Source organism: Rhinolophus ferrumequinum, chromosome 13 (assembly GCF_004115265.2).
Source record: "Rhinolophus ferrumequinum isolate MPI-CBG mRhiFer1 chromosome 13, mRhiFer1_v1.p, whole genome shotgun sequence".
In the NCBI taxonomy this organism is placed as follows: domain Eukaryota; kingdom Metazoa; phylum Chordata; class Mammalia; order Chiroptera; family Rhinolophidae; genus Rhinolophus; species Rhinolophus ferrumequinum.
Window position 1 is genome coordinate 28,769,381 of NC_046296.1, and position 288,358 is coordinate 29,057,738.

A 288,358-nucleotide genomic window follows, 5' to 3' on the forward strand; every position below is an offset into this window, starting at 1 on the left:
AGCCGGAAGGGGAACTAGTCTCACTCCCTGTGATTCGAGCAACATGTGTCTGGGATTACACAGGGTAAAAGCATAGAGATGCTGGTACAAATCCATCTTCATCCTGGGACAAGACCACCAGCTTATCTCCTGGGGAGTCAGTTTGAGGAAAGAGCTGAATGATAATTAAGTGACCATCGTATACAGCACACCGAACTTGATTTAGGGAGAAATGGAGGCACCAAAGTGTACAAAGATAAGAAGCGAAGGCCAGAATGTTTGTCAACAGAGTTGCAGCTTTTTTGGGGAAACACAGAAGGATGGGAGTTTTTTATCACAAAGTCACTAAGAGGCCATGGGGATTTGAGGCTCAGCAGTCACCGTGGCTTCTACCAACTTTCTGGGAAAATAATTGCTAATCAGTGAGCTGCCAGCCAATTGTTTAATTTCCCCTTAGGCTAATTGGACTCTGCTCATAAACACCCCAAACCAATGCTCTCTGACAAGGAGGCCTGTGAGCTCAGAGCTGGGATGAGCCACACCTTGCAATGACAGTGTCTAGAAGGTGTGGATGAGGAAGGTCAAAAGGAGGTGACACCTTATCATTGATTTGAAGCAGCCGTTACCTTCCATTGCTGCCTCTACTGTTTCTCAGCGGTTGGTGGGGCTGTCAGGGGCCTCAAAGAGAGTTGCTGTCACCTTCAGCTCCTGGAAATACCAGTGAGTCCTGTTCATGGTTGCGTTTTGTGGGCTCTTGGAAATAACTTCTTGACAAAATGGGCTTGCCAGTTTTTAGCAAGCACTCCAAACATCCAGTACCGAACTAAGTATCAGTCCAATCCAACAATTAGAAAGATCTGATCACGGGCTTAATATACGGCTAGAACTGGGTGGATTACTTCAAGTAATAGAACAATTGAGCAAGTTACTTAACCTCTCTGAGCCTCAGTTTTCTCTTCTGAAGAACAGGAATAATTATATTACCTGCCTGTCAGGGATGTTGAGAGTGTAAATAAGACAATTCATGTAAAGTATGTAGTGCTGTCAACTTTGGGAAGTCTCTCTGAACACAAGGCTCCTTTTAGTTTTCTAATGAGAAGCGCCCCAAGCCCAGAAGCTGTAATCCTGTGGGCAAGTCTTGGTTCTCTCTCTGAGCCTGTTTGTATGAGCAGGGACATGGTTCACATAAAGGCGTCACATGGTGTTATCAGGAAAACTCATTCTTTTTCAAGAAGTTTTTAATATTTTTAGTTAAGTATGAGGCTCATAGATGTGTGTCCTTGGCGTCTTTTTCTTGATTCAGAGTCCAAATATCTACCTGTATCCTCTTATAGGTCAACTCAGCCCCCAGCTTATTTGTTCACTTCCATAAGTGGGCAGGTACCACCAGGGTCTGTAACTGCAGTGCTGCTAGATTCCTCCACCATCCGCACCTCTCCAAGACCCCAGACACTCCAGCTCCTGGGAGTCCTGGACATTCATCCTGGTTTGTGAAAACCAAGATGGCAGGTCATCTTGGTTTTCACAAGCCAGGATGAATGCCCAGGGTAAGATTCCTCTGCCTTTCTCTTGGATTCATTATAAGCTCTGGTGAGAAAACAGGCAGTTAATATGTGGAGTTCCTCCTGTGCTTAAAACACTGAGAGAGAGAGAGAGAGTATTTTTTCTGTACACTTTAAAAATACATATAAATGTAACACTCTTCTTTGCTCATAATGAACACAATGGCCAAAGTCATGCTTAAAATACATTTTGAACAAACAGAAGCTGCATCTGGAAACACGGTTAGTGGGAATGACAACTGTTTGGAAGGGTTTAATTTTTTTCCCCCTTTTCCTAAGCAAATGCTCTGAAAAGTTCATTTTATATCAGAACAGCTTTTCTCAAACCTGTTTTAAAGTTAATTATCAGAAGCTTGCATCTTCTATCTCTTGCCTATGGATCCCCGCTGGGTTTGTTGTTTAGCTTTCCTTGGGAAAGAGTCGCTCTATAGAAGATCATCCACATGATGTCACAGTCCAGGGACTCTAACCGTCCTAGCTAATCAGCTTAGAACATCAGTACCTCCTTAATGTGGGATTTGGGACCTTCTGGATGCAGGGCGAGGAGCTGAACTAGTCTGCAAGCACATCACTTTATTTCTTTTGCTTTAAGCAAGAATAATTTGCCTTTTTTCTCTCATCTTTCTCCCTTGTTGTTTTGCCCCTGAAAACTGTGCAGCAAAAGCAACCTCCAGGGTGGACACTAAATCTTCTGATGCAGGCAGAGCAGTGATAACATCTGAACTGAGGGTGCTTTTCCAGGGCATGCTTGACAGATGTAGCAGGGCCTTTTAGGATTTAGTGCTGGAGCATATCTGTTACCGGCGCTGCAGCACAGCTTGGCAGGAACTGTGTGGTAATCTCCCATGAATTCTGTCTGACTTATCAGAGCGGCTGAGCAGGTTGCTGTAGGACGCAGAGGCTCTGCAGCCAGTTGGGGAAAGGCAGACCTTCGGCGGGAAGCTCTTTGAACTCTCTTCCTGGGCATGTTTCCCAGGTGGGCTTCTCCCTGCCCTGGAACGTATCTTTCCCTGGCCCCTTTTGCTTTTGGAGATATCATGTCAAATTTGCTTGCACCCCACTGCTTCTGAGTGTACGGTTTCAAGAGACCACATTTCTAATATGGCTAATAGGGCCAAAGCGATCGTTTTAATGGAGTGGCAGCTTGCCTGGTCTTTGACAGGGGAAGTAAATATGATACATGCTGAGATTTCTTCCTTCTCTTTCTTCCCTCCTTCTCTCCCTCCTTGTCTTCCTGCCATCCTGCCTGACTTCTCTTTTTCTCCCTCTCTTTACCCTTCTCTCTGCATCTCTGGCTCTGACAGAGGCCTACCTTCTCTGTAGGTATAGTCAAATGGGCTATTCACCCAGATCTGGTCCCATGAGTCTCATTTGCTTTTCCCAGAATGTGCTATTGGAGAACTCTGTCCTCCTCTGCTCTAACAATTACCTTGGCATTTTATAAAAATCCCGAGATTGATCACAAACACCAAATTGTTTAGATCACAGATTAAAGTTTAATTTTGGAGTTTTGCTGTAGGGTTAGAATTAGCTTCAGAGTGTGTGTCGCATAGGAGGTGCAGTAATTTGTTTTAAGCATAAGGCCTTCGGGCAGCTGTGCATAAAATGAGCATGATTCCTTATTCCCACGGTTGATTTTTGAATGGGAGTGCAATTAGAATTTTTTCACCCAGAAGCACATACAGTCAGAGCAAAGATAATACCTTGAATGCATATCAGCCTAGGAGACCTCTCCTGGAAATTTATTTATTGTTCAAGTCCTAATGCAAAGACATCCATGCTTTCCTTAATAACAATAAACTCATCCTTTATTTTGAAGTCTGCTGTGTTCATAGAGACGCTTATTATCAAGTGAGACTTCAATGGTGAATTTGAATGTCACTTACAGATATGTGCAACCAGTTCTTTTTCTTTGCAGAGTGGAACCTATTAGAAGCAATGGTCTCTCTGTATCCTCCATGGCTGCAGAGATTTTCCTGTCATGCCAGGGAACCCCACTCCCAAGTGGCACCGAGCAGCTACCTCCCTCGTACAGTGGTATGCAGATGGTATTTTTCTGAGTAATGACGCTGATCCCATTTGTCTCCACAAATGGAGAGATGTTGGGATTAATGTCCGCAGGCCACTTATTTAACGTAGGGAGCAGAGGTCGTCTTCTGTTGGTCATTTGGATGCTATGGTCACTGATGACAGGAATCTGGCTTCACTGACTGGTCAGTGTGTGTGTGTCTGTGTGTGTATGGTGGCGACAGCTTCGTTGGACTCTGCATTAAAACTGGGGGCTTACACATATCCTGCTGCAGAAAAGTCTAGCAGACGCACTTATATACTTATCTGTCATTCTTTCTCTCTCTCTCTTTAACATCCTTCTTTTAAAGAGTGGAGTCTCAAAAGTCTATGCTCTTTGAGGGGTTTTTTTTCTGGAAATCAAAATGTTAGAAGATCTATGTTGATTTAGGGTTTTTAAAATTGTAAGGCTATGTACATTTTTTTTTGGGGGGTAGGAAACTCATTTCACTGAGGTATATGGTTTGAGTAATATGTAATATCCCTGCCCCGTGCTTTTGTTGTCTTAAAATATACCTTACAGACCATTTGGTGCCACTTTCTAAAGGAAGTTTGAGACCATCAATCGAACAATCACCTTTCCTCCCTCCCATGAATTCCCACTGGGGGAATTCCCCTCACTCCCACCTCAGCAAATTTATTAAGCTGAGTTTCGTTTTCTATCAGACAATATATTGAACACAAGTTTTAGTTATGAAACTACAGTACATTTGGGTTATGATATTTATATGGATAAGGACAAAAGGCATTTTATTTATAACCAGTTCTAGAGAATACAAATCCACACCAAGCTTCCTTTATCAAACACACAGACACTCAAAGTAAACGGCCACTGAAGGCATTTTTGGCTTTCTTACACATAATGAGGTGATGTGGATAATTCAGTGAAACAGGCAGCCCATGTATTAAAAGACTCAGGTTGTTGTTGACCAGCTGACTTAGTCCAAATATTCCAGTTGGCAGAGCAGTAGAACAGACAGAAAGAGATGGTGCAGCATTTCAGGCAGAGAGCATGTAGCTACATAGATGACTCTCACACAGGCTGTTCAAGCGGTGGACATTCTTTTTATAGGGCGAGATCCCTGCTCTTCCAGAGATGCTGAAATTGTTGAGAAGGTGGGATTCAGTCAGTTGAAGACCCTCATGCTATTGCTACCTTTTCCTGGGAAATGAAACGTTCATGGCACTTTGCTTATTCTTGAAAAACTACTCCTTCAAGGTCCCACTCCTTCACGCAGGCATTGCTAATAACCCTAACTCTCATTTTATTTAAACTCTTTCCAATTTGTCCCAGAATTCAGAAAATAATAAGCTTTGTGCATCTAATTATTTAAATTAATTTTTTTGTATTAATATACACCACTTGCGCATTTCTTTTTTGCAAACATTTCTTTGTAAACTGGTGTGTGTGTGTGTGTGTGTGAGTGTGTGTGTGTGTGTTTACTTAAGAACATACTTTGGATATCTTTGCATGTCACTGAATATCCTTCTACGGTCTCATTCTTATTGGCCACAGAGTGCTCTCATGTTTGGCTACAACAAACATCATTTAACCAATCTCCCCTATGTTGGATATTTAGTAAATTTAATTTTTGTTTTTGATCCATAGTTACTATGCCATATATCACTATGTCGAAATCTTTGTGTACTTTCTTGATTATTTCTGTAGAATAAATTTCTAGAAGTAGAATAGCTGAATCAAGGCATATTCAAAAATGTTAATACTTTTGAACAATTTTGTCAAATTGTCCAACAGAATGATTCTACCAATATATACTCCCACCAGTTGTCGTGTATGAGAATGCATTCATCTTGACACCTTTCACAGTGTCATTTAAAAAAGTAACAATTTGATAGGTGGAAATTGGTTGTATTGTTTGGTTTGCATCTTTTTGAATTATTTTAATTTTTTCTTAGAATTTGTATTTGGTGTCGTTCTCTAGTTGTTCTGATTTTCATGAGGATGTTCTTTCTTTAACTCTTGGGGACCAGGACTATATTTTCCACATCTTAAAACAGGGAGCATGGTACTGAGATGTGGTAGTGAGATGGTACTGAATTCTTATTCAATTGAATTCATTTAAAATGGAAGAAAAGATTGACGACCCATATTGCTTATATACCATGTTTCCCTGAAAATAACATCTAGCCTGACAATCAGCTCTAATGTGTCTTTTGGAGCAAAAGTTAATATAAGACCTGGTCTTATTTTACTATAATATAAGACTGGGTCTTATATAATATAATATAATATAATATAATATAATATAATATAATATAATACCAGGTCTTATATAATATAAGACCAGGTCTTATGTAATATAACATAACATAACATAATATAATATAATACCGGGTCTTATATTAATATTTGCTGCAAAAGACGCATTAGAACTGATTGTCCGGCTAGGTCTTATTTTGGGGGAAACACGGTAGTAATGTTAGTTCAGAAATTGGGGGGGATTGAAATTGAATGAATTTCAATTAAAAATTAGAAAAATTTAAGAAATCAAACAAAATCAAGTTTGAGACGATGTGGTTTAATAAAATCTCTTATAGTATATTGCTAGTGGTACAACCACTTTGGAAAATAATTTGGCACTATCCCATAAGGTGAACATTTGCCTACCCGTGGACTCAGCAAGCCCACTCTAGAAAAACTCTTGCACATATTCATGAATTTTCATAGTTGCCCTTCTTAGCCAAGCAAAAATATGAAAATTACTTGAATGACCATTAATAAGAAAATGGATAAATGCACTCTGTTATACAATAGACTACAATATATGTTACAACATAGATGAATCTCGTAAAATAATGCTGAATAAAGTAGTAAGTTTCAGAAAACCACACACAGTATGATACCGATGTTCAGTTCTCAAAAGCAAGCACAACAAGCTTAAGCTTACACGTATTTGTGGTAAAACCATACTTTAGTAGAGCAGTAAAAATTAGGACTGTGATGACGTCTGGAGGAGGAGGGGAAGGTGGGAAAAGGAGAGATATAGGCAAGTGGGTGAAGATTAATCATAATGTTCCATTTTTTTTATTGGATGGGAATTCACAAATATTATATTGTGCTTTATAAATTACATACGATATTTGTAAATTTGATTGTTTTAGATAATAATATATTTAAAATATAATAAAGGAAAAGATAATGAAAATAAAAGGGAGTGCTGGTAGCAAGAGGACAGTTTCTTAAGTCTTCTAAAAGAAAAACTCTGGTTTTTCGCTTTGCTATAGTTTCTGAGTTGTTAGAGTTGCTTGTTTTCTAAATCCCCACTCCTAAAACTCTCTTTTTGAGTCACTGGTGAAAGTACTTCCAAACGGACAAATGTCCATTTGTGCTCCTCCCTCCCTCCCATCCCCTAATGATTTCTCCTCTGAAGAGCATCGCCTGGTGGATTGGGGTAATGGGCTGGAATAACTTGGTTGATCACTGATGCCTTTCTGGTCTTGCTAGCACTGTTCTCAGCCGCCCTGCGGTCTGAATCGGTGACTTTTGGAAGTCACAGTGACAACTTTTTTTCTGATTGAAAAAGACTTTTATATTTGATTATATGTGGTACTTTTTGCTTGCCCTTATTCCTTTCTGAATTCAGGGTATAACTGGGTAGTTCAAATATTTTTGCTGCAAGGAAGGCAGCTTGAGTATAGTGCAGAGGGACTTTTCAAAAAGCAAAACTCCTCAATGTTTTTAGGAGATTTTCTATTCCTGTATCTAAAGTAGTTCTCGTTGACTTTTTGGAACAATTTCTGTTTTTCTCTTTGTGTGTTGGGCTAGGACAACTAGAGGTGCATTTGTCTTCCAGGGGACATCTGGCAGTGTCTAGAGACAGTTTTGGTTGGGGGGAGATCTACTGACATCTAGTGGGTGGAGGCCAGGGATGCGGCTAAACATACGGCCCACACAGGATGTCCTCCACAACTGAGTTACTTGGTTCAAAATATCAATAGTGCCGAAGTTGAGAAACCCTGGCTAGAAGTACATTTTCTTTTCCACTTGGGGACAGGGGTTCCTTGGGCACCTGAAAAATGAAAGTGCCCTCTTCCAAAGTTGATCTATTCAATGGAGTGTAGAGGCATCTGACAGGTAGAATGGTCCCGCTGGTTTCTAATACCACACCAGGCATTGATTTGTGGTCCACTTTCTATAGCTTTTTGTCATCTACGTGCAGTGTTGACTCAGCTAAATTACCTCCCTCCCATTGAGGGTAAGCAACTCGAGGGCAGGACCCATGGCTCATGCTGTTTTATCTTCCATAGAACCTCTAATAAAGTCGTGCCCCATGACATTCTGCTGAATGAATAATGAACCGGTTGCTCATAAAGTGAAGAACTTTGTCCACAGAGGGATAGTTGGAAGGAGCTTTGAGGCTTGGCAAAGGCTTAGTAGGGGTGTGCATGTGTGTGTGTGTGTGTTTGTGTGTGTGTGTGTGTGTGTCTGTGTATGTAATGGCCTCTTCCAAGCCCTCAATTACTGTGGTTTTATAGTGTTGTTGTACAAGGGATCTTCTCTGTGAATTCCTTCATTTGTTGGGGAGGAGAGTAAGACTCAGAGGGGTTGAGTATTTTATACAAGTTTGCACAGCAGGTTATTGATATACAGGTAAACGAAGGCCTTCATCCTGGTGCTTCCTGTTTACTTAGCTCTCAGTTTACTTAGTTCTCATTGCTAAGAACCTGCATGAGGCCCTGGAATCTGGGGCTCATGATTTTCAGGGATGACGTGTGTGCTTCTAAGTGTGTGTGTGTATGTGTATGTGTGTGTGCGCATGCACGTGTGTGCCTGTGAGTGTGTACTGAATGTCAACAATAAGCACTGGGTATTTGAGCATAGATGTTCCCTGACCTGTTCCTGACCCCCAACCGGGGAGGTTAGGTCTCTCTCTCTCTGGGTACTGCCAGTGAAACCTGTACCGCCCTGACCACAGCACTTACTGTATTTTATTGGGATTGTGAATTTCATATCTGTCTTCCGTGCTAGCTTTGTGAGGGCAGAACTATATTTGTCTTGTTCAGTGTTGAACACATAAAAGATGTTCCATAAATGGTTTTCCATGAATGAATGAACGGATGAATAAATAAACAAATAAATAAATAAATGAATATTAAATCAGGGAAGGCTATTTTAAGGCTCAGTTCTGTGAAGGATGTTGTTTGGGTGGGTTCCTTGCTAGAGGTGTAGAGATTACCAAAGAGGGTGCAGTTGTTAACAAATTTTGCTAGGTGGAAAATGTGGGAGCTCAACAACTCCAGGGTAGGCAGGACTGGGAGGGTATGGCTGGTGGGACAAACACCGCTCTACCTGTCCCTTTGTGAAACTCGCGAGCCCTGATGGTACAGAGCCGGGCTCAAGAAGTAGTCCCATCTTCAGTGTGATTTTTTTAAAAAAATATTATAGGGCCATTGATATCTGTGGCTCTATTTTTAGACTATAATGTCTGAGCAATCCACCCACAGCTTGTTATATGGAAGATGAGATAGCTCATTATCCTGAAAATTCTTCAATAGCTGCTCATAATAGGGTCAGTTAAGTACAGAGTGTCTGCTATCATTTAGAATCTTCTTATTCTCATTGAAGTTAAATCCAACATTATTTCCACACACTATTTTTCTTCATCTCCCAATCTTGGGAGGGTGGAGAATACACAGGGCATTAAAATGGATGTCAATTCACGTCCTGCCCCGGTCGCCCTGATGCTTCTGTAACTTCTGATGGACTCAGTTCATTAGAAGACCATTTAGATGGATTCTTTTGGGCTCCGTGTTTATGTAGAATGACTCTCTGCTCTACAGAGGGCACCAAAAGAGAAGCAGAACAGAGAGTGGGGAAGGCAAGTGGCATTACTTTCTCTTTTCTGTGGAAGCAGGTTAAAGAGGAGAGAGCTCTGAGAAAGTTCCCGTCCTTGGACTAATAACTTTGCTCTCCCCAGTCCTGGGACCTTTCAGGGCCCATCCTTTCTTGGGTGACTGGTTTCCTCACCGTATCATGAATATGCCCCATGCATCCCCACTTCCTAGTTCTTGCTCATGCTGTTACCCATATGACAAATGCTCCTTACACCCTTCCATGAATCTAAGTCTGAGAATCTCTGGTCACCCTTCAACACTTGCTCAAGACCCCAATCATCCATAAAGCCTCCATCAGAGTCAGAACAGGGGTGGGAGGGCAAGTGGCATTGCTTCTGATTTTGCATGGGAGCATCTCAGAGTGGGAAGATAGCAGTGGTTACAGCAGGCACCAGAAACCTTTCACTTTATTTTCGTAACATCTGACAACTATTGAGCACTTACTATATGTACCAAGCAAGGTTTTAAGCACTTTTTCGAGCTTTATTTATTTCTCACATCATCTTTTGAGATAGGAGCTACATTATCTCTCTTTTAGAGGGGAGAAATCTGAGGCACAGTGAGAGTAGGTAATTTGTTCAAGGTCAGTTAGCTAGTAAGGGGGGAAGCTGGGTTTGAACTTAAGCAGTCTGACCTCAGGGGCTATGATGTAATGATGCTCTGTCAGACTCTGTGGTTCAGTCGGGAGAGCTGGACCAGACATCAGGAGACAGAGCATTGTTTTTGGTTTTGCCTCCTTTAACTTTTGGGCTTTGGGCAAGTTACTTTGTTTGTTTTTGAGCTTCAGTGTCCTCATTTATAAAATAAGGAGAATAAACTAGCAGATATAATGTTACATTTGCTGCAGAGAGAATATTAATGAAAGCTGTCTCAACTCTCATCCTTACATAAAGTTAACATTCCACATTACTTAATGGGACATTATTGGCTACTGTCACCTGTTCATGGGAGTGTCTTGCGAAGAGCCTTTTATGGTCACGTGGGGCAGAAGCTATGTCTTATGTTTCCGCAATATCCCCCTGTACTGACCTGGCCAGTGCTTACATTTTAATAGGTGGCTTTTAATAGGTGCCACCTATTTCCTTGGTTATACCCCAGTCCTTATCAGTACCTATAACTGTTCCTCCTCTAAAATCTTGATTTCATGTCTCGCTTCCAGAAACAGCGTATCTTACATTTTTCGCACCCCCTCTTCAATACTCTTGAATTCCAAAGGAATCTTCAATCCATGAACTCTACTGCTTGTTCATCGTCCATTGGCCCTCTCAGCTTTGTGTCACGGTTATTGACACAAACACCTCTCCTTGTGTGTGTTGAGCCCTCTTCACCTACTCCCTTCTCCACCGAATTCTCCGGTCAGAACCCCAACTCTCTGCCTGCCATGGACCCACCCAAGTAGCCAAATGTGGCTGTGGACATTCCACACTCTGCCGATTTTACATTTAGGACGACAGATCTCAGTACTGTACTCTTACCACATTCCCTTTGAATTGACCTGCCTTCTCTTCAAGGTATTATTTCAAACCTCTTCTCCCTTCAAAACACCAACACTCTTCCCCTCTTTGTGTTGAGAATCTCACTTCTTATTTTTCAGAGACGATGAGAAGAGGTCCAGTTGGATAAGGTCCCTTTATATGTGCACCATGAGAGGAGTCAGCCTCCTCGAATGGGAACCCTGTGCTCTGCCTTCCTCCTGTGTGGACTTGGCCACCTCTGACGTCACCTCTGAGCTCAGCCCCCTGCCCACCATGCTGTGGCTAGACTGGCCCTGTGCCATTTCTCTGTCATGCCAGGGCCTGTCTGCCTCAGGGCCCTCACACCTGCTGTTCCCTCATCGCTAATGCTCTTCCTCTAGATCTTTGCATGGCTCATTCTTTCTAATCACGTGTCACATTCTAAATAAGTTTCTAGAGACCTCTATCTAAAATAGTGCCCCCTGTCATGCCATCACTGTCTCCTTAGCCTGTTTCAGTTTCTTCATAGCACAAATCATTGTCTGAAATGTACTCTATTTATTTGTTTACTGTCTCTCTTACTCAGGAGACCAGGGGCACCATCACAATGGGGGGACTTGTCTGTCTTGTTCTGTGTTGTAATCCCTGAAAAATCCCATAAAATATAGCATGTGCTCAGTTAATGTCTACTGAATAAATGAATGAACAAAATGAGGGCCATCTAAATGATCTTCTATTAATGTCAATTTTTTTTCACCTATGAAGTGGGAGAATTGGCTCCCTATTGACTAATGCCTATTCCGGGTTCTATTCTTCATCAATGAAGGTCATTTGGGTCACCACAATCCTTGTCTACGATCCAGCCACAGTTTTAGTGTTTGTTTAATGTCCCTGAATTCCGTGTGAATCCGGAAAGCATCTGCTTGACTGGATTTCTGCATTGTTTGGCTAGAGTGCTCTAGTCATGGAACTTGAACAGCAGAAGATAAATTGAGAATGCTGTGGACATTTGAGGACATGAGTGTCAAGAGATAACAAGGGAATTTCGTACAGGCTTCTGTTCAGGTTAGGATGGCTTCCCCAACTGGGCAGGATGGAGTCTCAGCCAGACAGCAGGCTCTGTGGAGAGTGTGTGCTGGGCTGGGCTGAACATCTTCCGGGTTATTCCTGTGGGGCCATGTGACCTGAGACCCCTCTGTTCACCTGCACCTCGGCCTGACCAGGTGTTGGTCCTGAGGAACTTTTAGTTTAAGTCTAGTCAGGAGGGAGACATTTGTATTCCCAATCTAGTAAGGAGAGCCTATAAAGTGGGAAGTGAATCCCAAAGTTAATAATAATAATAATAATAATAACAATAATAATAAATACCTTTGCTTACACATGTGCCTTTGGGCCACAAGGTCATTGTCTCGTTTAATTCATCCTATGGAGAAGATAAGTGTAGCAGACACTCCTGGTGCCCATTCATCTCCTTGACCCCAACTCCTAGGTCACCTATAGGTGCAGTAGACATTCCTCATGCCCACTGACTGCCCCACCTCACGCCCCCATGTTTTTCAGCTTCTTTGCCTGAAGGATTTTTGTCCTGTGTGGTAGCTTGTTCTGTCCAATGCAAGGCAGCTCAGAAGTACAGGGGTCTTAATACTCCCGGGGGTAACCTTCAGCTAATAAGGGACAAGAATTAGTGGATACATACCCCAATTCTCCATCCCTTGGTGGCACAATCCTGAGGTACATGATACATGGGTCCTAAGAAGGTGCCCCAGGAGACAGAGCCCTATTACTCACCATAATAACCAGCTCATTTTCTGGTTAGTCTCCCTTTTTTTGTCTCATTTTCTTCCCTCTCTCACTTATGTTTCCCGTAATCACCTCCCAAATAAAGTACCTGAGCCCAAATCATTCTGTCAGGGTCTGCTTTTGGGAGAACCCAAACTAAAGCAATAATTGATCCCCGTTTTGCAGATGAAGATGATGTAGAGAGAAGGAACAGAGGAATCTGCATGCTTCCAGTTCATGTTTCGCTTTAACCAGATTGGCGCTACCTAGCCTGGCTCCCTTCTTCCCAGGTGAACCATAACCATTTTTGGTGACCAGGTCCTTGGGCCGAGGCCCAGCTGTTTCCGAGAAATGAAGGCTTTTGACTATGTTTGCTCTCTGGCAAGGAGCAGGCATCCCTGTGGGGTGGGGCTTATGTAGAGACACGCAGCCAAGACAACTAGGCCTACCTAGTTAAAAACACCATACATTCTGGAAACACCAGCCTCAGAGCCTGGGTAGATATGACTGGACAGGTTGTGTTTGTCCTGCTCTGTTTCATGTTGCAGTGACTCAGGTACAGGTGTGTTTTTTTTTCCTTTCCTAGGGTCTCCTTCACCCCAGAGATCTGAGCTGTGTGTGGGTTGCAGCATGTCTTTTGAGGGGGAACCTTTTAGCTTAAAATGTTGGAGAGAGGGAGATAGGCTTGCCAGCGAGGGTGGTAGAACCCAAGCCAGGTATTTGGAACTGGGAAAGGTGAGATGATTTTTGAGGAGGAGGTGTTGAGGGAAGGAAAAGGATTATACTCTCTGGATCCCCATAAATTCTCTGGGCCTGCCACCTTTATTGATGACATTCTGGTGTCTAGAGCTCTTCTGAAGCAGCACTCTCTATCGGAGAAGGAAACCTTGCTTGGTCTGCAGGAATAGGTGGCAAGAGTGGTAGATTCCTCCATAAAACAGGAGTAATGATCCCCAGTCCATGGGACGGTTAAGAGGATGAATCAGGATTACATCAGATAAGAGGACTGGGTCCTGTGTGGTACTTGACTCACAGTGCACCACGGACACTTGCCTGCCAATCTTCTTTTGTGCCTTTCCACGGAATGGCGAATGATCGAAAGGGAAGGTTTCTCCTCCTTTCTATCTGTGAAATGGAGTATGTCACATAGTATGCAGGAGAAAGCCCTTGTGAGAAATGTTCATTGTAGGGACTGTCTTGGTTATTTTATGAAAGACTTCTCTTTCCTCCCTGTAAACTGAGGAAAGCCAGTGGTGAACCGCTGCTGGAAGGGACACCAGGTGCTCAGCCTTCTAAGCTGGAAGAGTAGTGATTCCCGAATGTTGGCCTGGGTGCAAATTATCTGGGGGGACTTGTTCAAATGCAGATTCTCTGGCCGTGCCGGCAGAGATTCAGATTTAGTAGGTGCCTACATTGTAATACGCAGTCTGGTTCTCCTAAGAGACCCCTTCGAGTATCAGTGATGCTGGCAACACTGGCACCCTGAAATTCATGGTATCCCGTGTTCTCAGAGCCCCCATCTGGTGTTTAAGGTGTCAGGAAGTTTCCTTCTGCATCAGGCCATCAGTGACGGATAGATTTTCCAGGCAAGCCCTCAGGAAATGGTTCCTGGCCAGGGTCTCCCGCCTCATGAGCTCCATCCCCTCCTCCAGTGGACACAGTCCCAGGATCTTGGCATCTTTTCAGAGAGAATCCACCCCTTTTAAATCACTTCTTCCTTCACAGGGCAGAAAACACTTCTCCAACCTTGAGATCATGCCTACTTCTTAACAACCCAATTCAAGTGTCCTGCCCGCAGGTCTCAAATTGCATATTTGTCCCTGAGCTGCCAAGAACGTGGAGCAGCACAACTGTAATTCAATTTACTTTCACGGGTAGGGACGGGAAAGGTCTCCCTGACTTAGGGAAAAGGCTTGGTCGCTGCTTCCCATCTTGGGCAAAGAAGATCATCTGTAGTTTCTCAAACCCACAAGCATAAACGTCCCACAGTGTCTTGAGTCCCAGGGCTGCTGGCCTCCAGACCAGCAGGACCTCAGAGAGGTAGCGGCTGACCTGCAGCCCTTCAGTCTGCTTGCTGATTTGTGAGGAGGGACTTTGCAGTTCTCTTTCAGTCCTTGTGTGTCTGCTCTTTCTGGCACCCAGGTTTCCTCTTTCCTCTCTCTCTTCCTTCCTTTTTGGTTCTCTCTGTTCTCTTTCTGCATTTTTCAGCCCTGTACAATTGAAACATCTGTCTTAAATCTGCAAGCCTAGTCCAAATGTTTACTAGGCTTCTTTAATAGGAAGAATAATGATAAGTGCTTCTGTTTGTTTTACTAAGTGATCCCCAGGCAGGAAAAAAAAGAAAATCCTTCGCCTGGAGGGAAGCCACAGTCACCCTAAATTTGTATTCATAAAGAGGAGGAAAAGACTAATATTGTGATTATAATCATCATTCATCAGTATTGGTCACATCCCTTTCTGCCATCGCATCAGCAACAACCTTGCTACAGAGCAAAGGCTGAGGAAGGAGAGCAGCTTTGTGGGGTGGGTGGGGTCAGGAATGAAGGAATTGCCACATTCTAAATCCAAATGACTCAGACCATTTTTAAAAACAACTATATTGAAGTATGATTGACATACAATAAAGTAGAGAGTTTGATAAATTTTGATAAGTGCACATACTTGTGAAACATCAAAACCATGACAATGATGAACATATCCACCCTTCAAAAGTTTTGTGTCCCTTGGTAATCCTTTGTGCCTGTTCTTCTGGTCCCTTCTGCCATCCTCAAGCAACCACTGCTCTTCTTCTGTCATTATAGATTAGTTTGCATTTTCTAGAGTTTTACATAAGTAGGATCATCCAGCCTGGGCTCTTTTTGTCTGACTACTTATACTCAACATGATTGTTTTGAGATTCATCCACGTTGTTGTGTGTTCAATAGTTCTTGCTTTTTATTACTGAGAAATATTACCTTGTATGCATATGCAACAGTTGTTTTTATCCAGTCACCTCCTGATGGATAATTGGGGCATTTCCAGTTTTGGCCATGTAACAAAGCTGCTGTAACATTTGTGCACAAGTCTTTGTATGGGTAACATACAGTTTCTTTTCTTTTGGATAAATACATAGGAGTGGAATGCAGCCATATGTTTTTTAAGAAGCTGCAGGGGTGACTGGAAAGAATCCTGGTCTAGCAGTCAGGAAATCTGGGTTTAATCTTCATTTTTCTGGTTACTAGCTGTGTGATCTCAGGCAAGGCACTTGACAACTCTGGGTCTCAAGTTGCTTGTCTGTCAAATGAGATGAAAACTCATCTCTGTCTTTCACACACACAGATGAGAGAAGGACCAAGGGACATAACCCAGGACGTTGCCAAGTGTAAAGGCCCCAAAGAGGACTATGAAACCGTTATCAAGAATAAGCTCCCAGAAGAGATAATTCTATGCTTTAGCTCTAGCTTTGCCAAGAGAGGGAACTGTCCAAAGGCTTTGGAGGTGAAGAATTGCATTTGTTGTTTTCTTGTTGCTCCCAGCTGTAATTTCTCTCTTTTTCTGCCTTCCATGTCCTCTCCATCTCCTGTTATGGTCCCCCCACAAAGACAGGCCCATTGAGCAAGGGTGAACTATTGGAGGCATCCAATGAAACAAGTCATGGTTGGGATTAACTTTCCTCCCCTGCCTTTGGCTCATAAATCCAGATGGTAAAAGCAAAACAGAAGGGTAATATCGTAGAGCTTAGACCTCAAGAACAGCTCTGCAGTCCTTAAGAATTTTACTAAGAAAAATTTGTCAAAGGGTGCTCGAATATATGGGTCTGCTTTCTTAGGGCCCTTTCTCTTCTAAGAAGTATTATGCACAGTGGTTAGTGTCTCTGGGGTGTGGCGGGCTTGTGTTCACATTCAGGTTTCACTATAAACTGACTAATCTGTATTGGGGATGCTACTTCATCTATAAGCCTCCATTTCTTCATCTGTCAAATAGCAATGTTAACAATGATGCATTCCCACCCTGAGTGTTCTGAGGATTAACAAATAAGGTGAACACTTCTGCTTTGGAAGTATAAAGTTCTGCCAGACCTGTGCATCTGTCTTTCCCTCCAGACTGCATGTCTAGGAAGGGATGACCCTTCAATGATCCTGTACATTATGTGGGTGGGGCTGGTCAAAGTCATCCCTCATTGTCAAGATATCATCGTCCATGTCTGAAATCCTAGGATTGGTTACTAATTTGAGTTGAGTCAGTGTGCCACCAGAAGGTAACTTCAAAAAAGGCAAGTATGTTTACTTCATAGTAATCATCCATGCATTAGTGTATAAATTAGACCATTTTCCTAGCAAAGGTCTTCAGAATATGGATATAGAGTAAGGATAGGGTAGAGTGGTTGGGAATGCAGATCCCTGGAACACACAGGAGAAAAGTAAGGGCATCTAAATGAGTAAAAAAAAAAAAAAAGAAAAAAAAAAGGCAAATTTCACTTTCTCATTTATTTCTAGGGCCATTCATGACGAGGGGAGGTAGTTTACTCCATCATTTCAGTGGTCCCATCGAGGACTTGTTCTTCATCCCTTTCACACACTACACTATTCTTTCTTCCCAAACCCACCTATGTGTTTTTCTCTACTGTTAGTGGCTATCTCTTACTAGATCAAACAATATTCTATCAGATAAGGAAGAGTTTCTTTTGTATATACTACTTCATTTATTCTCAAGCCTTTTTCTTTGAATCAGTAAAGAAGACAGATGGTACTCTCTGCATTATCAAGATGGAAAAATGGAGGAATAAAGAAGCCATGGGTCTTTTTCAAGATCTCAAATTTAGTGGCAAAACCAAACGGTCGGATGTTTAGAATGCCAACTGCTGCTTAGGTGAGATTACAGGACTCAAAGGCTTTGCTATGATAGAGGCTGATATTAGAGGAGATTGAATCCTACCAGAAGCAAACTGGAGAGAGGTTTCCCTATCTTTTCCTCTGAGGTATCAGGAGTATAGAGTTCTATCAGATGCTGTGTCATGTTTATCCTAGATGTGTCAGGAACATCCAAATCACTTGGATAAACAGAAGAGAAAGTTATTTTCTCAAGAACACGACTTCCCCACAAAAGATACCAAGTATCCAAAGCAGTCTTGAGAAAGAAGAACAAAGCTTCATGATTTCAAACTATATTACAAAGCTAGAATAATAAAAACAGTATGGTATCGGCATAAAAACAGACAGATCAAAGGAACAGAATAGAGAACCCAGAAATAAACCCACACATATATAGTCAGTTAATTTATGACAAAGGAACCAAGAATATACAACGGGAACGGGGCAGTCTTTTTAATAAATGGTATTGGGAAAACTGCATAATGACATGTAAAAGAATGAAAATGGGCCATTATCTTCTGCCATACACAAAAAATTAGCTCAAAATGGATTAAAGATGTGAACATAAGACCTGAAACCATAAAACTCCTGGAAGAAAACAGAGGCATTAAACTCCTTGACATTGGTCTTGGTGGTGATTTTTTTTGGATTTGACACCAAAAGCCAAGGCAACAAAAGCAAAAATTAAAAAAAATGGGACAACAAAGGAAGCCATCAACAAAATGAAAAGGCAGCCTACAGGATGGGAGAAACTATATGCAAAGCAAATATCTGATAAGAAGTTAATATCCAATATATATAAAGCACTCATACAACTCAATAGCAAAACACAAACAAACCCTCAAACAATTAAAAATGGCAGAGGATCTAAATAGACATTTTTCAAAGATGGCCAACAGGGACATGAAAAAGGTGTTCAACATTGCTAATCTTCATGGAATTGCAAATTAAAACCACAATGAGATATTATCTCACACCTGTTAGCATGGCTATTATTAAAAAGACAAGCAATAGAAAGTATTGGTGAGGATGTAGAAGGGAATCCTAGTGCCCTGTTAATGGGAATGTAAGTTGGTGCAGCCACTATGGATAACAGTATGGAGGTTTCTCAAAAAATTTAAATTATAACTATCATATGATCCAGCAATTCTACTTTTGGTATTTATCTGAAGAAAGACATGGCAATTACCTAAATATCCATCAATGGGTGAATGGATAAAGAAAGTATGATATCTATCTATCTATTATCTATCTATCTATCTATCTATCTATCTATCTATCTATCTATCTATCTATCATCCATCCATCCATCCATCCATCCATCCATCCATCCATCCATCCATCCTTCCATCCATCCATCCATCCATCCATCCATCCATCCATCCATCCATCCATCTATCTATCTATCTATCTATCTATCTATCTATCTAATCTATCTATCTATCTAATCTATCTATCATCCATCCATCCATCCATCCATCCATCCATCCATCCATCCATCTATCTATCTATCTATCTATCTATCTATCTATCTATCTATCTATCTGCCTATCTATAGATATCTCCATACAATGGAATATTATTCAGCCATAAAAGAGAAGGAAATCCTGCTATTTGCCAACAGCAAGGATGGATCTTGAGGGCATTATGTTAAGTGAAATAAGTCAGAAAAAGACAAATACTATATGATCTCATTTATATGTGGAATCTAAACAAACAAAACTGAACTCATTGTGATGATCATTTCACAGTCTATACAAATATCAAATCATTATGTTGTACACCTGAAACTAATATAATGTTATATGCCATTTTCATTTCAATTAAAAAAAAGTTCTACTGGGCTGAATTCATAGCCCTGAAGTAGGAATTCTTGTGGAATTTCTCTCTCTCTCTCTCTCTCTCTCTCTCTCTCTCTCTCTCTCTCTCTCACACACACACACACAAACACTAAAATAGTGCTGCTGCTTATAACAAGGTTATACTGTGTTTCATTATCCCAATGGCCAACAAATCCTGAACAGGCAGGCTGAATGGGGCATTGGCCTGACACTGTTTCTTTTTGTGCTTGCCCTCATCACTGTGGAAATTGGACATAGAGATTCTGCTTTCTCCAGTTCCCTTCTGCAGCATGTTAAAGCTAAAAGGGATTTTGGCAACCTTGTTTTCAACTTTTTATATGAGAAAATTGAGCCACAGAGAAATACGGTGACTCACTCAAGGTTATGCATCTAATTGATGAAAACTGAGATCTTATTCCCACTTCAGTGTCCTTTCAGTGGCACTACACATCTCCTTCCCAAACTCTGAGAATTGGGCCTAATAGGATTTTTTGAGTTTGTACTATCTGGAATAAAAAGCACCATACCTACCACTTACTGTTGTTTCTCTCTGAGGGGGAGGTGTCCTTGATAGCAGTGTGCCTGCTTTTCCTCCAAGATGGGGCCAGAGAAGCACTAGAATCTGGTGAGAAGAAGATGAGTCACTCTCATGAGGATCCAAGTCTTTACACCTTCGCCCAACCATGGGCTTCTGGCTCACCCTTTTACCCCTCGATGATCCATCAACCTCCTGAAAATGAAACCATCTCCAGGGAATCTAGGCTACTAGATAGCCAGATAGGGTGATTCAGAACAAGGACATGGGCCAACCTGAGGAGTAATTATGAAGTTGGAGCATTTGCCTTGAGGTCTTCTGGCCCCTCATAACCCTCCCACCCCTGACCCCACCCCTTTCTGTGCTTCTTTCCCAAGCACCAAGATACTGGCCATTGCCACTCCTCACCTTCTTGGACCTGTCCCAAGTAGAATGCTTAGCGGTTCATGCATCCCACCAAAAATTACTAATTCCTTGTCCTGACCCATTGTCAGGGAACCAGTGAGCTCTATTCCAATGGACAAATATATGTGAGGACGCAGTGGCTGAGAGTGCCCTGTTGTACTGTCTTCCATGGGGCATTTGCATTTTGAGGGAAGCCCTACAGAAACTTTTGGGAATAGCAGCCACTGTAGCAGGCTGACGAGGAAGGCTTACGTTGCTAACTGTTGTGTCCCAGCACTCAGAGGCAGCCTGAGGAGTCAAGAAGGTGCCGCCCTCCACAGTGAATACCTAGCAGCCTCCCTTTCACCCATATGTGTGACGTTTCAATCACCAGCTGATTGGCTGAATTTCCCCTATATTTTCATGACTTCCATGTTTAATATGTTTTTTCTTGAACTTAAAAAAAACAAAACAAAGCCATTTGTGTGGCTCTCTGTACATAGTCACACCTTGCCCTTGAATCTTACTTACCTGGCAACCTGATTATTGGGAAGATGGTCATAGCCCTAATATTTATGGGTTCTAAGGCAAGAGTGCAAATGGAGACCCAGATGTCTAAATATTTCACACTTGTAAGTCAAGCTAATGGACTATTACATAAAATACGTCTATTCTCCTATTGTGACAATTATACCTTCCTAATGGCAAAATTGACAAATGTATTTAAAGCTATTCTTATTAAATGACTAAAGGTTGGCATAAAATCAAAGATGACAGAATTTAATTGTTATTGTGCATATCTGAGTCATTTTTATGGTGATGATGTTTGGGTGAGTAATAAAATAAAGGGGAGATATATATATATATATATATATATATATATATATATATATTTATGTAATATATATATTTACATATATGTTTTTATTTTCTTTAACTTTAGCAAAAATCACCACTTATGGGATGATAATCAGGGTATTCACACATTTGGTTTTTCTATTGAAAATAGTAGTCTAAGAAATAAAAACTATAATTGAAATGCAAATGAAAATGTGTTTCTAAAAATGTAATGCACATTAAACATAAAACAAAACAAATTGAAATTATATTTATGTATGCTTTTAAAAGTTACTTTTCTTTTAAAATATTTAAAGTATGTATTACAATAAAACACAAAATATAAACTGATTAATGGCATCAGATTTTAAAATTGGGGTTATGTAAATCAAACTAGCATTTTAAATTAAATTTTGAACTGTAGTTCAATCTTATTTTGAAGAAAATTAAACTTTTCTTAAGTTTAGCATTTATTGTCCATCTCCTTGCTGAGCTAAAGATTCAGTATCATGCTTCACGAATGTTGCACCTAGATTTATGTAAATACATAAATTTTAAGAGTAATATGAATTATTGAATGTTGTAAAATGTTCTCTAGTCACCCCCTGCAACTGTTGTGAATACCATGCTTATTCATGAGTACTTCTGAAGTCATGAATTGGGACACAAAGAAAAGCATGAAAAGAATGCTCAGCACTGCTGGGAAACCAAAGTTATGCAAGAATCTGTTGAATTCAAGCTATCCATGAGGAAAGAGTTGACAAGATAACTCATATGTATATTCTTTCAGCCAAGCAATTCTAACGTTCAATTTTTCCACATTCTCAAGTAGTGTCAATACCAGTGGCTGCAGCAGCACAGCCCACAAATGTTTATGGCATTCAAACACAGCTGCTTTTTGTTTTGAGTCTATAGGGAGAAAGATGTGGAGAAGACTTTTTTGGGGCCCGAACAGTGATGATCATGAGAGTGGATGTTTATGGCTACTGGTTGTGTTGTGGCAAGAGTGAATGCTGGGTGATGAATGACAGAGGTACCCACGCGTTCTTTAATAAATGTACTTTTATTCTGTTTCCTTGTTTGTGATATGTAGGCCCACTCACATTAGGGAGGGCGGTCTGCTTTATTCAGCCTACCCCTGTAAACGTTAATCTCATCAGAAACACCCTCATAGACATACCCAGAATTCTGTTCGACCAAATGTCTGGGCATCCTGTGGCCCAATCAAGTTGACACATAAAATTAACCAGTATAATGACCAAGAGCCAGAAAATATGCAAAAATAGCTGTCCAAGTAGTCGATGTTTTCTAAATGCATGGGCTAAAGCTCATGGTTGTTGGTTGGAAGATGTGACATTTGCGAAAAAACTCCATTTTCAGCATTTATGAGGGCATAGCTCATAACGCCCTCATACAGGCTAAATTCCATACCACTGAATCCTTATTTCTGAGCAACCAGACAGATCATGATACATCTAGTAAACATGGTATAAAAAGTGGTAAGGAAATGTATGAAAAAGGTAGAACTGTCATCATCCAAAATTGTCTCAGTATTCTGAGCAATATTCATAATGCAGTGGGGTTCAGTTATGAGGAGTATTTACAAGCGTGGACAGCTCATTCCCCAGTGACTCCATATCACATGAAATGCATTGTAAATATGCCCGATACAGTAATTGAGTACTCACTCACTAAGAACAAGGTGCTGCAGGTGTTCAAAGGAAATTGTGAAAGAGGTAAGGAATAAAATCCTTGACTTTGAGGAGGCTGAAATTTTATAGAGAATTCAAGACAGATTTAAGCATGTACCCATAAATACAGGCAATAGAAATGTTATATATATATATATATATATATATATATATATATATATTATGTTATGTTATATATATATATATATATATATATATAACATAATTATACACACTTCATTCTTTGACTTTCCACTCACTTATAATTGGTGATATCTAGTCCTGGGGCATGCCAAACTGATGGGGATTTTTTTTTGGCCAAAATAGGATTCTCAAAGGAAACAAGGAAAGAAACTTTTTCTGGATGCCCAACATGTACCAGGCACAAAGATGGTTGTTTTACGTGCATTTAATTCTTATAATAGCTCTGTGGTGTGAAGTTTTTATAAATGAAGAAACTGAGTCTCACGGCAGTTAAATATATTACCAGATCCAAATATCACCCTGATTTCAGAGCTACACATCGTTCAGCAAACTAGCAAGAAAATGTTTAGCTAGCTTCAGAAAGCCAACTATTCTTGAGAATATTAGAAGGTCACATGGATACTGAAAAATCCATTACACATCATCCTTATCGTTTCATTAGAGAGATTGCTGAAGGACCAAGGCATTGTGGGTTGATAGCCCATTTAAATTTATTGAATGCACTCTGAATAATATTACCCTATGTAATAGTCAAATAATTTGACTTTTGGCTAATTTCCAGCCTGCACTGTCTCTCATTTTAATCTGAATAAATTAAATTTGACTTTTGAGTGTGAATTATGGAGAGTCAAAGGATCCTAGCATGAACATTTTGTGTGAGTTGGTGATGCTCAGAGACCCCCCCCCCCCTTAGGGTGGGTGTTGGGAAGGGCACTTCATTCTCCCTTTCAGATCATTACAAGCAAGTAAACGAAGGTGTGCTATTAATCTGTTAGTCTGTCTTGTTGTTCTTTGTAAAGCATAGAGATGACCCAGTCCAACTAGGTCCTTCCCTCTGCCCTTGATTCCAGCAAGAAGGCTCAGAGCTATAAATAAGGAATTATATTTATATTTTATTGTATTTATAAAAGGTTATCCTAGTTAATAAAATAGTAATCATTTTGTTGCATTACATAGTGCTTCACAGGGACAAGGCTGAGAGACGTATGGACTCAGCACTGCAGGTTTCCAGTAAGTGTTGTTGATGATTGGGATGGACTGGGTGTGCTGAGTTAGAGACACTTCATTTTGAACTTGGGTCAGAATTAGAAAAAAATGAGAAAAGCAATGCAGGAATAAGCGTTCTGCTTGAGATGAGATTTCTTTTGGTAGTGCCTTGCTACCTAAGTAAAACAGAGGCTCTGTGCTCACCAAATCTTAGCAGGTAATTAGTGTCAATGATTTATCTCAGAGAAGTCACATTGTTGCTGTATTCAGAGACACGAGTGGTTATTTCAGAATTGGCTGGTGTGGTTTGGATTTTAATCTGGAGCTTTGGTTTTCTTGTGATTCATATTGATCGCTCCAATTTGTATGCTGCTTTGCTCTGTAGATACTTGATCCACTTGTTTCTCTCCGTTTTGGTCATGGTTATAGGTTTATGTTTCTAATTTTCAATTTTCTATTCTTTTTGGATTTTCAGGGTTTGTACTCAAGGTAGCTTTTTTTTTCTTTTTCTTTTCCATTAGTTCTTTTTGTTAATTTGCCCTGCTGTCAGGTCTATTGGGCCTTGTCTGTAATGAAAATGAAAGTGCTTAGTAAGTTGTAAAGCACAATTACAATAGTAATTACAATAGTAAGAGATGATTACTGTTTTATTTTTGTTTTGTTTTGTTTTTAAATAATAACATTGTTTATAGTGCTGAGTCTTCTTGCTGTAATCAGGGACAAAGGGAAACACCTGATTGGACTGGGGGGTCATTTTTATGTGCTAGATCCTAGTTCACAACAGCACTAGAAACCAATGTCACAACGTAGATTCTCTGCAAACATGGATTACAGGCCATGTCTAATCTTGAGAATAGAGGCATGAGCCTAAAAAGGAGACAGAGGGCTCACAGCCGGCTGACTTGTCCTACTCAATGCCTGACTCCTTACTTGTGCTCACACCTTGATTTTGGAGTCCTAAAATACTCTTTCAGGCCAGGACTAACATTAAATGTCACCGTTATCTCCTGTGCCCTGTCAGGGATCTTGTTGTAGGCTGTGTGGCAACATTGGGGAGTGTCTTTGGTGACTCTCTGGGTTCACATGCACACTGACATCACCATTTAAAAGTCAATCCTAAACTGGTTTGAGAACAGAACTTTCATCCTGCTTAAGTAGTTCTGCCTCCTCATGAAGAAGTCCTGCTGAATTTAGGCCTAAGCTAAAAGAACCAGGCCCTACCTGCAATTATTCTCTTCCAGTTGGCATAAGATACCCAGCGTATGGCTATAGATTCCTTTAACTTGCTTTTATCTAGAGCTAATTTCTAACTTTTGAAAAGTTGCTATTTGTTTCAACTAAGCCATTGGTGGAATTCATCCCAACTATAGAGATAGAGGTCCTTATTGGCTCTTCATTAGACTGGAAATGTAGAAATTCTCTTCTCTAGGAGAGAAGGGTTTAAGAGTCCTGAACCCCCTCGCCCCCCACCCCCCCAAAAAAAAGGTGTGTGGTGTGCCAAGGGTGGGTTTGGGAGGTGGGACAGCACTTTATACCAGGAGATACCTCTATGACTGGACATTCTTAGGATTAGCATAGACGCACACCTTCATGAGCTGGGCTGTATTTGAATCCATCTTTGTCTTCACATCTCTATCTTGTTTTTCATTCATTCATTCAACAAACACTTATTGAACACTCATTTGTTGATAAGCAGATACATTGTAGATGCTAGGGACATCATTTCTGACAATCGTCCTGAAGCTTGAGGTCATTCTGTGCTCTAATCTGTACATGGGCTTTAGGTCAGACAGACCTGGGTTCTAGTGCCTTCTCCCGTTTGCTATTTGTGTTACTCTGTAAATTTATTCAATAGTTTGTCATCTGGATCTTACTTTTGCATCTTGTAAAATTGTATAACAATGACCACATAAGAGCTGTGGTGAGGATTCCATAAATTATGTACAGTGTAGCCTTGAACAACATGGGTTGGAACTGTGCGGGTCCATTTACACACAGATTTTGTTTTCAATAAATACTATAAATGTAGTTTCTCTTCCTTATGATTTTCTTAGAAACATATTTTTTCTCTCACTTTATTGTAAGAATGCAGTGCGTAATACATATAACACAGAATATGTATTATTGACTGTGTTACTGGTAAGGCTTCTGGTCAACAATAGGCTATTAGAAGTTAAGTTTTTGGGGAGTCAAAGTCATATGTGGATTTTTTGACTGTGTGGGGGGTCGTCACCCCTAAACCCCACGTTGTTCAAGGGTCAACTGTGTATAACAGTATTGGACATATAGTAGGTCTCTTACTTATTAATTAATGTTTTCATACTCTGCTCTCATCTCTCGGTCACCATCTCAAACTCACTGACTGCTCTTTGCCTGAGGTAGCTTGGCATTTAAGTAGAATTTAATAGTGGTTACGTCTTTATGTGAATAGACATATGGATGAGATATTTTCAGGATAGATCCCAATTCAAGATTCCGGAAATGTATAGACACATTTCCAGTTCAGCATTATTAGCAAGATTGATAAAGTCAGGGATTGAATCTGGGCCAAAGATCTAACCTGATCTTGTCATCTTTTCAGGGAGAACAGCAGCCTGTAAACTTTGTCCAGACTTATTAAAATCAACATATTGCCCTCAGGGACTTGGCACTGAAATAATGCCAGAGTTAGGCCCATCAAAGATTTTCTGCCATTTTTTATGGATATCTGGACTGTTGAAATCAGTAAAACAATAGAGATCCTTCCACAATACCTTTTTTACTATAAGACTGGGTATAATATAATATAACATAATATAATATAATATAATATAATATAATATAATATAATATAATATAATATAATATAATATAATATAATATAATACCGGGTCTTATATTAATGTTTGCTCCAAAAGATGCATTAGAGCTGATTGTCCGGCTAGGTCTTATTTTCGGGGAAACACGGTAGGCGTATACAGCAGATTGACTTCCTCCAAAATACTGTTCCTCTTCTGAACATGAAGCTATGCCCAGATTATAGTACATTTCATGCTTTATCACAATCTACCTTCAGGTAATACTGTACCGCTTCACGTATAGTACAAGGACTACAATGATGTGCTTCCATTTCTCCCTCCCTGGTCCTTGTACTATTCTTATCATAAACTTTAATTCTATGTATGTTATAAACCACAGTGAATTTTTATTACTTTTGTGATAGTCATCTTTTAAAGTGATTTTAAATAATAAATTAAAAATTTACCCATTTAGTTACTATTTCCAGTACTCTTCATTTCTTTGTGTAGTTTCAGACTTTGATCTGCTATCATTTTCCTTCTGCTTGAAGTACTTCCTTTACCATTTCTTGTAATGCAGATCAACTGATTATGAGTTGTTTAGCTTTGGAATGTCTGGGGAAAAAAAATCTGTATTTTGCCTTTGTTTTTCACAAGGTAAAGAATTTCATGTTGACAGTTTTTCCCCATTCAGTAATGTCGAGATATCACTCCATTGTGTTTTGGTTTACATCGTTCCCAAAGAAAAATCGGCCTCCTTTCTTATCTTTGTTCCTCTGGATGTAATGTATCTTTTTTTTTTTTTTCTCTTGCTGCTTTTAAGATTTCCTGTTTATCATTGGGTTTTAAGAAATTGGATTGTGATGTGTCTTAATGTAGGTTTATTCATGTTTCTTGCACTTGGGGTTTGTTGAGATTCTTAGATCTGTGGGTTTATAATTTTCATCAAATTTGGAAATTTTTCAGCCATCATTTCTTCAAATATTATTTTATATCCTTCTCCCTTTTAGAGACTAAAATACCATGAATATTAGGCCTTGCATAGTTGTCCCACAGCTCATAGATTCTCTGTTCTTTACTTTCCCCCTGTTTTGGGAAGTTTCTATTGCTATATCTTCAATGTTACTAATGTTCTCTTTTGCAATGTCTAATTTATTTTTAATCTAGTATTTGTTTTATCTCAGACATTGTGGATTTTATCTTTAGATTTGGGCCTTTTTTATATCTCTCATGTCTCAATTAATATGCTAAAGTATTCCTTTACCTTCTTGAGTATATGGAATACAGTTTAATTATTGTTTTAATGTCTTTGTCTACTAATTCTATAATCTGTATCAATCCTGAGTCAATTTATTTTTCATTAATTATGGTCATATTTTTCTGCTTCTTTGCATCCCTGGTCATTTTTAATTGGTTACAAGATATTGAGAATTTTACCTTGTTAGGTATTCTATATTTTAGTATTCGTATAAATATTTTAAAGCTTTTTTTTTCCCCTGGGACATTATTAAATTACTTGGACATAGTTTGAGCCTTTCAGGTTTTGCTTCTATGCTTTGTTAGGAAAGATTAGAACAATATAGTCTACGGTTAATTTTGCACACAACTGAGGGAAAATCTTCCTTTGTATAATTTTTTTGTATGAGATTTTTGTACTCTGGCTAGTGGAAGAGGTGCTGTTTCTTTTTGTCTCTAATCCTTTCAAATGATTTTTCCCCCTGGTCTTGTGTATGCACTTGATCAGTACTCAACTTAGCTCTAGAGGGGGATGTCCTTCAAATCTCCAGAGTTTACACTCCCCCTTCCTCCTGCCCTCATCTCTCCTCTCCACTATACTGCCCTGAAAACTTGAACTGTCTTCAGGACTCCCAACTCCATGTCTTCAACTCAGGGAGACCTCTGGGCTCACGTGGGTCCTCCTCTGTGCACCGTGACCTGTAAACTCTCTCCAGGCAGTAAGTTAGGGCAGTTCTGGGGATCAACTCATTTGTTTCCCATCTCTCAGGGATCCTTGACATTCATTATCTGAAGTCCAATGTTTTGAAAACCAGTTTTTCTTCTATGTCATCTGCTTTTTTGTTGTTTCAGGCAGGAGGTTAAGTCCAGTCTCCTTTACTCAATCTTGGCTGGAAACAAAGTCTGTAGTATACTTTATAATTAAAAAACAATCTTACGCCTTTTACTTTTACTTCACATTTTAAAAAGTGAGGGTGGGGGAGCTTATGGAGGAAAACCAGAAAAACTTCCTTTGGATAAAATGCTAAAGAGATGATTTTTCTCAGTCTTTTTCACTATCATGATTCTTTGCTTTGCCCCTGGAGTGATCTTTCTAAATCTAATCATCTCTCATTTATGCCTAACTCCATTGTGGCTCCTGAATGACTACTGAATAACATCCAAACTCCTTAGTAAGCATGGAAGGCTCCTATATACCTGTTAATCCTCATTTCTAACACCACTCACGTCTCCCATCATACCCTGCCTGCACCGTAACTAAGCTTCTGCCGTCTGCCACAGTCGTAGTATATGGGTTCTGGAGTCAGAGGAACTGTTCAAGTCCTATTTAATGGCTGCCTGATTTTGGGAAATTAACTTCCTTAATATCTTATCTGAAAAAAGAGTAATACAACTACATACCTGCCATGGTTGTTGTGAACATCAAATGACATAGGATCTGTGAAGTACTCATCACAGGGTCTGGCATAGAGGAAGTGCTCTATTAACATAATTTATGATGATGATGATTCCTGTGATGCATCATGTTCTGCTTCTCTGCCCTCTGGGTCTTTAGACATGATTCGCCTCTTGCCTGGAAGTTCTCCTTTTCCTGCTCTATCTACTCTGCTATATCCTACTTCTCTTTTCAGATGCTTCTTACCTCATGTGAGAGGCTTTACCTTCTGATCCTGGTAGGCTTCTCTCCATGTCCCATGGTGCCCCATTAATGTTGTTTTAAAATTGTTTCCCTCTTACATCTCCACACAGGGCTGGGGCACTGTAGCTCATGGTAAGTGATCAATCCGCATTCGTTGAGAGAATGAATGAGTGAAAGTCGGCTCTTAATAACTGTTGAATATCATAATGAAAAGAACATTTGCAAGACTTTGATATGAAATGTTATTTGAATGAGCACCAGCAGAGGCCCCAACTTTCTAGATGAAAGGACACTGGGAGAACACGCATAGCATGCTCAGGGATACGTCATGGCTGGTCACCACTACTCTTGGTGCCTGTCTGTAAAACTCCCACAAGAGGCTGCAATTCAATGACTAGCTATGCTACTTGGCAAGAAAAGGGCAAAGCCTAGTGATGAGAAGGAAACAATTGCAAGAACATGAAAATCAGGAGCTAAACAATGTGAGAACAGCCTCCTACCCCTGTCCTCACCTCATGGCCCAGGCACCCAGCATTGATGGCATTATCTCCACACAGCCAGAATTTTAGAAAATGCCTGCCAATATTGACATTACCCCATGTAATGAAATCAAGGTGGATTGATGAACAATCACTTTAAAAGTTAATTGTTCAAAACTGCAGGTTAGAGCTCTTAAGCTAATGCCTGTTGGCTTGATGGCAATTTTGGTGCTTGCTCTTTTTCAAATTGTTTTTATTTTTGGTCTTGTTCTTTTGATTTTGATGTCAGAAAGTAGAGCTCTTTTTAATTTTGTTTTGTGAAGAAGGTGAAAGGACGTCCTGCTTGAGTTTTCTGAGTGGTTGTTTTCTTTCCTCCCCTCCACTCCCTTTTATACTTCCTTTCTCTCTTCAGTGTTTGCTGGCCCTTTAGCAAGGCCTGCCTCTTTTCCTAGTCTTGCAGACACTTAGGAATCTTGGCAAACCCAATTCCTACAAGCTTCAGCCTTCCTGAAGTCCCCGCAGGCTGTGTTGAAGGAGTCTGCTCACGATGGAATCATTGGTGACATACTCAAAGCTTGCCAGCATCCCCTCATCAGGGAACCAGTTCCCCCGATGGTCCTGGAAAGAATCAGATATTGGGGGACCCCTGCGTTTAATGGAAGACCTTTCCATCCCACAGATTGGAAGTTGTCACAGCGATGACCGATCTCAAGGAGAGCCTCACACCAAAACTGATGTCTCCCATCTTCTTCAGATCTCAGGCTGAGGTAAGGGAAAACCGGATTTTAGGAATCCTTATTTGCGATGGATACTGACAAGGTATTCATCCTTTCTTGACCAAAGCCTGACATGAGTTTGGGTCTATCAGTCTATTTCCATTTATTGATGAGCAGATCACAGACTAGCCCCTGGGCATGTTTTCAAACTTAATGAAGAAAAGACAGTGTCTGCCACAAGAGCTCTCCATCTAACTGATAGCATCCATCAAGAGCTGCTCTGAACTCCTGGCTGCTCTCAGTAATGAAACATCCCTCCTGAAACTGGAGAGCCTGGGGAGACAGGACAGTGGGCCATGACAGGGAGGGGCAGAGGAAGACTCTAGTTCATCTCAACTGTTTCTCCTTTGCGTCACGTGGGTCTTGGTGAAGGCATGGGGCAGACTAGAAGCGTGAGGTTTGGTGGTACCTGGAAGGTCATGGAAAGCAGAGACAGTGGGGAGTCTTTCCCTGAGGGGAATGATGCTGTGGCAGCTGCTTTAAACTTGGAGGTGATCTTTTTCACCCACTGTGGTAAAGAGGCAGCATCTAGGAGAGTCTCCTTCCAGAAGTTTACTCTCTTTCCCATTTAGGACACAGAAAATAGAATTTCTATTCTATTCGAGATCTGAGGCCTATCTTGGAGATTGTGTATTTCAGTGGTGTTCAACCCCCACCCCTCTTTATTTTTTTGGTTGGGATACAATTTTTTTTCCTCAAAGAAAAGCTCCTGCCTCTGCAAGAGCCCAACAGGTAAACACACCAAAAAGAGAAATAAGGACGTGCTAGATTGGGATGGAATGAAGTGCAGGGAGTTGTACGTTGGGATATTGGGATGCAAACCCTAAGCGGCAGTGTAGATGCTGCAGAAAACTAGGTTTCTAAGAAGCACTGAAAACCATGAATCTAGTTCACGGCCCTCAAGTTAAGGAGCAGAGACTTCGTGAGACTTGTTGAAGGGCAAACTTCTCCTTCTTGGTGGAGCTGGTCTTCTGATTTCTCTCCCCTCCCCCTTGTACCAAGCATGCTGGTGTGCATCAGTGATACAGAGGGAGAGGAAGAAGGAGGCCAGAGGCTGCGCATGGATCTATGCATTGTCTGGCCGTCCTTGAGAAGCTGTGGCCTGAGAGGTCTCTAGGACATCCCTCTATTCCTTTCTCTTTCACCTCTAGAAACAGCGGTGCTTTCTACCTAAAAGAATTCATGTATCCGTGACAGACGAGTTTCATACTTCTGCTCTCTAGGAGAAATGATTTACTCACATTGGCCAGAAAATTACAAATTCTCCTTGTGAACTCCACCTCCCTCATCACCCTTAATCAACCCATCACCTAGATATATTGAATTACCCTCCCAAATAACCTGAGTCAGTCTGCGTGGCTCTGCCTTCCTCTGAATACCCTGGTCCAAGCCACCATAATCTCGCTGGAGCTGGCAACAGCCTCTTTACTGGCTCCTCTCTTTCACGTGGACTCATCTGAATTCATTCTTCACACGCAAACCAGCATGATGTTTCTGAGCCATAGCTCTGGTTATGTCACTTCTTGTACCAGCTGAAAATGCCTCAGTGGCTTCCTATTGGTTTTAGGTTGAAGACCTCGACATTGAACGTACTCCATATGCTGCATGGTCACAGCCTGCTTGTGTCTCCAGCCTTCTCTTACATCTCCGCCTCCTCTCTCTGCCCTCAGCTAGAAAGACAGCCTTGCCATGTCCTCTCCTACACAGGGACTTTGCGTATGCTCTTTCCTCTACCTGGAATCCTTCCCCTGTCCCCATTCACCTAGATAACTCCTCCTCAACCTCAGCGTCACGTGTTCACTTACCAGGACATCCTCTCCCTCCCCCAGACTCAGTTATATTTCCTTATTGTATGCTCTCATTACATCATGTAATTCTCCTTTGTAACACTCCCACAGTCGTAGTTTCACATTTTCTTGTGTGGTTATGTGCTCCGTGTCTAACTTCGCTGTGGGCCTGTCAGCTCTGTGCAGTGGGGACCGCATGTGTTATAGTCCTAGCACGGGGCCCTTTGTAGAGCAGGGGCTCAATGAATATTTTGTGAATGAAGAATGAATGAATGAATGAATGAATGAATGAGCAAATGAATGAACTGAATTTTGGAATAGGAGGTCTTTGCTGAAGCGTCCCTTTTGAGTTGTAAGGGAAGTTTTTGCCTCCAGGACAAGGTGCTTTAAAACCCTGTTTTGACATCACCCTCTTTTCACGCAAATTATGAAACAAGCCCCTGGGATCCTTGACACCCCCACCTCCTTCAGGAAGGAACAGGAAGGGGTACTTTTCCTTGTGCCACTGAGAACATGTCCTTTCCTCTGAATTTCTCTGATGACAGCCCTTTTGCGAGTAGTTTCTTCATTGTTGGTCCTCTATCCTCCTTCTGCCAAATGAGGAGTTGGGCCAGATAGAACTCTCAGATTCACCACACAGTCAAGAGTGAGAGCACAAAACCATCACTTCGAGGGATATGGGAACATGGGAATGAGATCAGTAAGCCACAGGCTGTGTTTTCAACTAATTTGGCACAACTTTGCTCATTAATCCATCTTTTCAAAATGTCTTTCAGTTTCTTGACTTTCCTCAATTTGACGTTTGCTTTTGGCCACTCTGCAAACAGCATTCTTAACAGTCCAAACGTTGTTTGAGTCCAGGATTCAAGGGGACAGAACATCCTTTTCCCCTTCCAGTCTCTGAGTCCCATCCATTCGACTTGAGAAAGGCTAACTGTGCCTGACAAGTGGTGTGTGGTGTACCAAAGATCTATGGTTTTGGAGATTGGTAGCTCTGGGCTCTGACACTTAACTAAGTTACTTAGGCTCTCTGAGCCTCAATTTACTCATCTGTAAAATGGAATTGAAATGCCACAATGTATGTAAGTTTAACTGAGGTAATATGTAAAAGCTTTTTGGCACAATGACTAGTCAAGAGGCTTAATGAATAGGAATTCTCTGTCTGGAGTCTGTCCCTCAGTGGCTCCTCCTAGGGTTGCAGATCCATCAGCTGTCTTGACTGAGGTGAACACTGGGCTCCTGTTTCTTTAGCACTGATATACAGTTGTCCCAGCTGTGCAGTTGGCACATGAGGAACTCTGCTGGGCCAACCCCAAAGTTACCCACCACAAGCATTCCCAAGGTCTCCACCAGGCCTGAGGCAGGGCTAGTCCCTTCTACTCATACTGAAATTATGCCTGAAGTCCATGCCTGTAGCTGCCACCATTCTAGTCTCTGGAGGCACTACTGGAGTGCCTCTCAAAGCCTTGTCACCAATTTTTGAAGAGGAAGTTGCTGAAGCAGGAACCTGTGACATCACCCCCACTGTCCCGGAGTTCTGGTGCTCGGCAAACATGGATGCCACTGGCCATTTCCTCATCGGCCCTTGCAGCCAGACTCCTCACTGAAGGTGGTATTCCAGCCTGTAAGCAGAAGGAAGCTGTGGCTCCTAGCACTTCTTTTCTGGGACTTCCTTGGGCTTTCCAGCTCTGTGGTCCCCACTAGATGTCCCTGTGGTAGAACTTGGTCACTTTTCCCACATCTGGGACCCAGGCCAGAGTTCTGGTAAAGCAGGCTGGGTGGTTCTGTCTTGTGAGCTGCTCTCCCCTCCCCAAGGTCTGTCGTGGGACATAGGCCTCCATCCTCCCCACCCCACACTTCATCCTGTGCTATTTTGGTCAGCAGTTAATTCATAACTTCTTATCCTTCTTGTCCTTTTCTCAAAGGAGGGGAGAAGAGAAGAGACTGGATGATTTTTACATTCTCAAAACACTCCCAAACACATATCAAAATTTTGAGCATTTCCCCAAGAATTTTTTGGGGGAGGTACAGCCTTGTAATAATTTATGATTGCCACAGTGCTGCCTGGTATATCTGTAGCCCTTTTCTCCTACGGCCAGCAACACAGATCAGATGGTCTTCAGATTTGGCCATTCCCAGACACTAGCTCTATTTTCTTGCTTTCTTCTCACTTAATTTTAAATTCATTGAGTGAGAAAGTAATTTAGAATTTGTTTACATATGGTAAAGATGTTGTTTAATCCTGCACTTTATTACTACTAGTAAATTACTGTGCTCTCCCCACAGATGATTAAGACATACTGGCAGGGGGTGACCTTAAGGGAGGAGCCCACTGAAGGGTGGGTCTTTGCAGGGTCATCCTCACTGGCTATCTGGATACTCACAGTCTCTCGAGACACTGGGGGCCTGTACCTTGAGAGTGACCACGGGTCTTACTTAAGGTGGGCAGGGCATTCTTACTGAGTCTTTTTGAGCCACGCTCCAGTGAAAGGGATCCACTGAGCAACTTAGTGAAATTGAACCCCGATTCCCCCAACGTTGGCAATGGAAGGGCAAGATGGCACGATGGGTGGGACTCCCTGAGGAGCCAAAATTCCCATCGCACATTTCGCTCATCACTGCTGCTGCTACATGGAGGATATTAATCGACCCGTTCTGGTTGAGCTTCCTTCAACTTAATCTGACTCTTTTATACTTCCGCCTTCGACAAGCATTTCATATTACCCAACAGGGCCCTCTTGCGTCAGGCTTTGAGGCCTGATCCCGTGTGAGCTACTGTCATGGTGCTGATGGTGGTGGGTACTTTTTCTCTAGCTTTCATCCCGACTTGGAATAAGAACAGCAAATACTACCTCCCCTGTGGCTTCTTATAGTTTCTCTTCCAAGGCTTGGGCATGTCTCAGAGCATAGCCGGACTGAACCTGTGGGTATGCTGAGAAAAAGTAGCAGCGTTGGCTTTTGGGGGTCGGGGGGTGGTGACAGGACAATGGCAGGGTGGTCGAATAGGAGACTCTCTGTGATTCTGACAGCTAAGTGTCTTCTCTGGCTTTACACCCACTGACTCCTCCACCCCACCATCCTACCCCCTGAACTCTGACCAAGGAAATCGTCAGGGGCCCAGGCTCTTAGAATTTATGGAGACAATGACTCTGTGTCCTCAGAGTCTTCCACAAAGCTTGGAGCTTTGATGTTTTTTAGCTTTGGTTGTGGTTGGGGGGATGGCAGGGAGAAGTGCCACTTTAACCTTTTTAGTCCATTATTCCTGCCCTGCTGATCTCCAGAGCAGCAAAGAAAAATTCCAGCTTTGAAGATGGACCCTGGTCAGTTACGAATCCCACAAACAGGTGCTTCTGGTCATCAAAGTCTTGAAGCAGTTAAACTTGCTTTCACCTTTGTTGCAGTTCCCTTAAAAGAAAATAGAGAGATCTTCGAAAGGTGGAAGGGGTAGCAGGCCAGAAACGTAAAGTGTGTGCAATCACTCAGATACAAGTGGCACCAGTAAAAATTGCCTTCATATATCAGCTTATGGTTTACACACTCTGGCAGAAAGGACACTAAAAGGTCAGCGGGAAAAAAATTTATATGTCAGGCCTGGAGCTGTGACTCCAACGGTGGTGAGAAGACATGATCTGGGAAGGGTTCTAGAGGGACCGGCTGAGGGCTTGATATGGCAGGCTTCTTTTTTTTCACTCTTTATTTTGCTTTATTTTTAAGAAAGTTGCTTGCAAACGTCAGCAGAGAAGCTAAGGTATAGACTCGGAGTAACCTCTCGCTGTGACCCTGGGTGACAAGACGGATAGTTCCATTCATCTATGGGTGAGCAGCGGAGGCTCCCTGCATTTTTTTTCCTTTTTGCTTGGATTCAGGATATATTTGTTTGCAGAGAGGGATGTCACGCTTGTGAATGCACTGCTCAGTCATGTGCTGGGGGTGAAATCAAAGGAAGGGAGAAGAGAAGAGACCGGAGGGAAGGAAGGGGGTGAAGGGGTGGGGGTGGGGAAAGGGCAAGCTATACTCTGGGGGCTTTGAGTGATGCTAGCTCGGATCCAGAAACAAATCTTCAACCAAATGCTAATGGAGAATGTGCCTTCCAACCAGAAGGATCAGCAAAGATGCTGTAAATTAATAATGCACCATTTTAGTAGCAATTGCCATGTGAAAAAGTCTGGGGGAGTATTATTTATCCACTCCCCCTTCCATTCCACCTCCCATAAGTGAAGGAACTAGAACATTGTAGGTCTCTTGCAGTTCTGTTTAAGACTGACCCTCCCCCCTTACTTTATTAACCGTGTAACATTTTAAGGTTGTTTTTTCCTCTCTGTCTCCTCCAGCAAGTCTCTATTGATCACTGTTTACAATTATAATCCCTTTCAAATTTATCATCCATGACTAACACCACATGTATTGATTAGTGTTGACGGATGTCCCTCTATAGCATAGAACCACCATGATCCCAGCCAGAGAAATACAGGAGAGATGGAGAGGGATAGAAATATACATTTTCCCCTTCTCCTAGATTTTCTTTTGGTGATTTTCTGCTCCTCCTCTTGTTCACAGCTTACATGAGTTCTTCCCTGCCTATTCGGAGGAATTGATTTGTGTATTTTAAAGATAATTTCTTTACTCCTACTGAAGCCATTTGGGAGGAAAAGAAAGTAGTCTTATTCCTCCTGGGTGGCAACTGGGGGGGGGGTCGCCGACAGTTCCTGAAGGAGATTCGATTAATGAGGGATATCCATGTGTCTTAACCTGAGGCTCCAAGTACTAAAGACGTAAAGGCTAGTTTTGGGGGGACAAATTAGGTGTCACTTGTGACTAAGGACAAGGTGTCCGAAAGCCGGACTGACTATAAGTGGAGTCATTTGTCAATAGTGCAATTGTTTTGGTCTCATTTTGCTTTCTGTAGCGTCCTCTTTGCCTACTGTGGGTCAAAGGCAAGCGATGGCCCAGTTGTGAAGCTGTATACTCATCTGGTCCCTGAGCCATGTGTCCAGGGCTTCCGGTCTTGGAATGTCCTGCACATGCATAGAAGGTACCCACTCCAGACCTGCCCACCACACTGGCACGGAGTTGTGGAGAGGCCTCGCCTTTACCTGAGACTGGTCCACTCATGGGCAAACAAGCATGTAAGTCCTGAGCTCACCTGCCTCCTCTGTGTGATGGAAATAATAACTTTCCTTGCCCACTAAACAAGGAGGCTGCGTGGGGGGTTAACAGCTGTGAGTGCTTCAAAAAAATCAGAATTAAACCACATTAAACCAAGGTGGTAAAATTATTTCTCTGGAAGCTTTCTCCTCGCTCTGTCTCCGGATCTTGGCGTCTATCTTTCTCATACTCCTAGAAGGTTTTATGACTCTGCAAGGTTTTTCTTCTATTCCTGGGAACTTTACCAGAGGATCCAAAGACTAGGCTTGAAAATAGAACAAAGGAGTATAGAACGCAAAGGGAATTTAGAGGTCTCTTAGCTTAACCTTTTAATTTGATTTGTGAGGAAACTGATGAAGCCTAACCTTGCGGAATAACTTGTTCGATGTCCCACAGTGTGTGTGAGAAACAAGTCCAGAAAGAGAATTCGGTTTCTGACTCTTAGGAAGTATCTTTTCTTTCTTTCCCTTTCCTTCTTACTTCTTCTCCATTCCTCTCTCTTCCTCCTCCTCCCTCTCCTCCTGGTTCATTCTCATATTCTCGGTCTCTCTCTCTCTCTCTCTCTCCCCCCACCTGATTCTTCCCCTCTATTTCTCTCTCTTCCTCAGCAGTATTCTAGGTCTACGGGTCCAGACACAAGACCCTTTTGCTCTTGAAGCTCACTTTCACTTTGGAAGATAGAACCATTTCTAAGAAACCCAAGGATTTCTTTACTATAGAAAATTCACATTAAAAAAAAATAATTATTTTTTCAAAGGGGAAAAAAAACGGAACACTCAGATGCTAGGGAAGGATGTATCTACCTACGGAGAGCGCCATTCTGTCATGCTGTAGCGCCTTTGAACAGCTTATTCAGTTGACTCATATGTAAATGATATTTTGTCCTCCCACATTGCTTCGGTCCTCACGATTGACAATGATTTGATGGGATGTTTTTTGCCTCTTAACTTATCTATTTTCCAAGTTTTCATGGTCTGTTTGTAATAGTGTTTTTGGTTCTTTGCACTACTTTAAATTAAGTTTCTCATATGGGTCTTGTTATACCTGAATACTGCTCAGTTATTTGATGACATAGTTGTAAATCCTCAATAAAAAGATCTTTAATAATCAGTTGGCATTTATTTAATATACCACCCATCTTATTAAATCTAACTCCTTAGATTTAATAGGACAGTTTATTGTATTTTCACATCAGAATAGTGGTGCTATAGTTACGCTTGAGAAGGCACTTTCATTATAAACTCCTGTTATTAGGCACTTATAATTTTCTCAAGTAGCACATTTATTTCAATGTGCAGTCATCTTCTGTTCTCTTCTCCCTCCCTTTTCCATTTGTACCATTTTTCTCATTTTTTTAAAAGTTTAATAAGGAAATATATCTCAAACTTTTAAAGCAGAGAAGCTGTGTCGCTGGCTCAGAAAAGCTGAGCAAAACTGCCAGGCCCTTGAAATCCAGATTCTGGTTTGGTGTTTCAGTCTGCTTGATGCAAGTGTTGGTGAAGGAGGCTGCTGACCCCAGGATTATGCTCCTGTAACATGGAGAATGTTCTCCTAAGTGCTTTCAAGGCATTTCTTCTTTTTCTTTTGGGGCTTTAAACATTCTTCAGCTTTTGCTAGTGGTTGGGTACTGAGGAAATCAGCAGGCAGGAAACAAGCCAGAATGGACTAGAATAGAGACAGACTTCCCAACTCCTCACGTGATGCTTTCCATTTGCAGCCCATTCATGGTAGAAGGTGGGCTCTGCTCCATGGTGTGGGTGCTTTACACAGGTTGTTTCCCCTTGCTTACTCTTGGCCTGGTTAACATGGACTCATCCTTCAGATCTCAGCACATTATCACTTCCTCAGAGATGCCTGTTGTAACCGTGTGCAATGAGTGTGGCTTGTTTGTTGTGTAATTGTCAAGTGGGGCTCCTTCGCTTCAGAACACATATCTCATTTCAGTTTATTGTGGACAGTGAGGCACTGGAGTGGGTTCATACTCTTATGAGAGCTGGGTACACCTCCTCTCTATGTCACGTGCAGTGACAGCACCTTGATAGCCTGAAATCAGTCACGGTGGGAGTTGGCACATTACAAACACGGGCAAATGCTATAAATCAGTGCTTACTCCACCTAATCCATGAGAGCTGGTTTTAAACATTTAAACACCAGCACACCACTTACATAATGATTTGTGAAAGGTGTTCTCTCCACTAAATTATAAACTCCATGAGAACAGGGATGTTGTCTATTTTGGTCTGTGTTGTATTCCTTTCACAGTATCTGGCATGCAGTAAGAACTGGGTTTATAAAGAGGTTTGGGAAGAGATAGTCTTATTTAAGCGAAGAGGACCATTCAAACGATCTTAATCTCACAAGATCAAAGTTCTCCATGATTTACCTCTAAGAGTAACTCATCCTGCCCCAGGATCTAGTTTCCTAAGAAAAGGAAGATTCTTAGATATTCAATTGGTCCCACTGGTAAAACGACTCATCAGGAAATCCTTGAAACTGTTTAGACAGGGGCAACAAGGATTAATTCTGTTTAGGCAAGGGAAGAGGCTGGATGATACTCTCGGCCTCTTTTGAATTTATTTTATTAAAAAAGTTCTCTTGTGTTCCTTAGATAGCTCATTCCATGGGTTTCATGTTCCTGATTCTGAGGCGAGACATTTGCTTCTGGCCCCTCACTATGCTTCTATCACCGTCCCTTCAAGAGCTTCTGTCATTTAGTGAAATGGGGTTTGAACATGAAGTCAGAGAGACTGGGTTCAAATTTGGGGTGGACCTTCGAAATTAATTCCATTCTTAGAGCCTTAGTATCATCATGCCGAAAGTATGATATAAGATAAAATTATTACATTACATGGGATTAAACAATATGTGAAGTTGCTGACAGAGTAAAGGTTATTATTAATTTTTAAACCTTTTCATCTTTTCTCCTAGACTAATTTTGACTTTGTTGTTGTGATTGAAGAATAGATGACAGAGGGATTAGAAACACATAAGGATGGCACAAATTGCTTGGGTGGGTTGAGGGAAACTTAATTAATATTACTCATTAACTAAAAACGTTCCTTTTTTTTTTTCTGAAAACATTTCTTGTCAAAAGTTTTGCTTTTTGTAAAGGAGGACTGAGTAATTTGGACAACCATCCCACTGAGAACAACTAGAAAAGCTGGAAAAAATGTGAAAAACATCTATTGAAAGGCCTTGTAAGGTTAATAAGAGACTGCAAACTAATAGGGCCAAGATCTGGGAGCGTAATGAAACCTAGACAGGTAAGCCCTGTGTTTAGAGCAACGTTTCCCCGTGACAACTATTGGACTCCTGGAGGAGGTTACCTGGAGACTGAGAAGCTGAGCACAACTCTTGACATTCTTACAAAGCTAGGGCAAGTATTGGAGTTCAGGGGCTGCAAGGGAATGAGAACCCTGGAAAAACACTAGACTTTCAGTCAGAGTAAGATTAAATTGATTTTATACTTATTTGCAGAGACTTAATCCCAGCTTCAAATTATCTCTGTCTCTTATTAGAATAAGGTGACCTGGGATGCTAGTGCTTTTAGCCATTTTTCAAAAGCAAATATAAATCCTCTCTCTAGGACAACTTTATGCTACTAATCCTGAATTTACTACAATAATTTTTTATATGCAATATTCTACACTTAAGCAAAAATAACCAAGCATATAAAAATATAATATAATGTGATAAAAAATGAAGAGAAACAGTATATAATTTAACAAACTAGAGGGGATTCAGATAATAGGTTATCAGACATGAATTTTCAAATAACCATGATATGTTCAAGGAAAGTTTGAGAATTTGGGGTATTAAACCAAACACTCAATGAATGAATGAATGAATATTCTAGAACTTAAAATGGAAATTAAAAAGTTGGATTAACATTGACAGATGAATAGTCACTGTTTTCATGATGCATAGACATAGCTAAAGAGAGAATAAATAAACTGTAGTATAAGTCAAACAAAAATATTGAAAATGAAACTTTGGGTATAAAAAGAAGGAAATGGGGAAAAGAGAAAAAAAAAAGGGATAGAGAGAAAAGGTCTAAGGTGTATATTGGAAGCCCGGCTGGATAGGAAAGAGAACTTCGAGTAAAAGCCGTATTCTGAGAGTTTCCTAAGACTGATAAAAGCTATCATATATTTGAGAAGTACTCTGACTCCAAAGTAGAATAAAAACAGTAAAATTGCATGCGCTATTGAACTGCTAAAAACAAAAGACCAATGAGAAAATCCTGGGGTGGCCGGATGGCTCAGTTGGTTAGAGCACGAGCTCTCAACAACCAGGTTGCCGGTTCAATTTCTGCATGGGATGGTGGGATGCACCCCCTGCAACTAAGATTGAAAATGGTGACTGGACTTGGAGCTGAGCTGCGCCGTCCACAACTGGGTTGAAGGACAATAACTTGGAGCTGATGGGCCCTGGAGAAACACACTGCTCCCCGATATTCCCCAATACAATTAAAAAAAAATCCTTAAAAAAAAAGAAAAGACAATGAGAACATTTTTAGAATAGCCAGAGAGAAAAGAACAACACCATTAACAATGGACTTTTCAATAATGATGCTGGAAACTGGCAATTAATGAATGATATAAACACTGAAAAAAAAAGTGGCAACTTAGAATTCTATACACAGTGAGACTAGACTGTTCCTTAAAAAATGAAGGCAGAATGGAAATATTTTCAGATAAGCAAAAACTTGAGTGGATGTGTCACTGACATATCTATACTAGAGGAAAGTATAAAGGGTGTTTTCCAGTGATTTCCGACTGAAGGTTGAGAAGGTAGGAGAAGTGGTAAGAGTAAATGTGTGGACACATATAAATAAATATTGATTATAAAATAATAATATCGTGTGGGAAGAATAAATATATAGAATTAAATACACCATAACAATGGCATATAAGTTGGGGGAGAATTAATGGAATTAAAGTTTTGGGGACCCTTGAATTGCCAAGAAATAAGTGAATATATGAATTTACATTAGAATTTGATAGGTCAAAAAAGTATATTTGTATCTCTAGGTAGCTTCTAAATAAAATACATACACTTACACTAAAAGAATATATACCAACATAATAGAAGGAGTATGAATTAAATGAATATAGTAAATCCAAAGGAAGGCAAGAAATTATTTTAAAAAAATAACATATAAAAACAGAACAGTTTAAGGAAGGGGTAAGTAGGAGGATGACAGATCTAAATATATCAGTAAGTGCACTAAATGTACGTAGACAAAATGTATCAATTTAAGAAAATTAAGTTGTCAGGCTAAATAAAAAACAAACCCAAGAATATGCTGGTTGTAGAGACACAGCATATACATATGGATACAGAAAGTTTGAAAATAAAAGGATAAGAAAACCTACTGAATGAAAGCTGCTATACCTATATTAATATTAAAGAAGACTTTTAAAACAGAAACTATTACTAGAGATAAACATGAACATATCATAATTACAAAAGGACCGATTCACTGGAAGATGTAACAGGTCCAAATTTATAGGCACCTAGTGATAGCTCCAAAATGCATACAACAATCCCCAGATGTATAAAACAGTCCAAAGAAGATCCAAAGGAGTAATAGAGAAATTCATAATCACACTAGGAAAAATTAACATACCTCTCTCAGTAATTGATAGAACATACACACAAAAAGTAAAGAAATAGAAAATTAAGCAATATACTTCTTAAAAATATTGTGTTCAAGAAATAATCACAGTGAAAATTAAAAAAAAAATTGAACTGAATGATAAGCAAAATATATCAAAACTTTTATGATACAGCTAAAGTTCTGATTAGAGAGAAATATTCAATAACAAATGCATGTAGGAAAAGAAAAAAAGGTTGAAAATCAGTACTTTGAATATTCTTATCAGGAAGTTAGAGAAAATCAGCAAATTAAACCCAAACAAGAAGAAAGGAAACAATAAAAATAAGACCAAAACAATTAATAAAATACAATGCAAGTATACAATAGAGAAATTTAATAAAACTAAAAGTTAGTTCTTTGAAAGACTGCAAACTGATAAACCATAAGTCAGACTGATTAAGAAGAAGAACAGGGAAGGCACAAATTACCAATACCAGGAGTGAACAAGGAATTGAAAACAGATAATGTAGGTATTAAAAGAATTATCATGAGGAAGTTAGAGAAAACTTTATGCCCTAAATTCTGAAATTTCGATGAGGTGGACAAATTCTAAGGAAAATGTAATTTATTAGAATTACAAGAAATATATCAATGAAGGAAATTTAATTTGTAATTAAAATTTTTCTACAAAGAAGTTTTCAGGCCCATAGGACCTCACAAACTACATGAATCTTTTTAGAGTTGTTGAAATTTGCTTCATATCCCAGAATATGGTGTGTCTGGGTAACTGTCCTCTTGGTATTCTTTCTTGAACTGCACCCATGTATCAGTACGAATAGAGAGCTTCTGAATCTGGGAACACAAATAGCTCCTCTCGCTCCCAATACTGTATGAAAAGCGGAATGACTGACGTCTGCTCCCTTTTTGGCCTGTAAGCAAATTCCTTGACTGTCTGTATACTTCCTTTCCTTGTTCTTACTTTCCCATTCTTATATCTATTTTTCTCCTCTCCTTTCTCCAACTTCCCTTCCTCCCTTCCTCTTTCTCTCCCTACTTTCCTCTCTTCCTCCTTGCCTCACACTCTGTTCGTTTCCCTTACACCCCAGACATTTGTTGAGTTCTCACGATGGTGTAGACGAGGGACCAGCACACTTTTTTCTGTAAAAGGCCGAGTAGTAAATATTTTAGGCTTTGGGAGCCATATGGTCTCTGTCACAACTACTCAACTCTGAGCTGTATTGTGAAAGCAGCCATAGACAATACATAAACAAATGGGCGTGTCTGGGTTCCAATAAAATTTATGGACACTGAAATTTGAGTTTCATGTCATTTTCACAGGTCACAAAACATTATCTTCTTTTGATTCTTTTCAACCATTTAAAACTGTAAACAACATTCTTAGGTCATGGGCCTTACAAACAGGCAGTGGGCCCCATGGTCCATAATTGACTGACCCCGGGTGTGGAATCCTAGAGAAAATACAGAGCATCTAAATGCCAGCCCTGCCTTTCTGCATCTCTGCTGCTATGGCCCAAATCTGTGACAATCTTAAGTACATGACTGATACACATGAAGTCAGTGGCAGGAGTAATGCCGAGAAAGGGGAGATTGCCCCTTAGGAGGTGGCATTTTTACTGCCCCGTGAAGGGTGGGTGAGTTTCAGATGTCTGTAAGTTGTCTGCCCTGATGAGTGACTCCCAATTTCCATTTCATTTCTTAACTGAAGACCCCAGCTATAGCACCTCTCTCCTGATTTTGAAAGACACTGGTCTCTGAGCAGGCATGGTTTCAGCTGTAATCCAGATTCTTCCCCCTTAAGTGCTCCTCCTTACCTGGGATTTGGAACTGTTGAGGGATGTGTGCCAGTGATCTGTGCTGTTGGGGCTCTGAGATCAGGAAGGAGAAATCTAGCTGAGTTCTGCTCTCACAAAACCTTGCTTAGGCAGGCAGTTCTCAGTGCCAGGGTTCCATGAGGAGGAAGAGTTAAGTCCCTGCTTCAAGCTTCTTGTCTAGACCCAGGCTAAGAAATCCATTTACATGACTCCATCTGGACCTGCCACGTGGTCCTTTACATTGGAACAGGACCCAGGGAGAGTACCCAACAGTGGGCTCTGCTTTTCCAGTGCCTCCTTCCTTCCCTTTTTTCCCCCCTTCTTTTCTTCCTTCAAGCCTTAGCAAAAGTACCTTAGCAAGATACTGAAATATGAATTGATTGTGCAAAACAAACTAAAATTTGCCTGGGGCAATATACAGATTTTTTTCATTTATTTCCCTTAACATCTTTCAGTCCTTGAGTTTGTGCAGAAAGGGTAGGAGCCCTAATTTATCACAGTGACCATAAAGAGATGCTGTGGCTTTTGTCTTTGAAATTCTAATGATTAGATGGCATTGTTATTTAGGGCTGGGGCCTGAGGGCTGGGGGAGCACTGCAAAGGACCACCCTGACTCATGCTGGCATTTTCTATGATGAGAGAACAGGTTTTCACTTCATCTCCCAACATTGTCATGTAGTAAAAAGAACACTGGACTGGAAACTTAAGAGCTGGATTAAGATTCCAGCTTGACTGCTTGCTAAGTTTATCACTTTGGGAAAATTACTTAACCTCCTAGAAAGTCACAGTTACCGTTACCTATTCTTTATAATGGAGATAATTAATAGTTTTTAATTCATGGAGTTGCTGGAAAGGCGCTGTGAGATAACAGATATAGAAGTTCTTTGCAAAGTATGAAATTGGAGAACTTTTCTAGAGTGGTCTCTAGATCACCCAAGACTCTTCTGAGCTCCCAAGAACCTTACTTAACAATCTCCCACCTTCTTGTTTCTCTCGGTGGATCTTTCCTTAGTCCATAAATGTCTCCTTTCCCCAGATTCCACACAACTGTTAGGACATGCTTCACCACATGCTACCCCAAAATATGGTGCCTTGGCATGTTGAATATTTTAAGCGGAAAGAATTTGAGACAGCGCAGGTTCAGGGAGGATTCTCTGACCTCCACCTTCTCCCCTGAAGCAGCTCAAAAGACCGTTACATTAGAGGTGTCCTCCCTATAGCCAGAAGAATGGAGCGTCCTAATCTCCTGTGGCAGGAGGACAGAGGGATGCTGGAAGGAATCTGAACAGGTCCTGCTAAGTTTCCCTTATTTTACCACCCTTAGCTCATACCCTTTTTCCTGTCATACTTTCCTACAACTTGCCACTCTTCATCAGACCTAATATAAAAATACTCAGGCTTAACTGCTTCTTTTGGTCTTTGTTTAGTTATGAAGGCTCTTGTGTCATGTAAAACTTCTACTAAATTGATATACTTTTCTCCTTTAATCTGTCTTTGTCAGTTTAATTTTGGGGCCCGACCGGGGACCCTAAGAGGGTTTGGAAAAAAATTTTTCCTCCTTTATACGTACAAATTTCTGTATTCCTGTCTTTATAGGTTTTATCGGTTCATTCTGACACCCCCTCGCTGCTTCCCTGTGGCTATGGAACTTTGGCTCTGCTTTTAGGGCCATCTTCCTCTAAGGTACTGTGTCTTACAGTTTCAACCTCTGGACAGAAAAGGATTGCTACTCTGAGCTGCACCTTTTGGAATGTAATCATACAGTCTCTTTGGTTGTTATGTAAGGATTTCTTACGTAAGGGTGACTGTGTGTGTATGTAAGTGCTTTGAAATGTATGCCTCTCGGTGCCTAGGCAGGTCTGGGCCCACAGTTAATGATTGATAAATAGTAGTTTAATCAAAAGTAAGTTAGGCCATATAGGTTGCCTGAATTTGAGGTTTTCCCCAGGCTTCTGGAGGCCTCATAGATTCCGTGGAAGCTCTGAATTTGTTCTAGGTGATGCTTGTCTGTAGGAGATGTTAGCAGAGCCTTAGCAAGTTTAAGTTGCTGTTCAGCTCTTTCCACAATCACCTGGACAACATGCTCAGTGCCCAAGGGAAATCAGGCCTGTGTTAAGGATTCCAGAGTGGTCCCCCGTCCCCATCCTGGCACTGATCAGAGATGACCATCTTCAGATCATTTCATAGGCACTGAGGTCCTTCAGGGTCCCTCAGACTAGAGGCTGTTGATGAATAATTTGGGGTGTGAATGAAATGAGTCCCTTTTATAGGCCAGTTTGAGGCTGTTTCACTTATCCTGGCTGCTGAAATTAAATTAAAACGTGCTTAGCTACCAGGGGAGGAGAAGTGGATACCCAAATACTTGATTATCTTCTCTGAGAAATTTCTGATTTTTGGCTGTTCTCCCTGGATAAGATTGTTTTAAGGACAAGGTCAACTCCCTTTGAGACAGGTCCCTCCCTTTGAGCCAGCATATCAGGGAGCAGTGGAGAACATAGATCTCTCTTCCTGGAGAAGCTAAGCATGTCCAGTAACTCAACGGCTCTTAGAAAGTGACTCATGTCCTGTGTCCCATTCATGATTGCCGTTGTTATTATGACTAAGAAGTCTGTTTTACCTACCAGTGGTTCGCGACCCTTGCTCTGCATCAGGATTATTTGGGGGAGCTTTCGCAGAAGCAGAGATGCCAGGGTCTGCACCCGAGAGATTCTGACTTAATTAGCCTGGGATGGCTTAGGCACCGATTGCGCTTTTGTAAAAGCTTCTCCAGGTGACTGTAAATTGCAGTTAGGCCTGGGCACTGCTGCTCTAGACTAGGGGTCAGCAAACGTTTTTCTGTAAAGGATGAGATAGTAAATAGTTTAGGTATTGCAAGTCATTCGATTCTGCCACAGTTACTCAATTCTGCTATGATGCCAAAGCAGCTATTGCAGGGTGTGGCTGTATTCCAATAAAACTTTATTTACCAAAATAAATGATGGTTAGATTTGGCCTCTGGGCTTAGTTTGCTACCTCCTGCTCTAGATTATCGCCTGTATGAAGACAAGGCACTGGGCTTATGAAGTTCAACCCTGGTCCCTGGCATAGTGAACTGGGATGTAATAGACACTCCACAAATACTTGCTAAATTAAATTGAATTCATTGAGTTGTTATACTCATGGATTAATACCTGAGAAGAAGACAGAGTGGCTGGCCTTAGGAAAAGTTATAACATTTGGGTAGAAAATGTTTATGGCATAATGATTTGGGACAATTTATTTAAAATCCTGTTTAACTTTGTTAAGCTTTGTTGAACTCTCTAATGAAATGTTTCAAAATAGATTAATATTAAGTCGGATGTGTGTGTGTGTGTGTGTGTGTGTGTGTGTGAGAGAGAGAGAGAGAGAGAGAGAGAGATGAGAGTTTCTATGGTTTTTATTTGCCTGTGCCTACAAAAAAATTTGGCAACCAGTAGAACTCCCGTAATTGGTCAATCATCCCATTTTGAAAAAAAATGGTAAGTCAGTTGACTGAATTGTCATTTAGTCAAACCAATGCCATGGCAATCCCATGCAAACAAAATCTGTATTTAAATGGTTCAGAATACACTAGTTAGAGGAAGTATGTTTTGGCTCTTTCAGGTGAGCCTTGGGGGGCATGGGAAGCCTAGGGTAGTGAGTGAACGCCTCAGGGCACTTGGCGAGCCCCTGGGCAAGAAGTGGAGCTTCCTAGTCATGCACGGCCTCAGATCTGACCAACTGACCACAGGGCTCAGAACTCAGAGATGATCATCAGAGCATAGTTAAAAAACAAAACAAAACGAAATACATCGGAAATCCCCATAAAGGAATCACTTTTGCATATAGATGCACAGAAAACTAGGCCGGGCACCCGTTTTCTGTTCTCCTTATTGGTCAAACGCCTTAGTCTTATTTTAACTCAAATCTGCGCACCAGTTGCCATACAGAGACGTCTTTTCTGTGAACTGGTTCTTCTCTCATGACAGTTCAGGATTCCTAAATTCTGGTGTCCTGAATGTGGAGATGGCACTGTGTGTGAATCATTGTGTGACACTAGCGTCCTCGGCCTCAGGCAGCCTTTGGAAGGAGTAGATACTACCCACGGACACTTCATTAACCAGCACTGCCTTTCTAAAGTCTGCAGGCACAATGCAGAGCATTTCCTCTAAAAGTCTTCCTTGATTTTGGTCGGAGACTTCGCACACGTGATGATCTGTGGGCCCAAATGGCCTCTGGATCGTCTCCTGCTATGGGACCCTGGTGTGGTCACAGCATAGAGAGGAGGAGGGCATTGCAGGGAAGTGATGTTTATTAGCAGTGGGTCACGGTGCAGAATGTGATCGCACTGATCTGTTATTAGCAAAAAGCTTATTGGAACAAAAAGGGAGCCTATCTATGGCATAGCAGCAGGGAGAGGATTTTAAAGTTTTGATGGAAAACTAAAACTGCTCAGGAAAATCTCAACTGTTTTCCTTTCTCCACGTGTGACTTTTAAATTGAATTTCTTTCAGGCGATAAGCTAGTGTTTTACGCAGGATGGAACATGTAGGGGTCCGAGTTTGTAAGCTCCCAACATTTCTTCTGTATGATGGTTAATGCGAGTCCCGTGGGAAGCATGCTCTTCGATGCCTGTGTCCTGTTTTGTCTTTTCCTTTCCCTCTTCCTCCCACCCCTTCTCCTCACTGCAGAGGTAGCAATCCTCCTGCTATTAGCAAGATGTCTATTATAGTGTCATTAAAAAAGCCATAGTCAGTGCGAGGAATGACTCATGTCACGGAGGACTTAATAATTCACTGTAATAAAAGTATAAAGTTTTATGATAAACCACTCTCAGGGGAGTTAAATACAATCCTTAGCAGGTCACACACTGACTACAAAGCTTACATTTGTAATGGTAATTTGAATTTACTACATTGCCTTTAGTTTTTAAGCGTTTGTGTGTCATTAGACCTTATAAATTGATTTATATGTTTCAACTCCAGTATAATTCTGCATAAAGGTACAATAAATTTTATGGATTGTAGATATGGCATCTAAAACATTTTAATAAAATTATTGTTCTAAATTCACTTAACTGGCATTGATGAAAAGCCGCAGCAAAGATGCCAACAGTTCACAATTTCCATGAGTTGGACGAGGTGGGAGTGGCCGCTGCAGGTGGGGTGTTGTTGGGTGTAGTTCCCCCCTTCCTGCTCCTTGCTTTGTCAGCAAATAGGGACCGCTGGGGTCGTTCTTGAAAGGGGGCCCTCTGCCAGGTGGCCTGCCTGCCATGTGGGGACATCAAAGCTCTGGGTAGTGCCCTGATGATGAGTTTGCAGGAGAGAAGAGCCAATTGCATCCTTCAGAAGGACCTTTCTGTTATTTGTGGAACTAAATGGAATTCTGTCTTTCCCAGGAAACGAAGCTTGTCCAAGCCGGCAGCTTTCCCACTAGGCATTGAGAGCTGAGTACCCATTCCTTAATTTATGTTCTCTGATTTCTGAAGGGAAGACATTAAAAATAAAACCAAAGAAAGAAGAGAAAAGCTTGCTTGGAGAATGAAATGTGAGGGGGCTGCCTGGCTGTCCTTGGGGTTTCTGTTCTGCTGCCCTGGCCCCTGGCCGGCTATAGTTTTAAGGAATGTGTCTCAGCCACATTCTCTCTTTCCCTTTATTATCAGAAAAATACAGGTCAAATAAACTGGATTATGAAAAATGAAAACCAAAACCCACAAAAACAAAACCCTTGTTTATTTCATGGGCTTGGATCCAAATGGCACCAACACAAGCTCTTGAAAGTAAAGGAGGGAACCGCCCCTTGTCCCCCTCTCTCGCACCGCCCCCCCCAAATCCTCCTATTAACTTTTCACTTTTTCTCACTGGTATTATTTCAACTAGCCAGCTAGGAATGAGTTGTAATTAATTATATTTTCCTTCTGACTTTGCAGATTCGAGGGCGACTGCTCACTGGCTCCTGTCCTGTGAGAAGTTTGTTTACATTTGGCAGTGTGCTTTTAAGTCACTGAAAAGCAGCGCTGAATTTGGCTAAAAATACTTGATAAACTCTACCGTCTGTTGTAGGGCTTTAAATAATCACCCGGCTATTTTTTTTCTTCTTCAATGCAGCTTTCCCCAAAGCTGGTATAATTTCTCTCTGGATCTTCAAAACCCCTTTTGTCTAACCCGGTGTATAGGCTTTCCCATAACGAAACGTAAAGAAGCCCCGGTTCTCATCATATTCATCGAAGCACTTGGATATTAGAAAAGCTTTATCCCCTCATCAGGGGCAGGTTTTTTGTGTGTTAGAAAAGCAAGATGGTAAGCCTCCACGGGCCCTCAAGGACTCAGTGGGTGTGTCACTGTTAAATGACCCAGCCAGCTGGACAGGTTGAGGTACAATTTACTGGAAATATATTAAAAGTGTCTTGGGAAATGATTCTTAAAAACGTTCCCACTGCTGATGTGATGCAAATTAGAACCCCCGTGTACAACTGAGAAAAATTAAATTGTAACAAGAAACCCCTGATGGTACAATGATGGCTTGTGGGAAAGAGGGTTGAATTCTGGAACTAAAGGGAGAAAATTCAGCCGCTGGTGTCTTTCTGCCTAGAGCCAAGCCAGGTCTGCTCAGGGAAGGGGAATGACAGGTTGGGGCAACTGACATCTGTGTGCATTTTCCAGATAGTCGAAGTGTCAAATCTGTGTTCTTTTCTCTCTTCACATCCCAAGGGAACCAGAGCTAGAACCTTATGCATAGACATATTTGGCAGCCACTTGTATGATGCGATTTATGCAGGGGAAAAAAGTTTCTGGGTGCATTCAACTTATTCTTTCCCTTAAAGCAAGGACTCTTTAGGAATCCCTATTAAGAATGCAAATGAGCCAGAGCGAGGAACTAGACATTTATCAGTCATTAACACCATGGTGAGAATTAGTGTCATCAGAATTTAGCATGCTGAACAATCAGGACCTAAGAGAGTGGGACACAGGACAGAGGAATTTTGATGACTAGAATTTCTTTGGAGTTGGTTAAAGCTGGCAAGCCAGACTGGGGCATTGCAAAGGGGACCTGGGTTCATCATGAAGGGTTGAGAAGACTTGGGGTTAGGGGAGCACAAAGAATGGAAAGAGACAGACTATCGAATCAAGATGTGGGAGGGCATCAAAATGAATTTGATCAACCTTGGACTTGGCCTCAGAATTGTCCTTCAGGTGACATAAGCAGTTCGACAAATTTTGTCACATAGAGTTTTGTCCTCAAATCTCATCTAATATCTCCGAAATTTTCTTGTTCCATTGGCAGAAACCCATTAAACTTTAAATTAAAAAAAAATGTTATTAAACAAGTATGTGAAATATAAAAATATACAAAGCACTTTCACATGTGCCCCTTTGATTATTTTCACGATGTGTCTGGCACACAGTGGATGATTAATAAATGTTTTTTCAGATGAATTGAATACATGGAACAGGTACTCGGTATTGTTTCCATTTTATGGATGAGGAAATTGAGCCTTGGAAGTGTTACAGTGAGTTGCCCCAAATCAGGCAACTCATCAGTGTAGAAGCCTCTTTCCACTCGTAGTGCCACCCTATCATAAGGCCCAGGGTCCCCTCTTGCAATACCCCACCTTGTCATGCCCTCCTCAGGTCGTTGCAAAGCAGTGCTTTCTGCTTTCTAGTTCTGACTCCCAAGGTCACTGTCTCTGACATTTGCCTCCATATGAGGATGGTAGTAGGCAAGGCTCTGTGTCTTCCATCCTATTAAAGCAGGTCCATGTAGAGAAATTGCGTGTGGTCTATAGGGAAGCCCTGGACTTTTTAATTACAACCTGCTGAATCTGCTGGATGTCAAGGTCCCTAGCTGCCCAACTAGGCAACTTGAGGCCTTGAACAATGTTTCAGTTGGAAATAACTCAAAAGTCTAAAATTGGGATCGGTGGCCCATTTTCTTTTATCATGTGTGATAAGGCGTGTTTAGTGGGAGCACTGTTTGACTCAAGAGTTGGGTCCCCAAAGACCTAGGTCAAACATTTATATGACCCATTCAAAAGTGGGTCTATTCAAAGTGGGAAGAACTGATGGAAAAAATGCCATCGATATTCTCAAGGGGCAACTTAAAGTCCTATGCAGAGTGCTGGGTGGTAAAGGCAAGGTCAGAGCTGTATGATGGAGGAGCAGCTGGGGTGCTTATCTCAAGACACTGGTGAGGACTTGAATAAAAGGCCGACTGTCCATGGTGTTTGGAGCATCAGGTTGGCTTAAAGGTAGAAAGTAGAGATAGCTATGCAATGTACAGATTACCCAACCTTAACCACCAAAATTTGTTTTTGTCATTTTGTTCCACTCACTGCCCATCCCAACCCCATGAAATCTGGACCATCCTTGTTCTCTATGAGATAAGGGAGTCACTCTTGCCAGACCTCAGAGTAATCCAGTGGCTGTATGAATGGGATTCTCTATATCATTCTGTCCTTTTTATTATGGACTGTCTGATCCCCAAACATTCACAGATAGTTCTGTAGCACTCCAGCTCAGACACAGGGGTGCTCTGTCTTTGGGTTACTCTTTTTTCAATGCACTGAAGCTTAGTTATTCAATGCTATTTTTCTTTAACTATTACAAGTTATCCCTTCCTTCCTTCCTTCCTTCCTTCCTTCCTTCCTTCTTTCCTTCCTTCCTTCCTTCCTTCCTTCCTTCCTTCCTTCCTTCCTTCCTTCCTTCCTTCCTTCCTTCTTTCCTCTCTCTCTCTCTCTCTCTCTCTCTTTCTCTGTCTCTCTGTCTCTCTGTCTCTCTCTCTCTCTCTGTCTCTCTCTCTCTCTCTCTCTTTCTTTCTCTCCTCCTTCTTCTTTTTTGCTCTTTTGGGGATACATGTGTGTGTAGGTGTGTCTGTAATATGTAACAACTAAATGTGTGAAGAGGAAGAAAAGTGTGTGACCCTCTGGGCCTGCACCCTCACCCAGTTAAAGCTATTAGCTACTTACATGCACAATTAACCAGCTGATTCTTAGATTGAGGGCTGAAGAAGCTAATTGCAGGTACAAAAATTGCACCCAGATAAAAAGAGGCTGATCTGGAAATTTAATCTTTAAACCTTCTTCAGGGTGACTTGCTAGTATGTATGTATGTACGTTTTTTAGGTTGACCCACGTCCCTGGTTTACTTTTGTTATAATTATAATGGCATCCAGTGGAGTCTCCTATTTATGCCATAAATAGCTTCTACCAAATCACATTTCATTCAAGTTCTGGCACAAAGTTCTATTGCAGGCTCTTTCTTTCTATATAGTGCATTTTCTCTTATATCTAGAATCCTGCAATAATTTATTGGAAAATATGAATGCTGTGTGTGTGTGTGTGTGTGTTTGTGTGTGTGTGTTGAATATCTCATTAAGAAGTATCTCTGGGAAGGGAATTCATTTTTATTCATAGCCTACCTTGTACCAGCCACTTCCATCCATTATCTTATTTATTTTCTCAATAACCAGTGAGGTTGGTAGATTACATCTATTTAATACATGAGGTTACTGAGGTTCTGCAAAGTGAAGTAAACTGCCCAGGGTCACACGCCTTGTCTTAGGGGTATTTGATGCCACATGCTGGCTCTTTGTGTTACTCAACACAACCTTTTGGCTTGATGAAATTCCATGAGTTGGATGAATTCCTGTGTTACATCTCCATACATATCTTACATGTGTAGATATGACGTGCGATAGTTCAAAGCAATTCTCTTTACACTGTCTCTGGAAGTTAGAGCTAGTGGTAGTAAGACTGAACAGATGGGCTCAGACTGCACATGTTAAACAGTCCATCTAGACTTTACCTTCAGGCTTTTTCACAGTGGCACACAGTGATGCTGAGGAAGCATCTTTGGTACATTCTCCTCTGTGCTTCTCTTCCATTTTTCATGACCATTTCTCTGGCAGCCCTACCTCATCCTACCCTTGGGTGCCATGGGATTCTTCCTTTCTCCTAGGACATCCCCATCCAGCTCTGCCCTCCCTAGATGGTGTTCCATGATCTGCCTCTACTCTTCCCATTCTCAGCCTGCCATTTCCAACAAAAGCATTTAACTCTAATGTTCCTGCCCCTCAGGCTAGGCTCTGCATTTTCTAGCTAGTTAATAAAATAATTCCACACGAATATGGAGATTATTAGATGCTAATGGATTAATAAATTATGGTGTAGCCACTATCTTCTATCAGTTTCTTCCTTGGAAAAATGAAGGGGCGGGACTGAAGAAGCCCTGAGATCCCATCTTTTTCAATCTATGATCCATGAACCTCCACACGTTATTCTTACATTTTGACAAGGGCCTTCTATGTATAATGGGTCTTAATTAAATGAGCTCTCTTCCCTCTTCTGCCCCTTAAATGGAATGCCCAGGTTTAACATTAGGCCATCTCCCTTCTCGTAGGGGATGTCTGTGACCCCACATTTGTGTTAATAACTCCTAAATCTATATTTCTGGTCTGCCTCTGACCTTGAATACCAGATGTCTACATGTAACTCTCTGCTGTCTATTTCCATTTGGGTTTCCCATAGTCCCCCGAAATTTACTAACTATAGAACAAAATCATCATTTTTATGCTCTCCCAAGCTGCTTTTCCTTCCTTATTCACTGTTAATGAATAGAGCCTGTCTCCTTGTCACCACTGGAGAAATTTGCTAAGAGTCTTACGTTCTCCTACTTCCTCACCTCCTACAACTATTCCAATCCGTACAACCTGTTTATTCTTCACCTTAAACTTCTCTTTCATCCATCTAATGTCCTTAACTCCCCAGAATAGCCCATATCGATTTTCTTAGAAATTATTGCAGCGACCTTGTACAGGTTTCCCATCATCTAGTGCCCAATCTTCCTGTCATGCTCATGCCACAGGGTCAGTAGGAGAAGCAAATAAGATAAGGAACATGGATGTTTTTTTATAAAATTTAAAGTGTTCTACTAGTGTACTCTATTAATTTGTGGCGTTCTGGAAGCCAGAAAGCTGATTCTGGCTTCAGAGTCTTTGTGCTGCTTCCTATGTCTAGAATGGTCTTCCTTCTCCCCTCTTCTTTTAAAAATAATATCCATTCCTCAAGACCGAGTGCAAGCCCAGGTCTTCCACAAGCATGATCTGAACATTGTCACCCTTGTAAACATGTCTTCTTTCTAAACACCTATGCTTCTACCCTTTCTCTTTGTTGGTTACATTTTTAAACTATTTGATTTCTGGGTTCATGGTTTGTTCTCCCCAATCAGCATGTGAGTTCACTTGAAGGCAAGGACCTATCTTTGTTCTCTCAAGCACATTACACGGTGCTTAAAAACACTGGATGAATGGATAGATGGATAGATGGGTGGATGGATGGATGGATGGACATTTCAGTGGGCTGCTATTTGGTTTGGCTTGGGATTATAAATCTGGCATGTGCAATCTGTATGAGAAGGATTCCTCTGTCCCTTTGTTACAGAGGTCTAGTTATCTGAGTAAAGGAAAAGTATCTGGATCCTGAATCTCTGATTCCACTCAGGCAGGGTGGATGAAACTAGTAGACATAGGTCAGACATTTAAGTTTACGAACTCATCCTAGAAATAGTGCTACATATCTCATTGCTGAATATCACTGCGGTCACCTTCGAAGTACTCCCCTTGGGAAGTTACGCACTGATGCCAGTGCCTAGTCCACCCTTCAAAGCAATTTTGGAACTCTTTTTCTGGAATGGCCATCAGAGCTGTTGTCCTATTCCCCTTGATGTCCTGAATGTCATCAAAATGTCTTCCTTTCAATATTTTCTTTATCTTTGGGCAAAGAAAGAAGTCATTGGGGGCCAGATCAAGTTGAATGGAGAGGGTGTTCCAATACAGTTACTTGTTTACTGGCTAAAAACTCCCTCACAGACAGTGCCGTGTGAGCTGGTGCATTGTCGTGATGCAAGAGCCGTGAATTGTTGGGGAAAAGTTCAGGTCATCTAACTTTTTCCGCGCGGCCTTTTCATTGCGTCCAAATAATAAACTTGGCTAACTGTTTGTCCAGTTGGTACAAATCCATAATGAACAATCCCTCTGATATCAAAAAAGGTTAGCAACACTGTTGCAACCTTTTCACGGCCCTAATTGTTAGACCTAAATTTGTCTTTCACTCACATCTAATGTACCCTGTTTCCCCGAAAATAAGACCTAGCCAGACCATCTGCTCTAATGCGTCTTTTGGAGCAAAAATTAATATAAGACCCGGTCTTGTAATGTGTCTTTTGGAGCAAAAATTAGTATAAGACCCGGTCTTATTTCACTATAAGAGCTGATTGTCCGGCTAGGTCTTATTTTCGGGGAAACATGGTGGTCTTTCTTTCATGTGTACCAGGAAGAGCTTGCACAGCCAGGGACACTAGGTGGGGCAGCATGCAAGACTGCTTTGCTGAGCCCTCACTGCACTGTGCCCGTGCCTCTCTCTAGCAAGCACATCCCAGTTTGTTGTCCATTGTTTCCTCTGCCCAAATGGGCATGTTCTGCACTTTCCCAGCAAATGTGGTCAGGGTCCCCTCTTGCTTATCCAAATGCACAATTGGACAAGAAAGGAAACCATGGAAAATCTGCCGTGCCCGAGGTCTCCATTCATTGCTGTTTTTAAATGAATCTTGATGAATATGAAAAGAGCCATTAGCAGGAAAGAGTTTAAACTACATTAGAAGGCGGGAGAAAATTGTGCCACATTTGGTCAGTCTGGTAAGGAAAAAGGGAAGGTGGGGTGGGGGCAAGCTATTAGAGAAGAACCAACTTCCTCGCACAATAGCCCTGAAGAGCAGGCATGGGGTGGAATAAAGTGCCAGCGTGGGTCTGGAAACAATGCATAAATACCTGCAAAGTTTCCCGGCGGGAGAACCATTCTTTCTTTACAGTTAAAAACATTACAAATGCCTTCACGCTTCCCTCACTCTTCTCTTGACTATGCCTCCTCCTTCCTTTGATTCTCTGTCTATGGAACTTAAACTATATTTGAGGTGCTTAAAGGAAGCTTTCAACTACTGTTTAACAAGTCAATGCTAATTATTGTTTAGCACTGGATTATGGGCCGGATCATGGAATTAAAACAGAGCTCTGAGGACACCTTCATACCTGGCCAAAAGTAATGAGTACATGCTGGGTGCTTGTAGGAACTGCCAGGCTGGTTTACTAGTTTATTTTAGTAGCACAGGAACAGAATGTAATAAATCGTTTTACTTTTATTTCAATGCTTCCTTCCTACATGAAGAACACAAGGAAGCTTCGTTGTAACGTTTTGCATAAATTGGGGAATTATTTTTTATATTGTTCAAGTGGTTATCTGCAGAGTGGTGTGGATATGTATATTGAAGGAAGAAAAACAAATTACAAACAAATCTGGTATCAGCAAAAGGTACTGGATTAATGGCATAAGCAAGAATGAGATTTACCTCCTGAGACCATGGATGGTGACTGGATTCCCTCACGAGGGTGTGTGTGTGTGTGTGTGTGTGTGTGTGTGTGTGTGTGTGTGTATGGTGTGGCAGCCTACATTTCCTGGAAATAGGAGGGCAGGGTTTCTGACTCCAGGTCAAGTCATTTGGGTTTTCTTGGTCAGGGCGCCATAGCTAGGACAATATGGGGATAGGGAGGGAAGCATGGAGGAACAGGGGTGAGTTATGAACAATCTGCTTGTTCTGATTAGATGTCCAGCTGGGATGACGACCAGACTTCCTATAGCAACTCAATTCACCAGATTGCTGAGCAACTAAATGGTCAGGGATTTGGGGTCCCACTGATTGGAGTGAGATTTGAACCACTGACCTGTAAGCGAGAAATGCTATTGCTATTACTAGGTCATGTGCTGTTTAGCTTGACCCTCTCACTACCCCCCACGGGCTCCTCAAAATTAACGTTTGGACATGTTCAACACTAAAATGTGGGGTGCAGATGACTGTTCCAGTAAGCCTGGTGATCAGAGCTAACGTTGATTTTAACAGCTTTGGAAATGGTTGGTAAAATATATTATTTGTATAAATTCTCCAAATTTTAATTTTCTTATGTGAAAACAAAGCAGGGGAAATGCTCTGTACAGAAGTGAAAGTACGTAAAGTATGATGTATGGCTTAACGACAGATTTTATTTTTCTTCCCATTAAGTCTTACTGCTTACTTCAGTAATTTACAATATTGGAGTTGTTTTGAGGGAACTAGGAGTCTATTAAGATGTGTACCTTATGCCGCTGGTATTATGTGTAATATTAAAAAAAAAACCTCTAATCTTTAACCTCTGTATTGCATAAAGGTGTAGGGGATCAATTATAGATAAAAAGAGGGGAGATCTCGGGAGACTTGCAAACCTATTGGCAGTTTCTCAAGATACAGTACTAGGTCTGTATGTATTGGTATTTAGTTTTCCATGGCTCAGACAAGGAGAAACGTTGTAATTGATTTTATTTGAAAGCAAGAGATGGGGCCAAAGGGGAACTTTTGGTCTTCACTTTTTGCTTTCAGCCCATATAAAGTAAGCATTCCTGCCAGTGGTGTTTAATGGTGTACTCAGACTTTTTTTTTTTTTTTTAATACAAGTGTGAATGGATGCCTCAGGCTAAACAAGCTCCACCTCTCAGAACCTCAGAAGCTGTGGGAATGATCCCTGCCCTCCTGACCCATCCTTAATTGGCCTATAGTCCAAGATGCAATTAAAACTAAGGGTCTGATTCATAAAATGTGAACATGCCATTTAAATGTGTGCAGGGGGATTCCTGTTCATAACGCTGAGATGGAAGCAGCAAGGACTTTATTTTTATCCTCTAAGTCTACCTATCATAAATTTACTATTTTTTTTTTTGCAGGGGTGGGGGATGCTAAATGCCCTGCATCCCTTTTCTGACAAATCTAAAGTCAGCTTCAGGACCAAGGTTGGGCTCAATTCCTTGGGTGCAAGTGGGGATGGTCTGTTTACCTAGCACCCACCCTGTCCCCTTAGGCTGGATGTTTTAATCATGATTTTTCCATATGTATTCCTATTATTTAATCATTTTATATTTTGCCCAACAGTATATGGGAAGTAAACTTGAGAAACTGAGTTGAGCTTTGCTGTCTGCAGAGATAGAAGTTAAGGGAAACCTGCCAGACCTTGCTAGAGATAAGCTTCAGAAATGAGCTGGGGGAAGAGAAAGCACCCTTGAATTCCAAGATGTTTAATGACAATACCAGGGAAACCCTCATTTGCACAATCACTATTTACATTTTCCCATAATTTATAAACCCTTTAATCTCAGCTCTCCACCTCATACAATTAAGCTCCTAATGCTGCTAATATACTGAGTTTCTGAAATCTGTGTGGAAATTCTGTTAAGTTGAACATGATTCTTGGGAAGCGTTTCATAAATTTCTCTATTTGTCTTAGAACTAACTCTGAGACACAGAGGGAGTCTCTTGTAGGAGATACTAATTAGGGCATAGAAATCATACATTTTTTTAGTTCAACCACAAATCCAAGCACAGGAGTCCATTTGAAATGTCTTTTAGACTAATGTCCAACCCTAGGAAAGGATTGTAATAATATGCCCTGGAGAATATTGTGCTAGCTGTCTGGAACAAACTAAGTTGACAAATAATCACTTGATTCACTTCTTGTGTTTGCTTTGTCTAATAAACAATAGTCTTAGCCTTTATTATTTCCTGCAGTTTGTATTATGCTGCTATTCACAAAGTTTCAATTTATTTCCTAGAATGGTTCGAGAAGCCTCGTTATCCTGGACTCTTTTTTTAGCCTTTCAAATAGGGCAGGGGGTTATCCGGAACTTTAGCCTAGTAAAAGGCTGCATCTACACCACACCAAACAACCAGGCAGAAAGTGAAAAAATTCAGTCCGTCTCCCAGATGGCCCCAGATGCATGGCATTGTGTAGACGGAAACAGCCAGATGGCTGAATGGATTTTTCCCTTTCCATCTGGGTGCGTGACATGGTGGAGATGCAGCCAAAGTCTTGAGCCAAAAGAAAATGCCAGCCAAGGAGATGAGGTATTGCTACTATCCAGGCACCTAATATGTGCTGGGTGGTATTGTGACCTTGGCTTCACTTATTCTTTTAGAAGCAGGTCACTCTAATGGGAACAGTGATTGTCGACCTGTAGAAATACAGAGGGAGGCAGACAGATCCAAAGAGACTTGGAGAGAACGTCTCATTTTCTTTCTTTCGAGGACAAGTGTTCCACTGACTGGTGGAAACGATGACACCCGAGGAAGGCCCTCTCCTTCCAGATCTCTAAAGGTGAGAAAGCTGGAGGCACTAAAAACACCACGTGAAAATGAAAACATCAAGGGTCTTGCTGTCCATCACGGGTATCACTAAATCTCTTTGAACAACCCTGGGCAGTGAATTATGGCAGCATGGAATTGACTTACAGTTTATTTCTAGTAACAGGCAGTTACTATGTCAAATCTGAAACCATTCAGAAAGGCCTATAAAAATATATGACAAAGTAACGGGCTACCTCTAGCTCCTTTTAGCATGTTTATGAGTTTAAACTGCATTGAGCTTGTGTTTATAGAAATGAATACAGGGATTTCTTACGTCCTTTTCTTTCTCTCTCTCCCTGTCCTGCAGTCAGCTCTTTTATGACTGTGGGGTGGTATCCAAGGTCTTTGTAATGTTTGAACTCCCAACCGGAGTTGCCATTCTGTTTAGAGGCAATCTTACTGATGAGCATACAACTTGTATTTTTCTGGAATAGTTATAGTTCTTTTGTTGAAGAACAGGATAGTTAAATGACAGTTGCCAAAGAAAAATCACTTCTAAGTTACCTTTCACCCACTCTTCCCCCCTCCCCAATGCTGTTTGACACTTACTGAGAAACTAATTGCAGCCTGAGTGGGGCCACGGGACAAATGCTGCAATCCAGGCATAATGCGACACCAAATATAATAAGATAACATATTGTTAAAAGTCAATACCCCAAGTCTAACAATACGGTGTCACAGACTCATAAACGCGTAACCATATAATACATAATTGTCATCTGCAGAGAAAAGATCTAATTTTGATAATGCATATTGAGATTGGTTGTCTGAAAAATGCTTATGGCTCCAGAAGGTTTGACAGTCCTGAATATCACATAATAGCATGTAGCCAAGGAACATGGGATGAAGGGAAGAAAAAAAGACTCTATTCCAGAACACAAGCACTCCTACTCACAGTTTTATTTTTAAAAGAACACGATTCTGCTCAGACAATAAGCAAGTTTACTGTGAAGAGTGATTTGTTCCTGGGTTTCCATATCTGGAATCTGTGTGTGTGTGCCTGCGTGTGCCTGCGTGTGCCTGCGTTTGTGTGTGTGTGTGTGTGTGTGTGTGTGTGTGGGTGGGTGTGTGTTTAAGTCCCAATGCATCCCGTGGGGTCCGAGCTACAGGATCCTGCTTTGACAGACACAAATATCCTGAGGTTTCTGACTTATAAGGACGTGGAGTAGCTTTAAATCTCAAAGAAATAAAGCAAATCAATGGACTTCTGAGACATACTGTCTACTACCTAACATATTTCCTCAATTCTAGGAAATAGCTTTTTAGCATTTTAAAATAGCGATGGTCAGCATCCTTCTTATAGTCTATGTGTAGTCTTAATATAGTGTTTCTTTCTTTTTCTCTCTAAAACAGTATTTTTAAATCAAAGACAAACCTTCCAACCCAGGGCACCTTAAAGTTGAGGAAATACTATCATAATAAATGTGCTAGCTACTATTTATTGGATGTATGAGGTGTCCCTAAGATAGCAGAAGGCCTTTGACAGGTGTTCCATTTCAGTCTCATAGCAGCCCTATCGAGGAGCTAGCTAATTTTATTTCCATTTTATAGATGAGGATTCCAAGGCCCAGAGCCAGTGAGTTACATTAAAGGCTCTTTTCTCCCTGTATTTCAGGATCTGCTCATCTATGAATGTGCCACGTCATAGCAAGGTAGAGTGCACCTTGAACTATAGCACCCTGGGGTGCTCTGTTCCCATATCCATAACTTTGATGGGGTCCACTGACCTGGACTCACTGATCCTCGAATCCTATTAGCTCCTGCAAACTCAGCTTTCGATGATCTGGATGTAGTTCTCATAACTAGAAGGTTTGCACCACTTTCAAACTTCTGGAACATTTGTTTGTATCTCTTGCCTCATATTGTTCATCGGAGGCTGCCCTATCAACATACGTTTATGACCATGCCTCAACTCCCTTTACTAGGTGAAGGCTTCTCGAGGGCGTGGACATTTCTGTGGCCCTCCATTAATCATACCATGTGAACATTAGATGTGTGTGGAACAAGTATGTACCATAGAGAAAACAATAAACATCAGACGAATGTTGTTTAAAGAGGGTGAAAGGAACTTTGAGGTCATTAACTTTGCCTCTTGACAGCATCTGACTCCCCATAGCACTTCCCTCTTGAGACTCATTCATTCATTCATTTCTTCATCAAGTTTTTATTCTACATGGTTCTAAGTTCAAAGTATTGGGTATGTGTCCTGGGCAATACAGACAGAAATAAGAAATAAAATCTCTGTCTCTGAAGAGATCGTAAGCTTGTTGATGAGATCAGAGACACAAAGTGTGATCAAAAAATACGGTGAATGTTTAAGTGTAAAAAAAAAAAAATTATTACAGTAAAAGAAGCATTGCCATTAATTCCCTTCAGAATACTCCCCCTTGCTCGGAACACACTTATCCCATCGTTCTTGCCACTTTCTGAAGCAGTTCTGGAAGTCCTCTTTCGTGAATGTCTTTAGTTGCACTGTTGTGGCTGCCTCAATGTCCTGAATCGATTCAAAATGCTTTCCTTTCATGGTCATTTTGACTTTGGGGAAGAGCCAGAAGTTGCACAGTACTAGATCTGTTGAATAAGGTGGATAAAGACACACCATAATGCTTGCATTTGACAGAAATTGCTGTACCAGAAGTGATGTGTGACATGGAGCATTGTCATGATGGAGGATGAAGACACTCACTAAACAGGACTTCCAGAACTGCTTCAGAAAGTGGCAAGAACGATGGGATAAGTGTGGTTGAAGTGAGGGGGTATATTCTGAGGGGGATTAATGGCAATGTGTCTTTTACCGTAATAATTTTTTTAAATTTCAACATTCACCATATTTTTCAATAACACCTTACTCGTATAAATATTGGAGGAAACTGTGGATGTGTGAAGCTTATAAAGGACATTGATATGGTTATTTTTATTATAATTATTTAAATACCATTCAGTGTAGAGCACATTAATTTCTGTGAGAGTTCAGAAAAATGAACAGTATCAATATGGATGATTGGGGAATGCATTTTTAAGGGGGTGGTTGGACATATGGAAGTAAGGAACAGCATAAGGAAATAAGGAAACTGCAAAAGAAAGTGAGGGTCATGTGTCGCAATAGTTTCTATTTTAGCTGAAGTTGGTATGCTGTGCAGGAATGACCACAGCTGAAATACAGAGGGTGCCAAAAAAATGTATACACATTTTAAGAAAGGAAAAAGCTGTATTAAAATTATGCTGATGGTAACCACTTTGAGCACCTCTTGTAATTGCAGAAGTCAAACGTGACTTGTATTCATCTTTTGTTATCGGTATATATTGAGTATTACAATTTCAATACAGTTTTTTCCTATCTTAAAATGTGTATACCTTTTTTGGCACCCTCTGTGTATGCTTGGACAGATCATAGAGGACGTTGACTGGCTTGCCACGGTGCTTGGGGAGATACTGAGAGTGTTTGAGGAAGGGAGGGGCCTGATCGAGTCTGTGGTCTTGGGAGATTAACTTGGCTTGGAGCACAGATGGTCTAACTACAGGATGACTCAAGCCTAGGAATAGGAAGTATCAGGAGAGAAAGAAGAACGTCATTCAGAAGAGTGCTAGTTTGTTCAAATATGTTTAACATACTTATATTTTAATAGATGGGAAAAGTTTCTCTGTAAAAACTGGAATTGTTAAAGCAGATTTTAAGTGCTGACAACTGAATGGCTGATGTAGCTGGGACTCTCCATTCTATGGCAAAGACATTGGTCATTGGGAACGCACGAGAGTGAGTCTGGAGTGGAGTGGACAACTGGGGCAGCTGCAAGCAAAACCTAATGGGAAGGTGGAGCCAAGCGGGCAAGTCTGCCTCTAGGACATCAGGTCTGTGGAAACATGTTTCCTAAGGATTCTCTGAGAAAAGTGGGGAGGAACATGGCAGGAAACCGAGAGTTATTAAGTTACTCTAGTATCCACAGGATGATGCTATACTTTTTCCTTTTTCTTTGACTCCTTAAATCCCTACAACATCCCAGTGCGGAAGGTGGTGTTCCCATTTCACTTGTGAGGAAAATAAGGCTCAGAGACTTTAAACGACTTGCTCAAAGTTACAAAACCAGATTTTGTCTTGGGTTTTATCCCAAGAATTGTTCAACCCATGCTTTCCTCACTGCACCTGACAGCATTCTATCGATATGCCAGATCTCTGTTGTTCAGATTAGAATCTCAGAGATGGTACACACCTACCATCTATGTTGCTCATACGCCTCCTGCCTGGGCTGTCTAGATCACAGCTCTCTCACTGTAATGGGAAGAAGGACCCCTCCCTTGCCAAAGCACGGAGCAGAGATGGTCCAAGCCATCTGTGCTGCATTCTCCCAGCGTTCATTCTAGGATCAGGAGGGGTGGGATATACCAGCCAGACACAAGCTAGTTAGAACCTTAAACAAGGGACACAGTGAGGAAGGCAAAGGAGAAACCCTGCAATCAGGGTTTGTCCCATCTAGTTGTATTTACTTTTCCTCTCCTCCTCCCATTTGTAAAGGCTCCTCTATTAATATGGAGACCAAAATTGTGTGTCCCTAAGGACTCAATTTATCACTGATCCATTTAAGAGCTCCTGTTCTTATTCAAGGGTGGGTTTTGGGGATCAAGATGGCAAAGCTGTGAGCTTCCCCTAGAGGGGAGAACATTGCTTCCCAACATTTTTTACATCGTGGCACAAATATAAAATCCTAGCGTTTGCAGGGCCCTCTGGAGGAGACAGATGAGCTCTTTATGGATAGAGCCCTGGTCCAGGGCTGCGGCCCCCTCCAGTTTTCCTGTGGCTTCACCTGTGTGTCTACTGGCCAGATGCTCTGGGCTGGAGAGGGCTACCACTCACCACCCTCAGCAGCGGAACCATAGATTTATCATCAGAGCTGCTCATCTGTCGTTTCTTAGTGTCTCAGTATTTTAAAAAAGAAGAAAGACCCCAAATAGTGTTATAAAATTGTGATGCAATGGAAATGTGCTCTTCACATGATAATCACAGAATTTATAAAACAATATTTACTCAGAGTCTGAATAACTCTGAAACACAAGTTGAAAGCTTTGTAGTGAGCATATTTTTTCAAGCCTGTCAGGGTGAGGCCAGGTGTAATTTCATCTGGAGAGCATACTAACGGTCTACGTTTGATGCCCTTGTGAATTTGACGTCCAAGCCAAATGCACCCTCCCGCCCACTCCCACAATAAAACCTGATGGGTAAAAATGAATGTAAATGATAGAAATATATTAGGTGATTGCTGTAGGCCAAGAATTGTACTTTTACATGGACTATTTACTTTAACTCTCACAGCAACTCTAACTATCCCTCTTTTACAGATGAATAGACTGAGGCTTAGAGGGAGAAGTTAAGTAACTTGCTCAAAGCTACATGGCTATTGAGTAACACAATCTGATGCTGGTATCATTGGCACCACTAGATATGCTGCCAGAATTCTTAGAGAATTCTCCTCAGATGCAGGAGGAAAAAGAGAAACAAATTGCAAAGTGTTATTTGCTAACAACTAGCCTTAAATCTGATCCCTTAGAGCTACTGACAGCTGGTTAAGGGAGGTAAATATTGTGTAGTGCAGTCAGTGAAGTCCTTTGTACTCATAAGTAGCCAATGGACCATTATTTAGGGTTACTAGATTTAGCAAATAAAAACACACGATACCCAGATATGTTTGAATTTCAGATAAACAAGGAATGATTTTTTAGTATAAGTATGCCCCATGAAATATTTGGGACATATTTTTACTAGAAAAAAAGAATCATTCCTTGTTTATCTGAAATTCAAATTTAACTGGGAGTCCTGTATTTTTCTGGCAACGCTAACATTGTTGATACTGTCTTTTGGCAGGTAGGGATTTCCTTTAACATTTATGACTCCTTGATAGCGCTAGACAAAGCAAGTATTATTTAAAATGGCAAAATAAATAATTATGACCATAGAATCACAGGGAATAGAGAACAGTAGAGAATTGTTACAGCTTTGCTACTCTACCAGTCAGTAGCTGTTCATACCAAGAATGGACTGGGTTTTTGTGTCCTGTCCACAAGACAAATCAGAGGAAGCCACTGAGGCCATAAGCCCAGATTTGGGAAGTCTCAGGAGTATGAAGATTTGGGAAATAAAACGAAGAGGAATGCCATTAATGGGCTTGCATTGACTTGAGTGTTTAGGAGGAAGAAAAAAGGGCGACATTAGGTAGTTGAGAAGGAGGCAGATATTTCTAAGTAGAAGGAAACAGACAATGGGTACAAAATGATAAGAGGACAAAATGATAAGCTCCTTGGAGCTATTGTGGACGGAAGGGGCTCAGTTGGCCTGGAAATTGGTCAGAATGTATCATGAAAGAAAAAAAAAATAACATTTCTTGAGTACCAAGCACCAAATTGTTCTGGGTTGAATAGTGTTCTTCCAAAATTCATGTCTACCGGAACCTGTGAATGTGACTTTAATTGGAAATGGGGTCAGTGTAGATGTAATCGAGTTAAGATGAGGTCAGAAAGAATTAGAGTGAGCCATAAGTCCAATATGACTGGTGTCCTTGTAAGAAGAGCAAAATTTGGACAGAGAGATGCAGACACACAGGGAGAATATCATGTGGAGATGGAGGGAGAGATTAGAATGATACACCTACAAGTCAAGGGACACCGAGGATTTCCGGTGACCACCAGAAGCTAGAAAGAAGCAAGGAAGGATCCTCGCCTAGAGTCTTCGGAGAGAACGTAGCCTGGCCACTACCTTGATGGCATAGTTTTAGTCTTCAGACTGTAAAAATAAGCTCCTGTTGTTAATAGCCACCCAGATTGTGATAATTTGTTATGGCAGCCCTAGGAAACTAATAAAAGTATATGCCAAATTCTATGTCACTACCTTATATACAGAAGGTCAAATGTCATTAGGAAAATGGGAGAAAAGACAATTCACCACGTTCCCTTTAATTAGCCTCCAAAACAGACTCAATTACAAAGGATTGGAGTCAGCCAACTTCCTGTAAAGGGTCTGATAGTAAATATTTTAGGTTTTGCTGCCCATGGGGCCTCTGTGGCAGCTACTCAGTGCTGCCATTGTAGAGTGAAAGCAGGGTAGACAACACCTAAACAAACGGGCATGGCTGTGCTCCAATCAAACTTTATTTGAAAAACAGTCAGTGGGCTGGTGAGCTGGATTTGGCCCTGGAGCTATACCTTACCCAACTCTGACAAAAGGCATGGCTTTTGCAGACCTCCCTTGCCTTATAAATATGTGGATGTTTACAGCTCGCTACACTGTTTGAGATTCCACTTGTGTGTCCTTCACTTCTCACATACCTGATGGCACTGAAAATCATGGAACTAATATTTTCTCAGGCTAAGTGACATCTCAGTCTTTCGCTTGCCCAAGCTGTCATTGCTCAAGGTGGAGAACTTGCTTTTTACCACCACTCTCAGAAGCAGGGTTTGAGCCAGCCAAGGAAAGTAGACTCATCGCTTCACAGCCTTACCTTGTTTTAAATCCTACATGATACCCCCCGCTTGATTACTTACCTCTTTTGCTAGGTTTGGGTCTGAGCAACTTTTTCCAAAAGTCAACTTTACCCTCAAAAAATAAAAATTATTACTTTGGAGGGATTTCCAAAGGATTTGCAAGAAGGTCTGACAGGTAGTCCCCATGAGGAGTTCCAAATCCTTCTTGTTCTGGCAGCATCAGTGGAGTTAAGTGCCCGGCTTCCCAGGACAGCTCTTGGGAAAGGATGGAGCCTCAGCCGCAGGTGTAAATAAATGGTGCTAGGCTTATTAAAAGGTCATTACTACCATCTTCTAGGCTCACTTCATTCAACTGGCCCAAATGTAGCATGCGGATATGCACATACTCTTGCAATATGGGCATGTGGACATTCCCGAGACTTTGGGACCTGGGCCAGATTTACCGAGGCCAACACCACCTTTACTTTCCAGCCAGGTATTCAGCACCTCTGAGAAGTCATTCCTGCTGGGGGAGTTTTTCCAAAAAGCATCAGCAACTTCCAGGCCTTGATCTTGTCTGGGCAGAGGAGCAGCTGTACACGTCAGAGTTTAGCAGTATTTCTGAGAGGCGTTGGTTCCTCTGCTCACTGCTGTAGACGTGGGTCTCAGAGGGGCCCTTCTGGCTGATATTACAGGACATTTTCTTACCCTTTTCACTTTAGAGTGTTAGTTTCCTACTCACCACTGCGTTCTTTCTTGTCTGAGGGATGCTGAATGTGTGAGAGCATGTAACACCTGAGACTCACTTGAGCCTGTCAGATGTGATTTCACCTCATCTTTTGAGGTGCTAGAGGGAGGAATGCTGGGCTTCATTTGAAATTTGAGTCATATTTGGAAGGCAGGAAGTGGTCCTCAGACCATCCGTCCACTTCCTCTAATTTTTAAAATTTAAATAAAATGTAATACGTTATTAATTGTATTATAATATATAATATATTATATATGATTATATATAATTATAATTATGTTATTATACATATCTGGTGATGATATGACTTTCAAGACTCCCAAGGGATAATCTCCTTTTTATGTGGAGGAGAAAGGCATCTCAGGTTTGCATAAATAAAATATTCCCCAGTAGCAATACAACCAGAATGATATCTGTAAACAGCTTAGCTTTACCCGGGTTCTGAGCCAACCCCAGAGTGTCTACAGAAAGATACCACATTAATTAAATTATTTGTCAGTGTTTAGAATCATACTTATCTGCCAGGGAAGTAATAGCATTGGTGAAGCTTTTCCTATAATGCACCTTGGACTGTTTTTCTGCAAGTTGAATGCTAGTATTGTACATGTTAAACTCTTTGGAGTATGTGGTTTGATAAAATACACTTCCCTTCCTCGAAGAATCAGCCTGACCAGATAGAGAACAAGTATCAGTAATGTTTTCTTATTAGAACAATTAGATTTATGGACTGTCATTGCTAAATACATATAATTATTCCATGAATGAAAACAGAGATAATTCCGGTAGTGCTGAAGCAGGGAAATGTGTACACCTTTGGTTAGGCGGCAGTTCCTGGAGGAATGGGAAAAAAGCAGAGTGTTGCCAGGGAGTGAGGTGGAAGGTCTGCTGGCTAGCATTTGAATGACAGAGCTGGAAGTCAACTTTGAGAGTCTCCTCACTGACTCATGTATTTAAATGGACTGAAAAGATCCTCTGACCAAGTGTCCTAGGTAGTGTATGTGGCCTCTTTGCCCCAGGGTGGGCTGACGCTGGGAAATCAGGACTGACCTTTTCTGTGGTACAGGCTTCCTCAGCAGAGCTTCCAGCCAGTTCTACAACCATCCATTCCTAAGGTGACTCAGGTTTACTCAGCAAGGCATTTAGATAGCCACCTGATTGAATTACCAGTCTCACCCCCACAGATAGAAGAAGGCTGGTTCACTTGGTAATGCCCACCTCCTAATGGTCTATGGCAGGGGTCAGCAAACTTTTTCTGCAAATGTCCAGATGGTAAATATTTTAGGCCTTGTGGTCTCTGTCGTAACTACTTTAGCTCTGCCATGGTAGTGTGAACGCAAACATGGACGATACATAAATGAACAGACATGGATGTGTTCCAATAAAACTTTATTTATTAAAATAGGTAAGAAGCAGGAATTGCCTGAAGCTTGTAGTTTGCTGACTCCTGATCTGTGGGGCAAAGGGATGCTATTTTTAGGCACGTGCAAATCTTGTATTTATAGACTTAACCTGGAACAATGCAAAGACAATTAATTGGGAAGGAGGAGACGTGAGCTGTAATCTCAGTTCTGCCATGGCTTGTGGTGACTTGTTTAATCTCTCATGGCTTAATTTCCTATCATAAAACAAGGGGTTTAGATTGAGTGATCTCTAAGGTTTCTTGCAGTTGGAAAATTCTGATCTTCTCTAAGTACTGACAGTTCTAAATCACAGGCTCTAAGAATATCCTTCCCTACTCTTCATCGTCCTGTAGAGTTCTTAATGGCAAAGGTGACATTGTGGAGAGGGGCCTGGGAGCTTCATCTAGTGCCCGTTTGCTGTTCCAATGTTCTGCTTTCTAAACCTGGCTCTAGATCCCCTCGATCTGAAGCCATTTATTCTCTAAGCAAATCCCATATTTGAAACATTCCCTACTGGCACCATTTTTCTTCACCAGTGACAGTGGGATAAGAACTGCTCTGTTTCCTGCGCTTGTTCTGGGGCCCCCAAGAATGAGCTCTTACCTTGTGCAGCTGCTGCAATTTTCATTGGAGTGACTCCTCTCACTAGTGAACGGGGATGAAGCCGACACTTCATGTCAGTGAGGCTTTCCCCAAAGGCTTTAGTGTGATGAGGAGCCCACAGCAAGTGCTCACTACAGCCCTGTTGATTTGAGTTTAGGGGGGAAGGTGATGGACCCCATCCCTCCATCCATCCACATTCAACTGAAAGATTGCTGGAGAGAGAGCCTGTGGGACAAGCTTAAGGTAGGTGACAGAATCGACGCTAATAATCATGACTCTGACGTGTTGAACATCTAGTGGATGATGTTACTTAGCACTAATGCCCTTGGATGCTTTTTCTTTTATATATATATACCATTTTTGTGTACTCCTAGCCACTTTGCTTTCAACAGTCAGCAAGCGCATCTCTTCTGCTGGAAGACTCTCTTCAGGCTACCAAAGCCTGCTTTTTTTGTGGTTTGGAGAACTGAAAAATATCTGGGAATTTAGATCTCCTCGGGGAGGCTTTGACCAATGACTGACAGGCCCAGGAATATGAATGCCCAGTTTCTTGCCTTCTGATGACTGTGAGGCATAACTTACACCCTAGAGTTCCCCTGGGGATCAGGCTGAAGCTACCTTCCATGAGACTTTACCTGAAATCAAGTCCATTTCTGGCTGTCTCCCCTTTCTTTTCTGTTTCTCCTCTTCCCTTCCAGATTTGCCCTGGGAAGACTTTCTCAGCAAACCACAAACGCACATTAATCTTCACATGAGGGTCTGATTCTACGGAAGTCCCTAAAATACTAACTTGCTATGTTGCAGCCACTATATTAGACACTTGGCACAATTTATCACCAATCCTCGACCCAATCCTGCAAGGTAGGTGTTACTGTCCTCATTTTACAGATGAGGAAACTGAGGTCCACAGAGGGACATGACTTTCTGAGATTTACTCAGCCAGGAAGCGATAGAGCCAGAATTCAAAGTCCAGAATTCTGGCTCTGTCTCTAGAGTGTGCTCTGTCTACTCTGAGGTTTGCTTCAGGTAAAGTGAATCATTCTTTGAGGGAGGTTATTACAGAGGTGCCAGAGGATCTTTGCAGTTTTGCCTTGGAGGGGCCCCTGCTTTAGGAAGAGCTCTTTCTTACATGCCAGGACATGAGGGGTTTCACCTCCTCCTGGGAGAGCTGGAAACTTGGGCAACTGGAAAGGGTGGGTTTTTTGTTTTTTTAATACAAAATACCAGACTGTGTAAAATGGCAGCTGCCAGAAATATTGTCCCTGTCTCTCTCCAATGCCAGTAAAAAATTAAGTTATGATTCTATCCTCTGCTGAAATGGGCTTTCCTGGGATTGGAGTAGTTATGGTCCTAATCCACGAACTATCCATCACAGTGGCATTGGCAAATGTTTGCATTCAGTAACTTCCCCCCAGTGAATCTCTTGCATTTCCACAGCTAATGGTTACACAGGACTTGGGCCGATATTTGCATCTCTCCCAGCCTCCGGCAATCTGATTATTAGTGCAATAAATATACAACATTTAATAACTCTTCACTTTTCCACTTTGAAACCATTAGTTGTCTCCAGGTTGACTACGAAGAACTTCAAATTCAATTCATTAATGTTTCCTTAAACAGTCCTCTTCACAATGCAGGTCTGGCTTTCCCATTATGTACTGTCACTAATAATGGTTTTTACTTCTAACCTATTATTAATTAAAAAATTAAAAAGAGCCCTTCACTCTCTCCGTTTCTGAAAAAGGTTTCTATCCTCTCTGCGTGAACTGTAAAGAGGCCTTTAGAGTATGGCTTGTAGTGTTTGATAATTGCTATCAAGGTAAATAATTTAGCTGGTCAGACCGAGTGTACTTCTCCCTGCCTCGAGTGGACGGCTCAAGTTGCGGCCAGTCAGGGAAACCGAACCCAAGGCAGAGAGAATCAGAGCGGCATGAAACTTGCATTCGGAGCCAACAGGAAAGGGCAGCCTTTCCTGGGGATGCTGCAGTGGCCTCTGAAGCTTGCCATGACCTGGAACACTTCTCTCCTTCCCACATCTGCAGCCAGACGGGGACGTCCAGACCCCGCGAGCCCCTGCAGACAGAGACATCTTTCCCCAAAGGCTTTCAAGATTTTGCCATGAAGGACAAATGAACAGGCACAGATCCTCTGGGCGCCCTAATCTTTTCTTTCCCTACTTCAAAGCCTTCTGCATTGCCTCTGAGCCTGTAATTACCCTGGAGGTATTTTAGACTTGAAGCGACACCAGCAGAAGTGTACTTCCTGATCATGGGAGTCCACAGTTGTGTTTAATCAATTAGGAAGCTGGTCACGAGATGGAGTTTTTCAGCCATAACCATTAAAGGGGAATCATGGTCTAGCCCAGCTCCTAGTGCTCAGGGGAAGGGACCCACAATCTGAAATTAAAGGAACACTAGCCACTTGATGTGGTTTAATTTAGTCTCTGCCTCCTTAATTAAAAGCATACCATTACCCACCCACATAACAAACTGACACTTTTATGCCAGACTGTAACTCAAAAAAAACAACAACAACAACAACAACAAAAACCAACCTGCAAAAGTTAGGTGGAGCTAAAACACTGATTTTAAGATGCCAACAGAGGCTCCCAAACACCGCAATAGAATCTAGATTTATTTAAACTGGAAGCTTTAAGCAAGATTCTAGGCTATTTGAGAGGTAAGGTAGTTCTGTCTGTATGTTTATCCCTTATCTGACACCCCATCCCATATCTGTCTGGCATGCTCTCTCTCTGTCTCTACCTCTCCATCTGTCTCTCTCCATCTACCTTTCTCTGTATTTCTCTGTACCTGTGTTTCTGTCTGTCTGTCTCAGTCTGTATCTCTCTGTTTCTTTCTTCTGCATAGGCCCATGCACACATACACCACAATCAGACATACACTTTTGCTTATTTGCCATCAGCTGTCCAGATAGGGAAGAAAAAGTTTCTTTCTTGAATGTTCTTTTTGGAGACCTGTATGTCTGTGCAGTCAGGCCTGGGGAGTTCCAAGGGAAGGAAATTCAGACCAACTCTCAAAGCCTCGCATCCTCCCATAATCCCGGTCTTGCAGCCACAAACCCGGAGAGACCTGGTTTGGAGCAGCCCATTTTCTCCCTGGTGGTGCGGGACGGCACAAGCTACCCAGCACGTCTGCAATGAACCTCCACTTGCCAGTTCTGCTCAGAGATGTCCATGGGCCTTCAGAGACTTAAGCTATCAGCAAGGGAGCTAATTCCATACTCATGCTGGGCTGGGCCGCTCTCTGCTCAGATCTCTTGCCATATGCTTCCCTGGGGTACATGAGCCCCAAAGCTTGGGGCAGATGGACCACCTGTCTTGGCCAGCATCCTTGGCTCTTTCTTTTCGGCCCCTGGCCCAGCCCAACTGACCTCATTCCTCGGTGGCAATTTGTTTTTCTACTTTGAGAGGTCACATTGTGGTTCGGAACATGAACAGTCACACTGTTGTGTTCAAATTGTTGCTTCACAACTTCCTAGCTAAATGGTTGCATCTCAGTTTCCATATCTGTAAAATGGAGATGGTAGGAGTAATGACTTTAGATGTTTTGCTGAAGATCCAAGGAGTTAATGGAAGCTAAGTACTTAGAGTGACATATAACAAACCTGATTAACTTCTAAATTTTGATGCTATTGCCCATGTCCATATCTTTGAATGAATCACGAGAGGCCGGAACATAAAATTTCAGCAGTTCAGAGCTGAAACATCTTAATAATCACACATGTCCCTTCATTTTTTAAATGAAGAAACTGAGGCCTGGTGAGATAAAGTAACCAACATATTAAACAGATTGAGCGGTGGAGTGGATTCTGCTTAATCCGGTGCTCTTTCAAACATGCTGTTTGCGACTATTTCTCCTCGCTCCCGATGAGAGCTCTCGGGCACTTGGGATTGCCAGAAAAAGCAGCAGCTCTGAGTGAAGGGTTTAATCCTAAAGCTTTGCCAACTGATTGAGGTTCATGTAGGTGGTGGTGGGCTCCTTGGAAGGGCAAGAAGGATGCTCCAAAGGCCCCAAATCGCTCCCCTATGGCTTCCGGACTTGTCACCCTTCTCCAGCCTTGATTTTTGGATAATAATTACACCAGGAGAAAATGAGGCCTCCTTTTAAAAAAAATTGTGCGTAGTACTCTGAATATGCAGAAAACACGCAGCCTTTTAGTGTGAATGAGATGACTTCTCCACTCAGAAGTGCTTGGGCGTCTTCGGCCCCAGGAGAACATTATTTCTGAAAATGGGGTAGTGTGTGCAAAGAGCAGGGGTCTCTGAACACAAGCTATTTGAACTCCACAGTTTTGCCTAGGGCTAGCTTGATCTTGTGCTTCCAAATGCATCTCTTCTTCTCCTTGGCCGACTCTGCCTACATGAATAATGGATTGGAAACGGATGTTTGGAAGCAAGCCCTGGCCTGATTGGGTGACCTGTGGATGGTAACAAGTTACCCAGACAGGTGCTGGCTGCGCATCCCTGGTGAGGGTCGTGCTGCAGGCCTCTCAGCTTCCCAGACTTGAACTGGAAAGACAGGAGCGAGTGGCCCTTCTCTCCAACCCCGCCTCAGCCAACCGCACAGGATGCGAGGCCTGGGCAGAAGGGACTCCAGGACCTGAAGTGGAGTCCTCCACCCTATCAGCTCTCGGTTGCCAGCTTGCAATGTTCCTGCTACGGGCTGCCTCTGAGAACCTCAGATTGAACTGAAAATCAAACCGGGGGTGGTTTTTTAACTCAGGAGGTTCAGATTTCTTTATTTTGAGCTAGAAGCCTGGCATGCTACTGTATGACTAGTGTTTCTGAGGTCTGCATTCCCTAGTCTTAGTGCATAGCTCAGGTGTAAGATGGAAAGCAGGAAAGATAGCACGTGTCTCCTGATGTGATGCCCTGAGTAATTCCAGTCTCAAATGTATAACCTGAATCTAACAGTGAGGAAACATCAGGGAGCCAAAATCAAGGGACATTCCACAAATACCTGTCCTGCACGCTTCAAAAATGACAGCCTGAAAGACCAACCTAACTATAAGAGTAGCTCCAGGTCTCCCCTAAGACCCTTGAGGGCTGCTACCCTGGAAATACAACCTTCCTGAGTGTAAGATTCCAGAATTCATTGTTCCTACCAAAGCCCTAGATGGTGAAGGAAAACCAGAACAACCATGCTAACTCTACTTCCTTCACCTTCAAATGCAAGGACTCGCTGCTCTGCGTTGTGGGCAGGGGACTGGCTGGCCAGCTCATACATAACATGTTTCCTAAAAGCAGTCATTGGAGAGAAAATGTTGAAACTCTGAAAAACAAACAAACCATGTTGATAGAAATTGCTACCCTCAGCACAGCTTGCTTAAGTGTAGCCCCATGGCAGCAGCCTTCTGGCAGTGGAGGGAAGGGCGTAAAGCCATGCCTTCCCTGAGAAAATGCCAGATTGTCCTCTAGGAAGGTTGGGCCAGTTTCTCCATAGCTTCAGACACTTGACAGCTCTTTCCCAGAGCTTAATTCAGAAAATGGTGCCCTCTGGGGCAGGACTAGCTCTGTGACCTAAGGTCTTAATTTCCTCTTCTGCACAATGAGAAGGAAATTTCTGTGGTCTCTTCTAACTCTAAAATTGCATGACTCTATTAATGTGATACAACAGACTATAAGGGTATGTGTGCATTGAATGATATGCTATTGGTCTGTGATGTCTCCTATAAGGTCTGTAATCTGATATGTTTGTCAAGTCATGGGGATGACTTCTGCATAAATCTGGGCGTTTCGTTTATTAATTTCACTTAGAAATAAGACTGCATTAAAGAGCCCTTATTTATGGCATTTGTTTCAATCTAGTTGTATGCCCTGAGCAGAAGACTGTATATCATATATTTTTTTTTTACTCTGAAAAGGAAAGTCTATAAAATGGGTATTTCTGAACCCAAACCCCAAATTCTGATGGGGTTCCACTATCATGTCCTTCACATATCTGGAAAACATAATCTCATATTCCCTGTAATGAAGACCATCACTTTTGTCAACACAAAAGCAGGCCAGTAGTTTTAAACCAATTTTAAGTAATAGACCTATTTGAAAATTGAATAAAAGCAATAACTCTTCCCATGCATGCAAAATATGACACAATATTAGGGGCTCTTTGGACCTTACAAAGTCCTTAAATGCCAGATCAAGACCCTCTGTTGTACAGTTACAAATATGTTGACGAGGATGGGACACAATCAGGTATTTGAAAATAAAGGTACCTAAAACCTCCCTGGAGAGAAAGTGTTGAAACTCTGGTTGGAAGGTAGCTAAGTCTCTTGGACCCCAAAATTAGGTCTTTCTAAGTCACTGCTGCCACCAGTTACTGCCTATTGAGTCTCTACTGCTCTTCTGGACTTTCTAGGAAGTCCTGTCTTCTCCAGTCTCCTCTTGACTTGGGGTACTGTCCCATTTCTTGGGGATAGGTAGAGGATCAATGGAGACCTAGGTGGTTATTGGGAGGTCATGCAAACCTAGCACCCAGTCATTTTTCTTGGGATGGAGAATCTTTGTGCAGATAGAGATCACCATTTGTCACATAGCTTGCTTAACAGGCATGGGGAATGCCTACAGATTTCCTTCCTGAAACATTGCTCTGTACTCCATCCTCCATCACTTTAGAACCTCCACAGAAGTGCCAGAAAAGAGAGAGAGTAAGAGAAACACATTGCTCTGTTGCTGTGAAGTTTTCTCTCTGTACTTTGCTTTTGAATTTTTGGTTGTTGCCCATTGGCTAGGACCATATGGCTCTCTGTTGTTTTCATCTACGTCTCCTCTCCAGCTCCCCACACAATGTTGGGACTGTTTGCAAGGCTCCTTTCCATCAGTCCGCCCAGCAGCATATGACATCTTGGGGATTTGCATTTTTTAAAAATTTTAATCATTAGCTTAATGTTTGGGGGCCATTAGTCATAGGAAGTTAATCTCGGTCATCCAGATGCGTTTTTGAAAGTTACAGCTCTTCTCTCCACTGTAATGCCCCCCTTGAGCACGCCTTCTCCCATTTCCTTTAAAAAATACTCTGTTCTTCTGGAACACTCAAATGAAGATATCAAAGCTGGAAGGAATTATTAATTCAGAAACTACATTTGAGTCTTCCAGAGGAGCTGAACCTGGCTGCAGTTGTGGAGGAACTGTGCTCGTGTTTGGTCAGGAAATGACTTAAACCTGATCGTCAAGGGCCTGAAATTCCTCCCCTGAAAAAAGAGGAGGCGTTTCTCTTGCCTGCAACCCGTTTGGGAGAACTGAGTCCAGTGTTTGCTTCTCTTTCAATGGAAATGAATAAAGGAGCTTGTTCCCCAGGCTCTTGGCCAACATGACTGGGAACCCATCTTGGAAGTCAGAATGCTTTTTGAGTTCTTGGTCTTCATACGTTGCTAGACAGATGGCTTTGGAGGGGAAGGTGGGGCTTGACGTGCACGTTGCAAATGTTGACTTTAGATAGAAGGGAGGAAGATTTTTCCAAGTGAACAAATGACATGAACAAATGTGTGGAAGCAGGTATAATAATGAGTTTTAGGGCCCCATGCGTACATGCATCTGAATGTAAGCAGGAAATCAAAGTTGTTGAGCCTGGGTAGGGCAGACTGGGGCACAGGTAGAAGGCTTTCTTGCCATGTTTTTTAGAGTTTAGTTTTATTCTTTGGGTAACCAAGAGTCATTGAAAACATGTAAGTTCAAGATTTTTATGATCAAAGAAGAGTCTTAGAATTGTGAATTAGATAGTGATAATTCCATAGCTAGTCCCATGGGAATCCTTTGGGGGCTTTCTTTCTCAAAGGCCAATGATAATGATATTTTTCTTGATAATGAAATTGTCATGCTCTTAGAGTTGCCATTCTTTATATATCTAAAGACCCCCTTTCAATTTTAAATATGATTTTAAAAAATCTTTCTGTAACCCTCCGCTCTCCCAAGTTGACCTGTTGGGTTGCTCTTTTTCCAAGCACAAAGCCTATATACTCTCTCTGTACAGAGTATATACTGTGTTTCCCCGAAAATAAGACCTAACCAGAAAATAAGCCCTAGCATGATTTTTCAGGATGACATCCCCTAATGAATCTTTTGGAGCAAAAAATAATATAAGACCCAGTCTTATTTTCAGGGAAACACTGTAGAGAGTTTTCTTATGATTTTGATAATATTATAGGATGCCATTATATAGATGTTCTGTAATTTATTTAACCAATATGCTATTGATGGATAGTTAGGTTATTTCCAGTATTTTCTTATTACAAATTATGCTACAGTGAATATATTTATACCTACATCATTTTGCATATGTGTTGGTATATTTGTAAGATAGATTCCTAGAAATATTATGGATGGGTCAAAATGTGTCATTTTCAGTTTTTTTTTAAATTTATTGGGGTGACAATTGTTAGTAAAATTACATAGATTTCAGGTGTACAATTCTGTATCACATCATCTATAAATTACATTGTGTGTTCACCACCCAGAGTCAGTTCTCCTTCCATCACCATATATTTGATCCCCCTTACCCTCATCTCCCACCCCCCACCCCCCTTACCCTCTGGTAACCACTAAACTGTTGTCTGTGATTACTTATTTTCAGTTTTGATAGATACTGTTGGATTGCTTCCATAGAGACTGCTCCACTTCACGCTCCCTCCAGTGGTGTATAAGACTGCCAGTATCTTCTGGCTTACCAACACAGCATGCGACTCATCTCTTATTTCTGCCAATCTGATAAATGGGAAAGATTTCTCATTGTAGTTGTAATTTGCATTTCCACAGAGAAAATTGAAGGCATTGGAGAAAACTCTAACTTTATCTCCACCATAACCATAAAACACATCTGATTTCACTCTTGTCCCTTCCAATTCCTACTTGTGTCATTGAAAAATGTGTACTTCCCTCAGTCAAAGACTGGACCTTCCATATATGTGCTATAGATCTCATTCCTTTTTTATTTTTACACAATTATTTTCCTTGGTGAACCCTTCTTTCTGCTGTATCTTCAACCTTTCTTCCTTACTAAATTCTTTTCATTGACTTTCAAAGAAGCATTCATAGCTCCCACTCTTAAAATATCTTCTCTTGATCCCAATACCTCCCTCTTGTCACTACCCTTATTCTACTTCACAACCGAGTCCCACAAAGGAAGTTGGTACAAATGTTTGCTCCTCCACTTACTCACTTCACAGCTATTCTTCAGTGCATACACAGGTGTATTTTTTCCTCCACAACTCCTGACTCTTCTTGCTGAGGTCACCAGTGACCTCTGTGTGGCTCCACCTAATGTTGACTATTCAGCTCTCATTTTTCTTTCTTTCTTTTTTTTAATTAAAGTTTACTGGAGTGACAATTGTTAGCAAAATTACATAGATTTCAGGTGTACAATTCGGTAATACGTCATCTATATATCACACTGTGTGCTCACCACCCAGAGTCAGTTCTCCTTCCATCACCATATATTTGATCCCCATTACCCTCGTCTACCACCCCCTTCCCCCTTATCCTCTGGTAACCACTAAACTATTGTCTGCGTCTATGAGTTTTTGTTTCTCATTTTTCTTGTTCTTTAGTTGTTTTCATTTTTCTTGATCTCTTCTTAGTAGCATTTGTCAATGTTGACTTCTCTCTTCTTCTGAAACATTCTCTTCTCTTCGTGTTCATGACACCATCTCCCTGATTTCCCTTCTCCACTGCTGGTCACTCTTCGTGGACTCCTCTGCTGCCCCCCTTCCCTTACCAGGTCCTCATTGTTGCCTTCCCCACGATGACAGTATCCATTTTTTCTTACATTTTATTCTCTTCCAAAGAGATTTTTTTTTACTCCAGTGATTTCAACACAAATTATATGCAATAGCTCCTAAATATTTATCTCTAGCTACAACTTCTCTTCTTAGTTCTAGGCCTGCATATCCAACTATCTACTTTAAATCTTTAATTGTATAACTTACTTGAATGTTAAGTTTAAGACGTCCAAAACTGAAATCTCTTCCCCCTTCACTCACACTCAAATATTCCTTTTCTCTAGTATTTCTCATTTCTGTAAATGGCACATCCAGCCATATGGTGGTACCTGCCACCAATTTAAGCATTATCCTGGAAAACTCCCATAGCTCTAGTCCCATATCACATATATAAACATTTCTGTTCTTTTTATTTATGATATACATCTCAATTCCACCAGGTTTTCCCATTTCTAATGATTCTGCCTTTATCAAAGCCACAGTGTCTCTTTCCCGACTGCCATGATAGCTCCTAGCTGATGTCCCTATTTCTACTCTTACCCATTCTATAGTCTATTATCATGAAGCAGCCAAAGTGTCTAAGCATGCCACCCAGATAGATAACGTGACTTCCCTTTTTAAAACCTTGTATAGGCCTTGCATCATACTGACAATAAAATCCAAACTCTCCATCATGGTATGGTGGAGATTGCCAGTAGCTTTCCTGATATCCACTCTCTCCCTGCTTCCTGAGTAACGGAATCTGCCTGGTTACAAGATTACATTTTCCTCCCTCCCTTGCAAGGCTACTATGTAAGAGTCTGGCCAACCATATATAACTGCAAATGTTGCCTGGGAGTTCAGGGAAGGATCCTTTAAGGAAGCTGACTTAGGGCACCCCTTTGGTCTCCCTGCCATACCTCCTTCCTATTGCTTGGTGCAAATGTGATAGCTGGATCTCTACAAGCCTTCTTGGACCATGACAGGACCTGTCAAACGGAAACCACATGGGGGATGGCAGTGTAGAACAATAGAAGGAATCCTAGCCTAAGGGCCATGGAGCTGGGATCCTAACCCTGGACTGCTAATTTCTGGATGTCTTCTATGTATTTTTCTTCATGCCACTGTTATTTTGTGTTTCAGTTATATGCAGGTGAACTTAATGTTAACGGATACATGCTCTGGCTCCAGCTTTCCTCTTTGATTTCCTCTCGTGTGCTTGTCCCCTGGGATCCCTATCTACTCCCCATACTGGTCTACTGGCAGTTTCTTGAATTCCTTCCCACTCCGGGGCCTTCCCACCTGTCCTGCCCCTGCCGGGAATGTTCTTCTACTCTTTTGCCTGGCTACTAACTCCTGTCATCTTTCAGGTCTGAGTTTAAATGTCATTTACTTGGAGAGGACTTCTCTGATTCTCTGATGTAAATTATGTTTTCTGTATTTTTTTACACCATTCTGATTTTTTCTTTCACCATACTGATTACAATTTGAAATGACATTTATGTGTGAGGTTTTTTTTTTGTTTGTTTGTTTATCTGTTTGTTTGTTTTTATGTTTGTCTTCCTACCATGGCAAAAAATCATGTCTATTTGCTCAGTTCTTATACTCAGAACCTAATTCTAGGCCAGGCATAAACTCAGATAGTAATCAAATGAATGGAAAAAAATGTCAAGTATAGTTTAGAGAGTGGGGTCAGGAATATAAGAATCTGGGTTTTAATCCCAACTCTTACCAGCTGTGTGACTTAACCAAGTTACTTAACCTTTTTAAGCCTCATTTTACTGATCTTTAAATGAGGCTAATAGTTGAGCATTCCTGAGGGGATTGTGGTGAAGATTAAGTGACCAAATAAAACTAGAGAACCCAACATAATGCTCTTCACAGAGAAAATGCTCAGTATACACTAGCTATTATTAATGAAGAAATGAGGAAATCAATGAAAAAACCCAAGGTCATTTTAGCAGTATGTTATCTGACCCAAGAAAGACACCAGTGCTTCAACAGTGGCCTTCATTTGCTGAGGTTACAATGCCTTCAGCCAAAGGATAGTGGGAGTATTGTGTGTGTGGCCATTTTGAACATCTACCTGGACTCTTTTGTAGGGGAAACTCAAATGCCCCTGCTCCAACAAGGCCCACCCTTGGCCTTTGAGACTTATTTCTCTGGTTCTACAGCACTTTGACTCACTTTCCTGACACCTACCCCCAGGAGCCAGAACTGGTGCTCTTCAAGCCCGTGTCTTATCTATCCTTAGGGGTACCAGGCTCTTCCATGCTGGGCCAGACTCCTCCCCTGATTACAATTTGAATGAGCAAAAATCCTTCTAAAAGTGAGATTTCAGTCTTTATTATCAAACAAGGGCAAGAATCAAAACACCAAGAAGTGAAAACTGTGGGAAGGGAGGGGGCGGTTGGCTTCCTGTGTGTAAACCACTGCTTACCCAATTACTTCAAACCCGTGAAAGATTTGGAGAAACCACCTCAGAGTTTGTTTTGGTTCTATTAGGGAAACTCCAAAGCCGCAGTTTTGGAAAGGCTTCAAACATTCCCCAGATGAGCTGTCTTTCCATTTATAAGGTACTCCAAAGTCCTGTATTTAGTTAGAGTGGAGCAGGATACACACACACACACACACACACACACACACACACACACTGGATTCGCTGTAATCCTGGCTTGAACATTCAAGAGAATACTTGAATAATACTTACCTACCTCACTGGGGTGTTGTTAACGATTAATTAGTTAATGTTTGTAAAGCACTTTGCAGATGTAAAGTGCTTGTATAAGTGCTAAGTATTATTATTATTATGTGGAAGTTCTATGGTTTGGCTGAAAATATTTTTTTTTCTTTGCAATCACATTTAACTGTAAATAACTCAAGTTTATTTACAAGAGGCTTTTCCTTTTAGGCTCACCTCCTGGTTATTACCACTTAACTAATCTCTTTTCTTTTCATTTGGGTTATGAGTAGAACTGCCTCATCCTGAAAAGTTCTATCTTTCAGATAATTTCAAGAATATCCCAGGAAAACGAATTCCCGAGGACACTGTCCGCTTCCTCAGGAAGGAGGCTGAGTATATTTCTCCAGCAAGGACTGTATACCTACACATTATCCAAAGCTTCCTCTATAGAGTTCCGGTATCATTTAGTTCTAAACTGAAAAAAAAAAAAATGCATAGAGAATAGTGTCCTGTCAGGTAGGTTAGTAGAATGAATTTGCTAGATTTGATGATGGTAATAAGAGTAATAATAACAAAAACAGGGATTGGAAGTATTTCGGTTGCATTTCTTCAGTTCCCTGTCTTCAGTGTGTCTTTGTTCTTTGGAAGAATGTGACAAAGCTGCGGGTAGGAGCCTGAGGAAGAAGCGAGCGGCTTCTATGGCACAGCAATATGCAAACTGCCTGGTGGAAGCGAAGCCTTAATGAAGTAGTAAACTGTCTAAGTCCATAGCAACCTGTAAGGAAAGTTCTTTCTGCCAGTGCCTTAGGCAATTCCATGGGAGTCACGCTGGATCTTTAATGAACTTCGTAGACTATAAATCAACAAGGGATATGACACTGGGGAAACGGATGCAACAGAAAAAAATCAGACAATGAAGGCTACTGCTGCTCCCTTACTAAAAAGCGCACTGTGTTTTGGATGGACCATATTCTTTGGTGTGTTTGCGCGCCTGGGTTGCGTGTGTGTTTGTTTTCAAGACATGGTTGGACAGTGGCTATATTTAGCAGGGGCTTAAATTGTCCAGATATTGGATCAGTACCATGGAAAGGTTACATCCTTAATGTGTAATTCTAGGGTAGGTGGGAACAATCAGGTTGAATTACTGACATTGTAAGGAAATGAAAAGTCAAACTGCTGACCATGCGTATTTTATATTATTTAATTAAAAGTAGATAACGGTGTATGAATGAACCACAAATCAGATAAAAATGGCAGCATTTTCTCATATTTAACACATATTTGACTTGTGGTTGTGTGACAATTTGCCAGGTCTATGATGTCTCCAAATAGAAAATCAGGAGTGTAATTAAAAAATACTGCAGGGGAGAAGCAATATTAACTCCAACCCAAGCAGAGCTAATCACAGCCACAGTTCCCATCACCATTATTCCTATTTAATGACTCTCCTCTATTTCTTTCTTTACCTTCAAATGAAAGAGGGACATCATCACAGTTTTTATTTTAAATATACCCTGTGCCTTTTATTGAAATAAAGCAAATGTATGGATTACAACTTCTAGATGTCAAGATTCCCTATTTATTTATTCATGTTGATGGAGTCTCATTAAATATCCAACAGTCATTCAAAGTTGTCCCTCAGGATAGAACTGCTAATTTACTGGACTGTCTTTAGTTTTTCGGTTTCATCAGAGGAGCACTTGTGGGGAATGTCCATCTAGTCTTCATCAGAAACCCTGGGGTGACTGCTCCTAAGTCGCACAGAGAATATTCTCAGTGAGTCCAGTTTCTTCAGCACTCAGTCAGACATACTTGGTGTAATCAGAGCTCAGCATTCTCAGACACAGGTTGGCATTTAACCTGATCACTTATGCTCACTCCGTGCCACAGCCAAACGTCCCAAGTCTGCTGCTCTCCCTGCCGGGCTCTACTTGGTTAAGCCTTTGACACGTTCTCTGCTTTTTTGATCTTCACCTATTTGATAATTCAGTCAATTCACTCACCTTTGTGTAGAAATGTTCACAAAAATCTCTCACTGTATCTTGGTTTTTCTGTCAGAGCGTGAGTGCAAAGTATATACATATATTCAATGACATATTATTGATAACTATTTGATATTTCAGTACCTTTTTTTCTGCTTTGGACTGTGCAAGACTCTGAGGTGTTTCTGCATTAGAGTCTCATCTCATACTGCCACTATTCACATTTCCCTTATCCTTAGTCAGAGTTAGTCCCCTCCTTTTAAGATTAACATCTTGCATTTCTTACCCTTTGTTGCCCAAAATTAAGAGGTGATTTTAATGATTTCTACTTAAGGGTTCTTCTTGGCTCCAGGACAAGAAATTTAGTATTTTATCAATAGAGAAGTGTTTCAATTTCTAGGAGGAGAGGTATAGAGGTTGGTGATTCCATTAAGAAGAACCCTGCTCATGTTCTTGTGTCCTGAGGAAGCCTGATGAGAGAGCTACCCATGAAGGGTGGCAACCAAGTCAGGAGGGCTGTGGACCCAATCAGTTGGGCAGAGTGATTATCTGAGGCAGGACATCAGGCATAGCTGGGGGTTGAGGAGATTTGAGGAACTGGTGCTGTCAAGTCCAAAGTTCAATGTGAGGATGATAACAGAAGGCACCGGGAGAGAGTCAAGGCACGATGGAATTGGGTAGGAGACATAGTTCAAGAGAAGAATTCAGAACTAAGACAGTTTCGTGAGTGTGGAAGAGAGAATTCCCCCATTCCCCTGAAATAGTGCCCCGTGGCCATTGTGAGAATGGTCATGGTGGCTTACAGAACTTTCAGAAGGTGTGGCAGGAAGTGGGAGCATGAAACCCACTTAGTCAGGTGAAGCTGTGGAGTGCACTGAGATTGCCAGTAGGATGTGAATACATAAACTTAATCTGAAGATTAAATTTGTTGATAATTTGAAGATTAAATTTGATAACCTTAGTAATTATAACTATTAGTGTACTGTTCATTATAAATCTATTTTAAAATCATGAGAGAGATTTTATAACCATATAAATATGGCTCACTAATATCATAGTCAACATAATAAGACCAAAACTTTCCATGAATGTTTAAGACAAAGAACAGGGTCAGAATTATTCTGTTGTGTAGATTTTAAGAGGTTCATGTTCTGACATTTCAGCATATCTAGCATTGGTTTGCACCTCACAATTGGTGACATATGGTTTAGCATGCATGCCTTTCATGAAGGCACAAGAAGGAGATGCATCTCTGGCAACAAACAGCCCTCAATGCATGTGAGGGGCAGAGGTATCCTTTCTGTGGCTTTTTAAGTGGGAGAACTGTGAACGGGGCCCTTTTGCCTATTATGGTGATTTTTCAAACGAAGCTTTTGGAATGGCTCACTCAGATGCTGGATCTCAGTTTCCTCTTTTCTGATGTTACCACACATTTCTTCTTTTTTTTCATTTTGACTTATATGTATTTCGAGAAAAGTGGGAATGGTAAGTGATCAGGTTAAATGCCAGCCTGTGAGAGAGGCCTTCCCAGACCACCCAAGAAATTACCATCCCATCACCCTATTTTATTTTCATCATGGCATTTACACCTTTCTGATAGTTTCCTATTAATTCATTAATAATTTTATCTTCTCCGTTAGACTGTAAGCTCAAAAAGGGCTTTGTTCACCAAAGTGTCTTCTATGCTTAGAATAGTGCCTGGCACGTAGCTGACTGTTAGTAAATGTGTGTGGAATAAGTAAGTAAATACGTGACCTTGAAAAGACTTGAACTCTTCCCTGGAGAGTTAGGGCTCTCTGGAGTAAATATATATAATGAGCGTTATATTCAACTAATGTGTTTTAGTGTATTTTGTGGGTTCCTCTACCTTTCCCATATATCATTTAATGAAATAAAAAAAAACCCTTTAAGAATCATATGATTCTGGGTCTTTAAGACAGCAACCCTTAAAATATAGCTTGAAATTTTCCAGAATCTTAAATTAAAGCCTCCTCATCTCCGTGTCTGGGCTTATGCATGCTGATCCAGCTTCAAATCAGCCGACAGCTATTATTCACCCTAAAATTAAAAAGCAAGAAAACAACCTCTCTTCTTGCAAACAGAGATTCATGGAAAGTTTTGGCCTTGTTATGTTGCCTATATTAGTGATCCATATTTATATGGTTATAAAATATCTCTCATATGTTTAAAATAGATTTATAATGAATATTACACTAGTAGTTATAATTACTAAGGTTATCACTTCAACAAATTTAATCCCACTGAAAATACTATCAAAGGAAATTAACCTACAGGCAACATATAGGCAGCTCTCAAAATAGCTCACTTATTGCCTAGAGATGGAGATCGTGGTAGGAGAAATTATGAAATGGACATGAGTCATAGAACTAACTTTTAGCTCAACTTACATTAATCTCTTCAATAAACATCACTCTCAGAATAAAATTAACCTCCTTGATTTTAGTAGATCAACTCCCATTATATCTTCATTCCAAGTTCAAAGCAAAAATATAAACAAAACCTGTTAACGTTTTGAGTGTGTGTGATACAGAGTCATCCAGGAATTATCCAGGAATGTCTCTTGTGAAATTTAAGAGCAATTAGAAAGGCAGGTATGTGTAAGGAGAATAATCCTCACTTGATCATATCAGGGCCACCTTGATGCTGGCAGGGGTCCTTGTCATGCTGGACAAGAATAGTCTAGACAGGGTCAACATCATCTTAGTTTGATGCTTTAAGGATGAGACTTGCTACTCATGGATAAAGAGTAAGGGTTTATTATTCCTTCATTCTGAAACCCTTGTCCTTCTTTGTTCTACTTAATAAGTGAACTTGTCTTACCTGCAATGACCCATGTTTATTTACTCACCAACCATTTATTGAGCATCTACTATCTTGCATATGCTAGGCTGGGTTCTGGGGATACTAAGAGGGAGAGCCTGATATTTCCCTTCAAACTGCTCAGGCATGTGTTTGGCTTTCCTGGCAATATTATGGCAGTGTGTAAATGACACTGGGGCATCTGAATTACAAGTGGAAAAAGAGTCATTGTATACCTGGAACATGTCTTATTTTCAGGCTATTGAAAAGTGATGTATAGACCCAACTACCAAATGATTGACAGAATCTTCCCTTTTGATCTAAACATTTCTGTCTTCACTAGACATGACCTTTGGGGTTGGATCATTCCTTGGGTACCTTTTCGATTTGCTAGATCTACTGCCCCATGGGGTACGTGTCACTGCCTCTATTTTCCCTATGAGGAACCCGAGTTTTGGAGAGGTTGTATGAGATTCCTGTTGCAGCTGTAACACATTACCGCAAACTGGGTGGCTTAAAACAACAGAAACTTATTCCCTACAGTTTTAGAGGTCAAAAGCCTGGAATCAAGGCAGAGCCGTACTCCCTCTGGAGGTTCTAGCAGAGAATCTGTTCTTTACCTTTTCCAGCTTCTGGTGACTATACGCATTCCTTGACTTGTGGCTGCATCGTCCCCATTTCTGTCTCTGTGGTTACGTTGCCGCCCCCTCTTCTGTTCATGTGTCTTCTCCTTTATGTGGGTCTATCCTATAAAGATACATGTGATTGCATTGAGGGCCTTTGTGAATAACGCAGGATTTTCTCCTCATCTCAAGATCATTAGCTTAATCACATCTGCAAAGACCTTTTTTGCTAATAAGGTCACATTCGCAGGTTCCCAGGATTTGGCATGGATATCTTCTGCGCAGCCATTTTCCAGCCTACCACAGAAATTAAGCCTTTGTCCAGGGTTATGCAGCTGGCAGAGAGGGGATTTAAACATAGCCAGGTCTGACTTAGAGTTCACTCTCTTAAATATTCACACTGACTCTCTGGAATCCATGTGGGCATTTGGATGATGATGAAGTTTTCTAGCATGAAGAAATCTAGCACGAAGAACTAGGATGTATGTTTTATTGATAGAAGTGTTTTATTACTGTTCTCCTCCTGGTTTGTTCAACAAGGATCAGCTATTATTTACAGAGTACCCAGGCTCTTCCAGGCTTTGTGCTGGCATGGAGACTCAACATTGAGCAAAAACAGCCATCACTCCTCTCTTTCCAAGCTCACTGTCTAGTGGGGGCGTCAGACATAGATATTTAGCAACACACGGATGAATGTGTGATCACAAACTAAGAAGGAAAGGGCGGTAGAACAAGGAAAGTTGCCCTAAGGAGTTTTCCCAGAGGAAGTGATGTTTGAGTCAAGACTTGAAAGCTGAGTAGGCAGCAGAGGAAAACATTCCAGAAAGATGGAATGACATATGTAAAGGTCCTGTGGCAGGAGAGTTCATCAGCTGTTTAGGAATTGAAATCAGGCTGGGGCACAGAGTGAGGCAGCTTTGTCAATATAAGCATTCGTTTCTAGGTGTAGTGACTCAGCATGGAGTAAGAGTCAATGAATTGTCTTTGTTGGCAAGCTCTTGGAGGGCAGGGAATGTTTTTTCTCATTTCTGAATGCTCTGGCCCCACGTAGTATCTAGTACCCAGTATATGCTCAATGCTATGCTTGCTGGCTGACTTAATGAATGGATGAATGAATGAATCAGCTTTTACTTTACATATACAGGGTGTTTAACAAAGCAGGTGAACTAGCCATAGTCCTGCTTGTTGGGCGTTCCCCTTCCAAACCAGAGGGTCATAGTGTAGCCAAGTATATTCTGGCCATTTGTTACAACCACTTGATTGTCCCTTGTAAGCAAGGGGCTGGAGAGAGAATCGGGAGTCAAAGCCTTTTTGCACACAGCTGTGAAACCATCTGGGAAGGCTACTGGCCTGAGGAGAGAAAGCTGAGATAATGAAATCCCAAAGAGCTTCCTCACCCCTCTACATGCTTTAGGCGTGGCAGACATTGCTGATTGAATCGTGAGGCTAAAGCAACAGCACCCTACTGATTCCTGCATCTCCTGGGGTGGGGGGGAAGAGAATGGGGGGTTTTTCTGCCAGCAGACCTTTATCTGTTGCTCCATGTTTAGGGCACAACACCAGAAAAGAGCTAGCATTGAGTATTAAGAAAAAAAGGACCGGCCATGAGGAAGGCTTTCCCCTCCTCCACTCTGCAAGTTTCCCCTCTCTTGTTCACCACACTTTGACTGGGCTGCCTCCTGTGGGAGGAGATGTTTGTGAGATGCGTAATTTTTTATAAACACTCATTTATCTGAGAGGGAACAAATTTCATTTCTATACAAAACCCACTCAAAAGGACAAGGTCTCAGAGATTGCTTTCAAACTCATGTATTGAGATATTGAGAGTTCTCCTTGGGACGAAACCCGGCTGGTTGTTTTCGCCACACAAATGCCACGGATGTGAAGATCTAGCCATGGAAACCTCACAGGGGAGGAGATGAAGGCCCTCGGAGGCCTGCATTCGTAACTGCCACCATTCCAGACAGAAAGCTTTCAGGGCTGACAAATTGTGTCCTGGACAATGCCAACAACACATGGTGGTTTCAACTCAGAGATGAATATGATTTTTAAAATTTACACCAAAAATGGAAATTCTAGGCCAACACCCTAGCCTTGTACTTGTAATACTATCTTTCTTCCATTCCTTTCTTATTGTTTTTCCTTTTTCTTCCTTCTCTCTTCTCTGTCTTCTCTTGTAATTTCTTTATTTCTGAGATGATATGTGGTGCTAAAAATGGACAGTGAATCAGGAGAGTTCCAGACCAGGACTGGGCACAAGGTAGCTGTATGGCCTGGGGCACATCACAGAAACTCTTTAGGCCTTGGTTTTCTCATAGATGAAATGGAACACTGCTCTCTGAGTACCCTGCGCAGTGGCCACTGTGCTCTTCATATCCTTCATATCCTATCTCTCCCCACCCTCCCTGCCTCAGACATTCCAGTTTTCTGTCCTCTGCTCACAAGACCCCATCTTCTCTTTCCAATCGTATTCTTAACTTACATCCCTCTTTTCTTCTTTCCTCTTTCTTCCTTGTTCTTTTGGGGAGTAGAGGATCACAAGTCCAATTTGGTGTTTATCCTCTTTGGACAACAATGGAGACATTTCTAAGCCCCCATTTGATAAGCTATCAGGCATAATTACATGAACAAGGGTTTTCACTATTTTGATTAGGACAATCAGCACCTAGAAGCCATGGATTGCCAAAATGGGCTGGCTCACGATATAAAAAGGAATTCGGAGGAGAGGGATAAAATAATGGCATCTCTTTTCCTTTCATATCTGTACCCTTATTTATTTTCCTTATTTCAGGGGCACAGTCCCCACAGACCTTTCTCAGAGGGAGGCCAAGAGATTCCTCATCTATTTCTCTTCATGGGGCTCCAACTTCTCCCCCAACAGTGGACAATGTTGGGTAAACTTGCAGGAGATTCTCTTCCTCCTTTCATCTGCTCTCCCAGATTATACCTTCTTACTACTTTGTTTTTCAAAGGCAAGACCACCTTAGAACATGGCTTCTTCCAAAAGAGCGTTTGGCAGCTTTCTTCCAAGCCTGAGGGGAGATTGAGAAGTGGTTTCTTCTTTTTCCTAATACAGGTATTAAGCTGACTTAATATTCACTTACTCTGAAAAATCCCACTTCACAGAAACATTTTTTAACATGAGCCAAAGCGTTTCTCCCTAATTCAGCACAATTGCGCCTGGTTTATATCCATTGATGTTAAATGATTTCCCGTTTAATATCAATTGGAAATGGCTGATTTCCTACCCCAAACAGTACTTAATGTCAATTATGGCAGGCAGGGCAGAGCTGTTTTTCAATTAACTACACCACTCCATTTTGTTTGCCGGCGAGTGGTGCAAAATACACGCACACAGAACCACTTCGTGAAACAGTGACAGAGAAAGACTCAGTATTGATTTTGCTCCCTGTTCCTGACTGTTGGTTTGGGAGGTGTTTGTGGTGTGGGGATCAGTGTGGGTGGGTAGGGGAGCTTATCTTTTCCCTTTTCTCCAGGGATGAGTCATGGTTTAATTAGAACCTGCCCTTGCGTCAGAGAAACCTCTGGCATGGTGATTACCAAAACTTATTGGGGGAAAGTACAATACTTCGCTAAAAACAGTCTTGCTAGAACAGAGTTCATAGAGATGTGGAAAGGGGTATAAATTCATAGAGAGAATGTGTCTGTGATGGGGATTCCTAGCTATTCTCAGAGAGTCTGGGTTTGGTTGCAGCGTAAGGCTAAGAATGGCAGCTAACATTTATTGAACACTTACGCTTGGGTCAGTAATGCTGTTATTTTGACTCCTCTCAATAACCTTGTAAGAGATAGTATATGCCTGTGTAATAGATGTCTATATCCGAGGCTGATAGGATTGTCTAATGCCATTGAGCTATTCAGCAGTTGAAACTAGAGTTCAAATTCAGGGTTGTTTGATTCTGTCTCACGGACCAGTCTTCCGTCCTCGTGAAATAAATAGTTGAAGATATCCCTGGTGACATCCCCTACATAATCCCTAGGGGATGCTCTTGAGCACATTGGAGGGTAGTACCAGAGGGGGACAGGATCCAGTCGTTTCTCTTTAACTTTGTCTAGGATCCAAAGCTTACCTAGTCTCTCTGTGTTTTTTCACCTCTCTTTGTGTGGAAGTCTTTCCTTACACTTCTGCCTATGCTAATGCCACATTTTTCAGGGACTAACTTGAGTTGTCTATGACATGTTCCTTGACTACTCTGTTCACCTTGGGCACTCTTCTCTCTTTCAGCACTTTTGTGCTAAGGTCCTTTGCTAACATTTTGCACATATGGCTGCAAAAAACTTTCTTAAGAGCAGAAACCATGCAGGAAAGAACTTTGCGTGAGGGGACTAATAGATCTGAGCTGAAATCCAGTTTTGTTGTTCCCTAACTAATTCTTTCTGCATTCAACAAGGATTTACTCATTGCCTACTATGTGCCAGACATTATGCTGGGAGCTACTGTGTTTCCCCGAAAATAAGACCCAGTCAGACAGTCAGCTCTAATGAGTCATTTGGAGGAAAAATTAATATAAGAGCCAGTCTTATTTTACTATAATATAAGACTGGGTATAATATAATATGATATGATATGATATGATATGCTAATAATACAATATAATATAATATGAAATAAAATACCAGGTCTTATATTAATTTTTGCTCCAAAAGACACATTAGAGTGATTGTCTAGCTAGGTCTTACTTTCAGGGAAACACGGTATTTATACCAAAGAGCCTAGGTACTAGTAGAGGGAGCTCCCATTGAAGGGACAGCTTCAGTGGAGTATAAGAAGTACAATGGAATTGCCCAAGACACAGGCACTTATCAGTGGTGGCGGTGGCGAGTAGAGGACTCAGAGAAGTTTCTTTGCAGTGGGCATTGTGTTTCGAAGATGTGGTTAAGCAATGGTAGGACGGGTCTGAGAGGGATGGAAGCCTGAGGGAATGTTTTACCACAGGAGTCAGCAGCTACTTGGGTATAGGTAACACTGGACCTGGCAAGTTTTTGAAACCCTTGAGGCTCTCCTTCATCTTCACCTTCATCATAGGGACGATGTAAGGATCAATAATAGCATACAGTTGCTGGGTGCTTACTCTGAGCCTTGCATTGTTCTAAGAGCTTTACTTGTATTAACTCATTGAATTGTCATAATGATTTTATCAGATAGGCATTACTGTTACACTCATTTTACAGATGTGGAAACTGAGTCACAAAGAGTTTAATGAACTCGTCCAAAGTAACCAAGCTAGTAAGAGGTAGGGCTGGAATCCACACCTGGTGGTGTAGTTCCTGAGGCTAACCTCTTAGCCATTATTCTGTGCTGTTTCTTGAATGAACTTCTGCATATGACATGCATAGTGTAGTGCATGAAAAAAGCAATCACCCCATTAGTAGTTATTGCCTTGTTTTCTTTTTTAAAAAAATTAAATTTATTGGGGTGACAATGGTTAGTAAAATTACATAGGTTTCAAGTGTACAATTCTATAATACACCATCTATATTGTACTTTAAAAAAAAAAACACAAAAAAAACCCAACATAAAAACACCCTCCTCTTTGAAAAGGTAAGTTCTTTTCCTCTTCAGAACACTACTCTCTTGGGCATAGGACTGTGCTGGCTACACGGCAATCCTTTCTCCCCTCTACATTAGGATGTATTTCAATGCTGTGCAAATAGAGAACATATGAAACAGAACAAAACACTAGGATAAGTGCTTGTGGAGATAAAGGTTGCCAATCAGATTAGGAAAAAGTGAAGCTTCTTATTTATAAGATTTATTAGTCATCACAATGCTGAGGGTTTCTTGTCTGGGTATTGCCAAGTGGGTGGACAACTCTTTTCTTGACTATTCTTTCTAAGATGGTTTGGGAATGAGCATTTTGGGGGTCAGGTCCTCTTGAGCTCTGATTCCAGGGTAACTAGTATTTTTTGAGGTGGTTGAAGTGTCATACTTGCTAATATAAGTTAAGTTTTTCATCCTGATCAATTTATTTGGAGGAGATATCAGATACCAGTGTGGGGGCCTAACTCATTAGTTGAAAAATACAGTATATTATCCAAGTAAGTGATCTGACCAGCACTTGAAGATGTTCGTTTTTCTTTTCTTCCCTTCCCATGTCTTTCGTTGACCTACGTGAGACATTTTATGTATCACACGTGTCTGAGATACTCAGGTTTGTGTAAAAGTCTGGGATTATTTAGTAGGACTGTTTGATGAGAATTTGAATTTTCTTTGAAATTCTTATAGTCATAGGTTACTTTAAATTCTTTAAAACTTAAGGTAATTAAAGTCATCCATAAATGCTAATCACTGTTATTCTACTATATGTTTTTGAGTTTAAGATCAACTTTAAACATTAAAAGGGAAGGAGAGTAAGAGAATGGATATAAAGAGGGGGCGGGACTCAAGACCCCTTAATAAGTTATGGAGCCAGTATATTATTGCTTTAAAAAATGGTACCAATATAACTCTTATGTAGTAATTTCTAACCTAGATGAAGAGTTTTGATACTTGACATTAGACAGTATTTATGGACATTATTCCATCCATCCTTATGTATCTCAGAATGTCATGAGGATAAATATCTTCTTCAATTCAGAATGGCTCAAGGTCAGTGCGTGGAAGCCAAACCTTTGGACTCCTTTTAACTGCACGTCTGACTCTGAGAATTTGTCCTGTACCTTGATTGAAAGCATCCTTCTCTAGGGCGAGGCATTCAGAATTGTGAAGAATTGACAAGGAAGAGGTTTATGAAGAAATGAGAAGTTTATAAAGAATGCCTACTACGTGCCTGGTACTGTGCTAGGCAGATTTTAAACACATTCTTTTTTTTCCCTTCCAATTTATTTCTTTAAGATAGTAATTTTACTAACCATTTCACCCCAATAAATTTAATTAGAAAATTATTTTATTAAAATATAGCTAACATACAATATTACATTAGTTTCAGGTATACACCATTGTTATTCCACAATTATATACCTAAAGAAGTGTTCACCATAAGTCCAGCAACCACCTAACACTGTACTTATGTTATCACGATATTATTGGCTATATTTTCGGTGCTTTACTTTACATCCCCATGACTGTTTTGTAACTATCAGTTTGTACTTCTTAATCCATTTACCTTTTTCACTCTGCCCCCAAACTCCTTCTCATCTATCACCCCAACAAATCTAGTACCCATCTGACACCATACATAGTTATTACAATATTATTGACTGTATTCCTTATGCTATACCTCACATCCCCATGATTACTGTGTAACAACCAATTTGCACTTCTTAATCCCTTCCCTTTTTTCACTCACCCCCAACAATCCCCCAAATCTGACAATCATCAAAATGTTCTCTATTTGTGAGTTTGTTTCTATTTTGTTTGTTTATTTTCTTCTTTAGCTTCTACATATAAGCAAAATCACATTACATCTGTCTTTCTCTGACTGACACTCTACTCAGCACAATACCCCCTCAGGTCCATCCATGCCACTGCAGATGGCAAATACCCATTCCCTTCCCTGGCCAAGCAATATTCCACTGTATATAGGTACTACGTCCTCTTTATCCATTCTTCCATTAATAGAAACCCAGGATGCCTCCACATCTTGGCCATTGTAAATAATGCTGCAATGAATATTTGGATGCATATGTCTCCTCAAAGTAGCATTTTGGATTTCTTTGGATAAATACCCAGAAGTGGGATTATTGGGTCCTTCTTTGTCTCTTGTTATAGGCTTTGTTTTAAAGTCTATATTTTCTGGTATAAGTATTGCTACTGCGGAATTTGTTGTTCTTTTTTTCATTTCCATTTTCATGAAATATCTTTTTCCATCCCTTTACTTTCTGTCTGTGTGTGTCTTTCAATCTGAACAGAGTCTCTTGTAGGAAGCATATGTAAGGGTTTTGTTTTCTTATCCATTCAGACCTCCTATGTCTTTTGAGTGAAGCATTTAATCCATTTACATTGAAAGTAACTGTTGATAGATATGTAGCTATTGTTGTTTTATTCATAATTTTGATCTTTTTTTTTCCTCTGAAAGAAGTCCCTCTAACATTCCTTGTAATACTGGTTTGATGATGGTGAACTCCTTTAGCTTTTTCTTGTCTGGAAAGTTTTTATCTGTCCTTCGATTCTAAATGACAACTTCGCTGGGTGGAGTAATCTTAGTTGTAGGTCCTTGCTTTTCATTACTTTGAGTATTTCCTGCCAATCCCTTTTGGCCTGCAAAGTTTCTGTTGAAAAAATCATCTGACGATCTTATGGGAGCTCCCCTATAAGTTACTAGTCGCCTATTTCTTGCTGCTTTTAGGATTATTTCTTTGTGTTTAACATTTGCCATTCTAATTATAATGTGTCTTGGTGTGGGCCTCTTTGGGTTCACTTTGTTTGGGACTCTCTGTGCTTACTGAACTTGTATTTCTATTTCCTTTTCCAGGTTAGGAAAGTTTTCAGTCATTATGTCTTCAAATTGGTTCTCAATCCCTTACGTTTTGTCTTTTCCTTCTGGTACCCCATATGATGTGAATGTTGTTATGCTTGATGCTGTCCCAGAGGTCTCTTAAACTATTCTAATTTTTTGAGATTCTTTTTCCTTTTTGCTGTGCCATTTGGGTGTTTTCTGCTACCTTGTCTTCCAAATCACTGATTCGATCCTCTGCTATATCTAGTGTGCTGGTGATTCCGTCTAGTGCATTTTTGCATTTCAGTTACTATATTATTCAATTCTGACTTGTTCTTTTTTATGGTTTCTAAGTCATTTTTTTTAATGCTAGTTATCTCTTTGTTGAAGTTCTCATTAAATTCCTTGAGCATCCTTATAACTATTGTTTTGAACTCTATCTGGTACGTTGCTTGCCTCCCTTTTGTTTAGTTCTTTTTCTGGAGTTTTCTCCTGTTCTTTTATTAGGGATGTATTTTTTTGTTTGTTTGTTTGTTTCCTCTTTTTGGCTGCTGCCTTGCTGTCTGTTTTTATATATTAGGTAGATCTTCTATGTCCCCTAGTCTTGGCCAGGTGGCTGTATATAGTAGGTGCCCTGTGGGTCCCAGTGGCACAGTCTCCCTGGACACCTGCATTGGGTGCTCCAGGAGTGTCCCTTGTTTTGGTTTTGTGTGTCCTTCTTTTATAGTTGAGCCTCAGTTGCTATTGCCACATCATTGGGTGGGATTGACCCTCAGGCTGATTGGCTGTGGGGTTTGGCCACATCTACAACTTACAGGCTGCTGTGTGGAGGACTTACCCCATTGAGGGGGATTTGGCCCAGCAGGCTATGGTTTCTGTTGAGACTGCCCTTTGGATGTGCTGCTTGTGGGGCTAATTGGGTAGTGCTCTGCTGTTGTCTGAAGCCAAACTCCAAGTATGTTGGTTGTGAGACCTCTTGGAAGGGGTACTGGTGCAGGCCCAGGTCACCCACTGCTTGTGATTGTCTAGGGACTACATAGTAAGAGCTACAAAGCAATCTGGTTGTTTGCTGCCTATGCTAGCCCTGGAGGAGTGTAGGAGAGGCCACGCTGTGAACCAAGGATGTCTGTCACCAGTACTGGGCCTGGGGTTGCTCCACAAAATGCCAGGACACCCAGAGGCCTGTTGCCAACTGCCAGCCACTGATAAAGCCTCATGTGGTACACAGTTGGGTGAGGCAGGGTCTCAGGGAGTCACTAGAGTGGGAAGAATTATGAATACCAGGTTAACGTAAAGTTTGGTTTGATGCCAGTGCTGAGCCTGAAGCTACTCAGCAAAAGTGTCAGAGCACACTGAGGCCAGTAGGCACTTGCCTGGGTTTGTCAAATTCCGATAGTTTTCCAAGAAAGAGTGCAATGCAGGGGGATCTGGGTGTTCTTGGAGAAAGTGTCTTCTGCATTGGGGGAGTTGGATGGGGTAGGGTCCCAGTGAGTCAGCACCGTGGAGCTGCAGAGCTCACCAGAACAATCAGATTCAGATTTGGCCATATGGAGGCGGGCTCAACACAGGAAAGATGCAGGCTGCATGGGAGGAGGACCTTCTCAAAGAGAAATGGTGATTGTCCTCCAGCCCTCAAACTGAAGCAACACAACTCAGCCCCTCCACCCTCGTGTGTCTCTGACAGCCCCACACCCCCGAGTTGCTGTACCTCTGCTGAAGCCCAAGGTGAGTGCCTGCAAATGAGTGAGTCTGTGTGAGGGCCTTTTAAGAGGATGTCTGGGTTTCCCACCGCCTTCTGTCCCACCCAACTGGTCGGAATCCCCACTATTTTTCACAGCCAGATGTTGTGGGGGCTCCTCTTCCCAACACCAGTACCTGGGCTAGGAAGGCTGGTGTGGGGCTGGAGTCCTTTGTTCCTCCGGGGGGAACCTTGGCGGCTGAGATATCCCTCCTAGTTCTCAACAGCCACACGGAGTTTGGGGCTAGCTTGTTTCCCATCTCTGCCCCTCCTACCAGTCTTGACGTGGCTTCTTTATATTCTTACTGACAAAACTTTTGTTCAGCCAGCCTTTAGATGGCTCTCCAGGTAGCTTGTTCTAAATTTAGTTGTAATTTTAATTTGTTCACGGAAGGAAGCAGACAGAATATTTATCTACTCTGCCATCTTGGATCTCCTCTAAACACATTCTTAATTCCTCAGAGGAAGCCCAGTTCTCTCCACTGGATGTACATGCCCCTTTGGTGTAGTCTTCACAATAATAAGTGGTGATTATGCTGGAGAATCCCAGGCCTTGTCAAACAGAAACAGGTGTTTGGCATGATATGGGGCATCAGGTTCACACTATTATATCCATCTCACAGATACGTTGGAAAGATGGTCTCAAGGCTCCTGGGCAGAAATTCTTTGACATTTGGTTCAGGTCTCTCCTTGGTGACTTTTAATTCCTCACCTCCAAGGGTATCTAATCCAACTGCTAATTAACAGAAAAATAGAAACAGCAGATGAGAAGTGTGACTTTTTTTTCCCTTCCTTTCAAAGCGATTTAAACCTTTGGAAGGTACACAAATGTAGTCCTATTATTCAAGTTAATTTATAGTCTTTCCCCTGTCCACCACAGGAATTTATGAACCTGGAAGAGCTGTAAGTCCCTTAGCAAAGTAAACAAACTGTAACTCAGGGTTGCGTACTTCCAAGGAGCCTCTATCAGCAGGTTTTATTCTCACACCAGAGGTGAAAAGATAATTTGGTGAGCCATACTTTGTTTCATTGGGAACAGCTAAGAGCCTGCCTGCACGCTGCAGAAAGAGAGAGGCTGATTAGGCGACCGTCTGTGGGTTAACACACAGCAGCTGTCATTGACCCGATGACAATAAGAGCTGGCATTTACTGAACCATCATCGCCATGTGTCAGGTACCATCCTATGCATTGCAGCCTGACCACAACCCTTTGAAATAGACACCATTATTATCTCCATTTTACAGATGAGGTAACTGAGGCTTTTAGATGTTTGGATATTTTTCCTCTAGACACAAAGTCAGAGTGTGGCTTCACACAGTTTACCTACAGATGGGCATTATCTGAGTGCAGAGAATGGACTCTGTGTGTGGACTGGAATTAGCTAGTGTTTTGTTTTTAGAAAAGGGGAGAGTTCATCTCCTTCTCTCTTTGCATCCCCCTATCTTTCCCCGACAGTGAACACTGGACTGGAAGTCAGGAGGACTGTGTTCCAGTCCTAGCCCTAGAAGGTGCTGGTCACAGGATCTTGGACAAATCCCTCTCCCTCTTCTAGCCTCAGTTTCCTATTCATAAAACGAGGAGGACAACATAGGTAGCTGATGTCTAGGGCTCTTGGCTCTCAGTTTCAATGGCTCCAGGATTCTACGAAACAGGTCGATCAATCTGCCTTTCAACCCCTCCCTCTTCCACCCTTGTGTGTGGGACAGTGATGCTTCTCTCAGATGCACAAGGCACTGAAAAGAAAGTGGGTTTTTTTGTTTTGTTTTGTTTTTAATGTGCTGTATACCAGATGACCTTGATGTGATGGACTACGGATCTGGTGACACTGCACACTCAGTACTATTCAACACTTTGCCTGAAAGGGAGGAAGGAATGGATTTATTGACTTGTGACTTTGACTCAGGCCTGTGTATCAGGCCTGTTATTATGTGGAATGATTAGGCTGTAGTGGCAGGGACAAGTTAAACTAGAACAACAAAAGACCTCCTTAACCTTTACCTGGACACAAGGCCATTCATAATGACTTGCATGGTTTGGAAAACCAAGTATCTCCTGGAGCACTCAATACTTTTGCAGCCCTAGCAAATGAGCAGGAAAGGGGAAGATGGATGGGTGAGGGAGATGAAATGTCATCTAATTCTGCATAGTCCTGTTTAGAATGCTGAGTTCAGGTCCGTGTCAAAAAACAGCGATGGCTTAGAGATCATCATCATTTTCTTTGGCTTGAAAAAGGAATTTGAAACCAGATACAATGGTTGCTCGCTGAGAAAACTTCCAACTATTTGTTATCCACTAGAGCAAATTATGCTGTTTCTGAAAGATATTTTCCCTCTTGAAGGAACCATGGGCCTTCTATTAATGTGAAAGGGACTGGATACCTAGAGCTTTCACACACACACACACACACACACACACACACACACACACACAATCAAACACAAGGTCTCCTTGAAAAGATAAAACAGCTGTAACCATCTCAGGCTTCTCTCACTTCTGAAAGAAACTCTTCCTCTGGCTCAGCTCCCTGGCTTAGCCTGCTGAGCCATATTTTTGGTGGAATGGCTGTAGCATCAACCCTTTAAAATATTGGGTAGGGGTTGTTCTATTCAGATACCTTCTGGTAAATATTGTAAGCTTTAATGGAGCTGGAAAGGACAGAAGAATTAGACAATCACAGAGTATTAAGTTTGAGACCTTATTGATCACCTAACCCAAGGGTAAGCAGACTTTTTCTTTAAAGTCCAGATGACAAATATTTTAGGCTTTGTAGGCTAGTCAGGTTTTGTCACAAATACTCAACTCTGCTGTTATAGCAAGAAAGCAGTCATGGACAATGCATAGACAAGTGAGTGTGGCTGTGTTCCATAAAAGTTTGCTTAACAAAAGTAAGTGACAAGCCAGATTTGGCCCATAGGTTGTAGTTTGCTGACTCTGATCTAACCTATTGATCTGATGATGGAGACTGAAGCCCAGAGATGTGAGGAGGCTGATCCAGGCCACCTCGGCCAGCTAGCCATAGAGCTAGGACTGGAGATTCATGGAGTGGGAATCCGATGCTTAATTCTGGGGTCCCTGATCTGGAGACTTCCTCCAATAGCATGGTCTTACACCACGTGAACTCATTAATATTTTAAAGCCCTTTGTTGTAAAAATTAATTTGTAAGATAGAATGTGGAATCAATGCTTGGTGAGTAGAGGTCATGGCTGGGGTGAGCTGAGATTGTATGTGGATGTTGGTAACCTTGAAACCAAACTCTCCTCACCTACATCATCCGGGTAGGGTCTGACCACGTCCATGGATTTACATGGGCCCGTGGGGAAGAGTTTATATCCTTTCCGTCACTGGAGCTCAGACTTAGGCAAACATGCCTGGAAGAATTGAGGGGGGTTGGTTCAACAGATGTCAGATCACAGAAAAGGACAGTGGGGCTTTAAGAGAAACATACACACACGTGCACACACCTGAATGTGTGTGCATACACATGCACAGTGATGAAGGCTGGTAGAAGTGTCCCAACTTAACCACAGGGAGACTATTTGGTAAAGGATTGTAGATCTGCGGTGTGCAGTGATGAAAAGCTCTACTATAATCCAGGTGACTTGGTTACCTTGGGGCACCCAGGAACACTGGCCACAGTAAAACCAAAAAAAAAAAAAAAAAAAATGATATTACTAGAAAACAGTATAGCCAAAAAGAGCAGGCATTTCTTTTCCTGATGGTGGAAATCTAGAGTGAGGCATTAATAGAGCAGCAGGTGGGGTCAGCTGAGAAAGTGGATATCAAGGGGTCACAGAGGTTAGGAGTGGGTCATTGCCACCACCCAGGTGCCCTGCAGAGAAGAGCTAACCACTGTGCATAAAGGAGCAGAGGCATAAAACACAGAAGGCCCAGATTATGATAGTGCACAGGGGCCATCGCTCAGAGAAGAGGGTGTAGAAAGAGTTGGGGATGGGAGTCTATGGTGAGTTGGGATCTGTGTGTTAGGGGCTCCAGCAGAGCATCAGCAAGATGGTGGGTCTGTGTGCTTGGCCTAGGAGTGGATGGATGTAGAGAAACAGACCTTGGCTGAGAGGGATGGTGAAACCAATGCCTGGGTCATAATAGCTCATGGTTTCTGAGCAGTTACCATATGTCAGATGCTATGCTATCTGCCTTTCGGGTGTTATATCATTTGATCTGCATAAAAGCCCTACACGGTAGGTAGGTACTGTTATTATCTTCTGTCTGTCTGCTATTGCTGCAGTAATAACCCTCTCCAAATATCAGTGGCCTCCAACATAAAGCATTTCTTTCTCATTCACATTACATGAGGGCTGCAGGTGTGCTGAAACTCTACTCCAAGCGGAAGGTCAGCTGTGGGTCTATTCGTGTATTTTCTCATTCTGAGACCGTAGCTGAAGCAGTAGTCCTCATCTTGGACATGTTGTTCTCATGGTGTAACAATGCAAGAAAAATGCAAGAGCTGGCTGACATTTGTAATTACTTTTAAAGCTTCTGCTTGGACGTTGTGTGTATCAGGCCCATGCACATGCCCCTGGCCGAAGCAAATCACAGCCACGCTTGACAGTGGGCTGGTGAAGTTGTTTCTGCCTGCTGGGAGGCAGAACAAGTCACAGGACAAGGGAATGAAAGGGTGTTGGTGACTTATTCAAGTTATCCTATCAGCCTTGTTTCATAAATGAGAGAGGAATCATTATATCATACAGCCATTCATTCATAGTCACTGATTACCCTATACTTTTGATTTTAAGTGATACACAACTGACTCAATATATGGGAGTTCTCTTATCTCCTTTTGTCCCCAGTACCTATATCCATACTATGGTTGAGGCCATCTGGCAGGTGGAGGAGACTGCCTGTAGAACGAGGGACACACCTAGGGCATCTTAATTTTGAGTACAAAAACTTGGAGCTCAGGCAACATTCAGATTACGCTTTTTAAATTCGTGATACAAATACTCTAGTGCTATCATATAGAAAAGTTGTTCTTCTAGGCCCAGTCCTCTATGGTATTATAAGGATCTTGCAGAGTTGCTAGTATTATATTAGAGATATGACTGCCCTTTGAAACAGGCTGACTTGTCTGGTTGCTTTGGGATGAGAGTTGAGGAAGAGGGAAGAGTTTCCCCCCATCTTTTTATTATGAATATTTTCAAATATACAGAAAAGTTAGAATTGTACAATGACCATCAAGTTTCAACAATTGTTACTTGCTGTCTCTGTAAATATCTAAACACATATGCATTTGTATACACACATATGTATACATTGAATCATTTGAAAATAAATTGCAGATATCATGATACTTCACCCTAAATATTTCTGAATGTACTTCTTAAAAATGGAAACATTCTTCTAAATAACCATATTATCATTTCTATACCTAAGAATAATTCCGTAAGTCTCCAAGATGTCATTTATAGCTAGTTAAATTTCAGTACCAGAAGGCAATCAAGGTTTACACATTACATTGGTTTGTAATGTTTCTTTAGATTCCTTTAATTTAGAAGAGTCCAACAATACCCCTAGCTTATGTTTTTAATAGTATAGATTTCTTTTTTTTTTTTTTTTAAAGAGAACAGGACAGTTATCTTATAGAATATCCCATCATCTGGATTTGAGTCATCATTTTCTCTTGGTGTCATTTGATTTGTGCCTCTGTCCCCAGTATCTCCTATAACTGGAAGTTAGCTCTAAAGACTTGGCAGGGTTCCCATCAAACCTTGATGTCTAGAATGCTTTACAGGAGGTGCTATGTGCTTGACATTGCTTCTCACCAGGAGGCACATGGGTCAGAACATCCCACTACCTGTGATCTAAAGTGTGATCATTTGGGTAAGGTGGTGAGTGCAGTCACTCTCCGTGGTGGGTTTATGTTTTTCCCTTTAGGATGATATTTGGAAATCTTGTAACTACGGTATCTTGTTCCTCATTAACTTTTCACATCACAATTTTAGCAAATAAAAGTACAATTGACCAGTTAAATTTGAACTTCAACTAAAAAATGAATACATTTTTTTTTATATAAGTATGTCCCAAATGTCACATGGGAACATGTGTATGCTGAAAGTTTTTGTTGTTGTTCATCTAAAATTCAAATTAACCGGGCATCCTGTATCTATCTTATCTGACAAGCTTAGTATCTGACGGCCTGATAGCTCAAGCTGGAGTGTATTGGAGATGGGGTGTTGTAGAAAGAGAGGGAAGAGGGGAAAATAACAAATGCTAAAGACAAACTTTAGCATTTGTTAGGACTGCCTAAAGACACGTGCTTAAAAGTTTAGGAAAGTGTGGATGGAGATGCTGGAAAGGCAACTGCAAAGGACAGGGATGTATGAAGATGGTCTGAAAAGACTCTCAGTTCATCCAGTGTGTACTCTTCTAATTCCTACTATATGGATCCCCCTGGTGAGGCACCAGTTTAAGACAGTGGTGTTCTAGGGGTTATTTCTCCATTTCTTCAATGTATTTTAGACAATGGAGGGCCCTGGAAGCTTGAAGTCCGGGGAATGGTATAGATCAGTGTTTCTCTAACATCAGTGTTTATACAGGTCATCTGAGGATCTTATGAAAATGCAGTAGGTCGGGAGCAGAGCCTGAGAATCTGAATTTCTAACAAGCTTCTTGGCACTGACTTCTCAAATGTCTAACGTAGTGGATAAGTGAATGGTATTGGAGCCCAAAAGACCCGGGTTCAGGTCTTGGCTTTGCCACTTTTGATCTTTATGTCCTTGGGAAAGCCTTTCTAAACTTCAGTTTCCTCGTATGTAAAATACTATTAATGATATCTAGCAGATAGGGTTGATGCAAGGATTAAGTCAGATAGTGGCCGTGAAGTGCTCATCGTGAAGTCTAGTGTATTATAAATTGCACAATAAATATTTACAGTGTTATCAGTATTAACAGTAATCTAATATGCAAAATGAATAGATATCCCCAAGCTCATGCAGTTTACTCTGTCGAAGTGGAGGAGACTCACTCCTGATTTGACGTGATTTGTTATACAATATACAAAGGGCAGCAGACAAAGAGGGCAACTGCATCTTATTCAGAGTAGTATATTGCTTCCTAGAACAAAAAACACACATATTTTTCCAGAGGGGACAACAGTTTAAGAGCGGTGAGCTCTATGAAGGGAACAACGCCGTGAGATATAGAACGAGTAGCAACCTTCAAATCTGAAAAGTAACAGGTAGGGGGAGGGAGAGGTCGATAAATAGATAAGCCAAATCGAATGTGCAGCAACGTGATGTTACTTAGTGTGAGGGACAAACAGCCTTATATCATTTCATAGTCACTGCTTGAATCCAGTTTCCCAAGGAGAATTAGAGATAACATAGCAAAGGCTGATACCTGAGGACAGTAGAAATTCACTGGAAACAAATGACACTCTACTTGTGATTCTACACACTGAAGACTTTCTTGGGGTTACTTGATGACTCCTTCTGTTTTGTAATGATGGTAATCATGCCGGGCCAAGGGGGATTTAAGACCTATAACCAGGGTTGTGAGTTTGGGAGGGCCCGTGCACATGTAGAGCCGACTTTACATGAGTTTTCAAGCCCAATTTGAATCTTTGTCCCAGGGCTAGAGAGTAGTGGCCAAGAGAACTAGCTTCAGAGTCAGATTGCCTGGGTTAATACCACAGCAATCACATATTAGCCATGTGACTTTGGACTCATTATAAATACTTAAGCTCTCTGTACCTCGGTTTTCTCATCTGTAAAATGGGGATAATGATCATACTAGCTTCCTCATGCGTTTTGTGACGTTTAAATCGTTAGAACTACCTAAAGTATATAATATTGTGTTCAGTAAATAGTAGTTCATTGAATCACCTCATTAGTAATTCATTGCTATATACATGAGAGTGACTTTTGTGTGTCCTGCCATGAATGCACAATATTATCTATCAGGGATAAGTCTCTGCAAACAGCCACGAGGGAGGATCTTGCCCCTTGTTTTAAGCAGCATGGCAGGGTGTGCAGCAGCTTGAACTGGAGAGATCTGGTTAGTTGAAGTTGAGGTGGGGGTGAGCTGTGCTTACAGGACCTAAGCAAGAGGTGTGGCGGTGTCTTGGTACATGAAGCCAGATGAACCACTGAAGGAAATCATCAGGTAGCCTGGTCCAGACGGTCGAGATTGAGATCAGCTAGATAACTGATGAGGCTAAAGGTGAGGAACTGACCATATTGAGCTTGAAAACGGGGCTGGCAAGCTGAGAAGGGGTGGTGAACACAGACGAAGACCGCAGTGCCAGCTGTGGTTTGGCTAGCTGTCTTTCCAGTTGTGCAAACCCGAAACCTAGAGGTTATCTTGACAACACCTAACCTCATATAGTGAATGCAGATGCTTTTGCTCCTAATGCATTCACTCCTCCCACACCCACCCATTTCCACCTCTAGCACCGCCCTTCACCAAGCCATGTCATCTTTCACTTGGACTGTAGAATACTCCCAACTGAGCTCTCTGCTTCTATGCTGTCTTCCTTTTTTTCTCTTCTCCATCTTGTAGCCAGAGGGACTTTTTCTAAAAATTAATATGACCGTGTGGTAACCTGTAAAAGCTATTGGTGGTTCTTAGGACAGAGTTGCATTTCCCAGAGTCCACACTCCTACAGTCTCCTGCAGTCCTGTCTTCCAGGCGCTCCTTCAGGCTGTGCTCCAGCAACCGTGGCCTCACCACATTGCACCAGCTCTGGTGACTGCAGTTGCCTCTGCCTGGAGCACTTTTCCCTTCTCTTCTCTGCCCAACACCTTCTTTTCCTCCCAATCAGAAGTCAGGAAACTGTTCCTGATTCCCTGATCAGGTCAACCCTCCCTCCACATTTTAGGCCTTCATCGAACATCATGAATGTCTCCTTTCCTTTGCAATTGAAATTCCACATTTATTTGCAATTGATTATTAGTGAGTTCCATGAACACATGTATGGTTTTGCTGAGCATTATCTCTCTAGAGCAGAGGTGTTCAAACTTTTTACAACGTTTTTCACCAAGGGCCGTATGCAGTAAAATACACAAACAGCCGGGCCACTCACTCGAGGTGAAGTACGTATTGCCTCACCTGGTTTATTTAATAAACTAAATATATTTTTGGAATTTGCTGTGGGCCAATTAACAATGGATTGCGGGCCGCAGTTGGCCTGCGGGATGCAGTTTGGACACCCCTGCTCTAGAGCATAGCATGTTTAGTATATACTAGGTACTCAATAAATATTGGCTGACTGACTAAGTGCATGCGTGAATGAATGAATAGGCGCATTAATAAACAGGCAGAGATGTAGGCAGAATCAGGGTGTGGGATTATAAACAGTACAGGTTCATCAGGAGGCATTGACAGCTGAGTCAGCTTATCAGGAGATGGCTCAGACCTTCCCCTAATTGGTTCCATTCCTGGAGCTGACTTTTCAAACAATAAAGGGTCTTTACTCTCCAACCAAGTTCAGGAATTCAGAGATTGCATTCTGCTTGGTTCATCTCTGCATCCTCAGCTCAGTGTGCGGCATGGAGAGGGCACTTAATGCATTTTTTGGCCTAATGCATGGATCGCTGCCTAGGGAGGAATAATTCCCCACACTCTCATTTTATCTACCATTTAACTGTGGGGCAGTTGGGCTGGGATGTCTGGTTTCCAGTGGGGTTGGTACAGCTGATGCCTCTGCACGTGCCTCTCCTTGGGCAAGGATTCTGAACACGGTACTTTGCTGTGTTAGGCCATTTGCCGTCGGAGCTTTGGCTCCTCCATCCCACCTCTGCCATATTGTGCTATTCCAAACCAAAGCCCTCTCACTCTGGGGTGAATTTGGACCCAGGCTGTTGTCTTTCCCCTAGGACACTAAGCTGGGTTGGGAATCCTTCTCCCCTCCACGGCCTGGGAGTCCCTCTGTTTCCTCAGTCCTTCTGAGGAAATGACTTTTCCGGAAAGGATAGGCCCAGGCCCCATTTCTTGGCAGCCAGAACTGGAGGGAGAATGTGAGCTGAGCCTCATTCTTTCTGCCTGCACTTTACAAATATCTCATTCTTTATTTCCCTCCAACAACATGCGATGACCCTTTGGCAAGTCCTTAGTGCTAAATTTCTTTTTTATGGAGGCAGCAGTAAAAACTCTAGGGCCTTTGATAGGCAGTGCTGGGATGTAGAGCGGATGTAAATCACTTGAGCATTGGCTGGATTCGGTTGACAGATTTCTAGGTTCAGTGAAACTTTCCTTTCCCAAATAAATCAAAGTCTGGCCTATGACGGTCCGAGCCGGGAACACTTCTGACGTGTCTGAATTTGGGCTGAGATTGTCCTGTTTGGGTGACGGGCATGGATTTTTGTCTTGAGTACGGAGGGAAAACTCACCACACGGTTTTGCACTTTCCCTTTTGCTTGAGGCTTTTGGTACTTTTTCCTCCTGTTCCCTTAAATAAAATGGATGTGAAACACATATAAAGGGAACTGAAGAGGTCTTAGACTAAGCATGGAGAATTGAACCCAAGCTTCAGTGCTGGAGACATTTTTATTTGAAAAGAAGAGTGTGTGTCTCTGTGTGTGTGCGTGTGTGTGTGTGTATGTGTAAAACTAAATGAATGTGTTAAAGTTTTTCCACAGCCACAAAGAACAGCTATGCATGGGTCCTTATAAGGAATTTGTATGTGGAATGGTGTTGAAAAGATTGGCTTTTAGAAGGAATTGGAATTTTAGGATTGTCCCCAAAGTGTCAGTTATCTCAAATTTCTTTGAGGGTTAGAGGGACCTGTCTTTTGCTTTTGGACTTAGTTTATCCTTTCAAATGGCATATTTTTTCCCCTTATAACCTAAGTGACGATAAGCCTGTTTACTATAGGAGTCCCAAACAGAGACCATAAAGGGACATAAGGTATCCAGAAGGGGTGATTTAGGAACACCCACCCCACCTCTCACCTGCAGGGGAACCATTAGTAATGGAAATGTACAGCTTCTCCGAAGCCAGACATAAGTCAGGTGGGGGACTGCACTGACACTCACTAATGGCCCAGTTATCACGGAATAGCATAGTGCCATTAACAACTGATTATACACATTATTGGGTAGCTCACAGCTAATGGGACCTGTCACAAGATCTCAGAAGACTGGGCTTATGATCTGTTGATAAATAGGTACGTGGTACACGTGGGTCAGTCATTTCCTTGTTAAGAAGGAAGGAGGAAATGAAGTGACAGCCTCAGCAGTTCTACATAGGCGGTGGCTACGTGCCCGGCTGGGGTTTGGTATCAGGACGTGCGGCCTGGGGATGGGCTGAGGTGCAGTGGGACACGTCTCCATTCTCATCCTGCAAACATAAAGGGTGGTTGTGCGTGAGGCAATGCCGTGGAGATTTTAAAATGTACATTGGAATGTCAGCATGCCAAAGGAAGGTGTCTTCCCCGGCAAGGCCCCTTGGGAAGATGGGAGCAAGTCTTTGTTCTTATGTTTTCTTTGTGGTTTTTTTTTTTTTTTTTTTTTGGTGGGAGGTGGTATATTCTTTTTCAGTGAGCTTGATTGTGTCCAATCTTTGAAGGAGTAATTTGCAAATGTGCAATGAACAGGGATAGGAGTATCACTGCGGTACTGTAGGATTTAAACAATGGATGTGGTATGCTTCCCATCCTGATAGTTATCTAAGGGTGATAATAAAGTAGATCTGAACTTTAGGCCACAAGTACAGGTGTGCAACATTATTTTGTATAAATCGCATTGTGTCTGACTTAGCTCAGACAAGAAATTCAGTCTCATTCATTTTGGGGCGGAGTGCGGTGATGAAGACATTTCTTGAGGCCCCTCTGCATTAGTCCCCCCTGGGTATAGTGCAGACCCTAACCTGCATTGGTTCCTTGAAGTCTGGTGAATGCAGTGCTTCCTCAGCTACACGTTTTTGCCAAGGTTGGGAGTCCTCCTGTCTAGGTTCAGCCTCATTTGGTGCCCTGTCACCTGCCCAGGGTATTGTAACAGAGCCCTGGAGTCTCACTGCCCTCCAGTCCCTTCTCAGTCTTGGGGAACCCCCCAACTCAAGAGCATTTGCTGCTTTTCCTATGTCTCAAGGAGCTCAAACTTTTAGGGATAAAAGTAGGGACTTCTCTGTAGGAAATTTCTACTTTTAGACTTTATGATCCTCTGCTAAAGTAAGGGAACACAAATAGCCTGGCTCTCTTTGGGAACCAAGGAAGGGGAAATGTAATGAGAAAAAACACACATTAATATCCCAGTACATTATACTACTGTGATGATGATGATGGTGACGATGAAGGTGATAAAGATATTAGCATATTGGTGTAGAATTTCAAACCATACCTGGGTGATCGCTATAGGAGATCAGTAAGATAGGGTGGTGTGCAAAAGGAAATGAAGACTCAGAGAGGTTTTGTGAGTTGGCCAAGGCCACACAGCAAGTTAATAATCACTACTCCTCATTTGTTGGTTCAACATAGTTTTCTCTGAAGGAGGCCACATGCTGCCACTTTTTGTTTGGAGAATACCAGACTCAGCCTTCTGGGGCAGAGTGACTGGAAGTGACTTACAGACAGTTGGTGGGGGTTGGGGGCTGGTGTCTTGGACACCCAGAGATGTTAGCAGAAGGGATCCTGACACTTGCTAAACCCCGCAAACTCTCCCTGCTCTCTGGGCAGGAGGGCTACCTATTAGGTCAGACTGAATTTGACCTCCTGCCATAGGGGATGGGTTCTCCTGGAAAGGAAAGAAAATTAATTTTGGTGTTATTTTTCTTCTGTGTATCCATCTGCCTAAACTTCTACTACTCCTTTTCTTGTACCAGGACTAGCTGTCTACTTGATCATTCTGACAGTGAAAATGGTTCAGAGTTGGACAGAGGACGCAGAAAAAGGGTGTGCTAGAAAGAAAGAGAAATATTTTGTTTTTTTTGGGGGATCCAGATTTATTTCAGTTTTAGCAGTTCTTATTCAAATTCATCTGAAGTCATTAATGAAAGCTAGAAGGCCTACACACACACACACACACACACACACACACACACACACACACACACACCTCCCTAGGATTTTTTCACTCTTACGTGAATTATGTTGAGCTGTTTGGTCTATTGGTTCGGTACCCCAAGCCTAGTGCAGTATTGTCATCCTTGCTTTACAACACAGTCATTATATCCCTAAACCACATTGTGATACACAGTGCCTTCTGTTTACGACTCCCGAAACTCCCACTCCATATATCACCTGCCATAAAACCCATCAAACTGCTGCTACTAAAATGGTGCACAGTGGTCTAAGCAGGAGCCAGGCAAATTGTGTGATACCCTACTGTGGTTAATGAGAGTGAAAATGTGGTTAGGATTTTATTCAGGCGATGTTCATTTGCAGGGCCATTGTAGTGACATGGCAAAGAAAGATTCTTTTGTTAACTTGAATGACAATATATTTTCTATTGTATGCAGTGGCTCAGTGTAGACTTTGCCAAGTTATTTGTCAATTGTAAATAAGTCAAACTGTGACCTTGAACGACTAGGTTTTTATTGCTTGGGGGTCTTGAAAACTAATTAATAGACTGAGATTGTTAGATTGAGTATCGGAAACCTGTTGCTGGATTTTAAAGTGCAGTAGTACAATTTGATTCTAGCAAAGACAGAAAAAGTTAAGATAGAATGTCTCTTTTCGGTAGAATAGATACATATTATTGTGTCTCCTCCCTGGGATATTTTTAAAAAGAAGATGGAGGAGAGGAGAAAGGACATTGTGCCTTTTGAATTTTTTTGCATTCTCCTGAAACCTGCATATATGCAGAAAATTCTTAGTAACCATTACTGAGTCCCTGACAGATATGTGAGGATCTTCATTCAAAAATAACTAGAGCAATTAAACATAGCCTTGTTCTGTCAATAATCTTAATTCAAAGGAATTCTCACCTCTCCTCACGCCCTCCCCCTATCTCCAACTCAAGACCCAAGACATTTTGATCCTAGAGAAAGGATCTTGTAAAGTGGTTCAATAAATGCAGGTATTTTACTCAAAGAAAATAATGTAAACTTTTTCTTGTTAATCCATGCTTTACCTTATTGTCTCCCAGCTCTTTTTTTCCCTCTAAACAACTAATTGTGTGGCGTGGAAGGCATACACTGCTAATGATATTAGGAAGCTTTCTTCACAAGCCTTGGTCCGTTTGTGAAAACTTTAAAGAAAAAATGAGCACAGTGTATGTACAGCATGTCTGATCTCATTAACTCATTTATTCATCACTGAGATATGCATATCCCCAGAGACCACTCTGGGCAATGTCATGGAAGCAGAGCTTGTCCCTGGCATGCTCTTGCCTCTCTATTTTGATCTTCTCCACTGCTTTCCTCTGGATGCGTGGGGTTCTGGGGCTGTCTGAGCAATAGTGTTGTTATCACTGCCAAAGCTGGCATGGACACCCCACCAACCCCCAAATTCTCTACTATGTGCTTCCTCTACGTTATTCACTTGACACACACACAAATGCTATAAAGTGGATTCTGGTGTATTTCCCACTTTACAGATGAAACAAATATGAGCCTCAGGGAGATAAAGCAATTTTCTTAAGGTCAAGCGAGTAGTAGGAAGAGGCAGGACCTATTGTGGCCCCCTTCTTCTAGACCTTTCTTTTTCTTCCTTCTGTTCCCCTTGTCCTGGGGTTTTCATTATCCCCAGTCCTGTTACCCTACCCTTTCTTTCATTTTTTTTTCACTATCTTTGGAATTCTTCATTTCATTAAGGTTTTCATAAGATAGAAAGCTCAAACATAATTGTCTATGTCCACCACGAAATAGAATCAAATAAGTGGTTAGCACACAAATATAATGCTCCTTTTCATTTTAAAAACTATAACTAACAACAGTGTTCAAGGTTTTACAGTTTTCTTCTGTGTGTGTGTTTTTTTTAAGGCTTTATGTTGCAGACAGTTCATTGAGGAGTACTCGTATCTATCGTCACGATACACGACCCACAGTCAAAGGAGGCCACTGGGGTGACACATTCTGATCTCTGTGACCACAGCCTGATAAAAACTAAACCATCAAACACCTTCCACTCAGTTCTCATAGTTTCATTAATTTTCTTTCTATGCTAATGTACCGTGTTTCCCCGAAAATAAGACCTCGCTGGACAATCAGCTCTAATGTGTCTTTTGGAGCAAAAATTAATATAAGACCTGGTCTTATTTTACTATAATATAAGACTGGTCTTTAATATGATATGCTATGATATGATACGATATGATATGATGTAATACCGGGTCTTATATTAATTTTTGCTCCAAAAGACGCATTAGAGCTGATTGTGTGGCGGGGTCTTATTTTTGGGGAAACACGCTAATAATAGAAAGTGGTAAGTTCCCAGCCCCATTCAAGCTCTCAGAAGATCAATCATGAAGGGTAAGAAGGGAAAAACAGGCTTTTTCCTGGATAGAATATGTTCCTTTATCCAGAAAACCCCTCAAAAGCCCATATAATTTAAGCACTGTTTTTGCTGAAACATTTTTCAGATTAAATAGTTTGAAAAGCGTGATCTCTTGGATGGGTATTTGAGAAGAGGTTAAAGTGGAGAGGTTCCTGTTGGGAAAATACCACTGAAAGTACATCCCCCAACAGGAGTCATTTCACTTGAGATTTGGGAGTAGCGCCAGGGCCCCTGCCTTGGGAATCGAGTCCGAAGGAAGATTCTCCAGCAGATACTTAACTTGCTCCTGGCCGAGTTTGATCTTGTCATCTGGCTTTGGCTGCTCAGTGAGGTGTGTTGACTTCCTTTGCACAAAATGCTGGTAATCCTGGAGTTGATGCTCTGAAAAGTAATTGGCCAGGGTGTCTAACAATCACGGGTTCCCTTTGGTCCAGATTCTCCTTGAGCTCCCGGGCATCTTCATGCTGCCCCATCAGGACCTTCTTCTTCTCATTAAGAGAGCTCCTTTCTTCGTTACTGGCGTCTTCACCAAAGGTATTAAGGACGTTCTCCAGTTGGGCCAGGGGCCCTGAGAGGGAGAACAACAGGTTTACCACCTTGTCCGAGTTCCCAATGAACATCTTGTACTTGTCAAACTCATTGGGCTTGCACCCCCACTATTTCTTTCAGGTCTTATTCTCTGCTGGGGAAAGTGAGTGGCCGAGGGATGAGCTACATACCCTTCCACACTCCCATAAAAGCACATGCATGCCTTCATCTCAGTGTAGGTCCTTAAAACGATGCTCTTCCTGGGAACGTCACACACTATTATGGACTCAGCAGCGAAGTTGTTGGGAAGGAGGCACTAAGCCTGTTTCATAAGTACTGTGGGCTGGTCTTGTCTGCAGTGAACAGATTTCTTTAGAGATGCGTATCTCTGTGTTTGTATCTTGGCAGGCCTAACCGTGGAATGAAGTAGAGTTAATATTATCAGGAAGGACTAAACAGGAGCTGAAAGATGCACCCCACCCACAAAACTTTTGTGGGTGATACTAATAAATTCTGTGTCCTTTCAGGAGGCTTGGGGACAAATCATTCAGGTAGAAACAAAGGGTTTATGTGATTCTCCGTGGAATGACCACAGGCTATAGGGCAGAGTTTTCAGATTGGGCCCCACTGTGATCTGTTTGACTTCTTTAGCAGCAATCTGATTTCAATTGAATCATATTGTTTTTTTAAAAATTCCAACCGCAACAGCACCACAAAAAGGAAATTAAACTATAAAAAGTGCATTAAGGTAAGGGTAGGAATCTAAATTACTGGCCCAGAAACAAGTAAAAATCAAAGATAAGAATAGAACCCGTAAGTTGCTGTAGTTAGACATTACAGATGCCACTGGTATTTATAATTGCTTGATATAGAACAGTCTACCTTGCAATGGATGCTGACATCATCAGCACAGCACTTAGGACTTGGGGATCTTCAAGTACTTTATAAGCATCCCTTTACTTATTCAGTTCTTGTGGGAAGTCAGATAAACAAAAAGTACCATTATCCAAGCCACATGGATAGAAGTACTCCAGTTGGAAATGAATTCTCAACATGGGAGCTTAGTGATGATTTGGGGACTAGCAAGATATTGTTGGCCCTCAAAAGGCTGAGATACATTCTCTCCCTGACTCAGCTCTCCTATACTTTGTACTTCATAATTCTGGCATTAGAGATCTGCATTAAGATAGGCAGTTGGATAAAGAGGGCTATTTATATTCTAGCCTTGGTGGTGCCACTAACTAGCTATGTGACCTTGGGCAAGCCACTTAGCCTCTCTTCCATGCGTACTGTCCAAGGTTATTTTGAAGATCAAGTAATAATAATAATAAAATAATAATAATAATAAATGTCATACCTAGGAAAGTTTAGAGCACAAAACAATTTTATTATCATTATATAGGTGACAAAGAAGAAAAAGATATAATTTAAAAAATTAAGTTGAGAATCTGTCATAGTGTTTTCCAGGCATGTAAACGTAAGATCAAATTTAATTCAGGTGTGGTTGTGCCCCTCCTAATTATTTCTTACACCTGGATGTGGCCCATGGGAAAATTCTCTCAGAGGCCACGCACTTAGGGTCTTGTATATTTTCAGGTTTCCTTATTAAGTAGAAACCAGAAGCCTTTTTATGTCTCCATAGGGACACCTCCAGCGCTTGTATCAGCACAAAAGAAATCATAACGTGAGGTGTTGGGGTTAGAACAGAAAGTCTGAAGGGCTCAACCCCAGAGAAATGGGAGAGCAGCCTTGTGCACTGCACAGCCTGTTGGTCTTTTCCTGGACACGAATGGTCATTGTATTTAAAAGGAGCTTTGCCTTTTAGAGAGCAAAGAGTTTAGATGGGAGTGTGTGTGTGTGTGTGTGTGTGTGTGTGTGTGTGTGTGTGTATGCTGTGTTTATATACAGGCCCTTGATCAAAAAGTTTTGGGCCTGTTCATTAGCAATTGGAAAGAAGTAGCAGAGAGGGAGGAGAACAAAAAAAAATATTAGCTAACAGATATTAATTGAACACGTAGTGACATAGATTATTGTGGAATATGTTATTTGTGATATCCTCTTTTAAAAGACATGGCCATATTTTTTATTCTCAATTGCTAATTGTTTTTAGGCTCACCAAATCATTCTTTCTGATGGTTAATCCAGCACAATTTGCCTTGTTTCCATCTGGGTGCTCAGGGGTTCAAAATAAATCAGAGTCATGGTCACTGACCTAGAAAAACTAATGGACTGGTCAAAGAGAATATATATTGATAAAAAAAGAGACAGAGCACAGAGTAAGAGGATTTGCAATTAAGCGCTGCAGCAAGTGGCAAAGGCAACCCATGTTTTGAGGGTTCAGCGAACGGGGAATCCTGCACTGGAGAAGCTAGTATTGGAATTGTGGGTTGGCGTAGGGAGTGCTGGGATCAGAAGTGGCAGAGCGGTGTGGGTAGAATTTGGAGAGACTCACCTCTATAAACACCTTGGTTCTGTGAGCCTTGGACCAGCAGGGGGAGCACAAGGTAATAAACAGCTCTGGTTTGAGAACTTTGTTCTTTGGAGCTCAAGGAAAACAAGGCTACGCGCTACAGGGATCACTCACTTCTATCTCTCTGCCCTGCAGTGTGTTTTCTTTTTTTCTTTTTTTTTAAAGTACATATATATATCTATATACATATATATATATATATGTATATATATATATATATATTATTTTTCAATTATAGTTGATATTCAATATTACATTAGTTTCAGGTATACAGCATAGTAATTAGACATTTATATAACTTAGGAAGTGATCCCCTGATAAGTCTAGGAGTACTAGACATACTTGTATGTTTTTAAAAGTCTACCACATCTTGCTCCCCTGATCACTTCAAAACTTTTCCAGGGTAAATGCAGACACAAACCTTATACCAAACTAACCAAAAGAGCCCACGAACAAAGTGAATCTAGACAAGGGAAAAACAGTAATATTCAGTTCTTAAGTGTTCTTTAAACCACTTTAATTCTTCAGGCTCCCAATTCTTTGAATAATCAGGTAATATGAGGAACTCACGGAATAGTATGTGTCGCAGAGATCTGCCACTTTAATATTTTCTTTGCGTTGGTTGGGGGAATGGGCTTTTTAAGAAAATTCAGCAAACCAATGACTGTTGGAACGGTGATTTGAGGGGAACTCTTAGAGTCTTCATAAAGCTTCAGTGGTGAGATATGCATTAAGAAAGACTGAAGCCTCATGTCTGTTCTCAGCAGAGTCACTCTAAGTTTCTAGATACTTGGTCAAATACGTTTTAGAATGAGGCTCCAGCTTTATTGAGCCGGGCTCTCCAAGGCCCATTCCATGGGTCTTCCATCAGTTCATCAAAAACACAACGTCGCCGGCCTTGGGGCCTTTGCATATGTTTTTTCCACGGGAAGCCCCACTCTCCATCTCCTCCTCAACCTTCCTTTTGCCTCGTTAATTCCAACTCAGCATTCAGATCTCAACTCAGTCATCACTTCTCAGGAAAGTTATCCGTAACCTACAGGCTCGGTGTGTCTGTACTTTTTATTCACAGCACTTAAGAAAGTTTGCCATTGCATACGTGTATGTCTGTCACTGCTCCACTCGCCTTCTTCACCTTACTACATTGAAAGTTCCAGAGTGCAGGGACTGTCCTTTTATTCACCACTGGATCCGCAGCATGAAGTATGTGCCTGGGACCTAATGAGGCTCAGTAACTACTCATGTGTTGGTACATTCTGCGAAGGGATATGGGAGGAGGCGGAAGAATCGAAATGTAGGGGAGGACAACAAGCTCAGGAGACAAATACTAGTTTTTAAGAAGAAGGACGGGATGAGGAGGAGAATGGGAAGGCTGTTGGGAGAGAGGCTGTACAGGGGAGCGTGCATTGTGCTGCTGGGTGTGCATGGGGCCATATGACAGACTACGTGAGGATACCCACACTGCGCCTTGGGAAGGGGGAGGCATCCGTCAAAGTTCAATGGACGATGACCTAAAGAATGTTCCTGATTATAGAGGTTATTCTCCATTTGCCTCCCACCCCTGAATCCATTCTATATTCTTTATATGTTGCTCTGTGTCCAGGAGGCTGACCCTGGCTCTTGGTTGGATTTGGCATGGCGTGGACTGGTGGGAGGGAGGGAAAGTCGGAGGAGAGAGGACGTGGGTATGCCCACTCCCTCGCTGCCTTGAATGGCATCTCTGGTGGCAGCTGCACCGTTGAGTGACTGTAGCTCCTACTTTATGGCCCCTCACCCTTGGCCGAGCTCTTCCTGGTCTTAGGAAACCATTTCCCACCCTCAATCTGTCAGCCTCCTGCGAACCCAAGTCTCTACGTGCCTCACTGCTCAGTCTTCGGTCCTTCTGCTTCCTTCGTTTCCTCTGCTTGCTGTTCTGTCAGTAGCCCCTTCTTTCAAGTCTCCTCATTTGAACCATGTGGAGACAACTCCGTTTCCTATTGGGGCCCTGACTTCTGCACTTACTTTCTGCTAAGCGATGGCCCTTACTCACTTGTTGCATTGGATACAGTGCTAGGGACAGACTGCCTGCCGACAAGCAATTTGATTACAACTGGCCAATTGTGTAGATACACATTAGAAATAACCTCTTTCTCTTTGGGCAGCACATTAGCTGTTAGATTCTTGGCTCTGTCAAAGGACGGAAAGGCATCTCTTTCCATTTCTTCTACTCTGGACGCAAGGCTATACTGTTAACAACCTGCTCTCAACCTAAAATCTCTGACTGAAGAAATGTGACTTAGAAAACCCCAAGCTGATAAGGGCAGGGAGAATAGAACCATTAGCAAGTAAGAGTGCTTATTAGACATCCAGTCTGCAAAATTCAGGTCACCAAAAATGTTTAAACTGGATTATTACATGAACTGCCTCAGTTCTCTTCATTTATTTTGCTGGTGCAGACCCTGGGTCTGTCTCCTTCTCCCCGTGAATGCCCGCCCCCACACACCCCGGTGCCCCCCCAAAAAAAGTACAGGAAAGTAGCACAGGAGGATTACAGGTGTAAGAGATTCTCTCCTGGTTCCAGTTCTATTTTGAAATTATTGGCTACTTAGATTTTCCTCCTTAGACATATTGAATATATACCCCCCAATCTATAAAATGTCCAATTAGAAACCAAATGAAAGTGTTCAGGAACCAACTCAGTTACACTGATAAGGCCTTAAAAAAATAGAAGAGAATAATTTAAATATGTGTTTAAACTTACGACATAATGTTTCTTCTGATGCTCCCCTTACCCAACTCCCTGCGAGATACCCAGCACAAGAAAATACTAAGAGTGAATTTTCTAAATTAGGAATTGAGAAATGACCCACTTACAGAAAATCAAATGCAGTCTCTCTCACGTTCTACAAGTACCCGAAAAAATATACAGAGGGCTCATTTTAGACTCTGCCACGGCAAAGGCTAATGCTTGATCTGTAGAATCCTGTTCACTCAGGAACCCTTTGCTCGTAGGATGGAATGCTGGAATAGAAGACCTTGGGGCCTGGATCCCGTCCTCACTTGGGCTTTATGGGACTGGGCTTAATGTCACCCAGAACTCAAGGACCTGGGGAATGGAAATATCATGTTGGGGATTTAAGGTGGAATGGAGACCCGATTGTTTATTCTAATTTTAGTTTCCGACAGATTATCTTACAGAGTAATCTTGTATGACACAACTTGTGCTTTTCTGTAAATAGACTCATTCTGTTTGTTTTGAGGCTCTGCTGTGGTTTCTCTTGCATTCCTGAGAAGGAAATCCCACTTAGAGACCATTGTCCATAATCCCAAGGCTTCAAAGGGAGCTGAAGTGGCCCCTGACTGCACTCCTTGCATGCAGACCCTCCTGTCTGCTGAGTCTGTAATGGGGATGAACAAAGATAAACACAGAAATATCTGGACTGTACCTGAATTAAACCTCTGGACATTTTCCTTAGCCAATTCCCCCCTCCTTTCTTTCTCAGGAGGTATGTGGCTAAAAGAAAGTCAAGCTTTTTACAGCTGGTCTTGGAGTCTTCGCCATATAAAAGGGGTTGTTTCCAGGGCTGATTTATAAACATGGTGACTGGTTCATAGCACAAATTCACTTAAGTAGTATCTCCAAGCCTTTCTGTGTTGGTGCTCCAGGGTGGCTGGACGCACTTTGAAGAGAGTCAAAAGATGCTTGAAATAAATTCTTTTAAATTTGGTTTCATTTTAACATACAAACCAACTAATTGTAGTGGCCTGGGAATCAGAATAATAGCTCCATTTGTGCCATGAGCTCGTGCAACTTGGGGCAGTTCCCTTAACTTTTCTGCGCATCACGTACCACTGTATGAGGTGAAATGGTTCAATACAGGACCTCTGTGTTTCACAACTGCAGGGGATGCTATTCACATTGCAGTCTGTATGGTGCTTTAGGCAGGCTCCGTTTCCATTGACCACAGGAAAAGCGGTGTCTTTTGGAATGTTGTATTGCTGAGACCCAGGCTTGATTTCTAAATCAGTAGATACTTATTGAGTACTCATTGTGTACCTAACAATAGAGAGGCATGTGGAAAGCAAGAGGCACAGTGCAAGTATTCATGGGGTGGGGGGATACCTAATGGAGGGTGAAAATGATTTCATGTATGTGTTCATGAACTTCTCAAAGACATGTGTTAAGAATCTACTAAATGCCAGAAATTGTGCTAGGATAATCCATATTTTTTCTTTTAAACTCAGCTCAAACCTGACTTCCTTCATGAAGACACAGTCCCACCCTCAAGGAGCTCACAAGTTTGTGGAGAACAAACAGGAACTTGTGGTAAGTACCATGGTAGCTATGCGAGCTTGAGATATGACAAAATTTAGCCATAGCATTTTTGGTTTATCTGATCTTTTATATTATTCATATTTCTTTTCTCTGTTGATGAGTAATTGAGATGTCATTGTATTAGGTTGGTGCAAAAGTAAGTGTGGTTTTGCAATTTTTAATCTTTTAAACTGCAGTTACTTTTGCACCAACCTAATACTTCAGCTAATATTTATTGAGTGGGTAAAGCACTGTTTAGAAAGCAAAGGTGGGTGATATGTGCTGTTCAGAATTTGTACAGCAAAGTCAGATTTATAAATAATACAAATGGACTTTGTTAAGGACTCCTGATGTGCCAGAGACAGAGAAATAGAAAGAGAACATGCACACTTGGCTTGGAGAATCAGAAAGGTCGCCTTGCAGAAGATGCCATCAAGATGACGCATCCCTCTTCTTCTAGGATGCGCCTGGTCTCTGCTTTACACTTCCATTGCTCCTGGCACTTTGTCTTGATGGAATGTCTTCTGGTTGTAATCACACATTATTTTATGATTTGAATAATGTCTATGCCACTTGATTGTAAGCTCCATGAGGGTAGAGACCGTGTCCTTTTTGCTCACTGTGGTATTCCTAGTTTAGAAGGCAGTCATAAATAGTCAACAAATGAATGAACGAGTGGGCACTAAAGAGTAGGTGGAATATTGGGTAGAGCAGGAGGCTTCCAGGCCGAGGGAACAATTTGAACAAGTGCCATGCATAAGTAGCCTCTTATTAACCCTTAGAGACTTTAGGGACGTTAGAAATGGAAACTGTATCAGATCCTTTTGCCACATGACTAGAGGGCTTATTGAGAGAGATTGTGTGGCAGGTACACAGAGTGTCTCTAACCTCTCTTTAATAAACTCAGGAAAGATTTCATCACCCTGATTTTATTTAAGCTGTTCTTGAACCTAGTAGGTGCTCATTAAATATTTGAAAACGGAATTAGAGCATGGGTGGGTATACTGATGTTTTCTGTCCAACAACCTTCCAGCATAACAAGCTATCATTGCGTATCCCCTGGCCCCTCCTGCTTCTTGCTTAAGCCATGTCTTTATGCTGTGAGAAAAATGGTGCAATATGGGGGAAAAAAAGCAGGGCATCTGGTTCACCAGATATGCATATGGCCACAACATATGGCAAACCCGGGGCATTTGACCATCGTGCTCATTAGGATGTGCCTGCAACCCGGACGCTGTGCGTTCACTGTGTCTGTGTCGCTTTCCTCTCAGCGTGTCGACCTGGTGTTAACCATCAGGACACGCTTGCCTTTCCTCAGCAGATCACTACCTCCACTTCTTTTACCTCGCCTTTCTTCTGAAATTCCCTCCTCTTTCCTGTTTACTTGCAATTGGCTGGTGGCCTTCAAACTTGAAGGCTGGTCTTATTCCACCGATACCATTAAAAACATCAACTCACCACACAGCCAGCAAAAAGCTACAACAGCAGCGCAAGGACGTCTTAGGGGGTGCGGAGAGAATGCAAGTTTTGTTTGCATTAAGGCATGAAGGAAAACAGTCTATTTTTCTCAGAGTCTGGGATAATTAACTTTGCACAGAAAAAGAGAAAACCCCACCCACCCTCGATCCCCTGATTTTCACTCAGGGACTTCACAACACCAGGAAGAGGAGAGCAATGAAGAGTGCAACCCCATCCACAACTCTGACAAACAAAACAAAACAAAACAAAACAAAATAAAACAAAACAAAACAACAAGCAATTCAAACGGCGAAGACTAGATCGATCTTCAAAAGCCAGTGAGCTGTCAATTCATTTTGTGTATTTGATAGTTGCCCCTGAAAAATGTCCTGGGTCCAGCTTTTCTAGGTCCATCTTAGGTTTCTCTTCCACCTCCCACTTCTCTAAGGAAATCCCACTTTCCAGTTCGCATTGGCAATTGTAATACCATCATTTAGTATATTTGCATATTCCATTTTCGTCCAGGTTGCTCCTCTCCTGTTGCATTTCTAAAAATGAGAAATGAGACCAAAACTCATATTAACCCCCATGTCATTCCCCTTGCTTTTCATTCATTGCCACTCTTTATCATCCTTCTGCAAATTTTCAGTCCATCTGACAATACTCCCATCAAAATCAATTAGAACCAGTTTCACAAAATAGACTTACTGATGCCCTCTGTCAATCTGTTCTTGAATTCCAGCTGTATACCATCGATACGCATTCACTTATTGCTAGATATACATTATTCCTTTCATCTGTTATGAACTATCAAAAAACAGTAACAAATTTCTCCGGAAGGATTTATTCTTCACAGAGTTCTCTTCTTCTCTTTCTAAGTATTGCTGATGATTTGATTGAACTCAAAATAGTTACAGATTTTTCTCATTTAATACCCACTCCATTATTTCAAGGCAGGAAAAGTGCAGATTTTTTTTTTCTTTTAAATAGTTTTATAGACAAAGTGAAAGATTTTTCATTCTTGCTTCAAATTCATTGTGAAAACAGAAGGCAGTTTTCCCAGATGGAAATCTGTCATATCATTATGGAAATGTCAGATTTCCACCCGGGGCATATTGACAAAAAGCCATGGTTTTTGCCCAGGGGGTGGAATTTCACAAAATTTCTCAAGAAGAGCTGCATTCCCTAGTAGAAGACAGAGGCAATTTCTTTCCCCATTTCAGATTGAGGAGACTGAGCTTTAAGAGATTGGTTTCAGGCAAATATCCAAAGAGGAGAAAAGAAGGTTTTAGCTTCTCCATTATTGGCTATAGGGGCTTGGCTCTTTCGTTTGTGAGTCAGTCCAGGCTGTATTTACTTTACTGTTATATCTACCCTGAGCTGTAACTCTATTGACGATATCATACGAAATGGGTGTGTCATATTGTCGAACAGAGGAAAAATTTTATTCTTTGACCTATCTGACTCTGTCATGTAAATATCTCCCCTTTAGATAACAGATATGCTCTTCTTAAAGTCTCTCTTAATTTTAGTAATTGTATTTTTTTTCCTCTGGGAATGGAGCATTTTAAACCTCCGTTAGTGGAGTATTCATGCATGCATTAGAAATATTAGCAAATCATGTCCATGTTAATGACTGATAGGACATTTAGAGGAAAATAAAACAATCCCCAAACATTTTCATACATTTATAGTCATCAGAATCTCACGCTTTAAATAGATGAAAGAGATTTGTGAGTGGCATAAGTCATGGCAGAAATAGCCTTGGGACATGAGTTACTCTATTCTATTACGTAAAAGTCTTGCTGTCTTGTATAATAGCCCTGCAGATTAGCAAGTACAATGCAAGGGATCTAAATATATTTCTAAAATAAAGATTTGCTGTTCTCAACAACAAGAAACCACCTCCAAAGATTACACTAGTGTAGGTACTCTGTTCCATTAATATAAATGACCCCAATGTATATTTTTTCCCAGCAGAAATACCTGCATTTTTTTTAGAAAAAATGCAGCAATAACTTCAAACTTCAAAGGTCTAAACTTCAAAAGGTTTCTTGCATTCTGCTTGATGGGACAGCATCTTATGCACACATGCTTTTTTCCCTGCTAAATGCCTTAATAATGAGCTTGGGTTCAGATTTTGTGAATCGGAGCCAAGTAACTCTATTTTATTATATTTGCTGGGAAATGAACTAGCTCAGGGTAATTAGGAAAGCAATTTTATTAGCTTCTATTTCATAAAGATTGTTTTTTAATCAGAGTCAGAACTTACTAGAAATGATTCTGTGCTCATTGCTTGGGTCTCAGGAAATGAAGTGGGGCACCGTAGGTCCTAACCCACAGTAAAACCGATGTGATGAAGACAGAAGCTTTGCCCTTAATCTCTAACAATGCTGTAAAAATAAACCCAATCTGTGGCGTTGTAAATAAAAGGGTCACAGCTAACGATTACCTGCGTGTAGTTTATTATAGACTAGAGCCTTGATAACTGAAGGAGTTAAACCTTTCTTTTAAATTGACCAAAGAGTTCTGGATTCAAGTTGTGAGCAATCCTGATTTGGGGTCGGGGGAGGGTTGGAAGAAAAGCAAAACACAGGAATAGGTGAATATGTCTTCAAGAGACAAATGGGAGAAGGAATTGGGACTGATGGTGTATTTAGATAATGTAGTGCAGCTGTGAAAAAGACAAATGCTCTACTGAGGCACACAGCATATAAGGGGGGGTGCTGCTTATAGGAAAATGGAGTTCCTGTAATCTTGCCTGTCCTGGCAGCCACTTATGGAGCACGGCGTACTGTTTGGGGCAGCTCACTAGGAAGAGAACATCAATACTGTAAATTAGAGAGAACTCAGAGAAGGGTGACAAAAAAGATAAAAGGATTAGAAGAGATGACCTATAAAGAAAGGTTAAAGGAACATAACATTTAAAGCTTTCAGAAAAAGGAGCTGGAGAGATGGAAGCCTATGCTAACTGTCTACAAATATTTGAGCAATAATAATTTTAAGGAAAGAAGGGGATTGCTTGCAGTGGTAGAGAATGGTCTAATAAGAAGTAACGGCTTGAAACTAAGGAAAGGGGAAAATGTCGGTTAGGAGACATTAGGAAAAATTTCTTCCCAGTAAGGGTTATTAGGCACTGAAGTGAACTGCCTGGGGAGGTGGCTGAGGCCTCATCCTTGCAAGTGTTGCCAGGATTTAAGGGGCGCTAAAACACTCAGGGAGCTCCTCCACAAGGAGAGAAAGCTCACCCTTTTCTGAAGACATTCCTGTGTTAGAGAACTGGGACAGAAAAAGAAAAAACCAGGCGGTCTTTCACAACAGCCTCAGCTGTAACTTAAAGCTTGTAAAGGAACGAACGTGTGGAGGGGTAAATACCTAACAAGAGGAAAGCCCATCTCATGTGGATGGGAACTAACTGTCCAAAAATCTGTTATTTTCTACTGTTGGTCATTAGTGTTGGTGTTCCTCATTTCCCTTTACAGTCATCAAGACATTTACATAAATCATTGTACAACACCTCCAGAAGTCAGCGCTACAGTGGGAAGGGAGGGGTGCCTCTGACAAGGAAGCACATTTAAAAATGAATGGTGTGAGGTTGCGTGCATCAGTTTCTGTTGGGCAAGCAAAGGGAAATGGAGAAAATTGCCATGTTTTATCATGTCGGATGAGCTGGAACAGGTGACACCGTGATCAGGTGTGCATGCATAATCACTCCCCCAAATAATCGCCATGTGGAATAATTTCCCCCCAAATCTTGCAGCTTCGACTTATTCTCTGCGAGTGACTCATAAATCTTGGCCTTGAATGTGAATCAAGATTCCAAGCTGCAGGCTCAGGGGTTTGTTGGATTTATTCAACTTTAGTCTTTATTTATAGACATAAAAGAGTATTATTGGTTGTAACATCCAAACAAAAGAAAACAGATTGTAAGCCTCCATTAATGTTCTCCCAAAAGGGAAATCGCACATTTCTCTCGGGTCTTTCATTCTCTCCCATGCAATGTTAAGATGATGTCATAAACTCGTAATTACTTTGTGATGTTCTTATGCACTTTATATCTGTTGGTTCAGAGACGCAAATTCCCTCTCTGATCAGAATGCAGCAAACAATACAAGCAGGTGGAAGATAAGTCTTTGGTGGCTTGCAATTCGGAAGCCTCTGAAGTTTTGAATTCATGCTGTTTAAAGTCTGTCTATTGTCTAGGAGGGGAAAATGCATTTTAAAAAATCTTGGGTCTTCTGTTATATACATGAATGAGGTGTTAATTTACTGGAACAATTACTCTTACTACCAGGAAATAAAATTATTTCAGCTAATGAATGTAGAGGCTATATTAAGAAAATATTATTGTATTTATCTGGTGGAAATTTTTCATCCACAAATCATATCCGGGAAAGAAAAAAATACTTTAAAAGAAGGAGTATATTTGTATGCATATTATTAGATGTCTATCTTTTAAGTACCTGAGTCATTGGGATATTTAGAAAACATAAACCTTAGGTCTCTGAGAGAAAAAAAAAAATTGATCACAAGATGGTGACTTTCTATTTTCTTGACCAAATTTCTCTTTGAATCCCAGCTCATTTCTTCAATTCTGCTAGAAAGAGGCTATAAAGTATCTATTTCCAAGTCCTCTTTAAGCCTTTCTCAGATTTCTTATTGCTCATTGTTAACCATTTTAATTTCTGACCTCTTCTGCTCCACTAGTTATAGACCCATTCACTGACCCTGTAGGATTTCCAACTCGGTGATTTATGTCCTTGCCATATTCATGTGAAGCACCAGAATCAACCTGAGAGAGAGAGAGGGAAGGGGAGGGAGGGAGACAGAGAGCGCGCGCGCGAGAGATGCTTCCCTACCATTCTCCTTCTTGGTGTCAGAACAACTGTTCTTTACCCTTCTCTTTTCTTATGATCTGAATCATGATCTTGATGCTGGAAATTTTTTAGATGTCTTGAGCAATAACACCCCAGAAAAAAAAAAAGAAAAGAAAAGAAACACTCTTTTGAGTTTTGATTGCTGCAGCTATTATAGACTGAGAGGCAGGAGTGGTAGGGTTTGGGGCAGGATAGAAGGAGAAGTGATCCTACAGTCTCCCATCTGATGAATAAAGCTAGTGACTTCTGGGAGAGTCAGAGGAAAGGATAGGGTCTGGGGAAACCTGCTTCCGCCTTCGTCTTGGTACTGTCTCTCTCCTATGGGAAGCAAAGCCCTTTTTCCTTCATTATCAAAATACAGAGGGTTATGGAGCTGTCTGTTAGAAGGAGCTGAGCCACTTTGATCGTTTGTTTGGTATATGCCTGCTCCGTCGTCTTCTAAGTTGACAAGTAGACCAGCACATGTAGGTGCCATTTGCCTTCCTTATTAGAGTCATTTGCAGTCAAGACTGATTTAAAGGTAATTTGGCTTTAGATCTTTGTCTGCTAGTTTTCTATATATTCCTTCCTGTATTTTTTTCTCACCCATATGTTTAATTTCCAGTCTTTTCCCCTACTCTCTGAATTCTTTACAAATCCTGGGTCTGCAGCAAAACAGCCACATCTCATGTGAGTCCTGCTCTAGGATCAACTTGATCTCTCTGACCCAGGCTTGTGTTGTGCGGTAACATGGTTCAAAATTAAACACGGATGCTGACTAGCGAGCTTCTTTGTTAGGATGTGGACGTGCCCCACATGTCGGTCTGGTTTAGTTATTAGGATCTGAAATCTTAATCATACACTCTAAGAAAAGGCTTTGATAAAGAATTTTACTCCTGTATGTTCATTTAAGATTTAGACTTGACGTATTAACACCAAATTTAAAATTGTGTCCTCTTCATTGCAATCCTCTGTAGTTACAAGGTTCTAATAAATATTATGTCCTCCCATCATGCAATTAAAATTTTCCACCTCATTTCACAATGCAAAACATTCACATGTTGTCAATCATTTTGAAACATGATTTTTTGACATCATGTAATTTCACTTCATTTTTCCAGACAGACATCACACCAGGAAATTATTTAAGAAAGAATTCTATTATATCTTTATTTTTCCACCAAATTTCACCTTCAAACGCAGTCATTTGTGTACATTTCAGTAATTTCAATAATAAACTTGCAAGGAGAAGGGATGGCAACTCCTCAGACAGACGTTCGTTCACATATGGGTTTTGCCATTCTCACGAGGCTGCGGCTCAGTTGTGGGCACCCGGTTAGAAAACACCATTTTAGCCACGGGAAGTTTACAAGTCTTGCTGCATGAAGTGAAAAGGTTGCTGCTTGAAACAGCTACCACCTGGGCAGCTGGGAGAAAAACATGCGTGTGCTTTTGAACTTTCCTCTGTTTAATAACTAGCAGACACTAATGATTTGCCAAACATCCTGATTTAAAATGGTGGTAGTCAAAAGCAAGGCTGCCTGCTGGTTGTCAGGTAGCCCACCTGTTCTCCAAACCAAAGTTCCCGTGACCTGTGCCCAATGCAAAGCTGTTATCCTTTAAACCACTGCTCGATGTGCATGTACACCTTGGTGGGTTCTCTTGCTAGCATTCTGGTCTGCTGTCACAGAGAAGCCTCTTACTGGGAGCTCTATGTTGCTTTTTTTATGAAGGAAGATCCTTGGGGAATGAGCTCATACACGGTCTTTGGGGACGTTGGGGTGGGGAAGAAGGGATGCTGCTTATTTTGTCTGAGCAGCAAGAGAGCTAATGGGAAAATGTTGACTAAGCCACTGCTCAATTCAGAATAGGATAAGTATCACGTCCTAGTTTTTTTTTTTTTTTTTTTTTTTTTAATAGCGAGGTGGGTTTTTCAAGAAGGGCCAACCATATTATTCATGAGTTGGTGTAGTTCTTATGAGAGGAAAAGTGGAAAACAGCTAGTGGTTGAGGGTGATGACGATGTGAAATAGGTAAAGCAGTGTTGAAACTATGTCTGCAGTCTCCGGTAGGGAGAGCAAAGGTGGTTTTTGATGAAAACAAAAGGGCCCCAGGAGGCTGGAGAACACTGTTTTGGTGTGACCTAAAATAGAAAGGTGATTAGGAAAGTTTATTAAGTGTCAGTTTGGTTATCACCTATTAGCACAAGAAAGTTAATGTGGTAAGCACTCTTGCAGTATTCAAAATCGTGACTTTGCAATGGGCCTGTTGACTGTTTACAGCTAACCACATCATGGCGAGAACTGGAAGCCTCTAGGCCTCGGCTCCTTCTTTGTATTCTACTACTAGTAATTTAAGATATTCTAGATTTATATAGATGCTGTGATGCAGATATCAATAAATATATCAGAATGAAACCTTCCATAGCGCAAGAAGGAATTCTTTTAAGATAGTTCCATCTAAGAATATTATGTTAAAGTGATTACATTTAGGATTTTATTAATGATTAATCTGTGAAAGTACTTGGTATCAAGTCAGATTTCCTGGTACATTTTCAAATACCTGTTGTGTACTCTGCTTTACAAATATTGTCATTTAAATCTTCTACTTACCAAACAAGCCTGGTGTTATTATCTCTTTTTTACTGATGGAAATCTAAGACTCGCAGTAGTAATATAGTAATGAAGTGGCAGAGCTCAAAATCAAATCTCCCATGCCCTAAATGTTTGTTCAATGAATGCTGACAATTAAATCCATACCATATTCACTTACGGATATTCATCCATGCTTATCCATTAATTATACCCAAATACGACAGAATGCTCATCTGCTTTTTGATGGGATGATTGGTAAATTAGGAGATCCTGTATGATCTCCTAAAAGCATACTTCCCCCACCTTTCTTCTAAGTAAAAGCCTTTGTAATGTTCTTTAAGCCCAGTCCAGAGAGGTTTTCTCTAGGGACCAGTGGTGCTTAACTTTGTTCTCTAAAGTCAGTTATGCTACAAATGAAGAAAGCAGTTAGCATTCATGATCCTTGGTGATTTTTATCTCCCTCTCCAGATTGACATAGTGCTTATCACTGTGGTACTAAGTGCATTGACATGCTTGCTAACTGCTCATGAAACAACACTGAGGGGAGAATAGCCCTTTCCTTTGAGCTATTCAATGCCTCACTCGCAGACAGCCATTTAATTTTCTCAATATTGCAAGTTCTTCATCATCTGAACTCCTGTGTTCTTTACACTTGCACAGTTATTAATGCAATGAAATTCTTGTGTGATGGTGAACAGCCTTTTGAACAACAAGATCTATGGGAAAGTTTATGCCATGGTGTGTCTACATACTACTACTTACCACTTGTTTTAGAAATTATTTGGCACAAGAAAGAAAATCTATTTGAATAAACTAAAAAGAAAAGTATGTACTTTTAAAAGGCTTCATGGGAATCTCACAAAACCCATATGTACTAATAGAGCTTTGCCTCACAGAAATGGGAGTAGAAACAGGCATCTTACTCACTCCTCTCTGTCATCCCATCATCCCTCCTTCCTGCTGCTCTTTGCTTCTGTGCTTTATTCTCATCTCTGATGACCAATTTCTCTGTTTACATATCTGCCCTCACAGGGCCCATCATAGTTGCCATCAGTTGCTGGCCTTAGCCTGCAAATCTACTTGACCAACCAGCTGATACTCCCCACATCAAAATAATGCCGAGTCTAGTGTACCTATTTCAAATTCCTGAGAGAAAGAATCTGCTACTGCCAGGGTCATATGTGCACTCCTGGCTGGAGAGGTTAGCCATGTTGGGCCACTTCTTTCAGGATGCTGTGAAGGTCTCCTAAGAAATGGGTTAGAGGTAGAGAAGTTTCTCACTCTAGAATCAAGTATTGCAAGGATTATCTGTGTGGAACACAAAGTGGACTTAACTGTACAACAATGGATTTTTAAGTCACTATACTTAACAGAAACAAAATTCTCATGCAAAAATCCATGCCCTGGACATTTTCAGGTAGAGGATCTTCTACAGAGGACCAAAGAAACAAAAATACCTGATCTTAGGTGAAGAATTCCATTCTTTCTGGACTGAAATCAGAAAGTGTTTTTTGGAATGTTTCCTTTCTGTTTCCACCCATAAACCCAGTTTTTAGAATCCAGGGAAGAGGAAAAGATGAATTTAGCCAAATAGTCTCTCCCCTCCTCAACTCTTCCAATCCAAGAATACACTGGAGAGCCACCTTTCTCTACTCTAATTGTGTGATTTTCATATGCAGACACAGCCACCATCACGTGTTGGTGGCTTTGTGCACATGGCTGCCAAAGTCCGGAAGACCCCTGAAAAGTTCAGTTAGCTATTCGGATATTTTTGTCAGGCTGTTTGTATATCATAATTGGGTTTCCAATAATCCTAAGTACATTTCTGTGATTTGCTGAGGAAAGTTTAAATTAAAATCAACTCTTGGAGAAGGTTTGATTGGAGGACGACTTCCCCTGGTGCCTGGGAGCTCCCTGCTTTTCCTCCCGGCAGCACCATTATGGTCTGGTCATATATAACTTTCTCAGTTCAATTGCTGGTTCGCCAGACTTGAGTTGTACCCAGGCGGCCAATTCACTCTCCTAAGATAGAAGCATCTCTATTTGAACAGGCTAAGACATCAAGTTTCCTGTCATTCTAAGGTTCTAAGCAGAATTGTTATGCCATCACAGGATGACCAATATGGCCTATTAGGTAAGAAATATGATCCCGCTTTAATATCCTATTTGCATATTTTTGTTTTCCAATAAGTGCTTTTTGCATAGGTCTCGGGCCCAGAAGTGTGTGGCTGAGGGTTTATAAGGGGCTGATTTCTGTCCAAAAGTGTCTCCAATTGGAGACAGACATGCATGCTCACAGGAGCTTAAATTCTGTGTTCTAGTTCTACTGAAAGGAGAGTTCTAGCACAAAACACTTTTGTGTTTTCCCCTGTCTTCTGAAAACGGTTTAAGAGCATTACATTTTGTTCCTACTGCTTCAGTCCTTAGTCTCTCTATAGGACCTAGTCTTGGGTGATACTGAAAAATCGCCATCCATGCAGACTATCAAATGGCTCCGCTAGGTAAAATATAAAAATGTAATGAAGCCAAACTTGAATGTAATCCTACAACAACAAAATCACTTGAAAGAGCCGCTGGCTACCATTTTGTTGTTGTTTCTTGGAGGCATGTTGTGCATGGACAAAAGAGACCAATAGCCCTAGTTCCTGCCCCATTTAACAACAATAACAATAACAACATTTTAAGTTAGCAATTTGCTAAATGCTGTTCTAAATGCTTCACCTGGATCATCTCATTTAATTCTTAACACCTTCTTTCGGGGTAGGTATTTTCATCGCCCAATTTTGTAGATAAATCAACTGAGGCTCAGAAAGGTTAAGTAACTTGCCTAGAGTCACAGAGCACGACAGAAGTGGGTTAGGATTTGAACCCAGCGTGTGAGTCCTGACTTTGTGTTCATAACCACTACATTATATCCCCTTTGGAATACACATCCATCCAGTCAGTTGTAAAATGAGCTTTTTAAAATTTTTTTTATTGAGGAATATTGGGCAACAGTGTGTTTTTCCAGGACCCGTCAGTCGTTATCCTTCAATCTAGTTGTGGAGGGCACTGCTCAGCTCCAAGTCCAGTCACTGTTTTCAATCTTAGATGCAGGGGGTGCAGCCCATCTCATGCAGGTATTGAACGGGCAACCTTGTTGCTGAGAGCTCGCACTCTAACCAACTGAGGCATCTGGCTGCCCCAACGGCAGCTCAGCCGCAGCTCATTGTCTTTAACCTAGTTGTGGCGGGCGCAGCTCACTGGCCCATATGGAAATCGAACTGGCAACCCTGTGGTTAAAGCTCACGCTCTAACCAACTGAGCCATCTGGCCGCCCTAAAATGAGCTTTTAAAGGGCATGACTGAGGTGCCCTCCCCTTGTGGTCATTCCCTTCCAGTTACACCTACATTCTCTTCCTCAGACCTCAAACTTAGTGATGCTTCCCAAATCATCTACTGTTGTGGCAAAGAGAAGGCGAAAAAGAGGGTAAACCAAGATCAAGAAGAGACCTAAACTAGGAGGAACTGGGGCCGGGAGGGATGAAAAGGTGGAGCACAGAGGGTTTTAGGGGAGTGAGACTCTTCTGTATGATATTACAGTGATGGATGCATGTCATTATACATTTCTTCAGACCCATAGAATGTACAACACCAGGAAGGAACCCTAGTATAAACTGTGGACTTGGGGAGATAATGATGTTGCCAATATAGGTTCATCAGTTAGAACAAATGCCCCACGCTGGCACTGAAGGAGGCTGTGCATGTGTGAAGCAGGGGTATGTGGGAAATCGCTGTACCTTCCACTTAATTTTGCTGTGAACCTAAAACTGCTTAAAAAAAAAATCTCAAAAAAAAAAAAAGCTAACATGTTTCCCCGAAAATAAGACAGGTCTTATATTAATTTTTGCTCCAAAAGATGCATTAGGGCTTATGTTCAGGGGCTGTCATCCTGAAAAATCATGCTAGGGCTTATTTTCCAGTTAAGTCTTATTTTCAGGGAAACACGGTAGGAGGAAAATGACAGAAGAAGCTGGCTTGTGATCCTTTGAAGACGGAGCGTGGAAGAGAAGGGCACACTGCTTTCCTGTTGGGAAATGCTCATCTGTTTTTAATGGCTTCTTTGTCTGCTAAAGGGGCCCTGCAGATGACAAAAAGCAGGTTATCAGAGAATAGGCACTGTGAAAGATGGAGGGGAAAGGCTCTTCCAGATGTGGGAGGATAAACTTTGCCTCCGAGTTTCCCGTGATGCTGGGTTCAGTGTGATCCCCACCGAAGAGTGTGAGAAGCAGAGTCTGGAGCCTCAGGGAGGAATCAAGAATCGGAAGACCCTGGGTCCATCCTTCTCTCTCCAAATAAGACCAGTGGATCTGTGGCAGGGTAGAAGTCAGGGCAGGACTTTGTCATGGGGAGAAGTTTTAATGGGAGCATTTGGGTAAAGCCTGATAACCTAATCAGAAAGTTATCAGAAAAGTGCTCTGAGCATAAGCCCTTTCCCTACGGGCTGTGCAGTACTGAGTTATGGCAGGTGAGTGCCCAGTACAAGCCTCCTGCCTGCACCCACCTGCTTCCTAACCCTCTGGCCTGCCTTCTCCCCTTTGCTCTTGTTATCACTGAACACACTGTAGTTTACTTATTTAGGTTAGTTATTTCGTTTCTTCCTCTATGGAGTATAAACTCCATAGGGGCAGCAAGTTTTGAATATTTTGATCACAATTGGGGCTCTTCTTACATGTTCAGTAAATATTGTTGAAGGAATGATTGTTGTTTGACATCCATTAGGACGGTCTGGCCAGGAAGCCATGCATGTGCTTTTCTTGTGCACATTCTGTGTCCCTCTCTCATTGTCTCACGTCTCAGCTATTTGATGGCCAGGTGGCTGGCTGAATAGGTTTCTCTGTTTGGGCCTGGGCTTTTTCTTCTCTCTCTCTCTTTTTTTCTATCCTCCATACCATCTTCCATCCACTGTTTTCTCATTGTCACGTGGAGCAAGTTTCTCTGTTTCTGTTTCTCTCTCATTCTCTGTTTCTTCTGCTCCCTCCTCACTCTCTCTCTCCCTCCCTCTATTCCTCCCTCTTTCTCTCTCCCCCTCCCTGCTCCCTCCCAGGCCACAAAATCTTTATGCTAAGCCATGAAGTGGTATGAGAAAGATATGGATGACAGTCTAGGGTAGACAAGGTGACTAGCAATTCATCCCAGGAGACAGGTGATTGGAGAGCATCCTGGTGTCAGAAAGACGACCCAAGAGGGTACAGCCATCCTGCTCTAGGGCTAAGTCACCAAGACAGAATGAAACATCAGCCCACATTCGCAATGGGTTGTGGGTCAATGGTTTGCCATTATCAAGTCACCAAGATGTAATGGTTCACTTTTCATGGGAAAGAAAATTTCAAAACTTCCCTTGATAGCATTTCCTGGGTAAATACTATGTGTGTGTGTGTGTGTGTGTTTATTTCACAGACACTTCTGACGTGCTGATGGCGTGGTAGCCATTGTTCTAAGTGATGCAAAAATAAACGTCAGGGCATCCAATAGTAAGTACTGTGGTCATCCCTTCCCCTTCCCCCATTTTATAGATGAAGAAACAGAAGCAAGACGAACTTAAGTAATTTGCTTGAGACTAGGAGGTGATAGTGGCAGAGCTGAAATTCATACCTATGTACCCAGGTCTGGCTCCAGACTCAACTCTTTCATCATTGGAGAAGCTACCTCTCCAATATTTGCTAATAATTCTGAAGTGTTGATCATGGTCTCCTTAAAAAAATCTTCAATAATTCTGTAAATCTTTACAAAGGAGATGACAAAAACTCATAGTGTAAGATAGGCAGCTATTTTAACTTCAAAGAAAACAAATTTTCTGATATGATTTGTTTTAATACATTGATTATCTAGTATATATGTATACATATATATTAAGTATATATAAACATACATAGATCAGAATATATACATGTATATACATATATATTCAAATGCTACATGAATATATTTTGCCTAATCCATACAGAGTTTCATCAATATTTCTTCTTTATTCTCTTTTATGCCAGCAGCTTTCTTTATGTATTTCCATTTTCCACATTTTTCAGAGTGATTGGATTAGGTTGCATACACTTCTCCTGAAATATTAAGCGCATACAATCCGCATCCACACGCGTTGGGTCTATAGTTATGATCTATCATTTCAAAAATCCACATGTTAAAAAAGAGAAGAACAGGCCTTGAGTGCTATGAAGTATTAGGTCCAAAGAACCCCCTGCTATTCATCTTCTCACTAATGCAGGGACTAACAAGACCCCAGAGTTTCTGTCTCGTTGGCAGATCCTTTGTCCTAAAACCACTGAAACCCTACACACACACACACACACACACACATATGCATCCCACACTCACTTGTTCATATCCACTTTTTATATCTAAGAGAATTAATCCATTTCATAATGAGTGAGCTGCTACATAGTCAAGTAGAGAAGGATGTCGAACTAGTGTGCCATTCCTGAGATTTTTAGAGGGGATGTATTGCCAGCTCAAGTGTCAATCCAGATTGTTGAGCTTTGTCTCCAGGATGATTTGGGGAGAAACTAGATACAGAAATGGTTGGGCAAGAAATCATTTTTAACTTTTAATTGCCTCCATCTGATGTTGTCTCTTCATTCCTTTTCTTCTTTGTGATCTTTATCTTTAAATACTCCCAGCATCTAAAGGCACCACTGCTGGATCTTCCCCCTTTATTTTTTCCTCAGATTGCTTAAAAATATGATTAGTCAGCCTTTCTTGTTTGACTTAGTGAAAGTTGGTCTTACTGCTTTAGATTCAAGCCATGTTTGTTTGCTGTATAATTTCCTGGCTGGTGGTGTCTTAACTGTGCTAACTTCCTGGACACCCCCATGTCTGCATGGGGTCTGCAAATTTAGTTTCCCCCCTTTATCCCAGTGAATTTCTGCTATGAAGTGTGCTCACACCTTCGAGTATGCATTCACTTTACTTCTGTCTTTCCTTGCAGTCCACTGCTCAGAACTTCTCAGGCCCTGTCCTCAGCCTGCTGAGAGTTCATGCTTGGCCTAAGGTTGAATCTACAACGAGAACAAAACCACTGACACCTTTAATATATTGTTAGATAAATTCATGAGAAAAAAATCAATTAGATAGAATTAGTTAGTTTCTTCAAATGGAAAAATCGGTGTCCTGTGTAGACATGATGTTATTTCCTGGGTATTTCGGTCGCTAGTTCTTTCTACCTGTGAAGTTTACAAAGCCCCCAAACCCAGATTTGGTCAGTCATCATCGTCTGTACCATTCCCCAAATAAGGCTATTCTTACATATACACACATCCTGATGGTTAGCGTCATGGCCCAAGGGTCCTGATTATTTTGTGAATTGTTCACAGTTCAGCTGGATGTTTTGGCTCTGTACAGACACAGATTACAGACTGCTTCCCTGTAGCTACCCCTTTGAGTCTGCTTTATAGATGTAAAACAAACTTTCATTTCCTCATAGGTTTTAATTTGAAAAAGAAAAGCTAATGAACGTTGGATCATATTCTTCAGTGAAGGCAATAAGCCTCATATGTATATATAAAAAGCAACCACCCTCTGATTGTCAAAGTTTACTTCTTTCTTTTCAGATTCTTCTTTGTATTGTTTTACAATCTAGGTATATCTGTTTAACATGAAATGCAGAAAATGACAGGGCTCAGACAGCTACTGCATCCAGTGACAAAGATTACTGTCATCCTGGCTCATCAGTTAATTCATCATTGGCAATGGTCCATTCCATTTCCTGGTAGCCTAGCAACAGCCAATGATGGGGAGGGCTGTTTGCCATGTGACAATGGTATGTGGTACTTTCCAGAATGCTTTTACATAAAAATAGGATGATAATTTATAAATTTACATTTTTATTTTAATAAATGGGAATATTTGGTTTTAGGGGTTGACATTCAAAAGGGAGACAATTTTATTTTACAGACCATGACTTTAAAGTGCTGGACTAGTGACTTGATAACAGAAATGGAGCTATCAATTTCACACATAAACAGGGTTTAAAGTTGAGCCTGCGAATGCCTTACTTTACCTTAGAATAAATGATATTCCCCCAGAGAGTAACTATAAAGAAATAATATAATTAAGTGGGAGCTGTTCTTATATCAGTGCACCCACACACGCACACACACACGACATAGGATTTTGAGTCTGAACTTTGGCTCCTAATTTTCTTTATCACTGGATAGAAAAAACAGCAAAAAGATCCATGAGCAACAACAATTATTGTTGTCTTCTTTATTAAAAAAAAAAAAATCTTTCAGTTTCTCACAATTCTCCTAAGGCTCTATTGATGATTCATGGTTCGGCAACTCATTTGAAAATCTGCTCATTTGTTTTCACTGATTGAATTCCCTGATTGTTAGTGTGTATAAATGTGTTAGCTACTTTTGAAGCTATCTTCTGTTAAAGAATTGATAGAAAATCCTATTTAAATATCATAATGCTTTTTCTCTTGTTATGACAGTATTGTTGAGTAAATAGTTTTATTTTAGTACTATAGTTAAGAAAATCTATAATCACCTCCTCATAAATATATTTTTTTAAATCTATATTTAGCCCCATCTGCAGAGACAGGAGTGGAAAATAAGCGACTACCTAAGACATGAATTCCGTTAAATATTAAAGAGATTTCATCAATGATTTTATTAGTCTCTGAGCTCAGTAAAGGCTTCCCTGCCATCTAAAGCCTAATGATTTTTTAAAAATATATTTAAAGCCTTACACTGCACCTTTAAATATTGAACAATATTGAAAAATATTGAAGCCCTTTTTTTGTATATTAGCTTTAGGCAGAACTGTTGTATGATTTCCACTCCTTTCATGACATTGTAATGATGTTACCACATACAACTTTATCTTGCATGAAAAGGTGAAGTCATGAGTGATTTCTCCAATTTAAAAGCACTCAACCCTCACAGTGCTAGAAATGAATATTTTGCATATATTCATGCAACAATGATTCAATTTAAGATTTCTATTTTCAAACATTGCTTGAAACCTTCACTATGTTAGTAGTAAAATTGCCAAAATGTGTAATAAGATTTATTATAGATGAGTAGCATTTTATTTAGTATTTCATGTTAACACGCTTTTAGGGTTACCTGGTTTAACAGGAGAATCCATCTTTCTTTTCTAATCAGAGATAACATTTTATTGTATTTTAAAAAATACTCTCCCCGTACACATATATATATTGTGGCACAAACTGAATTTTCTCTTGCTGGCAACACAAACCCAAACATTGCTCATGTCAAAGCTCAGTGTACCCTCACACAAAGCCGCTGTGATTTAAAAAAAGAAGACAGATTTCCATTTCTCTTTTGTAATACCTGTCCCTTGTCTCCAGAATAGTTGTATAACCCTTTTGCTATATATATCCTTAAAATGGGTTCAGAATTTTGCTGCAGACTTTCCCCTTTAAAGAGGTCTTGTTACACTCTTGTTTATACTGTGTAGATGCTTCATGCTGTAACAGCATTAACATGCAACATTGTAAGTTTCCTAGAAGCCACATCATGGCATATGTTGCAGGCACCAAAAGTATAGGTTGGTGGGAGCTCTGAGTTGAGGGAGGATGTTTCTGAAAGACACTTGCACAGATGGAGGAAGAGATGTATCTAAACATGGTTACCTATGGGCTTATATATGAGAGATAGGGGAAGTGTGTAATCATTCATGACCATACCTGTGATTGTCACAGGAGAGGCATGAAAAAATATGAACTCTAACTATTTCTGTGTTCATTATGCATCTTTAGGCACTTACGTCTTCTTTCCATTGCAGATTTTCAATCATTTCAGCAATGAAAAAGGGAACCTCCCACAGACCCAGTTTGCAAGCATTACAGCAAGGCTCTTCCTCTCCAAGTATATTTATAAAGCATACATGGACACACACACACACAATCACATAAATACACACCCCTATACAAAACAAAGCTTTGAATATGTGGGCGAGCTTATCCAAAAAAAAAAAAAAAGCTTATACCAAAGCACACACTTCTCCCTCCAGAAAGGAAATACTAACTTGATTTTCATTCATTTAGAAGAAACCTAAAGTTGCTGGCAGCCAACCCCATTTGTTGGTGGAAAGCCACTCACAGATAACACATCATAGAAATGCTTTATTTATTTATTTATTTGTTTATTTATTTATTTATTTATTTAGGTTATGTTAAATTTTATAGTTTTTTAAAAATAGTTACTGGCTACTGGTTAGTGACTCATTCTGCATTTTGGGGAGGGAAAGAGAATGGTGATCTCATTAGGCGCCTGGGTAGGCCCAATTTTCCTAATTATATGGAAATCAGAGGCAGTCCCTAGACTGGAATCTTACCTGCTTGGAGTAAACACTCCCCCACTGTCACTAATATCTTATCAATCATGTTAAAGGGAAGCATAATTGACATTTTTGATCAAATCAAGCTTCAGAGGCATAGGGTGCCTGAGTGTCTAAAGCCACATTGCAGTGTTAGCAGTGAATAGGTTCTCCAAAGAAGGCTTAAGATGGCTCTACACTTCTGCTCCTTCACCCCTAAGTCTGGTATACCCATGTGAGGCACAGGGATTTGGGGTGAGGAAATCCCCCATAACATACCGCATTTAATTTTGTGGGTCTGAGCTCATCAGGTGGCAGAGGGCAGGGGTTGCAGAGGGAGAAGCATGTCTGCGAAGAATGAGCAACTTAATTTTTTTTAGACTGGCTAAAGCATGTCCTTTCTGTGCATGAAATTGGTTCTGTTTGTCTTTCAAACCACGTAAAGAGGACAACATTCCTAGTTAAAGGTCAGGTGGTTTTTCACAAATCATTTCCATCTTCATTTTTTATGTATTTTAAGAAAATTTCCATCCAATTGCCAAAGGCTAATTAAAACTCAAGCTCTTCTGGAGGTGGGTGCCAAAGTGGAATAGTTGTAATATATTTCAAAGGTTTCTGGTCCCCAGGACAACATCGATATAGAATCCTGGATTCCTGCCATGGGAGACAGTATTTTTCCCTCTTTCAGTGACAGAAAAGACTTTCATTGCATTTCCCCTAGAAGTTACGGGTAAACTTGTATTCACACCAGGGTAAGTAGCTGATAGCAAAGCCTTGATGAAGGGAGTAAAAAAAAGGGTGGAGAGAAAGAGGGAGCCCTGGATGCCCAACCAGACCAATAAAACAAAGGGGAGAAAGGCAGACTACAGGAGGTTTTATGACATGTAATCCTCTTCTTAAACGTCACAGTTTTGATCTGAGTTTGGCTCTGGCCCTGAGAGGGTTTCAGAAAGCATCAATGACAACAAAAACAGAGGTGATAATGGAAACTGCTCCCGCGCCCCACTCCAGGCACATCACACTCAGTGTAACTGGAGAAAGAAATTTGCCCTCAGTGTGTCTATTGTCCTGGGTACCCAGGGAGGGAGGGCTCATGTCCTGTCAGCACGGGATGTCTAGAGCCTGGGATTAGGATCCATGGCTCCTCCTGCATTCTTTCTGACTCTTCCCATCAGCACAGTATGTGGGTTTGTCTCCTCCCAATATCCCATCTGTCAGTGCTGGCTTCATCCCTCCTGCATGGGGTTAGGGTGGAGAGTCTGACAGGAAGTGATCCCCACCACTTCCTGCTCCATTGGCTGGGTATAGGGTGGGGGAAGGAAGGATGTACCTGGTGCTAGGTTATGCTAAGATCCCTTATTTAAATAAATAAATACAATATTAAGAGTCCCGGAACAGTGTGTAATCCAGAAAATAAGTACATTTCTACTAGGGTAATATAGATTACATTGGTTTTGAGGTATACTTGCAGGGACCATAGGTTCTGGGTTTTTGGAATCTATTTCAATTTTAAAGTTTCAAATATTGTATGGTTTAGGGGTGTGTGTGTGTGTGTGTGTGTGTGTGTGTGTGTGTGTATGTGTGTGTGTTGAAGTATATATATATTTAGTTATGTAACTATATTCTTTGCCAGAAAATCAATTTTAAAAATAACTAAAAGTGGTTTAAATTTTGTAAGTTGGAAAAGCCTTTTATATAAATGAATTCACAAATTAGAAACATAATTATTAGGTCCTAAATTATGACTCAGAAACAATGGTCACTAGAGCTATATATACTGTCCTACTTCTTTCTTGGGTCTAAATGCCTGGAAAACAAATGGTTTAAAAAGGTAAATCCAGCCACATGGGTTATTTGACTGCTTGGAAAGAAGAGATCCTCATCCTGTCTCCCTTGTACCCCATACAAATTGCCCACCACAGTTCTACTCCTTTCTTTCATTTTTGCTTTATATTATTTTACTTTGCTAAATTTAGACAAACTGATCTGTGTTTAAACAAATGAGAGAAGCATAGTTTGGGTTACTCTGATAAAACTTTGTTTATTTCCTCTTTGTAAGGCTTCTGTTATTTTAATAAAAATAAATGTAATAAATTTATTGGGGTGCCAATGGTTAGCAAAATTATATAGGTTTCAAGTGTACAGTTCTGTAATACATCATCTATATATTACATTGTGTGCTCACCATCCAGAGTCAATTCTCCTCTACCACTGGACGTTTGACCCACTTTACCCTTTTCTATCAGCCCCCTTCCCCCTTATTCTCTAGTAACCACTAATTTCTTTGTTTGAGTTTTTGTTTGACTGTCTTGTTTGTTTGTTGCTTTCAGTTTTATGTCCCACATGAATACAATCATATGGTTCTTGACTTTTTCTGTCTGGCTTATTTTGCTTAGCATGATAATTTTAAGATCCATCCATGTTGTTGCAAATGGCAGTATTTCATCTTTTTTATGGCTGAGTAATATTCCACTGTATATATGTAATACATATTCTCTATCCAATCATCTACTGAAGGATACTTTGGTTGTTTTCATCTCTTGGCCACCGTGAATAATGAACAAAGGGGTAAATATATCTTTACAGATAAATGTTTTCATATTTTTGGGGTAGATGCCCAAAAGAGTGATTGTTGGGTCATATATTAATTCTATTCTTAATTTTTGTGGAACCAACATACTGTTTTCCATAGTGGCCGTGCAATCCACATTCCCACCAGCAGTGTATGAGGGTTCCTTTTTCTCCACAGCCTCTCCAACACTTGTTATACTTGTCTTGATGATAGCCATTCTAACAGGTGTGAGGTGGTGTCTATTGTGGTTTTGATTTGCATGTCCCTAATAACTCGTGAAGTTGAGCATTTTTCATATACCTGTTGGTCAGTTGTATGTCTTCTTGGGAAAAGTGTTTACATCATCTGCCCATTTTTAAGTTGGATTGTTTACTTTTTGTTGTTGAGTTGTATACAAGTTCTTTATATATTTTGGATATTAGCCCCTTATCGGAGGTGTTGTTTGCAAATATCTTCTCCCATTTAGTTGGTTGCTTCTTTGTTTTGTTGATTATTTCTTTGGCTGTGCAGAAGCTTTTTAGTTTGATATATAGTCCCATTCATTTATTTTTGCTTCTGTTAATTTCAACTCGGACTATTGCCCATGAGCTGCAGACCATGCAAATCTTCCTTGGAATCCCTTGAGTGATTTCCTAAGGTTATGCTTTCAAGAGGTGGCCGGATCAGGTTGATCATCTCTGCCCCCAAAGAGGAAAAGCTCATTCAAATTGATGACTTGACTAAGTTTTTATCTAAATAAACCTAAATAGTCTTTACTCAAATATTACCTTTCAGGGAGGTCTTAATGACCATCCTATTTAAAATCGCATGACAACTCTACACTCCCCATACACTTTCTGCCCTCTTTTCTGTGCTTTATTCGGCTATGAGGTATGTACTGACCTATTGCGGGTTTTAATTATTGTTTGTTGTCTGTCTCCTTCCCCCACCCAACCCCAGCCACCCCTTCACACATAATACAAACTCGATGAGAGCGAAGGCTTTTGTCTCTTTTGTTCACTGAATCCCCAGGGCCTAGAATAGTGTCTAATATATAGTAGACACTCAATAAGTATTTGTTGAATTAATAAATGGAATAAATGGATCCAGTCAACTATTTTTTTAAAATATGCAATACAAATGTAAATTTGATTAATTAGCCAATTTTACTTCTCTGTTTTGCTGTCTCTTCTCGTCTTTACCATTTTGGTCATTTTATTTTCTATGTCTTGTTCCTTTGACAATTTATGTGACACTAAAATGTGGGTAAAAGAAACAAAAAATTCATCACGAAAGTTACTTTACCTCACGTAGGCCAAGAAAACTGGCTATGTCAGCAAAATTTTCACCTTCTAACTGGTTGTTTTGACACTTTGAGGACACTACTTCTGTTTTATGCACTGTCATTTAATCTTCACGGTTTCATAGCATAAGAATTTGATCACAGGACACTTGACACATTCCCCAGAGTAAAAGAACTGGTGTTGGGTAGCTTGAGGCTGCCATACTAGTGTGTTGAAGCCTGAAGTTTGATAGTGCTGAATTTTAGCTTTCCATCATTTGACTCTCAGTGATACAAGTACAATTTATGTTATATGTAACTATTGACCATCAACAGTCATTAAAAAACCTGACCACCATGTCTCACCATTTTAATTCTGGCAGGGGGGTAGGGGAGAAGAGAGAGATAGAGAGGAGAGAGAGAGAGAGAGAGAGAGAGAGAGAGAATGCTTGAATCAGTATAACTGGGTATAGTTCTGCTTTTTGCTCTATTCTGTTTTTATCCTGCATGAAGAATCCATACATACCGCTTTACTTTCTGCCCCTCTTTGGCTTTCTTCTGGATGAGGAAACATGCCCTACCCCTGCAAGTGTGTTTTTATGAGATGTTTGGGATTTTCTTGGGCCTCCCCAGAGGTGACTGTGTTTCAGTGGTGAGTGAATAATGCAAAACAGTCTCTACAGGCTGTATGCACTGAGTAATCACTGAGAATTCTTCAAAACAATCTCAGGTTGGTAACATTTTCCACCAAAAATGATAACAATAACAATAGCAGCACCAGCAACAACAAACAAGATATGCCCTATATGCTTCCACCCAATTATTAGCTAATAATGCATAATTATGATTAATTTCTCTCTTTAAATGCAGATTATAAATAGCAATAACCATTTATTTTATGTTTTCACATTATTTTCCTGCACGTCCTTTATGTCAATTATGTGTTTTCAGGCACATCTGATTGTGCTCTACTGTGGTTTCGATGGTTTGGTAATTGTACATTAAAAAAAAATAACAACACGTGTTTAGTATAAAAATTAATTACGTTAAGCGTTCCTACTAATTTTGCCAGGCAAAAAATGGCATCCCACAAATTTTCAGCATAAAGCGGGTGGCCAACCCACTTAGCAGCTTTATGATCTGTGGCTGGCTTTTTTGCAAGTGAGCTCAGTCAGGCAGTTTTCTCGAAGCTGAAGACAGAATGCTGGGGAAGGCAGCATGGCCCTGCTCTGGTCCCTGTGTTCCCTTAAAATTTGTCTCTGGCCTCCATCTCATCAACCACTTCTCAATTACAATTATAATAAGAGCGCTGAAAATATCATTTTGAAATGTTCTTAACAATCCAAATTGACAGAGCTTCCGCCAGCAAGCTGGATGGTCAGGGATGTAGCTTTCTTCTGTTGGTCTGGTCCTATTTGTAAGAGGTTGAACGCCAGTAATAATGAAGAATAACATTAGATATGCTGTAAAAAAAAAAAGAAAAATCTACCCAGAAAATCCATGGGAGCCAGGGAAGGGGGGCTGTGTTGGAGGGTAGAAAAGAGGAGGAGCGTAATCAGAAGAAATTGGGTGAAAAAGTCTGTTCAATATCGCAATCTTTTGGGAATATTTTCTTGTGATGCATTAAAAAATATCTGATTCTTAAAATAATTTTCTGCTTCCATAACTCAAAATAGCATTCAGCAAGGGGGAGGGGAAATGTAGCAATTAGTTGGCTTTATTTCTGAGATTTTATTACTTTGATTCTTTTTTTATTTAATCAGCGAGGTACGCAGCTACCAGCAGACAGTAACTTTTCCCTGAAATGTGCTTCCTGCCCAAAACACTGGCTCCTGATAGTAGGTTAATGTTAATGAAACATGGAAAGGCAGACCCATTTTAGGACAATTTGTTATTAATAAATAAATGCTTGGTAACATTTAGAATCACACCAGAAATCACACCATCGAAAATATGGCTGGAGCAGATTCGGGAGCCAGCCGCCATGCTCAAGTGATAAATTTGTTTACATCCTTTAAAAGTTCTAACTCAGTACAGACGAGGTGACGTCCTACTTTTCACATTCATGTTCAATTCACAAACATAAAGAGACTCTGAGCCATTAGGGAAGCTTTCATTTTGGCTGGGGAAGGATGAAATGATAGTGATAGTGGCTTTCATAGCAGAAAATAATTGTATACTTTTCTTATTATTATTTTTGGCAAGGCGCGCACATTTCGGCTTTCCGGTGTATTACATCATTACATTGTATAATGCATCATAATGATAGAGTGAATAGAGATGAAGAAATGCCAGCGTCTGCTGCAAGTTAAAAGAGAGAGACACTGCCTGCATTTTCAGCTGGGGAGTCTGCTGCTCAGTGAACTGTTCGTGAGATGAAACAAAGCTGCCTTCCCACTTGGCATTCGCATTAATTGTGGACTTGCCAACCGGCCAGTTTCCTTGGTGTATAAATTAGTGGGGAATAATTCCATTTGTCTCAAAACCCAGAATATCTGAGGAATGCTTCCTGAGAGGGTGACTTATTTGTTTTTTTGTTTTTTTTTTTCCTGTGGTTTGCACCCAGCTCCCAGAAAAAAACCTCCTGGATCTGCCAAATACAAAAACAAAACAAAACAAGACAAAAAAACCCCTCTGTTCTACCCTGGTATACCTGTGTGAGAGGTAATCGCTGTCATGAGGCGAAGGAGAAGTTTTCTGATTTTCAGCAGCATATTTTTCAGATGTATTAAAATAAATCATTTCTCAAATCCTCGTTCTTAAAAAATGAAAATCCATGGACATCTCCTGAGAGGAAATTTAAACATGCTGATTTTTATTAATAAAAGACTAATAAATGCTGACTGAGAGTCTATGATGGTGGAGGCGCTCCCCATCAGGATGTGTCAATGGGATGTGAAGATAACCAGTTATAACGGAGAAGAACATTTCAGTTTAGTTATTTGCTATATTTGTTTGCTATTCTGTGGGAAAATAAATGCCTTTTCAATGACTAAAATATATATGTTTTAGTAATCCAACTTTAGCCAAACCTATTTGATGCACTGCCTCTTAAAGTGCCTATATTTCTTAGTTCTACCCAGACAGTTATAGTGACAAGAAATATTAATATATCCAGGGCTTTTAATGTCCCTTTCACCTTTTATGATTAAAACTACCTGAATCTTAAATACTCACTCTTTCACTCCATAATTGTAAATGTAGTATATGCTTGTATTGTACCGGCACCATAGATATAAAGGTAAACAACAGACTAGACCCTCTTTTCTTAGAGCTTATCATCTAGAGGTCTAGACGTCTTTACACCAAAACAACTTGACAATTCTGGCCATATCATGATTTACATAATTTCATCAAATCTATTCTAACAATCATTTTTAGTTGGACCAGTTAGCCTTGAACTTACTGAGAAAGGCCAGCTTGGTCTTAATATTTATTCTGTCACCTTAAGCCTTAACAGAAAAGGAAAAAAAAAAAAAAAAAAAAGCACTAAACCAGTTAGTTAGAGACAAACTTCATGGACATTTCCATTGTTACCCTCTTTTTTGGGCATTAAGGCGGCCCAGATTTTCTGTCCCTTAGATAATAGAATATTTTGGATTCTTACCAGTCATACAACAAACATGGGGATTCCTTAGTTAGTTAGCTAGCTAGTTAGTCAGTGTGCTACTTGGGTATTTGACTATGTTTACCTGTACCCACACACATTACAGCGGGCAAGTGATTTACAATTTACAAAACGTTTTTGAATATAGCAGCTCATTTTCTTAATGGTGAAGATCATGGGTTTTGGAGTCATGCAGATGAATAGACCTGGGTTCACATAGTGGCCACATTTTCACTAAGTGACTTTAAATTCTGTAAGCTTCGATTCCCTCCTTGTAAAATGATGATAACTGTTTCACAGGGTTGCTGTGAGAGTCGATGAGATAATCCATTAAACTATCGTGTAGGAAACACTAACAAACGGTAGTTACAATTTTTAAAAATAATTTCTAATGCTTATAACAACTCTGTGAAGCAGCCTACTAGTGATCCTGTGAAATCCTCCTGTTTGTTTTCATCTCTACTGCATTTCCCTGAAAATAAGACCAGGTCTTATATTAAGTTTTGCTCTAAAAGATGTATTAGGGCTTATGTTCAGAGGATATCATCCTGAAAAAATCGTGCCAGGGCTTATTTTCTGGTTAGGTCTTATTTTCGGGGAACACGGTATGTGGCTGCACAGGCAGACTCCTTTCCTGAGATTCAAGGAAACTTCCCTTTTTTTCGTTTAACTATTTCCTACCCATTCCTGAGGGCTCATCTAGAGGTCTTTTTCCTGACTTCAGCACTTCAGTTCAATGCACTGCTCCATAAATATTTATTTAGCCTCACTGTATGCAAGTCACTGTGTTAAGTGCTACAAACACAGGTCAAAAAATTGTTCCTGCCACCATGGAGCTTATGTTCTATCAAAGGAAGTAGCCTTTCAGAAATATTGCAAAGATAAGTGTTTACTTTGTGTTGGATGAAGTGCTTCCAAGGTGAGGCATAGGATATTAAGAATGCACATTACTGGGAACTGATGCAGTCGGGTTGGAACGTTTTCCTTGATGAGGTATTAGACTGAGATGTAAAAGATGAGGATTAATCCAAGGGAAGAGGGTCAGGCAAGGGTCAGGTGGGGAATCTACTATGTTCTCCACCTGTGCCAAGCCGTAAGGATCATGCAGCCTGCCTTCCAGGAGCTTCCAATTTAGGGGAATTCCTTTTCAGACCACCATAGTGAATAATGAGCTGCCTTTTCTTGGCAGTCTAGGAATGCTTACTGTTGCAAGTATTTATTGAACTTGTTTCCAAATATGCCTTGTTCATCTACTCATTCATTTATTCAACACATATTTATAGAGCATCTAGGGAGATCCCAAGTATAGAAATGTCCATGCTTTACATGCATTTATATAACCAACTCTCTCTAAGGTATATTTTTATAAGTCTGGATCTGGTCTTGTTTACTACAGTATAGTCCTGACTGCAGGAGATATGTCTTTCATCACTTTCTGTCCCATTGTGTAACTTGAACACAGTAGGCCCTCAATAGATGTCACTGACCCTCGGTGACCTCTGTGCTGATCTTTCACATGGCTGTTATCTGTTGCACACTTTAAATCCCTGGCACCATCCCGCGATGTTGAATGTTTCTAGCCTAACAAAAAACATAATTAGGAAGGTAAATCTGCTGAAGCTGAAACAAATCATTTAATTCATTCCACAAGCCAAATGGAAAATGATTTTGAGATTATCCACCGTATTGGGTTATCTGCTCTACTGCTCCGTACCATTAGCTCAGGCAGTTGGGAATTGCTTGCAATTCACAAAGAAGCAGATTGTGTTTGGTTTGCTTTGGCTGTGTACCCTCCTCTGAAGTGGCTGCAAGTCCTCTCCAATTCAGCTAAGGCAGCCAGTCAGGATGGCCAGTAAGCCAAGTAGGCTTCTCCCATGTTGGTGCTTCTGCGGAGCATGGAGCTCGTGTGCACATGTGTATGCTTCCCTTCTTCCACTCTAGTTCCCTATCAGCCAAAGGCGGTATCTGATGGATACTTAGTCATTGGAATTTCTGCATGGCATAATGGCTTCCTATTAGTCATTCATCTTTCTTAGAGGTAAATGTGACATGATACCATCTTATCCAGTCATTTTCCTTTCACAGAGGTGGATGCTGCCTCCTTTTCCAGGAGGTTTTAGAAAGATATCCCAACTATGCAGAAACTTCCTTGGCCAGAGGAGAGGGTAGGGTGCTTAGCATTTTTGCAGCTGAATCTACTCGTCTGCTTCAACGTAGTTCATACTGATTTGAGATGTTTTCTTTCTTCCCTGGCTTTTGAAACTTCCTGTGTTTAATATGGCATAGTAGGGTAGCAACATCATGAGATGTTTGGTGGGAACCTACTCAGAGACCAACTTGCTTGATTCAAGAACAACCATGAAAGAGAACAGCTGATAAAAGCTGTGCTTGTGAAAGGTACAGTTTTTAGGTGTGTAGTTCTAAGGTGACAGGGGCCCAAGGCTGCAGTTTTAAAGAGGGTTCAGATGTCTATGCGTAAAACCTGGGAGTGAGCCTTTCAGTAATTGATTGACAACAAAGTAGATGGGGAACACGTAGATGGAAGGGTGAATAGGCAGATAGATAGATGACTATTAGATAGATAAGTAAAGCATTGGTTTCCTTTATGGACTTGCTCCCAGGGTGGCTAGGGAGTTACTCAGATAGTCTTAAAAGTTTTTCTTCGTCACCTTTGCTTAACGAATCTGTGACATCAGTGCTTTGCAGGCCTGGATGCTTTTGCAGGGCCAATATGAGCCATTCTGGCAAGGCTTCCGTGAGGCCAAAAGAGGCAGACCAGGCATTGGCAGGTGTCATGCTTTATTAGGAAGGCTGGTTATGTGTTTAGCTGTGCGTTCTTAGAGTGTAGGAAGGCTGAAGTCCTGGGGGAAATAAGTTAATAAAAAGAAAACGCCTGACTCAAAGCAGGTTACTTAAACAGATTAGGAAATTTGCTAGTATCACAGTACAAATGATGCTTTTCTTGTGCCAACTCAGAGAGAATAAAAGATAACTGAGGGTGTCTCATAAAAAAGTATCATAGCTTTTGTATCAAAGTTATTGTTGTAATCTAAATACAGGGTGGTTCCATCTACTTTAGCATAAGAAAGGCCATGGACCTATAAACCTAGTATGATAGTAGGATGGCACTCCACAATGGAGATTTTTGCCTAGACTTTTTGCTCAGGAAGAGCTAACTCCCAAGCTATTAATAAATAAATAAATAAATAAATAAATAAATAAATAAATAAATAAATAAATGAATGAATAAAAAAGGCGACATCTCCGTAATTTCTAATAGCACTGAAGAGCACTAGCTACATGAACACATACCAATTCACTCTGGATCTCCTCCCATGTGTATGTTCCCATTCCCTATGCCTCTACTTGGAAGTTGGCTCAAAAGACAAACCAGGGCACGAGTCTCATGGTGACAGCCAATAAGGAGCCAGGACTGTCAGTCAGACAACCACAAGGAACTGAATTCTGCTGACAACCATGGCGAGTTTAGAAGACCCCCCTGATTACAGCCTTGTGAGCCGCTGGGTAGAGAACCCCGCTAAGCTGTGCCCTGATCCCTGACCTACAGAAACTAGGAGATAATTCATGTGTGCTCTTTTAACTCACTAAATTTGTAGGTATTTGTTATACAGCAATAAAAAACCAGTATCGTTATTCTCTTTATAAACTATTCCATCATACAACTTTTAAATAGCAAAGTCACTGGGTACTCTTGCTCTTGACACACAACTTCTTCTGACCTATAAGCATTACAGTATAAAGCAAGGTGCATCTGTACTTGTCGACTAACCAACTGCCTCTACTTCCAAGGAAGGAGTACCACCACTGTACCTGTGAAACATCTGACCTGTTCCATGGTGCCCCTGCTGTTGCAGGCCCCTTCTTCCATTGTCTTTGCACAGATACATTCCATCCAAATAGGGATTATGAGTCCTGAGGGGTCTGGGGGGAAGTGTTGATGGTGACAAGTCTTCTCCTTCCTCTGCGCACAGCCCTAACCCTCCAGGAATTTCAGCTAAAGCTGTGTATTAAGAATACACGGATTATCCAGACAGACTTTCCTGCTAGTCCTTTTCTGTTTTGCCCCAGGGAAAATCTGGCCAACTATATATTCATTGCTATTTTCCCCATTATTTATTACCTAGACAGAATAGCATGATTAATTATTGATCATAGACCAGTAACTGATTAAAGTGTGGTTCTGATCAGCAGTCAGAAGCCATTTGTTTCCAGGCACTCGTAGTTCCTGCATAGAGAGTGGCAGAACAATGCTCTTTGCAGTGCATAAAATATGACACCTGTAGGTAGGCTGTAGCTATAAGCCAGCAATGGAGCCCTGCAACTCTGCTTTGTCTTCATAAATGGGAAATAATGATTTGCCAAAAGACAGAACTGTTTGGAAGATTTACATGTAGAGAATATGATGTGAAATATAATAGGAGGATTCTAATTAGAATTGTTTCTCATGGACTAAATGCTTTGCTGAAGAGAAACTCACTAGGAATAGCTCTTTACCATCTGGAAAGCATATCAAATTCTGTCTCATTCTTACTTTATTTCTGGGTTTATTCTCCACCTTTCCTTAATCATTCCTTCTCTCCCTGTCTCCCTTCCTTTCTTGTTCTCTTCCTCTTTTCCTCCCTTCCTCCTTTTTTTTAGAATTTTTATTTATTTATTTATTTTTTCACATTGTTTCTTGGATAGTCTATGTCAGGAGTTGGCAAACGATGACATCTGGCTCAAATTTGGCCTGCCACCTATTTTTGTAAGTAAAGCTTTGGAATACAAGCAGGCTCATTTGTTTTCATATTGTCTATAGATGCTTTTGCATTACAATGGCCACTGTCCAGTTACCACAGAGATCACATTGTCCACAACGCCTCGAATATTTACTCTCTGGCCCTTTATGCTGACCCCTACCTGTCCTGAGTGTCAGGCACTGGGGACATAGTCACAAATAGGACACAGTCCCTGTTCTCAGTGGCTTCAGAGTTATGTGAGTATGTAATTATTGTATATCGTGGAGAGTAGGACAATGGACATCTGAATTAAGTACCGTGGGAACTAGGGGACAGACATGTATTTAAGAAGTTGGGTTAGAGGATGACAACTCAGTGAAAGTAATATTTGAGTTGGAAGTTTCTTGGCAGTTTGGAAGTGGAGAAAAAGAGTTAGGACTTGAATCCTACACCTCAAATATCTTATTCCAGCCTTCACAAAATACCCAACCCAAAGCTACAATTACTTTTTGGAGGATATATATAGTTTTTTGTTTTTTTTCCCCTAACCTGTACCAAATTACTGAGTCTTCTGCTTAGAAACATCTCTAGACCTGGGCAGCTTTGTGGAATCTAATTTTTCTCTTGGATATTAGAAACTACTGAATTGGTGAACAGTGGAGCTTTTGATGGTGAGGAGTAGTAGGAGATCTTGATTGGCCAAACTCTGAAAGCTCCAGGGATGCTTGCAAAAGCTACCGCTTTTGTCTTAAATAATGTAAGAGCCTGTCTCCATTGCTCTGATAATTGCAAACAGGAATTGGTTGGCACCAGGTGAGAAGGACACCCCCACATGCCCACAAACAGAAGTGGCCTTAGGGTTTTTGGCCGTATTGCTGCAAGAGAGAGGTGTCCTTGAAGTTCTGGCAGTGAACCCCTTTCCACTGTCCCCCTTTGAAGCTAAATTTATTCCAGAAACAAGCAAACATTATGAGTTTTCTTCTCTCTCCTAAAAAAGATGTTCAAACTCAAAGTGGCCTGTTCATTTCAAGAACTTAGTTTCAGTCCACTTAAGATACTTTCTAGGCCAAGCAAAAACAAAAAACCCGGTTATGAAAATCAAGTAAATACCAGAAGCCGACTGTGTCAGATTTATGAACTCTCTCCATCAGAGCAGAAAGGAGAACTGGTACCAGTTTGCTCTCTAGAAAAAGGGAACTAGCAGAAGAATGCTGGAAATCATTTGAAAATGAGTTTTAAAATTATTGGGTAGCTAGCTTTTGCCAAAAAAGAAAAGAAAAAATCCACCCGAGTATGTGAAACCATTACACTTGACCTCCCAGTCATCAAGATGTCAGTACTTGTGTGAGAGGATTTTAATCCAAAGTTTCTAAGGCAAAAGGAACTCTCCTTTATTGCATGTGGAGGAATGACAGCTGAGTGACCTAGCTTATTTTGATTTTCAGACTTTTACATAAAAGTCTGGAATTGCTTCCTTGGAGTTGGTAGGTTTTCTAATCCAGAAACTGTAGAAGCTTCTGGCACTCCTAGGAAAGGTAATGGTGTCAGGTTATGAGCCTAGGACTGGAACCAGCCAAGCTTGTCCTGTAATCGCTGTTCTTCATTCCTTAGCCGGCCTTGATCAAGTCACCTAATTTCTCTGAAATCTGGTTTCTTCATTTGTAACGTGAGGATAATAATAGTGATGTGATGTGGCAACTGTGGGATTTTGATGAAGTAATACACATAAAGCAGTTATGACCATGCCCAACACATAGCAGGTGATGAATAAATCTTAGCTATTTTTATTTTTAGGTTAATGTTATAGTAATTTGATTTCCTGGGAGGTTTGGGATATTAGAGAATAATTTGGGCTTTCAAGTTCACACGTTTGCCCACACACGTTTGGAATGTGCTCAACGAGTCAATTAAAATCAGAATGGTCGTTACTGAGCAATTTGTGAGCACAAATTTCTGAATATCTGCTTGAAGAATGGACAACAGAATGGACAATAGAATCTTTAGGAGACAGATCTATTTGCTCAACAGCCACTGAATAAGCATTATGTGTTAGACATTGGGCAATGGCTCGGGAGACAAAGATAAATAAAATATTGTTCTTGGCTCAAGATTTTATAGTCGAGGTACTCTATGGACATGTTACCAGAAGATTATAACTCTGTGAGCAAGTGCCTTCGTGTAGTCTATGGGGTTTAGATGGCAGCAAGGGGACAGGAAAGGCCTAATGGAAGAAACTTTTGAGCTGAAATTCAAAGAACAAGCAGATGTTTTTCAGGCAGGCAGGTGAGGGGAGAACATGCCAGGCAGAAGGAACCACGCAGAAAGCCACAGTAGTAGTTCAGCACTTCTGGAGCATGAAGAACGTGGAGGAGATAGTGGGGGGAGATGCAGCTGGACTGGTTGGCTGAGATCCTACATGCCCCACAAGGGTTCTGTTTTGAATCCTGTAGGTGAGAGGGAGCCATTGAGAAATTTTGAGCAGATAGATGAGTCACAGGCTCCAACATGCTTGTTAGAAGATAAACTGGTTGGCAATGTGTAGGACTAACTGGAGGTGGGGAGTCAGGGAGATAGATCAGTTATGAGGTTATTGCAAGTACCTGGGCAAGAGGTGATGATGTTTTGACCCAGGGGTGTGGCAGTAGAAAGGAAGAGGGGAGAAAGGTTGTGAGTGATGCTGAAGAAGTAAAAACTGATGCAGATGGACAGGCATTGATTATTATTTGAGTGAAGTCTGATTTAGGTGTGCAGATCACTTACAGCGTTGACAGAAATCTGATGTATTCTATCAGAAACATCCTCTGATTTGAGGTGGGACCTAGTGCACATTGTGGACTCTTGGTGGTTTCGCCTGGAAGGCTAATGTTGGCCTGCATATATTAACTCCTTAAAACTCTAATAGGACCAGAGATTCAGTCCTCTAAAGTTCATTTTTGTTGATTGACGTCTGGTTGCTTATCTTACAGTGAGACAACCTAAGTCAAGGTTGAGTGCCTATAGTCTGTGGATCTTAGTTTATAATAAAAAAGAAATAGCCGACAATTCATACTTTCCCTACAAATTCTAGCTTCTTGGAAACTAAATAAAAACTTCAGTCTCTCAGAAATCATATTTAAATATCGTACTATTCACTGTCCATCCTATTCATCTACCCATCCATACATCTGTCCATCCATCATTGATTGTCTTTGAGAAGCCACAAAAACCACCTGTGTATTTTAACAGGATTATATGAATCAATTTACTAACCATTGCCGTCATGAAGGAGTCAGGGAGATTCAAGATGTAGAGTTGGAAACAGTTTTTGTCCATTTAAAATCTACAAGGCCTGTTTATTTGCTTGCTCTCAGAATGCAAATCTTGTGTTTGTTAATATCCAGTATGCAATTTTGTCAATGTGACATAAGCATTTTGTACATATAAGATTTTTTTTTAGTGTGTGTGTGTGTGTGTGTGTGTGTGTGTGTGTGTGCGTGAATAGAATGTTACTTTTTAAAAGGGTACTTGCTAAGGAAGTAATTAGCAGGGATAAATAATTTTGGTATATATGTGTGTGTGTAAATATGTGTATATATGTGTGTATACATATATATATTCAATGTGATTCTTAACACATGTTAATCTCCATAGAACATGTACTATTAAAAGAAAATTTGGTAATACTATAAATGTCCTACCTATCATTGTGAATTCATTTTATATTCATTGTAATAGCATTGATCAAAATGAATTCATTTGGTATTCATGTAGATGTCACATGTACTTCCATAGGTGTTTCATTGTAAATTAGCATTTCTCAGAGGACACTTAAAATAAGTGTTACTGAAAGTCCTTATTACACATATTGCCGAGATTAGTACATTAAGGACCATGTACTTACATAGTACTAATGCATTTCTGCCACTTAAAATACTACATTACCAATTCCTGATATCTAGCAAATACCTAAGGCAATTTTGAGAATTATTGACATCCTAGAGGAAATGGTACTTTTATGATTAAGCAGATTGCCTATATTTTGCTGATTTTTTTAAATACTAAAGTTCTGTTAGATACAAAAAAAAAGAGGATTAAAAATGAAATTTATATGATGACAACATCGGTTTTTAGAAAGTGAAACCTTATCTAATTTTCTCTTTGACCAGCCACCTTGTTAAAAAAAAAAAAAAATCAAATGAAGTGAAGAATTTGTGGACCAGACTATAGATTTACCAATAAAACATTGAATTCCTGGACATACCATTTTTGAGCTTGATTTGTCTCAGAAGCAGTAAACATACATATACATGAAGGATCATCCGTTTTGCTATTTATATTCTCCTTAGAATTTATGTATTACTATTTGGGGCAGAATTTTTGTTGTGGTCATCGTGGATGTTGAGAGGAAATGGTGACAGCTCACCTGGGTGGCAGCTGGCTCCAGGAGAATTCATGAGTAAGTCAAGATAGAGTGTTTGGCTCTTCTCAACTGCCTGAGAATTCTGACAGAGAAAGTGCTTCAGGTCCTACCTGGTCAGTGAGTGGATGGCATTGGCAACACCTTTCATATCCACCATGTGAAGCTTTGGCATTTATTAGGATGTTCTGAGTGCTGGTTGGGATGTCTGCTTTACAGTCACACTTCAAAAAAAAAAAAATCATAAAATATGCTTTGAAAAAGAAGGTTTCCCACTATGTTGTTGGTGGGAATGGAAAATGGTACAGTTGCTATGGAAAACAGTATGGAGGTTCCTCAAAAAATTAAAAATAGAACTACCATCCCAACAATCCCACTCTGGGCATATATTCAAAAGAACTGAAATCAGGATTTCAAGGAGATATTAGCATTCCCATGTTTGTTGAAGCACTAATCACGATAGCCAAGATGTGGAAACAATGTAAATGTTCATTGATGAATTAATGGAGTAAGAAAATGTGGTATATGCATACAGTGAACTATTATTCAGCTTCACAAAAGAAGGAAATCCTGTAATATTCAACAAGATGGATGCATTTTGAGGACATAATACTAAGTGAAATAAGCCAGTCATAGAAGGACAAATACTGCAAGATTCCATTTATATGAGATAACTAAAATTGTCAGATTCGTAGACTCAAAGAGTAGAATGGTGGTTGCTAGGGTGGGGCAGGGAGAAATAGGGTATTGTTGATCAAGGAGCATAAACTTTTAGTTAGAAAAGATAAATTTTAGAGATCTGCTCTACAACATTGTACCTATATAGTATTGTACTCTTAAAAAAACTTGTTAAGAAGGTAGATCTCATGTTAAGTGTTCTTACCACAATAAATAAAATAAAGAGTAGGGGTTTTCAATAAAAAGCTGTGCACTAATGGAATTTAAGGTCACATAAGGGAAAACTTAGTGTTTTCAGGACATGCCCAGTTAGCAATTGTAGGTCCAAAATTTCTTTTTACTCTTTCTTTTTAGACTCATTTGTTTTTATCTTCCTCTCTGCATGGACCTTTTGCTTGCTGTCCACACCTGGTACCACATTGAAGGGCTGTCCTGGAGATGGACTCTCTTCCCTCAGCCGCCCTGTCAGGAGACAGCACCTTATTTGGCGCTGACTCAGTGGGAGCCGAGTTTCCAGCAGGCTACCAACTCACACCTGCAGAATTTGCCGGCACATCCGTTTTGCAAACACACAAAATGGGTAATTGGGCACACAAATGCCTATTTGCATTGCAATTTGGCATTTGTATACACAGTGATGGATTTTTTTCATGTGCAAATGTAGGGGATGCAAGTGCAAAATAGATGTCCTCAAGAAAGAGGGGAGCCTTTAAAAGCATATATCTTTTCAGAAACCTGCTAGAATTTTGAGGAGTGCCAAGACAGTAGGTAGGTGTATGAATATATTTTACTTCCCCCCACCCCAATTCAGGGAAAGTCCTGATAGAACATAGTTTGTTTGGTACTTTTTGAAGAAGGGCTGCTTTTTCTCCAATTAGGTAGAGGGACATTCAGGGTTTTCTCATCCTAATAAAGGACTTATCTAAGGTATCATGGTGTCAGCTAGTAGGTTAACTGTAATGAGATGTGAGGAGTTTTTACATTCTTAGAGTGTTTAGCATTTTAGAATGAGTGCCATACACTGGTTTTGAGGTCCATTGTTCTATTTAGTGTTGAAATTACATAGGCAAATACACCAAAACATTTGGAACCCTAAATTTTTGTAACTAAACAGCATGATGCAGAAAAAAATAATGAAGGCTCTGTGCAGGAAACGGATGCAGAGTGTTGAGGAGCTGCCTGTGTTTCCTTGTCCCTTCCGTCTGCCTTGGTGCTTTAAGCCTCAGAGCTGCTCACTCATCATGTCTGGAGGGGTTCAGGAAAGGAGCATCCCCCTAAGGGATCCTGTGGCTCAGGACCACGCCCTTCTTTGCTGTCACTGACGTGTGTCTGCCTGTTGTCCCAGGCTCTGGCCCCTGGTTCCACATCAGAGTCTATATCTTCTCCTGATCCTGTCTGCTGATGGCAAGAGCAGCTTGGCTCTTTTCGATGCTGGCTTTCCCGCTCTGTTGTGTCTCCACGTCCTTCCTTTGTTTTGGCTGCTCCTATGAGGCTCTGTGGAGTCTGCGTCCAGGAGAGCCTGACCTGTGGCCAAGAGACAGTTCAGACATGAACTTCTGCCCATCAGCTCTGGGTAACAAATCAAGGCTTTGTCTTTGGCTCTCCACTGCTTCCTCTGCACACTCTTACTCTTTCTGGGCCCAGGCACACTCATGACTTCCGTTATTCCTTATGGTCTGTTCTACACCACCGACCTGTGTTTGCCCAGTTTCAGTGTGCTGTCCAATTTAACATGCCCAAAACCAGACTTGGTTTTCTCTCCTTAGTTACCTCCTTCTAGCATTTGACTTGCCACCCCAATCTTCTCTTCCTCTCCTGGCCTTTTCGTCTTCATTGGTGCCTTTTTTTTTTTTTTTTTCTCCCACACTTATCTCAAGGGCTACTTATCAAATCTTATTGAAACTTTTTTTGGCATGTCTCTCAGGTTCTAAGCCTTTTTCTTTACTCCAACCACCACCACCTGGTCCTCTTATGAATGGATGGTAGTATTTGCTGTCTGAGATGCTGTCTCTTTGCTTGATTACTGTTTCATTAAATGCTCTGCTTACTGTGGCTTTCATCTGATTATGAGCTAAAGAGATTTCATATTATCAGATCGAGTCCCAACTCCCCATCCTGGCCTGCAAAGCACATATTCAGCATTATTTCCCTCAGTAATAGTGGGAAATTCTTTGACAGATTTTTCTCTCCAGACTTTTCTCTTCCTTTGCCCACATATGCCTCTCTCTTACCTACCTCAGCCTTTTTTCTTGTGGATTTCCCAATCCGGAATGTTTTCCCCCTTTTCATATTTATGTAAATCCCCAAACAGCCCTTGAGGTCCTAGCAAACTCTAGCTCTTTAAAGAAGCGACTTTAAATGATCCCAGCCCAACATAAGTTTGGCCAATTCTGAATCCTCCAGCACTGAGAGCCTTATACCACTGGATATATTAATACATGGATCAAGCAACCCCTTGAATTATTTTTTCAAGTCTTGCACTAGACTAGAATTTCCTTAAGGATGGTCACTCTGCTTTATAATTTCACGTCTTTTGTAATACTTAGCACGGTGCTAGTTATATGAAAAAGATCATGTAATACTTCTTGACTTTATTTGTCTTCACATCTTGGAGGGCTGGAGCTTAGAAGAGAAGGCTGAAGAGTTAGTAGCAGGGGAAAGCCATGAAACTCCATTAAATATTCTCTATTTACAGTGCTGCCAGCACGCCAGGTTGTTATTATTGTTTTATATTTAAACACCAGCTCCTCCCCTTTCCTCCTCCTCCAGAATAACAAGGGCCTAATGGGCTTCATGTATAAGTGCCTATTTTTATTAAAGACAAGTGTAATCTTTTGTAGCCCAAATGTCCCTATCATAAATGTTAACGGAGAAAAATATTAGGACTCATTTATTTATGAACCTGTTAATAATGAGGTGGCTATGAAAAAAAAAAAGGCTTCCTCAGCAAAAGCTCCTGAACAAACAATGCACAGTAGGGGAAAAGAAGCTAGTTAGCCTTCTTGACTTAGATAAAGCTATGGAGAAATGACAAGTGCCAGTAATTAGCACAGCCTCTTCAACAAGATAACCCTATACATCTTTGTCTATTTCAATCACCAAAGACTCCGATTCAGTGTAAAATTAAACCTTGGATGCCATCAATTCCTGTTAACCTCTTTATATTGTTCTGTGTTCATGCCTACGTGATAGATAGATTTTGTCATTTTATTAAATGGTGACATCTCTACAGACACGTGACCTAAAAAGTCTGTTTGCGCCTTAGCAAAGTATTCTTAATCATGCTCTGTTATGTTTCACAACGGGGGACGAGATTTATTTCCACATCCCATTGGTGAACTTCTAGTCTTAAGAACTTGACACTGTCTGTTTGGGTTACCCTACGTTTGGCTGCTCAACCCCAAACCTGCCCTTTCTCAAATAATCTAGTTAGAGTACTAGTCAAGCTCTAGATTCTAGATCAGGCTGTTTATTATATTCACGTATTTCTTAAGAAAATGCTGTGATTTGAAGCATCTTCTCCCTCTGTATTTAGTCCCTTCTTCCCACTTAGTACTAGCCTCTAGACTGTTTATTTTCCAGGCTTCTGATTACCCACGACTTGAACAGTTAGTCTTAACCAGGGCTGTTTTGAAATTTTGCTGCTTAATATTCTTTGCTGCCAATAAGCTTTTATTAATTTATTCATCCATTATTGCAAGAAATGACAATGAACATTATCATCCAAATTGGGATAATTGGAAATTATAAGAAATCACAATTTAATTTCAGGGCCCAGGTTTATGTACCGTAAGTCACGTGTAGACTCGGGAAGAAACCTGTAGCACCAGTGAGCATGATGTTTCAAGCTGCCCCACGAGGCACTGGCCCAGGTTGGGGTATTGTTCACATATGAAGCGACCCTGTCGGGCACAGGGGAACATGACTTCGCTTAGAAGAAAAGTGGACAGAGCTGTTTGTGTCCCAACATGCTCCCAACTCCCTACTCCCCTTCTCTAACTTTCTTCCAAATTTCAGTTCATTAAAATGTTTCCTACCATTTAATTTTGCCCAGGTCTGCTTTCCTTCTTGTCCTCTTCCTAGGAATCTCACTTCTTTGGAGGAATATTTTTGTTTTAGTGTTCTTCTCTTAACTCTTCTTACCGTGTTTCCCCAAAAATAATACCGGGTCTTATATTAATTTTTGTTCCAAAAGATGCATTAGGGCTTATGTTCAGGGGATGTCAAAATCATGCTAAGGCTTATTTTCTGTTTAGGTCTTATTTCCGGGGAAACATGGCAACTATGTTGGGCTCTTGTTTTTTTTTTTTTTTCCTTCCGTCCAGGAGACAATATCACGTGCTTAGTCCCTTATGGTGAGAAGGGTGCCAAAATTCAGCTTCTGTAAATTCTTCTTACATTGAGCCCTGATTGCAGTGGGTCCCTGGGAAATATTACAAGCTATCATTTAAATATGTATTTACACAATATTTTAAGACACACATTATCTAGCCAATAGAGCAAAACGGCTCACGACAAGTAAATGGAACACAGCACATTTAGACGGTGTTTGAAAGCACAGGTCGCCTTGTGGTAAACAGTGCAGCAGCCTCTGAGACAGATGCTGTTTATCAAGGGGACTCTGTTCAGAGTCTTTATCCTGTGGCTTTGATTGTTTTCCATGACCTGCAGCTTTGCCCTGTGGGGTAGATAGAAAGGACCATTGAGTAAAACTCACTAAGATCTTTAAATTTGTGTTTTCAGGAATTGAAGAAAGAGGTAGTGATGGAAGGGAAAGAAAGGCAGAAAGAAAATTAGGAATCAGGCAAGATTCGAAGAAAAGGACGTTGATACTTTGGGGAAAAAAAAGAAAAAACACTATTCTGAGCAAAAAAGAGGTACAGCTCTCCATGGGGAAGACATACAAAAATGTGCTCTTTGCTTGTAAGTGGTTATGACGGGGGTATTTGGATTACTAACCAGCCCCTCGAATGTCATATCAACCAGATCATTGGAGGAAACACCAAATCAGCATAGGTAGGAATTTTATTTGAGAGCTTCATCAGAAAAATAAACAACAACAAAATAAATATTTTTTCGGGGGAGCTGCTATCCAACTTGCATCCCTAGATATTGAAAAGTTTACAGAATAGGAGGCTTCAAGTCATATTCAAGTTTTCCTTTGCTCAGTTCTGGCTCTTCTCGCTTCATGTTACTTTCCCTGTTCCCCACCTAAAACCCCCAGGGCTGGACTAGACCTCTTTGATGTAACTGCCATTTCTGCCCAGCCTTGCTGCATTTCCTTTCCTTCCCACCTTCTCTCCCCTATGGCCCAGAGCTTTAGCGTTCTTCTCTAGACACTTCCCAACTTTTCAGGTGTGTTCTGAGTATCCCCTCCCGTTTAAAGCAAGCAAGCAAACAAACAAACAACAGAAAACGAAAGAAAGGAAAAGGAAAAAGGAGAAAGAAAAAGGCTCATGTGGTTTCATTTTTATTATTTTGAGGTGTTAAGTTTTAGATTAGCACACTATGTCTTAAACCACTGTATTAGAATGCTGCTTGACTCACTTCCAAATTGAAGACCTTTTAAAAAAATTGAAGCAGTCCAATAATTTTAAATCACTCTACACTGTGCATTGCAATTTAAAATTATTGAAGTGCTTCAAATTTTTATAAGCCCTTGAATTTGGAAGTGATCAAGGTTCTAGGCATACTCAGTGTAGAGCAATTTAAAATTATAAGAGCTGTCAAATTTTTATATAAGCACTTCAGTTAGAAAAGGGATTTGGGTCCTGGGCATGTGCAGAGAGGAGCCATTTAAATTATTAAAAGTACTTCAATTTTTTTTCCCCCAAGCACCTGATTTTGGAAGAGTTTTGGTTTGTGCAGCCTAAAGTGACAACTTTCTTTGCGAGAGTCTGTGTAAAGAGATTTCCAATTTTTTCAAACAGGGGATATGAAGAAGACAACCAGATTTCTGAGAGGATCTGGAGGACACCAGGAGAGCGTGTTACCCCTAAACATCTCCAGGGCTTGGCATCTTGGCACTAACAGTTATTTTGGGGGTAAAAGCATTTCCAGAAGGCCCCTGTTAAACACGCTAATTTCTCGTATTAAATACACTGCTCTAATGAAGGTATCAGTGAAGAGCATGGCCGTGGGGACAAGCTCACAAACACTTTGGTGGAGAGGAGGGGAGAGACATGTCACTGATGCAAGCCTGTCTCCTGGGGATGATAGGTAAGGGTCTGGGCACACTGTGGGGCTCTTGGTTCCTAAGACTGTGGCTGAGAATATTCCAGGTGGCCTCAGAGTAGGAAGTGGGCAAGAACATCCAACTCATTTTGTGCGTCAAGATTTTATTGAGCATTGACCCCGCCTCCCCCACTTAAACTAATCATTAAAAAAAGGATTCTCTGATACTTTTAATGTTCATTTGCATTATGGTCTGTCCAGGATATCAATTTTCTCTTTTCTGAGAAGTGAAATAGTATTCATCTGAAACATTTTAAGGGGAAAATTGAAAGGAAGGTAGAATCGATAGGTTCAGCTTTAAGGTTGATTTTTCTTATCTTTTGGTTGGGAATTTCAATGATGTGAAAGAAAAAGAAGGGGACAAATCTAGCAAAATGAAACTAATGCTTCCCTTTCAAAGGTTTATTTACAACAAAGGAAGAGGAAAGATACACGATGTAAAATGTAGGCACTTTACAACTGTGATTTGTATTAATTTCTCACCTCAGCGAGATTTAGGCGACCATTTCAAATATTAGGTTGGTGCAAAAGTAATTGCAGTTTTTGCAATTTTTTTTTTAACCTTTTAAACTGCAACTACTTTTGCACCAGCCCAATGTTTACCTTTGTAAGAAATATGACAGTCATTTTGCCATATGTGATTGTGACATTTGAAAAATGTTTGTGGGTCCTCGAATTTCTTAAAGGGAAAACGGCTTTAAATCAGGAAATTTGAACATGAAAAACAAAACAAAACAAAACAAAACACCTATTTACTCTTCTGAATTTCTTCAGAGGGTTGCTGATTCTCTTTGAAAGTTGAAACCCTCATTGTTGTGGAGTGTGAAGCATTCAGTTTATCCCAAGTCTCTACTAAGGCATTAGATGAAACTTCCTGAGGGCTCCTCAAATTTATCATTTTCTCTCCCTGGCTCACACAGTCAAGGCAAGGGGCCAGGAGCTAGCCTGAGCTCTCACAGAACCCAGTACTCTGGGCTTTCTTCTCCTTGCTGCATGCGAAAACCACCCCCTTCCTTCCTTTCCCTTGGAGCTGGGGGGCTGAGCTAAGTTTTGGAAAACAGAAACCACTTAATATGGTAAACCGTCTGTACCAAATTAAGAGTAATAAGAGGGTCGCTTCTGTCCATTCCTTTGTCAGCAGTCAGCAAATTCATCTGGGGTCTGTGAGGTTGATTCAGTGGTCAGCAGAATGTCCTCTGTCCAGGCTATGGGCACAAGCCAGTGTTGGGGCTCGTCAATTTTTGTCCTTCACATGATGGCATGAGGCGCTGTTTCAGAGCCAGGGATGCAAGGACAACTTCCTGTGTTTTTCAGGCCAGATGTCATTCTATCACATTAATCTAAAAGTTAACACGTAATAAATATATTAATTAATTAAATCACCATCTGTGTATTGAATATGTCATTGTGTTAGGTGCTGCTCGAAGATACAAAGATAAAAAAGACAAGGAATAGCAGTAGAAAGACATGCGCACAAATGACTGGAATATATGGTATATTTTATTATAGCATATTTTTATAATAGATTATAAAATATGATAAAAGATATAATACATATTCTATATTATTATTACTTTTTATATTAGGCCTGACTTATTATAGTACTCCCATTTAGAGCACACTTCTTGTACCTGGTATATTTGCTTAATCAATAAATGTGAATTAAATGTGAAAAGTAGAAGGGATACAAACCAAATACTTGAGCAGGGCTTCTCACAGTTGGGCAATATGGAAATAACAGGGGGAGGGAAGCTCTGAAAATATGTTGACTTCCCGGGGCCTCATTCCTAGGTATTTTTATTTAATTAGAACAGGAAGTCAGCATTTTCAAAAGCTCCCCAACTTTGAGAAGCACTTTCCTAGGGCACTTCAGAGCTGGGGAGCAGTGGGGGAGCAATGAATGGCATTTGAGGAGCAAGCAGAGGCTGTTTTCCAGAGGAGGGAATGTTGGAGTCTGATGGATGGGACTGATTTAGACAGGGTTTGATGGAGGCTGGGAGTAGAGAAAGTGGCATTCTCGGGAAAGGGGACACCATAGGCAAGGGCAGAAGCAGGAAAGTGCATAGCATGTACTTCCTGAATCAAAGTCTGGGGTCATCATCCCTCCATCTGCTGTGTGAAGAGATGAAGTTGCAAAAAAGAAGCAGTTGAAACAATGGCTTAGGGTCAGATTGATTGTAGAGGAACTACTATGCTTCTCCAGAGAGTTTGCATTTATTTTACACATGCTGGGGAACCACTGGAGGTTTAGAAGCCGACAAGTGGAATGATCAGACCTTAGTTTTCGGAAACCATAGGTGAATTGTGGAGAATGAACTAGAGATAGGGAAACTGGAGCAAAGGAAACCAATTTGGAAGCTATGATTTTTAGTAGACTGGGTGAGGGAGGAGGCAGATCTGCACTCCACCAGTATGGATGGGAGTGCAGAGAGGAGAGTGGATTTGGGAGACATTTACGAGCCAACCTTGAATAGATTTATTGGATAATTGTGTACTGAGCTTGAATACCAGGGTGCAGTCAGTGGACATCCAGAAGGAATACAAAAGGAGCAAGTGTAGGCAGGGCTACCATATAGAAAGGTCTGATGGACATTTGGTCCTGGTTCAGAGCTCAGGGGCAAGATTCAGCCTAATGTGTCAAGTCACGACCCAGAATCCCTTCTTTCTCATCATTTAGGCTTTGTTTTGCTTTCCCTTTTATCCATGTCACTTGAAACAAGTACACATTTTGTTTAACAGCATGCATCAAATGCCAGTGCTCTATTTTTGATCACTAGAGCTGCTGTTTTACTCAGGGCTTCTAGAAGGCCATTTGCAGCTCTTACACCTTCCTCAAAAATGAAAGTTTTGAATAAAAGCCAGTCATAGAATTAAGTCAGGGCAAAGTGGTGTCAGGGGTGAAATTCAAAAGACAATACGTAATAATTGGTTTTAAAACAGGAGCCAGATGAATCATAAGGTCAGACATATGAAAGCAAAAAGCTTTCTCAAGAAGACTTTGGGGCTAAGGCTGCAAGAGGCTGTTAGAAAACAAAGAGGCAACGATTGTGGTTGAGCCTCCACGTGAGACCTGCTTGGGAAACCGCTCACCATTCCCAATGTGTCTGCAAACACTCAGCGAGGAGAAAGAGAGATGTCTCTTCCAACTGTTTATGGCTGTTCCCCTTAGGTCTATAGTCATTGCTTTATTTCCTCCAAAGAACCCATGGGTCAGAGAGAAGGAGCACAGGGCCTGACAAAGTCACACTGTCAATGTGTCTGCTGGAAACCAGTGGTCCCTGAGGGGAGTAACTGGAGGAGGCGAGAGTGGGGTCTTAGATATTTAGAGCTGAGAGGGAGATGAGGTATTGCCTAATACCCCAACTTCACAGTGGTGGGCACTCAGGCCAGAATGTGTGGTGACTTGGTCAGAATCAGCCGCTAAGTCGCAGCGGGGTCAGTGGCAGAACCAAGACCTCCTGGCTTCTAGGCCAGAGCTGGTCCACCTCACCGCCACCCCAAAGGCAGGTTGCACCAGGACTCTGCACCTGGCTGAGGGACTGCGGGATGCGGAGTAAGAGGAATCCCATCCATTTAAAAATCTTTTCTGTTCTTTCAGTTTTTTGCTCCACTCACTGCTAGCTTTTACTCTGTTTCATTGACCTGAAGTGTAATTGTCAGATGGCGTTTTTGAGTTGGGGTACAAGAGATTGAAATGGGATTTTCCTATCAGAAAGATATGTACAGTCATGGCCCCGTCATGGGTGGCCTGTAGTCCTGTGGCTACCCAACTTTCCTCACTGAGCCCCTTTTGTTACATTGTCAGAGCCCTGTTTTAAAAGATGTGTTTCTATGAAAATGTGTGCATTAACAATGTTTGCCTCTCAGGGCTCCTCACACTCACACTCACGTCTTCTGAGTACCACCCCTGCAGCGAGCGTTACGTTTGACATCATCTGCCACCCCGCACCATGGCTAAGCAGGTCAGGGCGGCAGCCAGACCTCCAACTGGCCCATTGATTCTCTCTTGGAAATAGACAAGTGGTTCTCCTTAGCTAGACCTAGAAAGTCATGGGGAGGATTGTAGTGGGTTCTGGGTGGTCTGACTTACTTGCCGAGAGCACAGAAGCTGGGGCTCGTCTGCTGGGGCTCACACTGGCTCCACTGTTCCCAGTGCAAGATTCTGCATGTCGTCTCTCTGCCCCAGGGTCCACAGTTGAAAAATGAAGATGATAATGTATAACGGTGATAACAAATAAATGAATAATATCAATGAATTAATGAATAATAAATAATAAAATAAGTTTGTTGTGTTATGTATTATGTGCCTAGAAGAGTGCTAGTAGCTATTCAAAAGCCTGCTATTATTATTGTTATTATTATTGATAGTATTAGTACCACTATATTATGGTGCCTTCAAGATGATCTGTGAGGAATATCAGCAAAGGAGATGGGGTTGTAGAGAGAGATGGGGAATACATGGATATAATGCGAGAAGCATGGTCAAAATCTCATGTGTTACCTGAGTAAGAGAAAAATATAAATATGGAGAGAATAAAGGTTTGGAGTTGGACGCCTCTCCACGCCACGGTTCTATTATCTCTTGAGGCCCAAATATACTTCTCCCTCTTGGATCTTCTGAGCTCCTTCTGTAATGAAACCTCTCCCATGAGCTTTTTTGAATGAGGGTTTGTTTCATGTGACCAAAGGATTTCCAAAGAAGAGCAAAGTTAAATCATGCAGGGATGAAAGCAGACAGCCATCTTCCCTGCATCTCTTGTCCTCCTGAAGGCAGTGTCCTGGCTTAGCTTATTCTCCATGCTCACGTGGCTCTCTAAGCCCCACTTTGGGTAATTCAATTGAAATCCGCCATGCCTGATCTCAGGGCAGCAAGTGCTTCCCTGGCCCTAGTGGTGAGTGCTGGGAGCTGTAAGCACATGGCCACAAGGCGCAGGTTAGCTCCTGGAAAACAATAGTAGCTCCACCAGAGAAAGTGTGTCTTGGTCAATTTTGTATCCCCATCACCTAGCAGACTATCTGGCACTCAGAAGGGCTCCAGGAATATTGACTGTAGAATCCATAAAGAAAGCAGTGTGTGGCTATAGCTGAATGGCTGGGCAAGAGGCACATAGGGGGCGTCAGAGAAGGAAGAGACAGCTCTGGGGCTGGGGACTACATTTTTGGGTATTACCATCCCTGATGGGAGTGTCTTGTGGAATGACTTTTGGAGCGTCAATTTGGTTCATTTTTATCCCCATTCCTAATCCTCCTTCACTCTCCTGGTCATTTGCTATTTCAAAAATTTCCAAAATAATCAAATAGGAAAATCAAGACTTGCACATAAATACATTTACTTTAGATTTTATGTTATCATTTATTTTAAAATTAATTAATTACGCTTTGGATTTCATGGCAGGTCGGGTTTTACTATAGTCTTTAGAGTGCATGGGGCCTTCTAAGCTTTTGATGAATGGAGATTCATTTCTCCTTGCCTTTGCACCCTACTGAGGAGGGAGGACATGTGTGGAGAAAATCTCCACTTAAACATTGTGTCATCTCCCTAGACTTTTCAAAGCTGATATTTAAAACATTTAGCCACCGGTACTGCACAGGCCGGAATAAATGGGGCCAGAGGTTGCTCCAGTCAGAAGGAGGCTGGCTATAAACAACCTGTCCCGTGAGTTCTCGCTGAATTCTAACCTTGCTGGGTTTCCAAGAATTTGGAAGGAGTTGCCTTTCTTTCAGAAATCCGTCCATGGCGGTGCATGACTTCCAAGCATGATCTCATTTGAACACTGTAAGTGCACCTCACATACCAGGAGGTACAGCTCAGCCCGAGTGCAGGAGTCACCGCGGCAAAGCCCATTCCCGTAATTGAATATAATCCCTACTGATACTTTGCATCTCTTCCGGTCAGGGAAATGGAGGCAATTTTCAACACTTGCCTTCGTTTCTTTACTTAGAAAGTACACACACGTAGCAAAAAGAAAAAAAAAAAATGGAGCAGAGATTTTTGTAACATGGCTCCTGGCCGCCGGCCTTTTGCATCTCTCTCCACCTGGCTGTGTACAGTGATCACATCATGTACCCGACACAGATGTATAGATCTAGCTAGACACTTTGGGGCAGGACACAGGCCCTTCCAGAACCCATACATATCTAGCATGAAGAATGAGAGTGGCCTGAGTCCTGTCCCCACCCCTTGTGACATGCTTCACACAGAGGCACAGCCCGTTGCCAGCGCCTCCTTTTTCCTTTAACTGAAACTTCCCTCCTTGATGATTTCACTTCAGACACTGCTTTCCTTAAACCTTTCCTTGACTAGAATCATGCTAATGTTGACAGTTCTTCCCCCACCCCCACCCCCTTTGTTACAACGTGCAACCAAGAGAGAATGTGAGGTGAGCTTGTCTGAGGAGATGAAAGATGGCAAGAAATGGGTGTTTGGGGACCAGTTCTTTGGTGACATGGACTCTGCAATCCTTTTTTCACTCTCAGTACCTCACTCCCTGTCTCGCCTTCTCCCTCTCCCTCGCTCCCCCTGCCTGCTCTCCCTCTCATTCTCTCTGAAATGGTGTGTGCCTCCAGTAATTTACATAATACTCTTCTGACACCTTTACTTTAGTCATCAATCACGGTACCTTCTCTCAGTCTATCTTTTGTCTGAGCATGTCTCTTCTTTATCAGGCCATGCACAAAAGATTAATTTCACAGTTTTTCTCCCTTCTTTCTTTCCTTGCAAGATACAAAGCTCATGAAATGACAGAAGCAAGATAATGAAAACAACAATGCAAGCAATTTTTTTTTGTTCCTGCAGGTTGGATCTCAAGATACTTTTTCTAACCTCATTGTGTGCCATCTGTCTTAGAAAAGGTCTGCTCTGTATTTTTTTTAATACCTTTCTGATGCTGCTCAGTAGACTACCTGGGGGTGGGGGTGGGGAGATTACATATTTAAATCAGGTCAGAGGCTTTGGTTTGCAAAATCTTTGGAACAATTAAAGCAAGGGGCCCATCTCTAATGGAGGCATGGACTACTGCACAATGCCCACGCCCCAATTAATATTAATGAGATCTTACGCATAGCCAATTTATGACATTTGATTGACTCACCCAACTACCCTTCAACCTGTCTTATAAAATGAAATATATGGCAAAGAAGGCCTTATTTGCATATGCATATGTTCTTAATATTAATTAGGCTAATGGAGCTAAGGACTTGGAGACAATTTGGGCACTGGCAAAGAAGGAAAAAAAAAAAATCTACCACCCACAAAACAGAAGTGTTCCATGTCCTGTCCCTGCACTTGAACAAAAGAAGTTGAACTGAAAGATAAAAATAACTCGTGTCAATATTTCCTCTTTCTTTTGTTTCACAGGATTCACAGTTTTAAAAAATAAAAATATTTAGCATAGGCATTCGTATTATTTATCTTCTTTCTTCCATTTAAATTGGAAAAGGCTGAATAGATTATGGAATAACTTACAAAATAAAAGCCCAGTTCAACTGTGTGCTGGTGGCCATAGGTCAGATCTCTCCCGTCAGCTAGTGGGATGCTGGGGTTCCAGGAAGACAGTGTCTCACAGGGACACATGTCGGATAGAGGACAAGGGGTTATGTCAGGAGGAAGTGTTCCCAAGGACATCTGCTTTAGCAGGGTCACTAATGGAATTTATTCCCATAGAGGAGTGGCTGGGGAGTCCTCCTTTGATGTAGCCTAATTAAGCCTGGAGAAGAGAATCAAACTTCATGGGTTTTGTTGGTAGGGTTGGGGGCAGCACATATTCTGATTTTTGTTTCTTTCGAACCATCCTTTAAAACCAAACTGTGATGGTCTTTGACTCCAGTGATGTAAGGAAAAACATTTCTGTATCAGCTCACCCTCTATGTGCTAATGGACATTAAAAAAACGGGGAACTGGTAGGCCTTGAACAGCAGAATTGCATACTGTCTATGAGTCTGCTTTATGGTATCATAAGTAATAACCATCCTAAATAATAACAGTGACTGTTACTTGAGTGCTTATACTATACCAAATATTATGAAAAGCATGTTTCATATTCTCTCGTATGCCAGTTCTGTAAAGTATGGATTTAGATGATTATTCCAGAAATCCCTATTCCAGTGAATTGAACCCCAGAAAGATTATAGGACATGCCCAAGGTCACAAGGCTGAGAATGTTGAGCCAGTATTCACACCTGGGGGAACTGAGACTCAAGTGTGACTCTCTTTCTCTTGGTCTTTCAAGGTCAGGATCACTCAAGGATATTGTAGAGTAGAAGTAGCTTAGCCTAGAGTCAATAAAAACAGCAACAAGCACTATGAGAAGAGGGACACACTGCACTTCCTTTTAAGATAGCTAATGGCTGGGCTAATGCCATGATGTCCAAGTAAGAAGTTACATTGGACAGTACAAATGATTGTTTGTTGCCACACAGATAAAAGAAAGAAACTTAATTAACCGGCAGGTGAATAAAATGCTTCGGAACAAAATAATATTATTTATTTGTATTAAACCTTCATGAGTTGAACCTCTTTATGGAATAAAGGCCTCTTGGACAAAAATCTTCCAGAGCTTGCTAGAATGGTGTCATACACACGGAAAGAAAAATGGGACACATAGATGGGGCCCAGGTGGGGCCTGTGCTGGGGGGAGTCTAAGGTGGTAACATTAGAGGCAAGTGAGGAGTGGAGTTCTCTAGAGTTAGGAATGGCCCAGGGAATCTTCTTCTCTCAAAGCTCCATCCCCTCTCTGAAACCTGGTGGCTGGGCTCCGCTGGGTGTTAACACTCTGCTGGAAACTTTACCTTCTGATACAATTTCTAGTGAGTGTTAGGAGCTGCCATACCCCTCACCTTGCTTTCTTTTCCAAATCTATATGTGTGTGTCTCATGCCAACATACATTTTGGCAGAGGGAAGAGGGAGAAGTAGGGAATGGTGAGGAGGCATTTGCAAGGAGAAAAGGAGGAGACGACTTCTTTCCAGAGGTACCAGGCTTGAGTTTGGCCCTTACTGAGGACTAGGGTGATGAGTCCTTCTCTCTGATAACCGTTTATTCTGACTAAACTTGTTACTTTTTTTTTTTAAATCTCTGCTGCTGAGAATGCTTTGACTACATTGTAATGATGTGACAGGTAATGAAAGAGTGTGTATGAAGCAATCATGGAGCTGATATGCTTTATTCTCTTCTCACATTAAATATATGTTCATTAAACAAGGGCTTGTTTGCAGAGAGACAGTAGGGGAAGGAAGCAGAAGCGGGGAAAGGACTGAAGTGTGCTGGATGCCTGTTTACTTCACGTCCATGTATCTTGGGAAGAGTCAGCCTTGCAGGAAGGTTAAGCGTGTGGGCTCTGGGTCCACCTGCCTAGAATTATATCCTTCGCGAGTCCTACCCCATACAGCTGGATGCACTTGGGCTTATTACTTAACCTCCCCGTACCTCAGTTTTTCCTTCTATAAAAGAGGTACAGTAGACCACCTATCTTACGTATAGAGGATTATTGTGCAATATAAATAAATGTACAGTGCTTGGCACATCCTAAGCGCTCAGTATGTATTAGCTCTCATTATTACTACCACCACATTTCTCTACCCAGTTGATACACTAAACTGTCTACCTTTCCCACTAAGCATGCTTGGAATTCACTCAAGAATATTCTCTTTCAGTAAATAATGTATTACCATTGCCAACCACTTTACTAGTTGCCGGGAATGAGCAGGACAAGTGTGACGCCTGCCCTCACAGAGCGTGTGGTCTAGCCGAGCAGAAAGATATTTAAGAGCTGAATACATTCAAGTATGATAAGTATTAAAAGTGAGGATTTATGTGGGTCAGGGGAGGGGGCAGAGCAGGAACTGCTGGAATCCAGGTGCCAGGGGAGATCCCTGAGCTGGGATCGGAAGGGCAGACTGGAGAGAGCCACAAGAAGAAGGTCAAGGAGGAGTGCGATCGGGCAGGTGGCAAGAGCAGCATAAGGAAACTCCCAGAGGTGGGTGGGGGCAGATATAGGGTTGAGGACCAAAAGAAGGCCAGAGTGAAACACCACAGGAAAGAAACTGGTGGAGAGAAAGTGACGAGGGAGGGTCAGGTAGAGCCCAGCTAAGTATGAGGTGTGAATAGCCACTCAAGGAAGTGGGATTTATGCCATGAGCACTGGCAGATCACTGATGGATTTAAAGTGGGATGGTTAGGTGTGATGACATGTACTTTTTGAAAAAATACTAGACCGGACGGGTGGGAAGTAGATGGAGAGGTGTGTCCCTGGCTGGTGAGGAGCCAGCTGCTATGACAATGACTAAGGCAGGGGCTAAGCAAGCTGCAAGGGTAAATTATCCTCCAGTGTCCGTTGGCCCAACAGTCATCTCTTGACAATTGCTAGGGCCCATCTTAAGTCAATCCAGTGAGGGCAGGTCATGTGCTCCAGTGTAAGAGGAACCTTCCTAAAACTGGGAACCCATGTAAGAGCTCCAGGAGCCAGCTCCAGGAACATTTTTACTTAAACCCTCCTGTTCTAGGTTCCTGTCCCCACCGCTGAAGGGAAAATATGTCAGGAGCACTTTAGGAGAAAACACATCAGTGACTTCTTTTCTTTCACCTTCTCTGTCTCACTAGCAGTAAAAAGGCTGACCTGTGGGATCCTTTGTAGGTGAAAGCATGCGCTAGAAATGCCAATCATTTCTCCTTCCAACTGTGCCAACCTCAAGGCTACACACAGAGTAGGTGCTTACTCGATGCACCCGTTGACGTACCTGGTCCCAGTGATCACCATTTTCTCTTCTCCTGAAGAGGGCCAGAGTCTGGGGACATTGATGTTTCTGTGATTGGCAAATCCTCCTTTTCCATCTTCTCAGCATTTACCAAGTAGTAGTGGTCCAGCTTCTGTGGAAGAGAGGACATTGCAAGAGGAAGCCAGGGCTGACTGGCCCAAGATGCTCGGTCGCAGTCAGAGGACAAAAGTGTGACATTTGATTCCAAGTCTGTCATTCAGCTCCACTGCCTGTCAGGCCCCCAAGGTTCCCAGACCTGCAGGCTGCCATTTGGACCAACATTTGGGAAGCAGGATGCTTATGGAATCCATTTTATTTTTGGCAGCCAGAACAAAGAACTAGGCTGGAACGGAGCAAAAAGGTATAAACGTAGCCCAGAGCAGGGGGCTATCTGGTGTCTCATGGCTGACCCTTCTGGCAAGGGTGGGGTACTTAGGGGGAGGGTGTATATAAGGAGACCATTTAAACTTCCACAACAAGTCAAAAGACATGGAGCCAAATTGCAAATGGTCTCTCAGGCAGTTGCCTCCCCAGCTTGAGCAAACCCATTCTTTGTGTGTTCTTCTGTAGGTCAAAAGGTGTTTTACGCTGGACTGTACAGTTATGCTACTTGGGAGGTGACACGGGCATCGTGCATCGCTATGGGAGGCAGTGCAATCTCCCTGCCTCCTGCTAATAGGATGTGCCACTTCTTGGGAGGGCTAACACAAGCTTGGCTAGTAGCGGTCCCTGTAACCCGGCATCCTAAAGAATATGGGCGTTTGCAGGCAAATGTCCTCTGGGTGCCATCATTCCAGCCCCACCCCACATGCACAGTCATACACACGCCCCAGTGAGCCCTGTTCTGCTTGAAAACACTCTAAAATATTCTCCATTCTTCATATACAAGGTAGGGGGGTGGGGAGGAACCCTTTAGGCATTAGCCACTGCAGTAATTACTATATAACGGAGTAAATACTATACTATAATAATTAACTTGTAAACCTTGAAATAACATTTACTGTAATTTAGACCAAATATGAACTGTGAGTAATGAAGCTCGATCCAACATGAAATCATTTGCAGGGCACTTTAAACATATGCCTGGGAAAGAGAAGCAGCAGTTTCCCGTAGTTACCAAAATGGGCCCAGACGAGGCCCTCACATACTGGAAGGGTGTGCTGCTGCCATTATTTTGAAATATCTTGTTAGCTTTTTTTTTTTTTTTTTTTCCCCTTTTTAATAAATTGCTTGCCTCTCGCCTTTTGCCTAAACTGTCCTTTCAGGCGTCAGAAGTAGCCCGGGGTTTTATTTTGTTTTGAATTTAGTTTTTACTCAAATGCAAAACTAACATTTAAAACCTGGGCAGAAGTCTTGCAACTGAGTAGAAGGCAAGAAGGTTCTTGGGTTGCCTACATCAGCAATAAACTGTGGATGCTTCTGGAAAGTGGATCTATGAGATGAAGCTACTTTTGAGCACAGTGGTGCCAGGGCCCTGGACACCTAGAAAGTAACAATGCCTGTTGTTTACTCAACATAGAAGACTTTGCTTCCAAATTCCTATAACATAGACGTGTTCAATCTCTGAGCAACTCCTGGTGGGGAAAGTGTGCAGAGGGCAGATTTGTTTCCTACTCCCCACAACCCTACTTACACAGTCAAGATAGGGAAGGGACTTGTATTAGGTTGAGCCAAATGGAATTGCTGTTTTTCTACGTCAAAAGCAATGTAATATTGGCAACACTGTATGGTTCAACCTAACACAAAACGCACGGTATGTGCTTTCTGGCATCAGACCACTGTGCCTTCCTCTGAGCCATTGCTTTGGCTCCAGATTCAGTTAATAAGGGACCTCTGTTGATCTCATATTGCCCAGTCCCCAACTCTCCCTTCTTAGAGTCACACTTTTGGAAAACATCATCTCTTCTTCACTTACCTTTCTAGTATTTTCCCTCTAGTCTGACTGAACCACTTGTGTTCTATTTCAGCATTTCCAATTCTGATACTTTGTGTTTTCAGGTGCCCTCTCTCCCAGAATGCCCTTTGGCTGACTTGAATTCTGTCCATCCTTTTAAAGAGACTCTTAAACTTCTAACTTGTCTCTAATGCCTTTCTTAAACGAAGACTATTTGAGTTGAGACTACCAGTAGCTGACATTCATTGAGCACTTAGGATGTGTTGTCGAGCACTAAGCGCGTCACATGGATCATTCTCTCTGATCCTCACAAAACCCATGTGAGACAGGTTCTATTCCTCACCATATTTTAGCGAGAAGGAAACTGACACGTACACTAAGGTTTTGTAATCGCCTCAGTATCACATGGCTAGCCTGCCAAAGGATTTCTTTTTGGCAGTCATGGCCTGGAGCTGACAACCATATTCTTTCAAAGGACAGCCCTCTCCAAGGGTCATGAAAATCATCTCCAGATACTTGAAGGATTGAATGGAGACAAGGGATGAGATGTCTGCATGCATTGCATAGAGGTCCAGGACCACTCACCGCGAGGCGTCGATTTATCACAATATCAAAATCATTCCAACTGTGCTACCTGTCTGTGGAGAATGAAGTGGGTTGTCCAGTGAGAAGGAGTGAGATGGTTGTTACTGGATATATTCAGTATATATAGTCACAGAGACTATGGATATAGAATTCACAGACGCATGATTTCTTAGGCAGAACAGCTTGGTGGCTAAGAGCATGGGCTCCCGAGTAAAGCAGGTGGGTTCCGAATCCCAACTCCACATCTGCAGGCTGCACCTCACACTTATTTTCTCATCATGCTCCCCCCACACACCTATGTTTAGTTTCTTGGATCTATAGGTACTATTTACGCTTCTCACACCTCAGTAAAGATATGAATCGCTTTGACCTGGGGCTTTTGTTAAAACGCAGGTTCTGGTTCAATCAGGCTGGGGTGGGCCCTGAGATCCTGCATTTCTAACACAGACTCCCAGGTGATGCTGAGATGCTTTGGTCCAAGGCCACCCTGAGTGGCAATGCCTTATATCGTAGGCCTAAACTTTCTCTCTGAAGACTGCAATATTAACTATTTCCCCTACTGGGTTTTAGGTAAATAGTAACGATTGATTGAGTGCCTGGGTATACTTTCCTAACTAAGAAGGCCAAGTTTTGACAGTAAGAAAAATAACCCTTCAGGTGCCCCCTCCCCAACGGGACGCACTCATATCACTCGTTACCATCATGCCAACTAATACATTGGTAAAAATTCCATGTGATTTCACTCTGTTCTGAAAATTGCTCTGACATCTCTCATAGCATTGCCAGAAGAGATTTTAATTGGGACATGGTTAAGATTTTGAGCAAATGGCAAACAGGGAGAATTTAGATCAGTTAGGCCTACGGTTTCAATGGTGGGCATCGTGGCAGAAATAAGTTATTTTAGGGGAAAACACACATTCGTATTTGTCAAAGTATTCCAATACATTTTATCAGTTTTTGTGTTCAAATACCTCATCCGTATATAAGATCCCTTTCACCTTATGTATTTAGTGCCACTAACCACTGCATTCTCACTTCTTGAGAGACCTGAAAGTGTTACTGCTCTTCTTTCTGTCTTTTGCAAGTTGTTGGCATCACAGATGGGTTTTTGTTCAACGCTGGATCCCAGGGACTCCTGTGTGTGCATCCTGATATTAACACAATGGACTGAAATCATATTTATTGTTTTCTTTCTCAGAGAAGGATCCGAGATGGGGGGAGTTGAATGCTTTTAAGCAGTTTTTCAAAAAACAAAAGGCTACATTTTTGAAATGCCAGCTATTACCAGTCCATAGTTCAGATTCTAGGAAAACTCGTTAACACTTGCGCGGATCCTTCCCTCCATGGAAACAGTGCAGGAATGACACTCTGAGATGTGACTGTTGAAACAGATTCAAAGTCAATGTGCATAATTACTTACCACAACAGTGGTTAATGTGCCCTGAAATATTCCCAGCTCCCCTCGGCCTGAGGCTTGATGGTTGATATTCAGATTTTCTTGACAAATGTCTTGGATGCTTTGCTTACACCTTTCCCCAAAATGCTTCCGGATTATAATGCATGTGCTTTCCTTCTCTATCTAGATGTTGAACTGGATGGAGGAAGGAAAGACTCAGAAGGCTGTCACATGACAGCTGTGATGGGGAATAAATAATGTCCTAGAATGCTAGAGCTCAAAAGGGCCATAGTAATCATCTCCTTTGAGCTCAACCCACTCATTTTATAAATGAAGAAATGGAGGCCCAGAGAGGTAAAGTGACTTATCCAGGGTCACACAGCTAATTAGTAGCCGAATCAAAATGAAAGCCCAATTCTCCTGAATCAAAGTCCCATGCTGTTTTTGTGTCAAAGTGGACTGCTTCTCGCGTATGCCCCTGTTGAAGTGAGAAGGGCTGATTGTTGAGAGTCACCTGAAAGCCTGGTTTTCCTTGCATTACCCTAGGCCATGCCCTAATGCTTGTCAAATCCTGTGTCTGGGGTGGGGAGATTTTCCACAGCTGCCCATCTTTGGGCAGTGTTGCCCTTTCTGTTCTGAAACTCTGAGCTGTGATGCTCCCTCCTATTCTCTGAGGCTGTCACTGTGGTGATGGCCCACACCTGCCCTCCTTGCTCTGCGCTTTATGTCCTACAGGTAGGTTGGTGTTTGCTCCTTCTGTGTTAAGACCTCTCCCTCCTCTGTCTCATTCCCTTGTGTTGGGCTGTCTCTTGTGACACTAGAGGCAATGGATGACGTGTTGTCTCCACCAGGCTAATGTATTTGCCCTTGAGTGGCATCTCCAGCAATAAGCCAGAGGAATGACCACGGGGTTGGGTCATTCAGGGGTTGCAGGGGTTGGGTGCACCAGGGGCAGAGGTGGGTAGGGGTGAGGATGGAGAGTGTTGCGATGTTCATAAAACATCTTGACATTTCCCTCCAGGTGCAGGCCAGCCCTGCCCTACCACAGGGCTGCAATGTTCACCCACGGGGTACTAGCCTCCCCAAAGGTGCCGGCACCAAGAGGATCCCAATATCAAAAAGACATGCCTCCTGCCTTTAAAAGCACACAGAACAGGGCAACATGAGAAGATACCACATCACAGTCCAGCTGAGAGTTGTGTGACCACTGAGGAAGGGGGTCAGGGTGAACTTTTAATGGGTGCTGGTGTTTGGATTAACCCTGGAATGACAGTGAGGATCTTGGTGGCATATCTATTGGGGTGAAGGGATGCTGAGGAGGTGCTGGGGTTGGTACAAAGGGAAGAGGTATTGCAGGGACAAACTCGCTGCAGAGCCAAGAGGCAGGGAGACACACGACTGCTTGGTGGGGGACAGAATGATAGCCAGTGTTCTTGGCTCAAAGTGACTCTTGCCAATGTATTGACACAATGTGCTGGCAAAACAGCCTTTCTGTGCAGCCAGCCTAGAGGCAAGCCCACACTCCCTGGTCCTGGAAACACAGCCCCCTTGCACCATATATCCCCATAGGCCTGATCCCCCATTCCAGCTGAGGCTGCTCTTGGCCTCTGCACAGACCTCGTGCTTTCCTCTGTCCTCACAAGTTGCCCCTCTTGTATCTGCTCAGATCCTCCTTCCTTCCTTCTGTCTCTCTAGCCTTGACACTTTATTTAAGTACCCAAGCTCCTCCCTCTTCTTCTGTGAAAACTTCTGTAAACCTTTTATACGGATAGAAGACTCACACCACCAGCACAGGTCTGACAAAATTGCCCATTTCATAATTTTCTTTAAATCAAATAAAATCTGACTCTAAGCCCTGCTCTGCCCAGAATGATGAGAAATTCAATCTCCGTGATTGTTAGGGCTTCCTCCCCCTTCTTGCAGATTATAAGCCTCCCTGTAGCTGGGAAATGGAGGAAGGGCCTCTGGTTTTCAATCCATCATGCTTATGTCAGATCTCCTCTCTCTTCAAGCCCATGTCCTCCTTGAAGTTGGGTGGCTCTGTCATTCTCAGGCCTTGCAGAGAGTGCAGGACCTAGGATGGGGCCCCATTGCCCGGGGTCCAACCATTCCTGGGGAGACCACACAGCTGTTCCCCTCAGGTCTGGTTTTGCACTAATGGGAATGGGGTCTCTTCCTTCCCAGGACCTGCTAGCATTGTCTTTGTCCCCGTCTTGGAGGTATCTTTCCTCCCTCTAGCTCCCCGCAAACTATTCACTTCTCTCTGTGATCCCAGGGATCTGGCATAACCTCTTTAGTGAATTTAGGCTTTCATGGAAGATAGGAAGAGGGGCCACTTCAGAATCTTCAGCTTCCAACTTGCGACACAAACCTTCCAGAGCCCAGGGGGTGCCAAGGATTTGGCTCCCTTCTTAGGAGAGGGAGGATTTCTGCAAGAGGGAGGAGAGGGCACAGGGAATGAAACTCAAACTCAAATTAGTATGTCAATACATTCTCTTTGTATTCTAGATTTAGACTAGCTACCTGCATAGACTGCCTTTCCCTGCCCTAGTTTCATTTTCTATAAAATGGCAATAATATTAATAATCACTTCCTAGGGTTGTTACAAGAATTAAATTACTTAATACCTGCAAGTTACATAGAACAGTACCTGGATCATAGTTAAGCTCTTAAAAACTGTGAGCTGCTTCATTAGTTATTATCCATTTGACCATTAACATGCCGTAGAGGACTGTTAATGATTTTATTATGAACGGCAGTAAGCATGCACATGTGATTAAAACTCCTTGCCCACTGCAGTGCTCAATACATTCGTGGTGATTCTCACTTGACAGAAGGTACAAGATATGTCCCGTGGGTCCCGGAGGAGAGTCTGCCCCCGAATAACTATTCCAACTATTGCTAACCATATGTCCACAACCCAAAAAAAAAAAATAATAATTATAATAATAATTTTGGAGGGCAGGAAATGAGCACACATGTGCACGTCTGCAGAGTCGCCTGCTGAAATCGACATGTAAGACATATTTACCACCGAGGCAAATGCCTTCATGTGTTTGTAACTGGCTAATTCTAACACTCAGAGGGCAAGAAGAGAGAAGCCAAATTCCAATGGCATCATGTGTTTGTTATTTTGGGGCAAGGTTATGTGGAAGGAGAGCTTCCCTTATGCCTGGAACACTTTAAGGGGGAGAAATGAAGTATTTAAAGGTATTTTAATGACCATGAAAGGCACTGGCTTAATAGGGCAGGAAACTACGGTTCTCTTTTTAGTCCCAGAAGGAAAATAACAAGGCTGTAGCTTAGCCTTCCCTACAGAGTCATAAAATGGCCTGCAAAGAGGCAGCCCCTTGAGACACCCTCTCTGGATTTTTGCGGCCCCTTAACTGTGGGTCTGTCTGCCTGGGTTTCCAATGTGCTTATTAATTAATGATCACAGCCCTGAGCTGAGGTAGCAGCAACCTGCATGGGATTCTGGGAGAAGCTGTTGCCTTCTGGCATGCAGGGTTAGGCAACGTCCTGAATAAGCCAGCTTGTGTAGTCCCACGTTTTCTGTTGGCCTCGGTCGTTGGGTCCCCGACTTACCTTTGCATCTCTGTCTTCTTTCCTTGCTCAAACACGACAATCCCCTATGCTAGTCCCAATGTCCACCATCAGCATCACATGATCCTCATATTTCACAATAGTTATATTCTATAATGTCATCCGGAAGACTGATTTAGCAAAGACTGAACCATTGCTCCTAGGGGACATACAAAGTTAGGTTCCTGTTAGCCTCTGGCTCTAACATTTTCATCAACTAATAATGAATATGTAATCTCCTTATGTGTGCTTTTGCTTAAAGACACGTTAAAGGCAGCCTATTGAGCACTCTGGGGTTAATCAGTGATTTAGGACTCAATGGGACAGAGTTGGGTATGTAGGCCCTGAAGTACTCTCCCCTCCACTTAAATCTTCTCTGTTCCGGCCTGTGGACGTGAACTTCAAGCCCAGAAACTTTCTTCCCTGGAAGCCTGGCTAGTACAAATTTTACTTCCACTGAATACATTTCCTTATACCCCCCATACCTGTGTCACACACCCCAGTTGGGTCCCCTGACCCTTGAATCTGGTCCGTGGTTTTGCTTGAGGTCTCTGCGTCCACTCTCACTCCTGACCTGAAGCTTCCTACAGAGAATCCTGTCTATCTATTGCCCTAAGCCCGCCCTTTTGACATCTCTCACTCTGGGGTAGAATTATTTTTTTAAAAGTGCTAAGATTGTATTTTTCATCTCCTGAATTTCTTTCATCTCCAGAATCGTTTGACTCTTCATAAAACATGAGTTGAAACTGGTGGGGCCCTCAAGCCAGCACGTGAAGGACATGTGTTACAGACATCATGTGGAGGTCATCAGCAGGCTGTGAGCCTGGCTAGCATCAGCCTGCATTCCTGACAGCTCCTCCAGTGGCTGTTCCATGGACAGCATTGTGAGAGAGGAAGAGCGGCCAAACAGTACACTTCCAAATGAGATGACATCATCAGGGAAGGCTAAACTGGGTATATAGGAGACAGGGCATCTCTAAGAGACCAGGACTTAAAATACAATCAGGAGAACATTTAGCAGATGAACCACAAGGCTATAAATACGGTTGTGTTTTAACAGCCATCACCTTTCATGGCAGCATTTGTCTCCAAGTTCTTAAAAAATATCACACCAGAGCCATTGGTGGCTTCTCTAGGAGAAATCTCAGTGTATTTCCAAGTGAATTCTTCCACTCTAGTTTCTTGAGTTTAATCCCATTTGTGTTTTAGTTGCTTTAACTCCAGCTGCCTTTGTTTCTATTTACCACAGCCTCATCTTCTTTTTAGTACTTCTCTCCTCCCTTCCACTGTATCCTCTTCTTCCATTCCTCCATGCACGCAGGGACAGGTATGTTTTGGATTAGAACCCAAAGCCGATTATCCTCCAAATGTGTAAGAAATCCATTGCTCACAAAGGGCCTTACGTAGTGCTTTCTTTGGGGCCACAGTTGTGAGAGAACATGGTCTGTTCTGAAGCTTGAGAACATATATGAATGGGTTAAGTTTTGTTGTAACTCGGAAAGAAACACTCCATGTAAGAATGACACCATCTTTACAGGGCAGTCTGAAGAATATCTGGGGAACATAATTATCCCCAGAGAAGGAATTTGGAGGGCAGAATTTCTGTCCTTCATTGCACAAAGAGAGAAATGGAAGCACAGGACTATCCAGTGACTTCTCAGATTCACAGAGTGGCAGGATAAGGATGAAGACACAGGACTCTTGTCTCAAAACCAGGCCTCACCGATCACAGCTTAGCATGCTTCTGTCACTGTGCCACAACTGACCAATTGCTTGCCTGGAAGGAGCTGCCATTGCACTTTGCCAAACCCAGACAACCAACCCTGCTCTGTCCAGAGAGCCTGACATAGTCCCGCTTTGGATGGCTCATAGACCCCACCATCCCATTACTAGGAATGCCCCTTTTCCCAGGGCCAGGGTACCCAGTTGGATGCAGAAATCAAATTATAGCTCAGTAAACTTAGCATGTGTGATGCCTTCTGGGAAATCGGCCTGTGGAGAAGCTAATGCGATTGGATTAGAGAATGTGCATCTTTTTAAGGTATATTATGGTAAATACAGTTCATGCTGCAGGAAACCTTTTATCTAAAAAAGTGCTTGCCTCATCCCATTTCCCCCTGGCCTCTGTTTTCTTAATTTTTTAAAATTTTACACTTAGGGATCAGTGTGCCCAGGATACATCCATCTCTGTTCACCTCTTTCTTTGGCTCATCTTCTCAAAGGCAATGAGGGCTCTCTTTTTCCCACAGAGGCGGTGGAAAGGGGAGGAAGTACACAAACTGATTTATCTCAGCCTGTCAGTTGTTTTGAGGACCTCAGTGATGGAGGGTGCACGCTCCTCCTCAGTCATCCCTGTGCTCCAAGGAAGAGCCCCGCCCTTCATTAAAAATACACCCGTTGAAAATGACGGCTGAGCTCATTGTCTGCTTTACAGCACAGCTCCAGGACAGGGTCTGGAGGCCCTGCTTCCAGGAAGCCTGTCAGGGCTGAGCCGAGAGGCAGCCGAAAGCAAATCCTCTCTTCTGGAAGGGTACTTGGTGGTATTGGTGCCATGTGGGAGCGTTTCATTCGGAGTATAAATGGGAAGCAAGCATTGCAAGTGACAGATATAGCAAATAAGAGTACAGTGGATGGTTCCAACCCGTATTCACATTATGTGTCATAATAAACGTCTCTTTAGGAAAGACAGCGTGTGCAGAGTCAGATGGAATTGCCCAGGCTGCAGCCCTTCAATGGAGTAGGAGAAATCGCCATTGTAAAAGCAAAGTGTAGCCAGAAGATGAGCTCACACCTCCAGCCAGAGCCCTCAAATCTCCTCCTCTGTCGTCTAGGTAACATGGCACACGCATGACCCTGGGTCCATTATTTCTTAATGTCAGAGTTAAGGAAGGACTTCGTTGCATATTAGTTGCAACGTTGGAGCAGAGCTGGATGGGGAAGATATTCTGAGCCTAGATCTGGTGTTTCCTATCTCTAGGGTGAGACGCTCAAGGCTTACAGAGATTATGGGCTATGGGAAGTCTAGTCACATGCCGTATTTTAGCTTTGAGGAAGCCAAACACAGGAGGTTCCATGACATATGTAATGTTGTCAGCTAAGTGTCCAGCAAAACCTGGCTTCTGAATCTTGGTACACTCTGAAGGAAAAGCTGGGTTTCCCGTGATTAGACAATGCACTTTATTTCAACATACGAGTATACCTGCTTCATCCCCAAAGATTCTACCTTCTGAGTCCATTTATTCATAAGTCAGTAGCACTTAGGGCCAAATATACCTGTATTCGTCCCTTTGGGTTTGCTTAACTCAGAAGAATTTGGTGATTGCAAAGGTCTGTCAACATTACAGACAAAAATGGTCTAACATGTCATAGTCATAATGATCTGTATATTTAAACTACATTTCTTCATAGAACTTGACATTTCTTTCAGGATTACTTACCAAATCTAAAAAAATAATCTCCAGTATTCTAAGTGGGGCTCAGTCATGTCCTCAGGACAGATACAGAAGGGAGGGTCGTTTATTCTGATCCAGAGGATGCACACCCTTAGAAATGGAACTAACTGTACTTTCTCCAAGAGTTGAATAGCAATGACTGTAATCTTGGCAATTATTATTTATACCCACAGACCCAGAGACATTAAGTAACTGGTTGCCGAGGTTCTGTGCCTATTTTGGAAGCCAATTTCCTGCTTTCAGCATTCCCACTGGTCGAGGGAGGAATTCACAGCTCCTCCACCCAAAACATGGGCCACAGAAGAAAGAACATGCCAGTGGCTTCCCTGAGAACAATTTCTGTTGAACTTGAATTCCAAGTTAAAGTTGAGCCCACAGGACTCTACTCCATGGTGTCAATCTCAACCTTAGTGAAATGACTAGTGAGCATAGGGGTGGCGTATCCCAGAAGGGCAAGGCTGACAGTATGGGTGGACAAGCTTTTCAGAAAAGGGCCAGACATGTGTTCTCTGTTGCAACTACTCAACTCTGTTGTAGGGAGAAAACAGTGGGCTGGGTTTGGCCCATTGGCCATAGTTTTCTGATCCCTGAATTATACTATAAGGCTAAGATAATGCTCTGATTTACTTCCCAAAGCCGTATCCCCTCCACTGTTGAGGGAGGATTCTGGTGTTTTTCGAGGTGAATTTCAAGGGGTGGGAATGATAAGGTGGGACTGTTCCAGTGCCAAAGAATAGCACTATTGCTTTGTGCAAAATTACTTTCTTCTCGCACTATATTAATTGTACATGTGCTTATATGAGCAGACACTGACATCAATCCTTTATAAACCCCATGAGTGCAAACACAACACACACAGAGATACATGCAGGCTTGTGCAACACCAGATGTGTGTTCTCAAACACATCTGGGCGCACATGAGCATATGCACATTAAAGCTCTCAGGAATCCATCTGACTTGATTTTCACATTGGATATTTTACGCAACTCTAAAATCACAGTTATGCTTAGAAAGTCCTCAGGTCCCCAAACTCTTCACCTGGTTCCCTTTGTCACCTATTTCTTGCTGCCAAAAAACCTGAATGGTGACACTAGCAATAGGAACATTCTGTATAAAAAAGAAAAGCTCCTTCCTTTTCCCACCCTGTTCCTTTCCATCTCTCTCCTTCTCTTGTCTACAGGCTGCCTTGAACAATGACCAAGAAGCAGCAGCTTGTCCGCTTCACCCTCTGTGCGCTGGCTGAGGTCCTGGCTTGCAGAACCTTTCTTCTGTGGGCTCAGTGCTGCAGAGGAGATTGATTTTCAGGTTCTAGTACAGGCTTTCTACTTCTGCGGACTATGTATGTTGTGTCCCTTTTTAGAGGGAAGGACTGGGGTAAGCTGTAGAGTCCATGGTGCTCCTTCTGTCTTGGAACACATTTCACAGTTTCCTTAGGGCAAGAAGCATAGGTTGCCCTGTGAGCGAGCCTGTCTGATTTCCCTTGTGGGCTGTGCAGGCGGAGGAAGAACAGTGGAAGGATTGGGCGGTTTTTATTCTAGAATCCATTTAAGGATTTGCCCCCCATCTCATGGCCATCCAAGGAATGAAAAATTTAAAAGACTGTAAGGGTGTGGATTGGCATGGTGATGTCCTTGAAGGATGGGTGGGATGGGGTGGGGACATAGTAGTTTCCTAGCAGAACTCTCCCTGTCCTTTGATGGGTGGGAGAGGAGGAAGAGCCATCTTGGCACAGGTGGACACATCAACAAAGTCACCTGTGGTTCCCAGTTGACTCTTGGGGATGCTGGCAGAGGCATGGCATGAATCAGCAAGGCCCTGCTGACCTCGTCAGCGGCAAAGTTTTGTGAGCTCAGTGTAGAGGTTTGGGATTCACCAGGGAGGGTGAGAGCTCCTGTTCATCCTGGGTGAGGGATGGGGCTCAGTAAAATTGAGAGTAATTCTCTGTTTATGGCTCTCGTCCTTATAAGATAATCTGCAACCATCAACATCCGCTTCTTCCCTCAACATACAAATGTTCTTCAAGTACCTGCTAGTGAAGTAAACTCCCAAACTTAGTGGCATAGCTGTGCATTTAATACATTGCCTTAAGCCAGGATTTGTAAAACTTGGCTAGGCTTTAGAAAGTCTCCCAGTGTCCAGAAAATGTATACCAAATTGTAAGGGAAGTTTTCAATGTATGAATTTGTGTGAGTGGGTGTAGGTAGCTCCATAACTTTGATCAAATTCTCCAGATTTGTGATGTCTGCAAGGTTAAGAAGTATTTTCTGAAGCCAAAGGTATCTTGCCCTACTGTTTAGACTTCAGGTGCCATGGCAGGTGGGTGTAGAAGGTGCTTCTTCGCCAGGAGCCGTGAGTTTGGTGCTCCTCGCTGCCCTGCATGGACAGTCTCACCATCTGGTGTACAAGTAAGATGGGAATAGGTGATAGAACACCCAACCATAGTGGGGGGGTGGTGGGGAGATGCTTACTAACAAAGGGGCTGGTCTGGCTCTCCAGGTCCTTGGTCTGTGATGGCAAGCTAAAACTAAATGTGTGTTCCAGCCGGATAGGGAATATCTTTACCACTTTGCAAGATACAGAAATGATAACGACAGATTTCGCTCTATGCACCTTCCATGTATTAACTCATGTAATCCTCAAACCACCTTACGAAGTCACGAGTCAATTCCACTTTTATAGCTGAAGGAACGGACACACGGGGAGCTAGGGAACTTGCTCAAGTTCACTCCATTAGGGAAAAAAGTTCCCTTTCTCATGGTTGGAAGGGCTGTTGGCATAGAAAGGACTTTTTGCACAGGTCCCGAGCAGCTTCTGTCTCTGTGGTGCCAGGCTGGGCAAACATTCCCACACGCACAGCAGCCCATTCTCACACATGAATGTGCCTTTCAAGAGCACACAGCTCCTCTTTCTCTGACCTTCCCACCCGTGGCTGCACCCCCGGTGGTTTGGCCCGCCAGGTCCCTGGCCGAAGTAATCTCTCAAGAACACACTCTGTGCTGCCTGCCAGCATCCCTGCCTGGACCTGCTGACTCCTGGTTTGCAGTGCCATGCAAAAGCTGGAACCTGGCTTTCCCTGCCCCTGCTTCTGCTCAGGCTTAGCCAGAGGGAGGGCAGTTATTTTTTCCCCTTCATTGGACCATAGCATAAGAGGACATCTTTCTGACACTGTCTCCACTTGTATTAGATTGTTTTTTTCCGCTTTTGGAACCCATAGGAGATGTCAATAAGTGTATGTTTGGGAGAAGACACTGAGGCCATGTGCCTGAAGGAAAGTATGGGTGGGGAGGCTGGAGTTCCACTAATTGCCAGATATGTGATATGGGCAAGTTGCTTTACCTCTCTGAGCCTTGATTTCCATGTCTTTAAAAGGAAAAATAAGAACAATGATAGTTACTCTGTAGGTTGTTGGGGAGATTAAATGAGATCATGGAGATGAAAAATGATTGGCATGTCATGGTTCGCTCAGTTCATGAGGTGTTTTCATCACTTAGTCCAAGATTGCTGTATATTACTGAGTTGCAGAGAGCAAGAAGTCACTGTGGGCTGGAGAATTAAGGGTGCGGACTTGTAGGTTCTGATATTCATAGAGGTGGAGGAAAGGATTCTAGGAAAGGGGAAAGCCGGAGGCAAAGGCACAGAGGGGTGTGGGAGACAGTGTGAAGGGGGTGGAGGTTCCTGTGGTGACCGGGTTCATTAGGGCAGCAACCCAGGTGTGGTGGGAAGAACAGATGGAGATTTTCTTATTGGTGATGCAGTTTGGGTCTTTATTAGGTAGATAACTGGGAATCATTTGAAAAGTTTCAGAATAGAATGGTACATGTTATGAAATGGTTTTTGAGACAGATTAATCAGGATGTGTGGAACAGATATATGCTAGAGATGGTCATGAATTCACCAAAGCCAGTTTAGTTTTCCTCCTGAGAATACAATTAGATTACATTTCCCAGTCTCTCTTGTGGCCATGAGAGGTCATATGACTGAGTTCTGGCCAATTGAGGAAGAGATACATGTATGTACCACACCTATGCCTGCTCCATTAGTTGTGATCCTATACGTTCCCTTACCCATCGCCTAGCCAGAAGCTGAAGATCTCACAGAGAACTTCACATTTCTGGGAGATGGTGGGACCACAGGTTGCAAGGACCTGGGTCTCAGAATGACTGCATGGATCAGAGCCCCTTCTTCCTTCTCTACCTAGTGGACTTTATGTGTAATCTACTGTGTTAAGTTACTGAGAGATTGGGATTATCTGTTATGGCAGTTAGCTTACTATGACTAGTGCAGGTTAAAATAGAGACAGACCAGAGGGAGAATCAGGAGGCTGGTGCAGCAATTCAGGTATGAAATGAAAAGCTCTGACTAATTTGGTAGAGGTTGAGGTGAGAATAAGTGAAAGGTATTCCCTTGGGCAGATTCACATGACTTAATAAGAAACTAAGCTCCCCCCACCTCTCTCGGGAGAAGTGAATGAGAGAAATGAGTAAAACAATGTCTGTGATTTTCAAGTCTTGTGACTAACAAAATGGTAGTGCCGTTTGACATAAATTAAGACGCTAGAAGATGAGATAGTCTGGGAAAAGTAATGATGAAATTTTTTCTATTTGTGGTGAATTTGAGGTGATGGTACAAAAAGAAGTATCTAAACAAGACTTTCTCAGCTTTGACACTATTAATATTTTGGGCCCAGTAATTCTTTGTTTTGCGTGGCTGTCCTGTGTATTGTAGGATGTTTAGCAACAGCCCTGACCTGTATCCACTAGATGCTCCTCTCCATCCCCTGCCAGTTATGCCAACCCATAATGTCATCAAGTCATAATGTCTGCAGACATTATGCCAAATGTCCAGGAAGATAGGGTGAAAATCTGTTCTGGTTGAGAACTGCTGGTCTAGAGGGAATTGGAGATGTGGGTAAGTCTGAATGACAGGGGTTCTGTGAAGAACCTTATGTAATCAGGACACTTTTAGTTCTGCAAGGTCATATTTCTACCAATTGCCAGAAATTAGCAGCTCAGTGAAGCCCCCATTGGAAGGTGTCTCCAGGATTTCAGGCCACATTTTGATGAACCCTCCTGTACTCTGTTTCCTGAGCATTGGAGAGGATGAAGGTGAGGCAAACCTTAGGGATTGGGCAGAAGGACTCAAGAGAGCCACGGTGAGGACCAAAAATGGCTTCCTTTCCAACATCCCAAGGCAAGGACAACATCTCAAGTCCAAGAGAGGCCCGAGACCTCTGAGGCATGTATGTTTGCTTCAACATATTATCAACTGAGCCTGTAACAAAGCTTTCCAAATGGCATGAGCAAATCTCCTGGACAGCAACTGGCAGCATGGTTTGGGAGGATTCCCTTTTCATTTCCTATGTTTTATGATTTTTTTTTTCTGCTGCCTTTCAAAGAGCATTTTTACAAGCTAGTAGTCTATATTGCTCTGCCTGTACTGTGAGAAAAGATAAATATTTTCAATGTGTTTTCTGAGGCATATGCTCCCATTGAGAAAATGTATCCCTTATGGACATAGCTATTTTGACCTCATTAGCTGGGTAGATCAGAGGGAATTTGAGAAACAGGGCTTTGTATGCTCAAGAAGCCTCTCATAGTTTCCAGGGGAGCTGGAGGGTTGGTACCACTGGGGGCGCACCTTTGGGTTTCCCAGAGGGCTGCAGCAGAAGCCGAAAGGAGCCTAGTGAACAGGTTCATCAATGAAAGAGGCCTGGGCGAGTGACCTTGCTCCTGGTTCCCAACTCGTGTCCCACTTAGCAGGAGTAGTGAGCAGAGCCTGAAGAACTGTCTCAGAAGTCTGCAGAGGCTCCAGGACCACCTCCCCCCTCTCCTACACCTCCCACCCCTCATCCCCCCGCCAGTGAAGCTCACACAGATTGCAAATCCTCCAACGGGGAGCTATGGCTGCTTTCTCCCTGAAAAGCATTCGGAAGAAGGTTTTACTGGGTGGAGATGGAGAGTGACCAAGTCATAGTTTGACCGAGACTTTCCCGGTTTTAGCAGTGAAAGTGCTGCATCCCAGGAAACTTCCTCTGCCCCTGGCTAAGCAGGGAGGGTTGGTCACCCCAACTGGATGAATGGACCTGGGTAGTAGCTGTTTGTACTCTGAGGCAAGAAATATTTTGGGCCCAGTAATTCTTTGTTTTGCACAGCTGTCCCAATCTCCTTCACAACACCCCAGATGTCACACATTTTGGTCTTTTGGCAACCCTGCATTATATTTTGAATCTAGAATCCCAGTTTCAGACTTGCTAGCTAGGTGACTTCGGGTATATCAGATAAGCTTTCATACCTGTTTACTCATCTATGATTTTAGGTAATTATAGCAATCTCCGTGTTTGTTGTGTGGACCAAATTAGATCAGCGTATATAAAATACTTGGCATATAAGGGCTCACAGTGGAGATAATAGCAGATAGTTATTATTTCTATAATTAATATCTGATTCTCAGGACCCTTTATTAATAGGCAATAACTGCAGAAAAGAGTAATCTTGTAAACCAACATCGGCTAACAAGCCAGGTAAATGTCAAAACTCATTGTACTCTTGAGTTACCAGCAGCCTTAATGCAGTCGATAACGTTGTCTGGAAAGTGTCATGAAACACTTTCTCTGCTTGAAGTAGAGATCTACTTGAGTCCTTCCTTTGTTCAGTCTCCTTTAATAGATCCTCCTGAAATTCCCAACTTCCACATGTTGGGGGTCCCCAGGGTTTAGACCTTGGAATTTCTTGTTTCTGTCCGTCCTCATTTTTCAGATGTTCCCAGTGGCTTTAAATGCCATCTTGATATCGAAACTTCTGAATTTACATCCCGATCCCCAACCTCTTTTGTGTAGTGTCATATACTCAACTTACTCTTACTAGCAGGTGTGAGGGTCCCCTTTGTTTCACATCTTTGCCAAAACTTATATTGTCAGATTGTGGCTTTCTCCCTTCTGATGAAAGTAGAATGGTACTGCATTATTTACTCCTCGTCCATTGTTCTATCACCTAACCCTATTTCAGGTCCTTGAAGGCATTTTCACTCTCAGGCCTCCTTGCTATGAACTATAGTATGGATTGATGTGTCTGGGACTCTAAGATATTTGGGAGCTATGTTGTAGTTTTTCCTTGAAACACAAAGGGCAATAAGAGACCAGCTTCCTCTTGTCTAGAAGCCAGGACTGGAACCATTATGTTTACTCGAATTCTTTCGAGGAACATTACTTGTCTTGATTTATTTATGTTTTCTATTTCATCGTTTCATTTCTCTCTTTTTTAAAACATTATGGTGTGATCATCAAATCATGTATCTGACTTTTAAACTCATACACAAGGATTTAGTCTAAATCCTGTAACATTGCTCAAAATTGTATCATCAACATTTTGCAGTTCTTTTGCAGATTTGTTTCTGAGTATTTTAGCTTATTTATGGAACAATGTGGGAATGAAAGTAATCATAATAACTAAATAACTGTTTATATTTGTGACCTAGTTTTTTGAATAATACTGTTGCTTTGAGGGTGAATATTATGTTTGGAAATAACTAAATGGTGACACATTATTGTTAAACTTGCTTTGTGACCTTGGACAAGTTAACCTCCCTGAGCCATTTTTTACTGATGTGTAAAACAAAGGGGTCATGTTTTCCAATCATCAATGGTCTTTTCAACTCTTCTATTCTATGGTCTGGAGGTCCATTCAGTTATCTGACAGCTCAGAGATTAATACTGACCCCGTGCTGTTATTTGGGTATTTCTTTCTTTCTTGGATGTACATGTGTATGAGGTCTGTGTGCTGTGGCCTCGGGATTACAGGATTGCACAATCAAAGACTGTGACTTTGGGATGCCATCTAGTTCAGTTCCCGTCTACAGACTAAACCATATCCAAAAATTATTTAAACTGTGGAAGGACCAATCTCCTTTGAAATTCACAGTAAGTCTTGGAGTTTTTATTTTTTAAAGAAATTCTTTCTCAAGATTAAACTAAATCTCTCATGGAGTCCTCCACTCATGGTCTCCTTTGTTTACCTTGGAGATGGGTAGACACATACAGTGTGAAATATGAAACTTAAAAATGTGAATTTGCATCCAAAATCTACCACTTTAAGAGGAGGCCAACATGAAGGAATGATAGACATTTGGTAAATATGAGAACAACAAAAATTTCTCCTTGCAAAAAAAAGTCTATTTCCATCCATCCATCCATCCATCCATCCATCCATCCATCCATCCATCCATCGATTGTCTATCTATGCATCTATCTAAGCCTAAAGAGCGAATAAGTAGCATTCTCTTTGGGTATGTCTATCCCCTTGTTTTGTTAGTGGTTTTTGTCTTCAGAGGCAAAGAGATGTCAGAAGCAGTCATCCATGTGAATACTAGACATACCACCAAACAAAACCTCACGCAGAAGTATGAATTTGAGGGCCATTTAACACTGTAAATTTCCCCCTTGTATAACAATTATGGAAACATGCATGCTAATTGACAATGCAGCGCGGCACTGTGGGAATGTGAACAGTGTTCACTCGTCCTCATAATTCCTCTTTTTATGGCTGGTGGTGAGCCTGTCCAGAGCATGTCGCACCCAGCCCTCTTACACAGGACGCTGTCTCCTAACTGAATGTTGTCCAATATTCCCCACACGTATACTCATCCTGTTTGGACCAATGTCTGGCTCATCGTGCCTCTGACTTGTGTTTTAGTCTCCAAATGCATGCTACTTTATTTCTTGGTTTAGGGGTTGGTTATTATTTTATTTTACTTTCCCCATTTAGTTATTCCCACCTGCAGTAGTTATGGGATATTATACTCGAGAGAAGGCTTGCGTGTCCTTATTTGGCTCCCTAGCAATGGTGGTAGTGGGCTACATTTCAGTATAAAAATCACTTACCAGGACCTGAAGGGGTATCCACAAAGACAGATTATTTTGAAACCTAAGTTATTCCTGTTTGTACTCAGCAGGATGCTAATATTCCTAAAGAACTATGCTGTCTCTCTGAGGAATCCTAAGAGAGACAAGGCTAAACGGCTGATCACTGCAGGATGACGGCCTGGATTTCAATCCTGGCTTTGCCCTAATGGCTAGATGCGTGACTGTGAAAAAGGTTCTCAATCACTTTGAATATCACTTTTTTCATCTGTATAATGGGCATGTGATTAGAGTTGTTCTGAGGATTCAATGAAATAATCTGCTATGCAGAGCACTTTATAAGGTATCTGGCACATGCTGAGTACTCATTGTAAGAAACATTAAGTTGTCTTGGCAGGACTCTGGAAAGTGAAAGGAAGACGAGGGTCGGCCAGATGGTCCTGAAATCCCAGTTTAAAATAAATAGCTGGCATGCTATTTCATTTGACCCTCATTCACATCAACCCTATGAAGTTGGATTCCAAGTTCAGGACACAGAAGGGCCCCTCACCCCCCATTGCCAGAATGGTTACAGCTGAGGCCCTTACATTCAAGAGCATCCATTCTGCCAGCATCATATCGTTGTTCTGAGGATAAATGAGTGAAAACAGAAAAACGTCTTTAAAAGTTTTAAATGTTATATTCATGTCATTCATGTTTTAATCTATGCATGGGGTATTGGATTTCATTTCCTGTGGGCACTGAGATTATGTGTATGAACCCAGGTGTGTACAGGGCTTTGAACTTGAACTCATGCCCGTGGTGGCAGGAAGAGAAGCAGCAAAAATACAGCTTGGCCTTGGAGCCCAAACTCTCTAGGTAGGTTCTCTATACTTGCCAGGATTGCTCCCAAGACAATGACTTTATGAAGCAAGTAGCACTGGTTTATTTAAAAACTGTTGCCATACAGAAAAGAAAAAATAGAGGAGGGTAGGGTACAGGAAACAGAAAAAGGGGAAAAGGAACATTGTAATTGCTACCGGTATTTTAAATTTATTTTAGTTTACTATTAAAATTACAGTTGGATATGAATTGACAATTTCTTCCCCTTAAAATGTTCTGGTACACATGATAAATACTTAATTTAGTAGATTTAGAAATTCTCGATGACATGTCATTAGCAGACATGTTCTCACAGCCATGTACTCACAGGTATGTGTGTGTGTGTGTGTGTGTGTGTGTGTGTGTGTATGTTTACACACACACACACACACACACACCGGGTGTGCCAAAAAATGTATACAAGTGGAAAAATGTATACAAGTGGACACTTTGATCAACGTTGCTCAAACAGTAGTTTGTCGTAATCGGAAGTGTCTGGACTCTGATGGTAACCACTTTGAGCACCTCTTGCAATTGCAGAAGTCAAACGTGACCTGTATTCATCTTTTGTTATTGGTATATATTGAGTATTACAATTTTAATACAGTTTTTCTTTCTTAAAATGTGTATACATTTTTTTTGGCACCATACACACACACACACACACACACACACACACTCACTCACACATCTCTATTGAATTTGTGTTTTTCCCCTGGTTTTATTTTGTGCTTCTGTTTGTTTGTTTGTTTTGCTTATGTAATCTCTCTAATCCAGCCACAGCCTGATCTTTTAAACATCAATGTTCTTTTCGCTGCACCCCATCCCCAATTCTTTTTTTTGCACAGTGAGGTCTTGGTGGGTATGGAGGGTGGAGTCTGGCAGAAAAAACTATTAGATTATAACATTTTATGGATTGTCAAGGCTCTAATGACATTAGCCACCTAACGGCAAGGTAAAAACCTTTGTGATGTCATATAATAGGTTGCCATGGGCTTGACAAACCTTTGTGAAATAAGCAAGAGAAAGGAACTGAAAATGCCCACAACACATATTTCTCCCCCACCCTTGAGAGTCCATCGCCACCCATGGACATTCCCTTCTTGCTTATTAGCCCCTGAAGGGCATTTTTAATATAAAATATATATAAAGTCTTCCCAAATCAGAAAGGTCTCCAAGTCTCCAATTTAATTGGAATCGAAAATACTAACTAATTGGCATCAAAATTTGATTTGTGGGAGAAACCTCCTTTTTGTTGGAAACACAACAGTGTGTCTGGGAACACAAGCCCAGTCCTTCAAAAATCATCCGTGAGTGCCGCCGAGGAATCAATTAAAGTTGATTTGGCATATCTGCTTTTGACAAATATAAAGAAATCTCTGATTAGGCAGAGAAGAAAAGCAGCTTTCTCTTTCTTGCTCTCTCTTCCTCTCTCTTTCCTCTGCCTCTTCCTCTCTTTTCCTCATTTCCCTTTAAAGGCAGTAGGTGTCAGAAGGGGGTGGGTAGTGATATGCAAAACACGGCCTCCATAACCAAAGTAGCCTGCAAAATTAGGTGTCAGCATGCAAAGCTTATTGATGTATGAATGCGGAAAATGAAAGGCGGCAGTAGACAGCCGGGGCTAAAGGTGAGACAGACACAGCGAGAGCAGCTGTAGATCCACGTCAAGGTGTTGCTATATGAGCTCGGGTTTTTTCTGGAGGGCCACAGCCTAACAAGGTAAGCCTGGCCATGAAATGATGGAACAATACAATATAGGCACACACAGTGCGAATACCAAATAAATTGACATGGTATCCCACCCCCGCACACAAACACCCCTCCTCCTCCTGCACTGCCACCCCCCTTCAAAGTATGCCTGTGTATTCATTAATAAATTCATATTCTGAGTTTTCAATAAAAGAGGAAAATGCAGTGTAAACTGGAGTTACTTAGTGACACCCAGCTCATTGCTTTTTATTGTTGCTTGCAGCTACGAAGCCTTCACAGTGCACTAGTAGAATTTATTACTGTCTGTCTCTGTAGCAAGTTGGCGAAGTGCGCCTTTTGAAGAAAATTGACCCACACTTCATGAATATGATGAAAAATGCCAATAACACTACAAAGACAAAGCTCTTGACATTACTTTGCAAAGAGCTAAAAGACAGTAATGAAAGTATTGCAATTACAAATCATTACCTCCTCTCCAGCCAATCGCCACCTTCCCTCCTCTTTTTTTTTTTTTTTTTTTTTGACCACTCTCAAGCTCTGCAGGCCGCCCCAGGTGCTGTTTTGCACAGCATGATGGGAAATGGAGAGTGGATGAAAGCCCCAACTGACTTCTCAAAGAAGGGAAAAGAAGACAAGACGGCAAGAATGGAAGGCTTGGATGGAATGTGATAAAAATGCCCCTCCTTTTACACCTGGAAAAAGAAGGTATAAAAGGGAAGTTCTTAAAGCCAATGGTCAGAAGGTCATGAGTTTACTATGTGGCCTCTTTCATCCAAAAAGTGGAACTAAGAACACCATACCTACTCTTTTCTAGAACTGTTGCCTGTTGGCAGGGTACTTTACGGTCTGGCTTTAGGGAGAACACCTGTAAATTTTTATCTTTTATTTTAGTTAGAACTCCAATTCAGACATTGATAAGCGAATCATCGAAAACATATATTAGTGTGTATTCAATGTAAGAAACTGGCCTATTTCCATTTCTTAAAGATGGTACTAAAAAACTCAAAATGAGGAGAGAAAGAGAGAGAGAGAGATTAACTTTAGACTTTAATATGTTAAAATGATGAAGGCCCTTGTCCTTACTGTTTTGACAGCTTTCTGACGTGGGCCTTCTGTTGCATGTGCTTAGACTGTTGATCTTTAGCGTCTTGGTTTATTTGTTTTTATTATAATTTCTTTGGGGTGTGTGTGGAGAGATGTGTTTCTTGACTCCCATATGTCTCACCTAGAAAGACAGAATTATCTTCTGCTTATGTCAATGATAGAGGCTATTGAAAGTTTTGGAACTTTGTTCAGAGTGTATTAAAGTCAAAAATAGAAGCAGGGAAGAAATGAAGAAAAGAAAGTAGTAGCTTCAGAGACCTGCCTTGGGGAGAGGAGAAATGGAACAAGAACAGATACTGTGGCATAGGTATTTGAGGTGGTCCAGATACCCTCTCCCAGCTCCTGCTGAAAGGTTCATTTTGCTCTCTGATGCTGCTGGAAAGTCTACTAATTGGCTATTCAGTTTTTTTCCACAATACCCCATTGGAAATGCAAATTCCTCTGGGAAGGATAGACTATAAATCATTTACATATTAGCATGAAATAGCTACATCAGATTTACTTTCCTTCTAAACTCTAGCTAAATTTTTGATTAGCTATGAGATGAGGAGTATTTTATAGCACGGAACACTGAAGAACGGAGCGGGTGGAGACTCAGTCTAGGTAGGTCTGAACTGGGACTTAGAATACTCTGGAAGAATTGATTTTGGGGGTGAAGAGCAACAGATAGCAGAAGATATATCTAGGAGGGAAAGTGGAAATGGGGCTAAAATAACTTAGACCATTCCAAACTGTTGTTTGAGGCTAGCCCTTTGACCAAAATAATGGGGAGAAGGCATACTTCCTCTTCCTCTTTTTTCTTTCTCCTACATTAGATGTTCCTTTGCCCTTTCCTAGGACCCATAATTTAGGGTAATTGAAATATCTTTTGTGAATCAGCTTTTGTGTGCTAGCCTTAGGGCTTGGGAACCAAAGCCATCAAAAAAAAAAACAAACATTGTTTATACATTAAAATGCATTGTAGGATCCAAAAACCCAACTTATTAATTGAAATTCAGACTCTCAGCATGGGATGGGTACTGTGAGCTTTGGGGGCTGGTTGGTCCTAAATGTCTGATGATGGGCCAAGCCTGCTAGATGCTCAGGAGACTGAGGGAAAACCATGGCCGTTTAATCCACCATCCTTCCTTCAGGCAACAAAATGCCTGCATACCAACATCGCTGAACTTTTATTTCATCTTTTTAGTCATTGCTTACATTTATTAACTCATTTGCTTACCTGATGATCTCATAGTTGAGAACATCTAGGTACAACAGTTCCTGCTAGTGGACCAGGTTGTCAGCTAAGTACCTCCGGCATCAAAAAAACACAAAAAACAAATCATTGCATTAACTGGCAGGCACATTGTCACACCTCTGTACCTTATCCGTGACATCCATTACCAATAGACTATGCCGTCATCTTCCACTAAGTCTCCAAATTTTTTTCATACTGTGTTTCAGGGAACTCCTATTGACTGATCAAAGTTGGTGTGCCAGAGTAGACATATTCTTCATCCTTAGGCTTTACCAGTTCATTCAATCTCCATATCCCGAGCAAAATATTCTCCCTAGGATGAGTGTAATTGGCCAATGCATCTCCTAAAGGGGACACCAAATCTCTGTGTGGTCAAGCTAATAACATAATAACATCTCTCATTCATTTGTTCCTGCATTCCACATAAATACAATGAGTGCTTCTTATTTGCCTGGAACTCTTCTGGGCCATGTCGCTACATCTGTGAAACTCCCTAAGGTTTGAGCATGAAGCAGGACCTAGTGACTGAGCTTCTGATACACAGCCGGAAACTGGCCTCCCAAAGAGCAGGGCCATCTGGGCAGAAGATAGAATTAGATGAAGCCACCTTTCTCTTCAGGACAGCAGCACAGTGGGAGGAGCCTACGGAAGGAAATACGTACTAACACTGGGGCTCCTGACTAGCACCTGGCTTAGTACTGCACGGAAGCTTTATTTTACATTTAAAAATGAGATTTGCAATAAATCACTTGCTACAAAAGGACAGGAATGACTAGGAGAGTAGCAGCCACTAAGGAACAGAGCTGAGATGCATACATAAATACAAATATGACACAAACTGTATATCTACAAGTATCCATGTTGCTAAATTCACCCGACCATGAGAAGATTTTGCATATGCTCTTCTACTTTCTGTGTGAGTCAAAACATGCCAGAGCCTCTCTTTCCTGTAGAAAGAATGCTAGAATGAGGCTGGCAATGGAAGGCTAATGGGCTCCTTGGGAGAGAGGACTGTTTGTATCACCAGGTTTAGCACCATGCCTGGCATATAATTGATGCTCAATAAATGGTAGTTAAACAAAATTGTTCAGAGGGTCAAAGGAAATGGTAGTACCTTGAAAGGTGATTTTCTGGTCTAGCCCACTAGGCATTCTGTGGAAATTTGATAATAGAATTGAGTTTGATATGATACTAGAGTACTTGCATGAAACCACAAGGACAGAGTAACTATTATAGACCCAGATATTCAATAAATATTAGTAGATACTCATAAGTATAGGTTTATTTTCCCCCTTTCTTTCATCTTCTTTAGACCTGGTATATGAATTAGACTAAACACCAGGTTAGACTGCTGTAAAAATAACTCCCCAAATTTCAGTGGTGGAAAAACACTATGCGTTTATTTCTCACTAATATAACAGTCCTATGTGGGTATTCCTGGTTGTCAGGAAGTCTTCCTCCGTATAAGATTAGATTTCTTCTACCTTATAGTTTTGCCATTCGTTAGGGCTTTGGAGTCCTCTATAAGCAGCCAGCAGACAAGGGAAGAAAGTGTTTCAAAACAAAACGGAACTGCTCACATTTCATTGATAAGAACCTCTTCAGACCCCATCTGGATGCAAGAGGGGCTGGGAAAGACGGTCCTTGGCTGAGCACCAATTTCCTAGTGAAAACTGCACTGTGGAAGCAGAACAGGGATTTTGATGGACAGTTAGCCATCTTGTACACGTAAGTTAAGCAGCGGCAGCTTCAAGTATAATGTGGTTCAACTACTCAGATCTTCCCTCCCCACTGTCACAGATAAAAGTCCCACTGCCCCCCCCCCTCCATTAGTCATTCTTTCAGCTTATTCTTCTCATAGGTACTCACTCAAATTTCAAACATGTGAAGAAGCAATATAACACATTCAGGTAGTCAGAGAATCCAGATATATATACCCCTTGGCTGTAACATGCAAAAAATGAAATAGTAAGGAGGTCGCCTTTAGAATCTGTCCAGGGTCATTGTTAACGTGCAGAACCCATGTGGAATGCATGTCAGAAAGGGTAGACTGTCCGCAGGAAGCTGGTGGAATGATTCATAAGAAAATATCCACCCCAGGCTTAGGTAGGTGCTACTGATAAAGCAGTTGAGAATGTTCCAAGAGAAGTCCATGCCAGCCAGTACTGCTCTGTGTTGGTGTCGCACCAGCTAGAGAAACCTCACAAGCACTTCTCAAGATCTGTTTGGTCTGCAGGCAGTGTTGTTTCCCAATTTGCACGCATCACCAGTACCGTTTTCCTCCTCTTCTGGATATTTAGGGCTAATCGTAGGAAATGGAAAAAAATCTGATGAGAGAAGTGCAGTCAGTCAGCTCTGGCCTGAGAAACTTGTGTATGGCAGAAACAACGGCGTTGTAATACATGTGATCAACAAGGGTATTATGAAGACTGGGCTCATTTTGGCCTGAAATGATCTTCTCCACCCTTCCTCATACTCTGTTTTTGCCAGTTTAATCTGTGTTAAAAGCTATAGAAATAGTCTGATTCCAGCTTTGGGGCATTTTAAGGGTTCATTAGGTTTACCTACTTCTTGAAGTTGGATTTGCTGTAAATATTTTGATTGGTTTCCACCAAGGCCAGCAACCTTTTTATGAGCAGGGGAAGAAGGCTACCATGCTTCTGAAGGGTGGGGGTAGCCATAGAGCTCAGGAGGGGGCCTGGTTGATTGTGGTACAAATGCCACGCTTCGTGGTGGAAATAAACACCCAGATTATTGAAAGAATGTAGAGGTTGGTTGGCAGTTCTGGGTCAAGGTAAGTCAGTAGTTATATATTTTTTGTATTTAAAATTACACTGGGGAGAGGCTGGCCTCAGGTACTCAGGAAACTGGCTGTACCTCCTTGTCGCTTGGCCACAGAAATTTGAATGTGTTTGTATACATGGCTTCTAATGTTTCCGACCATCTACTTACTTTGTAAGTAATGCAGCTACCTCCTCAAATTTTGCATTTGCTCTAAACTAGATGGCCATGATGCCTTGGCTAATGCCTTTTAATATCTAAGCCTTGTACATCTAGTGCTTGGTTAATAACAGGGAAAAAGCTCCGGTGACTCACCTTGACCTCTAGAGGGAAAAAACATCCTTTTAATAATCTGGGAGTTTATTTGGATCGAAGACATACTGCATGTTACACAATCTCTTGGAGATCCACACGGGTCACAAAGCGGCACCCTTGTTTTTTATGAAGTCAGCAAAGATGTGTAAGGGCCAGGCTCACTGCTTCTCTGAGAGCCTTCAAATTCATCTTTAATATGTAACCTACCAGCAGAGCAGAAACCCTCCCTATGTTTAATGGGCTTTTCTCTGAGAAATTTTCTAAGTGTATAACCTTTGTTGCAATTAAAGGTACATTTTCTAAATGTCCTTAAAAAGGAATGCACACCCATGTTTTAGAAGTCAACTGACAATCTTTCATGTCTTATCACTTTAAACTTTCTCTCTGACATTAAATCGGGAACTATGTGAGGGTAGGGGATGTATGTCTTGATCTAAAGAGAAGCATGGCTAAAAATGTGAGTCAGATTTGTTGAATAAATGAATGAATAAAAGCTTATGGTACACCTACACCAGTGGTTCTCAGCCAGGGGTGATTTACCCCCAGGGGATACTTGGCAATGTCTGGAGACAGTTTTGGTTGTTTGGACTGTGAGGGAAGCAGATGTGTGTGAGAGTGTGAGTGTGAGCGTGTACGTGTGTGTGTGTATGTGTGTTACTGTTATCTGGTGGGTAGAGGTCAGGGATGCTGTTAACATCCTGTAGTGCACAGGACAGCCCACACCACAAAGAGTCACCTGGCCCAAAATGTCAGGAGTTTTGAGGTTGAGAAACTCTGCCGTATGCATCCCACAATACCACATGTATTCAAATGTCTGGAAGATGGCCATTGGTCTCTGGAAGATACATTTAGCAAATGTTTGTTGAAGGTTTTTCATGTTGAAATTCAACGAAGGTATCCACTCAGAAATTCCTCTGAAATTTTCTTTTTCCCGATCCTACCTCCCTTTTGCCTCCCTCTCCCTTCCGCTTGTCACTTTTTAATATCCGTGGAAAAAATGAAACTATACTCCAGGAGGGAATGTCTGAAGTCAAAAGCTTGGCTCTTTCTAGTTACTAATTTAATTGTAGCAATGTCTTTTTTTGGACCATCCCTTCTGAAGATAAATATGTTTATGCTGCAAATGCTGCCCTCTCATGGCTTGGGAAGCCCTTTGGAGATGGGCACTGGAGGTAAACAAACACATTCACAGGATGTTTACTCTAACGACGCTCTCGAAAGCATTTGGGATGTTTAAACATATGCTTCCAGCATCTCTCTCTCTGTCTTCACATTGCTGCTAAGTTGTGGAAGAGCTGTAAATAGAAATAATGGACTCAGTTTATTTTTAATTAGAAGGCTGCTGCTTATAGCTGAAATCGTGACACTACCAAACATGTCTTTCTATCATTTGGAAAGAAAGAGCAGAGTTCCTAGGGTTTTGAACTTGACCCAGGTTCCCTAAGTCTCTTGGTCTCTGAGTCCCTGCATATCTGATGCCATTCAGTGGCATGTGGCCAAAGGATTATTCTGTGAACTACTTAATAAAGTCTTTAGATGTAGCATACACAGGTTTCCCCTGCTATCTGAAAGTGGAACATTCCTCTGAAAACTTTCCAAGCTGAAATAGCGTAAAGGGAAGAAGCAATTAGGTGAATGATAGTTTTGCTTTTTTGTAAAGGCGAAAATCCTCTTTGGATTTCTTTCAGTTAGTGAAACAGGTACTAATGTAGGTCTTTTCTAAAAGTGAAGTCTTTAAGTCTAAAGTCTTAACGTGAACTTTAGAAAGGCAGGGGACACATATAATGCTACTATTCCTACAGTTAGAAATCAGAAACACTTTGAGGGGTTGTTTTCTTTTTCTTTTTTTTTCTTTAATTGATAATATTTACCTTTCAATTCAGTAAAACTTGTAGAGTCATATTTAAATTCCCCCCCCCCCAGGGACGAGTCTATTAATCTTTTAGGCATGTACATGATGTTATCATGTTGCTATCTCCCAAATATGAATTTTATTGTGGGAATATCATATTTATACATAGACAACTTTTCTGAGGGTGTTTATTTTTTTCCTCAACTGTAAGATGACACGGATACGCAGAGCTAGCCTGATATTCTGTTGTTTTGGGATTCCCTGGACTGTTGAGAACCTTCACTGTTTTTTAACCTTCTATGCGAAAGGGAAGAGATGCCCATGGAAATGATGCCCAATTTGGAATTCCTGGTAGTGGGACAGAGAGCAGCCACATGAAGAGCCAGCTCTAGGCTCAGGTGTTCCCCCAAATGCAATGATTTATGAAAAACTACCTGCTTTGAAAGACATATTCCTCTCTTCCTCCCTGATCTTTGAATTTTTTTCCTACTGGGTTAACATTTCCAATTCTGAAATAAGATGCCAAGCTTAAAGTATAATGATCCATGGAGAGAAAACTCAGTGTTTTACGTTCATACTATAGTGAGGAGGTCTAAGAAGAAAGTTTGATGGAACATGAAAATCAGCATGTTTAGTGATGCCTAATTAGGTTTAAATTTACATTATAGAAGGGAAATGGATTTAGAGAAAAGGAAATGTGAAGATATGATTTAGAACTTTGCTGTCCAGTACGATAGTCCCTAGCCACATATGGCTATTGAGCCCTTGAAATGTGACTAGTCTTAATTGAGATGCAATGTAAATATCAAATTGAGCAATAGATTTCAAGATATCGTATGAAAAAAAGGCAAACCTAATTCACAACATTTTTATGGATCACATAATGAAATAATTATATTTTAGATATGTTGAGTTAGATAAAATAGATTATTAAAATTAATTTTACCTATTTTTTTCATTTTTATTATGTAGCTACCAGAAAACTTAAACTTACGTATGTGACTCACAATTGTGATTGGCATTATATATTTCTATGGGAGAGAATGCTTTCTGGGAATGGCCTTGTCTTCCAGAGCACATTTCCATGGCCTAAACATGAAAGTTTTAACTTTGCCACAATTTGGTTTAAACTAAGCTATACTGTAGTTTCACGTTCTATGACCAGTAAAAGCCTGAGAACAGGGTTCAGACTCTTGGCTAGCTGAGCCTTTAAATGGTCAGTGGGTGGATGGCATTGTGTCTGTGAAAACTAAAATTAAATGCAAAGGTTTTGTGTGTGTGTGTGTGTGTGTGTGTGTGTGTGCGAATTTTACTGAGGAGAAGCTTCTTGACTTTCTTCAGACTCTCCAAAGAATCCTTGACCAACACTTGCATTGTGCAACTCCAGAGGACTATTACCCCAATAGAGTGGAATGGTGGCTGGTGTGCCCCACTGAAGCTGGGCAACATGGTGGCGCTGCCTTGATCCCAAACTCTTTAAGAACTCTGACCCATAGCGTGGACTCTCAATGTGGCCCTGCCATTCTTTTGTTGTTTTGTTCTTGGTGGCTCACTGTTGCCTTTAGAGTAAAGCTCACATTTCCTTGGATGGCATTTAAGGCTGATTGCATGTGAATACTTTTCTAATTTCATGCCTGTGAATGTTCCAACCACAAAAGTCTGCTTAATGTTCTCAGCATCTGATGTCCATTTAAAACTTGTGTATCTTTGCAGATACTGTTCCTCCTTCTTGAAATCCTTTCCTCACCAAACCTTCATCCACCTAAATTCTACTCAACCTTAGGTTATGAGACAGGATGGGGAGAACATATTTGCTTATTTGTTATGTAGGATTAATATAGCAAATATGCAAATGAATATTCAGTAATGTTCCGTAAATCAGTAATAAAAAAAACAAAAATATAGGCAGAAGATAAGAATGAGAATTTCAAGGAATAACAAGCTATGACCAATAAATATGAAAAGATGCCCCATCTTAAGAACATGTTATTTAAATGTGGATGTGCTAGATACCACTTAAATCCTTTGTGTAGGTTAATAGTTTAATCTCAATATCCATTCACACTAATGCAAATAAAAAGAATAACAAATAATAACACTATAGGCAGGAGAAATGGGCACTCTCATAGAATTGTAAATTGTGCAAACTTTTTGAAAGCTACTTTGGTCCTATCTAATAAACAATTTAAATGCCCTTACCCTGTTGTAATACCTAGAAATCACATTTCTAGGAATCTGACCTATAAGATATTATTAGGAATGTATGAAAGTGTAGGTACAGGTTTCTTAGTGATAATCTGGATTGATTAAATAAATTTTGGAATGATCCTATAATACAGTCACTGAAAAAGAATCAAATTGGCCAACATGGACTAATTTGTGAAAAGATGCATAAGCATTATTAATTGAAAAAATATACATAGCACACACACACACACACACACACAAACATATATATATATATATATATATATATATATATATATATATATATATATATCTTTTTAAAAATAAAGTATATGTGTGTATACGTAGTAGTATTACATTTATTGAGTACTTACTATGTGTCAGGACTGTTTATACTCATTTTCTCATTTGATTCTTAAATACACCTAGAATTTGTTCTTTTATTAACTGTACTTTTCATATTGGAAAAATAACAAACACAGAGAGAAGTTAATTAACTAGCCTAAGGTCACACAGCTAGTTGGTGGTTGAGCTGAGACTTGAAGCCAGCCAACTAGATTTCAGAACTAGTTGTGCACATGTAGAGCGAGTGGGTGGAGAGGCATTCTTATATAAGAGCAAATTACATGTCTTCAAGCATATATGCACAGCACTTTTAAATTAAGCCTTTGGAGGCTGGGATTGGAAGCAGGGAGGAAGGGTCTTACAGTTTTTGTTTTATGCATTTCAGTAGAAGAAGGAATGAAGGTCAAATTAAGGGTGAATTTTATATTTTGTGCTTTTCTGTGTTTTCAAATATTGCCTACTTTCTATATATTCAAACATTATCTATTGAATAATGACTGTGTGATGCTTTTGTAATTACGAGTATGAGTGATGTTTTGAAGTTTTAAGACTGCTCAGTCTTTGTGAAGCCTTTCCTCATCTTCTCTGTTAGAATCAACAGTGCTTCGTGGTCTGTACTCCCTTTGGAACTTTTCCTAATCATGTGTTGTATCGGATTAGTTATGATTATGTCTTTCTCCTGTCCTAGACAGGAAGCTCCTTGAAGGCAGGGATAGCACATAGTAGGCATTCAACTGGTGTTTGTCAAATGGATGGATTGATGGATGGGTGGATGGATGGATGGATGGCTAGAGTAAAGGAGCCATGAATGCTACAGAGAGACTTTCACCTCAAGCTTCAGCTTCATTGCGGTATTATGACCTTACTATTCTAACAGGTAGAACTGCTGGCACCTCTCTAAATCACTGGCTGTTGTGTCTAGCTTGATGCCAGGATGAAGCGGGGCCATCGGTGACACCTGCTGTTTAATGTGATTTTCTTGGCACAACTTTGGGTTTAATAATAGGAAGAAATGTGGCAAATAAATTGTTTGAAAATTTATCAGCCATGGGTGGAGATGATGAGAAATGGTTGACTCCTAGAAGCAAAAATGAAACTTAGGAACAGCCTTAAAATGTCAACTCTTCTACTTCAGTTTCCTATGAAATAATCCTGAATAAAATGAGAGCATATGTTGAAAGCTTTCCATCCAGTACCTGGCACTTAGTAGGTATTCAGAAAAGGTATCTGTGTATATGAATATCAAAGGAATATGGCCCCCATCAGTTCTTACAGTAATCCTAGGTAGGAAAGGAAGAAGCTTATGGGAATCATTTGTTATTTTATATGATTTGAAGCTTTATTCAAGAAAACAGCTATAATCTATAAGAAAGAAAAAAAAAAGAAATGGAATTCACTTGATTATTGATCTGCTCATATATTCTTTCTCTGTCTCTACCCTTAAAGATAAGGGATTGATTAGTTAACTCGGGAAGCAATCATGGTTCTGAATTATCAGTTTGATGCCACTGTAAATTGGAAGTGATTATTTCTTTAAAAATGACTGTGCTGAGTTGAAAGTACAAACTGTGTCTACAGCCCTCAGCAACAGACTGACTGGTGGTAGCCACAGGCAGAATTGGCCTCCTCGGTCTGATGATCTTGGCTTAACCACTTGAATGCCCAGTTGATTTTTAGTAGATGTGCAAAGAGATGATACTTGCAGGGATTTTCATTGCATGTGTACTTTAAGTGGGATCACTCAATTAATTATAATTGTCCTGCCTTAAAGAGCATGGCCCCCGGCAGACTAGGGGGTGTGGTTCTCCAGGGGTTTTATTTCAAACCTTATTTTACTTGAAGGCAAGTCAATCCATGGACTCTCTTCCTCAATATTTAATCAGGCAGCGGGAGCTTCAATGTCATAGGATCTCACTCTTCACTAGAGAGTTAAGTCTCTGTGGTCTCCTTCAAAAACAAGAAAGTAGGCTATGTTTGCAGGTCAAAAATAAGCAAGGTGAATATTATGTCCACCTAGCCCCATACCTGTTTCAACAAAGGCCAGAATATTTTGAATGGGCTAATTGCTCTCACCCAGGAACAGGAAACCTGTTTGTAGCATATGTTTTGGTGTAAGTCATTTGTGGAGGAAAAGCACCAATGGATGAGATAAAGAAGGAGAAGGAGGATGAAAATGAAGGGGGGGAGGGGTCAGGGAGGGGAGAAGGAGAGGAAGAGAAAGAAGAAGACAGCTTTAATGATGACCATTTTAATCAGAACCACCCTAGAGATTTGGAACTGTCCCTTGAGCAGGTACAGGGCTCAAGGCAAAAGGTGCATTGCCATCCTCCTTTCCCCCATCCCCACATCTCTAATATTTTGTACTAGGAAAAGAACGCTGAGTGTCAGGGAAGTCTTTATGAGAGGCAGGGCATCAAAGGGTGGGATATGTATGTGTTTTAAGGATGGAGGAGACTTGGTGGTGGTGAATAAAGGGATTTCTGGATTGCTTGTTTGTATGGACCTCAGGTCATTTTTTTTATAACCTTTTGGAAAGCCACTTTCTTTCTAGTCTCTCCAAGAACCATTCACAATGATAGTCCTTGTCATGTCAGTCTTAGGAAAAGTTCTAGCTCTGGGCTTTTGTTGAAGACCGTCCCTCAGTACTTTAGTCGTTCAGAAGAATTTCATCATAAGTATAGAGACAAAGTTTGTAATATAAGGACCACTGTGTGTTTTTGATCACCTACTACATTTTGTACCCAGTGCTTGGTGCTGTATAGAATACAAAAATGTTCAAAATCCTTGGCCTCAACTGATTTACTATCTAGTCATTAGCCCAGATTTTCCTACAAGATAAATACTTTAGTCATTTAATCACACAAGTTTTCAGGAGCCATTTATAAAACACTTATAAATTGCTAGGTACTGGACTAAGCAGTAGGTCTCAGTAAATAAAACAGGTTTTGCCTTTAAGAAGCTGGTGGATAAAATAAATATTAAATTGTCTTGGAGTCACTGCAAGTCCATCAAGACTGAGGGATCACGGCAGACTTTGTGAAGTCCTGGACCATAGCAGACACCAAATAAACCCTGTTTGAGTGGTTCAGTCTCAGTGTGCACTTGTGCATTTATTCAATAAATAGCTGGGAAGTAATACAAAGTATTTGGCTATGGTTGGACCCCCAGTTAGGGTTTTGCTGGTTGTAGAGGAAGGGAAATTTCAGAAGATGGGACTGCATAGGTAGGCAGGTGAAATCTCAACTAAGAGCCTTCATCTGTTGGAGCTGCAGGAGATCCTGATTTATCCTCTTACATTATAGATGAAGAAAAACTGGGGCCAGCAAAACGCAGAAAGGACTTGGATTCAGGACGATGGCCCTGGCACATGGCAACCCCTATCCAGGTCCTAAGAATTTCTTCTGCCTTTATTTCTTTATCTCAAGAATGGAACACTGTACTCACAGCAGAGAGGAAAAGCTCAGGGGTGTCCAGGACAGATGCCCTGCTGTTGTCCATTCTGGACATTGATAATGAAAGCAGCTTGGCGTATATCAAAGAGTAGATGAAGAAGGAAAAGAAGAGGAAATGGGGGAAGTGAAGGAGGAAAGAAAGGAGGAAAAACTATGCTTATTATGGGTCAGATACTTTGCTAAACTCATTATAGCAATTGCCTCCTTTACTCATAAATCCTAAGAACAAAATAGATATTGCCTCGTTTTACACATGAAAGCACTGAGGCTCAGAACAGTTTATACCTTGCTCAAGCTCACACACCCAACAAGTAATAGGACCAAGTAATAGGACCACATTTATTAGACTCCTGAGTTTGTGCTTTAACAACTGTGTTGGCTACAAAGAGAAGAGTGTCCAGATCACCTTACACTCTGACCCGTAACTTCCCTCTGGGTCAGTGCCTGGTGTGGTTGGTTCTCCCTGCCTGATATTTTGAGGGACGGTGAAAGTGCCAGGTGTCATAATTTTTTGCTTGAAGTTTTACTTAATCTTCATCTCTCTGTAATGCTGTTGTTATTAGTCCAGTTTTGCAGGATAGGAAACTGAGGCTGGGGAACTTAAGCACATGGATTCAGGTCACCCAGCTTGTAAAGGACAGAGCTGGAATTTAGACCTGATTCCTCTGCCTCCAAATACATGTCACTTCCTTTACAGCATGAGTTTCCAAGCTATGGAAGGAAAGGATCGCTTTCAGGTAACTGAGGGCCAAGTGCAGCATGTCTACCGTTTCCAGCTTGGGAATGGAGCCCAGAACCTAAGAATCTTATCGGCTTTATTTCTCTGCCTGCGCTGAAATTCTTCCCTTGTATTTTATCTTGGAGGCAGTTTTTAGGAGCTGAATCTGACCAGTAATTCAGGAACAAGATTTCCAGGCTCCACATGTCCCGCTAAAAAATCAACTTCATAGAGGTGTCTAGGCCATACAATCTGTCTGCATAATATTGTAGAGAAAGATATTAGGAAAAAGATGACTTTCTCATGGCAAAGGACAGGACAGGCACCTCCGTTATCATATGATAACCATCTGCTGAAGGAGTTAGAGCTACTAATTGGTCTCTCACCTTCAATATAAAAATATGCACCTCCAACTTGGGGTTATTGCACAGTTCATGCATCAAAATCTACATTAAATGAACCTTCAAGTTGTGGCACAGACCACGACTTTTTTTTCCCTTCTCTCTCCCTCTCTCTCTCTCTCTCTCTCTCTCTCTCTCTCTTTTTTTTTTTTTTTACTGTCATGCAAATTGAAACCACTGCCAGGAAGGCATGGAGAAAGCTTGCGCGACAGATGGAGGGATTTCTGAGGCCAGGGAAGTCTGTAATTTATATTTCTTAGGGCTAGTTTAAAATACTCTCCAAAAAGCCCAGCGTGGAGTGCTTAGGCTGGTTAGTGAGTTGCTAAACATAGATTGTCTGATAGCTTCAGGATTTTAGGATGTCCTCAAGAAACTTCCACTTTTCTAGGTCTTTACCTCTCTATGTAAAGATCAATGCTGAGGTAACGGTTGACCTTACAAGTAGGCAGGGTAAGTGCTATTGACATAGGATGATTCAAGTGTAACCCAAAGTCTTCTCAGCCAACTGCCAACAAAGAGGAAACAACTATTTTGTCAGCTTGTTAACAGTGTCTGAAATGCCATCATTAGGATGTGTTGCTGTTCTGAATTTAGGAAAAGTCCCCTAGTAAAACACACATACTCTTTCAACATGTATGTGTTTCTTTTTCTTCCCAGGGCAGACATCTGAGACCAAAGCTATGGGTGGTGGGGATAATGCAGTAGGAAGGACAACTTAGGGAGGTAACAGTACAGAAAATGAAATGGTTCACAGGTCTGTGGAGGTTCGATATTCATGCAGGATTATTCAGTTGGTATTGAGCTTGTTCTCTAAACCTTGTTATGGCAACGTAGGGGCTTGGCTTGACTTAGAAAATCCCACAGGCCAGAAAGAGAGTAACTGACATATAAAGAGGATGCCAGTGTGTTTCTGCTTTCAGGAGGGTCCAAGACCACTCCCTTTCATCCTCCATTGCTCCCTGAAACTTCGTAGAATTAACTATGATCATGAATACTGTAGCCAGCGGATTACCCTGGTAAAAATGTATTTGTGTTTCCCCAGAGCCCCCAGCCCAGTGGAAGTCCATTTGCTACTTGGTTCTTCTATTTTCTGTTCTTGAACCCATGAGGAAGTTGATGGTTGCAGGAAAAAGAAGATGGAGAATTCTTCCAAGCCTTGACTAAGGTAATGAGCAAAACGGCTTGACTGACCACAGGGTTCTTTTCTTCTGTTTCTTCAAATGACTTAAAGGTAATGACCTAAGTCATGAGCCGTCATCCTGCTGTCACCTCATAGTTGAAATGTTCTCCATCACCCTTTTTAATTATTCAAATCCACCATTGCCTTCCAGGTTTAGAACAAGACTCATGTTCTCCATAAAGTGCTTTCTTTTCATTCTTTACATCTCAACCCTTCTGACCGTTTATTGTTCTTATCATTCTTAGACTGTTACCACTTTATTTTGCTCTGAGGTGTTATATATAAAGTTCACAGGCATTCTTTGTATCTCTCTAACTAAACTATAAGCCCCTTAAGGAGAGGACCAATGTCATATATATCGTCAGTGCTTAATGAATTATATGGCACTGTAGCACTTTTTGAATTGAATTAAATTGACCCATTTATCTCCAATTCAGCTGCAATGCTAAGTTGCCAGCCTTGAGTTGGAATGAACAGTGCCAAAGGATATAAGAAAAAAAATATTAAAGTTGATCAAGTCTTCAGTAGAAACCACTAGAAACCGTAAATTCCTTGTGAGGTTCAGATGAAGAACCTGCTTTGAATACATAACCCTGGATCACTGTGAGCAAGCAAGTGAAGGGTGATTTAGAAGGAAGAGAAAAATTAAAGATTAGGGCACCTGGAGGCTCTATTTTGAGACTATAATCAAGAGGACAATTAATTGACGTATGTTTCCAGGGCAAGTATTTTGTAGTAAAGGGTAGTTTTAAAGAAAACAACAACAACAACAACAAACCAACAGCAACAACAACAACAAAAAACACGCTGGTGCAGAGAAGAGGTTGTTTAGCTGATGATGTTTGAGCCCCTGGAAACAATTGGGAAAGACGAAGAGGGATAGTTCTGGAACTAGAGAAACACAGTTGTGGAAATGAGAAAAAGTGGGTTGGAGACCCCTGGCCTAGAGGCTAGAACAGAGAGGATACACTTTGGGTTAAAAGGTTGTGCAGAGCCAGCCAAAGTTTTAAAAAATACCCAGGAGAGTTTCCCGCAGTTAGTCACAGAGCTCTCCTGGATCACTGAGGGTCTTGACTACTTTCCCCATCCAGGAAGGAGGGGGCTTTTCACAAGGTAGGCAATCTCAGGAGTAGGATTTCAGGGAAATGAGACTGTTGAGAGTCTGTCAGCCAAGGGCTGGTGATTAGCTGCCCTAACCTTCTGAGGTTATTACCACAGCCCATCCATTCTTGGGGGCAAATTATACCTTGGATAAAGGCAGGATTGGGCTCTGGAGAAAAAAGAACAAGTGGAGAGCAATTCTTTACTTCTGCATTTCCCAAAGCATTACATAAGCATTTGAGAGTTTGGTATCCTTACAGGGTGTAGCAAATGGATTATTTCTTTTGGCTGTATTTACCTACCCTGAAGTTGGCTCATTTCTAAGGATGAGATTTGTTGTTGCGGCAGGAGGGAAAATGGTCTGAACTTGGGAAATATTCAGAAGCCCATGGCAATGCTTTCATTCTCTTATTGAGTCTGATTTCTACCCATGTCCTTAGGCAAGGCACTCTGTTTTCCCATCTCTGAAATGGGATAATGACTGCTCTGACAGAGATATTATGAGACTAAATCCATTTGCCAGGCCTCTCTTTGAAGTCATCAAGGATGCGTTATCATTACTACAACCACTCTAATACTCTCTCTTTGAAGATACAGGCATAAACCCGGAGGCAGCTCAAATACCTTTAATTGAGTCCATTTTTCTTCCAGCAGAATTATAAAGGATGGCTCAAATGTCTGACGGGGAAGAGGCAGCCATACGGGTGGAGGAGAAATGAAATGGTTGGGGCAGATCTGCACAATCCTAACCCTAATCCTAAACCCAATAGTAAGGACACTAATTAGCAGCATAACCATCTGACTGTATTGAAAAAGATAAAGACCTTCCACAAGCATGCGGTACACATCAGTGGAATTTGGGTCGCCTCTGGGGCTGGCAGCTGATTTTGGTGGCACAATTTGCAGGTGAGGAAAAGGCGACCTGAAGAACCAGTGTCAGGAGTCAAATGAGGAGCAGAGAGTTGGAGGAATTTGCCTCATAAGGCAGGTTAGTAGTCCTGCATCCTACTTTGGTGGCAAAATGGTAATTCCAAAGAGAATTCCAACTTTCAGATGCATGCCTTTATTATTCAAGTTTCAACCTCAGCACAGAACCTGTGGGTGACTTTTTTTTCCCTCTCTCTTTTTTCTTTTCACTCTTTCTGGGCTGATTCTATTAATTTCCCCCAATGGCACGTGCAGCCCTGCACTGATGCCGCCATTGATGATCTCCTTATTCATCTCGTAGCAGAGAGGCCATTTGGATGGATATATGTTCCCCATTTTCTTTGCATTATAAATTCAGTGTTGTGGGAAAAGGAGTGAAATGTAATGGCAAGGCCTCCACAGAGAAATGTCCCTATTTGAGAAGAAGAGTTTTATAGGGGGAACAATTGACAGCCTCTCAGTACAGTGGGCACATTTTTCTGTACAACTGCATCACCACTAATGATAAATGAAAAATGTTTGATAGCTGGCTCCGTTGTCTGACAGCTACAGTTTTGGCCAGAGGGCCGTGGCAGGCTTTAGACTTCTGTTCAAAATGAGTTAAACATATTAGGCATTATGAAGGCACAGAAGCCTCGAGAATGAGTGCTGAAATGAGTGATCCGGGTAGGCTCCTGGGTACACAACTTGCAAAGCAGATGTCATTCTAATAATGTGTGATATAGTACATGCCTGGCCTAAACCCTGCTGGATGAAATATGAAGCCCCGTTGGTGATATTTAATACCATTTTATGAGGTGCCATCTTATAAAGACAATGCCCGCCGTATGTGGAATGCTTAAGGTATTTTGCCAAAGGCACAGGGAGGTATCTGGAGTAAGTAGAATTTTTATTATTTTATAAGCCTTTACTTTGTAATATTTCTGTTTCCACATTATTGTGGGGGCTTGCTGCCCTAACCCTTTGTCGAGTGAACTTGATGAGCAGCTTGCTGGTAGATTGACGGATAGCCCTTGCTGTTTCTGGAAGAAAGGGCTAGCTCCCACCTAAATGTGTTCTTCAGCAAACCCTCAAAGCGGAAATATAGCTTTGCTACAAGCATTCTTTGAGCAGGGACTTTGAGGCCAGCATACAAAAATATTGCCATTTTTCAAGTGGACCATTTCGAGGGTAATAGAGGATTTGTGTGCACTGCAGCTACTGGAACATATTTTTGCTTTCCTCTACAGTTTCTGATGCTAGATTCCCACCAAAGCTTCCAATTTTGGAGCCCCTTTCAGGACATCCTAAGGTCATTGAAGCTTATGATCTTAGCCACACTATCAGAGTGGCTCTTGCTACCCCTAAAGTCCTAGACAATCTAAGCATGTGAACAGCGATGACCCAGGGCTGGAAGTGATTCCCAGGAGAGGTGTGTGTGTGTGTGTGTGTGTGTGTGTGTGTGTGTGTGTGTGTGTGTGTGGTGCAGAGAGCAGAAAGGCGTTGTTGGAAACAATGAAGTGATAATCATAGTCCCCAGTTTAAAGCATATTTATTTCCTAACTATGTTCACATTTACGACTCACGTACCCCATAAGGCATTCCAGAAGTTGAGAACCATGTAATTGACCAGACTCAGGTTGCTTAGGAAAGGCACCCCATGGGACATTTCTGAAGCAGTGACAGTTTTCCTCTTGCCAATGTTCTGAACAATGACATTTGTTCAAGAACCTGTTAGGTGAAGAGTCCTGTATTAATTATGGGTTCCATGAGTGGAGAGGAGCATTTTTTAAATAAAGGAATGTCTTAGTTTGTGGGGAGCCTAGAGAAATAGAAGATGTACCAATGAAAAAACTTTCAAGCACATCTGCAAAGTAACATAACCAAGATCAGTTACGTTAGAATTCAGGGCAAGCTCTTTGGACAGACCTCTGCCTAACAGCTGGTGGGATTAGGTGGTGCCCTCTGTTAACCGTAGACCATTGGCCAATGTGCACGGCCTGTTGGATGTGTGTGGCTGAGCAATCTATTCTTTAGTACACCAATGCCTCTCTGCCACCATCAGTGGAGCTCTTTGTTAACACAAAGTCAGTCTGGTGTGTTTGTTTATACATGTTGTTCCTGTTCTTGTTATTGTGTGATTTAGTTAAATATTTAATACTTGATGAAGTATGTCGGCAGAAAGAAAGGGGTTGTTCTTCTGTTACTGAAATGCATACTTTGAGACTACTGGATGAAAGCAAGACACTGAAAAAAATGTGCTGTTAAATTAGGTATGTGCAAGACATCTGCAAAGGATTGGGGGAGCATCATAAAAATTAAGAGCATTTTACAGATTGCTTTGCAAGTGTCTCGGTTCTCACCCCACTTTAAAGAAACTGAAATTGGGTGTGGTTTATTCAAGAAACACTACTTGAACTCCAAGCAGCTGATTCAAAGACAGAGCTCAGTTTTAGATTAGAAGATTTGGCACATAATCTACTTTTATAAGCTTTAAGCTACTTAAAATGTTTATGAGTAAAGATTTTTGCTGTTCTGTGCTTTGATGGACTTTTTCCATTAATCAGCCCTCTATAGGTTCTCATTATAGAGGAGAATCTATTCAAATTCAAACTGTTGATGGACAGCCAAGCAGAATGGTTACTTTCTTAGATGAGCTGGGTTTTCACTCCTATTTTTTTAGGAAAGGAAGGAAATTGGAAAAGTTTGGTTTTCAAAATAAAGGAACAACTTTATAGAGTAGATACCAGAGCATAGGATTTGGAATTTGATGACCTAGTTCTGCTACTTAGTACAGATAACCTGGAGGAGGTACGTCACTTAACCTTTCTGGATCTGTTTCTTCACCCATCAAATGAGGATAACGATATTCCCTATCTACCTTACATCATTGCTCTGACTAGCAAATGATATAATGCACAACCTTATCTGATATAATCATCGATGAGCACGATTTACACCTGCTGTTGCTATTACTACTACCATGATACTACTACCCGTTACAATTCATACTCAACACCCAACTGTTACTTCTTGGGAGCTAACATGACGAGGGAGGGTAGGCACTGGTTCTCCTCAGTTCCACGTGGTCTTTTCCAGAAGGACAGCTTTGTTTTGGAGAAAAGGAGAGGGCTAGACTGCAGTTTGGAAGACATCAAGTTCTAACCTTCTTGCCACTCATCCTCTGTGGGACTCTGGAGAAGGCCTCACACTTCTTCAATGTGTGAATGAGAAGGATGTTACTAACCAGAAGTGTTCGAGCTGCTTTTCTTCAGACCCCTAGGTATTGGCTTCCATCTGATTCATTCTATTATTACATGATTTTATGTAGTGTTTCTATGTAAAATTTTGTTAATTTTTTTTTAAAGTTCCAATATTACCAAGGACTTACAAATCACTGGATTAGTGGTTCCCTAATGTCCCTTTCAGCTACAAAAGCCTTCAATTTTGTCCTTCTGGAATTATTACGACCCTCTTTCCCTGACTCTCAGACCACTGTGATTGCTTAATTCCTGACTCGATCACCAGAGCCAAAGAGAACAAATTGTCCAGACAATTAATTGCCTCACATATGCCTAAGTGCCAGCTTTCAGCATGTGGTCTGGCTTTCCCTTTATGGACAATGGCAGGCTTAAGGTCCATATGATAATATTTTCTATGCCAAACCTGAGGTCTAGCCTTTAAATGGGACCTGAGACCCACTTGTCAAGAGAAGTAAAGGAGATTAGCAGATTGGTGATTACCATCATTTTTAACTAAGGTGTTTTAAAGGCTTGCATGCCCCTCCCCCAAATACAGGCATTCAGGGAGAAGAGCGTGTGACTCCTACAAATCCCTTGTTTAAGTCTTGGTACAAAATCCTGATTGATTGCTCTTTTGCTGCAAATATGTACCTTGATAAACCAATTGGGGAGAAACTCATTCCAGATAAGGAATAGAGAAGCTATGACTGGATGTTCCATAGGGCCCAGCCTCTGCCCCAGAGAAGGTACTAAAATGAATCAGATTATCTTCCTCCTCACCTCCATTTGCTGGAAAGTCCAAAGGTTGTTTCTCCAAGTCCAAATGTTGTTTCTCCAATACATTGTGGTCAAAGCTCTCTGTTGCTACCCATTGCCAGGTGAGCCATCCACTGCAGCTTTAAGTTCAAGTTTGCTCTGTCCTGTGCTTGCTTCGGCAGCACATATACTAAGATTGCTCTGTCCCTTGAAGGTTCCCTTACCCAGAGTGGCTAACAGCTGATATTGCTTAGCACAGGAAATTAGGAGAGCCTGAAACCTCTTGACTGGACTCTTGCTCTTGAATTCTATAATTTTGAGCCCATTCTGATCAAAAGAATCAAAAAACAACCTAGGCCAGAGAGGAGAAGCATTCCTAATTTTCATAGGCTTCAGAAGTCGTGTTTTTTGAGTACTGATCCCAACAAGCCCAAGGTCCTCATTTGTGTTCTGTGCATTTTCACAAGGAATATAGGAGTCTCTCTATTCTGATTTGCATTTGTGGTGAAGAAGGAAGTTTTGATCTGTTTGTTGGCCAGGCACATTAATCTGCACCTATTACTAAAGTCTCATTTTCTCACAGTAGGGTAAAACTTTTTGCCAGCAGAGCCAGATAACTGAATGATTCAGGTAAACACTACTTTGGTTGTTGGGGAGTTATGATAGGTACCATACATAGTTTCTTATTTCTAGTGCATTAGAATTCAAATCTTAATTTTTAGAATGATTACTTTATAAAACATAATTCTATTAGATACATACTGTTGTCAGTTCTTGAGTGTTACAGATACCTATCCTGGAACATCTAAATAAAGGCAAAAAGAATTCCTCCTAAGGGTTAAGCTGTAAAGTCAACATCTACTGGGTCAGAGCCCAGATGAGCGAAATCTCCCTACAGTGATAGAGTGACTTTCATGTTCAGAAATACGTGACTGCAAGCTGAGTCCCTATACTAGCAAATCTACACAAACAATATGTTTTCCAGAGGAGGGACGATTCAGATGTAAGTGTAGAAAAGGAGGAGAATCTCAGGAGTAAAGCCTGGTTCATCCAAGTACCATCCAGGGGAGAGAGAGCCTCAGGCTGTAATGCCATGTTGGGTATGGCAGGCGATGCCATCTGATACTCCAAACATACAACAGATTCTCCTTGTTCTGACTCAGACTTCTGAGTACACCTTATCATGAGGCTGGAGCCTTGGGGAGAAAGCTATTAGGGCAGCCACACCCAAGCATTTTGGTCTGAATGAGAGTATATTTCTCATTACAAGTAAATGAATGAACACTAAGGTTTTACACATCAGTCTCCTGAGCTTGACTTGCATGAGTCTACCAGTGAGAGATGGGCTGTGCTTGGTGTGTGGACAAATCAGTTTCCAGGGGGCGTCAGAAAGCAGGCCAGAACTTAATTCACCATGGACACAGTTGCCTGTGTCCATGAGGGCAAATGCACCAACAAAACGAATGTTGCCCTTTGGGAGACAGCTTGCTGGGCCCTCCCAGGTGGCCACACCTTTCTGTATCTCTGCACCATGGTACCATTTTCTCTAATCAGAAATCTCCACCTTTGATAGGGAAAGTGAATATGAACACCAGCAACTATGTCAGATCTTTGTGACTCGCCTTTCCTCTACTGTACCACAGCAGACAAAAGAACTGTCGTATCCTGAAGGCAACAGTTGAGCATCTTTAGCTTTGTTATTTGTCGTACTTAGGCTTTGAACATTGGTTCTAGTCTTGGGTTTAGCCTTTTTTTCTAAAAATTTTGAAAGAGTTTTATTACATTTGAATTGGCATACAATAACAGTACATTTTAAAGCATGCGATTTGATAGCTTTTGATATATTTATCTACTCATGAAACCATCACTACTGTCAAGAAAATGAATAGATCTGTCAACCTCAAAAGTCTCCTGTGTCCCTTGGTAATCCCCACCTACCCTGTTCATGGGCAGCCCCTGATAGGCTTTTGTCCCTAGCCTTGTATTTTAAACCCAGCTCTTGCCTTACATTTTTGTACCCTTCCTAAGTACCTCTTATTATTTCCCTCCATCCAGTTGCCCAAATTGACTTTTCTAGCTCTATCGGAGACTGGTGTCTACATTTCACTTCTTGCTGAAAGAATTCCCTATTAATAAAGACTTCCTTGTTTGGACCATGTTCTATCGTTTGCTGCTAGAACGATTATATTTCACCTACCTGCTGTCCACCTGTGCCCCTGCTGCACCCGTGACACCAACGCACCACTGCTAGTCTCCATCTTCACTGGCTACTGGACTGTGCATCGCCAACAAGTGTCTTGCCACTGCCCCGCCGCAGGGTCTTGGTAACGTGTGGTGTCCACTGAGGTGCATTTCCCCCCTTGCACGCTCTTGGAAATGTGCCTGAACAGTTGTGTGAAACCATCGGCCTACCCAGTTTTTTAGCTTTTGGTCATTCTAGAATGAATATATCCCATCATCAGTTGACCCCAGCAATGCCAAGGAAGTATTTAACGCTAAAACTAAAACAATGTTATTTTTATTATTTCTTGATTCAAAAAGTGCCTTGGAATCACAAGGGATCTCAGTGGCACCATTATGAATGCCACTGGCCTGTAGGAAGGTTGAAGTGAATTACTGGTTAGTAAAGAATTCTAGGTTATAGAAAGGATAAGTTGTAATAGTGACTAGAGCCCAGCTGGTGAGAAGAGTCAAGGGAAGAAAGTCATTGTAAGAGCACAAATGGGCCTGTTTTCAGGAGTGTCACTGTCACGCGGGGCGGCCTGCGGGGTCCCTGGTCCCGCTCCCCACATAAGAACGCAGGATATGGTGAGGCCAAAAAGGAACACCCACGGAGCCATAGATGGGGGAGTCATACCACTATATTCTCGCTGGCGGCATCCGCCTCTCTGCAATCCGCTCTTGCTAACTCAGCCACCATCTTCTTCCTAGCCCCCATTTTTCTTGCTAGCCCCCATTTGCTACTAGCGTAGCCATGGCAGTTATATTAGTGACCAAAGGCTCACTGGTTACAGCTGACGGCCAACTAGCCCCAGCTGATGACCATCCAATCACAGTTGATGGCCATTTACTACCTGAGCGAGCACCTTTCCACATGAGTGCGAGAGCCTGGAAACTGCACTCCTGGCTCTGTCCCCACAGTCACCATGGCCTTCTCTCTTTCTAGACTTTGAATACTGAAATTTTTCTTCAGAGAAAAAACCCAAAGAGCAAAAGGTAATTATAGGTTCTTTACTGCTGCCTAAATCAGCATTAAGTTGAGAAATTAAACAAAAAGAAATTTAATCCGGTTCTCTACCATTTATTGAGTTATGACCACGGCCAGACAGAGACTGACTTGCTTGGTGGTGAGATAGAACTGACTCAAAACATTTCTGCTCTCAATTTGCTTCCAGCTTAATGAATGGGAAGGAAAAGTCCACTTCTAATATCAGAGCTCCTTTGGCAACTCTCCTTGTTATAACAGTTATGTATGGACCCCATGTGCTTAGGGGGCTTTTCATACCTCAGCTGATGTCCCGGATTCAACCTTATGCGTAACTCTAGAAAACACCTGTTTGATCATTCTAGCCCTGGCCACACTTCTGGAACTTTTTGATGCTTGCCTCACTGGTGACTGCATGTCTGCTCCCGGTAAACTACTTAGTCAGCTCATTAGGTTCTGGGAGGATAGTGGAAAATGCTTTGCTGTGGAGAACTGCAAATCCCTGTGGCCCATCTACATGTCACCCACTGGACTTACATGTTCAAATTGCTGTTTGTACTTATGTAAAGTCAGAACCCTGTTTTTTCCTGCACACTTCTGTAAGAGTCAATGGTTTTTTGGTTTTTGATATATATATTTTTTTGAGAAATGGAATTTTGGAGGTGGGATCAAGCCAATAAGGCAACTTAGGCGCCTCTGTGTAGAGGGTCTCTTCCTACCTTTGAGGGAGAAGTGCAATACATATGTCCCGATTGACTTAAATATCCTCATGCCCATGGATTGTAGCTATTGAGTGACTTTAGTCACTCATTTATTTACCAGTACACTCATTTATAATTCTGGCCAACGCCGCACTTGGGTACCTTGAGCTGTCTTAGAATTCTTAATGTACTCCCAAAACACAATTAATTTAAATTGCTATATTTCACAAGCACATGCCATGTAGCTATGTAAGAAAAAGAGTATGTCTTGAGACTTCAAAAAATTATTGAGAATGTCAGTTGTAGAGTATTATATCTGTTACATATCTACGTGAGGCATCTAATGCATGCAGTCCTTACAAGACCGGTTAGCTTTGTACAGAGTATGTCTTTGTAATCCAGGAAATTATAAAATTCCTAGCTCTAGCTAGACCTCTTTTATGCCTTTCTATGATGTAATTGACAGTTGTGTGTGTGTGTGTGTGTGTGTGTGTGTGTTATATGCATATGTTTTGGGGAGGTGAGTGGAGAGTAGAAAAGAAAAAAAAGTTATTAATAGTACAAATCCTGCAGCTGGTAATGGTGAATCAGTAGCATGGTCATTATATACAAGCAAATGAATTTTGATCTCTTTAATCTTTCATGAAATTCAATTCTCTTCCTTTAGGTTTCTCCCTTGAGCAGAAGTCTAAGGAGACTGGGTGATAGTGAAACATAGGGGAACATTACATTAATAATCTCCTTAGAATATGAAATAAATATAAAAATGATATAATAATCTACATAAGTGCACTTAGGTATAAATCATTCGATTTTTTCATTCATTCATTTATTCATTCACTCATTCAACAGCTGTTTATTGAGCACTAGACACTATGACAATTAAGGACGTAAATATGAATCTGACAAAGTCTCTTCTTACAATGTGGTTGATGATGAATCTCATTTCTCAGAAACAATGAACTTCCAGCACAGAACATATCCCATGCGCTAGGTTCAGTAAGTGTTTACCGACAAAAGTCAATGTTTCCCAAAGTGTGCTCTGTGGAACACTAACCTGAAGGTGCTCTGGGAAAATAAACAATTGAAAAGAGCTACTTGGTAAAAATGTTTGGAAAATAATAGCTATTATCTTTCTCTCTTGCGTATTCACAAAGCACACTCATATATTTAAGGCTCTGAGAAATCTTACTGAATTTTGTTTAATCCAGCATTTCCAAAGCTCATTTAATTGGGGTACCCTTTTTTAAAGTAAACTTAATCACCCCCATGAAACACATGTTAGGGAATACAGGCCTAAATGAAAGTGAAAATCAAAGTCTGAAAGACCTCTAATGGTTTAAACAAGCCATGGACACCTTCAGCTCCTCCCCCGACTGCGGCTCCATCCCTCAGAGGCCTCATTATTGTGTCGTTTTGACTAGTACAGAAGAAAAATTTTGACTCAATAAGTAATATTGGTATATATGTAGTATATATGTGTATATATATATATATCATGTATATATATATACATACACATATATACATGTGTATATGTATATATATATATATATATACACATACATAGTGTATATATTATACACACACACACACACACACACACACACATACATATATATCTATATAGTTTATAAGGTAAAGTATTACTAGACAAAAACATACCAGTTATAAAAATCGTCTCTTCTTTCCCCTAAGTGTAGTTCTCATGGACTCAACACTGGAAGGAAATCCTAGGTACCTTTCCATCCCTAGTCACCCGCACAATTTTTATGTTATTAACCACATGAGTAGAATTTAATAGGAATAGCTCAAACCAAACTTGCCCTCACACTAAGTTTGATTGTCAGTTTCCATTTCCTGAATGGCACTGATGGCGGTTCTACTCAGAATCCTTTCAAAATCTTTGAGGAATCCGTCTACATTTAAGAAATGTAAATCAAGGTTAATTGAAGAATAATGAGGGAAAATGTGTTTTTATGTTGCTCGGATAGATCTGTGGCTAGGCAATAATTGTAAAACAATGCATAGGTGAAAAATAGAAGCTGACAACTCACAGGAGCAAATGCTGATTGTATGGAATTGCATTATTACACTGGATAACTCAGCTCCCTGTCTATGGTGTGCTTCCTTGGGAAAAGCTTGGAAACCAGGTGCATATTTCTCTATCTATTATTGTAGTTATACAGGTGGTTTATTGAACAGGATTTTTATTTTTGTCTCCCAAAGTTGACTTCACTCCCTTAGCAAACTGACTGGAGTTTCTTTCATGTACGGCCCTTGTTTCAGGCTCCTTGAGATTCTTTCATTTTTTCCCTTTCCTTCTGGATATTGTTGCCACCGTCAAATGGGACATACATAGAAATAGGAGATTAAAAATGTAAATTTTATAAACTGAAATCAAAGGTCCTAAATCCTTAGTAAAGAAACGCCAACATAAGTAAGAACATTAAAAAACATACATAAATAGCGCTTCCAGGCTGAATATGTTAAATAATTCAGCGGTTAAGTCGTAAGCGTTCTTAAACTTAAGTATAAAAATGCCCTTGACAATATTTCACAGCCATGCTTTTCTTTAAAATATTTAGCATTCTCATTAAAGAGAATGACTTTAGTTTATATATTAGTTACACTCCTGCTTGTTAATATGAAGGAATTTAGGAGCAAAAAGCATTCTTATGTATATAAGCAAAAGGCAATTTACATACAAAGTTGGACAGCTATTCACTTTTTATTTATTTCTGGACCATCAGCATCTACATATAGCTATACAGCATTTAAACAAATTTGTTCCTTAATGTGCAATATTAATATTCCCTGCCCCAAAGTGCCATTTGCTAATGCCATTGTGAAGACAGGTTCCTTCAAAGCTACACGGAAGTCCCTGCTTTAGAAAGACTTAATGAACCTTACATTTTTTGGAATACTGCACAGTGTAATGCCTATTACATATTCATTGCTAGAATGGAAGATTTCCTTTAACTCTGAGCTTCCTGGTCTAGTTCTCTGTAAAACATTGTCAAAAGTCACCAGAGACTTTCGTGGAAAATTGTGACTCTTGATAGCAGGATGTAATGGGGAGGTTTAGAGTAGAGAAGCCAGGCGTCTATTGCCCCACAGGGAGACGTTCTGACAGACAAATGGATGGATAATACAATTTTTGACATAATGGGATGAAAAAGTTTATGCCAGAAAGAACTGAATTAAAGTTATTACTTTAAAAGAAAGTCTGAAGTTTGAAATCATCAGAATTTCCAATGTGTGCTTCATTTTACTGCTTATATGCAGAAGAGATTTTAAAATAGAGATGCTGTCAACTGATTTATAGAGTTACTAACAAGGCTGCCGTAAAATTTTACTTACCTCTTTGGAAATATCCACAATAATAAACACAATGTTCTTTTTTTCCCTCTCATATTTTTAATAAAGAAAATCTAGTATTGTTGTTTTATGTTCCTACTTTCTCATTACAAAAAGCAGAGAGAGAATTTTCAGAGGTGCGGGATACTGTTCCATGGGATGGAAGAATGGAAGGTATCACGGTGTAGACTTTACCTTTGTTGAAAAGTGCTTCTGAATGTAATGTCAAGTTTGGAATTCGGCAGTCACCACTGGGCAGCAGGCCTCCATGGTGTGGGGAGGACCGATTTGGAAGAGTTAGGAACTATCTCTCCTTTGTATTTACCCTGTGTGGCTTTAGGGTACCAGCACCAAGGACTAGCATCCAATCCAGTCATCCCCAACATACACCCACCTCCTCGACTCAGCTCTGATGTTTGGAAATATAATGTACCTTCATTCTTCTAATGTTCTCCATTTTATTTTAGATTCGTAAAATAAATCTCATAGTCTCATGATTGCCTTCCTTATTCTCTATCTAGGTTACTTCTAAATTAGTCCATACTACCATTTTACCGAGCACAATACTTTGTGCTTATCCCTATTAGGTTACTTTTTGTGGATTTTTGGTGTCTTTTGTTACTTTGTATGGATTTTATTCATTCTGTGTCTGTCCCCCTTTCTGGATGATTCCATGAGGATCCCATTATGTCCTTTTTTCCTGATATCTCTGTGATTATCAGACTCAGATTAAGGAGACAAGCACTCAAGATAGATAGTGCTTCTTTAATTTTGCACCCTTTAGGTGCCTCATTTGCTTCACCTTACTCTTGGCTCTGGTACTGGCACCGTGCTTGGCACATGATAAGAACTCGATACATACTTGACAAGTCTCAAAATGCCCAAATATTTGAGTAAAATTTAAAGCATATTACCTATTGTTGAAATAGGTACCCTAATAAAATTATTTTCTTGCCCTTAACAGTTTTGAAGATAGACAATTATCACTAGATTGTGTCTACCAGAAATAGATTTCTTCAATTATATAGGAAAAGTGAACACCTAGATTTAGTGTTCTCAAAAATTGTAAAGCATTTGCCACTCCTGAGACTCAAATGATACAATTCTTATGGTTCAAAGCTTAATTAAAAAAAAAAGCTAAGTAATGGTTTAAAATTCATATAATTCATTAAAATTAAATATATGGAATTAAGGACATCAAAAGAAAATAGTAAAGGAAAATAAAGGGGTCAGGGGAGAAAGGATAGAAAATAAAATAAAAAATAGTAAAGGAAAGAGAAAGAACTCTAGTGGCTTAAATGAGTTCACCACCCTACCTCCACTGAGTTCACAAACTGGCTTATGTGTATGCAGAAATGTCATGTATTATAGCAACGAATATTCTGACAGTTCAGTCATTCTGACTAGAAAGTACTAGGGTAGACTCCCAATACCTGCCTTTAATGGGGAAGGTGAGAAAAATGTAGACCCTGGGAAACTAGTACTAGATGCCATTTGATTTTTGTTTGTTTGTTTGTTTGTTTGTTTGTTTACATTGCTCTGTTCCAAACAACTCTAAGCTCACCATGCACTTTGGAGAACTAAACTCTAGTTTTTTCAACTTCAGATCACCTGTCAACTTTAATTCGTAGGCTTTAGAGAAATATCAGTATATCAAAAGGGAAACTGAGGTTCATAGAAGCCCAGCAATTTAACTGAGGTTAGTTAGTGAATCAATGTGTGCAACCACTGAGTCCTCAAAACAAGTGGAAAGAACATTCCTTTCCATGCTGTCATTTAAATGATCACAAGTCACATCACACAATTGAAACCACCATTGAGGTATTTTATAAAGTATGCCAAGAGCTATAGATTTGGCTTATAATATTTTAGTTTAATGTGTATGTATTAACACATCATATCTATTAAAAATACTTTGGGGAGTTATTTCCTTGTTTTAAAAGGAATCAGCTCCTGTGAATGGAATTCACACCAATATTTCAAATGACCAATGAACAGGCAACCTAACGTGAGTTCTTTTTGTATGGAAAAAAAGTCATGCTCTCCTAATTATGACAAGTACAAAAGCCACTGTTTTTATTCAATGTTCTGGAGTCTCACAAAAGAATAGCTAGACAAGCCAACAGTTACCAACTGAACAACTTCTGGAGCTCTATCTAGGATGGGTTGGTGCACCGGGTAGATTTGGATGACATTTATTGGGAAATGGTCCAATAATGACCTGCCAAAGCACTTATGCACAATCACTTGTGCCAGTGTCAACCATTCAGTCTCTGCCAGTTTAGTGGACATATTTTCTGGGACGGCTTTCAGCCATGCCAACACCCCAAATGCAGCAAACAACATTGCAAGACATCAGAGAGACACACAACCATGCAACTGCGAAGCATCCAAAGGAAGTAACACCACTGGCAAGAGGCTGCCAAGTGTTGCTTAGCAATACAGTACAGGCAAGCCACCGGGCTGTCGTTACTGCTCACAAACGTCAAAAATCATTTAGAGACACACATTGAAAATCATTTGGAGACCCAAGAACCACAGCAGCAAGAGAATGGTATGTCAAAAGATCAAGAGGAAACTCGGATTCTAGGAGAGAAAAATATTAGGCAGTCCACATCATCCCAACAATGTCTGTCTGTCTGTCTGTCTCTCTTTCTCCCCCTCAGACATACATACACCTACATGTATACTCAAGTGTGTATGAATAGAAAAACATACAATATGGAAAAACAAGTTGCATCTGTCCAGTGCCAACCATCTATATGGCTAACTGTTTTTAGATTTCATGTCCTGAACTTTAGGAAAACTAAGTTAGTTCTCATTGGATTTTCAAATAGTCATGCACTTCCTATGTGGAACATCATAACCCACAAAAGTCAGAACCCAAGTGACCCCTTAATTTATTTGAAGACTGGGTTCAGTATGTGGACATTATATTGTCAGCATCCAGAACTGTATAGGAATTGGTCCCTTGGCACCTCTTTGCCCTAGTGATTCTGAGGAGTTTAAATTTTGTCCAAAGGGGCAAGTTGGAATGCCCTGGAAGTAGTAAAGTGTTTAGAAATAGCACAGCTTCATATGACACATAATATCCGCATGTTGGGTGCCAGGACCCTCTTTAATACAATGAAGTCCGTTGTATTACAGTAGGTTGTTTATGAGAGATGCCCATTGAGGGACCAGGCAAAGAGACACCAGTGACCCAGCTCCACAGAGAGAAAATAAGGCTAAATAAGATCCTGGAGAACCAATTTTGGAAAGGAGCACAAATATCAAGGTGGTTGTGCCCTGTGGCAAATTTCATGTGAGACCTGTTCTATCCTTCTATTTGGGAACACCAATCTCCCTCCATGGTAACTTCTACATTTCCAAGTCTTTTTTCATTCTTGGTATATTTGAATTATTTTATTTCTCAGACTGGAATCTTTTCTATGATGTTAGATGGTGATGTTTGGTTGAGAGGCATGCTCAGGATTAAACTGACTTCCTGAGTATCATAAAAACATCCCTGAGTGGCGTCAGTGGGGAAACTGAGTCTTCTTCTTCAGTGTTTGGGAAAGGGCAGGCTATTCCCTGGGCCATGGGACAAGTGCTCATTTGCTCTCTGGGTTCAGAAATCCTGCTCGACAGCACTGGGTAGGGGCAAAAGTTGTTCATGAGAAATAGTGATGTCCAGATGCCAGCCGGACTTGGCCATAGTGTGATTGTGAGATGCTCACTTACCCTCCTTGTGCCTCAGCTTCTCTGTAAGTAAAATGGGAAGATGAGAACTGCTAGCTCTCTAAGATCCTGGCCATTATACTTTTCTGACCCCCCACCCTACTACCTGAGGTGTTTTTATCCACAATATTTCTGATACCAAATGTGTGGGGATTTCTACACTAACCAATTTTCCAATTCTTTTGTGCCAACTGGATACCCAACAATTCAATTTAATTCTGACACTGTGATTAGCAGACCCCATAGTTTAAGGGCTCAGTCCAATGGACTGTCTTCATTTCTGACCTTCTGAAGCCACCCAAGTCCTACTACTTTTGACCAATTGGCTATAAATTTAGAAGTTTTCATGACCCCCACTAAGGTTTGATAATTCCCTGGAATGACTAACAGAACTCAGGGAAGTGTTTTACTTGCTATACTGGTTTATTATAAAAGATACAGAACCAGCCAAGTGGAAGAGGTACGTAGGGCAAGGTATGGAGGGTGGGGAGCTTCCATTCTGTCTATAGGTGTGAAATTCCCAACACCTCAATGTGTGCACCAACATGGAAGCTCTATGAATCCCACCATTTCGGGGTTTCCATGGAGATTCGCTTCCCGAGGCATGATTGGTGGAATCACTGGCCATTGGCGGTTAACTCCAGCCTTTCTCCCCTCCCCAAAGTTAGAAGCTGGAGCTGAAAGGATTGATCTCTCTGATGATCAGTCCCCATCCTGAAGCTATTTAGGAGCACTAAGAGCATCTCATTAGCATATCAATAACAAACTCATCACTCCAGAGAGTCCAAGGGTTTTGGAGTTGTGTGTAAGAAACCACCTGACACACAAAGCAGACATTTATTTTTCATTCTACCACACTATCCATTGAAAAAAATTTTCTCCCAGGAGTCCTAAATTTTCCACTCTCTCTTCCATGCCCTGTATTTTTAGAATGCCTTTTAATTCAGCTAAACATCTGGATCCTGTTACTGAGTGTCATCCTGTGTGTCAGCACTGCTTGCCTCCTGTCCCCTTTGTCTATTGGAAGGAGGACAGTGGGGTACCCTTCTTTATTCCATGACTCACAGCCATCAGTCTTCAGAATGTCTCTTAGAAGTGTCTTTCAAAGGGCTAGTCCATCCCAGCAGGAAATGTGAAAAAAGAGCAATGAATAAAGGCAGTCATCTGTACTGTCATTACTAGAGGCATCATCATCCTCAAATAATCAATAAGTGTGTGACATTCAGCTTGGCACTACTGAAAAGTTTTTATAAAGCCATAGACCCAGGCACCTGATGATAGCATCCTTAACGTAAAGGGAAAATACAGAGATAACAGTAATTGTATAAACATCAAATAATTAACCATCCTTACTAAATTGGTCAAAAGAATAGCTCAGCTGACAAGACACAGACCAGGACTCTGGATAGGGAATTGCTCTGTGACTAAGGGAAATAAATCACTTAACCCTTCCGTGATTTTGTGAAGTGAGGGCATTGATAACCCTATCTCAAAAATAGGGAGTGAAAGAGCACTAGTAAAGATGGTGGTGAACTACTCGATAATATGAAGGATGTTATGGCATGGTGGCAAGAGTACCGAACATTTGTCTCAGGTACTATATGATATGAATATGATAGGTGATTTCAGAGAAAAGCAGACGTGGACACACAGGTAACTACTATAGAACAGACCGGAGTCAGTGTGGAGTAGGGGATACCCAAAGTCCTCTGTGGTCTAATTGCCTGTCTCCACCATCCTCAACCTTTCTGTCTTATTACTGTACTGATGCCCCTTCTCCCTTGCAGTGTCTCACCTCTTGATTTTCATAACATTGCATTGTCTTGGTTTTCCTAGCTCTCTTTTGAACTTACCATGTTTCCCCGAAAATAAGACCGGATCTTATATTAATTTTTGCTCCAAAAGACATATTAGGATGTATGTTCAGGGGATGTCATCCTGAAAAATCATGCTAGGGCTTATTTTCCAGTTAGGTCTTATTTTCAGGAAAACATGGTATTATTATAAGCAATTTTTAAAAATATTGTCACATTATTTGTAATGTGTAAATGGCTAAATGATATTCTAAGAGGTAGATACCTTTTAATTTCCATAACCTAAGGGTAGATATTTATATTGATTCTGTTTTCACTCTTATAATTATTCCTTTAGTAGTTGAACAGGGCAGAGAGTATGCACACTTTTCAAAATGTTGTCAGAGGTACAGAGGCCTGTACCTGTTTACAATGTGGCGAGTCACAATTAAAAATCATTCCAGTACCTTCCTACCTTCTATTTATATCATTTATCAATGATTCTTGCTCCCAGTCTTCTTTGTCATCCCTTACAACTCTGACCTTAGTCTTTTTCTCTTTTTACTGTAATTTTCCTCCAAATGGACTCTTAAGACCTCAATTGAGGGCTCTCAAATAGATAAGTATCTCTGAACTCCCATCATTCAGTCATCCAACCAACCATCCACCATCTGTCCACCCATCAGTTATTGGGCCCCTCTGCCTACTCCATTTATGCACTTTTCCCAGAGATACAAAAATGAAGACATGGCTTCTGTCCTGAGGGCAAAGCTAGTTTAGTGGAGATGAGGAGGAATATAGATAAATACCTGATTAAGTACAATCTATACAAAGTGGATGGATATTCTTAGTTGGGACACCCAACTCAATGTGGAAAGTGGGAGGATGTCAAGGACAGTTTCCCCAGAGCAGGTGTCATCTACACTGAATTCTGAAGTGGCGGTTAGGCAGGTTAAGGAGTATTTTAGAGAAGTAGCAAGAGGAAAGAAAAGGAAGAGAGAGAAAGAAAAAGGCATATTCAGAAATTGCAAGTAGATCAGTAAGCTATAGTGTGTGTGTGTGTCCTATGCATGTGTATGAAAAGTCAGTTGAACACCAAAAGGGACAAGACAATGGAATTTCTTGTTCATCACACTAAAGTTCCAACTTTCCTATGAAGGTAGTGGAAAGCCATTGGGAGATTTTAAATGGAGAGTAGCATTGTCAGGTTTGTTTTAGAGGAAGACTGCCTTTTCTGTGGAGTGGAGAATGAACGGCAGCTGGGAAGGACAGAGGCAGAGAGAGAACTTATGTACATGATGGAAGAGGTGATGAAGGCTTGAGCTAGGTAACAGGGAGAATGCAGAAAAGGGAGGAAATATAAAAGCTATTAAGGAGGTAGAATTGACAGTAGAATTGATTGACTATTTGAAAAGGCAAGGGGGTTGGTTGATGAGGGATGAACCCAGGTGTTTGGGTAGCTAAACTTTTGTGCAGCTTCAGTATAGATTAGACCAACTGATATCACCCAAAGGGGCTTGGTCAACCACGAGATGAGAGGGAGGTCAAGGGCAAAACCTGAAAGATCATGAACATTTACATGGCAGGTCTTCCTCGTGAAGGATGCTGAATTTACAAGGGCCCCAAACTAAAAGCTTTCATCTTTCATTCAAAGCTCTTCAGCAATATACACAACTGCAACTCTCTAGCATTCACTCATACTATATTAATTGCTAAAATTCTCTCTATTGTATGGTCAATGATGGTATATGGTGCATTTTATTATACTTTCATAAGTGATGATTAGAGAGGCTAAACTACTTTCCCAAGTTTATTCAGCTCATACAAGGAGGAATCAAAATTTGACCCAGGTCTGTCTGAAATCAAAGTCAGGCTCCTTTGCCTGACACTTCAACATGACCACTGTGTTGAACCACTAGCACTGTTGTCCATCGTGCTAGTCCTGTCTGTAATGCTCCCTTGCTTTATTTCCATTAATTGGCACTACAGACTTCCTCCAGGAAGCCAAATCTGCTTCTCTAAGGCATTCTCCCTGACTGACTTTATCCTCCATTTTGCATCTCCCCCAGCATTTTAAAAATATTGTCTGCATTTGTTTTCTGGTTTAGGTTTTGAAACAATTCAGCCAGAATATACTGAATGCCAACTATGTGCTAGATGTATTTTCTAATACGTCACATTGTGACCTAGATCTTGGTCATATAGATGTATGCTGCTCCTCGATGAAGGAGAAATCTTCATGTGTGTGTATTTCTCCTTTTAAGGCTCTATCTTGGTAGCACAGAAGTAACTGTGTATTTGTCTTGAAAAGTGCTCACTGTAGGGTGAATAAGTAAATGGTAAGTTCACTCAAGTGATTATTGAGCATTGTCTGTGTGTTTATTACTATCCTAAAGAGTGTAAAGTACAAGTGACACAGGAATTCATATCTATATCTATATCATATCTATATCTTTACCTATACCTATACCTGCATCTATATTTATCCATTTATTCAGCTACCAGTTATTAAAAACGTACTGGATGCCTAACATACAGCCGAGAAGTTCTAATATATTCAAGATGGCTACTCTTATCTCTAATTTAGAGGTGAGGTAATAGGCTCAGAGAGGCTGTGTGACTTGCTCAAGGAAGCACAACTACTAATGACAATGTTGGAATTGGCATTTGGGTCCATCAGATTCCAAAATCTGTGCTTAGAGGAAGAGACATAGAAAGAAAGGAAAGAAGGGAGGGAAAAGGAAGATAAGAAGTCAGGGCTGTAGATGTAAAATAAATAAACATTTAATACAGGCAATCCATTCTGGGGGCAGAGATCTGGACTGGACGTGTCTCAAGAATGGCTGTCTGGCAGACACAAACCAGACGTGGTAATAGAGAATCACAGTTTCTTTCCCTGACTCGATAGAAGAAATGTTCCTCATGTATGTGACTTCTTCCTAGAGCATATTATAGACCTTAAAACAAAATCTTGGGAAGACAAATGTCATGGAAGATAAAATCCATGGAACCAATGGGTAGGTGCGTGACTATTGAGGTTTCATTGATGTGGTACACGCAGTGGAACATCTGATAATAGCAAATGAGCTGGGAAACCTAACAGTCACTTGGCTCTACTGTACAAATATATAAAGGCATCAAAGTTAACAACTTATATAATAATACAAAATTAGATAATGTCAGATGTGGGAACTGATTTACTCCAATGTCCTAGCTTTGGGGGGCCGCTAGGATCTCTGCTGCTCTGTTATATTCACATGGATGTTCACTTTTAACAGAACTGAATGTTTCACACTTTCTTTACCTGATGTTCAGTTCCTCCGTGGAACAAGTGGCACCCAATTTCCTCTTGTCTGTGTGTATAGCAATGCCGCTTATGAAGCCAGGCTTGGCAGATTGTTTTCTGTAAAGTGCCTGAGAGAGAGTAAATAACTTACACTTCTCAGGCCATATAGTCTCTATTGCAGCTACTCAGCCCTGCCATTGCCTTGTGAAAGCAGCCACAGCAGAAACACAATGAATGAGTTTGTGTCTGTGTTCCAATAAAACTTTGTTTACGGGCACTGAAATTTGAAAGTGATAAAATTTTCCTATGTCAATAAATGGAATTGTTTTGATTTTAAAACCCATTGAAAAATGTAAAAACTATTCTTAGCTTGTGGCTGTATAAAAACAGGCAGTGGGTTGGATTTGGCCTGTGGCCCATAGTTGGATGACCTGTGTGCTAGAGCACAGAAATCTTTGGGTGGTTAGATTTTTCTGTGTACTTAGGACAGCTTTCCAGAAGGAAGTGGTTAGCGAACTCCATTAGTGCCTCTGAGCTTCAACTATTAATTGACATTATTTCTTAATTCCCAGCTATATTTTAAGGTATGAACCTAAGGAATTTTAAAGTCATTATGTGGGTGAGGGACTGTTAAAAATAAATCCTTCAGGTTTGGAAGTGGTAGAGAGGGAATAGAAGGTGTTAGCAAATCCAGGAATTTTCAGGCAAGTGGTTCAAAAAGCATTGGGGTGGGCCATAAGTCGCTGCTAAAGGTCACTGGGACCACTTTGCATCTTTTCTTTATGTACTTTATGCCTCTCGTAAAATAAAGTTAAAGCAGTTTAATTTAACAGTCTAATTAGTAATGGATTTTTCATTTTATCTTTTTGTCTATGCAATACAAAGATGAGATCTGGATATGACTAGGACCAGGAAAGGATATTTATATATTAACATTTTAAATTAGGGCTTTCTGACAGCAGAGTCTAGGTGGAAAATGATGTGTTTCTGGCGATTGCTAAAGAATTGTTGGGTGTGGGGAAATATTACTGTGTATTTTCTCTAAATCAGAGGTCCAGGAATTGGGGTGCCTTTTAAGTCCCACTTCAACCATTATGCATTTCCTTTCTTAGTTTATATGTGGTCAACCAAAAGGATAAAGCCACTGTTATATAGGCAGCATCCAGCCATGGAGGGGCAGGGTTTACGCGCCTCCACTAACAGTTGTTCTTCTTTGTAACAGTGTCCCCATGGGCTGATTGCGAGCTTCCTTTCTCCTCTCTCATATTTGAAATGGGGGGAACAAAAACTTGCCCAACAGATCTCAAAATTGAGTACCTTGGGATTCATTTTCTTAATTGGTTTTACACCTCTGAGCCACAGCATGAGAGGCTGGGGCAAAGACGAAGCCTTGAGTAAAGACTCCATCTTGAAATCTGACCAAGAATTGAAAGAGCCATCACCCCAGGGAGGTCAGTAAGACTGTACAAGCGCCCTCATTTTAGAAGGTGAAGGATGGATGAGAGGCTGTGGGACGGTGTTTGATTCATACTTTCCCTGCATAAGCCAGAGAAGTGGCTACTTTTACATTTGACTTTGTGATATAATCTCTCTAAAATAATTTCATCCTCTTCTCCCACTCCAAGTGATTAGGCCCCAAACAGCAGCAAATATTCCCACAGATGTAATATTTACCTGAGAACATATAGCTTTCTAAAACTGAAAATAGGATTTTTTAAATGAACAATCCTGTCAAAACAGAGTAACTCCCCTAGCCCAGGAACAACAACAACAACCAAAATCCTTAAAATGTCCATATTTCCATTCATGCTGTAACAAATCTGTTCATTTTGGGGACCTCCAATTATTTTAAAAAATAGGATGCCTGCAATTTCCTGAGCTGTATTTTGTAAGGCAGCCGTAACAGACATATATCTTGCAACATTTTAGGAAAGACCAAAAAAAAAAAAAAAAAGAAAGAAAGAAAAAAGTGTCTCCTTTTGAAAAGAAGTAGTTTTCTAATGATGTCCATTCAACTTGTAATATATTTTGAAAAGCAGTACTTTTAATTCCCCAAAGCAGCCCTCTGTATGCAGGCAGGGCCAGAGAACACAGGCAGCACTTTGCCTCCACTGGCCCTTCTTCCAGCGTCTGGATTTGAGAGAAGAGGGTTCCAGCCTCCAGGTCAGGGCATCCCGGTTCCCACGTTCTGTGAGTGCCTTGAGTTCTGCTTCTGTTCCAACTTTACAGCGGGCTTCTTTAGCTCATTGGGGATTATAGCCCCAGGGTCTTAGAGTCAGTCAGCATCTCAGGTTAATTGTTGGAGTTTTCTTTCCCCACCCACAGAGATGAGCAAAGGCAAACCAATCTGGTAATTCTTCTGCCTCCTGGTGCCCTCCTGAATTGCTCTAGTGCAGGACTAAGCTAGGCCAAAAGGAGATTTATTCAAATATGGGTGGAAAAGTCATTTACATGAACTGGTCACTGGCTCCACACAACAGTATTTCTTCTTGGAGATGAAAGGATGGGAGGTGAGAGGTAGGTGAGAGAGGGAAGTGCTCCTGCTGGTGACGGGCACAGGTGGGGAAAGTTGGGTTCTTCTAGGTGATGCTATAAAGTAATTGGATGCTATAATTGGCAGAAAGGATGGCTTGTGATGGCTTCACCCACTCTGGCTGGTTCATTTAATTAAGAGTGGATGAAGCCTCGGTGGTGGTTTGTTGTCATTTATATCCACAGCACCAGGCATTTTCCTGTAAATAAGCCTGGTTTGGTTTACAGTAGTCTTTCCTTTGCTGCTGGGCTCCTATAGTCCCCAAACTGCATGACGTACGTACTAATATCCAGAGGAGGATGTTTTCAGAGAGACAAAGGGAGACAGAGAGGGAGATTGAGACATCGACGTGGTTGCACCCTTGAACCCCCCTTTGGGTTGGAGGGAACGGGCTGTGTTACAGCCAGAGGAGAAACAAAGGATGGCACAGAGAAAACGAGTTCTCTGAGAGACTAACCCTTCTTACTCAGGGAAGGTAAAGAACCAGCATAAAAAGGAGTGTAAGGGACCACTGGCACCTGTTAGCGGTCATTAACAAACGACCATGTACTGCTAATCTGTGATCATAAAAAGGCCATCTGCTAATGCTCAAAGGTCATTAAGATGCCAGCCATGTTTACTGTGTTCTCATTGGTTGGGCCAGTCATTTCTAAGAAAAAAGGAGCTTAAATGGTTATTGTGGTGGTGCCTGCTAATGCTGCTCTAGTTATGGGCCTGTCAGTGTTTCCATTATAAACCCCTACATTCAGTGATTTAAAATACAGCCACAAAAATAACAGGTTAACTGTGTATGCATTCATGAGTACATGTATGGACATGCTCTTTTTTTTCCACAGAGGGGAACATTTGAAGTGCAACAGCTTGACTCTATCCATGTTCAAAGATATTTATTAGAAGGGAAAGATCATTTCTTCATTTTGGGTCTTTTTCAATTTAACCTGACTGATGGACCCATTTTGGATAATAGTCTGCCCACCGTTGGCTCAAATTATTTTCTTTGATAAAATAAACGTCTTTCCCAAGGAGAGTCATCATACCAACTTGACTGAAATCATAAGTCTGCCATGCTGTAGAGAGAATTGTATTATATGTATGTTGACCAAAGATTGGCTTACAATGCTGGGTATTTACCTCAGTGAGGAACCTGCTGAATTAAAACTTACCTCACCTTTTCCATGCTTCTCTTGTCAGACGCTTCATCCAATATTTTGTTTCTTTATTGTTTTCAAATGGATTTGTATATGTAGTTCTCTCTAAAGAGGACAGTTCACATGATTTTTTTTTCTTAATTTTTCTTTAAGATAACAATGAATGTTCCTGATAACCGGCACATGTTGAATGTTCAAAGGTTTTAATAATATTATAGCAACTAGCTAGAGCTAAATACTCTCATTTTTATATATGTACACACATGCAAGTGTGATATATATAGAGGGTGCCAAAAAAATGTATACACATTTTAAGAAAGCAAAAACCTATTAAAATTATAATAGTATATACCGATGACGAAAGATGAATACAAGTCATGTGTGTACATTTTTTTTGGCACGCCCTGGTATATCTGTCTAGAATTCTAAGGAAATGCTCTCTTTCTTTCTTTTATGTTTTCTTGTTTCCTCTTCCAGGATTCTCCTAGAAAAGGAAAGATAAAAATAAAACTCTGTGTGTAAACTAATTGACCAAAGGACTCAAAACAAGTTGTGTGAATCTAAAATACCATCCCCAAACTGCTCATTGTGACTGGTAGCGAAGGTGGCTCTTATCAATGGGTGGCCTGACAGACCATATGGTCTACTGCTTGGTCACAGCAGGTGGGAAAGACAGAGCCCACTTCTAAAATATGAATTTTAGCAATACTGTGTGTGTGTGTGTGTGTGTGTGTGTGTGTGTGTGAGTGTGTATGTATGCATGTATGTGTATTTGACGGTAAAGCAAGCAAGGATGATCAGACCTTCAAGCATATGTCAATGTGGACCTATGTGTTTCAGTGTGATTTTCAAAAGCCCAGGAAGATTTTTATGTCTCCTGAGATTATTTAGTGATGGAGGCTGATATTACTGTTCTGATTTCCACGCCCCCATTTCTGATAACACCACTGTTTCTCATCATATCCTTGCCTTTCATCTCTGCCAATTAGCTAAGTAGCCAGAACCTTGTTTTGAAAAGTTCTGAGTAGTTAGTAAGCTCTTTTTTTTTTTTTTCTGAGCCAAGTCAACATGCCCTCTGGAGGCCTCTGAATGACGGGTCTGTCCACTGCCCCCACCCCTGTCTGCCTGTTAGTACAGGCCTGGGCTTAATCTTTTGCTTTCAATGGGTTGCAAGGGGGGTGGGAATTATAGAGCAGGGGGTGGGGTGGTGACCGCAGGTGGCTGAAGAAAGGGGTCTTGTTCTCATGATGCTAAATGGCTGGTTAGCACTGCTTTTACTGTGAAATTCAGCTTCTGTCACTTCGTGGTTAATTGCTTTATTATTCTCAGATCCAGATTGGACCTGATTTAGTTCTATCAGGAGCCATGACTCTGTCTGGCATTTGGCCAGGATCCTTTCGATCCTTTGATCTGAGGTTTTATAATCACATTACCATTTAGAGTACAGCAGGAGGCATGGGGCTTTTGCTTTCTACTTAGAAGTGCACAGGTTTGCTCAGTAGGTGGATGGAGTGTGACTTTGACCTGGGCAAGGGATTGAGAAATGGGGTCTTTTCCCTAACTCAGTTTCTCCTTCTTGGTCTCAGGCTTTATGGATTTAATTTGCTTTCCCCCCTCCATTCAGCCGAAAATGGCGGTGGTAGCAGCCATATGGACTTGCCCCTTTGGCGGGTTTATTTTCGGCCATCTGAAAGTTGAACCCTACATAAGGTTTTGCTCTCCTCTTTTGCCCAAGCTTTTTTGCATCAGCTGGCTGTCCTTAATGTGAAACAAGTCAACAGGTAGTTATAATGACCTCCCATAATTGTAAGCAGAGGTTGGCCTGCCCCCATCAATTGTTCTGGGATACAGACGCCAGGGCTGAAAATGTCAGGGGGCCCACAGGCTACATTGTTAGTGTGCCTGGAGAGGGTGAGGAGCAGGAGGCACTATGGCCTGGGCTTTTTAATAGGCAGGGCTGTAAAATGTCGGCCAGGCCTAAGTCACAGATGTACCACAGAGCTCTTTCAAGCCCTTATTCCAATGCTCCACTTGTAACTATTTTTAACCTTATTAAAAAGGAGTGAACTGGTTCAGCTTCACAAGAGCATACTAGAGTCTTGCAGTAAATTTCTTTGGTTTATAACTCCACCTTTGATTGAGAAGGCCAGCAGGCATGAGAACTTGGATAAACATAAATCTCCTCAGATCTGCTCCGGGAAACCATACACTGTTAGGGACAGGCTAGAGACCGGCCGTCCCTGGGTCTCCAGCTGGAGCAGAGGGGATGGAGAGGCTCCCCTCTTTGGATTTCAGGCAGCTCAATCTTCAATTCAATCTTGCAAAGACAGAATTTGTGGCATTTGTGTAATAGAAACACAGACAAAAGTCAGAAGCATGCACCCAGGCAGGTGATGTCTGATAACTTGAGTGCCACGTGACCAGTTTCCCAGCACAAGGTCAACGGGCTCGTGGAAGCCAAGTGCTGGAGTGGGAGGCAGAAGTGGGGCTGGCATTACAGGACTGAGGGATTTTCGTCTCTTTTTTTCACTTCTCACATGGCAGCTCCTCTTCTATCAGTGGCAGGGGCTAAAATCTCATTTAGAATTTCTTCTAAGTGTTCTAGTTTGGAAAGTCTTTGCTAACTTTTGAAAGAAAGACGTTTTGAGGCTTGCCATCATCTTGGTCTGAGGTACCTGCACGTATCTCTTCTTTGTCATGATTCAGAACAGAGACTCTTACCTGCCATGCTTCTTTGACTTCAGGTGCCCACTATGTCAAGAAGCCCAAATTGGACTGAATTTCAGATAGTCAATAAGGAGGGCTGGCCTGAGATCCTATGATAGCAGAGTTCCTGGCTTAAAACTTTAACAGACATTGTGGAGTGTCTGTTACGTGTGCTGTACCAGGATCAAAGGAACATTATATAGGACAAGTAAGACAAGCTTTCTGTCCTCTAGCAGCTTGTCATCTTATTAGAGATGCCACATCCAGTTATGGAGCTGTGTGGGACAGGACATGACTATAGAGTTCACACTACTGGAGGTCAGAGGAGGAAGTATTTGTGGTGCCAGGACAGGTTAAAAAAGGCTGTTGAGAGCAGGGGCACTAGATTCCGTGCTGCTTTGAAATACAGACTACAATGGGCATCTGTTTTTTTTTTGTTTTTTTTTTGACTATTGATGGTTTCTTGTCCCCATTCACTTGTGGCAACAGATTTTTTTCTTTCCTATGGCAGAATCCATTCCACATGATTGATTCAACAAGGTTGGGCATGTAACTGAGGCCTAGCCAGTCACAGTATCTCCCCAATTTGGCTATATTGATTGGCTCAAGGATGCACCTGACTCAATCCGGCCAATCCTAATCCTCCTGAGACTTTCTGAAAGAGCTGTAGGGAAGCCTTGTTCTTTCGTCTGAGCTTGCCTGGAGGGAAATATGTGAGTGAGGGGCTGCTAGAAACTCTTCTGACACAGTGTAAAGAGGGCAGTTTAGCAGAGATAAGAAGAGGTAGGAGATGCAAGAGAAACAGACATCATTTGGTGACATCATTTGAATTTATGTATCTAGCAGTGTCTGAAGCTAGCTATGCGGGCTGATAATTTCTTTTATCACTGCTAGTTTGAGTCAGGTTCTGTAACTTACAACTGGAAGAGTCTGACTAATATGGACTAGGGGGGAGTAGAGTACTGGATTTTTTTTGTTAATGCTGGTGGCTCATAAACAGTATAAGTAAGTTTATCCAAAATAAAACAAAACAGCAACAACAGAATCAGTCATCCTGGTCCACTTTTTTTCTCTTAAGACAAGCTACACAGGATTCTACAGAATCAAAGCAAGATGAAATGTGTATTGGTACTGCTAACAATGAATCCATTTAAAAACATGTATTACTCAGACATTCCCTAGCTTCCTCAGAACCCTCATTATTATCATATATTCTGCCTAGAAGATACTTTGAAACATGGTACTTTGACCGGACTTTCAATTCAATAAATATTGAACTCTATGAATCAGATACTATGCTAGATTTGGGGGATACAATGATGGACAAAAGGCACATAGTCTCTGCCCTCGCAGAACTTATGAACTCAACAGAATTGTATAAACTGGCATTATTTAATGAGAGGAGTTTTTGCATGGCCTTACATTTGTTAAGCACTCAATGTCCAAGATCTCTCTCAAGACTTCATTTATCCACTGGGCGTCAGGACATAGCTGCCCCAAATATTAGCGATCCCTAACTCCTTCTTAGGGTTTGTCTGCTAGTTTAGCTGTGCTCTGCCATAATTCATTGGCCTTGATTAATTTAAGTGTTAAACTTCTAAGGGTTGGGCCATTTCTATTAGCTTGCTTTGCACACTGCTGACTAAAGGATTATGCTGAAATTAAAAGAAAAGAAAAGAAAAAGAAAAAAGAAAGGAAGACCGAAAAATAATAGTGTGCTAATTCCAGCTGAATTCATTATAATTGTTCCCTCTACAACATCCTCCTCACTTTCTGTCTTGGCCTAAAATATCAATACTTGTGCCATTGATGTGTACTTTTATGCTGCTAAGTAATGATTAACTCATGATAGACTAGGATAGGCAGGAGCCGTAAGTAATGGAGACTTTAGATGCTGGAGACGCTCTCATTTGCAAGAATGGTAGAGTCAGACTGAGGTCCAAACCCTGGTCCTATCATTTAGTAGCTGTCTGTCCTGGTTTGAGTTGCTCAATGACTCTGAACTTCAGATTCCTCAGTGATATAATAAGGCTAAAAATAATATCTTCCTGATAGTCTGGCTATGAGGATTAAATGAAATAACACATGAAAGATGCTTAGCAAAATGTGAGCATATCAAAAAATCTGTAAAGGATGCTAAACATTAGTATGTAAATATATGATGGAAAACAAAATATTTACTGTCTCAAAGGATCTTTCTAAGATACATTTAAATTACAAAGGGAAAAGTGGTAATTTTATACTGGAGAAACCTGACAAATACCAAATTTATCTTGTGATCAAACTTAACATCACTAATAATGATGTTATTATCTAAATGGGGCAAATCTAAATCACGTGCCTTTTGATATAATGCTCTGAGAAGACCACAACACTGTGTTTGTGATATTCTTACCCAAAGTGCATAACTTGAATGTAATCTGGAGGAATCATCAGACACCCCCAAATTGGGGGACCTTTTAAAATATAACTGACCTGTACTCTTCAAAAATATCAAGATCATGAGAGGTAAAAGACAGATTGAGGAACTGTCTAAATGCGATATATGATCCAAGATTGGACACTAGACCAGAAAATAAAAAGGGGGGGCTTTAATAGGACAACAGGCAAAATTTAAAAACAGCCTTTAAATTAGATTATAGCATTGTTTCAATGCTAATTTCCTGATTTAGATAATTGTATGATGGTTATGTAAGATGCCACTGGGTGGAGGGTATGCATACATTCTTTGTGCCAATTTTATAACATTTTAAAGTCCGAAGTTACTTTAAAAATGTTTAAAGTGTATGTATTAGGCATTCAATAAACCATGTTATGACTGAGAGAATCTTCCTGAATCTGGACCAACCCTTTAGATGAGGTTGGCAACTTTGAAAGCTGCATTTGTGTGTTCTTCTGCTGAAAGTTCTGGTAGCTCTGGGAGGGTGTCACACATTTGCAGGCACATTCCTGGGTGGTGCTCTGTCTGGTCCCTCTGGTGTGTATATCCTCCATCTCCATAGCTCCTTTGAGAAAGAAGTTTGAGACAATCAGGAAGTTATTCTCTGACAGTTTTTAGAAATTGGGTTCCTCCTTTTAGGTCAGTGAGATTGTCCCGTTGACAGTTATTCACCCAGCGCGCTCTCTGTGGCTCAGCCATTCATTTTGCTTTGGAATCTATCATCGTTCTTTCACTTGCATGGCCTTGCCTTTTGATCGTTGTGAACAAGAGGGATAATGATGGAGTTAACAAAAAAGTGTTGTGTCCAAATCTGATATCCACATTATCAGTATGTGCAGAAGAAGGGAGGTTAGAAAAGTGACTGAAACTAACAAAGGAGTATAATAGGAGGATATGTAGAGTTTTAGAAAGAAACTTGGTCTCTGAAAAACCAAACCAGAGAAAGGATGTGAGCTATGAAATGCATAAGATTATAGAAGTAAGCAGGTATTCTTCACCATTCATGACAGAAAGATGGGCTGCATGTTGAAATGTAGAGGGACCAGGTCTCAGAAAATAACAGGGAAAATGATTTCACATATAAGCAAAACACATATGAGTCTCGTTGTCAAGTAATAAGCCTAACAATGATGAGGTTCAAGAGAGGGTTGATTTAACTCCACGGTGATAGATATAAAAGACAAGTAAGGGACACTGTGGAGAGTGGGGTTGCCTGTAAGGAGCTCAGGCAGCTCCTTCTGCTAAGCATCCTTGATGCCCTGGTTAGGCCTGCGTCCCAAACTCTTTCCTTGTTCTTAATTTTGCTCATTCACTTGTAGCCCCTCGAACATGGGCTATTCTACCAGAGTGAATCGGTGGTGATGATTTCACAAGGAATGTTGTGAGGTTAACAAATACAATTTGTAACGTGCACTGCAAATATAAAGTGCCATAAAAATGCTAATGAATGGTAATGCGTGTCCACTCCTTAGCGGGGCTGGAGCAACAGGCCAAGGATGACAGAAAAAGAGACTGCCTTTTGAACACACAAAGTGCTGTCCTATTCATCTGGCCTCATGCATGCCACCACGGGGGCTCTGGCTCAGCACTCATTATTCAGCCAAACAACTTCCTCTCCCTTTCTGTCTGGGTCTGCAGGCTGATTTCTGAGCAGAGAAAGATACCCTGAAAACTTTTGGCGCCGTCAACAACAGAGGCAACAAAAGTTCGGGTTAAAAAATTCATTCAAGACATGAAAAAAATACAATAGAAATCTATCATTATGGATGTTTTGTAGAGGGAGAGAGGGACGGAGGGAGGGAGAGAGAGAGAGAGAGAAAAGACCTGGGTTTGGTTTTGCATTTTGGTAAGAAATGATATACAGCTACATAGTAAAAACAGTTTTATTAAAAAGATCTCACCCTGAATTCAAAATATGAATTGTACCCTCTTATCATCCAGTCACTTTAGAATGAAAGTTAAAAATGCTGATACTGTGGAACTAGCCCTTGGTATTATATCTCACAGCTGATATATTTGTCTAATACTTTGGTTTTTGAAGGCCCATTACTCAGGACCAGTGTGCAGGGCTGTTCATTTTAATCCTTTCTGGTTACTGAAAACTGGAATGCTAAGAAGAGCTCACAGATAAGATTACATTCCAGGCTTCTGTATGTAGGGTAGGTAGCGGGGTATAAGCCAGATAGTGAAACAAATAGAGTTTTCATCACCCTGAGAAAAGGGTTCTGACCTTGGATTTGTAGGCTTTTGTTTAGGGAAACCCTGCTAAAAAGTAAGGTTCGGTGTTGGTCAGGATGAATCCTTCCACTCGGGGAGTGGAAAATTGTAACAGCTCAATAAAAGTCTGGATACGTATAACTGAGAGTTTAGGGACTTCAACTATCTTAGTTTAGCAATAGAACAGATGCAGGATTGTATTATGTTTATTATTCTAATAAAAAGAACCTCTTTTTCTATTGAAGCACAATATCGAGGATGGTTGGGCCTCCTTACTATGAAAAATAAGGGGAATTATGGAGTTCTTACTCCATGGTTCCTTCTGGGCTCTATGAATGGTTCAAAGGGAGAGTGGCTAAGTGACCCAGATTAAGCTGTTCAACAGGGCTAATACTTGTTACATTTACACAAAGCCATCTAGCAATTGCATCAATGCTTGACAGTGTTATCATCGTTATTTATTTTGCTATAAGCCAGATTTATGTATTTGTAATACTAAGCATCAGAAACATTAATAGCTTTGCTAATTATACCACTACTTTACAGATATAAATAGTGATTAAAATGCCAAGTAAAATGCACTAGTAAAACATTTTTAAGAGAATTTTAAAATCAGTTGCTGATTGATGATGTCTTTGCCTAGTCTTGGGGGGTTTGAATGGAGAAGATGTAGATTTAAGTCTTACTTTCCTGCCTGGTCATAATGCTTGGAAAGTCATTCTGCTTTAACCTGACTGTAATCAACTGAACCATGTATTTAATGTGGGAACAAAATGTATTTTTAGAACAGTGAATTGAAAATCCAAGTGTGGAGAGGGAGGGCCCAGGAGTCAAGGAGTCAAGGAGAAGGGGGGGGGAGGGAAGGAGTGAGGAGGAGGGAAGAGAGAGAGAGAAAAAATAAAGGATCATAAATGAAGTGGGGGCAATAAAGAGACTTGAATAACTAACTTGCGTATCTCCCCATTCTGGTTATTGACCTTGCTCTGTGTTCTCCAGAAAATACCTTGTTGTAAATGAGGATATTGAGTGAAGAAAAAGAGTTAATAAATCCACTGCCTTTGCCACAGCTGCTAATGGAAATCCAGGAGCAGTTTAAGTACTGGACAAGTAAAAAGACCAAACTGGGAATGGAGGACATGGCGGATAAGAATAGGTAGGTAGCATATCTAGTCCGTGAGCTGAAGCAGTGGCCAACATCTTTTGAGGGCTTGCAACTATTGGAATTCCAGAGGTCCTGTCTGTTGATCCACAAAGCAGGTCAGCTCCAAGAATGCCTACCCACTCTAGAGCAGGAGACCTGCGTAAATTAAGTTTCCTGGGACACAATCATACCCATTCCTGTAAGTATTGTCCATGGACGCTTTTGTACTACAACTCAGAGTTGACTCATTCCAACAGAGACCTGACAGCTCACAAAACTGAAAATATTTACTATCTGACCATTTATTTAAAAACAAACAAAAATGATGATCCCTGCTTTAAAGCCTTAGTAAATGTTAACTAATTGGCTAAATAAGTTGAGGAAGTTTTTCATGGTTGTGATAAAGTGCCAATTTTTCTAATTATTTTTCACGGGGATGCAAAATATGCCTGCTTCAAAACTTTTCACTGCATACCCCAGTGGGCAGCAGAAGATTGAGATGGGGGTGGGAAATAGGTATGGACAAGAAGGCATTTCTGTTTGTGCAAAACAAGAGGTGGCCTTCGAGAAAAGGCCTTAGGTTGCATTAGATAATTCTGATTTTAAATGCCTAATCATCAAGCTGTAAGTCAGGGATAAAAGAATGTGAGTATTTTTATTTGTGGTCCATAGTGGGACTTACTGCATTTCTGTGTCTTCTTAGAGGTAGCCGACAGGTTCATAGTAGGGAATAACTCACCTAAGCCAACTTGAATGAGTTCTCCACCACCACCTCCCCAAAGAGAATTTTCTTAACATGGAAAAAAAAAAAATCATTGTAGCAGGAGTGATCGCTATGTTTTTGAAATGTTTTGACCTGATTTAGAGTCTAGATATAAATAAAAAGGAGGGAGCTGTTTACTGAGTAAACTTATGATAAAATATTTGGGAGCTCACACATACTGGATGCAACCTAACAATATTTGCAAAGTAGATGTTGTATTTCTGTTGCTTTCATTTTCTTCTTAACGATTCTTGGACTTTTTAATCACATTTACTCTCATTGTTGCCTCTGTAGATTTCTATACGCTGTACAGTCTAGCTAAGGGGCCATGGACAAGTTACTCATCTCTGAGGTTCTGGTTCCTCATTTGTAAACAGGTAACGAATGAGTTGTTATAAAGATTAAGTGGGATGATGCATGTGACGGGCATGGCAGACAATAGGCTTTCACTAAATGATGAAAATAAGTATGTTCTCAGACGGAAGACTTCTGTTTTGAATGACAGCAATTGCCTGCACCAATTAAGTGACACTTGCTGTATACGAGGTCTGACAAGTTCACGAACTCATCCTAGAAAAAGTGCTGCATACCTCATTGCTGAATATTACTATGGTCACCTACGAAGTACTCCCCTTGGGAAGCTATGCACTGACACCAGCGCCTAGTCCACCCCTCAAAGCAATTTTAGAAATCTTTTTCTGGAAGGACCATCACAGCTGTCGTCGTATTACCCTTGATGTCCTGAATGTCATCCAAATGTCTTCCTTTCAATATTTATCTTCATGTAAAGAAATAAGTCATTGGGTGCCAGATCAGGTGAGTAGGGAGGGTGTTCCAATACAGGTACTTGTTTACTGGCTAAAAACTCCCTCACAGACAGTGCCATGTGAGCTGGTACATTGTCGTGATGCAGGAGCCATGAATTGTTGGGGAAAAGTTCAAGTCGTCTAACTTTTTCACACAGCCTTTTCAGCACTTGCAAATAATAAACTTGGTTAACTGTTTGTCCAGTTGGTACAAATTCATAATGAATAATTTATCTGATATCAAAAAAGGTTAGCAACATTGTTGCAACACGTTCGTGAATTTAATTGTCAGACTGTGTATGTCCTAAATTTTTAGTTTATCTTTTCATGTACATCTTTCCCCTACCTAATTAAATTTTGAACTTTTAAGAGTAGGTACCACATTTGTGTATCTATTCATGTGTGTTGCCAGCAATAGGTGCTTAATAAGTATCTGGATTGATTCTGGGTCTTTGATATATTGGATGAATGCAGACGGAAACCAGAGCAAAGAGACTGTGTATGTTATGCAAGCTCACTGGATGGTCCCAGAGACTGAGCTTGTGAGGGAGTGGAGAGCCCTGTCTTGCCCACTTGTAATGAAATATCCATATGTCTACATTTGCAAAATCCGAGAGATATATGGAGTAGAGACAATTTTGAAAGATATGGTCCTACTTACCAGGATCTGAATCTATAATCTTTTCTCTGCCCACAGTCCCATGAAAACACTGCTTTCCCATAAAACATTGAGATCAGACTATCAGTGGAGAGAATTTGCTTAACAAATGAATTATTCCTTCAGTTGGGATGATAATGCTGAAGTTAATTTTAAAAAATCTATCATCTTTAGATTCCCTTTCTCACTTGAGAATGTATCAATATTGCAGCAGGCATTTTTTGAGATATAATTTATATACAGTCATACTCACCATTTTTTGGTATACAGTTCTATGAATTTTGACAAACTTCTGTAGTATATAAAGTTCACCACATTAAGATGGAGAATATTTCCATTATCGCAAAAAGTTTTATCGTGCCCCTTTGTAGCCAATTTTCCTCCTCCCACCCCCAACCCCTGAAGTCTGAGTCTATAATTTTTCCCCTTTGAGAATGCCATGTAAATAGAATCATAGAGTATGTGCTCTTTTGAGTGTGTCTCTGTTCATCTAGCAAAATCATTTTGAATTTCATGCATATTGTTTCTTGTAGCAGGTCATTCCTTTTTATTGCTGAGGTGTATACCACTATATGAATGTATTGCCATTTATTTATCCATTCACCACTTAATGAACATTTGGGTGGTTCCCAGCTTTTAGTGATTATAAACAAAAGTACTCTAAATATTTTTGCACAGATCTATATGTATTCATGTATGAAGACATGGGTGTGGAATTCTACTTGGTGAGGGATTGCTGGGTCATGTGGTAAGTGTATGTTTAACTTTATAAGAAGCTGTCAGATTATATTCCAAAGTGGTTTTACCATTTAGCATTACTACTAGAATTATATGAGATTTCCAGTGGGTCCACATCTTTGTCAGCATTTTATATTGTTATTTAAAAAAGTTCAGCACTTCCAATAGGTCTGTAGTGGTATTTCATAGTTTTAATTTGCATATCCCTAATGGCTAATGGTGTTGAACAACTTTTCATGTGTTTCTTTTCATCCATGTATCTTCTTTGGTGAAGTGTCTGTTTAAATCTTTTGTCTATTTTTTGTTTTATTTTCTTTCTTTGTTTTTGAGGTGGGAGGGGAGAATGTTGTTTGTATCTGCGATAGGCATTTTTAACTGTGCCGTATTTTGGCTAGTCAACACCCATCATTTCATAACATGAAACTACAGTGAATCAATTGGTCCCTCATCACCTTCAAATATTCCAGTACCTCATATGTAAACTTTATTAGAAGCAAATTACCTAAAATTCCAGAGTGAGTAAATGACCAAGAAGGCTTTCTTTCAGCTTCATGGTGAGATGCCCTGCGTGACCTAGGATCCCTTCAACTCCGTGCTCACTTCTCCTCAGCCTTGTTCTCTTGGTTGCTGATGGGGGCCCATGCCAAACATACTCTTGCCTTAGGGCCTTTGAGCCCTCTCCAGAGCCCATTTCACCTGGAAAAGTCTTTCCCCCAAAAGGTGCAAGGCTTTTGCATGACTCCCTCCTTCACTTCGTAACAGTCTCTAGTTAAATGTCATTTTGGACAGGCCTTCTCTGACTAGCCTTTGTAAAGTATATCCACTTCCTTCACATCCTGCCCCTTTGTACTTCTTTGTAGCGTTTATTACTGTCTGGTATGCTATATTTTTTTCACTTATTTGTTTACTGTCTATCTCCTTCCATTGAAATGTAAATTCCCTGAAAACGGGAACATGACCCATTTTGTTGCTCTGCTAGATTCCACAGCCTGCAAAAGTGCTAAGGATATAGCAGTCATTCAATAAATGGTGGGTGGAATCACTAAGCCTTAAGGAGAAAAGTGAGAGAAATGCTAATTAGCTGAGATTTTAGACAGGCCTGCACATTATATCAGACCTGGCCTGCTCCCGGCACTTAAAAGTTTATTAAGCTTTTTCACATTTGACCCAGGTGAACTCCTAAACCAAGCTTCCTTGGCTTAAACCAGTGTAACATTTCCAACTAGATATACTGATTCTTTGAAAGGAGCCCCAAGATGGCAGCAAAAAGAGGTGGAAGGGATGGCTTTTGCCTGATTTTTGTTTGTTTCTGGCTGGTTTATTGATGCAACAAAGCAAAAAACAAGTTTCATGAGTCTGAGGATTCTCTCTCAGTTATACTCTGAGTGGCTCTTCTGTGTTGGATTGTTCCAAGCTTTGTTCTTGCCCTTTCTCATGTGGCACATATAGACAGGACATTTTAATTGCTTGCCTTTCTCTAAGGTTTCTCTGAGTAGACTGGAGAAGTCATGGGAAAGCATGGTTCCCCATCATGCAATGCGTGGGCTCTCCTTGAGTTAAAGGTCTCCAAGGTTAAGAGCTTAAGAAGTTCTTCTTTCATGGAACTGAGATCATAATGGAGTCAGGGGTGTTCTCCACACTTTTTTATACTTCTCAGTGTTCCTGCTCATAAATAGTTTTCCATACCTTGTTCAAATCTGGAGATCTTCCTGACTGTGGATATGGTGGAGCCCACTCTGGATTGGGACCAACTGGGGACAACCAAAAAATTCTTAGGAAAAAAAATAAACTAACCAACCAGTCAAATGAACAAAAATATCCACCAAACATTCACCAATAAATGGTTTCTTTTGAAATGAAGAATAGTTTATGATTACCCCCAAAAATGAAAAATTAAAGATTTCTAGAAATGTACAGTTTCTCTTTTTAATTTGACATAGATATTCAGATTTTCTAATACATTTTCAGCTCAAAAATCATTGGATAAAAGTGACAATCTAACATACATTAATGAAACACAAAACAGTAGTTGTGTTTATTGTCAAGCCTTCACAAACAGGAGAAGGTGTTATAAAGAGTGAAAGGTCACCATTTTTGTAGCCTTTCCTTTGGGCCGAGTTCCTTTATAAAATGTAGCCTTGAAAATTCTGGTTTTCAGAAATCTTCTAAGCTGAGCATGTTTCAGGACTGATTTTTGCCTTCTCAGTGATCTTCAGCAAAATTATGAAAATCTTCCCAAATCCTGATTTTATAACGCCAAGAAATACTGACAGTGATGCTTTAGGATGTTAATGATGGTCTAATTATCTTGCACCAATAAGGAAAAAGAGTCAGCTTTTGGCAAGATTATGTCAGAACTAGTCAGATAATATAGATATTTCTACCTCCCTGCATTTTCTAAAGGGGGATGTTGCCGCTTTAATTAAATGTTATATGAATACATTTCAAATAGATCCAAACACAGGGCAAACTCTGTTTCAGAATTGCTGTTCCTACATTTAAAATGTATTTGAAATGTAATTAAAAAAAAGATAATGGGAAAGAAAAACTAAAATAACTCGAAACAAGCAGAATATAGTAGCTCATCATTACACTAATATATCAAACAATGTGATCTTAGCTTAATTATCCCCTTTGAGAGTTGAGAAAACTAAGCACAACCTTCAATTTACAGCTGTTTGGTGCCGGGAACCTGAATTATTATTGAAGAGGAAGGGGGGAAAAAGTTTATTTATTGTGACCTCCACTCAGTTTTTATTCATCGTGGAAAATCTGTATATTCACAAATGAGGGCTATTCATCCTTAGACCGCAGCATTCTTCAGCTGTCCAGGCCTACATCAACTGCACTTCTCCAGCTTTTGTGTTCATCTCGAAGGCTCTTCATCCAGATTGTTCATCATCTTGATGGTCGAGCTTTATCTTGCTTTTGTGCAGCTGCATTCCGCTTACCCAAAGTGCTGAGGGAGACGAGGGAGAGGGAGAGAAAAAAGAGCGAGTGAGGGAGCGGGCAGGAGAGAGTGAGCAGGAGAGAGTGGGAGAATAGAAAGGAGAAAAAGCAATGGCCGGTGTACATATGAGGATAATTTGTAGTTTCTCAATAATATATTTAAAAAAAAAAAGGAGGACAGGCTAATTACTGGCTTAACTAGGGCAGCCTGTGGATCTTCATGTCAAAAGGACTGCCGTAATTATTTGCCATCAAAGCACATTCATATTGTGGCACAAAAGAAGGGCCTTTTGCAAATGGATCTTGCTAATAAACAGGGCTGAGAGGAGCATTATGTGTCTCCCTGGTTGCAGGCACATTAACACAGTGACATGGAGCATAACTCGGGGCCTGAGGAAAAAAACACCAGAATGATAATTATCGCCCTCCCTCTTCAGCCTCCCTCGCCTTTCCCTTTGTGTTGGACGAGGAAGCTGAACATGACCTACTGGAGGGCCCAAGGCAGGCTATTAGTGACCCCTGAGCCCCGACAAGGTGCCTCTGTTCTTTTAAAAGCCTGCCTCTTGATGTCAGGAGGGTCACGTGGAACCGTCCGGCTCAGCTCGAAATGGTCCAGCAAACACTTCAACCTTAAAGACACCTGGAAGGTCATGACCAATTTATTGCAGACGAAGACTGCAGACTCAAGGCCCTGTTGAATCCTGGGACTGAAGTTTCCCACTCTCTCTTTTCTCCTTCTTTGCACACTTGCTCACATGCATGTATTTGAGTCCTCAAAACTAAATTCAGGGGGGAAAGTTTTCTCTCTTCTTCTGTTGGTAAATGAAGAGAGTCTCGGGCACAGACAGGTAGATGTAAATACAGCCCCTTGGATTAACCCTTCTTCTGGCAGATGTAAACACACTGACTTCCTACAGGCAGGGGTTACCGGGGGTGCCAGGGGGACTGTCTTTCTTGCGTCTTGCTGAGCAGGTGGTGAGAGGCTCAGCAGCAATATAAGCTCACCTTTGAGCTGGGCCTGTTGACACTGGCCATTGTTGGAGCTGCAAATCATCACTGATGGCTCCAGGCCCGTTCTGGTTTCACACAGAGCAGTCGATATTAAAGAAAAGCGACAGTAATTGGCTTGAAAAACATACACAAGACCATTAAGATTGGATCCTCTTTTTCCTTTCTTTTCTCTTACCTTTCCTTTTTGTGATTTTTCTGTGAGAGGTATCTTCTGACACAGAGGGTGTGTCCCAGAAGCCAAAATATGGGGAAAGGGATTCTACTTTACACACACCAGAAGCAAACCAATCCCTGTGACTCTTATTTTACCAGCAGAGAAAGTTAGTGTGACAATTTGCATTGCACAAGGATTCTTACTTCACAAGTGCAGGTTCTCTGAGCATGTAAATATTTAATTATTTGAAAGGTTGGAAGTTGATAAACTTCAAGTTAAAATGTTATTAGCCATTTCCAATGGAAGATCTGCTAAGGATGAGTTAAAAACATTCAAATATGTGTATCTGTGAGAAAATAGGATTAAAGGTTTTTAGGATTTGACTTAAACTGTTCAGGAATGTGCCCTCTATCTGAAGGAGGTTGACCCTAAGGAAGTAACACACTCTTAGGTTGTAAATTTCCCAATAATCAATCTTTCTCTCTCTTATTTCCTCCAACCCTCCCTCCCTCCCTCCCTCTCTTTCCTTCCTTCCTTCCTTCCTTCCTTCCTTCCTTCCTTCCTTCCTTCCTTCCTCTTCCTCCTTCTTCTTTTCTCTCTCCGCCTCCAAATAATCTTACGATAAAGGAATTGGGGCATTGATCTAATAATAGATCATAAATTTTCCAAACTGTTAAAAGTGGTAAAGAAACAAAAATGTTGAAACCACACTATTCCTTATGTTATTTCTCTAGCCTTGACCTCTTTCTCTGGAACTTTAAACTCATATCCAATTTCCCACAAGACCTTTCCACTTTAATAGACATCTTGAACTTGACCTGTCCAGAATGGAACTCCTTGTCTCCCCATACCCCCCAACTTTCTGAATAGCTCTAGTCACAGTTTTTCCAATTTCAGTGGATGGCAACTGCAACTTTACAATTCTTAAGTCAGAAACCTTGTAATCATTTTTGTCTCCTCTCTTTCTCTTACCACATCCAATTTCTCCAAAAATACTGTTGGCCTTGCCTTCAAAATACATTCAGAATCTAACAGCAGTTCAGTGACCTTCATTGATAACTTGGTCTGAGCCACTGATAACCTCTTGCTTCCATATTCAAGTAGCATCTTAACAGGATTTCTGCTCTCTTTGATCTGCTCGTAACTTGCCAGCCAGATCAGTCCTTCTCAACTGTAAGTCAGTAATCTTGAAAATTTGTTACAAAGGCCCAAGAGGTTCTAACTTTATCTCCTACGTTTCCTCCCCTTGATCATTCTGCTCCAACCACAGTGTCCCCCAATTTTTCCATAAGCTCCCTTCTTATTATACTCAACTCCCTCACCGCCAAGTTGTTTTTCAGAACTTACTTTCTCAATAAAGCCGACACTGCGTGCACTATTTAACATTGCAACTGCCCATTATCCCCGGCACCTTGGAACCCCCTTGTCCCAGATGTATTTTTCATTTCATTTCAAAATGCTATGTAATTTACATTTTATGTATTCAGTTATTTTTTTATGTTAATTTTTGTCTCATGAACTTTAAGAGGGGAGGGACCTTTGTTTTTTGTTTTTGTTTTTGCACTAGAATAGTGGCTGGAATATATAGTAAATGCTCAATAAATATTTGTGGTGCGATTGTTGAATAAATGAATTTTAAAGTTTAGAAAAATGGAGATCCAGATTAAGGGTTTAAAACAAAACAAAACAGAAAACACCAGAAGTGTTCCGAAGGAAAAATAATGTGATAATGTTTGCTGTGATAAAACAGATCCAGGATGAGAATTCAGGTCACTAGATTGCTATACAGTAAAACCTATCATTACGTCGCTTTATTATAGACGTATTAGATGTATTTACATAGTGCCCTTTCTGACTTCCCCCACCCCACTTGCCTGCTGCAAGGAATAAAAAAAAGGAAAGCAAAATAACAAGAGGTATTTTTCTTTGTGTGTTTTATGTTTTTTTTTTTTTCCCTACATAACCACACATATTTGAGGGCTGATTATTTTTTCCCCAATGCCTCTCCCCACCCCGCCAGTGCTGACCAGGTCAGTTATTGTAGAATCACGGCCAAAGAGGCTGCTTTAGAATCTCTACTTTCCCCCAATACTTGAAACATTGAGCATTAGAGCTAGAAAGATAGAAGAGAATAGATCAGCTTCAACCATGTCTGTCTTGCCCACCTTAAGCCACTGTCTTAGTGATGTCTATTCTACCCCACAGCTTTTCAGATGGTCAGATCTTTCAGTGCTGCAGAGTCAACCAGTGGCCGTTCAGCTGCCAACTCTTAACTCCCAGGTCTGAGCTCAAGTCAATAATCTTTCTCTGTCTCTATCCCTCTCCTCTATCCCTGTCTCTGTCTCTATCTCTATATACTGTATCTATACCTTAATCGAAGATTGGAGAAGGAATTGAGGGGCGCAGTCAAAGAATAAGATAACTGTGTTCGATCAGATTAAATCAGTTTGTTATTCATCACTGAGTGCTTCTAGGACAGAGAAGAAGGCAGAGAAAGGGGAAGCAGAATCAGATCAGGATGCCATCTTTGGTATCTACTCTACATTCTGGGCTTGGGTTGAATCCCCACGAGACCAGTCATCTTGGAAATGTGGCTTGAATTTTCCTGGTTTCCAAATCTTTCAAGCATAGGCAAGTCCTCTCAGCCTTCAGCACTATACAGGTGGATCAGGTTGAGAATTGTGTATTTATCTCAGATGGCCTAGGGTCAAGTCTGCCCCAGGACACAGAGGCAGTACAACCCCTAGGGTATGACTATCAGCTTCAGACCTGGCTGGGGTTGCCACCAGATGTAAACCTCTGTGTGGCACAGAAAAGGCCCTTAGAAATGTTGAAATTCTTACTTTTCCTTTAAAAAATGGAGAGGGGAATCTGATAGTCTTCTCATGATTTCCTCCTTCCAATATGTGGAAAAATCCATATCAACCAATGTTCCAGCTCTTAGTGTACACTGACAGGATGTCCTACACATTTAATTCAGTTCTGACACTATCCCACAAGACTGCCCCCACTTCAGATACCAGGTCATTACCTGTGCTTCTGATCAACTGGCTCTAAATCAGAGGTTTCCAGGAGCCTTTCCTTGAGTTCAAATAATTTGCTAGAGTGGCTCAGAACTCAGAGAAACATCTATTTACATTTACCATTTTATTATAAAGGATATTATAAAGGATACAGAAGAATAACCTGATGAAGAGGTACATAGGGAGAGGTCTGGAAGGGTCCCCAGTTTAGGAACTTCTGTGCCCTTGAACTGGAGTGTGCCACCCTCCAGACATGTGGATGCTTTCACCAACCAGGAAGCTAAACAAATCTCTTTGTTTGAGAGTTTTTATAGAGCTTTGCTTTCTAGCCCTTCTGGTGGGTGGGGCTGAATGTTTCAACCTCTAGTCACTTGGTCACTAGTGACCAGCCCTGTTCTGGTCAGGCTGAGGTGGAGGCCTGCCCCTAAGTCACCTGATTAGCATATACTCAGGTGTGCTCAAAAGGGGCTTCTTAAGGGTAACAGAGACACTCCTATCATTCAGGAAAGGGGCTTAGGAGATTTGTGCCAAGAACCTGGGAGAAAGACCAGATATATTTTTTGTAATACTACACCCCTTTACTGTGGAACTGTGGGCTCTATCAGCAACCTGGAGGACATTTGTGAATCAGCTTCCACTGCTCTTGGGAAGGAGAACCATTTGTTAGTTTAAGTAAAACCTGGATTAATTACAACTGTCTGTTTGTGAAAATATTGACAGAGGAGGCCTTTAATAGACATTTGAGAACGGTGAAAATCTCACAGACTCAGGAAATTCAAGCCCCCTTTTTATTCATCACCAGTAGTTGGGGCAGTAATACGAGCAGACACTTTGATTCAACTGCATGATGACACAGGAAAAAATAATTAAGGTTTCAAATGAATAATTTTGTAAAGTTTTTTTCCTGAGCTATCTCTGAACAAATGCGGTGTGTGGAAGGGTGAATATGCAAGACTAGAAAATGCATCTAAAGGTGACTCTCCTGTGAAGTTGTTCTCTCAGTTTCCCCACTTTTGTGTGACTTTGGAAGAAACAGTCCTAGAATACCTTATGAGAACAGTTTTGAGAAGATCTCAAAAAACGTTACTTTCTATGGGTTAACCTATTAAGGAATAGCATTGGTCGCATGTATATGTTTAATGCTGATCCTAAATTTCCAAAGTTTGAGGTTGTTTGGTTTCCTGTCCATGTTTTCAGCTCCCGAATGTATTACTGTTCAGAATCATTTACTTTGATTTAAAATCCTGTATGTGACGTCAATTATTGACTTAGAAAACGTACCTTGATGAAAGTATATAATGATACTGGCAGAATAATCTTTGTTGAAGAAATAGTACTATTTCTTCTTAAATGATCTGAAAGGAGAACTGATCAGGGTTCCCACTGTGTGTCTGAGTATCTTGAACTGGGTTGGACAATTTTCTCTGGCTACATTTTCAGGGACCCTCCTGCAAACAAAATGGGGCTTTCTTTCCCCTTCTATACCTGGTTCTTAAAACCCAATGGAATCTATCACATAATTGTTTCCACAAGAAAGGGCCACATTCTGTGTTTGAATCCTTTAAGCCCTCATGTCCCCGAGCATGCCTTTGCAGAAAGCAGTTTGCAGAAAGTCAATGGGATGGGTCCCACAGTCCAAAACCCCCTAAAAGGCAGAAGAAAACAAGAGTCCCAATGTGTAGTGTGTGGATCAAAGGAGAGGCAAGTAGAATAGAATGCCTATATAGAGCTTGCTACTCATTCATACCATCAAGCGATATGGATGTATTTATTCTTTAATGAAAGCTTACCACCCACAGAATTTGAGAGAGAAATCCTGACATTAGCTCAATTTTTCAAGGCAAATTTTGTTGTTATTGTTACAGTATTGGCTAAAGTTACTTAATATTTACTCTTTTTTTCGAGGGTAACATGTGTATTTTTGCCTTCTACAGCTATGTTTAAACCTAAACACACACACACACACGCACACGCATATACATTTACAGAAAAAATGTATGTATACTATGTGTATATATAAAGAACAATATGTGTATACATACATATGTTTTATGTCTGCTTATACACACACACATATATATATAATACATATATATGTATTTAAAATATGAAAAAAATTCTAGGGCTTCCAACGAGGCCCTCAGTGTACTTATAATGTGTAGTGTCGTTTATGCCTATAGTGTGATATCATATATTTTTCCTTAAAACATTAACTTTTGTATTGCTAGTAAATGTGTTCACTGTAGAACATTTGGGAGGTATAGGAAAGTACAAAGAAGAAAATGAAATCATGCAAAAATCACATATTACCACTATGTAAAGAAAACTGCTATTACTTTGTTGCTGTTTTTATGTAGGCTGCTTTTTAATTTTGGTTGTCCCCAACGTATTATCCTTTAAAAGGAAGGTGGTATATCTTTTTGTGAAACATAAATTGTGGCATAATTGTTTCATTAATTTGGTATTTTAAGACAATGTATGTTTTTTGCTGTTCAACAAATCTTCTCCGAAGTCCATGATGCACATTCTCCACCCACCATCCAGTATCCATTCATCCATCCGTCTATCCACCCACCCACTCATCCATGCACCCACCCACCCACCCACCTATCCACCCATCCATCTACCGATCCCATATGCACTTACAGGTCTTCAAGTAATTTCTTCAGTTTCCTTTAGAATTTTGTTCCATATAGGTCAACCAGTCTGCTGCCTTATCCTAGGTCTACCTAAACTCCATTTTGATAATGTATTACATATGCCAGTGATCCATGTTTCCATGCTGTTCTTTTTTCCCCCACTATCTCTCACCTCCAGTCCTTTAGCAACTCATCTGAATGGCTTGTATTATGATGTTACTGTTCAACCCCTCAACCTGTTACTCTGAGCTTTTCCATTCTGGGTACCATGTATAGGTTATCCTCCCATGCCTTCGTGTCAGTTCACCTCTGTCAAAATCTTTCCATGTTTATACCCATCCTTAAACTCCCTTTTACAGTTATTTTCTCCCATCTGATTTGGGCACAACAGTCAATCATTTCAACTACTTCTGTCTCACACCTTCAGTTTGTCCCCCTCTAAGATCTAGTCAACTTAAATACTTTTCTTTCTTTTCTTGCCAGTACTGTAGGAAATCTTGTGATTTCATTGACTGGTAAAAATTTATGATCTCCAATGTCAGCTAAATTTTTAAAGCTACTTTTTAATGGCAAGTTAACTGCTTTCCGTTCCATTTCTGATATTTTATCATTTGTTTAAACTACTAATCTACACTTTACCCCATTCTTTTAGTGGGCATACTACCTGCTGCTTTCATAAAGAAAAGCAAAGTCATGGATGATGGTCTGGTATGGTGGAAAAATGATGGACTCTGAACTTTGCTATGTTAGAATTCTGGCTCCACCAGTTATCATCTGTGTGACTGTGGCCAGTTGACTTAGTCCCTCAAACTTTTATTTCCTTATGTTGAAAACCTTACTTCATAGGATTTGTCAGGAAAATTCAATGACATGATGTATTCAAAGAGCTTGGAACACAGTGGATTCTCAATTGTAGCTATTATTATTTTTATTAGGTAACAGTGCTCTCAACTTTCTTTTCCATTTTGTTCCCAGTTTATTCATATCGTTGTCCTTTTTTACTCCTTCTATATTGTTTTGGAAGAAGATTTACCAACTCCTTTCAAGACTAATTCCCGGAGACTGCGTCCTGCATCCTGTATACTGGACCACTACTCCATCAAGCATTCTCTCTTTTTCTTGCATCTTCAATTTGGGTGGCCACACATTTTCCTTGTGTGAATACCTATTCTCTGTCAATTTCTTCCTTCTCAATGATACTTTTAAAAAATAAATATTTATGAATGAAAGAGTACATTTGTAACTCATAAATGTACTCTTTTTTTCTTCTGTCCTTTGCTCGATGGCATCTCCTTCATCCCTTTTCTGAAACTGCTTATAGAGTTTCCCAATGACTTCTGATTAGCAACTTCAATCAGAGCTAGGCTTCAGTTTTTTGCCCAGTTCCAGTACTACAGCCTTAGGAAGACAAAGAGAATACTGTCCTTCCTCTGCTTCCATTAGACTCTGTTTCTACTCATACAATGGCGCTAGCATATTGTTTTGTTATTGAGGCTCTGTCTATCTCACCTGTTAGATGATGGATATCCTGAAGAGAGAGACTGGGCTTTATTTGTAAAGGACAAATTGAAGGACACACACACACACACACACAATCTTGTTGACTCTAAACACTATTGTCTCAAAGAAGAAACTTGACATAAAAAGATTGCCTTTATATACACCTTGAGGTTTGTAAAGGCTAAAAATGGGCATCTTCTCATGTTTAGTGAGTGTTACCAGGACATTTCTGACATTGCCATCTGCTAGTCAGCAAATACTTATTTATTGACAGTGCTAGATGCTATCGTGAGTAATGGGAATTCAGTTCTGAATAACACCTAAGACAGACAGTCTTTGTCTTTTGGGGCTGCTTAAAGATTCAAGGACTTGAATTCTGTACAGCTATCCCTCCCCATATGACATATTAAACACTTAAATTATACAATTTCACAAGTAGAATTCTTTGAGGCAGAGAGTTACACTAGACATTTCTATAATTTTTCACTTGGGTAGAAAACATATATCTTTCCAAACTCATCTAGAGTTAGGGATTGATTCAGTGAATTCAACTTAAATTTTAGTTAGTATTTTTGACTTCCACAAACAAATCAATTCCATTATATGGGAACACTTATACTTGTTATTTAAATGCTGAGCACCTGTGAACTTAGTCAGTTCTTGCATGAAGGTTTCATGCATATGGCATAGGTCTAGAAAGGAGTCCTACGCACTGGGAAAACATATCCACATTGGAAAATTTACTTCTTTTAGGGTCCACTCTTTATAATGAATTATGGAAAAAAATCTCCATTTTGAAAGGACCAGCTTTAAAAATAGTCTTTAAAATATATATGGATAAACAGAAGTAGTCTATCATTGCTCAGATCTCAATATGTGATTTTTCTATTCTGAGGTTTTTATTCTGAGATGTGTGTGTGTATATATATATATATATATATATATGTATTTCATAACTCAGTAGCCTGCTATGTATTGAACTAGAGATACATTTGAAATATCCTTATCAAGATTTTATGTAACTTCTGAAAAACTGAGTACCCTACTTTGAAAATATTTGAGATGATGTAATGTGTTATCAGCACAAGATGATACTGCACAGTTTTTAGAAACTGGTGTTGTTTGTTGCTGGAGTATAAAATGTTAGTCATTGCCACCAGGATTTTTTTTAAATATAATCAGAAAAGAAATATGATGTGATCACCTCAACTAAAGTACCGGAAGAACTGAAGCCACCTGTATTTTCCAGTTGACCACTTTGAATGAATGCCAGTATTTTCAAGTCTTCGTGTGCTTGAACTAAACTGTGACTCTCTTACCATCTTTTCTCTCTTTCACATGCTTATATTCTCTGTCATTCTATCTTTTGTTTTTTGGCTCTACGTTTTCAACAGCTTGGGAAGAGCAAAATTTATGAGACTTGGCCATTGGGAACCTGGGGATGATGGCCAGGGGAACTGTCTTTTCACTTCTGATTTCATAGCAGTTTGAACAATGTCTGACACCTTGTAAATGCTCAATAGATATGTGTTGTAGGACTGAATGGAAGGATATACTTGTTTTGTAAGTCTGTGTGACCCCATGGTCTGTAGTCATGATGCTTTCCCATGTAAAGGGCATCTCCATTCTTCTACTTCTGTTGAAGATAGAAGATGGCTTTTCCAAGATTCCATAGAGACTGTCTGAGGATGAGAGATGACCCTTAGAGAAGATAGGGCTTTGATAAAGTTTATTTTCAGTCTTCTTTGACCAATTTTGTATCTAGCTGTCTCCCCATTCTTTTCTTATGCTTTCTGTTTTCTCACTCCAAGGTTAAGAAGAAAATTTTGCTGGAAAATCTGCATTTTAATAGCAAGCGATGCTTTAAGCCAGGGGTGTCCAAACTGTGGCCCACGGGCCAAGTGCGGCCCACGATCCATTGTTAGTTGGCCCGCAGCAAATTCCAAAAATATATTTAGTTTACTTAAATAAACAAGGTGAGGCAATACGTACTTCACCTCGAGTGAGTGGCCCGGCTGTTTGTGTATTTTACCGCATATGGCTCTTGCTGAAAACAGTTGAAAAAAGTTTGGACACCCCTGGTTTAAGCTAAAGGAGTGGCTCTGTAACTCATATAATGTGAGATATTGGTCATCAGGTAGGAGAAGAAGGTGTTTGGGGTTAATTGGAATTTCCTGGATCCACTTGAAATCAGGGGACTTATACCAGCACATCCTCTGCCAACTGATTAGAGAGGGACTGAAACTGGATGTTGTTTGATGCTGGACAAGGGAGATTCCCCCATGGGCATGGATTGGGGTTTCCTTATTTATTAAAGTTAAGAAAAGGGATCATGACAAAGAGTTTTTTAATTACTTTAACAAAAGTTTATTTTTTCCCTGACTCAAAGCCCCCTACTTCTACTACCACATCCACACCCGCACACACTTAATGCTCATACAGGCACACACTTCTTAAATCCATCACACATCAACACTTCATTCTGTCTCCCTGTTGAACCCATTCAGCTCTTTGGGCAAGGGTCCAGGTTGGAAATGCACCCCCTACCCAAGTGCTCTCAATTTATTGAATTTGCAAAGCCTTTATCAAGTTTCTAAGACCAGGGACTGTTTGTCTGATAGCAAATGCCAGCCATCAGATCTCTGGTATACCTAGAAAAGGCTGGGAAATATCCTCTTCACGTAGCTGTCTTGTAGAAAATAATTTGCCCCAGACATTCTCATCTTTGGAGGAATGTAGATTTATAGGCTTGATTTCTTAATCAGGGTGAACTTTTGTTAATGTTTCATGGCTAGGATATATACGGTCGTGCCATGGACCCAGTGGTGATATTAGTAATAAAGGCAATATTATTAATATCACTACATCAATATAAAAAGAGTTATAGAGTTAACATTTGTAAGACAAAAAAAAAAAAAAGAAAAAAAAGAAAAGAAAAATCCCCGGTTAACAGTTGCCTTTTTTGCCATTAACTTGCTCATTGGCAATATTTTATGCACTCATATAGTTTATATACCAGGACTAGAATTTGGCAAGAGTAATCAAAGACATACAGAAAGAACCAGTTGCTTTTTTTTTTTTTAACCTTTTTCTTGCTTTTCATTTTCCCCTCCTCCTCCTTATGATGAAATTTTATTATTTCTTTGAAACTCTGAATCAGCCTCCAGCGGGGGCTGTGTCCTTTTAGAGCCAAAGTGCAGTATTTGAACTTTGCTATCACATAACACTTTCAGAGGCTGCTTGTCTGAAATGACTTAATTTGCACTTCAGGACCAGCCCTGAACCCACAAATACTCCAAAAAGCCACAGTGAGCCAGGGCAGCAGACCTATTACTAATTTTTTATTAAAATCCCTTAGGCACCAAACACAGGGCCCCAAAGCAGCTTTAATAATAGACAACATACAGCACATTTTTCTTGTATTGCCATGTAATCAAATCTGAGGCTGCTGTTCACTTTCTTTGTTTTACCTAGAGGACCAGCTTCCAATTTAGTTGTGGCCTACTCTAAACTGATTTTTCATTGTAATTAATGCCTACTTTGGCCTCAGCCACTTATACAACTTTCCATTAGAGGTTTGCAGCCATCCGCTGAGTATTTTACTAAGTTACCCTCACAGACCTGCTGTAGCTGCAATTTTGTTCAGGTCTTTCTTTTCATTATTATTATTTTTTTTTTTTGCAAAAAAATGTAAATTGCCTAGCTAAATAGTTTAAATATTTCCCCTTCTTCCTTCTTTCTGTGCTGTACCTATTAAAATATTTGGGCAAAGGTCCAAGTTGAGGAAACACATACAAACACACATACATATACATATACCCTATTCACCCGCTCCGCTGACCCCCACAATCCCAGCCTTAAATGATTTCAGAAAGGATGGTGGGACTTATTTAGATCTAGGGTCTGCTGCGGCTAATTTTCTGTCTGTGTTTTGTGCTGTCCATTTCCTCCGAAATAGTACCTGAGGTTTAAGGTTCCTTAGCAGAGGATGTTAAGAGACCTCTGCAAATATTCAGGCGGCAGCCTTCCCACCACTAACCTTAAAAAAGATTATGGCAGTGGGTCCAGGGTCAGATTGAATAGATGAAAAAGTATATGCCATGCCTTTGCTGCTCTGTGAATCTGTCTCTGTTGGCTGGGCTGACATTTTCAGTGATTTTTCTTAGAGCCTTGTTTAGACTGTCTTCCTAGAAAATTCTAGATCTGTTTACTTCCCATCTTCTCTTACCTTCCCTCCCCCCTTGACATTGCTAAATCATAAAGAACAACAGTCAGAAATTAGAGCCTGCTGGCTCCTTGGATGGTCCCCTTTCAACCTAAAGATGTGACTTTTAAGAAGGCCCGATGAATTAAAGAAGTCCATTATCACAGCATTAATAACATGCAACTTCTACAGAAGGCAATTTTGTGGGACAATTCCTTAAAAGGCCTTGTCTAAGAATATTGTGCCAAGAAACTCTGAGATCTTTGTGTAGTTTTTAACTTTTGCATTTTAAGCATTAGTAGTTTACCCTGGAAGACTGGTGGGGGGAGGGGGGGGGAGGATCTCCTACTTTCTGGTAACGAGCAATGGATTTCCTTGTCTTAGCTGATACAGGTTACAAAAATGCTGCTAGCCATTGGGCATAATAATTCCCTTTCTCATCTTTAGTAGTCATTTCTCCTTGGATAACATTTTGCACTGCGCTATAATGCTGTCAGACTTTTAAATAGCGTTTACAGACTCTTTTGATCACATCTACAATGTGAGTTGTTGAAATTGAAAAGTACACAAAGTCTTAATGGAACCCTGTATCTATGTTGTAGCTAACTGTCAACAACTGGGTAATGTTTTATGAGAAAGAACACATTTGTAGGTTGGGGAAGGTGAGATCCAGGTCTGTTTTCCAGCCCTACTGCCTGTTTATTGAACAAATACGGCCTGCTGGTCCTCATTAGGTGGTGTGGCCTCATCAAATTTATGGCAAGTTCTCCTCTCTTTCTCCTAGCTAGGATCCCCAGGCACCAAAAGACAAACAGAAGCACCTATATGAAGCACTTGATCATTCATATATTTTTAGCATAGAAATATGGTCCCATTGATTATCATTAACATGCGAAGTGAGACTTAAAAAGACTGACTTGTGTATGAGACTCAAGAAATCAGGTAGTATGTTTATATTCACACCTCATGAATCCTATGTGTGCATTCATACATAGAACTCATCTAAAATGTAAATATAAAGTGGCACTGAAAAGCGAATGGATTTTTAATTCATCAGATTATAAACATATCCTTCTAAATTAGAGGAGTCTTACGCACGATGGGTAGAATATGTTGCAATTACTGAAGACCAAAGGGGAATCTCAACCTAGATTGAGGACGAAATTTCTAAAAGTTCAGTTAAGAAAAACTCTATCATTGTTGATTTTACTCCTCTCTCTTTTCCAATCTCTTCTCGTTGGCATATATAACCAATATTATCTATCCTGCCTGCTTTCTGAATGTGATAGCCCAGCGATACCTTTACTCATCCACCAGCTTCCCCTCCCAACTTCCATGAGCACCCTGCCATCCCCTCTTCCTGCCCCCAAATACTTCTCCACCCAATGTATACCCATTGGCTTCTGTTTTAAAGAACTCCCTGGCAGTGAATATCACCATTGCCTAGTGCCAGTTCTGGAAAATAGAGACAGCCTCCCTTTTCCTTTAGAAACCTCAGGATGATTTTATTCCACCCTTTCTTTCAAGTTAAAACATGAAGCTTGACTCTCTGGCTTTAGAGTTCCTCAGAAGAACAATTGGCAATTCCTTTTAGTAGGTTTTTCGTGTGTGTGTGTGTGTGTGTGTGTGTGTGTGTGTGTGTGTGTGTAAGATGAAGGGCAGGGAAACATTCTATTTGTGTCATTGACAGATGTTAGAATTTTCTAACAAACAGAACAATTGTGTATCCTACCAGGTGCCCAACCAAAACATCCCGTAGCGACATCTAAGTGGAATCAGATGGAGTCAGCACAAATGCATTTTCTTTTTTTCAATGTGAGTAGGATACTTTCTTGTCTTCCTGACACAAGACAAGATGCTAAGCATTAGACAGGGGTTGGGAGATTGTGGTTGGCTGGGGCCACATGGCATGAATGCTGCGCTGTTCAGGGCCCTTTCACAACACTGACTACAATAGCAAGGGCTCTTTTTGAGTTCATTGGAATGACTTGGAACCACAAAATATTTGAGCGTAAAGGGACTGCAAAGTTAATCTAACTCAACACCTTCATTTTGCAGATGGGGAAAATGCGACCCAGAGGAATTAATAAAATTGCCCAAGGTCCCATAAGCAGTCAGTGAGTCAACAGAGAATGAAACCCAGCTCCTTGTAGAACGTTCTCTCCCTCATTCTGCACAAGTAGTTCTGAGGCTTTCCATCAAAGCACAAGCCAATACTGAAGACAAAAATGAAACATTGAATTTTGGAAAAGCAGTTTCAGGTCCCACTTAATCCGCATCCACAGTGAAAGCCCCTGTGAATCTCTAAACAACTTTCCTGCTAGAGCAGCCATTTGAAAAAACCAGCCATTTTCAAACTAAAGCTTACCTGGGGCAGTGGAGAGCATGCCGCTAGGAGTCAGGTGTGTCTGTCTAGCCATGGCGAAAGTATTCATTATCTGGACTTTTGAAACTTTAAAGTGCTTTGAAATTTTCTAGGAAACTATTTAAAATGCACACCTCCAGGCCCTTGCTCCTAGATAGGCACTCTATAGGTCTGAGATGGTGCCCAGTAAGCTGCATTTTATTGACAACAGGTTCTAAGTGTCACTCCACGCTTTCCAATGTTCTCTATTGTCTTAATAAGACAGACAAATGACTGCCCTCATGAAGTGAAGCTTTGAGTCAAAAGCGCGCTCATGCGTGTGTGCGTGCGTGCGTGCGTGTGTGTGTGTGTGTGTGTGTGTGACAGAGACAGAGAGAGAGAGAGAGAGAGAGAACACGGGAACTAATTAATAAACACATCATAAGTAAATAAGTTAAAAGATTGATAAATAAGATAAAATCAATGGGTAAGTTGTTGTGTGGGACTACATACAGTTGTCAGTATGGACAGAGATGGCTGTTTGAAGACTCAAATATGAAGGAAGGATCTGACATTTGGAGATTTGAGGGAAGAAACTTCAAAGCAGAGGGAACAGCTCATGCAAAGACCCCTCAAAACATGTACACCCATCACGTGAATGAGGGCCACACAGAATGGTGGGGTAGGCAGAGATAGTGAATGAGAAAAGAACGGCAGCCTATGAGGTCTGTGCGTGGACAGGAACAAGTCCAGTGGCCTGTAGTGAGGAATGTGAAACCTGGTGTGGATTTCTTTCTAATTGAATGGGCAACTATGGAGTGGTTTTTAGCAGAGGAAGGAAATAATCCAATTTATGCTATTTGAACACATGTCCCCGGGATTCGGGTGGAGGCGATCTGTAGATGCACACTTTGAAATTCTCAACTAACCTGTGATCTTCAGTGATTTGCCTTTTTGGGTTTCAGTTTTCTTATTTATAGAATTCTGACCATCCCTTTATCACAGGGTTATAAAAATCAAGTGTCCCCTTGGGAATATTGTACAAACGTAAATTTTTTAAAAATAGGGATAGTCATTTATTTTTACTCTCGTCTTGATAGCCAGACTGGGAGACAACTGACTGGGAGGTCATTCATATTTTGGCCACTGGGTTGGAAAAGTCATATGGTGCAGAACACCCACTTGTAAGCAACTTCTTTTTCTTCTTTCCAGTATTCATTGTAAGTGGATTTCCCTTTTGTGTATGTGTATGTTTGAGACAGATGGCAACTTTACAGCATGATGTTAGAAGAAAAAGTGTTTGGAAAGGGAAGAAGGAAGGCAAACAAGAAAAGCAAGCCTTGAATAAGCAATTTTTCTTAAAAGGAATACATTCTGGGACAGTTTATTTTTGTGATCTGCCTGGAATTTGGGGACAATGTGCTAGAATTCTCTTTTCGCCTTCAGCTGGCAAGCTGCCGAAAAAAGGTGGGGACTTGGAAGAGAGACACAGTGTTTCTATTAAAATAAGTCTTTATTGAAAGCAGGACCAGTGGCTAAAGTTAGTCCTGGGCTTTTTTAAGGCACGATAGCTGGGTCTACATGAACACTGACGTGGAGAATGGAAACTATTATCCAGTGACGGCACTGGGGCTCAAATATCTAAGTATATTCAAATCATTGCAGGCCAAGTAGTAGGCTGTTTTTGGAAGAGAATAGGAGTTATTTGGATAATCTCCTTAATTTCCCACTTTATTTATGGGGTAAATATGGTCTATATTTGAACTGAGGATGAGCTTAATGTATTCTTTCCTCCCAGAAATACTTCTCAGTTGTGTTCCTTCCATTCAATCTGGTGTTACTTCTAGTGTTTATAGGAAAAGCTCCCTATAGACTGGGGCTCATCCTGGCCTCTGGTCACATCACACTCTTTCCCACCATTGCATCCATCCTCCAGGTGTGTAGGGCTTGCTTCTAAGCCAAGCTCTGGGTCTTATAGGGTCCAAAGACACAATCAGTCGTTGTTATTCTTAAATTTTCTATTTGAATTGGCCTCAAAACTTTGGGGTTATGATCAATTCTTCATTTCCCCTATGTTTCTGTCTCTGGCTGCAGTTATATTGATTCTTCCTTTAACACATATGTTCCAGATAACTATAGTATTCATTAATAGTGATTGGAGCTTAAGATATGTAAGTTGCTGTTTTCATTTGATGAGTTGATCCCAGTTAATTTTCACGATAATTTTATTAGGTTGATTCAGTCACTTCATTATTTTACAGTTGAGGAAACTTAGAATTGGAGATGTTAAGGCACTCATTCCAGATCACAGAGCTAGCTAGTAAGAATAAGGGCTTGAACCTACAAATTAGTTACTTCAGTTGACAAATAACGATTGTGTGAGTTTTGTGGCTTGAAATTTGCTAGACACTGGAAACTCCATAGAGAACAGGATAAAGGCGGAAACTATATGAATTAAACCACAAAACTTTACAGAGAGGCATTAAGCAATTAAAGTAAAGATATAACTTGCTCATAGATGGGAAGGCTGATTATTGTGAAGATGTCAATTTTCCCAAATTATTTTTATTAATTTAGTGCATTTTCAAGAAGGGGATTATTTTATTTAGTGTAACAAAATGATTGTAAAATTCATTTGGGAAATAAAACAAACAGTCAAAAATATACAGTATATTTTGTAAAGGAAGAGTAAAGAGATGAGAATTCTCTATTATAGTGAAACATACTATTAAACCAAAAGAGTCGAAATAGTGTAGCAGATAAATATGTGGAGTAAAGTTGACAGCCATGAGCCAGACTCAAAATTAGGAGAATGTAGGATGTGATAAATACGCTATCACAAATCTCCAGAGAAGGAAATGGCTGATCAATAAATGGTATTAGGAAAATCACTGTACTAAAATAAATTATTAAGAGTTTAAAGAGATAAATTAAAAAATACAAAGTCATTAACACATAAGTAGATATTTATCATATCTTTAATGAGAAAGGACTTTGTAAGTATAAAAACAATCATAAAAGTCAAAATAACATTTATATGTCAAAACAAACAAAAGTGAAAGACAAATGGCATATTAAGGTAAAATTTTTGCAATAATTATGCAAGACAAAAGTCATACTTACTATATAATAAGCTCTGACAAACACATGAGAAAAAAATATTAATCCCCTTTCAAAATATGAGGAAAGTGAGCATAAATATAAGTATGGATATCGATAGAGATATATAGAGAAAATAACTATACAAAGTGTATTTAACTTTATGACCTATCAAAGATATGCAAATAAAAATAACAAATTTCTACATCTTATTATTAAGACAGCATAAACTTAAGCAATGGTGTTATATTACCACAGTCATCATGTGGGCTTGTTGACTTAGTGATATGCAGATAGGAACTGTGTCTTTCTACACAGCAGGTTTTTAACACAAATAAAGAGCTTTAAAAGTTTCAGCCCTATGACTTGATAGTAGTCTTTGAAATTTTATGGTAAGGAAATAATAAAAGATTTACTAAAAAAATTACATACAAATGTGTTTGTTGAACCATTATTTATCAAAGAAAAAGGTTTAGAAATCACATAATGTCCAACCTAAGGAAATAGTTAAATTATGATATATACAGCATTATTATGAAATATGCAGCTATTTAAACACATATTTTGAAAGAATATTATGAAAGTACTCATAATAATAAGTAAAATAAACAAAATACAAGTGTACATATTCATCCTTTTTAAAAATCTCTCTGTGTGAATGCATGTGTGTGTTTCTTTTTTCGCTGAATACGCATGATAAAATAATAAATGTGGGAAAATGAACACTTTACACATGTAAAGTGGATAAATGGACACTTTACATCAGGTATATCTTATTTTTCAAGTTTATTTAAGGAACGTGTTAATTTTATAAAATGAAAAAAAATGTTATTTTTTGAAGGGGAAGTAAACTAATCCTACCATTGGGTCAAGTTATTTTCCTAGACTGAGGGGCGAAACCACCTTGGACAGTATTTGACCTGAGCAAACAACTTTCTCTTAGAATGTGGCAATTTCTGTTTCATCAGTAGAACCCCCACTTTTTTTTTTTTTTTAAATCGGGAAAACTTGAGTTCTCAGAATACTTAAAGAAATGTTTGGCTCACATTGTCATTCAAATTGGTTTAATTTCATTGAATTTTGTTTTATCTCTAGTAAAACATTTTGAAATGGTTGTATGAAAGACCCTCTCTATCCAAGCTATTGGCTGATCAATTTGATTAGCAGTTAGGAATTATAAATGGAAGATAAAACAGGTCTTTTCTTGTTAAGCAGCCCTGGTAATAAATGGCAAGTACATATTTTTGTGAGCTTTTATTCTTAGAAAGAAAGCAAAAGGATATAATAGGCTTTTTAAATACATGCCACATAATTTATTCTGACAAACAGATGTATTTTGTTGTTGCTATTATCATTTGATGAAATACTTTCAAACTAGTCCAAGGTGGTCCATTTTCACATATAATACATACAGTACATCTAGCAGTTAACAAAATTTGGATGTGTAGCATAGAATGGTCATTATTTTTCCTGAAAAAAAATAAAGGCACTAATTACTTACAGACAAGATACTTAGCACAAACAGATAAGCTTCAAAATGAAAAATTCTCGGTTTATGATAATTATGTTCTCTGCTTTGTTTTCAGAGACTGATAATTTGAGGCTTTAAAATCACCAGGAAGCCATTAATTGGAATTCTTCAATAAAAAATAAATTACATAGAAGTTCATGATGAGTTTTAAAAGCAGAGAGACTGTATTATACAGTGAGCGACATTGCTTCACTATTTATAGCTTCATGCAGATATGTCTAACAGAAAACTGTAAAGAATTTGAGATGTGCAGATAGCAATTATTCACAGATTAAAACTATCTACAGATATTTCAAATAATAGCTTTTAGCAGATCTCGGCACCAGTAAAGGCAGGGCTTTAATTTGAAGCAGGGTTTTACTAACGTGTTGCTTCTTGTTTTTGACATTTTCCGTGGCCTCCTAAGGCCATCTCAGATCATACTGTAGCTTCAGGAGAGACAGATCTTCACATCATGTGGTACAGTACAACCCTGTAAGAGTGATACAGCCCTGTGTCGAAGCAGGTACATTTTGTTGATGGTACCTATCACTGGAGGTCTGGGTCACACTATCTTTGCAGGTTAGCTGAGCAGTCTCATCTTTGGAATATTACCCCCTTAATCCCACTAAAGAAAGCCAGATCACTGTAAAAGCTAATCTACCATGCTCAGGACCAGAGGAGAAGGTTAGGGGAAAGATGGTGGTGCCAGGATAGCCTTTTTGGGTAGCTTTTTGGAGATGTTCCAAGAGAGAAAGCAAATCTACTCAGGGTAAGGAAACAAGCACGTAATTATAATAGCAGATGCGGATGCAGGTCAAGGGGTACAGCCCATATGTATCAGTCTATATGCGTAATTGGATAGGGAATGTGACTGATATTGAAGCGCGGGTGCTTTGGACCTGCTTCTCATCTGATGACAACATGGGAATAGTGGCATCACTCACACCCATTATATAGGGAAAGAGATGGATTTCAATGATGGTGGCAAACAGACCATCCTCTAGTGAAAACAGAATGGTGGGACCAAGAAGTGTAAGAACGAAGTTGGGGTTCAGTTTCAATTTTTCTTAGGATGCCTGCCTCAACTATTCAGTCAGCAATTCCATAGTGTATACCATTCTGTTAAGAATATGGGTGATTCAGTTAAAATGATCGTGACATATTAGAAATATTTTAGGAGACTAGGAGAGTAGTCAGACGCACTTGTAGGAAGCATCTTGGTTCTGTGCAATGAGCACAAATTTTATAATCTGTATTTGTCAGGATAGGTTGATTATGTTTCGGTAACAAAAATCCCTAAATCTCATAGGCTTTCTAAAACAAAGGCGGACTTCATCCTGCTATATGTTCACTATCAGTTGCCGGGGATTCTGCTCATCATTGTCCCTCAGGGATCAAGGGTGATGGGAGCTCCCTCTTGACACATGCGTCTGTGACGATCCACAGCAGTGAAAAGGGAATGTAATGAATTGTGCACTGACTCTTAAAGCTGTCACTCAGATCTAATACATGTCTCTAATGCTTACATTTTATTCGCCAGAGACAGTCACGTGGTCACTCCTAACTTCATTGTGAGACAGAGAAGTACATTCTTACAATGGACTTGGGAAAAGAATTGGAATATTTATGAACAGTCCTAATCAGGGTCTACTTTAGTTTTCTAGGGCTGCTGTAACAAATTACCACAAACTTGGTGACTTAAAATGACACAAATTTATTCTCTTGCATTTCTGGAGGTCAGAAATCTAAAATCAGTTTCTCTTGGCCAAAATCAAGACATCTTCCCTCTGTAGACTCTATGGTAGAATCTGATTCCTTTTCTTTTTCAGTGTCTAAAGCTGAATTTCTTTCATTCCTTGGCTTGCAGTCTGCTCCTCCAAGAGGAGGAGCCAACAGTTTTGTTTCAAAACCTCTTGTTTCAGTCCTTACTTTGCCACCTTCTTCTCTGTAGTCAGTTCTCTCTCTGCCTCCCTCTGATAAGGACAGTTGTGATTATATTTGGGGCCCAACTGGATAATTTAGGATACTCCAGTCATTTCAAGATCCTTAACTTGATCACTTCTGAAAGTTTAGTTTGTCATATAAGGTCACATTCAGAGATTCCTGGGATTAGAACGTGGATGTCTTTGGGGGCCATGATTCAGCCCACCAGAGTGCAAGAGTCAAAAGTTCTATATGTGATTCCCACATCCATCACTTACTGGCTCTATAACCCTAATTAAGTATAACTCTCTGAAGCTCAGTTTTCTCATTCATAAAATGAAAGTTAAAAATGCCTCATGGGAGTTGCACGGATTAAATGCATTATCCATGCATATGTTCTCTAAAATTATTTATGAAATTTTAAGATTTTGTTTCGATGATCTAAAAGAATTTGTATACTTACGCATATACATGTGAGTACACACTCCTGGATTCAGTATCTAGATTTGCATTTATTTAGAATCACATAAGCACCATGATCACCGACTGGTGAGCTGTTAATATTGTACTTCTCAGGCTTAATTGTGCGTCAGGTAAAACTGCTGCATTGGTAAATAATGCAGATTCCAAGGCCTTATGCCCAGAAATACTAGTGGAGAAAGTCTGGAGTTGAGCTGAGCAATATGCATTCTTATCATTACTAAGGTGGACCTAAATGTGGAAGCTCCATAGTCCTCCCTTTGAAAAACACTGTGGTGCACATGTCTGGAGGCTAATTAGGCTGTTAAGTGCTTCTACCAAAATGAGAGTTGAGCTTCCTATGAGACTACACTCATGTACTTAGACCCACAACCAGCTCTTCCATATACGGGAGAGAAGTATTAAGGTTACAAACCTATACAATACAAAGGAAACCAACGCCAATTACTTACAGGAATCAATGTGGTCCCTCATTCATAATTGCATATCAAGGATCTGCAGATGTGTTTTTACAAAATTAAGTAAATAACTACAAGGAAAAAAACAGAACAGCTGATCTCAGAGTGAACATCAATAGTGCATGGAATACAAGAGAGTGTTAAATATACTAATTAATACCTTCAGAATGATTTAAGAGGACATTGCGTCCATAATATAAAGACAGTCTATTATGAGAAATAAGAAATCAGAGAATAAGAAAGTGTTCTTAGAAATTAAATATATAATTTCTGAAATTATTTAGAAAAGGCTGAATAATTGACTAGAAACATGTGAATTAACAATCTAAAAGAGAAATCTGCCTATATTTCCTTGGACAAGAAACCACAAGATGAAAAAAAAAAGATAAAGAGATGTAAATTATGAGAGAAAAGTAAGAATAATAGAGAATAAATCCAAGAAGTTCAATATATGATTAATAGCAGTCATAGAAGGAGAATCAGGGATAAATAAAAAAGAACAAATTTTTGTGAGCGGTAGAAAGAATGTTTTTTGTTTTTTTTTTTTGAAAAGATTCATTAAGTGCCAAGCAGACTTAATGAGTTAAAACCCACATCTAGACAGAGCCTGGTGAAACATATTGGAAAGATTCTAAGTGTATAGGTATAAAAATTCTGAAAGCTTCTGGGGTGCCAGGGAGGAGAAAAGAAGAAACCTGTATGTAAAGCAGATTGGCATCAGACTTCTCACTTGCCAAACTGATAACAGAAGACAATGGAACATTGTTTTCAAGGTTTAAGTGTATCTGAGCAAACCAGCATTCAAGCAGGACAACAAAATATAGACTCTTCAGATAACCTACAGACCTACTTTGGAAGACTGACTCACGTGTACAATCAACAAAACAAAGAAATATAAAGAGGAAAAAGGACAATGAGAATTGTGAGAAATAACATGTAGAAAACAAACCAGCGTACATTGAAGTAGCTATTGAGTTATCTACTAACAAATAAGATCTCAGTATCTTGGGCTATGAACTAATGGGAAGGGGAGAGGAGGTGCTGGTCTCTGAAAATAAAATGAGGAAAATAAAATCCTACCAAATTATTTTGTCTTGGTACATGGAAATATATTAATGGTGATAAATTCTAGATTTTGAGAGAAAAATCAGTACTATAAAAATGTGGCTTAAATGGTTGATGGTAACCTTCAGGAATAGGATTTATAACTTTGAAACCATTAGTATAAATAAAAAAATGGAGCAAAAAAGTATTATTTCAGCAAAAGGCAAAATGGAAAAACAAAAACAAAAACAAGAAAACTAGAATGCATGATTCATTTAAATGTACATACAATAGAAGGGCTAGATCTCAAAATAAATTCTAAGTCATAGAAATCACTAGTCTAAATTCTCTGCCCACAGAAAAATAAAATTAAAAATTAACCAGAAGAAGGATAGATAAACTTTCTATTCACTTATAAATTAAAAACTGAAACAAGTAAATTTTTTCATTTGCTTCAGTAACAATTGACAGATGTGAAGGGGATTTCAGAAATTGTGAAAGGATGTATGTATAATATTATTTCTATAAATTTGGAAATTTAGATGAAATAAATGCTTTTCTGGAATTTACCTAATAAAATTTACCAAATCAAAATTATAAAATTTTAATAGACCAATAATAATAAAAATAACTGAAAAGTGTGTCAATGTTTTGGTTCTATAAAAAAAATGGATTCAGAAAGTTTTAGAGTGTATTCTACCAAAAATTTAAGGAACAGATAATTTCCTATATTTTATAAATTCTTTTAGAGCAATAAAAATGTCAGAAAGCTACCCAATTGATTTTAGCAATCTTACAAGCATGGCACACACGAATAAAACTATAAGCCAATATGACTTTTTACTGTAGATGTAAAAACTTTAAATAAAGGGCAAAGCAAAGAAAAAAAAAGAATTAAAATCAGCAGCACTTGAAAAGAATCATATATCCTCACCTGCTAGAGTTTATTCTGATAACACAAGGATATGCAATGTATGGAAATACATTAATGACATGTACTGTATTAACAGATTAAAGGGGTAAAATAATATAGTAATCTAAGTAGTCTTTGCAGATGGCAGGAGACGGATGCAATAAAATCAGACCCTATTAAATTGATGTGAACTTTTTGCACGACCATTCGGTAATATTTATTAAAATGTAATATTTGTATACCTTCTATCTCAGTAATTCCTATTTTAAGTTTATACCTTATGGGAAAAATGCTTACTAGTGTATGCAAAGAAAGATGAACAAGGATGTTCATTTCCATATTGCTGGTAACAAAAAAGAAGTAAAACCATTAATATGGCTACCAGTTGGAGATACCAAAAGACATGGAAGATGACCAAAGCATTTTATTTTGTTTAAAAAAAAAGCAGAGCAGTTCTTGTAGTATGATTCTTATTTATGTTAAAGAAAGACAAAAATAAATCCCATGTGTATAAATACATAGAGAAAGCCTTGAAGGATACATGCCAAACTGATAACTGTGGTTACTTTGGTGAGGGAAATGGGATTGGAGTGTGAAGGCAGGGGTGCTGTATACTTAATAGCCATAACTATAACTATATATGCCCTTTTAAATTACCAAAAACTCACTCAGATGTTAATTGCATGAAATAATTTTAAGAAATCACCAAAGGAAGAGGGGCTTCACTTGGAAAGCCCCTCATTGATACTGCTACTCAGGCAGAATTGGATACTTCCTCTGCGGAAGAAGACTATCCATATATAAGTGAGATTCCACTTGTCTTATTCGGGATACCACTTCATGGACTGTGTAGATGCCTGACAACTGCGCTGTACTGCTGAGACTGAAGCTGAATAATATTGAATGTCAGCTATAGCGATATATATGTATGTATATATATATATATATATATACATATACATATATATATATGAATGATGTGGAGTACAGCATAGGGAATAGAGTCAATGGAATTATAATAGCTATATACGATGTCAGGGGTGTAGTAGATTGGGGGAGGGTGGTTATCAATTTGTGAGGGGTGGAAATGTCTAACTATTAAGTTGTTTTGTACACCTAAAACTAAAACTTAAAAAAAAAAAAAAAAAAAAAAAAAAAAAAAGACTATCCATCAGTTCTTGGACACGGAAAGCATCCCTCCCGAGCATGTGGCTGCCATCATTGGGATTCTGTGCCCAGCATCCTCCTCACAATATAGATTTGAGTTTCTTGACTGACTCCTTCCACCAGAAGAGGATGCTCTGTTTAATTGCTTTGTTCTTATATCAAGTATATCATCTCTATTCTAAAATGATTAAACTAACCACTGGTTGGTTTAAATAATGATCCCGTGCCAACCCAAACCACAGTCCCTGGAATTCTCAGCATTTGAATTTTTGCCTTTTACCTCTTTAAAGGTTTGTAGAACACACACAGAAGCTTTTCATAATGTTTTACATGTAATGCTAATTCCTGTGTTACTGAAATGTGATGAACTCACATGTTTTCATGACCCAGTGACACAGCCAGTATGAGTTTATGGAAATAGGGTAACAACGTGAAAATAAAATGAAACAATATTGGCCAGTGTCTATGAACATGTGTTAATGGGAGATGGAGTAGGGCAAAATTGGCAACAAAGCCACAAAATAAAAATACTGGGTCCCTGCAGGCACAGAGACATCTTGTAATTCTTGTTGAATAAAACCCACAGTAAGTCACATGAAATCAATTCATAAGAGATCCTGGACAGGTTAAAAATTGTCCTCTTCCCTTTCTTATTAAGGTAGCTGCTGTCCATGGTTGATTGTTGACATGACTCAGTTTGATAAATGCCTTTTTATTCACTGAAAAGAATCTTTCCATATGAGACATTGTCTTCTATTTCTTCAATTTCCTGCGTTGCCATCCAGGGAGGATGGAACGAGAGAATTCCACTGAACTGACAGCTCTGGCCAGGGAATTGTTTCTTTACATCTTTTAAATCATCCACACTATATTCGGTCTTCCTTCATAAATTCTACCACAAGGAAACTTTAACAAAATTAAAAAAAAAAAAAAAAGAAGCCCATCCTGTTATGTACGGTGGGATGTCAGTAACTCTGGCCTAAGGACAGCACAGATACTCTGGGACTCTGAATTCTAATTGTGACAGATGATGTCCTCCTGGAAGCAGGCTAAGATGGAGAGTAGCATGAAAGAAGTTGACTGGGGAATGTTCTAGGACCTATGAGGAGTGTGGGCAGCAGGGTTGGTACAAAGGCACAGCAGGACTACAATGCAGAGAAAACAAAGGCCTTGTCTGATCCATTAGCGCGCTCTGCAGCTGGGACGGCCCTGCAGAGTTGTCTCTCAGTTAGATGGAGGAGCAGGTTCTTTATAGGCCTGATTGGATGTGCGCTGCTTTGGGAAGAGGAGCTGACCTTGATGAGATGGCTGTCTTCAGCCAAGGCCTCTCCAAAGAGCACCTACCACACACCCAACAACTGGGGAACTGAGTGCCTCATCTTAGAGAGCAAGACCTGACCACCACGGCCTCTACTCACTATCTAATATTAGTTAATGCTCCTGCTAAACTGGGTACTAACCTGAATATTTATTGAGCTATCACTGCATTATCAGTTATCTCAATTAAGTCACTCAATCTCTATCTAAAATGAAAAGATTGAAATCATGACTAGGTCATTCCCTCTATGAATTCTGTGTACTAAGGATTTTCTTGCTGGAACACTTTAAGCATTGGTGTTTAAAATAGAAGTGCAACAATTGATGTAGTTTCTCGTGTCTTTAGTCGACAAACCCACTTCGTTCCTTTTATGTGCTTTTCCTTAAACCTCTCTTGGGTGACTTGGGTGAAAGGAGGTCACATGCAACTTTGACAGTCTGAAATTTTCAGGAACAGTTCCAAAATTTAATTAAGTACTGATTGTCTTCTATGCACATGAGAGAAAGGAAAAAAATCTTCAGAAATAACAGAATTAAGCATGCTCTATTTTGTAGCCTTGCAATGACCTCAAGCAAATGCCTGACCTAGTTCTGAGGGCCTTGAGTCCACTTGCGTGAACACGGCGTCTTAAAAAGCTGACTTGGAAATCAAAGTCACAGAGCGGCACCATCCATGATAATAGGGAGGACTGTCCTGTGCTGTTGGTAGAAAAGACAAAATTTAAAACGGAATGAAAATTGCCTCGAGTCACTTAATTCGGTGGCAGCCCAGGAATTGTGCAGCATTTCAGTCTGATGGTACCTGGAATTGAAAGAGCTAAACTGCAGCAGATTTCCTTATTACCCTGATGGTGTTGGGAAAAGATATTTCCCGTGTTATTCCCTAATGCCTAGGAGCTGCAACTCCTGCCTGCCCCCCAAAAGGTTAACTAGTAGGCGGTGCTCTGTGAGGGCCTCAAACAGTTACCTGTGTCAGACTATCCTCCCTTTTGCTGTAACCAAAGCTATCATTGGTCAGCAGAAACAGTGTTTCTGTTGTTTTACATTAGAAGCGAAAGTTCACATCAAGAGGCAAAGAAGGGATTACGTTAGAAAAGAATTGAGCCAAGAGTTGATTCCTTTGCATTGTCAGAGAAGGCCCAAGGGGAATGAGTTGTCTACTTTGTCCATCCTGGCATAGGTCATGTAATACATATTAGCCACATTGCCCGCAATGTAGCTTATTGAACACTAGTCCTGTGAGGTACTTCAATGAAAAAAACCTTTTTTTTTTCCACCAAGTAAATTTGGGGAATACTATTTCTTGCACTCCTGTTTGCAAATTCACAGTGAACGTAGCCTATTGAAAGACCACATGGTCCTGCCTTAAAAAATATCCGATGAATTCTGTTTTTTCCAAAATTTTTTATTTATAATTCATCTCCCCTTTCCCTCTTTTTGATAACACCTTCGTAGTTTCCACAAAGTGCACTGCAGACCACTGTTTGGGGAATGCTGCTTGAGCTGAACTGTCAGACTGTCAGGCGAGGTCCCAGGCCATTTTAGTGATCTTCTCACAAGCCTAACCTCTTCTGCCTCTCCCAGGAATCCCCTGGTGCTGTTAGGACGCACCTCCGGTTAAGTGATTTCTCATGATTAGTGGTCAGATCTCCTTTTCCCTCGCCTCCTGTTTTCTGCCTTCCCCTCCCCTCTTCTCTCCTCTCTCTTCTTCCTTTCAGCCAAAATAGCACTTTCATAAGCATAGGATCACCCCAGCTTGTTTATAAACTCTCAATGTGTTACAGTCATCTTTAGGTCTGCACTCTGCTGTGCTCAAAGTAAACCCTCAAGAAGTGCGATGGGTACTTGAAGAGTGCAAAACGATGGACTGGACTCTGACAGAATCCATCCCTAAGAATGCGCATGGCTAAGAACACAGTTCCCTCAGAGGCAGCGGAATCCCCCAGATGGGATGGGACTCTGCGAAATGGTTTTCGTGTCAACCTGGCGCTCAGACCAAGGCCGTGTGGGGTTCAGAGCAGCATGAGTGGGACCCGGAATGACATCATATTTCAATAGGTATGTGTAGGTGACGATGTATTCCCCTGGAACAAATCACAGGCCTTCTGATTACCTTTACTCATTTAGTCCAAAAGGTATAAGGAAATCTCATTACCTTTCATCCCACATCTAATTTTTTATCAATTAGATAAAAAATTGATGCTCAAGGATGCCATTCAATTCTGAAAGCCCTTGAGAAGCTCCTCGAGGTACACTGTTTCTTGCCTTCACCATTACCCCACTTATAACGTTTTCTTATCTTGGTTCCTTGAGAAACACCCTAACAGCCTTTTACTGTAGACAGTGGCTACTACCCTCAAATTTACCTCTCCCCAAAGAAAGACACAAAAGCAACTCCAGTGTGAAGTATAAGGAGGAGCTGGTGGCTATTACACCACTAGGATTCATATGGCATTATAAATTTCGATGAAAATGGGAATTGCAGAGAATCTGCTCTGCTTTTAGGCAACCTGGTTACTTTACAGAACATTCTGTTTCTTCTCTTTACTGCGGAGCATGGTTGGGTAGTATTTCCGGCTATGAATCTACTAGATTTCTCTTTAGATAGATAGATAGATAAATCAATAGATAGAGATATACAGCTTTATATACTCTGGGATTATCATATCAACATTTACTTTGTAACTATAAATGTTTCCTTTATTGAAAAAAATATATGTATTGAGGCTATGGAAGCATCTCCAGATAGATACAAGAATGCACAAAATGTTCATATGCTTCCAATATAGTATTTTTTCACAAATATGATTTAGAAATTTTATACTGCTCACTGTGGAAGGGAAACAAACAAGGTGCAAAATTATGAAGTTTAACTCTGAACTCTAAGTGATAACATGACCTAGCCTAATATAACCATCTAATTGCTCCATTCATACCATTTTAATCAACCAAATGATGCATATTACATGCCATTCATTGCAGTCTCTGTGTGCCCAAATTGTACTGTAGGCTTTCATGTTTATATTGTTGAGGTGAAGACTATGAACTGGTGTCATCAGGGAAGGCTTCCTGGTGGAAGCGTGATTTGGGTATTGAATGGTGGTTAATATTTGGATAGTCACTGGGTGAGAATGGAGTTGAGGGTGTTTTTAGGCTTTAGGAATACTATTATAAATGGTGTAGAAGCGGTGAGAGCTCTAACTTGCCAGGGCAATGCCCCAGCCATGGGACTGAAGTGTAGCCACTAAGCAAAAAGTAATGAAAAATGATACAGGGCATGTCCATTTTGCAGTGCCAGGGTCGGTAAGTGACAGTTTTCCTTCTCTCCTATGGGCCAGCCACTGTTATCTGTAGCACTGCAACAGCTGATCTGTCATAATCCACTGTAAGGTATGTCAGAGTAACTTGATTCTGGGGAAAAATAACTACCAGAGGTTTTGTTTGACTTACATGTGTTTTGTGTAAATGAAAGTGGCTACCTTTACAATCACGTGTGGTAGGGATCTTAGTGCTCCGTGACGTCTTCTACTGTCCATTGCTGGGAATTAGGCATGGATAGGCTGGGAATTAGGCAGCGCGGTCAATGAGTGGGCCAGTAACACGCACAGCCATATGCTTACCATACACCTACATGGGGTCAAAGTGCATCCGTCTAAGGGAGAATAAGTAAATTATACAGAATATGAGCCAGTGCTCACGCCTTCATCTTCATAAAGGAGCCTATGCTCCGATGGGGGCTGTTCATGGAATCTGCTCCTGATCCAAAGCCTGATGCATATCTGAGCCCTGAGATGACAGAAGGCTATAAGTGCATGTGACAAATTGGGGCTCAAAGAACATTGCCTTTGGGCTCCTCTAACACAATGCCACATGCGGTAGAGGAAATGCTTTGCTATATATCTCCTCACTAGTCTAGGGCAGCCGGAAGAGAAGTACTGTGCCTGTTAGGATAGCTGAAAAGACCGAGGCATGAGGCAAAGCTCAGAAGCTTGGGAGGTGAGATACTTGGGAGGTTTTCAGAAGTACTTGAGGCAAGGGATTCAGCAGATGAAGAGGATATATACAGAGGGTGCCAACAAAATGTACACACATTTTAAGAAAGGGAAAAAATGGTATTAAAATTACGCTGATGGTAACCACTTTGAGCACCTCTTGTACTTGCAGAAGTCAAACGTGACTTGTATTCATCTTTAGTTATCAGTGTATATTATTACAATTTTAATACAGTTTTTTCCTTTCTTAAAATGTGTATACATTGTTTTGACACCCTCTGTATATATGACTTGACTTCCTATCAAAGCAGGTAACTGGTTACTTGGGTGAGCAGTGTCACTCTCATTCTCTTGCATTCGAATGCAATCACTGAGTGGTACGAAAGGGCCTTAGAGCTACAAGGCTTATTGTGTAGACAAAAGAGATCCCACACCAAATGCATGAACATCGTTCATCAGATGTACAGTGGCAGAGAGAAACACCTGAGAATTTCAACTCTGAGTAACTGGTCTTGGAACCATTGAAATTTCAAATGTATGATGTCTAGAGGAATGTGATTTTCTGTGATGAACCTAGTGGCCAGGTGAATAAAAGATTAATCAGAGTATATATTGCAGGCCAGAGGCCAGTTTACGAGAGTGGAGTTTAATATAGTCAACCAGCATTGCAGTTGAAATCAGAAAACATATGGTCAGGCTCTGGCTCTCCCAATTAGTTGCTGTGTGCCCATGGGTAAGTTTCTTTGCTTTCTGAGTCTGCGTCCTCACATACTATGTGGTCCATGAGATGAGAGTCTTGGTTTACCTCATCCATCCTTCTACATCACCATCACTAATTCTTCTACCCAGAATGCTTTTCTTCTTTGTCTGGGGTATATAGGATACTTTTACCTGGATTTGCTCTGTCTCCAGTTATCCCTTTGAAGGTTTTCAATCCCTTTGAAAACACTTGAAGAATGTTCTAAGAGTTTTTCAGCTGTTACCACTGGGAGACACACAGGAAGAAAATAACAAGTATGATAGAGTTGATAAAGCAATATTTTGTAAAAGGCTTCTCAGTAATTATTCTTTATCACCTTAAAATTTAACTTTCCTGGCACGCTTTGAGTTTCCCCGAGGACTCATCTAGTAGTTTTTCTTCTGGAAATCAGCCTGTCCAACTCTCTTCTCTGACACTGGTATTCTCCCCCCCCCCTTTTTATGTGGGCTCTCTGTTCTGGCAGTGGCCACTGGAGGGGGAGAATTATAGTGAGTGCTCAAGGGGTCATTGTGGCCCACAAGACCTAAGGAGGAAAAGCATGACCTCCACAGGGAGCTCCAGATCAGGCAGTATCCCCGGCATGTCTTTCGGCTTCATGCAAGAAACATGGGTCCAATGCAGGACAATTACTACAGTGGTTACACAGTAGTTTCAGGACAGATCCCATATCACTCCCATGGCCTTTTGGAGTATTCTAAACTGAAATCAACTGAATGTGAACTAAGAAAAGGGAGAAGGAAATAAAAAAGGAAAATGAAGGTGCATTTGTGTCCATGTGTCTTCATGGTATATACTTATTTGATGGAACTACTTAGAAAATGTGTATGGGATGGGGGAGAGAAATCATTCTAAACCTGTATCACTCTTAGATAATGTAAGATAATCAACTGGGCCTAGCTCCTGGTAGAGGAATCTTGGTTCATTTTTGGGTGAAATTATGAAAGAATGAACAGGTCACAGATATTATGATTCTTATTACATATTGAAATATATGACAAATCCTAGGACAAAATTTTGAAAAATTATTTTCAGTCCAGGTTCTCAGGTTTTTTTGTTTTTTTCCTCTCCTTTTCTCCCCTCCCCCCTTTTTTTGGTGGACCGACATAGACCGTGTTCTCTTTTTTCCCTATACTTACTGGATTTCCATTTCTGTGAAATATGTCATACTTCTGATATTGGTTAAGTTAGAACTTCATGGCCATGCAGATTTTCTTGCAGGAAGTTATTTTTCTCTCCCTGTTTGACTTGGTGGTGGTGGATACTTGGTGAAGGAATGTGAGAGCTCATTAGAGTTTATTGTATGGTGCAGCAGGGGGAAGTGAAATTATAGAGGCCGGGCCGTGGGGGAAGAGGCAATTGCTAGACCAGCGCTGACACCAATAACTTTTTACGAGGGTGAGTCAAAGCATGAAGGAGGCTGGAACCAAGTTTCCGCCCTCTTGAACCTATTACTGTAGATCATGACAGAGAATGGAGGGAAGGCAACCCTCTCTCCCAAGCTGGGTGGGAGAAAGACTGAAGTTATAGGGACATGTCAAGGTATTTGAACTCAACTAGTGGTTAGGGTGGGAGGGGATATTAGGAGAAACCATTAGTATACCAAATATAGTAAGAGTCAATACCTAATTACCTAGAATAATGGGGCTGGGGGGCAGGGACATGTCTCTAGAGAAAAAAAAAATAGCTCAGTGAGTGATTTCCTCAGACACCTGAGATTATAACTTCTTTCCTCCATTTTCATCTCCTTATGAAAACTAGGCATGATTGTAATGCTCAGCCTGCCGGAGAAATATGGTATATCTCAGACACATAAAGCTTGAAAACTAGCCCTCTTGATGGAGACAATATGATATCTTATCTTACCAACTCTTTGACCTTGAGAGTTGACAGGCAGGGTGGCATGAAGGGACCAAGCTGTGATCCACACTGCTGGTGAGGGTGGTCCAACCTAACCCCTCTCTGCCAATTCCCTTGTGACTCATTTCTTCTGTCACAGGAGAGCCACGGTTAGGAAAAGCATGAGTGGGCCAAAAGGTGACTCTTCTCTCTGCCTGTGACACTTAGATCTTTGAGGCCCTCAGGTGGCCTCAGCTGTGCCACGCTCAAAAGAGAGGAGCAATTCCTTCAACCAAACATGAATACAACTAAATTACTAAGAACTTGCCCGAGGCCACAGCTTCTAATGTATGTCTTTATACTTTCATCTCTGCTGTCAGTACTCTAGGCATTTGCCTAGTTAGCTATTATTATTAGTTTGCTTCTTTTATTCCTCACTAATAAACATATCCGCCTCTGGATAGTACCAGCAGAAGATTCCGGGCCCTTTAAGTGAGACCATCAACCCATTTGCATCACCCATTATAAAAAATCCAAACTGCAGCCATGGTCAACTGTGGTAGGTATGTCTGTGCCACAGAAGGTATCAAATTGTTAGAACTTACCTGTAGCTCTCAGCTCTGCGTGGCCTGTGAGCAAATGCTCTAGCTGTGGTCAGCTTTGGTTGTGGCAGCTGGACTCTGGCAGGGGTGTGGAGTGTGAGAAGAGAAGGGCTCTCTCTGAAATTTCTTAGAGCAGCATCCTGTCCTATATCAAAAGAATGCTTCATTGTGTGGGAGCACAAAGTGAGGTTACAGACACCCGTTGGGACTGGATGGCAGGCCTGTGTGCTTTCCATTTGGTCATTGTGCCTGCCCTGTGTGTGGTCACTGTGGGGCTGCTCCATTAGGATTCTTAGAGAGCGAGGACTTCTTGGATGGCACTCAATGGTCTTTTGTGCAGACCTGGAAACCAGCCTTGGTGAGGATTTTATGCATGTGAAGAACAGGCTGTGTGTAAAGGAAGCAGTGAGATGGAGCTGATTCCAAGACCCTTGGGTC

At 40.9% G+C, this 288,358-nt stretch overlaps 1 pseudogene; it reads right to left on the minus strand.

The window, feature by feature from the left end:
* Positions 1-115,224: 115,224 nt before the first annotated feature.
* Positions 115,225-115,838, minus strand: LOC117032792 (protein Shroom3-like; annotated as a pseudogene).
* Positions 115,839-288,358: the final 172,520 nt, after the last annotated feature.